Raw genomic sequence first — 273,896 nt, forward strand, 5'->3', positions numbered from 1 at the left:
GAAAGAAAAAGGAAATATTGATGTACAAGTGGGAGAATCACCAATATTTATATAAAGTTAGGGGAAAATGACAGTAAATTGAGTTGTTGGTATTATAAGTAATTGAGAATGTTGGAAAATAATGTTACAGAAATTAAGGAAAATAAAGCCAGGGGTATTCATAGAGGTGATATCAAGAAAGTTCTTGGATACCATGCAAGTTTTTTTTTTTTTTTTAATTTATGCTATAGAGAACCGCCCAAAGATTTCAACTGGGAGAGGAGAACTCAAACCAGATTTGCAATTTAGAATACATGTTAGAGGGAGTAAAATGGGAAAGTCAGTCCAAGTAAGACCTCATGAATCCTTTAAACCAAAGTAAAGGAAATCTAAATGAATAGGAGGAGAAAAACTTGAATGAAATTTCATAGGTACATTTAAAAGGATTTGGTGGAACAATGCATGTTGGAGATAAAAGAGAAAAGAATCTGCCCAGGTGTTGTGGCCATTAATGTAAACTAGAAATATAAAAGAGTGAGCAAGATTTGGAGGGAGATAAGAAATATGATGCAATATGTGTCTAAACAAGATAATATGAAAGCTAATGAATTCAAAGAGTACTGCATCACAGAATGTTGTAAAAACCTTTGCCCATCAAATCTTAAAAGATTTTTGTTATTGCTGCTTATGAACTGACTGCCTTATACCACCAAGAAATAGATCTCCAAACCCTCCTCCTCCATACAGTTTCAAGCTAATAAATGCAAGATTTGCTTTTTGCATTTATTTACTTCTGCTAACATGTATTCTAAATTGCAAATCTGGGTGATCCAACATGGTGGAATAGAGGGTGACTGCATCCCCAGTCACTCCAGAACCCAGGAGTTAAGAAGGGGAGGCATTGAGAGACTCAGACTAAAATAGAGCCACAGGTGAGTCTGCCCACTGGGTAAAGCTCGGCCCGGGTGGTAGGCCCAGATAGAGGAGGCTTATCAGAGCAGGGCAGGGCAGCCAGAGTCTTCCACAGGCAGCCCTGTGCACTCCAGCATTGGTCCTGCCCACACAGCCAGCTTCTCCAGGTTCTCAGAGCAGGCCCCCTAGTGAGAGGCTTTCTGATCAGAACAAGCTCCAAGCTGCGGAGCCAGTGCAGCATACTCCGGCCTGCAAGCAGCTTCAGGGACCAGGACAGGGAAGCCAGAGACTTCCCCAAGCAGCATGGACCACTGCGGTGGGAGGCACCTTTCAAGGCTACCTTCTCGGAAAAGACCACACAGTGAGAGCCTTTCTACATGGAGCCAGTCACAAGTCCCCGAGCCAACGGAGAGCTTCAAACCACAAGCAGCCTCTGGGATCAGGGAAGGGCAGCCAGAGACTTCTTCAGGCGCCTCTGCCCAGCCTGGCCGCAGGCTCGTTCCATGGGGGGATCCAAGATGGTGGATTAGAGGGTGACTGCATCCCCAGTCACTCCAGATCCCAGGAGTTAAGAAGGGGAGGCATTGAGAGACTTGGACTAAAACAGAGCCACAGGTGAGTAGGCCCACTGGGTAAGGCCCAGATAGAGGTGGCTTATCGGAGCAGGGCAGGGCAGCTAGAGTCTTCCACAGGCAGCCCTGCGCACTCCGGCGGTGGGACCCACCCACACAGCCAGCTTCTCCAGGTTCTCAGAGCAGGCCCCCTAGTGAGAGCCATTCTGATCAGAACAAGCTCCAAGTCCTGGAGCCAGCGCAGCGTACTCTGGCCCACAAGCAGCTTCAGGGACCAGAACGGGGCAGCCAGAGACCTCCCCAAGCAGCCTGGACCCCTGCGGTGGGAGGCACCTTTCAAGGCTAGCTTCTCGGAACAGACCGCCCAGTGAGAGCCTTTCTACATAGAGTCAGCACAAGTCCCCGAGCCAACAGAGAGCTTTGATCCACAAGCAGTCTCTGGGATCAGGGCAGGGCAGCCAGAGATTTCTCCAGGCAGCTCTGCCCACTCCGGCTGCAGGCTCTTTCCACAGGGCGATCCAAGATGGCGGACTAGAGGGTGACTGCATCTCAGTTGCTCCAGAGCCCAGAAATCAAGAAGGGGAGGCATTGAGAGACTTGGACAAAATAGAGTCACGGGGTGAGTCTCTCCCACTGGGCGAAACTTGGCCTGGGCAGCAGGCCCAGATAGAGGTGGTTTATCAGAGCAGGGCAGACCAGCTAGAGTCTTCCCCAGGTAGCCTTCCACACTCCGGCAGTGGGCTCCTCCCAACGGCCAGCTGCACGGTGCAGGCCCCCAGTGAGAGCCTTTCCGCACAGAGCCAGCTCCAAGCCCTGGAACCAGTAGGGGGCTATGGGCAGCATTCTTTGGAAGCACTGCATTATTGAGTTCCTCCAAGATTTCAGGCTACTGAAGACTGGGAGGTGATACACTGGAAATCGACCAGGACACTATAAGCCAATAGAGGAAATCTGCAATATCTCAGGGTCCCACTGACAGCTGACCAATATGAGAAAACAAGGGAAGAAAATGTCCCAAACAAACCTTGATACTACATCAATAAAACCCAATGACAGCACAGCAGAAGAAATGTCAGAAAGGGAGTTCAGAATGTACATAATTAAAACAATCAGGGAAGCAAATGAGGAGATGAAAGAGCAAATGCAGGCATTAAATGATCGCACCAATCAACAGTTAAAAGACCAAATACGGGAAGCAAGAGATCATTTCAATAAAGAGTTAGAGATACTGAAAGAAAAAAAAACTGAAATACTTGAAATGAAGGAAACAATAAACCAAGTTAAAAACTCCATAGAAAGCATAACCAATAGGATAGAACACCTGGAAGACAGAACCTCCGACATCGAGGACAAATTATTTAATCTTGAAAACAAAGTTGGCCAACCAGAGAAGATGGTAAGAAACCATGAACAGAATCTCCAAGAATTATGGGATATCATGAAAAGGCCAAATTAAAGAATTATTGGGAATGAGGAAGGCTTAGAGAAACAAACCAAAGGAATGAACAATCTATTCAATGAAATAATATCAGAAAATTTCCCAAATCTGAAGAATGAAATGGAAAACCAAATACAAGAGGCTTATAGAACTCCAAATATACAAAATTACAACAGACCCACACCAAGGCACATTATTATGAAAATACCTAACATACAAAATAAACACAGAATTTTAAAGGCCGTGAGAGAAAAGAATCAAATTACATTCACAGGGGCACCAATAAGAATATCAGCAGATTTTTCAATCAACATATATATGAAAAAATGTTCAACATCCCTAGTAATAAGGGAAATGCAAATCAAAACTACCCTAAGATTTCATCTCACCCCAATTAGAATGGCGATTATAAAGAACACAAGCAACAATAGGTGTTGGCGAGGATGTGGTGAAAAAGGAACACTCATACACTGCTGGTGGGTTTGCAAATTAGTGCAGCCATTCTGGAAAGCAGTGTGGAGATTCCTCAGAAAGCTTGGAATGGAACCACCATTTGACCCAGCTATCCCACTCCTTGGCCTATTCCCAAAGGACTTAAAATCAGCATACTACAGAGATACAGCCACATCATTGTTCATTGCTGCTCAATTCACCATAGCCAGATTGTGGAACCAACCTAATGCCCTTCAGTTGATGAATTGATAAAGAAACTGTGGCATATATATACAATGGAATATTACTCCACAATGAAGAATGATAAACTTATGGCATTTGCAGGCAAATGGATGAAATTGGAGAATATCATGCTAAGTGAGATAAGCCAATCTCAAAAAACTAAAGGACAAATGATCTCACTGATAAGCGGATGAGGACATATAATGGGGGGTGGGAGGGGTTAGCATTAGGTTTAAGGTTAGATTTAGGTGTAGGGATAAGGAGTGTGATAAGAATGAAGGAAAGAAGGACTGTATAGAGGGAAAAGAATGGTGGGAGGGTTGGAGGGGAGGGAAAAAAATAATAAATCAAACGTCATTGCCTTATGTAAACGTATGATTACACAAATGGTATGCCTTGATTCCATGTACAAATAGAGAAACAACATGTATCCCATTTGTATACAATAATAATAAAAAAATTGCAAATCTGACTTGACTTCTCTCCTTGTTAAAATCCTTCTGTGTTTCTCTATAGTCTACATTAAATACAAACTCCTTGCATGGCAGTCAAGAACTTTCTTGATATCACTTCTATGAATACCCTATAAGACGTAAATGGAAATAAGCTCTCAAAATGTATTTCTTGAGCATCCTAAAAGATCTGTGATTAATTTCAAAGGAAATGTTCCTATGCTTCCTTATTGATTTATAAGTAAAAATTACTGTAGCTAAAATGAGAAAACACATCAAAAAACACAGTAAACTCTGAGTATTAAATTTCTGACTTCTGTGTTTCAGGAGGAGCATATCAGGATAGTTACTGGAGTGTGCCCAGAAAAGGGCAACTAGAATTGCAGAAAACATGAAACTTATTAAATAAGGAAACTGTGCTGGTTAGCCTGATAATGAGAAGACTTAAAGTAGTTATGACGTGTGCTTTTCACATATTTTAAGACCTGTCAGGTGCTATGATTCAATTCTGTGGCTCCAGAAGGAAGAGCTAGTTTCATGATGCAAGTAGAATAGAAGTAGATATGGGAGATCAGTACACAAAAATAATGTTGCAGCAATTACAACAGTCAATTATATCATCTCCTTAGAAGGTAGTGAGATCTCTAAGACCAGAGATTTTTAAGGAGGAATTAGATGATATTTTGATATTGCATTGTAGAAAGAAGGATCAGAATGAGTAAGACACGTTCCCATTCTGAAATTCTACATTTCAGAATTTTATAGAGTAACACTTTAGGATTGTAGCTTAAATTTTCTACATGGCATAGTGCCTACATATCTGGTCATAAGGCTATATATCTGAGCAAAAGGCTAATTGTTTGAGCTAGAGTTGTTTATATGAACTTAAATGTGATTCTGCATTTGTCTAGACATGTCCTTGGTATTAGATTCTAGTTTGTACATTAATGCTTTAATTTATTTGTCATGATTGGGTATTATGAGTTACCCTTGGCCTTACCCCCCACACAAACTCCTACCGAAATAAAAGATGTTAGATGGTGAGGCTTGTCTTCAGAAGAACTTTAGCATAAAATGTGATTGAGAGTTTGCATTTACTTCCTTTACTCTCCATTGTATAAAATACCTTTGTTATTAAAATACTTTTGTAAATTCATTTCTCCAGTCACCTTCCTTTTTTAGATGATGTTTTATTACATTGCCCAGGCTGAATGAACCCCTGGACTCAAATCATCCTCCAACTTCAGCCTCCAAAGTGCTGGGATTGCAGGTTGTGTCACCACATCCAACTTGTCTTTTGTCCTGGTATCTCATTTTTCATGTGCTTTTAAGACCACTTGTCATTTCCTCGTGCCCATATTTAATTTACCAATTCAAAGACTATGTTAGGGAGGAGGCAGGTATTTGTTGGAAGGCAGAGTGCAGTAAACATGTTAAGACAAAGCAGAATAGAGTAAGCTACACATATTGATACAGGTGAATATTCTTTACCCAAAATGCTTAGGACCAGACCTGTTTTTAATTTCATGTGTTTTCAGAGTTTGAAATATTTGCATATACATAATGGCCTGACTTGGAGACAGAACCCAAATCTAAAAATGAAATTCACTTATTTTTCATATGTACCTTACACAACATAGCCACAAGGCAATTTTATACAATAGTTTTAGTGTGCCTGTTTTTTGACTGTGAGCTATCACATGAGGTCATGTGCTCAATTTTCTACTTGTGGCATCTTGTCAGTGTTCAAAGAGTATTGGGGTTTGAAACATTTCAGATTTCTGTTTTTCCAATTAGGTATGCTCAACTTATTAAATTTTGATTATTCCAGGATCAAGTAATCAAGTAAACTGTAATCTCTTTGAGTACATAAATTTATCATATATTTCTTTGAATTCCCCATAACACAGTAATTGTTAATGGGATCATTGTTTTTACTGAGGTAATTTACACTTAAGTGTTAAATTTTGTCTTTAGGGCTAAAGAAATTGCCTTCACAAAGTGAAATGATGGCTGGCAGATATAACTAAAACTCAAGCAGAAATGGCAAAAATGTGAGAAATTCTCCCAGGATGATATATGGTAAATTTTTCTTCCTATTTCTTAATACAAAGAGTAGTTTACTACATTTCAGTTTTCTCTTGTTGAATTGAGAATTCTGATTAAAAAGGGAACAATAGTTGTGACAACTGAATGGGGAAATAGTCCTAACAGTTTCAATGTGGATGAGAAAGGAGAGAAAACTCAAGAAAAGGGTATAAAGACTATGTTTATGATTTAAAAGAAAAGTTATGTAGGAAAAAGACTCATGGATAAAAAAAATTAGGTATGTTATTTTAGGAGGAATACTTGAAGTAGTAATAGAGCTGCCAAAGGAAGGAGGAGTATGTTGAATCTGTTAAGTAGATTTTACAAATCTGAAGTGATTGCTTTGCTGGCTATCATCATGTGTATAGCACATGCAGGTTACACTGGCTCAGGGCATAAAAAGTTCATGTGATTTGGTAAGATAATAACATCAACAGGCTGCTTAGTGCTTTGGTGAACACAGTGATTCAGAGGTCTGAACTTGAGCTCAATCCCAGGGTTGTTTTTATTTGGAAAAAGTGAAAATTTATTGTTGAAGGCCCCAGAATGGTGGTTTTCTGCAACTGAAAATACTAGAATAACTCCCCTATCTTGGAGGAAGAAAAAGTAATTTTTTATTTAATCTTCTTATCCTTACCACGTGCTGTCCTATTTTCTTCCCCTCTTTCATTGCCAAAGTATCTAAAGTTTCTACATCCTATACTATCAGGCCTTTCCCTTTGCTCCCCAGAGTCCATGTACTTTAAACTTGCCTCCTTACACCTGACACTGTCCCTTAAAGTCATCCATGACCAGGTTCCAATCTCTCACTACTGAACTTGGTATTTTTAAATGTTTTTCCTGGGAGTGCCTTCTTTCCCTTCTTTTCTGGTACTAAACTCTTTTATTTGGACTTTTCTGTTCTTTCCTCTGAATTATTCTTGTCCCACCATCTTCTGACACTAAGCAGTCCCCAAGGATCTAATTTAAACTTTATTAAGGGTTGACAGCTACCTTCAAAATTTCATGTACATGGAGCTTATTCAATCCTCATAACAAACCTGCAATGCTGGAACTAGTGAATCCTTTTGTGAAAACTTCATTAAAACTCCAGCTCTTGACCTACTTCTATGAGATAAATAAATGCACACAAACACTTGAGTTAGTATCATCTCCAGAAAGTTCTCAAATTCTTTCCTATTTCATCTCTTCAAGACTCCAGCCTCATAAAGTAGTACTTGACCATCTGTCAGTTCCTTCAGAATTCCATCTAAAGAATTCTACTAAAATTTATTTTCTATTCATTTTTTCCTGTCCTTCTTTTTGGATCCCTCCATTAGCTTAATTTGACTTTCCTCTTATTTCCTTTGCATTCTTTTATTCTTTCCTTTCATTATAGAAAGTAGCAAGTGAAAGTCTCCTACTCACACTTCTTCCACATATTTTGTGTTCACCATATTTTCCCATGAAAAAGTCTTTTTAGCACTCCAAATCTGCACTTGCTATAATCATTCCATCTGGTTCCATCTTGAGGGCTACTTCCTTTTTTTGGATTAATCACCCTCCCTCATCCTTTCAGGATTCCAAGTTAACATTTTCCCTGGAAGTCCTGATCTGTTGAAACCCACCACCCCACCACAACTGCCCTCATAAAATAATAGAGAATTCCATGTTTAAGGATTTTTGTGGTGAGTTCCCTCTTTCTCATCAGGGTTTTCTGAATCAGGAATGCTGTTCATTCTTGTTTTCACCCATTTCTGTTTTATTCTTTCATTTGGTGCTGTTCCCTGATTTTTAACACTTTTCTTTGTTCTCATCTATATCTTTCACATCCTTCAAGGGCCTATTGTAGCTCTCATTTAAGTGCCCTTTTTTACATTTCTTTCTTTTTTTTATTATAAACAAAAGGGATATATGTTGTTTCTCTGCTTGTACATGATGTAAAGGCATACCATTTGTATAATCATAAATTTACATAGGGTAATGTCATTCTGTTATTTTTTTGCTTCCCCCACCCCTCCCACCCCTCTTTTCCCTCTAAACAGTCCTTCCTTCCTCCTTTCTTACCCCCTCAACCCTAACTCTAACCCTAACAATTACTCCTCCAATCCCCCATCATGTGTCATCATCCACTTATTAACGATATCATTCATCCTTTGGTTTATTGAGATTGACTTATCTCACTTAGCATGATATTCTCCAATTTCATCCATTTGCCTGCAAATGCCAAAATTTTATCATTCTTTATGGCTGAGTAATATTCCATTGTATATATATATCACAGTTTCTTTATCCATTCATCAATTGAAGGATATTTAGGTTGGTTGCAAAATCTGGCTATTGTGAACTGAGCAGCTATGAACATTGATGTGACTGTATCTCTGTAGTATGCTGATTTTAAGTCTTTTGGGTATAGGCCAAAGAGTGGGATAGCTGGGTCAAATGGTGGTTCCATTCCAAGTTTTCTAAGGAATCTCCACACTGCTTTTCAGAGTGGCTGCACTAATTTGCAGCCCCACCAGCATTGTATGAGTGTACACTTCTCCCCACATCCTCTCCAAAACCTGTTGTTGTTTATATTCTTGATAATCGCCATTCTAATTGGGATGAGATGGAATCTTAGGATGGTTTTGATTTGCATTTCTCTTATTACTAGAGATGTTGAACATTTTTTCCATATGTTTGTTGATTGCTTGTACATCTTCTTCTGTGAAGTGTCTGTTCATTTCCTTAGCCCATTTGTCAATTGGATTATTTGCAATCTTGGTGTAGAGTTCTTTGGGTTCTTTATAGATTCCAGAGATTAGTGCCCTATCTGAAGTATGATTGGCAAAGATTTTCTCCCACTCTGTAGGCTTTTTCTTCACATTGCTGATAGTTTCCTTTGCTGAGAGAAAGCTTTTTAGTTTGAATCTATCCCAGTTGTTGATTCTTGCTTTTATTTCTTGTGCTATGGGAGTCCTATTGAGGAAGTCTGGTCCTAAGCCGACATGTTGAAGCTCTGGACCTACTTTTTCTTCCATAAGATGCAAGGTCTCTGGTCTGATTTTGGGTCCTTAATCCATTTTGAGTATAGTTTTGTGCATGGTGAGAGATATGGGTTTAGTTTCATTTTGTTGCATATGGATTTCCAATTCTCCCAGCACCATTTGTTTAAGAGACTATCATTTCTCCATTGCATATTATTGGCCCCTTTGTCTAGTATGAGAAAATTGTATTTATTTGGGTTTGTGTCCGTGTCCTCTCTTCTGTACCCTTGCTCTACCTTTCTATTTTGGTACCAATACCATGCCGTTTTGTTACAATTGCTTTGTAGTAGAGTTGAAGATCTGGTATTGCGATACCCCCTGCTTCCCTCTTTCTGCCAAGGATTGCTTTAGCTATTCTGGGTTTTTTATTCTTCCAGATGAATTTCATAATTTCTTGCTCTATTTCTGTAAGGAACATCATTGGGATTTTAATTGGAATTCCATTGAATCTGTAGCACTTTTGGTAGTATAGCCATTTTGACAATATTAATTCTTCCTATCCAAGAACATGGGAGATCTTTCCATCTTCTAAGGTTTTCTTGAATTTCTTTCTTTAGTGTTCTGTAGTTCTCATTGTAGAGTTCTTTCACCTCTTTTGTGAGATTGATTCCCAAGTATTTTATTTTTTTCGATGCTATTGTGAATGGGATAGTTTTCCTAATTATTCTTTCCAAAGATTGATCACTTTTGTATAAAAATGCCTTAAATTTATGTGCATTGATCTTATATCCCGTTACTTTACTGAATTCACTTATGCGATCTAAGAGTTTTCTGGTGGAATTTCCTGGTTCCTTGAAGTACATAATCATATCATCAGAAAATAGCGATAGTTTGAGTTCTTCTTTTCCTATTCATATCCCTTTAATTTCGTTGGTCTGTCTAATTGCTCTGGCTAGAGTTTCAAGGACGATGTTGAATAGAAGTGGTGAAAGACAGCATCCCTGCCTGATCCAGTTTTTAGTGGGAATGCTTTCAGTTTTTCACCATTGAGAGTGACATTAGCCATTGGCTTAGCATTGTTGGCCTTTACAATTTTAAAGAATGTTCCCAGTATCCCTATTTTTTCTAGTGTTTTGAACATGAAGGCGTGCTGTATTTTTTCCAATGCTTTTTCTGCATCTATTGAAATAATCATGTGATTCTTCACTTTAAGTTTATTGATATGGTGAATTATATTTATTAATTTCCTGATGTTGAACCAACCTTGCATCCCTGGGATGAAACACACTTGATCAAGGTGCACTATCTTTTTAATATGTTTTTGTATGTGATTTAGTAAAATTTTGTGTAGAATTTTATCGTCGACATTCATTAAAGATATTGGTCTGAAATTTTTATTCCTCAATGTGTCTCTGTCTGGGTTAGGTATCAGGATAATATTGGCTTCATAGAATGAGTTTAGGAGGGTTCCCTCCTCTTCTATTTTATGGAATACTTTGAAGAGTATTGGAATGAGCTCTTCTTTAAAGGTTTTGTAGAACCCATCTGGTCCTGGACTTTTCTTTGTTGGTAGGCTTTTGAAATTGAAAATTGGTCTATTTACATAAAATTGGTCTATTTAAATTGTGTATGTCCTCCTCGTTCAGTTTAGGTAATTCATATGTCTCTAGAAACCTGTTGATGTCTTCGAAATTTTCTATTTGGTTGGAGTATAGATTTTCAAAATAGCTTCTAATTATGTTTTGTATTTCAGTCATGTCTGTTGTGATATTTCCTTGTTCATTCCGAATTTTAGTGATTTGGGTTTTTTCTCGTCTACTCTTTATTAGTGTGGCTAAAGGTTTATTAATTTTGTTTATATTTTTAAAGAACCAACTATTTATTTTGTCAATTTTTTGTATTGTTTCTTTTGTTTCAATTTCGTTGATTTCACCTCTGAGTTTAACTATTTCCTGTCTTCTACTACTTTTGGTGTTGGTCTGTTCTTCTTTTTCTAGGGCTTTGAGCTGTAGTGTTAGGACATTTATTTTCTGAGTTTTACTTCTTTTGTCAAATGCACTCCATGAAATAAATTTTCCTCTAAGTACTAGTTTCATAGTGTCCCAGAGATTTTGATATGATGTTTCTTTGTTCTCATTTACCTCTAAGAATTTTTAATTTCCTTCCTAATATCTTCTGTTATCCAGTGATCATATAATAGCATATTGTTTAATCTCCAGGTGTTGGAGTAGTTTCTGGTTTTTGTACTTTCATTTATTTCTAACTTCAATTCATTGTGATCTGATAGAATACAAGGTAGTGTCTCTATCTTCTTGTATTTGCTAACATTTGTTTTGTGGCATAATATATGGTCTATTTTAGAGAAGGATCCATGTGCTGCTGAGAAGAAAGTGTATTCGCTCTTGGTTGGATGGTATATTCTATAAATGTCTGTTAAGTCTAAATTATTAATTGTGTTATTGAGATCTATGGTTTCTTTGTTCAATTTTTATTTGGAAGATTTGTCCAGTGGTGAGAGAGGCATGTTAAAATCACCTAGTATTATTGTGTTATGGTCTATTTGGTTTCTAAAATTGAGAAGGATTTGTTTGATGTACATGAATGAGCCACTGTTTGGGGCATAGATGTTTATGATTGTTATATCTTGCTGATTTATGCTTCCCTTAAGCAGTGTGAAATGTCCTTCTTTATCCCTTCTGACTAACGTTGGCTTGAAGTCCACAATATCTGAAATGAGGATGGATACTCCAGCTCTTCTGCTGAGTCCATGTGCATGGTATGTTTTTCCCCATCCTTTCACCTCTAGTCTATGGGTATCTCTTTCTATGAGGTGAGTCTCTTGCAGACAACATACTCTTGTATCTTTATTTTTAATCCAATCTGCCAGTCTATGTCTTTTGATAGATGAATTCAGGCCATTAACATTCAGGCTTATTATTGAGATATGATTTGTATTCCTGGTCATTTGGTTCATTTTTTTCATTTTATTTATTTATTTATTTTTTGACACAACTTGGTTCCTCCTTTATTTGACAATTCCTTTAGAATAATTCCTCCCTTTGCAGATTTGTTTCCTTGTTTTTTATCTCTTTCTCATGGAGTATTGTGCTGAGAATGTTCTGTTTTGCTGGCTTTCTTTTTGTAAATTTTTTTTAGCTTTTGTTTATCATGGAATGATTTTATTTTATCGTCAAATTTGAAGGTAAGTTTTGCTGGGTATAAGATTCTTGGTTGGCATCCATTTTCTTTCAGAGCTTGAAAAATGGTGTTCCAGGCCCTTCTAACTTTTAGGGTCTAGATTGAAAAATCTGGTGATATCTGTATTGGTTTCCCCCTGAATGTATTTTGTTATTTTTCTCTCACAGCCTTTAAAATTCAGACTTTATTTTGTATGTTAGGTATTTTCATTATAATGTGCCTTGGTGTGGGTCTGTTGTAATTTTTTGTATTTGGAGTCCTATAAGCCTCTTGAAATTGATTTTCCATTTCATTCTTCAGATTTGGGAAATTTTCTGATATTATTTCATTGAATAGATTGTTCATTCTTTGGTTTGTTTCTCTAAGCCTTCCTCTAACCCAATAATTCTCAGATTTGGCCTTTTCAGGATATCCCATAGTTCTTGAATATTCTGTTCATGATTTCTTACCATCTTCTCTGTTTGTTCATCTTTGTTTTCAAGGTTAAATATTTTGTCTTCGATATCTGAGGTTCTGTCTTCCAGGTGTTCTATCCTATTGGTTATGCTTTCTATGCAGTTCTTAATTTGACTTATTGTTTCCTTCATTTCAAGGATTTCTGTTTGGTTTTTTTTCAGTATCTCTAACTCTTTATTGAAAGGATCTTTTTCTTCCAGTATTTGCTCTTTTAAGTGTCATTGGGTGCGATCATTTATTGCCTGCATTTGCTCTTTTATCTCATCATTCAATGCCTGCATTTCCTCTTTCATCTCATCGTTTGCTTCCCTGATTATTTTAATTGTGTACATTCTGAACTCCCTTTCTGTCAGTTCTTCTGCCATGCTGTCATTGGATTTTATTGATTTACTTCTAGATTTGTTTGGGGCATTTTCTTCCCTTGTTTTCTCATAATGTTCAGGTATCAGTGGATCATTAAGATATTACAGATTTCCTCTATTGACTTATAATGTCCCTGAAGATTACTTGTATATTCCCTCTTATCCTTCAGTAGCCTGAAGTCTTGGAGGAAGTTGATAATGCGGTGCTCCACAAGGAAGCTGCCTCTCTAGGGGTGGTGACCCTCAGGTGGGGTATTATCGCGCTCCCCACCCGCAGAGAGACACGACACCTGGTTCTTTTCAGCCTTTTTATTGCGCGCACCCCCATCCTCTCAGTTCTTTCTTTGTTCTCTTCTTTCTTTGTTCTCCTCTTTCGAGGAACTTACACTCCAATATATACATTACCGTAACCAATCAGCATTTGAGCACGAGGGGAGAGCATGAACAGATACAGGCAGTAAATGCAGACATGCAGTGATCATGCACTGTCCACGAGGGAATTTAACCAATCCCTGGAACTTCCCCAAAATGATGTCAGTTGTCCGCGCAAAATCCAGCCGCGCTGGCAGCCTGCCAAGCGCCATCTTAGCCTCACCACACCTAGGGCCAGGGGTCTCGGGCACCCCGACATTTCCCCCCTTTTTATTATAAAAATAAGTCTCGGGACCGTGCCTGTCTTAGGCGGAGTGGTCAACCACCGTCCTTACCCGTCATTGGATAACTGTAGAGCATGCTACAGCTCCTGTCTTAGGTCGGTATGGGGTCACCTCCTTCCTTACCTGTATGACTACCGGTCCAGCATCATGAGCCATACTTGTGGGGAACTGCCGGCCTCTAGGGCAGTCATGGCCTGATGGAAGATGATGCGATCTCTAGCATAATCTTGGCGCATGCGCATGATAAAGCACGTGAGGAAGATAACAGTAATAACCATGAGGATAAATAAAGCTCCCATTCCTGCCCATTGCTTTACAAAGCTGAAAGAAGAGGATATCCAACTTAGCACTTCAGACATTGGCGCTATATCGACTCTAGTAGTGTTAAGGCTAACAATTTGAGATCTAAGAATAGCAGTAAGATTATCAAATTTATAAGACCAGTTGGTACGAAGCTGAACAGATAAGATTCTAGACAAGCTTGCTGTATAGCTGAAGTTATGGTAAGCTACAGGTGTAACGCACAGTCCCGTCACATGATAAATACATCCCACGTTTAACAGTTCCTGTAAAATGTCCATTTGTTCTTGAAGTAAGTCCACTCGCTGGTTTACAAGAAGAATCCCTGCTTTTAGGTGTTGATCCACTGCTTGCTGAGTGGATAAAGCAGTAGCAGTCTGTTGAACCACATTATTGAGTGTAGCTGCAGACTGTACTGACATAGTTAAGGCTACAGCTGCTGCAGTGGCCGCTGCCGCTGATGCAACTACGGCGGTAATGACTGCCGCGGTGATTCCAAAGTCCCTCTTATTTCTGGAAAGCAATACTGGCAATTCATCATCTGTAACAGAGACTGGCATAGGCAAGAAGGTAGGAATACACATTAAGTCTGCCAGCAGGAACCCTAGAAGCATTTTAACATTGAGAGATAGCACAAATCTAAGGTACAATTGAGAGAAGCAGTTGTTTTGTTACATAGTTGAACTGTTCCTCCTAAGAGACTAAAAAGAGGTTGTAAGTTAGTTTATGCCGTGGAAACACACAAACTGAGCCACAGCTCCAGTAAAGCACCGGGTTACCCTTATTACCCAGAGTTAAAAAAACCCCAAACAAAGAGACAAAGAGAAAGTTTATCTTTAGGGGACCTGAAGGTCTCCTTTATTCCCCCTTTTTGTTTATCATGGATAGAATCTTATATCCATTTGTCCATCCTGCCTCGGTTATCAGTTTGCTTAATCATTTGGTACTGTTGAGTAAGGACCATAGTTTGGATTGTTTAAAGGGAATAATACAGACTTCTCCCAGCAGGGAGAAAGGGGCCATGGCTGATATTTCAAAAGTCCCGAGAAGTGAGCGCACCCTACATCCCCTATAGGTCAAAGTTTCCTTTGTTCTTCATTTCTCTCCCCCCTTACCTTTCTCTCCTTCCTGCCTTCGTGACTAGGCCTGGTTTTGCATTAAGTGAGAAACCATGGGCAGGGGGAGGGTCAAGGTGATTCAGGCACGTAAGGGCCCAGGGGGCATTAATTAGCATCTCCTTGCTTGCAGTCCTTGATAAAGGCAGGTAAATTTGGTAATCAATGGGCTCCGGAGATCCTTGACATTTGCAAAGGCAGATGGCTTCATGGCTTCATTTCCTTGAATTGACCCAATTCCCTATTTCTACACTAACTACCTGTCCTTAATTCTGGCTTCATTCCCCGCTTTAGCTATAGGAACTCCCAACTGCTTTAAGGAAAAGGGGGCGTCGGTCGTTCTGGCTTCTTCGAAGCTGAAAGGGGGCAGTGAGGGGCAAGCAGTTTGGAGTTCCTTTTTAAAAATCGGGTCAATCGAGGGGTCCAAGGTAGAAGTCTGGTTGGGGAAGAGCAGGTTGTAAAGTCATCTGGGGGTGGTTGCTTCTATGATAGAAGAACAAAAAGACATGAGTACTGAAATGAAATTAGTACAAAGTAAATGTTGCAGCATCTGGAACATGCCACTGAGTATCATGAAAATGACAGAAGTCAATCTTTCACCAGGAGGTGGAAGAACTGAGAAATTGTTCCCATAACTAGACCTAGCAAAGGCTGGAAAGGACAAGGCCTTTATTTGGGAACTTTAACATTGTCCAGGTTATCAGGAATGTAAACACAACATTTAACTCTTAATGTCATAGATATCCCAAAAAATATAGTTAAGCTACTTAAGTCATCTGATTTTGGAAAATATCCCTTTATTTGTATAACCTGTGTTTAGTAGAGAGCTCTATACTTCTGTTACTTAGGGCTAGGTAATCATACGAACAAACACAGATTAAGTCTACCTGTGTAGCTTAGGAAGATCTGTAGGCCTTAAACTGACTAAAAACTTCTGACTCTGGCAGTTTCTCTTGATAGTTATCAGGCACATTTGCTGAAGAATCTTTCTTTCATTTGTAGCTTCCAGTCTTTATTCTAGTGGACTAACATAAGTGTACATCTTAAGTTACATTTAATTATTATTTCTCTTAAATGCCCAAGAATGGCTATATTTTGGTTTTCACTGTTTTGCTGGGTGTCTAAGATCAAGCTGGTCAAATTGACCTGGTTCCTGTCTTGTTAAAGAGTCAGCTGAGTTTCCACAGGGGCCACTTGTAGAGAACTGAAGAGCAGCTTCTTAGCTCCTCCAGTACCATTGGTTAGGCAGGGTCTCCTTGATGAGGTGACTTCCTTAGGAAGCATTAAGGGATGTCTCCCTTTTTTCATGACCCTCCTCTGCAGCAGATGCACTGAGTGATTTTTCATCCTCTAGTCTCAACAATCTCCTTGATCAGGAGGTTGTGTGACCCAGAGTTGCAGCACTCCTTAGAGAAGTCCTCTTATTCCCTGGGTTCAGGCTGACTGAGGGCAAAAGATCCAAATACTGGCCTATCTTGCCTTCTGTATTTAATTCCAATCTCTAAGTTTGATCTTAATCATCCAGCAAGCCAGTTTCACCAGTCATAAAGTGAGAGTACTGGGCTTTAACTTTAATGTTCATAACTTTACAGTTATTTACCCTTTTATCTAACTGGAGTCTGCATTAGTACTGGAAGTTACTACTATCTGTTCTGGTATCTGTTAGGTGATGGCTTATTATCACAAGTTACCTAGGTTGCCTGTTCTTGAATCAGCTACTTCTGCAAAACATTAACAGGTAACAGTTTTACAAAATGAAATTAGCAAGAGTAAAAATATATTCTGCTTGTATAATAGCTATCTTGAATTTTGACTGAGAACCACATTATATTTCCTATTTGAGATCATAGTAATTTTACAACAAAAACCAATCTTTTGATTATAACTTTAAATAAGCTGAAGTCTGACTTATTTTGGAGTCACTCTAACATGCAGTAAGGTGGGAGGCAGAGCCTTATCTCAGGTAAGGCGTGACTCTTTACAGATTTTAAGTGTTCTAATCCTACAACTAATTTTTGCCCCTTTTGCCATGACCAGCATGACCAAATTTTCAAGTTCAGTGAGGGTCAAAGGAGTATTAGAAAATAAAGGTTTATAAACACAGATTTTGAAGATTAAGCTGAGATCAGATGGAGCTCTATTCTCTGATGGAAATGCAGACCTAAAGAGTTATGTTAGCAATCTTTATACATGTCTTATTATTTTAGAGACTATGTAAGCATTATTCTTTGTTTTTAGGAGAGTTATAGAGACTAGACCATCTATGCAACTTTTTCCCACAACTGCAAATTACAATGTTAGGAACTCTGTGTATCTCTCAAAGAAGTCCACTGTCCAAAGTTACTGTAAGGTGGGCAGGAACTAGAGAAGGGAACTGATGAAACACTGGTTATCTAGCAAAACAATTTCTTTCTGCCCAAGAGCTGTGTGCCTGATATCAATGTAAGAGCTGATAGGACTCCTGTACAGAGCCTCCCCAGGGAGGTTACCGCCACAGCAGTTAGGCATCTTGTGCTCCTACACAGGAACACTTCCAGGCACCAGGCATGCTACAGTCATGAAGTCAGGGACCCCAATCTCAGTCATTGTTGTCCCATTTTTGCTATAATGCATTATACTCTTTCTTAAATGTCAATTAAGAAGTTTATATATATTGATTTCTGAGTCCATATGAACATTAGTTAACACAGTCTAACATTATATCCAAAACAGGAATCAATCAAAGAAAGGCTGAGAGAGCTTTTAACTTTTCTTTTGTGTAGCAAAATGTTTTCACCTTTTACAATATGAACCTTTAAACAAATCAGGCTGTCACTAACTCTTAGATATATATTTACATTTAAATTTTTATCTCAGTGAAATAAGTAACCCATTTTACATATACCTTACTGATAATATGTCCCATAATAGAACATTAAATGATAGAAATAAATTCCCAATTAAAATTTACTCTTTATAAGTTTAAGATTACCATTACAGACAAGTTTAATCTGGAGAATAGCAGCTTGATAAATTTCCTGCTTTAAAAACTTGTATACCTGGAAAATATGAACACATTTAATATACAACTAGAAACCATTTCACAATTACTTTGACACCTTTTTTCTTACCAAACTTAGTTTTTAAAGAAAAATTTAGACTCTGTAACACAGTACAATACTTTAACAGTTGTTTAACCATAATTGTATACACCCCAATTTTTAAGACTAATTGTTCTAAAGGATAAAACTTAAGAGACACAAAGTTAAGAGTAAATTAGTGTTTCTAAGAAATCCTTGCCATTTTACCATGTCATTTTACCATATAGATTAAACTTTGGCTTATATTAGAACATTAGTATTTCACCTTAGGAAAAACCTTAAATAGCTTTAGCTGTTTTACATACATACAACCAACTTAGTTATACACAGACTTGTTGAAACTTGCCCTTTACTTACACACAGACTTTCTTACCCAGAAACATTTCCTTTTTCCTTTTACTAAATACATTTCCATACCCAGAACCTTTTATTTTCTCTTTCCTATTTGTTGACCCCTTTTTGTTCACATTCTGAAACAACTCTTATGAAATTTCTGAATTTAGATAAATCATCCTATTTTAATAAGATTAAATATTTTGTTGTTTATAGTACTCTTAATTGAAACACAGTTGAAACTTTTGGGACCCTTTATATATAGAATTCCACTTGCTAGGACATAACTTCTAGTAACCTTGTTTTTAGTTTAGTGATGACACAAAGCAAGTTTAAACCCTTTTATTTACCAACCTATGAAAACACCAATAAGGTTTAAGTATGTTACCCCATGTAATTTAAGGAGTTAAAAGTACTTGATGTTATTTAACAATTAGCATTTTAACTTTGTAAATTAACCAGACGTCTCTACAAACACATTTGAGTAATCCCATACATGTTAACTCCAAATTATTTATTTTATAAAAACCAAGATATCAGACAAGTGTCCTGAACAGGATCTGTTGCCTCTTTCCTGCTGAAGAAAAGTCCTAGAAGCAATTGATATTAGACATTTTATTAACATTAATATTTTATTAGTTTGACCACCTGGAGACTTGCAAATTATTTTTAAAGATATTTTACTTTTATTAGTTTACCCAATTTAAATTGAACCTTTTTAAATCACGTGAATAAAAGTATTTGGATCCATTTTTAAATTTTAATTTTAAGAGTGCTCAGTTTTGACAAAACATGACATTAGACAGCACAACATAACACATAACACAAAATCAAAGGCCTTGTAACTTTATAGGTAAATGTTCATTGCAATGAAACAGATGTTTAAAAACTTCAGTTGAATAAAAAATAGAACTGATTAAAAAGAAAAAAATCATTAACCTAGGTATGCAGGATCAAAATTATGAGCTCAAAAATACAGCATTAAAGAAAAACAAAACAAACGAAGAATCCTAGAAAATAAGTTAGTTAAGTTTAAAACGGACACCTTTTTTTTTTTCTTCAGATTACCCCTCCTCCTTCCCGCTGAGACTGCTGTAATTTACATTCCATTGCAGTCTTTGACAAGGCCAGGCAGGGGGGAGGGAGGATCACCCAGGACTTTTTAACCCTTTTTTTTCCTGGTTGAGAAATCAGGTTAGGTTTGAATGCAGAAAATCATGAAACAATTATCTCCCAATACTTGTGGGGACTATGGCTACTATATTACGTTCCCACTGTGGAATATTTAATAGCCCCTCATTTAAAAACCACGGAGAGACCTTCTCTATGGTATCAAGGAATGTTCGAGCTGTTTTTTCTTTTTGTGGCATTCCATGACTTTTTAGCAACTCCCTAAGCAGCTGCTGCATTCCAGTCTTAGACAGTTCTGTTCCTATGATTAAATCTTACAGCACTAAGAGCTCCAAACACACAAACAAGCCACACAACAAACACAAAAATAACACACCACACACACAGCTCTGATCACTGCTCGGACTCAAGGTCTTAATATGAACATTATGAACTGTTCCCTTGCCTGGAACTTCCCTTTTACTTTATACTGGATCCCTGCACTGACGGACTCAAGGTCTTAAAATGAATATCACTGCTCGGACTCAAGGTCTTAAAATGAATATCACCGCTTAGATTTACCTTTTAATTACTTCAGCTTGTCGCAATGCTGCGAACGTCGAGACTGTCTCACTATCTTATCCTCGGACTATTTATGTCTTGAATTGAAAAACTTACTCTCGGACTATTTACGTCTTGAATGAAAACTTACTCTCGGACTATTTACGTCTTGAATGAAAACTTACTCTCGGACTATTTACGTCTTGAATGAAAGAAAAAAAAACTTACTCTTTATTTTTCCTCGGGTTCCCGGGTCTTTCGGCACCACCTATCGCGCTCCCCGCCCGCAGAGAGACACGACACCTGGTTCTTTTCAGCCTTTTTATTGCGCGCACCCCCATCCTCTCAGTTCTTTCTTTGTTCTCTTCTTTCTTTGTTCTCCTCTTTCGAGGAACTTACACTCCAATATATACATTACCGTAACCAATCAGCATTTGAGCATGAGGGGAGAGCATGAACAGATACAGGCAGTAAATGCAGACATGCAGTGATCATGCACTGTCCACGAGGGAATTTAACCAATCCCTGGAACTTCCCCAAAATGATGTCAATTGTCCGCGCAAAATCCAGCCGCGCTGGCAACCTGCCAAGCGCCATCTTAGCCTCACCACACCTAGGGCCAGGGGTCTCGGACACCCAGACAGGGTATATTCCCTGATAGTGGGCAGAGTTGCCTCCACTTGTTGACCAATGGTCATCCAAAGGGGAACTAGGCTGTGGGCTGAGGCAAGGCCTGTTTTTGCCTGTTTCTCTGGTTTTACCGTCCTTGTGGGTAAACCTCACCCAGCAGGGAAGACTTACCTGGTGAGGAGGTCTTGCTGGTCAATTTCCCTCCTAGAGGTTCCCCTCAATCTACAACTATTGCCTGGGCTGGGCTGTCTTCCTCTGCAATCTTCCCAGGTGCCCGGATCTACCTCCTGGACCTGGGAGCCTCACCCTTTGCAGACGAGTCTCCTTAGTCTGGCTCTCCTCAGAGAATCTGCCCACAGTCCTGGCAACTTCGCTCCGCCCCTAGGCATGTCTCTTTGCAGCACTTCCAGCAAGAAGTCGCCTAGGTCCTGGGACCCTGCTCTGCACCTAATTGCCTGGCTATGCGGCCCCTCCTCTGAGCCACCACCTGGAGCCCCATACAATAGCTCCAAGTCCCAGAGAACCACCACACGCCTCTTCCTCCTGATAGCCACCCGGTGTTCTGACACAGTCACTAGGAGTCCAAGGAACTCACTTCACATCTTCTCCTCCCGCCAACTGCCTGTAGCCCTAGGCAGTCACTCTGAGTCCAAGTGACCTCCTCCTCGGGGTAGCCCCCCCGTTGTTCAGAAGCAGTCTCTCTGATTCCAAACAGCTCGCCATGCAGCTCCTCCTCTGGCAACTGCCTGTAGCTCTGATGCAGTCACTCCTAGATCAAGCGACCCGCCGTGCTCCCCCTCTTTCTCTGGGCAGCCCCCCGGTGTTCATAAGCAATTGCTCTGAGAACAAACAGCTCGCCACACAGCTCCTCCTCAGGCAGGCATGAGGAGCCCCAGTGGTTGCTCCAAGTCCAAGTGCTGTGCTGAGAAGCCACCTCTATGATGTTCCCAGTTGTCCATGTTTACCGCTCCAGTCTTACATTTCTATTTAGCAGTCAAACCCACAATATTTAGCAAACCCTTGAGTTCTGTTATATATGTACCTATCTTATCTCTTACTAGTAGATTTGTAAAATCTTTAAGAATGGTGACAAATATCATCTTTTTTCACTATTTACTACAGCTCATAATCCAATGTAAAACCAATACAAACACTAAGAAATCACTGATTGATTATCTAATTGATTGCCTTATTGATAGGCCATGGCTTCTCTCTTCTCTACTTTTAGGTACGTGGAGAGTTAACACCATACCATTCAGGGAGACTACATTGATAGCATGGAAGAGATTGCTGATTTGGTGGGAGCTAGGCCTAATCTACTGTCTCTGGCCTTCACTGACCCCAAGCTGGCATTATAGTTAGTTTTGGGATCCTATACTTTAGTCTGGTTTTATCTACAGGCCCTGGAAAGTGGGATGGACCTCAAAAAACAATCTTAACCAAAGATGATCATATCAGGAAGCATACGAATACAGGAGTAATTGAAAAGAGTAATTCCATAGCTTCAAAAAAGACAAAGGGCAGGTTTATGTTAGCTGTTATTTTCTTTGCAGTGATTAAGGCTTATTTTTAGAAGTTCAATTGTCAATGCCTGGCTTTCATTGGGAAGCTCAATCAAGAGATGAATTCCAAACCTAACAACATGGAACAACACTCAGCTTTATGTTTCCCAGAAATTACTTTTGTTTCTCTTTCAGAAGCATTGATTCTCTTTCTGCTTTTTTCTACAATGAAATCCTGGATTTTCATTTGTAATCTGTCACCTTTTCCTTCCAATAATTCCTAGACTGTGAGCTCAGGGACTCCTTTAGTCATTTTTTATATTATGTCCTTAGGCATGATGATTATCAAATATTATGGTGGGAACCCAAAATCTGCATCTCTAAAAAATGGTTGACTCCATGTAATTCTTCTGATAGTATTTGATTTTGTATTAAAAGCTCAATTTTTTCTTGTTTTTAATATTATAACTAAGTATATGTTTTCTGAGAGAAGAGAAATAATGGTCTTAAAATAGTTGTCTATGATAAGACATTTTGTTTCACTTATTATTTATTAATGTACCTGATAACTGGTCAATTTGCTCCTCTCCCTAAGCAACATGTCTCTATTCTATTAATAAAAAAAAATTACTTTCAACTTTCTAAGCTCATAGGTTGTTTCAATAATTTAGTATCAATCCATGGGTTCTACTTGGTTAAGACAATTGTGATTTTTTTTAAGTAGCTGTCCTAGCTTTTTTGATCTCTTAGTTCCCAGATTGAATCTAATCAGATTTTTACTTCAGCAAATAAGTAGTTGCCAACTATTGTAATGTGAACTACAAATGTGTTTTGTCTCCTCCTACTCTAATTTTTCCCATTCCTTCAAGTATAATTTAAGTAATAAGAATTCAAAGAGGTTATGTCTAAAATGTAGGAGTATTTTTCTAATACCTCTTTTTCTTATGTCATACAATGTAGTTCTCAAAAACAGCAAAGAAATAGAAAGCAGGAACTTAGGTTCACATCCAGTGCTGCTGCTGATTTTTTTTCTCATCTTTGAAGTTTTGCTCTGTTCTTGTTCATGAGAAATTGTCAGTTTTGTCAAACACAATAAACTCCATAGGGAAAGGTGCTGAAAGTACCAGTCAAATAAATATATGTTCATTAATAGCTGTTATGCAATATGTTTATAAGTTTGGAATGCTGCCAATTTCTTAACTACAGGATAAATTTGAACAACTAAAAGGACATTCAACAAATATGAATGCACATAAGAGAATTAGAAATGTGAGAGCTAAAATTTCCTAATCACATATTTATTTGGACAGCTGCCTATCATTTCACCTTTTTGAGAGCTAAAGTACTGAAAGTTGATATTATTTCTTAGGTCTATTTCCTTCTCTAATATTTATGATACAGGGATTTGTCATCTATTAAAGTAGAACTAGTATTTTTTGATCTGTGGATTACTCTTGTTCAAAGTAAATTGAAGGTCTCTTCTTAAATTTTCTCCTTTAATAATACAAATGTGCCTCTCTTTTAGAATGTAAATGTATTGAATTAATAATCCTCTAATACTTCCTAATTATCACTAATAATACCCCAGTTTCCTCTTTAAAGTGTTTATTTTTAAATTGATTTGATATAAATTGATTTGACTTCTGTTATGCAAGGCTACCAAAAAAGAAATCATTGCCTGTTTACTCAACCAAGCTGAATGCAAGATGTGAATAGGATATTGCACTCAAAACAACTCAAGATGCAAAGTCTTAGTTATTGATGCATATGTAGTAATATTCTACTTACATATTTTGCTATTTATATTAAGATCATATATGTGTATATATATATATTTATGTAAAATTTTTCCAAATATATTAAATATGATTACCAAAGAAAAATGCATTCTTGTAATGCCAGAGACAAAAATTGCTCAAAACAGGAAGTAAATAAGCATATGTCAGAGGGACATAGGAGTCATCATATAGTGGAAAATTTGAACAATAAAATAAATAACCTACTATTAGAACATAAGACATAAAAATACTTGAGTCCATAGTGATATAAATAAATTATTTAATTAATTAATTAATTTAATTAATGATATAGAACAGACAACTCTCCCATACAAAAGAATTCTGAATTTATATAGCTACTTTCTTCTCAAGGAGATGGAGCACAATTTTCTACTTCTTAAATGGGCTGCATAGATTAAATTCCTTCCAAAAATTATAGCATGGAAAGGGGAAAAAGTGAATTTGACAAATGCCACTTCAGCAAGGTGATCAAGATTAACATCAAGTTATAAGTCATACTGACAGTATGTACTCTTGAAATGATATGACAAGAAGGTCACTTTGCTTCTGTGGTATTCCTCCCATGAACCAAAACCCAGTTTAACCATGAGAAAAGTATCAACAATCTCAAATTGAGGAATATTCTACAAACTGCCTGACTTAACTCAAAACTTTCATGGTCATCAAAAACAAGAACATTTTTAGCAACTGTCACAGTATAGAGGAGTCTAAGGAGATTTGTCATCTAAATGTAATGAGTATTCTGGAATGGAGAGGATCAATTTTAAAAATAGGTGAATATAAATAAAGTAGGCACTTTGATTAATAATAATGTGTCACTGTTGGTTTATGGGTTGTGGAAAATGTACCATAATAATGTGTCAACAATAAGGGAAAGTGGGTGTGGTATATCCAAGAACTCTGAAATATTTTTGCAACCTTTTTTATATCAAAAACTATTTTGAAATTAAAAATTACTTTAAAAAATATATTTACATGATTCAGCATTTGACCCAGAGCTACAGTCTAGTGCAATTTGCTTAGAGGAAGAACATTAACTATACATTCATTTATATTACAATGTGTTTACCTGATTATTCTCAAATTAAGTTGATCTAATAAAATATAATATAACTTACCATAGCAAATTTTGCCTCCTTGCTAAGTATTCACTGTAATTGTATTGACTGAGAAATGGTGATACAAAGCCAAAGAAAATTTCTTTAACTATCTTAGATAAGTTTTCTTGCATCTGAGAATATGAAGCCAGCAGTCTCCACAAATGAAATTTATATTAAGGGCAACTACATACATAACTAAGGTAATATTACTTAATACTTGGCCTGCCTTGTTACTCTGGCTAATAGTAATGCAGTAATAACATTATCTAGACTACCTACTTGGAAGTTCACAAAATGCATGGTTTTCCATGTTTCTGTATATTCTTTTGTTGTACTTTCAGTAAATTCTCCATCTAAATAATACCTCCATTATCTTCAAGATTCAATTCATCTCTTTTCTTTTCCCTAAACCCCAATATGAAATACTGGGCTCCTTTGTGCTTTTGCCACACCTGTTCACTATCCTTACCAAACTATGTGGTAACATTTCTCTCACATTATTCTTCTTTGAATTGGTAAACTCTTGGGAGGCAGATACTTTGCAATCAATTTATGTGTTCTTAATACCTAGAACACAGTGAAGCATCCATAGATTAATTAATTGAACAAATACTTCTTATAACATGGGAGATAAAAATATTATCAAGTTTTTAAAGACTTAAATAGTGAGCAACACTTTGAGAAAACATTAAGGAGATCAGGGGTGCTAATCACTTTGAAATGTCCATGGGGCAAACAAGTTCTTTCAGAAGATATTTTGGAATAGATCACTTATCTGAGTCAGTATCTAATATTCTGCTGTGGTTTGAAACACAAGTGTCTGTTTGTAACTTATTTATTCAATCAAATAGGTCTTTTAAAAAGTCAGGATCAACATAAAAAGCAAATTGGGGTGTATGTCATCTTCATTCCTCATGCTGCCTAGAGTTACTCATTGCTGTTTCTCTTTATTTTCTCAAATCCTCCTGCTCCTTTGAAGTACTGACCACCACCTCTCCTTGTAGTTATTTTCAGACCCATTTACTCCCCTTAATTCTGTAAATATTTTAGTATCAAGCTTTGTGCCTATCTCTGTAAGCATAACTACTCCTGCAGTTGACTTTTGTATCTAAGTAATAACTTTCATCAATCCAACATATTAGTTAGGATTAGGTTTGGCTATATATAATAGAAAAGCCCCAATGATGTAAACAAGACTGAAGTTTATTTCCCTCTCATATGAAAATTTCCAGAGGTAGACAGACCGATATATATCAGCTCCATAGTTCCTTTTTCTGATGTACTATTCTCAGCTACCTCACATACCAAGGTGACTGCTGGATTTCAGCCATTCTTTGAACAGCCACATAGAAGGGAAGAGAAATATAAGGGCACACCCTTTATTTTAAGGAGATTTAACTGAAGTTCCACATAGAATTTCCATTTAACTCTCACTGAAAGAATGTAATCACATATCTAGCTAACAGGGAAGCTAAGAAATGTGTCTTTATACAGAAAGGCAACATCAAGGTTATTGAAAAGGAAGAGGAAATGAATGTTGAAGTGGGCCTTTAACACTCTCTGTCACCTCATTTTTTAGTTCTGTAACCTTATTCCAATGGTTTTTTGATCCACCTCACCTACCTAGACTTATGGTCATATCTAAAAAAGTGCTAATAACTGCAACATCACTAAAATCTCAATGTCAAACATCCTACTCTCCAAACCACCTCTTACCTACTAAGCTCATTCCCTCTGGTACTTAATGCCCTCAGCCAACAATTCTTTGACTCCACTGGGTCCTCCATCCATTGCTCTTCATTTCCCAGTCCATCAGTTTTAAAATCCACCACCCAGCATTGTAATCCTACCCTGCTATGCACTCTCAACTCCTTTGTTGCCCTTCTCCATACTTGCTTGGATAAACTTTAGCTTTGGTATATGCCTGCACCCAAACAACTAAATATGCTAAGACAAAAATAACACTATGGTGGAGTGTTAAAGGCTTCAACATTTCTTTCCTCTTCCTTTTCAATAACCTTGGTATGTTGCTTTTCTGTATAAAGACACATTTCTTAGCTTTGCCTGGTAGCTAGATATGTGATTACATTCTTTCAGTGAGAGTTAAATGGAAATTCTATATGGAACTTCTGTTAAATCTCCTTAAAATAAAGGGTGTGCCCTTATATTTCTCTTCCCTTCTATGTGGTTATTCAGAGAATGGCTGAAATCCAGCTGTCACTTGTCTTAAATTCATAACCAGCAAACATACCTAGACCTTCAGTACAATCTGCCATTCACACTTAGGTTTTCTAGTCAATTCTATGTCCTACTATAATTGATTATTTCACACCTCCTACCTGTTCAAACTTCAAATACTTGTCTCCTCTCCTCAGTCAGCTAATCACCTTGCTGCTTTTCTTCCTCTAAGAGAATAGAAGCAGGGCTCAGAATATAGCTCAGTTGGTAGAGTGCTTGCCTCACATGCACATATACCCTGGATTCAATCCCCAGTCAGTCCCAGGGGAAAGACAAAGGAATTGGAGGTGAGAGGAAAAAAGTAAGGATAACATAAAGGAGGTACTCAGGCAGTCAAGAATTTCAAGGGGGCTGGAGAGATAGCTCAGTCGGTAGAGTGCTTGCCTTGTAAGCACAGGGCCCTGGGTTCGAACCCCAGCACCCCAAAAAAAAAAATTTGAAGGGGTGAGCAAGCAGTTGTGGTAAAATTGCACTTCTTTCCTTAAACTGTTTTTGATCAACAGCAAGAAGATGAGTTCATAAAGAAACAGAGCAAAGAATGGGGGCGCAGTGTATGTTAAGTAGATTCTTCAACTTCATAATACAAGAATGGACTTTACAACAAACAGTGCCGCTCACCCAGAAACCATGGCCTGTGTGACTTGGAGTTCCCCAGCTTTGGCTGCCTTCCCCATCACTACGCCTAAGTGGTGTATCTTGTTATAAATGTAGTGAGCAGTATTCCTGTACTCTTCACTCAGAAAATGTTCACTGAAAGCTTACTCTGTACACGGTGAGTGTAGAATATGAAAAGGGATCAAATCTGGATCTATGCTGTTATCAGCTGTCAAAGCAGTGATTCTCATACTTTAAAATATGCTTGTTAAAATGTAGATTCTGGTTCTGTAGATGAGGATGGGACTTCGGATCCTGCTTAGATTCTAACAAGCTCCTAGGTGATACATGAATGCTGCTGGCCTGTATATATAACACATATTGAGTAATAAAATTTTCTTATAGGGAATGATAAGTCCCATTATCATAAATGTTGGAGTACTCCCAACCCTAGAATTGTCTGTGACCATTTTGTACATTTGTGTGCCTTCTAATGTTTTTGTTATTGCCATTTCTCTCGGAGTTTATTTCTTCTAGAGTTAATCTTTGCAAAAATATTATTTCTTAGCTCATAAGAGCATTGTCCTTCTAACAATTCACTAGTTTGTCAGGGTCTATCTACCATTAGACACAACATCTTGAATTATTCCCCAGGACCCCAATTCAGGCTGACTAGTCCTTCCTGTGGCTCTGCACAGTTTCAGCCTCTAGACTTGACCTTTACTTCCCTCTGCCTGGAGATGAAGTCCATGTTATTATTCCTCTCCTGGTCACCGCTCAGGGAGATGCAGCTCATAAAATGTTTCAGCACACCTGAGACCGCTGTGAGGTGGCCATAGAGAAAGCTGCACCTGTTCTGCAGCACTGAGCCCCAGTGCATCCTGCAAGGTGTGTCCTCGCCAGGCAGTGCGGGGTCCTCCAGCTCAGCAGCTTCAGGCGTGGTATCCCCGTCGTGCTTTTCCTGCCCAGCGCCCTGCGCGGTGCTGGAGGCTGCCTGCACCCACCATCAAGGCTACCGCTGGAGGGGCGGGAGGGCTGGGGAGCCATGGTAGCTGGTGGCAGGAGCGTGCAGAGGTGGCCCCTCACCACAGGTCTTGTAGCCATTTTAGGAGGAAACCCAGATCCCTGGCCCAGGGTGAGGCTTCAATTTCAATAACTTTATTGGTGACCTTGCCCGCGGGAGGGCCAATGCGCCCATGGTCCTAGGAAGAGGGAGTGCATCGCTGGAAGGGATGGGGTGCGCTATTGTGGGGGAGTCCCAAGGGCGGGTTTCCAGAGTGGGGATGGAGGGAGACCCAGGGACTTGCCGAGTCCCTGTAGGCCAGGAGGTTGGGGACCACGGGGCATGGTTTCCTGCGGCGGGGATTCCCTTCACGTATCCCCAAGGAGCACAGGCGGGGCCCACGTGCCCCTGATGCGGCCGCTGGGGTGTTTGTTCACCACAGGGTGTAGCTCTCCACACCAGGTGACCCCTGACTCGAGCTGCAGCCATGGGAAACACCACCAGCGACCAGGTGTCCCGGGAGCATCGTGGCGCCAAGGCGGCATGCGCGGAGGGTGACGGCCCCCATGCCCCGGGCAAGGAGCACAAGATCATGGTGGGAAACACCAACGACCCTGGCGTCTTCAGCCTGCCCAACTCCAAGGTACCGGTCTCTGCACCCCTGACCATGGTAGTGCAGTTGCTGCTTGGACTTCTGGGCTTCTCCTCCTTTCCTTGGCTCCTTTTCATCACACTAAACTGGGTTGAGGGAATTTTCTTTTTAATTAAAGGGATATTCTGGGGAGGGAGGTGTTCTATAGTAAATTCTTCTTGTGGTGCTGCCTCAATATAAGGCAGACATGGAGTTCTTCTTTTCTTGGTGTTTTGACCAAGCCGTGAGCCACATTTTTAGGGCAAATACCATAGACACCTCCCCACCCTCATCATCCTTGGTTCTTCTAGCAATTTATATGATGAAAGCTGTGGTAGGAAACTTGAGGGGGTAGGTTGTTTGAGCCACTGGCCCTAACTCAATTGCTTACATTTTTCTTGAAATTACTAAGTGATTTTTTTCCTGGAACTTTGTTGTTTGGATCCTTTTTGGTCTTTTAGGAACTCTGCACTTTTCCCCTTTGGCATGGCCGTGAGCAGCCACTACTTATTAACTGGAATACTTGTACCTAGTCTTGAAAATCAATAAAGTGCATCATTTAATCGACTGTTCAGTTTCCATCCTGTATTTTGTAGTTGTGGTGACACAGACTGCGCTTTCAGACCAGCTTCTCAAGTGGGAGAGTCAGTGATTCCCAGATAACTCCACTGTGCAGTAGTCCTTCCTTAGCCTAAAAGCAGCAATTCATTGCTTCCCTGAAAACCTTGCTTTCAATTGAAGTAGTTACAGGAAGAGGTCAATTGGGTTCCCCCCACAAGAGAAAAGACAGATGGAGCTGACAGTAATGTGATTACCATTCTAATGTTTCTAATAACTTAGAAGTGTCAGTATAAATACAGTTAATTCTTTCTGGTAGGCTGAAATAGAAAAAGGAAGGGATTGAAGCAATTGGGGGATATGTTTGAGGCTTTAGAGAGAAATTAGTTTTATTTGCCACAGCAGTAGTACATGGAATTTGGATGCTATGGTTTATTTTTTGGATCTCAATTGAGAACATCATCATAGAGGGAGATATAAGAGTGGTTGAAAGTGGAATTTCATGGGACTTTTTCTCCATTCCTTTCTTTCCTCTCCCACTTCAGAACTTCTTCCTCATCATGTGGTCTGTCCACCCAGACATCTGTATTTCCTTCTTTAAAGCTTTCCCAAGGTGATCAACCTCATTGTATTTTTACCCCTTTTCCTACATCAATGACTCAAGATTTAAGCACATTGTATTTGTCACACCATGACTGAAGTCATTGATGTCCTGAATTAAAGCCAAATTGTTCTGTGTAAATTGGGGCCTATTCTGGATCATTCTTTCCATCATTCCAATCTTGCCATTTGGGAAACAAGAAAATGGTTCATATAATTCTTAAGGTCCCATCCAAATCTAAGGGTTTTGACCTACTCTTTACTTCCCTCAGTATTTTACTAAAACCTCTTAAAACTATCAATTTAATGTTGTTTTCCTTTTTTAACCAGTGGTTCCACTATTTTACTTAAAGAAATCAACATTTTACTGGTCAGCTGCATTCATTCCTACCACAGAAATGTCATGTGATAAGTGGAAGGGCTTTGCTTGACATGTTGGAGCATGAGTAGTTTGTGGCTTTCAGATTCTAAATAAAAAATCCTAAGTTGTAGAATATATAAAAACAGTGGCAGTGGGACCTCCATTGGATGCCAACCTTTTTCAGCAGACTTATTCAATGGTTCTCAATCTTATTTATGTATTGGAATCACCTGAGGTTTGTTTAAATAATTTATGGAAAATTTGAATCATTTACAAAGTAAGGAGAACAGTATAATGAACTCTGTGTACCTCTCACCAAGTTTAGTGATTGATCAAAGCATGAATGAATGTATATCATCTATACCCTAATCAACTATTCCTCCACCAATTTTTTGAAGCAAATTACCAATATTATAACAAACTATGATGTACCTCAAAAGGTGAGGTTTTTCTCTGTTTTAACATAATCACAGTCTTATCTGGGATGATTTTAAAAATAGATTCCCAGATCCCATTTCTAAATCAGAATCTTAGGTTATTCTTAGGCATATGCAAAAATTCCTGTCTAATGCCACCATTCTGACAGAATGCATTGCTTTTAGAATATGGATACTAGGTTTTCTCTTATACTAATTTCTTATAATATTGTAAAAGCCTCTTCAGTTTTCTTTTTTCAGATTTTTTCCTTTCTTTTAGCTAATTAAGTAATAAATCTGTGCTTCTTGGCTGTAACCCAAGGCCTCACACATTCTAGGCAAGTGCTCTACCACCGAGATATATCTTCAGACCTTGGATTTTATTTGAGATTATATGCCTGGTTTCTCAGACTAGTTTTGAGGAATAGTGAGAGACAGTATGGAAAGTAGACTTTTCCATTCCCCATCACCATCACACACAAATAAATCATAAATAAATAAGCTAGTCATTTTTTAATGCACTTTATTTTGTTTGGTAATATTTTTACTTAACACTGTATAGAACTTTTTAACTGTTACCAGTTTAAGACAGTTTAAGGCAGGGCTTAGCAAATATTTTCGGTAAAGAACCACATGGTACATATTTTAGACTATGTGGATAACACAGTCTTTCACAACTGCTTCCACAGTGGAATGAAAACAGTTGTAGATAATAGCATACAAATGAGTGTAGCTATTTTTCAGTAAAAACTTTATAAAAGCACCTGGCTTACCAGCTGCAGTTCACCAATTACTGGTCTAAAGGGATGGTAATAAAAAAATAAAACTGAGGAGTTTATATTTTTCAGAATCCTGAAAATCTTATTTGATTATATAATGTTTTTGTTAAAGGAAACTGTGTTTTTGTCTTTCAATGTTTGAGGTGCCAAAATTTGCATTCCTATTTCTGAACTAGAATAAACCTGGAATAGTTGATCAAGAAAGATTTCATAACCACTTTTTTGTTCTAGTACTGCCTCTCACGAGCTAGGCCGAATCCTGTACCACTAAGCTACATTCCCAGCCCACTATTTCTCCATTTTATAAAATCAATGATCTGTTTTTTTATTTTAATTAATTAACTGATTAATCTGTGGTTCTGGGGCTTGAACCCAGGGACTTGCATAGGCTAGGCAAGTGCTCTGGCACTGAGCTACTTCCCCAGACCTTCAATATTAAATTTTTAATGTCCCTTCTTTGTGTAACTTATTAGCTAAAAGAGAATTTATAATTTTTTCATGAAGTTTGGTATCTGTATCTTTCTTTATAGCTGATAATTGAGAGCTGTTTATAATTGCTTGTGAAATATGTATACCTGATTTAATTTTTAAAAATATGGCCATCTTTTGTTTTCATTTTTTTCTCTCTCTTAAGAGCTACTCAGAACCATGTTATAATTGCTTGTCTATGAATTAAACTGGCAGTAGGGTGTAGGATTTTCTTTTGTTTTTTTTTCTTTCTTTTTATGGGAAACATTGAGGCTCTGAAATGGTAAGTAATATATGCAAACTCAAAAGTTAGACTATGATTTATGCAGCACTTGAGCATAAGCCTTTTGACCATTTTTGGTTCAAGATGAGTTCTTTTTCTGTGGTTTGTAAAAATCTGATTTATTCTAATTTTAAGGCTTATTTCCTTAGCTGAAGCTTAGCACCCCTCTCTACCCTAAGAAGGAGAATGATCTTTTTAAGAATTCTTGGGTCACAATTTATTCTAAGGATAACCTATTCCTTCTTATAGCTCCCTGGGAGCAAAGAGTTTGTATCATAGCAACAGGATTTGGATGACTCCATAAAGCACATAAAGACTGTTATCCACTAGTCTGAAGGAGGCAAGGAGGTCTTCATTTCTGGTTCTTTCAACAACTGGAGCACTAAGATTCTACTGATTAAGAGGTGAAGATAAGTGTCTTCACTGAGGCTGAAGGGTCCAGGAATAGAACCTGACCTGATATCCTTTCTAATAAGAGTGAGCAGACTGGAATTCCCATCTCCACTCACTAGGTGATTTCTTTGGAATATGTCCTTTTCTGTGACCACTGAGTATCTATGGCATTGTTTTTTAACCTCATCATGAGTCAGTTGCTTTACCACTTAGAATACCATTACCTCAAAGGAATTTATAATAGCTTTGTGGGTGTATTCTTTAAGGTGGTGTTGCACAGGTCTTTTCTATGCTTGGAGGAAGCCTATAACTGAGAGAATCTGTTGCTCTGACTTTTGCACTAAAGCAAAACACATTGTAAAGTTTGAGGTGGTAGTGTTATGTGGTACTTGTAGAGCAATGATGAATTAACTGATTATTAGAATGGCCCAGATAACCAGATAGGTCATTTTCCAGTAATGGTTCACCAAAATATGGCAAGTACCTTAAGGACTGCTATATCCCAAATTTGTTAACAAACTTATATTTGTGAGGGATCTGTTCTGCTAGAGTAAAATAGTTATATCAAGATGAACCATATTGGGAGATCATTGACTATTTTTTTCTAGGCATTGGTTTAAGAACCAAAGTTGGGGGCTGGGGAGATAGCTCAGTTGGTATAGTGCTTGCCTTGCAAGCCCAAGGCCCTGAGTTCGATCCCCAGCACTGAAAAAAAAAAAAAAAAAAAAAGAACCAAACTTGTTGGAAGGCTTAGCAAACATTTGTCCAAGATGATATAGATAAATAGATTGGATTTATACATTATTTTTTATACAAGGGACAGAGTGTCTTAGGGATAATGGGAAGTCATTGGTATAATACTGTAATTACCACTTGGTTTTCTATATTCTATCTTATTAAAGGAACTTGACTGACATTCTGTTTTCTTCTACAGCCTTAATGACTTCATTTCCATCTGGGATCTCTCTGAGGGGAAAGCAACAATACAAGTTTTTTGTAGATGGCAGTGGGTTCATGATCCATCAGAGGTAAGGCTTTGATCAACAAAGATCACCATGACTTAGCAACCTCATTTTAACTATCATTGCTCTCTGAATTGATGATAGCAGTTCCCTTACCTTAAAGGGTTTCTCACAATAAAAGATGGAGATGCTGAGTGTGATCATTTGTAAACTTTAGTAGATGCAGAGAGGTTGGGGGAAGAGAGGGATTCAAAAAGGGAATTCAAGAATATTTTTCTGCTTATTGTTTCAGCCTGTGGTTACCAGTCAGCTTGGCACAATTAACAATTTGATCCATGTCAAGAAATCTGATTTTGAGGTGTTTGATGCTTTAAAACTAGATTCTATGGAAAGCTCGGAGACATCTTGTCAATGTAATTTTATAATATTTACTGTCTTTTTCCTTGTCTTTCTTGTAACCCAGAAGTGGTTTTTAAATTTCCTTCCTGAAATTTGTCTTTTAATTTTGTTTTTTATTTCCATTTCTCCTCAGGAATCTTCTGACTCCTGCATATATGTGCACATATTTTTTATAAAAAAAATTTTAGCCCCTTCTTTACACCAAAAAAATCTAAGTCTAGTGTACTTTAACTTTTTAACCCAGTATCTACACTAAGACATTTATCTTGCATTGCAACCCAATACACACATACACAGATATACAGAAGTGTAATATGTGGTGTAATGTTTGCCTTTATTCCCTGTGATGTATTTTTTTATGTTTTGTAAAAAAATATTTATTTATTTATTTATTTATTTATTTATTTTAGTAATAAAAATTGAACTCAGAGATCCTCTACCAACTGAGCCACAACCACAACCACTTTTATTTTGAAACATGGTGTCACTAAGTTGCTGTGGCTGACCTTGAACTTGAGATACTCCTGCCTCAGCCTTTTGGGTCACTGGGATTAGAGGCCTGTGACACAGAACATGGCTACTATTGTAATTTTATAGCCCATTGGTGGGCTATAGTCTATTGTTTGAAACCTCTTTCTAGTAATATTCCAAGTTTTCCATTGACCTTTGGTGGTATCACCCAGCAGAGACTAGATGTGCCTTGTTTGTCTTATTAAGCTGCCTCAACTTAATCTGCCAGTTTGATAAATTGGTTGGCAGTTGTGTAGTTTTATGAGACCCTACAAGTTCAGTAGTCCTTGGGGAAAAGTAGCTTAAAAACCAAAACCACACAAACAATAGCATGAATTTTTTTGCAAATAATCAAAATTTTGTAAATTTTTGAGTAAAAAAATCTCTGGTAGGGGAAAAGACCTCTGTTTACTTTTGTTTCTTTTGTTTCTTTTTCTTTTTTTTATTTCCTTGCTGTGCTGAGGATTGAACCCAGGGCCTTGTGCTGGCATGACCACTCTACTAGCTGAACTATATCCCCAGCCCCTTTTGTTTCCTATAATATTATTTTTTCCAAGACCTTCATCTCTACTTAATTAACTATGTCAGTAAAGCAAATATTCTCCAAATCACATTTATAATTACTGTTTTGCTACTTTACAGTAAGAGCTATGCCTATCTAAGGAATTGTGTGCTGTATTTACAGAGTATTCTTCTCTCTTTGAGTTCAAAGCCTGCCTCTGCCACTAAGTAGCTTTACCCTTGTGGACAAGGCTCTCAATTCTTTTGATTCTATATTCCATAACAGTAAAAACAGGGGTTGGACTCAGTGTTTCTCAGCAATCATGAGTCCTGAGGTGAACATATTAATAATCTCAGGGCATAAGAGTGACATGTAGTTTCTAAAATTCCATAGTATAATACTTATTTAGGATATTTTGGATAATATTGTTTTCATTATATAAGCTCTCAAAGTTAAGCTAGACATTCTTCTTGACTGGTGGGCAGTGATTTAAAAGGGTTTAAAGATAAAAATTAAAATATGAGGCCACTGGTGACTACATTTTTGCATTATATGATACTGGTAAAGCAACCAATGAATAGTAGTCAATCATAACTAGGGCTGGGGAGATAACTCAGTCAGTAGAGTGCTTGCCTTGCAAGCACAAGGCCCTGGGTTCGATCCCCAGCACCACAGAAAAAAAATCATAACTATACATAGAGAAAACCAGCATACTTTTGATATTTCTCACTTTCTTCTTTCACCTAATTTCCCAATCCATTGAGGTAAGCCTTAGAATACATTTTTATTAGGTTTTAATTTGCACTAAGTTTAGTTGAGCCAGTTACTTAACCAATTTTATTTTTCTGGATGATGATGATGATGATAAAGATGATGATGATAAGAAAATTTAAAAAAACTCTTCTGTGTACTTCCCAGAAGTGTTTTTTGGATCACATGACATAATAACTGGATTTGCTTTGGAAAGTTTATAAGATATTGTATAATATCACTGTATTTATTAATTTTGCTTTTGCTTCACATATATTTAACTGAAATCATTTCTTTAAATGAACTATTATAATCTTCCACCAAAGAGTATAAAACACTTTTTAAAAATCTTTAAACAAAATCAGTTTTCTTTATTTTTAAATTTTTTTCTTCTAGGACACATTATTTCTACTTTTGAATTATGATTTATATACCATAAAATTCATCTTTTTAAATTGTACAATTTCATAAGTTTTAGTATATTCAAAGTTGTATTACATTACTGCTAATTCCAGAGCATTTTTATCATCACCAGAAGAAATCCTGTACCCATTTGCAGTCACTTTCCATTCCTTCCTCTCTCATACTCCTATCAACCACAAGTATACTTTTTGTCTTTATACATTTGCCTATTCATGGTGTTTTCTGTGTGACTCTTTCACTTAGCTTAATGTTTTCAGGGTTCATCCATATTGAAACATGTATCTATTATGACACAATAATATTCCATGGTATGGACATACCATTTTGCTTATTTGCTATTGATAGACATTTGTATTGTTTCTGGTTTTTGGTACTGTAAACATTAACATACAAGTTTTCATGTGGGCACATATTATATCTTGGATATATACCTAGGAATGTAATTGTTGGGTCATGTGGTAACTTTCCGTTTAACTCTTCGAAGAAGTACCAAACTGTTTTCCAATATAGCTATGCTATTGTAGATTCCCACTGGCAATGGGAATACTGTAGTTTGAAAGTTCTACCTTCTCCATCTTTTGTCCCGACCCACAGGACATCAATGCAGGACGGCAAACCTAAGAGAGAAGGAATGAAGGGACAAGAGACACAGGGAGTGACAGCAAGACAGAAATTCTGATCAAGCTGCAAATTTTTATTGTTCTCATGGGCATTTATGCTGAGGGAATGAGGGGTATGATGAGACACAGGCTGGTTGGCTGTGTTTTTCTTTTGGGCTCCTGATAAGGTGCAAGTTCACGCCTGCAGGAAGGTGAAATCCTGGAAGAGAAGCGGGGGCGGGTTATAGGCAGAACTATGACCCAGGAGTGGGAAGGGGTGTGCACTCCGGGAATCTGTCAGCTGTCAGCTGCAGGGTGCCTGCATCAACTGCAGGGTGTTCGTGCAGGGGAGGCAACCGCAAAATGCTCCCTGGGCTGCTGCTTATCGTAAAGGTCAGAACGTTCTCAGAATGAGAAATTCTTCTTGGTCCCTGACATTTCCCCCTTTCTTATATAAAATTATTGACCATATTCTGATAGCCATATTTTAAGGGGGTGATAGAGGCTATGTGGTGAGGCAGGGGCGTGGTGTGCCCGAACAGGTACAGAGCTGGAGTGACAATCCCTCGGGAACTGCGCCTGTCTTAGGTTGTCCGTGATAGAGCAACATCCTTACTCGTCATTGGATAATGAGGCTCTAGCCCTCATTTCCTGTCTTAGGTTGGTATGAGCTTTCACGAATCTTACCCGTCATTGGCTGTCCAGTTCAGCTTCAGGGGTGATGGTCTTTTAAGATCACCATCGCGATCCATCATCTCCAGTCGATGGTAATGAACCTGAATAGGTTTCACCAGTATAGCCTCAATATGAGCTCTAAGAAAAGCCATGATCTTATTGAATATCAAAGGACCTATAGATACAATAAGCAACAAGCAAAAGAGGGGACCTTAGCAGGGTTCTCAAGTCCTGCATGGCTGTGGGAGAGCAGTGAACAGGCAGTCATTATCCAGAGAAGCAATGGTGTGCAGTCACAGGGTTTGACATTCAGGGGATTTTTTGCATAGATTGTTGGCTGCATCTGTAAGAGAGGAAGATTCATCCTCAGGGGGAAGGTTTCCATCCCTGGGTTGTGGTAAATCATTGACCTGTTTGACCAGGCATTCTGGTAACCATCTTGGGGCTGCTTGTTCTTGATCTAAAATGCAAGCTGAGCCTCATCCCCAAATGAGGACAGAATCTGTTTTATTTATTTATTAAAGGATCGCACCACATAACAGATGGGCGGGCAGAATTAGAAGAGGGATGGCAATGTCTGTCCGCGGCTGAATGTCCTTCATTGTCTAGGGTAAGAAAGTTAAAAGCAAATAATGCATGATTAAGGCAACCCTGGGAGTGGTAAATGCAAGGGAAGAGGCCTTAAGGCGGGCAAGCCAGGTTTCTAAGGTGAGGTGTGCACGTTCCACAATGCCTTGACCTTGAGGGTTATATGGAATTCCAGTAGTATGAGAGATTTGAAGAGTGGCACAAAACTGCTTGAACTTGGTACTGGTATATGCAGGGTCATTATCTGTCTTAATATGTGCTGGCTTTCCCATTATGGAAAAAGCTGAGACAAGATGAGAAAGGACATCCTTGTTAGCTTCTCCGGAATGTGGTGATGCAAAAATAAAGCCACTAAAGGTATCTATGGAAACATGTATGTACTTTGTTTTTCCAAATTCGGGAAAGTGAGTAACATCCATCTGCCAAATCTGACTGGGCAGTAATCCTCGAGGGTTAACACCCAGATGTTGAATAGGAAGGGAGACAACGCAAGCAGGACATGCTTTTACAATTTCCCTTGCTTGTTGCTTGGTAATTTTACAAAGTAACCGAAAGCTCTGAGAATTTAAGTGGTGAAGGTTATGTAAATCTGTGGCCTCTTGGATAGATCCAATAAGAACTGGGAAAAGGGAGCGAGTGGCTGCATCAGCCTGAGCATTACCCCGTGATAGGGGACCGGGAAGATCAGAATGTGCTCTAGTGTGTCCTAAGAAAAATGGATGTTTTCTAGCCTGAATTAGTTGTTGAAGCTGGTTAAACAAAAAGGCTGCATTGGAGGAAGCCTTAATGGTTGGTGAAATCTCCAATAGAGGCATAGAATGGGCAATGTAAGCACTGTCTGTATAAATATTAACAGGTTTATCAAAAATGTCATAAAGACGTGTTATAGCAAGCAATTCTACAAGCTGTGCTGATGGATAAACAGTGTCAAAGGTGGTGGGCTGATTATCAATAGCAAAGGCTGCACGGCCGTTGCTGGAGCCATCTGTAAAACCAGTAAGGGCTTGTGGAATAGGAGCCTTCCGAGTAACCCGAGGAAAAATAAATGAATGTAATTGAGCAAAATGCAAAAGGGGGTCATTGGGAAGGTGGTTATCAATTTTTCCCAAAAGCCTGATAGGGCAATACTCCATTCATCCCTTGTCTGTAGTAAAAATTGGGTCTGATCCTTAGTCTATGGAATCAAAATGCTATTAGGGTCTTTGCCAAAATGTTGTCGAGAAAGCAAGCGACTTTTAATAATGATAGAAGCTACCTGAGCAGGATAGACAGCAATAACTTTAGAGGATGTGGCAGGCAAATGAACCCAAAGCAAGGGACAAACTTTATTTTTCAAATGTGGATCCTGCTGCCAGAATAGTCTCGTGGGTGTATGAGGGGTGTGTAATATAAAAAAAAAACAAAGGAAGGTTATAAGATATTTGTGTAACAAATTGTTGAACAATGGCTTCTGTGACCTGAATTAATGCTTGCCACTCCTTGGGAGTAAGCTCTTGAGGAGAAGAAGGGTCAGAATCTCCCCTTAAAATATCATTAAGAGGCAAAAGCACATAGGTGGGTAGTTTTAAATATGGTCTTAGCCATTGGATATCCCCTAGTAATTTTTGAAAATCATTAAGAGTGTAGAGATGGTCCACAAGCAATTGTATATTAGGGATTTGAATTTAATTAGTTTGAAGTTTGAGGCCCAAGTAGGTGTAGGGGTCCTGTGTCTGAACCTTATCAGGGGCTATCTGAAGTCCCAAGGCAGTGAGGGCCTTATAGAGATCCAAATAACAATTGTTAAGATCATAGGTATTAGGTGCAGCGATTAACAAATCATCCATGTAATGTAATATATAAACTTGTGGCCACTGCTCTCTCACAGGGTCTACTGCTTGAGCAACATATTTTTGGCAAAGACTAGGGCTGTTAGCCATACCCTGGGGAAGGACCTTCCATTGAAATCTTTGCCTAGGGCCCTGAAAATTGATGCAGGGGAGCCTGAAAGCAAAATAGGGTCTGTCATCAGGATGTAAAGGAGTAGTAAAAAAGCAATCTTTTTAGTCGATGACCATTTTATAATAGTCCCTAGGAATAGCTACCGGTGTAGGGATGCCTGACTGTAGTGCCCCCATCGGGCACATAACCTTATTGATAGCACGCAAATCCTGTAAAAGGCGCCATTTGCCTGATTTCTTCTTAATAACAAAAATAGGAGTGTTCCAGGGTGAGGTTGAGAGTTCCACATGGCCAGCTGTCAACTGTTCCTGTACTAACATTGAGGCAGCCTCTAATTTTTCTTGGGTAAGGGGACACTGATCCACCCACACAGGAGTTTGAGTTTCCCAAATAATTTTGTCTGCATGGGGTAAAGGAGGGTCAGAGACCGACACTAAAAATCCAAATACCCAAGTCCAAATTTGTCTTTTTTTTGTATGGACTGTACAGGCTCAACCTGTCCTTGTCCTAGACTCCCAAGGCCTGTACCACAGATAAAGCCCATACGAAGCATTTGATGAGTGACTAAAGAGTTGGGACTAGCAAGAATAACTTTCATTTGGCTTAGAATGTCTCATCCCCAAAGGTTGACAGGGAGATCAGGAACAATGAAGGGGGTAACAGTTCCTTTATTTCCTGTGTTATCTTTTGTGTCAGTCCAATTGAGCGCCCTGGAACTAACTAAGGGGTTTTTAGATTGCCCTATTCCTTTAAGGTCAGTTAGTGATGAGTTGAGGGGCCATTCTGATGGCCAATATTTTTGAGAAATAACTGTGGCATCCACACCAGTATCTAGGATCCCTTGGAATTTCTTTCCTTCAATAAATAAATTAAGAGTGGGTCTTCTGTGGGAGATAGGTTGGACCCAATACACATCAGAGGAACCTAAAGAGGCCGTGTTTCATGGTGAATTTTGGGTGGTGGGAGTGTTTCCTGAATTGAGGGGAAGGAGTATTAATTGTGCAATTCTTGTTCCTGCAGGAATGGCCAATATTCCTTTAATAGCTGTGGCCAGTATTTTAATTTCTCCAGTGTAATCATTATCAATGATTCCAGGGAAGTCCTGAACACCTTGTAAGGTGGTAGAAACTCTCCCAAGAATAAGAGCACACATATGAGGTGGAGGGGGGCCTACAACCCCAGTGGGTATTATTTGGGGTCCTTGCATAGAGTCTAATACTGTATCAGTGGAGGCACAGAGGTCCAATCCTGCGCTGCCTGAGGTAGCACGTTGGAGGGAGATGATTGTGGAGAAGGACAGGGGGTCTGGATTGGGTTGGGAGTCTGAGAGGGAACAAACCTTATTGCCCCTGGGTTTGTTCTGGGGGCGGTCGGGGCCAAGGGCTGGCCCCAAGAGGAGTTTACCGAGAAGTTAGAGGGAATAGGCTGTCCAAGGGCATTGGTCTTGGATCTACACTCCTTGGCCCAGTGGCGACCTTTACCACATTTAGGGCAAAGGGTGAGTGGAGGTGGTTTAGCCCCTGTTTGAGGAGATATGGGTCCTTGACCCAGTCTCCCTGTTGGGCACTCTCACGCAAAGTGGCCAGGTTGTTTGCAAGTAAAGCAAGTACGTGGGCCAAGGTTGTGAAAAGCCTTGGTGAAGGCAGCGCCAATGGCGAGACCCATGGCATGGGCCGTTCCTACCCCATCACAAAGCCTAATGAAGTCAGAAATGTCCCCTTTATCTTTATGGGGCCGAAGAACATCTTGACAAATTGGGTTGACATTTTCAAAGGCAAGATATTTTACAAAGGAGCTCTCGCTTTCACTTGGTCCAAGTAAGCGCTCTGCAGCTAGATTAAGCTGGGCAACAAAGTCACTGTAAGGCTCATTAGGACCCTGATGAGTTTTTGCTAGGGAGGTGGTGGCCGAGCCCTTTTGAGGGAGCCGCCTCCAAGCATACAAACCAGCAGTTTGAACCTGTGCCAGGAGCCCAGTAGGGAAGCGGGGGAAAAATGTTTGGGGAGTCAGTAGGTCCCTGCAGGGCCAGAGCATGATAGGCAGGGGGTGTATAAGAGGGAAGTGGATTTTTAAGAGGTGGCAGGTCTGGAGAATGGTATTGAGCCGCTGCCTCCTCCAGGGTAGCCTCCTCCTCTGGGGTCACCTCATCATAGGGATTTAAAACTGGATAAATCTTAGGGGGATTTTTAGGGGGCTCTTTTGGTAAGGTGGGGTCTGGGAGGTTCCCGGGGTCTTGAGAAGGCTGAGTAGGGGGCATTTGAGTACTAACCAAAGGGCATGCCGAGGGGGGGGCCGAGAGGTGGATTGCATTGCCTGCTCCCCAATTTTTACAAGTTTTAAAGTACCACTGTCAAAGGGTGAACTTTTAAGAATCTCATTAATTAAATTCCAATAAGAAAAGGCAGTGATGGGCACCATTTGAGGACCAAAAGTCTCATAATAATATTTGAGGCAGTCTCCTACTCTGAGCCATCTTTTACCATCAATTGACCCCTCGAGGGGCAACCAAGGACAAAAATCCTCTCTGTATGAAAAGAATAATTTAAGTCCTCTTTCTTAACATGCACTCCCTGAGTCTTGAGGGCCTCCTTGAGACCCGTCAGAAACAAATCATGTGACGAAACTCCTTGTCCCATTTTGTGTCACTCACCTTGCGCCAGCCTCACTCTCCTCCTGCATCTGACTCCCGGTCGTGTTTACTGAGGCGATCCTGAATTCTGCTTGGCCAAGGCTTCCCTGGAGGGTGGCATTCGCTTCTCAAAGGCTCGAGTCAACCACATTGGGTGCCAACTGTCCTGACCCGCGGGACATCAACGCAGGACAGCAAACCTAAGAGAGAAGGAATGAAGGGACAAGAGACACAGGGAGTGACAGCAAGACAGGAATTCTGATCAAGCTGCAAATTTTTATTGTTCTCATGGGTATTTATGCTGAGGGAATGAGGGGTATGATGAGACACAGACTGGTTGGCTGTGTTTTTCTTTTGGGCTCCTGATAAGGTGCAAGTTCACACCGGTGGGAAGGTGAAATCCCAGAAGAGAAGCGGTGGCGGGTCATAGGCAACACTATCAGCCAAGAGTGGGAAGGGGCATGCTCCAGGAATCCATCAGCCATCAGCTGCAGGGTGTTTGCGCAGGGGAGTCAACCGCAAAATGCTCCCTGGGCTGCTGCTTATCGTAAGGGTCAGAACATTCTCAGAATGAGAACTTCTTCTTGGTCCCTGACAATCTTTGCCAGTACTCATTAGTTTGTCATTTTACTTATAGCCATCCTAATGAGTATAAAATGGCATATTATTGTAGTTTTGATTTGCATTTCCCTAATGGCCATTGCATATTTCTTATTCTTATGTTCTTATTGCTGCATTCATTGTAGTATCAGTAATCTTAGAATTTGTAACATTGTTATCTGTTGCTTGAGTAAGGGAAAAAAGGAAATCTAATTTTTTCACATTGTTTGAAAGTTTACAAGGCCTCTTCACATCCATTATCTCTTTAGTTTCCTCAATAACATTGGAAATAGGGCAAGGATTCTTTTTATTTTTATATGAGGAAACTGTGGTAAAGGCATTTTCCAAGGTTGTATGTAAAGCTGATAAATAGGGTAGCTCTTTCCTGAGCTCAAGTATATGACCCCTCTCCTCTTCATGGAATCTTGTTGCTGTGTTGGGCAACTTTTTCCTTGTACTACTTGACACTTGTAGACCCAACAGGTTAAAAGTTATGATCCATGACTTCTGTACTTAATATTAGTGGCCATGTATTTTTCTATGCATTGTCCTAATTTTTATAATTTTCCTCTTATTTGTGGAAATATATTTTAGATCTTTCCAGCTCACCCCCTGGTCCTTATGATCAAGAAATGTATGTATTTTGATTTGCAGACAGATTCAAATCCCCACCCATCCTTCCTCCTCACCTACTCCAAGTTATTCTTAACAAGGACACTAATACTTCTGTAAGTATCTTGATACTTTTGCTAGAGGGTCTTGGGAACTGTAGGATCAATTTGGCCAAAATTCAGTAATCCTAGAGGTTGGGATTATTATAAAGGTATATTGAGATTACAAATCATATACATAGGAATAGCACAATAGACTCCTTTTACCAAGGATGTGTTGTTAGCTTATTCAGGAACTAAAATAAAAACTTATAGTTGTCTCTTTTCCTGAAAAAAATCAGGACCACAGTATATTCTAGAACCAATTTCTGAGATTTCTATTCCAACATGAGATAAGGAATACTTATCATTTTGGAATATACAAAGAGTTACAATTTTTGTTTGCATATAATTGACTTCTGTATTCATTCTCATTGATTTTTGCTGATTACTTTTGCCATTTAATGAAAATCTTCCATAGTTGGTGTAGTTAAGATTTTTGTTTTAGCTTTATTAAGATTAGCAGATCTTGATGGTTAAGAAGAACTTACTTTTTAGCCAGTGGTTCATTTGTTTTTAATTTCAGTACCTGTGTCTGTGTTCTCACTAACTGACTTGTTTAGTGATTGAACGGTCTATTTTGTTTCCCAGTTTATTTTTGGGTGGTTAGAACCTTTATACCATCTTATTATTTGAGTTCATAGCAGTAAGACATCATTTGCAGAAAGTTATATTTAGTTCAAAGAATGCTTAAATGTGATAGTAAGACTTCTTCCTCACATCTCAAATGTGAAATTGAGCTACTTTCAGGTGCCATTCTTGTATATACCCAAATGCTTGCTTCTCTCCTGTTCAGTAGGTAAAGGAAAAATGTGACCAGACTTGCTCTGTCCCCTCTAACTTTAGAGTTCTCCTTGCTTTCTCTGCTATTTTAGAGTCTGGGATTAAAATTTCTGTTCTGTTCTATATTGTCATGTCTGGGGTTAGGCAGTTAGAATAAAGTTATATATCTCTGTGACTCCCAAACTAAGCTGATTGTCATCAGAATGACCTCTGAAAGTTTGTGAGCATACATAATCAGCAGCTCCATCTCCAAATATTTCAAATAAGAGCATCAAGATCCAGTCACATCCCAACACTTTTTGTGTTATTTTTATTTTGAGACAGGGCTTCACTAAGTTTCTGAGACTGTCTTTGAACTCGTGATCCTTCTGCCTCAGCCTCCCAATTCACTGAGATTATATCCATGCACCACATGTATGGCACACTGCTTTTATTTTTAGATGTGTATAGTTAGATTAGGGAAATCACTGGTAGACCTGACTGTAATAGATTATATGGTAATATAGAAAATTTAAAAATATATTGTTGAATTTCACTTTTATAATTACCTTGTGAGCTATTATTTTTAACCCTGGTTTTATAGATAAACTGAGGCTCAGAGAAGGTCAAATTGCCAGTAATTAACAGACAGGACTGAAATTCAGTCTCCTTATCCTAATTCCATGTTATATCCTCTGAATCATCATGCCAGGTTTACCAAATAAGTCTTTCTTTCACCTACTTCTCATTTCTACAAAATTTTTGCTGGGATTGTGTGTGCTGTTGTGTTTTACTGGGTATCAAATCTAGGGCATGTACATGCTAGGCAAGCACCCTACCCCAGAGCTCCACCCAGCATTTTTATTTAATTTTGAGACAGGATCTTGCAAAGTTGCCTAGTCTGCCCTCGAACTTGTGTTAGCCTCCTGAGTAAGTAGTATTACAGGTATACAACACCATGCCCAACTGAAGTTGAATTTTTACCCACCTTCTGTCATATTTAGGCTTTGTGTCAGCATACTCTGGTCAAAGTGTTAACCTGAGATGCATTCATTATGGATAATACAGTATGGGGGGAAATTTAGGAAAATATATTGGGTTCTAAATTGGATTGACTTGGGTTCTTTGGCTACTGAAAAAAAAAATGACACCATGATTCCATCAAGATGAAACTTGAATTGGCTTGTGCTTTCTAAAGCATCTTTTTCTGGTCTACTTGACTTGTGGTCTTTTGCTTTATCCCTTCTAAATCTGCCCCACCTCTCCTGCAGTGACAAGGACAAATAACAGAGGTGGTTCAGGGACATCCTGAATCTCTCTTCCCCTTTCCTCTGGCCTCTGTGGTAACCATTCAGCAGCACATATGCAGTTCTGGAGTGCCACCTGCCTTTGCCTAACATCTGCTAGCTACAGGGCACTTAAATTGACTAATGATGAACTGCTTCATGTTTTCTGTCCAGTTAGCACTTTTCACACACTCATTCATATTCTTAAAGAAGTTCCTGTCTTGAGTTTTTCTTTTGTCAGAAATCAGAGACCTAAGGTAATATGCTATGTATTTTAAGACTCCAAGTAGTTTTTCACATACTTTTCTACAACTTGGGATCTAATTTCCCTTCACTGCTGCTTCCAAAGCCCTTAATAGTGACAGTTTTTGAAAAGATGAAGTAAAGATATTGGGTATTTGAAGGAGTCAAGATTAGTGCAGGCCTGTGTACCTGGATCTTAAGGGGGGAAATTCTGACTTCCATTCCCATTGATAACTCAGGAAGTGACCCTACAGTTCTTCTTGTTTTCAGGAATTTCTGTTATCAATTACAAAATTGAAATTCTGGGTCAATATTATAAGTTGGGTGTTAGAACTAAATAGTGGTGTGGGTGCTGTCCTTAACAGGGCCTTAGAAATTAAGAGAAAGGGAATTTGGTCAGGCTAAGCACATTTTAAATACACAAATGTTTAGAAATGTTTGTGATAACATGATTATCTGGGAGATAATCTGGGTAGATTGTCTGGGAGAGTGATTTACAGTTAAAGTACCTGAAGATGAAATAAAAGGAATTGACAGTCCAGACATCCACCAGATCGAGAACTGGTCTGGGCTCAGAGGATTCTGAGGGTAGCATCTTATTTTCAGATGTAGCAGAGAATTGTGGCAGCAACTACAACTAGATGAACTAAAAATTCAGGGGAAAAGGTAGAACTATCCAAGGTGAACTGAGGTCAATAGTCATTTTATCCTCTGGGGTCATTTTCTGATTATGGGTCTGGACTGTGTATGACCTTTGTCTAGTCAGAGGATACCTGATAAGGTAATAAAGCTCCTAGCAGTATGAGCTAATAGAGGGTGAGTTGGAAACTTGAGGAGCTTCATACATGCAACCGGTTATTCCCCAAAGGACACTTACTATATGGGAATTGTAAAGAGAAACCACAAAAGCTTATAAGAAGTGGAGTAAAATCTCTTAAAGATGTATGATGCTAAGGTCATAAAGACTAACGAAAGCAAGAGGACTCAACTGAAGCACATGGCTCCAAAACATTTTCCAAGTATTAATGTAAGGTAGAATATTATAGCTAAAGAGCTTCCCAAAATGTTTTTGAAGAAGCAAACTGAATACCAGAAGAAAACTCAAGGATACCTGTCAGAATAAAAAATATCCACCTCTCAACATGGTAAACAGCTACCATGATTGACAGCCAATCAAAAATAACTAAGAAGACTTCTAGGCAAAATGGAATAACATGAACTAGATTTACCCTGCCACCAAAAACAACATTCTGGATGCATTATAAGAACCAATACTTTTCAGGCATTGTCTTAGTCTATTTGTGCAGCAGTAACAGAATACTGAAGATTCAGAAATTTGCCAAGAAGCCAGGCATGGTGATATATACCTGCAATCCCAGCAACCCTGGAAGCGGAGGCAGGAAGAACACAAGTTCAAGGCCAGCAGTCTCTAACTTAGTGAGGTCCTAAGCAGCTTAGTGAGAACTCTTACAAAAATTTTAAAAATGGCTGGGTACATGGCTCTGGTTAAGTACCTCTAGATTCAATCCCAGGTACACACACACACACAAACACACACACACACACACACCATATATGAATATGTATATAAACACATATAAAACATGTATTGATTACAGGTCCTGGAGACTGGGAAGTCAAGAACAAGGGGCTAGTATCTGACTAGGGCCTTTGTGCTATGTCATCCCATGTGGAGGGTGGAACTCAATCTTTTATAAGGAATTCACTTCTATGATAATAAACCCATTCTCACAGTAACAGTTTTAATCCACTAATGGTGTGGAATCTTCATGGCCTAATCACCTTTTAATTTTACTATAATGGAATTTAATTTTGTAACAAACTTTTTGGGAGATACATTCAAACTACCATAGATATTAAATACCAAGCAATGAAGAATGATGACCTCTGAAATATGGTAAACAAATGAAGTGGATCCTTTAATTGATTGCCTCAGCTTACTACCCTAAGAATATTTCTAATTTATTACTGTAAATTTCTGAGTTATGAATTTCCAGCCTACTGAACTGCCTAAGTTGAGCACATGGAATACAGAACACAAGGGTTTTCCATTAGTAGTCAGGAACATTTCTCTCAAGACTGAATGCTGATAGTAGGCATAAAAATGACCCTCCAAAGATATCTTTGTGTTCATTACAAGAATCTATAATTAGGTTAGCTTAAATACCAAAGTGTAACTAAGGTTATAGATGGAATTTAGGTTAGCTTGAAATGGAGAGTTTGCCATGGATTATTCAGTTGGACACAACTATAAATGGAAGAAGCACTCAGTGATGTGATATGAAAAGATCTTGACCTATTTTCTGCCTTTGAAGTTGGAAAAAGAGGATAATGAACCAAGCCATGTAGGTAGCCCCTGGGTGCTAGAAATAAATGAAGTGAATTCTCTCCTACAGTCTCCAGGAAAGAGAGGGTTTAATTTTTCCCCAGAGAGACTCATTTTGGAGTTAGGAACCAAAGAAGTGTAAGATAATTTGTGTTACTTTAAGCCACTTAATTTGCTATACTTTGTCACAGTGGGCATAGAAAAACTAATGCAAAATCTAAATCTTAAAATGCCAAGTCATGGGGATCAAGTTACTTCAACATATCTGCATCCCAGAGCAAAGCCCAAACATATTTATAAAAAACAAAAATAACTAGCACTGAGTAAGATAGAATTTATCATATCTGATATCCAATAGAAAATTATGAAGCATTCAGAAAATAGAAAAATTAAACCATAATGAGAGAAAAACAATTGAATTTTACTCAAAAGTTACAGAGAATAGACAGAGCAGACAATGGACATTGAACGATACAATTTTTTCTACGTATTTGGAAAGATTAACTATATGACCACACATGTACATATTTATGTCACTTGAGCTTCAAGAGATTAGAACTACAAATCATGAGAGGAAATACTCAGATAAACATTAGACATTGCTGTTGGATATGGAAAATAAAAAAACCCTAAAATAATGAGGCCTGAGAAAAGGGAGTATAAAAGAAAGCCATACATTAATAGCATTGATCCTTTCACAGTGCAGTCCTGCCCAATGAGAGAACAGTCCTATAGAAAGGAATTCAAATCATTGATCCTTTCCCAGATATATCCTTTCCCAGTGGCAGTACAATGGGACCCTGAAGGGAAAGAGATAAGCACTGAACATTGACCCCCCCAGACCCTCCATTCTTCTCCAAGTAAAAATACTGCCCAGTAAAAATAAATTTTCAAAGTTTCACAAAGCTGTTTCCTGAGTGCTCAAACTGCTGACCCCAGACCCCCTCCCATTTCACCCAGTAAGACAGACCCCAAATTCCTGAGTGTCCAAGCAGACATACTCATTACTTAAGTCACCTCTCAGTATAACCTATATAAACCCAGTCTCCTCCTCTATTCAGTGGCCCAATTTCCACCATAAGTGTGGGTCCAGTGGTGTCACTCCATTCACACACCTCATCTAGTCCTGCATAAGACTTCATTTCTGAATAAAGAGCTGATTTGTGAAGTTCATGTCTACAACAGTCTTTTTGTGCTAACAATTGCAAAACAATACAAACAACTCAAAATAAACCAAAAAAAGGCTTTAAAAAATGAACAGTGCAGGGGAATTCAAGATGGCAGGCTATGGGAATGCTGTATTCCTTGTTGTTCCATGAACTGGAATTTGAGCAGCAGGAATAATGCTTTGAGAGGTTGGTGAAAGAGGGATTTCACTTAAACAGTATTGGGTCATCAAAGTGTCTTAGAGACTCAGATATTTGGATACAAGATTTTCTAGAGGCAAATGAGAGGGAGGAGGGGTATGAAAAATGGTGGAATGGGACAGACATCTTTACCCTATGTACATGTATGATTAAATGAAGTATGAATCTACATCGTGCACAACTATAGAAACAAAACGATGTACCCCGTTTGTGTACAATGAATCAAAATGCAGTCTGTAAAAAATAAATAATTTAAAAAAAGACTATATTACAGCCAAGCAGTTTGCAGTGCTGGTTCAACATGGAGGGAAAGAGAATGCAGAGAAACACAACAGATTTAGTAAGAAAAATTTTGAGATCAGAAAAGCAGCCTGCCCTCAGTTGATTGAGAGGCTGCACTGTACATGGTGTTTACCAACTGGTGCCGAAGAGCTGAGGCAGAAGCTATCTTGAGGTCATCATGCTACAGCACCTGCTTCAGGAGCTGGGAGATCTGAGCAAATGGAGCCCCTTGTGTTATAGTGGGAATTACTGTCTGGTTGTCTGTCCCACAATTGACCAAATTCAATTAAGAGCAAGGTGTTGCCAAGAAAGGTGACTTTATTTGGAAAGCCAGCTCAACAAGAGAAAAGGGGAACTCTTGTCAAAAAACCCTTCTTGCCAGGAAGTTGATCCAAGATGGTTGATATAGGTGGCCTTTGGGTGTTCCTAATACTGGTGGACATCTTCCTGCAGCAGGAGGCCTGGATGATGCACACCCTACTGGATTACTTAGTTATGAGGTGTTTTTCACTTTCAGCAAGTCTCAAAAACCATGATCAGGGCTGGAATTGTAGCACATTGGAGCTCATGCCTAGCATGTGTGGGGCACTGGGTTCAATTTTCTGCACCACATATAAGTAAACAAATAAAGGTACCTTGACAACTAAAAAAAAAATTAGGATAAAAAAAGAATATCCTTTCTCTATTGTTACATATTACAAACTCCCTCACAGTGAATGTATATCACCCTTCCTCAGTTAGTTGCAAAATCCACCTAAGACCTGAAACATCCTCATGCATGATTTTACTAGTTTGAATTAAGCCAGGTGGGTGGGGCTCTGCATGGCTGTCATTTGTTCCCAGGCCTTCTCCTTGAGGAATGGTGAAGGGTGTAGATGGGATCAAGGCATTTGCTCTCAGTACCCAGTCTAGACACAGTCATCTCAGATGTAGGGGCGAAATGTGTGTGAAGAAGGGTAGAGTGCAGCCACTGAGGGAAGGTGCAAGGTATGGGTGAAGATTGAGTGCTTGGCTTTAAGAAAGGACTGAACAAGAGAGCAACTGCTTCTGAGAGTACAGCAAGCCAGAGTGTGTGCCTGTGTAAAAGCAAACACCCTCACAAGCTAATCCTTCCCTGACCTGGGGAAGCCAATGGATGGTGGATGCCCAGGAGGCTGCAGCTCTTTTGGCCTATACATAGTAGTGTTGTACCAGGTCTGGGTTCTGCTTCTGCAATCACCCCATTCAACATCCCTGAAAGACCCATTAACCTCTGCGTTCTGGCGGTGAAGAACATTAGAGACCACCATCCATGTCCCTGAAGCAATGTCTCACAGAAATGGTGGTTTGAACCAGTTTTCCCAAGTTCCCTCCTTGGGCAGCCTCCATCTCTGGAAAAATGAAAATTTCTTGAAGCTTCAGCCTTAAGAGAGAGGTCCAAATGTGGGGGAACAGCCAGCCATGATCACCAGGGTCCTTGTTCTGATCCTGCGATTAATTTACTGATGCCATCAGTCCATTTTCCTTCCCCTGTGGTTCTTTGCATCACTAAAATTCTGAATTTCCAGGTTTAAAGTACTTACTACTAGCGGTACTAATATGAAGGAGACATACAGTGTCCCATTCTTCTGGAAGGCTTCAGTTTATAAATAACTAATCCTTCTGCACAAAGCAGACCAGAATGGAGACAGGGTGACCTTCCAGTGGTGCACAGAGGATGGTTGTATGTACTGCTAATATATTGAAATGCTTCTCTTCTAGTTGGTAAATAGCTGTTGACCCAGCATTAGGTTTGCCAAATCAAATACAAAGAGCACCCCATTAAATTTGAATTTCAGATAAACCATAAATAATGTTTAAGTATACTCTTTAAATTTTTTTTTATTTTTACAGATTGCATTTTGATTCATTGTACACAAATGAGATACAACTTTTCATTTCTATGATTGTACACAAGGTAGATTCACACCATTCATGTAATTATAAATATACATTGAGTGATACTGTCTTGCCATCTCCCAACCTCTCCCACCCAGTTTTCCTCTAACCATCCAAAATTCCTTCATTCTTCTCTTCCTCCCACCAAACCCCCTTGTTATATATCATCATCCACTTATCAGAGAAAATATTTGACCTTTGGTTTTTTGGGATTTACCTATTTCACTTAGCACGATCTTTTCCAACTTCATCCATTTACCAACAAATGCCATAATTTTATTATTTTTTATTCCATTGTGTATATGTATTACAGTTTCTTTATCTATTGAACCATTGAAGGGCATCTCAGTTGGTTCCACAATTTAGCTATGGTGATTTGAGCTGCTAGAACATTGATGCAGCTACATCACTGTAGTATACTCATTTTAAACCCAGGAGTGGAATAGCTGGGTCAAATGGTGGGTCCATTCCAAGTTTTCTGAGGAATCTCCATACTGTTTTCCAGAGAGTCTGCACCAATTTGCAACTCCACCAGCAATGTACGAATGTGTCTTTTGCCCCACATCCATGCCAACACTTATTATTGCTTGTGTTCTTCATAATAGCGATTCTAATGGAGTAGGTGAAATCTTAGGGTGATTTTTATTTGCATTTCTCTAATGCCTAGAGTTGATGAGCATTTTTCATATATTTATTGATCACCTTTGTATCTTCTTCTGTAAAATGTCTGCACAGTTCCTTAGCCCATTATTGATTGGTTATTTGTATTTGGGGTGTAAAGGTTTTTTAAGTTCTTTATAAACTTTGGAGATTAGTGCTGTGTCTAAAATATGTGTGAAAAAGATTTTCTCCCACTCTGCAGGCTCTCTTATCACATTATTGATTGTTTCCCTTGCTGAGAAAAATATTATTAGAGTCTATTCCATTAATTTATTCTGGCATTTATTTCTTGTACTGTGGGGGAATCTTGTTAAGGAAGTCTTGTCCTAAGCCAATGTGATGGAGTTTCGGTCCTACTTTTCTATTTGGTGAAGGGTCTCAAGCCTAATTCCTAGATCCTTAATCCATTTTGAATTGAGTTTTGCACAGGGTGAGATATAGGGGTTTAATTTTATTTTACTGCATGTGGATTTCCAGTTTTCCCAGCATAATTTGTTGAAGAGGCTATCTTTTCTCCAGTGTTTGCTTTTGGCACCTTTGTCTAGTATGAGATAACTGTACTTATGTGGGTATGTCTCCATGTATTCTATCCTGTACCATTGGTCTACCTGTTTGTTTTAGTCTCAATACCATGACATTTTTGTTACTATTTCTCTATAGTAGAGTTTAAGGTCTGGTATTGTGATAACTCCTGCATCACACTTCCTGACCAGGTTTGCTTTGGCTATTCTGGGTCTTTTCTTCCAGAAGAATTTTATGATTGCTTTTTCTGTTTGTATGGAAAATGTCATTGGGGTTTTAATTGGAATTGCATTAAATCTGTTTTACACCTTTGGAAGTATGGTCATTTTGATAATATTAATTCTGCCTATTTAAGAACATGGCAGATCTTTCTATCTTTTAAGGTCTTCTTCAATTTCTTTCTTTAATGTTCTGTAGTTTTCATTGTAGAGATCTTTCACCTCTTTGGTTAGATTGATTCCAAAGTATTTTATTTCAGACCGATATCTCTGATAAACATAGACAAAAAAAATCCTTAACAATATCCTGGTAAATCATATACAAAAACAACTTCCCAATACAATATGGCATCATTGTTTCAGATACTTGTTAGACTATATATAACTGATGGTATCAGGATTTCTCCAACTTTTTTTTTTAATTCAGAAGCTGAAGACTTTATGGAAGTAGACTACTTACCCTGAGATCAACAAAATATGAATTACTAAGTCAAATGAATCAAAATAACTAATCCAACTGTGACTAATGTTCTTTTTAGTGCATATGAGAAACTTCCTTTTTAAAATATATTCCAAATGTTTAATTTAGAAGAATTTGTACAAATTAGAAAGAAACATTGTTTAATGGCATCTGTGTCAACTGATCCTTTGAGTTTGTAAAAAAACCAAAGATCTTAATATAGGTTTATAACCTAATTAATCACCAAGAATTATCCTTAAATAGTGATTGGTCTCAAAATTTGCTCAGAACAATTTAACAATGGTTAAACATAATACAAAGTTCTTTTACTAGTTTTTTTTTTTTTTTTTTTTTTTTACTTTTCAAGATTCTATAGTTAGAAATACACAGTAAGAATCCTTACTCTTCCTGTCATAACTATTACAGTTTGGATCCGAAATGTCCCTCAAAGTCTTACGTGTTAACGGTTGGGTTCCTGATACAGTATTCAGAGATGGACCTTCTGTATAGTGGTTGGATCATGAGACTCCAACTTCATCAGTAAATTAATCCACTGATGAATTAGAAAATGGTAGAAACTGTAGGAGGTGGGGTCTAGTAGGAGGAAGTAGGTGACTTGGGGTATGCCATGGAAGGGTATATCTTGTCCTAGGCTCCTTTCTCACTCTCTCACTCTGCATCCCAGTCACCCTGAGGTGAGCTGCATTCTTTGTTAGACACTTCTGCCACCATATTTTTCCTTGCTTCAGGCCCAGAAACAATGGAGCCAGCAGATAATAGATTGAAACCTTTGAAACAAAGAGCCAAAACAAGTCTTTCCTCTTCTAATTGATTTTCTCAGGTATTTTGTCACAGCAACAGAAAACTAAAACAATGACATAATTAAATATATTATATCCATGATCAAGGCACAAGTCTTATTTAATTTGGCATAAAACTCACCATTAAGGAAAAAGAGTTTTGCTTTATCTACAGAAATGATGCCTGCCAGGCCCTGTCACAGAAATGGTTTCTTACCCTTACAGAATCCCAGACTCTCCTATAGGTAGTAAAAGATGTTTCTTCCTATTGGCTTGCAACTTTGAAGAATGTGAGTGGGGAGGGAGGAAGGAGCCGTATGGTTTTAGATGAAACAGATAAATCCTGGTAAATACTGATTCTGAATCCTTAATCTTAGTAAAACTAAAAGAAAATACTACTCACACCCAAAACAGTAAATTACAATCTATACACTTTACAAAGCTTCCAAAAAGAAGTTCTCAGTCTTTAGTATCTAGTTATATTGCCTACATATTAACAAGGATATTTATGTACATGATTAGTGCTTCTGTTTTAAAGTGTCTTTTTAGTTGTAGATGGACAAAATACCTGTATTTTATTTTTATGTGGTGCTGAGGATTGAACCCAGTGCCTCACACCTAGGCAGGCACTCTACCACTGAACTATAACCCAGCCCCATAATTGACACTTCTTATATATCTTTATAAATAAAATTTGTCAAATAAAATTCAAAGTAATTATGTTGAACCAGAAAATTGCTAGGAAATTAGGTAAATTAAACCATGTCTCAGAAGTAAGATTTTGGCTACAGAGAGGAATTAGGGTAGCAAAAATAACTTTTTGGACTAACATTAGTCTGAATGATTATGTAAACCATATTCTACCATCAAAAAAAAAAACATAGTTAATAAAAAGATCAGGTGCTTCTGGTTTATCACTGGTCTTCTAAAATAAATTAAAACTTGAACATTACTTATAAGCTTGGATTCTTGAACAAAGACAGCCTTATTATTTCCTTCATGATCTAACTGATATTCTTCTATTTAGTAGTTTTCCCTCTTTTCTGTAAGGATTCTACATGGATTCCAGTATGTGTATATAGCATGAATATTATATGGAATCATTTTTTTTCTACGTTTTGCAGTACTTATAGTTATTATATTTTTGGTGTTCCAGTGGTTTTTGATTTTACTAGAGGGACTTCATCTAGTTGCCATCTGTGACATTAGGAAATGTCCCTATTAATCTTTGGGTACAAGAAGGTGTTCCAAGTTCATCTTGTGATTTTATTTCCCCAACCCCAAAGCACATTTATTTTTTAGGAAAGGAATCTGACTTTCCTTTAGTAGGAAATGGTATTCAGAAACCAAGCCATACCAACACTATATATTCTCACTGCTTGGATACCATTGCTCCAAGGCTCTAATAGTGGGTATCATGAATTGATATAGCTATCTACAATTCCAACCCAACATCATAGGGTTCTTTTCTAACTTTTCCCATTTCATAATTTTGGCATCCTCTGCCAAAGTTGATAACCTTGTTCCAGAAAAAATTCAAAGCATTTACTGATTTGCTCTATCTTGTAAGACTTACAAAACAGATTCAGAATTATTATCCCAATTCCTCTGCCACCAATAAGCCTAATAAATACAGTTAACGATGTTCTTAGGATATACTCCACTATATCAAGACAACCACTGCCTTCTAAATCTACTTGAAATAAATTTTATGTGGTTATATTATTATTTGATATATTGTTCATTTGTTCTGCTTTTGTTTTTAAGGTTAGCCTTTACAGTCTTTTTGGATATGTAAAATAGTGGTGTGGTTTTAAAAATAACTAGATTAAGATATACTTATAAAAGTCATTTTTTAAAAATACTCTTAGCTATTGTTGGACACAATATCTCCATTTTACATATTTTTCACATGGTGCTGAGGACAGAACCTACTCGCTGCCTTGAACTTGCTAGGTGAGTACTCTACTACTGAGTCACAACACCAGCCCTGAAAGTTCTTGTTACTTCTATGCCTTAGATTCATTCCCATGTACCCTTAGATTAAAAATCACTCCATATTCTGCCAAATATGGTTCCTGAAGGAACACTATATCTAATTAATATTATCTAACACCCTTTTCCCTTAACATACTCCTTTGTACCTTGCTTTTTTCTCCCTCACATAAAAAACCATATCTATACAAGTTCCAAGGGAAGCTCCTCACATTTAAGGCTGCAAAGTGTTCCCTTGTGTTTATATGTGACTGGGTCATTCTTAATGTGGTAAATAGGGTCAAGTTATTATGAAATCATTAAACCATGTGATCAAACAATATTTCCACAAGTACAGACCAGTCTTAGGAAGGAGAAGGTGTTTTTGAGAGCCATTTAGAGAAGAAGAGGGTGGGGATGGATTCCAGAAGAAGACACTTGCAGGAGGAGGCTGCTTAGTCCAGTGTTCAAATCACCTTCCTTTGTCCCAGCTGTGTAGAGCTCCAGCTTTATTCCCTAGAATCTTATCAGGACTTTGACTGCCTCTCAGTACTGTCTCACTAAATAAATTTCTCACTCTCCCCAATTAAATTACCTTTAATAGGCATCTGAATCATCTTTCTTTTTTTTTCTTATTTTCTTCCTTTATCTTTTTAAACATGAGAAACACACATGAATGTGTTTTTTTAAGTTACTCACATGATACAAGAAAATACATAGATAAAAATTAAATTCTGCCTTCATACTCATTTCTCCTACAGAAGCCACTGCTAATCATATATAAACTGCCACTCATGGCTCATTAATTCCTCACTGAACAGACTAGGGGACCTCTCCAAGATCTCTGTCTCCATTCAAGAGTTAGGAATGTCCAAATGCTCTGATGTTGGGTTTGTGCACAGGTACTTGCCATACAATTGAAAACTTAAAGTAGAAGGGATAGCAGCAGGACAGAGGTCCTTGTAAGTCAGTTATTCTTCCACCTACCAATGACTATGGAGGCTCATATTCTGAATCCTAAAATACCAGATAGTTGCTTTCTCAACACTGCTTGTAACTAGGAGAGAGGAGCATACCTATGTCTTTCTGTATTTCCTCAATCTTTGTTGAACTTTCCACTTCTCTGCCAGACAGCTGGAAGCTGCTCTAGCAGCTCTGGTCTTTGTACTATGTGCCTGATGTAGCCATAAGGGAGTGATGAGGGGGACTATTGCTGTTTCTCAATTGGGGTATTAAAGGAGCATTATGCAAGGTGTATCAATTTTGCTGGACTTGGCATGTCAACTGTAAGCTGTGTGGAACCTGAGGTTCTTCACCTTTGAATCATCTTAGCTCTGGGTTTTTTCTGTGCCAGCCTAAGGCCTGCATTGACCAAGGGAGGACTGTCTTTGGACACTCAGCCACTCAGCCACCTCATTCTATCTCCCCAGCAAAGATGCACACAGGGTTCTGAGCTTAGAAGCAGTAGAGCCGCTTGCATTGTTGAACAGCATTTCCTCACCTTTGTTTCAGACTGTGGCACCCTTCCCAATGTTCTGATAATCTGTGCTGAATAGAGATCAAGGAGCAGTTGAAAGTGAGTAGTAGTAGCAAAGGAGGCAGAAGAAGAGGAAAATGGGGAATTAGACCAAAAGTGAGAAAAGGGATCAGGGATAAAAGAGAGGAAAGGGAAGTATCAGTGAATCCCAAATCCACTTCTGAAGGTCATCAGCACTCTCTGGGTAATTAATGGAAAGAGAACAATTGCAAAGAAGAATAAAGAAAAACTTTTAGGGGGTGGAGCAGGAATTTTATGTCACGGTAGGAAATTCTAGCAACCTAGGAGGAATAGATGGGTTTGGCGGAGGCCTAATACAATTGCATGTCCTTAATTTCAAAGTGGATTTAATTTCATTCTCTGAAGTACAATCCTAATGGAATGAGCAGAGGGAAGGGGAGGAGTGGGGGGCATGGCCCCTCCTCCCATTGTAGACTGATGGTACCTGGGTCCTGTCTGACCAGGAAAAGCACCTGTGGAAGAAATTCTAGAGTACAATGGAAGCTGAAGAAAGGATTTGCAAACCTACAGTGAGGTGAGCAGGTGAAGTTATTGTGGTTCCATGGTGTAATGGTGAGCACTCCGGACTCTGAATCCAGTGATCCGAGTTCAAGTCTTGGTGGTATCTTTCCATTTATTTGGGATAAAAGCCATTTCCTTTCATTCTGTGAGACATGGTTTCTGATTCCACAACCTGCTTTACTGGACAGGAGGGTTTCTACCTAGGGAAGGAAGAGCTGAGGTAGCAGATAATCCAGGTTCCCAAGTCCTTTGCATCACATAGCCCTTGTCCCATGCCATGTTTCTAAGCTCATTAATTTGGATACCTGAGGACCATCCTTAGGAGGCAATCACTGTGAAATTGGGACACATCAAATCTGGGCATCCAAGATTAGGGTGTCTTGTTCTCAGCAATTCTGCTGACTCCATGCTCACTGACATTGTAGGTCCCCCCACCTCAGCCAAGGTGCTGAGTGACCTGGAAAGCCCCCCTGGGTCCTCAGGTGACCTTCAGCCCCTGACCAAAAATCCCTTCACCCCGGGTTTTATCCCACCCCAAGTCCTCCTCATATTTGGACCTATCGTGCTGTTTCTGTACAAGTAGGAATTACTTGAAATATGAAATAGCATTCCTTACCTTAGTGACAGGGTGATGAGATTCACTTTCCTGTCCTGGGTTCGAGCAAGTTGGGTGCATTTCAGTTGGTTTTATTGGATTCTTACCTGTCACCATTTTGCCTGAATAATCCCAAGTATCAGAGTCCCTACTGAGGCCAGTAGGGCCGCAGTTGTCCAGAATTTTGCACCCCAGTGTAGAGAATCCACTGAAGCCTCGAACTCTGCCAAGTAGAGACCTGGACCTGCATTTGTGTGTCCCAGGGACTGAGTCCCGATGTCCCAGGGGAGTTTGCCCTGGGTGGAGGTGAAAGGAACCTGAGCAACTCCAGGGACATGCCTCAGAATCACAGGACTTCCCCTGCTTTTGCCAGGCTCTGTGCCCAAGACAACACTGGAGAAGATCATGAAAAGTTCTTTGTGATTCCTTCCTATTCACACACACAAAAAAAACTTGGATGATTTTAAAGATCTTTCTACCTAGTTAAGATGTTCTCCACCACATGCTTCAGAGATTTTTTTCTTCCATTTTTAAAACTTTCCATGGTTACAAGACTGGAAAATATAAACTCAAAATAGGGTGAGAGGAGGAGCTCATTTTGGAGTGTTTAAAAAGAAAGTCATAAGCCATGAAAGGAGAAAGGAGCAAGGGAAAGAGAATGACAAAGAAGAGGACCAGCAAGGAGCCAAGAGGGTAGTAGTTGATGTGTTGGAGACACAGAATTTACCCACTATGAAACCTCTCTCTTGAAGGTCTTTGAACCCTGACATATCCACCCAAGAAAGCTGTCCACCCAGAAAGCCTGAAGCTGTTTGTTTTGTTTTTGCTAATTTGCTTTTCAGTCTTCTTAGCAGTATAGAAAAATCCCTTATAATATGTGTAGCTGCTTAATCAGAGTCCTGCTTTCTTTAACCAATTATGTCTTGTTGTCTCATTTATGAAACTCCAAAAATTTTACATTGAACCACGAATATAGAACTTCTGTAACTTTGAAATTAATATTTACATTTTTTGAATTCTAATATTCTGAGAAATGTAATAGAAATATGATCATTGATGATATTTATAAATATTATTAATGATGTTTTTAATGATAATAAATTATATAATAAGCTCTAGAATAAACTTCCAAAACTATTAATACACCTGTCAATTTCATTGAAATGTTGGCAGAATTGAAAACTTGGAATTTAATGGCTTAAATTTGACTGGCAGGTACATGATTTCCCCCTCCCCTCATCATCTTTCCTTTCAGACAGTCTGCCTTCTGGGTTTGGAGAGGTTAGATTGAGGGGAGAGATTCAGAACTTGAGGCCATCAAATCAAGGACTAGTTGTGGCTGGAGATTCAGGGACAGGAATCCTTTCAGTAGATAGTACACTATGTAAAGAAAAGTTTATTTTCTTTAGGTTTCTCTTAAGAGTAGACATTCCTACTCTTAAGCCTTCACCCCAGATCCTCCTGTTCTCCTCCTTGAGAATTGTTTAGTCATTATTTAATTGTTTTTTAATGCAATTCCAAGTTTGTAGTCATGAAATGAAATTCTTACAATTTTTAAGGCTCATTTTACAATTGTTTGAGTCAAAAACTAGTTAAGAAAAAAATCTATGAATTTAGAGAAAAATATATAAAGCACAAATATGACAAAGGACTTTTGACTAGAATATATAAAGAACTATAAAAATTAATTGGAAACACACAGCAACAAAAATGACAAAAAGGCAAAAGACACGAGCAGACATTTCAGCAGATGAGCATGAGTAAAGAAGTTCCACATCATCAGACAGAAGGGGAATGCAAATTAAAATCACAGTGAAACACCTCTGTATTTCCATTAGAAATATCAAAAGATTCACTGTTCAGAGTAGCAAGTAACTTTCATACATTGGTGGTATAAGTGCAAAATGGTACATTCACTCTGGAAAAGATTTGGAAGTTTCTTATCAAGTTAAGGATACTTGTATGATCCAGAAGGCCCATTCCTGGACATCTGTACCTTAGCAAAATACAGACTTATGTTCACACAAAATCCTCTACAGGAATGTTCATAGCAGTTCTAATAGTAGTAGCCTCAAACTAAAATCAACACAAAAGTCTTTCAACTGATTAATGGAAAAACAGTGATATTTCCACTGAATGGAACCCTCAGCAAAAATAAAGGAATGAGTCAGGCATGGTGGCCCACACCTGTAATCCTAGCATCTCTGGAGACTGAGACAGGAGTTTCAAAGCCAGCCTCAGCAACAGCAAGGCACTAAGCAAATAAGTGAGACCCTGTCTCTAAATAAAATACAAAATAGGACTGGGGTTGTGGCTCAATGGTTGAGTGTCCCTGAGTTCAATCCCCAGTACCCAAAAATAAAAAGAAAGAAGTGAACTATTGATATGTGGAACAATTTGGACGAATCTCAAAGTCATGTATTGAGTGAAAGAAGCCAGTCCTTACTAGTTAGGTATTATAAGATTCTGTTTCTATGACATTGTCAGTAAAACAAAACTATGGTGATGAATAGATTGGCAGGTGCCAGGCTTGTTTGGGGGAAAGATATGATGATAAAGAGAGAGCATGAGGAAGGTTTTGCAAGAGACAAAATGTGTGTTCTGATTATGGTGATGACTACACTAACCTTAACATGTTAATAGTCACAGAGTTTTTACCAGAAGAAAACAGCAGTTTCACTTTATAATCATTAAACAAACAACAAAAGTCCAAGGACTGAGCAAACTGGATGATGAAAAATGGGTTCTGTTGTTTCCTAACAGAAAGAAGTCAGTTGCTCAAACCTTTAGCAACAATCTACTTTCCATAGAAATGCAGGATTCTTTTCTTGAGTCTTATACATATATTACAGTTAGAAATCCCAGGTACATGGTCTCTTGGGTTGCCTTTCCTTGCTCACAGTCTATCCTTGGTGCTTTCTCCCTTGGTACTTGAAAGAACAAGACTTATCTGCAGACCTGTGAATTGACTGACTTACAGAGTTTCCCCCACATTAAGGGAGGAACAAAGACTGGAATTCCCCTACAAGGCCACCATGAGAAGCCACTCCTCCTGTTCAGTGTCTCCATATCAAAAGGGGAAAATTCCATGATATTGTCAACTTAATTGGTGATTGTTAAGAAAAAGGCAGCAAGTTTCTTAATTCAGTTGATTTGGATTCAAGCCAAGGCTGCTATGGCCACAACTAACCATTCATAACATGATCACAGAGCAAGGTGGTTTACCTTCTGTGTTTAGAGCCTGAGAACTGAGGATAATCTGCATTTCCCAGCCTGGGGAAACTGGTGGAGGGACTGTGCTCATCATCAGACAGAGATACCTTAAGCTAGGGCAGTTCTGGTGGGAAGAGAGGAAGGGGCATCTTTTAGAGAAAAAGTACTGAATTTCAGTCTTCATAAGGAGTGAAACCTGACCATTAGCAGCTGAGGATGGTTGGTCTCAAAAAGGGAACAAAAGTCTATGCAAAAACTTGCAGATTCATTAAAATCATAGGATTATGGTAAAGACTCTTTATGTGGAGGAGGTGGAAAACCTGATATGGGATCTTCAACGAAGAAAGTCTTCATGGTGATGCAGAAGCCCACTGGTTAACCTACTGACCACTACCCCCAGTGTGGCTGTCCTGCAATCCCACAGGGGGATCCACCCTGGCATCTCCATCTGGACTAGTCCTTGAGGATCTTCAGGACCTTGGTGCCATGTCCTCTGAAACTCTGTCCTGCAAGCAGTTGCCCTGCAAGGGGAGAGAAGTGGGAAGGAGACTGCTTGCTAGGAAACTCCAAGGAATCCAGCAACATCCTGACTTGGCTCTTAGTCACTAAAAAACCTATCCTATTCTCCCAATAATGACAGGAAAGCTTACAAGAACAAATGCCTGAAGATTAGGTAGAGTCAGGTTACCTAACATTTTCAAAGCTCTGGGTTCTGTCTCCACACTATAAAGGAGGGAGAGAGGGATACATGGGTTGGAGGCATTAAAATCAAACACAGAAATGCTGCAGAATTAGGACCCTAGGTGACAGGAAAAGGCAGTCAAATTATCTTATGAATGACTGGTTTCTTCATATTTCTATCTCTCCCACTCTCACCTTTGCTTTTTGGGGCATCTTTCCTTTTTTCCCTAAGCTATCTTACTTCCATCTTCACCACCATTTCAGACTTTCCAAAGAAAGTTGTGATAACGACTTGTATTTTGTAGTCTTGTAGGTGCTGAAAGTTTCAAAATGAGAGAGATTTGGTGATGATCATTTTAGCTATATGTAAAGGATAAAAGTATTTATATCTGGTCATATACTAAAGTTTCCTCCACAATCAGGAGATAAAAAGCTGTGCCAATGGATGAAGGGATTAAGGATCCTGAGAAAGAGCTTTGCTTACATGGTTTATTTTCTGTTCAGAGAAGTACAGGGAAAGGACTGTATTACAAGATGTGTGTGTGTGTGTGTGTGTGTGTGTGTGTGTGTGTCTGTATGTGTCAGTGTGTGTGTGTGTGTTAGAAAGAGAGGGAGGGGGAGAGAGAGAGGGAAATAGAGAGAGAAAAATCTCTGAATATAGGATTTAATGGCAACAACTTTTTTCAGTGTTGCAGACATTTCATGCCCAGTGTGTAAATTCTTGGTCCCTCCCCCACCAGGATTCTGTGGCAGAATGCCTTTTTTTATTGAGTACTTATTGTGTGCTGTCAGGTGCCAGGTCCTGCACTAGGGGAGGGGTGGCATGTGGAACAAAACCCAGTTGCCTGACTTGTGGACTCTACCTCTGGAGGTATAGAGGCAGCATATAGAGGCACAACCATGTCCCTCCTACATGCTAGACTATTGGGTCCTGGGAGACTGACAGTGAATTTGAAAAGTAAAGAGTACTGAAGAATGGCAGATGGGTTATATCAGACCAAGGGGCTATGACTGTGACCTGCAATAAAGCAATTTCTGAGGGAAGAGGAATAGGTGGAGAAGGTCATGAATTAGCATTTGGCTGTCAAGTGACTCAGCCATTTATGTCCAAAACTAAATTTGACCAAAGACAAGTCTGCAGTACCAGTGGATTTTTGAAAGTGTTTTCAGAGTAGAATAAGGAGTTGTGGAGCATCTTCTCCCCCCACCATAACAGCCTATGATTCCACAGTGCTTTTTCTCTGTGCTTTAATCAGCACATGGCTGTTAATGGAAAAGATAGGTGGTTCAAGGCCATATTAGGATATTTAAGTCCTCATCTAGATTCTTAGTCAGCTTCTGATTCTCTTTCAAAATTTACCATTCTCTGAAGATTCCTTTTATCTTTCATCCTGTAACCCTCTATTCCTCCTGGTCTCCTTCTTCTTTGACCTTTGGTTACTGCTGGGATGTTGTGAGAGCTCAACAGTTGTATTCACTGAGTTATGCCCTATGAAGTGGTTTCTTCCTATACTACCAGATACCACTGTTCTCTTTTCCCTGTTCAGAACACAAAGGCTACCTCAACCTATCTGGATTCCAGGGAATATTCAGGGCTCATTCATGGAAATAAGAAATGACTCTAAATCCAGATTCGTGCACCCTAAAAGGAGTATTGACTTTGCAATCACAGGATGCCACCAACACTTTGATTTGGGGATGTCCCATCCTGATATTTGTTTAAGAATATTTATAGGTATAGATATTAATTGAGCAGATTGTACAGAGTTTCCACATGCTCCTCTCCATGCACACATTTTTCCTATTATTAGTATCTTGTTTTAATATATATACTTGTTACAATTGATGAAAAAATATTTTTATATCTTTATTAATTAAAGTGCTTGGTTTAAATTAGATATTATTTTTGTGCTGAATTGTTCTGTGGGTTATGACAAATGTGGAATGCCTTTAACCACATTACAGTTTTATATAGAATATTTTACTACTAAAAATTTCTCTGTGTTTCACCAGTTTGTCCTCCCTCCTTTCTCACCCTTGGCAACTGCTTATCACTTTACTATTTCTATGGTTTTGACTTTTCCAGAATATCCTAGAGTTGGAATGGGATGTCAGATAGTATATGAATTTTAACACTGACTTCTTTCTCGCATTAGATAAAGTTCCTCCATTTTCTTTCAAGGCTCCATAGCTCACTACATTCTGTTTCTTAATATTCTTCCATTGTAGGGATACACCACAGTTCGTTCATCCATCACTTAGTGGAGGACATCTTGGTTACTTCTAGTGTTTTGAAAGTTATGAATAAAATTACTGTAAGTACTCATGTAAAGTTTTCTTGTGTATATCCTTGAAAACCTAGCCAGAGCAATTTGGCAGGCCAAAAAAATTAAAAGGATATAAATAGAAAGAGAAGAACTCAAGCTATCACTATTTGCTAATGACATGATGCTATATTTAGAGAATCTATGAAACTCCACCAGAAGATATCTAGAACTAAATTTCTGAATTCATAAATGCATTCAGCAAGACAGTAGGTTATAAAATCACCACACATAATCTAATGCATTTCTATTCTAAAGTGATGAATCTTCTGAAAGTGAAATTAGAAAAACTACTCCATTCACAACAGCCTCAAAAAATATAAAACACTTGGTAATCAATCTAACAAAGAGATGGAAGATCTGTACAATGATAACTACAGAACCCTACAGAAAGAATTTTTAAAAACCTTAGAAAGATCTTCCATATTCTTGAGTAGGCAGAATTAATATTGTCAAACTGACCATACTTCCAAAGGCAGTATGTGTATTTAACACAATTCCAATTAAAATTTCAATGACATTCATCATAGAAATAAATTCATTGTGAAATTAATCTGGAAGCATTAAATAACAAGAATAGCCAACAATCCTGGGTGGGAAGAATGATGCAGGAGATATCACAGTAACCAGATTTAAATCCTATATTGAGCAAGAGTAACAAAAACTACATGGTACTGGCACAAAAATAGACAGGTAAACCAAAGGTAGAGAAAAGAAGACACAGAGACAAACCCACATAAATACAGTTACCTCATACTAGATAAAGGTGCAAAAAACTTCCAATGGAGAAAAGTCTTTTCAACAAATGGTGCTGAGAAAACTGGAAATCCATATGCAGTAAAATGAAATTACAACTATATCTCTCACCCTGCACAAAACTCAACTCAAAATGGATCAAGAACCTAGGAATTAGACCAGAGATTGTTCACTTAAATCATCATGATGGTGCAGGACAAGACTTTTTACAATAGGCTCCCAGAGCATAAGAAATAAAAACAAGAATCAAAAAATGGGATGGATTCAAACTTAAAAGCTTTTTCTCAACAAAGGAAAAAAAAAGGCTTACAGAGTGGGAGAAAATATTTTCTACATGCACTTCAGATAGAGCACTAATATCAAAAATTTATAAAAAACTTGCAAAACTTTATACCAAAAACAGAAACAATCCAATGAGTACATGGGTTAAGAAACTGTGCAGGGGCTGGGGAGATAGCTCAGTCGGTAGAGTGTTTACCTCTCAAGCACAAGGCCCTGAGTTCGGTCCCCAGCACCGCAAAGAAAAAAAAAAAAAAAAGAAAAGAAAAAAGAAAAGAAACTGGGCAGACACTTCACAGAAGATATAGATATGAAAAATTACACTTCATCTTGAGTAATTAGAGAAATGCAATTAAAATTAACCTAAGATTTCATCTAACTCTAATTAGAATGGTAATTATCAGGAACACAAGCAATAATAAATGTTGGTGGGGTTGAAAATTGTTGCAGTCACTCTGGAAAGCAGTATGGAGATTCCTCAGAAAACTTGAAATGGACCCACCATTTGACCCAGCTATCCTGCTCCTCACTTTATACCGAAAGGACTTAAAATCAGCATGCTACAGTGACACTGTCACATCAATATTTATAGCTGCTCAGTTCATGATAGCAAGATTGTGTAACCAATGTAGATTCTCTTCAATTGATGAATGGATAAAAAACTGTGTTATATATACATAATGGAATACTACTCAGTCATATAGAAGAATAAAATTATGGCATTTACTGGTAAATGGATGGAGTTGGTGGATATAAAGCTAAGTGAAATATGCAAATCCCCCAAAACTAATGGCTGATTCTCTTATCTGATAAGTGGATGATGAGACATAAAATTGGGGGTATGGGAGTAGGTGAAGAATGGAAGCACTTTGAATTGTGTAGAAGAAATGGGGTGGGAGGGGGTGGGGAAAGAGAGATAGTGGACTGAGACAGACATTATTACCCTATGTTCATGTATGATTACACAATTGGTGTGAGTCTGCATTGTGTACAACCATAGAAACAATAGTCGTACCCAATTTGGGTACAATGAATCAAAATTCAGTCTTTAAAAAATATAATATATATATTTATACATTATATATACTTTAAAAATATTGCCTTGTCAGGGTATATTTGTCAATATTGATGTATCAATTTTGATGGGTCAATGTTGATTCATTCATATCAACCATAGGGGTAAATTTGTTATTGACTACCCATTGGGGTAGATTTTTCAAAATCAACTCTTTGGTGTCTATTAGTCAATATTGATTCATTGGTGTAGATTTTTTTATATTGACCAAACTGAATAGATTCCTCAATATCAACTCAAATGTTTTGAATAATTGACATCAACTCAACTCGGTAGATTCATTGAAACCAAATAATCAGTCTAGATTTGGCTACATTGACACATTGTGGTAGATTCATTGATATCCACTCATTGGTGTGGATTTGTTAATGTTGTCCCATAAATGTATATTTATAGATATCAATAAGAAGGTGTAGGTTCATTGAAATCAATTCTGGTTTACATTGTTCAAAAAAGTCTCAATGAGGTAGATTCATCAATATTAACCTTTCAGTTGTGATTCATCAATATTGACTTAACAGGGTAGATTTATTGATATCTGCTCATTGGTGTAGATTCATTGACATCTACTCATTGGCATAGATTTGTAGATAACAACCATAAGCGGTACATTTGTTAATATCAATCCATCAGTGTAAACTCAAAAATATCTACTAGTTGGTGTAGATTCATTGATATTGACCTCTCAGGGTAGATTTGCCAGTATCTACACTTCAGCGTAGACTCAGTGATATTGACCAATTAGGGAAGATTGATCAATATTGACCTGTAATGAGAGATTTGATGATATCAACTCAACTGAGTGAATTCATCAATTTTAACTCACTGGTAGAGATTCATAAAGATTGACTCTCCTGGTTACTTTCATTGATATTGTTATGTAAGTATTAATTTGTAAATGTTGATTCATTGATATTGACCCATCAGGGTTCATCCTTCAATATTGAGTCTTCTGTGCATATTCATCAATATAAACCTGTTGAAATAGACTTATCAATATCAACACTTTGTTGTAGATTTGTCAATATTGAATCATCAGGATGGATTTGCCCATACTGAACCATCAGGCTTCATTCCTCAATATCAACTCTATTGGTTAGATTCATTAATATCAACTCTCTGATTAGATTCATCAATATCAACTTAACTGGTTCAATTTTTTAAAATGTACTCAGTGGGGAAGATTTGTCTATATCAAAAAATGGGGTTATACTTGTTGAAAACCCTTTGGTGTAGATGGATCAAAATAGACTTGTCAGGGTGGATTAGTTCAAATCAACTCTTCTATTGTTCAATATTGACTCTTCTTGTTGGATTCATCAATATTAACCCATCTGTGTAGATTCATCAAAATTGACTCATCAGCATAGATTCATCAATAGTGACACTTCAGTGTATATTCTTTTATATTGATGAGTCTATTGATTTGATGATGTATCATTGATATAAAACTTATGGAGTAGAGCCATCAATATTGAGTCACCTATGTAGATTAATTGGTGTAGATTCATCAGTTTTGATACATCACTGTAGACTCCTCAAATTTGACTCAAAGGTTAGATTTGCCAATATTTATTCATCAGTGTAGATTCATCTATACTGACTCTTCTGGGTAGATTTGTCAATATTGACTCTTTGAGATAGATTCCTCAACATTGATCCATCAGGGCAGATTTATTGATATTGACTAGACTGGGTAGAATTGTTGGTATCAACTCATCAGTGTAGATATGTTGATATTGATATGTCAATATAGACTGGAGTAGATTTATAGACAATGACTCATTGATATTGATGCATAAACATTGATTCATTGATGTAGATTCACTGACATCAAACTATCAGTGGAGATTTGTCAATATTGACCCATTGGGGTAGATTTGTTGATATTGACTTGGTATGGATTCTTGATTTCAAATTGATGGTGTTGATTCATTAATATTGATTCCTCAGATAGATTTGTTGATATTGACTCACTAGTGAAAATTCATCAAAAGCAATCACCCAGGGTAGATTTATAGTTGTCAAATCATTGGTAATTTCATTGATATCAACCCAACATATATATTAGTTGATATTGATTTGAAGTCATGGATTCATCAATATTGACTTTTCAGTGTAGACCAGTCAATATAGATTCAATGGGGTATATTCATCAATATCAACTCAACTGGGTAGATTTATCAATATCAACCTGTCAGGGTAGATTTGTTGATATCAACCATAGGGGTAGATTCACACTGACATTATCATGTCAGTGTGCATTTGTCAATAACAACTCAATGGGGTAAATTTGGCCATATCTACTCAATGGAGTTGATTTGTCAATATCTGCTCATCATTGTAGATTCATCAATATCAACTCATAGGGGTAGATTGATCAATATCAATCATCAGTGTAAATTCATTAATATCTACTTGTTGGTTTAGATTAATTGATATCAACCCTTAGGGATAGATTAATCAAAAGTAACCAGTCATGGTAGATTTGTTGATGTTCATATGTCAATATTGATTTGTCAATTTAGATTCCTTGATATTGACCTGGAAATGTAGATTTTTCAATATCAACTCTTCTGGGTGTATTCATCAATATCAATCCATTAGTGTGGATTTGATAATATCTATCATGGGGGAATATTCAATGATATTGAATCATCAGGATACATTCATCTATATCAACCCATTGGGGTAGTAGCAGGAGTAATGGAATTGGTGAAACATTGTAATTGTCTAGCATAAGAGTTCCTCTATTCCCAGAAGATTTGTGACTGAGATTAAGAATAGAACTGAAAGGACTTTTTCACAGAGGCTCCTCATGCAGGGTTTTAACACAGCAGCTAAATATCCTGTGCCCTTGCACAGGAAAATTCCCAGGCACCAGTCATGCCACAGTCATGAGGTCATCAGAGACCCCCAATCTCAATCACTACTCTCCCATTCTGTCACCACTCTGCACAGAAATAAACTCATTTGGATAGATTCATCTATATCAACCAATGGGGATAGATTTCTTGATATCAACTTGATGGGTTAGGTTAGATTTATCAATATTGATTCAATTGATTTGATTGGTTAGATTTGCCAAAATCAATTCATTGGGATAGACATATCAATTTTGACCCATTGTGTTGATTCATCAATATTGACTTAATGGCATAGATTTATTGATATGGACCCATAAGGGTGGACATCAATATGAAACTGTAGGGGTTGATTTGTCCATATCAACACATCAGTGTAGATTCATCAATATCAACTTGTTGGGTAGATTTATTGATACTGATCTGTTGATATTTATTCATTGATGTAGACTCATCATTATTGACTCATCAGTGTAGATACATATATATCAACTCATCAGGGTACATTTGTTGATATCAGTTCTTCAGTGTAGATTTATAGATATCAACCCATTTGTGTTGATTTGTTGAAATTAAACCTATGGTGTAGATTTATCAATATTGACCTGTCAAGGTACATTTGTCAACATCAACCCATCAATGTAGTTTGGTCAATATTGACCCTTTGGGTTAGATTTGTCAATATAATACAAACATGTAGATTCACAAATATTGACTTGTGGTAAATTGTTCATTAGAAATTTGTCATTATCAATGATATGATGTAGATTCATTGATGCCAACTTTTTGGGTAGATTTGTGGATATCAACTTGTCAGCGTAGATCATCAATATTGACCCATTGGTGTACAATCATCAATATCAATCCATCAAGATAGATTCATTGTATTGACCCTTTTAAGTATATTTGCCAATATAGACTCTTTGGTGCATATTCATTGTTATTGACTTGTCTGTGTAGATTTCTCCACACCAACCCATTGTATTAGAACAGTCAATAACAACTTGGTGGGATATATTCACTGATGTAAATCATATGTATTGATTCATTGATATTGATTCATTGGTGTAGATTGTTTTATATCAACTAATTGAAGCAGATTCATTGATATTGACTCTTCAGGGTAGATCCAACATATCAACCCATTGGGTTAGATTCATGAATATCATCTTGATAGGGTAGATTCATTGACACTGACCTGTGTATGTTGATTCATCTATATTGACTCATCAGTGTACATTTGTTGATATTGAACTATCCATGTTGATTCATCAGATATTGATTCATCAGTTTTGATTCATAGATGTAGTTTTATTTATATTGAAACATCAGGGTATATTCATCAATATCAACTCTTTTGGATAGATTCATTGTTAATGACATAAGGGTAGATTTGTTTATATTGACTTTTTGGTGTAGATGAATCAATATTGAATCATTGGTGTAGATTCTTCCATATCTGCCCATTGGGTTAGATTCATCAAAATTGTTTCAATTGGGTAGGTTTGACAATATCAACATATCAGTGTAGATTCTTTAATATTGACCCATTGGTCTAGATTCAGTGATACTGACTCAAAGGTGTAAATTCATCAATGTCACCTTAAAGATGCAGAGTCATCAATATTTATCTGTGAGTGCAGATTCATAATATTTACTCAAAAGTTTAGATTCATTAACACTTTGGTGAAGAAACATCTATGTGAACCCCTCAGTATAGATTCATTGATATTGACCCATAGCCATACATTCATCAATATCGAGTCATTGATGTAGATTTGTTGATATTGACTTGTTGGGGTATATTGTTAAATATCGATTTGCTGATATCAACTCTTCAATGTAGATATAAAAATACTGACTTAATGGGGAAGGTCTGTCAATATTTACTCACGTGTAGATTTGTTGAAATTGGACCATCAATGTAGATTCATGGATTATGACTCATCAGGTTAGATTCATTAATATCTACTCACTGGTGTAGATTTGTTGATATCAACACATTGTGGTAGATTCATCGATATTGACTCAATGGGGTTTATTTGTTGATATTGACACATTGATATAGATTCATTGATATGGACATTGGGGTTTATTTGTTGATATCAACTCAGTGGGAAGATTTGTTGATATTGATGGGTTGATATTTATTCATCAATGTAGATTTGTCAATATTGGTTCAACATGGTACATCCATCAATATTGACTCGCCATGATAAATTCTTGATCCACAATTGTGTATAGTTTGTTGATATCAAGCCATTAGGGTAGATTTGTCATTTTCAACCAGTCATGGTTGGTTCTCTGATATCAACTAAACTAGGTAGATCCATCAATATTGATTTGTTGAAATCAATTGATGATGTAGATTCATAAATATTGACTAGTCCATGTACATTGGTTGACATTGATGTGTCTGGATAGATTGGATGCTATTGACACTTTGGTGGAGATTTGTAGATATCAACTTTTAGGGATAGATTCATCAATATTGATTTATCAGTATGGATTTGTCAATGTAGATTCATTGATATCAACCCACTGGTGTATGTTTTTGATATCTACTCTTCTGGGTATATTAATCAATATCTACCTTTCTCATCATTGTAGATTTGTTTATATCAGCTTGTCAGGGTACTTTTGTCAAGATCAACCCATCAGAATAGATCCATCAATATCAATGGCTTGATGTAGATTCATTGATATCAATACTTTGGTGTAGATTCATTGATATGAACTCATCAGGGTAGATTCATCAATACCAACCTATGTAGATTTGATGATAAAAACTTGACTTGTGAGGTTTTTCAAGATGGTGGACTAGAGGGTGGCTGCATTTCATGTTGCTCCAGGATGCAGGATTCAAAAGAGGAGATAGAGAGAGACTTGGGACCAACTCAAGCCGCCGGGTGATTCTCTCCCATTGGGGAGGCATCCCGGATGGGGCGGTAGCCCCGGAACAAAGGGAACTTTGTGAAGTAGAGTTGCTCGCCGAGACGCCCCTCCCCCCCTGGAGCAGTAAACACGGAAAACTGGGATAATCGTAAGGTGGCTGCTCAGCATAGTGCTTGGACTCGGAGCAACCACTGGGGCTTCGGGCAGCTGCCTGAGGAGGAGCTGTGTGGCCAGCTATTTGAACTCAGAGTGACCGCTCCTGAACACTGGGGGGTTGCCTGGAGGAAGAGGAGAAGCGTGGCAGGTCACTTGGACTAGGAGTGACTGCATCAGAGTTACAGGCGATTGCCAGAGGAGGAGCTGCATGGTGAGCTGTTAGGACTCAGAACAACCACTTCTGAACACCAGTGGGCTGCCCGGAGAAAGAGGAGGAACATGGTGGATCGCTTGCTCCAGGAGTGACTGCATCAGAGCTCTGCATGGCTGCTCAGAGGAAGAGGTGAGTGGTGAGATGTTTGGACTCAAAGCGATCGCTCCTGAACACCGGTGGCCTGCCTGGAGGAGGAGCACAGTGGGTCGCTTGGTCTCTGAGCCACCACTCCTGAACACCCAGTGGGCTACCCCGAGGAGGAGGAGGAGGAACAGGGTGGGTCACTTGGACTCGGAGTGACTGCCTAGGGATACGGGCAGTTGGTGGGAGGAGGAAATGCAAAGTGAGTTGCTTGGACTCCTAGTGACTGCGTCAGAACACCGGGCAGCTATCCAGAGGAAGAGGTGTGTGGTGGGTCTCTGGGTCTTGGAGCTATAGTACGGGGCTACAGGTGGTGGCTCAGAGGAGGGGCCGCATAGCCAGGCGATTGGGTGCAGAGCAGAGTCCCAGGACCTAGGCGGCTTCTTGCTGGAAGAGCCGCAAAGAGACATGAGTAGGGGTGGAGCGAAGTTGCCAGGACTGCGGGCAGATTCTCTGAGGAAAGGCAGCCTAAGGAGACACGTCTACAAAGGGTGAGGCTCCCAGTCCCAGAGGTAAGTCCGGGACCCTGGGAACATTGCAAAGGAAGACAGCCCAGCCCAGGTGGTTGTTGCAAATTGAGGGGAACCTCTAGAAGGGGAACTGACCAGCGAGACCTCCTCACCAGGTGAGTCTTTCCAGCCAGGTGAGGTTACCGACAAGGACGGTAAAACCAGAAAAACAGGCACAAGCAGGCCTTGCCTCAGCCCACAGCCTAGTTCCCCATTGGATGACCATTGGTCAACAAGTGGAGGCAACTCTGCCCAATATTAGGGAATATACACCACATGAGGGTCACCACCCATAGAGAGGCAGCTTCTTTGTGGAGCACCGCATTATCAACTTCCTCCAAGACTTCAGGCTACTGAAGGATAAAAGGAGATATACTAGCAATCTTCAGGGACATTATAAGCCAATAGAGGAAATCTGCAATATCTTAATGACCCACAGATTCCTGAACAATATGAGAAAACAAGGGAATAAAATGCCCCAAACAAATCTAGATGTTACATCAATAAAATCCAATGACAGCATGGCAGAACTGACAGAAAGGGAGATCAGAATGTACATAATTAAAAATGATCAGAGAAGCAAACAATGAGATGAAAGAGCAAATGCAGGCATTGAATGATCGCACCAATCTACAGTTAAAAGAGCAAATACAGAAAGCAAAAGATCATTTCAATAAAGAGTTAGAGATATCAAAAAAAAAAAAACAGAAATCCTTGAAATTAAGGAAACAATACACCAAATTAAGAACTCCATAGAAAGCACAACCAATAGGATAGAACAACTGGAAGACAGAACCTCAGATATTGAAGACAAAATATTTAACCTTGAATACAAAGTTGAACAAACAGAGAAGATGGTAAGAAATCATGAACAGAATATTCAAGAACTATGGAATATCTTGAAAAGGCCAAATCTGAGAATTATTGGGATTGAGGAAGGCTCAGAGAAACAAACCAAAGGAATGAACAATCTATTCAATGAAATAAGATCAGAAAATTTCCCAAATATAAAGAATGAAATGGAAAATGAAGTTCACGGAGCTTATAGGACTCCAAATACAAAAAATTAAAACAGACCCACACCAAGGCACATTATAATGAAAATACCTAACATACAAAATAAAGGCAGAATTTTAAAGGCTGTGAGAGAAAAGAATCAAATTACATTCAGGGGGAAACAAATACGGATATCGGCAGATTTTTCAATCCAGACTCTAAAAGCTAGAAGGGCCTGGAACAACATTTTTCAAGCTCTGAAAAAAAATGGATGCCAACGAAGAATCTTATACCCAGCAAAAATTACCTTCAAATTAATGATGAAATAAAATCATTCCATGATAAACAAAAGCTAAAAGAATTTACAAAAGAAAGCCAACATTACAGAACATTCTCAGCAAAATATTCCATGAGGAAGAGATAAAAAACAAAGAAGCAAATCAGCAAAGGGAGGAATTATCCTAAAGGAACTGTCAATTAAAGAAGGAAACAAGTTGTGTCCAAAAAATAAATAAATAAATAAATAAATAAAATTTAAAAAATGAACCAAATGACCGGGAATACAAATCATATCTCAATAATAATAACCCTGAATATTAATGGTCGAATTCATCAATCAAAAGATATAGACTGGCAGATTGGATTAAAAAGAAAGATCCAACAATATGTTGCCTGCAAGAGGTTCACCTCATAGAAAGAGATACGCAAAGACTAAAGGTGAAAGGATGGGGAAAAACATACCATGCACATGGACTCAGGATAAAAGCTGGAGTATCCATCCTCATTTCAGATATTGTTGACTTCATGCCAAATTTAGTCAGAAGGGATAAACAAGGAAATTTCATACTGCTTAAGGGAAGTATAAATCAGCAAGATATAACAATCATAAGCATCTATGCCCCAAACAGTAGTTCATCCATGTATGTCAAACAAATCCTTCTCAATTTTAGAAACCAAATAGACAATAACACAATAATACTACGTGATTTTTTTTTTTAACACTACATGATTTTAACATGCCTCTCTCACCACTGGGCAGATCTTCCAAACAAAAATTGAACAGAGAAACCACAGATCTCAATAACACAATTAATAATTTAGACTTAACAGACATTTATAGAATATACCATCCAACCTAGAGTGAATACACTTTCTTCTCAGCAGCACATGGATCCTTCTCTAAAATAGACCACATATTATGCCACAAAGCTAATGTAAGCAAATACAAAAAGATAGAGACACTACCTTGTATTCTATTAGATCATAATGATTGCAATTAGAAATAAATGAAAGAGTAAAAAACAGAAACTATTCCAACACCTGGAGATTAAAGAATATGCTATTATATGATGAATGGATAACAGAAGATATTAGGAAGGAAATTAAAATATTCTTAGAGGTAAATGAGAACAAAGAAGCATCATATTAAAATCTCTGGGAAACTATGAAAGCAGTACTTAGAGGAAAATTTATTTCATGGATCACATTTAATAAAAGAATTTTAATAAAATAAACTGAACAAATAAACAACCTAACACTACAGCTCAAAGACCTAGAAAAAGAAGAACAGACCAACACCAAAAGCAGTAGAAGACAGGAAATAGTTAAACTCAGAGCTGAAATCAACAAAATTGAAACAAAAGAAAAAGTACAAAAAATTGACAAAATAAATTGTTGGTTCTTCCAAAAAATAAACAAAATTGATAAACCTGTAGCCACACTAACAAAGAGAAGATGAGAGAAAACCCAAATCACTAAAATTCAGAATGAACAAGGAAATATCACAACAGACACGACTGAAATACAAAACATAATTAGAAGCTATTTTGAAAATCTATACTCCAACAAAACAGAAAACCTCGAAGACATCAACAGGTTTCTAGAGACATAAGATTACCTAAACTGAACGAGGAGGACATACACAATTTAAATAGACCAATTTCAAGTAATGAAATAGAAGAAGTCATCAAAAGACTACCAACAAAGAAAAGTTCGGTACCAGAAGGGTTCTCAGCCGAGTTCTACAAAACCTTTAAAGAAGAGCTCATTCCAAAACTTCTCAAAGTATTCCATAAAATAGAATAGGAGGGAACCCTCCCAAACTCATTCTATGAAGCCAATATTATCCTGATACCTAAACCAGACGGAGACACATCAAGGAAAGAAAATTGCAGACCAATATCCTTAATGAACATCAACGCAAAAATTCTCAACAAAATTTTAGCAAATCGCATACAAAAACATAATAAAAAGATAGTGCACCATGATCAAGACGGTTTCATCCCAGGGATGCAAAATTGGTTCAACTTCAGGAAATCAATAAATGTAATTCATCATATCAATAGACTTAAAGTGAAGAATCACATGATTATTTCAATAGATGCAGAAAAAGCGTTTGATAAAATACAGCACCCCTTCATGCTCAAAACACTAGAAAAAATAGGGATACTGGGAACATTCCTTAACATTGTAAAGGCCACCTATGCTAGTCCCATGGCTAATATCATTCTAAATGGTGAAAAACTAAAAGCATTCCCTCTAAAAACTGGAACAAGGCAGGGATGCCATCTTTAACCACTTCTTTTCAATATTGTCCTTGAAACTCTAGCCAGAGCAATTAGACAGACCATAGAAATTAAAGGGATACGAAGAGGAAAAGAAGAACTCAAACTATCCCTATTTGCTGATGATATGATTATATATGTAGACGAACCAGGAAATTCCACCCGAAAACTTTTAGTTCTCATAAGTGAATTCAGTAATGTAGTGAGATGTAAGATCAGTGCACATAAATCTAAGGCATTTTTGTATATAAGTGATGAATCTTAGAAAGAGAAATTAGGAAAACTACCACATTCACAATAGCTTCAAAAAAATACGTGGGTATTAATCTAACAAAAGAGATGAAAGATATATATATTGAGAACTACAGAACACTAAAGTAAGAAATTAAAGAAAATGTTAGAAGATGGAAAGATCTCCCATGTTCTTGGATAGGAAGAATTAATATTATCAAAATTGCCCTACTACCAAAAGTGCTATACAGATTCAATGCAATTCAATTAAAATCCCAATGCTGTACCTTACAGAAATAGATTAAGCAATTATGAAATTCATCTGGAAGAATAAAAAACCCAGAATAGCTAAAACAATCCTTGGCACAAAGAGTGAAGCAGGGGGTATCACAATACCCGATCTTCAACTCTACTACAAAGAAATAGTAACAAAAATGGCATGGTATTGGTACCAAAATAGAAAGGTAGATCAATGATACAGAATAGAGGACACAGACACAAACCCAAATAAATACAATTTTCTCATACTAGACAAAGGGGCCAAAAATATGCAATGGAGGAATGATAGCCTCTTCAACAAATGGTGCTGGGAGAATTGGAAATCCATATGCAAAAGAATGAAACCAAACCCATATCTCTCACCATGCATGAAACTAAACTCAAAATGGATTAAGGACCTCAGAATCAGACCAGAGACCTTGCATCTTATAGAAGAAAAAGTAGGTCCAGATCTTCAACATGTCAGCTTAGGACCAGACTTCCTCAACAGGACTCCCATAGCACAAGAAATAAAAGCAAGAATCAATAACTGGGATAGATTCAAACTAAAAAGCTTTCTCTCAGCAAAGGAAACTATCAGCAATGTGAAGAAAGAGCCTACAGAGTGGGAGAAAATCTTTGCCAATCATACTTCAGATAGAGCACTATTCTCCAGAATCTATAAAACTCTACACCAAGAATGCAAATAATCCAATCGACAAATGGGCTAAGGAAATGACCAGACACTTCACAGAAGAAGATCTACAAGCAATCAACAAACATATGGAAAAATGTGCAACATCTCTAGTAATAAGAGAAATGCAAATCAAAACCACCCTAAGATTCCATCTCACCCCAATTAGAATGGCGATTATCAAGAATACAAGCAACAACAGGTGTTGGCGAGGATGTGGGGAGAAAGGTACACTCATACATTGCTGGTGGGGCTGCAAATTAGTGCAACCACTCTGGAAAGCAGTGTGGAGACTCCTTAGAAAACTTGGAATGGAACCACCATTTGACCCATCCATCCCACTCCTTGGCCTATACCCAAAGGACTTAAAATCAGCCTATTACAGAGATACAGCCACATCAATGTTCATAGCTGCTCAGTTCACAATAGCCAGATTGTGAAACCAACCTAGATGTCCTTCAATTGATGAATGGATAAAGAAACTGTGTATATATATATATATATATATATATATATATATATATATATATATATCAATGGAATATTATTCAGCCATAAAGAATGATAAAATTATGGCATTTTCAGGGAAATGGATGAAATTGGAGAATATCATGCTAAGTGAGATAAGCCAATCTCGAAATCCCAGAGGACAAATGATCTCGCTAATAAGTGGATGATGACACATAATGGGGGTTGGGAGGGGTTTGTGTTAGGTTTAGAGTTAGGGTTAGGGAGGGGTGCAAGAATGGAGGAAGGAAGGACTGTAGAGAGGGAAAGAAGGTTGGGAGGGATCGGGGAAAGGGAAAAATAACAGAATGAATCAAACAACATTACCCTATGTAAATTTATGATTACACAAATGGTATGCTTTTACGCCATGTACAAACAGAGAAACAACATGTATTCCATTTGTTTACAATTAAAAAAATTTAAAAAAATAAAAATAAAAAGGAAAATAAATAAAAAAATTTTAAGGTCAAAAAAATACTTGACTTGTTTGATTTGTGAATATTGACTCAATGGTGGAGATTTGTATATATCAACTTGGAGGGGTAGATTTATCAATATTGATTTATTGATATGGATTCATCAGTGTATCAATTCATTGGGCTACCTGTGTTAATCTCTACTCTTCTGGGTATATTTGTCAGTGTCTACCTGTTGATGTAGATTCATCAATATTGACTCATTGGAGATGATTCATCCATATCAACCCAATGTATAGATTCATTGATTTTTATTCTGGGTATATTCATTGACATCAACCCTTCATTGTAGATTAATTATAATCAACACATCAGTGTAGATGCATTGATATTGATTAGTCAATATCAGTTTTTCAATATATACTTGTTGATATTAACTTGATAGGGTAGATTCATTAATATTGATTCATCATGATAGATTCATTGGTATTGACTTTTCTCCTTAACATATACTTTTATAAATGCTTATTTTATTTCTGTTAAATCTAATTCTTCTAATTTTAACTTATGGTATCCATGACATCCAAGATTTTAGATCAACCTACTAACATTTTAAGTCATTATTTTTTCCTGAAGGCACATTCTATAAGAAATTGATATTACATTTAAACCATTTTAGAGAAATCAACACCATATTGATTGCTTGATCACTTAGAGAAATGAATAGTTAAGTAAATTAAAAACATTCGTACTTTTATGTATTTAGCCGGTTTTACTCATGTGAACAGAAAGGCATTTGGGTCCATTTTGTTGTAAATTTATTAATGCTTATTTATATATATATATATATATATATATATATATATATATGTCACCATATATATTTGGCACCATATACATAATATATAGAAAAAAGCATATATGTAGATACAACATACAATAAATGGGTATGCACACATATGCACAAAATTGATATAAACAAAGAATTTATAGTTTTAGATTTCCAGTTATGAAACAAAATATCTTCAGATGTTTATTGCACAGAATATCATATATAACCACTGATAAATTAAAATAAAGACTGTCACAAATTTTTATATAACATACATAGTACCTGTGCAGTTGCAGACATAAAGTGTAGAATCTACCAGCCATGGGGAAGACTAAAATCAAAGGTTCATGTAGGTTATTCTTTCTCCAAGGTGGAAGATTTACTCTCATTTTCACCATTGTATATTCTCCATCCTTAGGTATTTTCTATAGGAATCTCTTCTTTTCCAGTGTATTAATGAGTTAACTTTTCAATAATTGGACTCTGAATAAAGACAGTAGAAGAAAACATTAGGCAAGAAATTCAAGGAACAAAACAATACCAACTGATGCTGCACCAAAGCTGAATTCACAAAAATACCCTGAAGCTCAGAAGAAGACAGAGGCTTTGAAACATGACACAATATGAAATATTACACAACTGTATCAGATTACAGTCAGCTCACATATGAAAAATTCTGGGAGAACACGAAGTCCTCAAGAGACTCTTTGCAAGGACAATATGTACATATCATATCCTTTTAATTTAATTTTAATTTTTTAATTTTTCCTGTGAATATCTGGAAAGAATAAAAAATGCATGAAAATTAGTGAATTCTTAGACATTCTCAGGCCTGGTGCACCTGGCCAATCCAGGTTTCTTTCTTTCTTTCTTTCTTTCTTTCTTTCTTTCTTTCTTTCTTTCTTTCTTTCTTTCTTTCTTTCTTTCTCATCTTTTTCTTTAGCTCTTAATGTGGAACTTAAAGAACAGAATTTCAGAGTATAGAAAAAGAGCAATCAATCTTTTAAATCCTACATCAACTTTGATTTAAAAGTGACATCATATTGTCTCTGCTTTTGAATCAGTTTTGGCATTAGCTGATGGAGCTTTCATTACATAGACTATTAGGCAGGCAGCAAAAAAAAAGGAACATATCATTTTGAACATGATAGTCAGAAAACTTATAAATAGCACAGTTTGACCATTTTCCTCCAATTTTGTAAAACAAGTTTTTCTATAAGATAGGGTAATAATTTTTGGTTTTCTTCAGATGATTTTTTTTCATTCTCTTCCTGATAATCAAGCCAGACTCAGGTGCAGAATAAACCTAGGATTTGTTCCTTAAAGTTTGGGGAGGTGTTTCCAGAGAAGTGTAACCTTGTATCCAATCTATGAGGCAGAAGGAAGACTAGGGGTGTCTCCTGATATTTCCTGTCTTCTGTGAACCAGAGTGTGGAGTGTGGTGGCAGAGAATGGTAGAGCAGTGATTGAGATTGATGGTCCCTGATGACCTCATGGCTGTGGAATGCCTGGTGATTTGGAATGCTTCCGTGAAAGGGCAGAGGATGCTTTGCTGCTTTCACAATACCCTTTATGAGCAGGCTCTATGCAAGAGTTCTATCAGCTCTGACCTTCACCTCAGGCACACAGCTCCTGGGAAGGAAGGAATTCTTTTGCTAGACAACCACAATGTTTCACCAGTTCCACTTCTCCAGTTCCTGCCTACCTAATAGTAATTTTTAACAATGGAATTTCTTGAGAGCTAAACAAATCTCCTAACACTGCACTTTGAAACTCTGTCTTGCAACTACAGAAAAGCAACATAGGATGTCCTAGTTTCTGTAACTTTCTGAATACAAGAATAATGGTTGCATAGACTTTAACTTGATAATGAGATATATATAAAGAAAGATTGCTGGCATAATTCTTTAGATCTACATCTCCATCAGAGGGCAGAGCTCCACCTGATCCCAGCTTAATCTTCAAGGTATGTGTCTGTGAATATTTTCCAATCCCCCTCACCCCTGGCTGGACCTGGGAGTTTGGTTGCAGTGGTTAAGACAGTTGGTGTCCCATATGAATCCAGACACAGGATTCTTCAACCATTAGAATAGGGGACAATCCTGGAGGTGCACCTTATAAATCAAAAAATTCCTCAAAGGTAAGAAGATAAGGGGAGTGAGTCAGAGTCAGGTATAAAATATGGTAAATACAGGATCCAAAGAAAGGGATTGTTTTGTGTCTATCCTTAGAGATCTGCATAGGAAGAGTGATAGTTCAGTTAGACAAGAACAACAGTTAGAATTTATAAACTTTATTACAAAAACTCGGTCCCACTGTTGGTGAAGTCTCAAAATGGCTTTAGCAAGACTCCCTTGCTTTGCTTAGAAAACTGACAGAAAATGTAATGAGAATGCCCTCAATGTTGCTATTATTGTGTAGTCAAGGCTGGGGATTCACTATGTTGTGGTTAGTCAATGCCAGAAACATTCTGATTCAGTGTATATACACATAGTCAGAAACATTAACTTTGGAGCATGTACATTTACCTTTTTATAATGTGTTTTCAGTGTGCTTTCTTTGTACTTTATGTAAATGGTCCTATGAAAAGGGCTATGTCTGCATTTATATCAGTTTTTTCTCTACTGTGACTAGTTGGTGTTGATCAGACCAACTTTAAAGAAGGGAAATTTTATTTGAGGGTTCACAGTTTGAGATGTCAGTCCATGGAGAGCTGGCCCATTCTTTGGGCATTGAGATGAGGTTAAATATCATGGAAGAAGTGTGTGGTGTAGGAAAGTGGCTAATATGAATGAAGCAGAAAGAGAAACTCACTCACCAGATACACAATATATACCACAAACACATGACTCCAATGAAACATCTCCTCCATTAACACCCTTCCTGCCTTCAGTTACCACTCAGTTAATCTCATAAGAGGAATAATTTATCAATTCAATTGGAGGGTAAGAAGAACTTTCTGAATTATTTGGTTGTTTCTTAAAGAAGGGAGGAGGAAATGTCCCTAAAGTGAGTATGTACAGCACAGCACTTTCAAGTGTGTAAGAAGGTCTCTTGATTTAATTAGGGAGGGATTACTTAGATGTGTATGGAACTGTGTTTGTGGTGAGTAGAAAAGGTTCTCTGAGGTGGAAAAGTGTCTTCTTTTCATTGTGTAGTGAGGTCTCTCTAAGGCATATATAAAGGGCTTTCTGAATGGTGTGGGAGGACTCCTTTAAGTATGTGGGAGGGCCCACTGTTGTTAGTTGGAAAGGCTCACAGAGGTGGCTATGATATGAGGAAGGAGAACACCAAATTGTGATGGGAGTTTTATTTGAGGATAGTAGAGGAATTCTATGTGGTGTTTAAGGAGGCCAGTCAAAAAAGAATCATGAGAACTCTCAGGTGCCTAGGTGTAGCCTTTGGAAGTAAGTAGGGAGGGTTCTTTTTTGAGCAGTGAGTTTGAACTGAGATGTATGGTTAGGGTTTGGTGAGGTGTGTATATAGGATTCGAAAAGGAGTATGATGTGTACTCACTTAACTCTCTAGGGTTTTCTCTCTGAAATGTGTAGGTATGGATCACAATATGAGTAGTAAAGGCTTTTTATATGTCAACAATTCACTCTTATGTTTGCAGGGTGGGCTCCTTGATATTTGTAGTGAGAGTCCTCTTGTCTGTTTCATGTGAACTTGATGAGATATTTAGGAGAATTCCATGATGTTTGTCTGAGTGCTCTTTACATTTCTGGGAAGAACCACTGAGGTGATTTGGCAGGGATCACAGAGTTACATAGGTATGGAGCTCCGTGAATGATAGCAAGAAATCAGTAAGTTGTTTGCAGAGGGCTGTTTGATGTGAGTAGTGAAAGTTCACTGAATTGAGAGGAGAGGAAAAATAGATTTTGATGGGAAAGCACTATGAGTTCATGGTTATGGTTGGAACCAGGATAAGTTTTAGGTTCTGGATCAGGGTAAGCATTTGTGGTGTATACAAAGAGCCTTTGTTGTGAGTTGAAAGACTTCTCTGTGGTGTGTATTGAGGGCTCTCAAAAGTGCAAAAGCATGAGGTTCACCTTCTGATCATCTGACAACAGTCAGCAAACTGATCGCCCACCACCAGTGGAGCACCAGCTGCCTGCTGTTGCCTGCAAGTTCATGTTACAGTACCTGCAGGTTTGATTACATGTGGCTGCTGCCATTCTGAGACAACAGCCAGGCTCTGTATAACCCCTTGGCCAGACTGACTGAGCACCATCAGTCATGGGGATGGGGATGGGGAAACCCATAGGGCCACTATAAGCCTATAGGGGGAAATCAGCCCCACCAATCACTCCCTGCCTCTGGGGCCCTCACATTGACTGATTGATCCCTGCTGCCAGGACACCCAGACCAATTGACTGCACCCTATCACTGGGACCCCAGACCAACTGATTGCACCTGGCCTCCAGGATCCCACATCCACACCAAACACACCCGACCACCAGGACCCCTGCCAGACCAAACGCATCCCACCTTCAGGACCTCCAGCTGAAAACCTCCACAACCTGAGCTGCAGCTCCCCATTTGCCAACACATTTGGAAGCCAGAGTGGCCATCTTGGATAATCCTGGAAGCCATAGCTCAGATCTTTAGGTAGAGCAAATCCCATCCTGAGACGCCTGCTAGAGGCTTGAAGCTCATTGTCAGGTACCTCTCATGCATCAGGCTACTGTACACTGGGAGGTTTCATTACTATATGACTGTTATACTGTACATTTTCTTTTTTCTCCTTATTGAAGAAATTTAAGTTTTTATTTCTTTACTTTTCTTGCTCTCTTTTCCTTTTGTTTACCTATTCCCTCAGAGTCTATTTCTCCATTTTTGCATGCTAATATCCAATTTCTTTTGATTACACTCTCACACTTTCTATTATATAGAACTTCTGTATATTCTTATCTCATTAACAGACACATTCTACATCCCTCTGCATCCTCTATGTCCTCCATTAGAAACTGCAGAACTTATTGCAAATCTGTTTGTGTTACCAAAAATAATATTTGAACTCATTCTGTTTATTATGACAATTTTTTTATTGTCCTCATAGGGACTATTTGGTCTAGGATTGCATAGTGTCTGAATTGGGCAAGGCTAATATTGATCTCCCCTTAAAGAAAAGGCTCTGGAAACCCATAGAGCCACTATAAGCCTATAGGGGGAAATCTGCAATACCCATATCTGCACTGCTAGAGGGGAAGATGCGTGAACAACATGAAATAACAAGGGAAGAAAATGATCCAAACAAATCTACATTCTACATTAATAGAATCCAATGACAGTATGGTAGAAGAAATATCAGAAAAGGACTTCAGATTATACATGAATAAGATAATTTATGAAGCAAAGGATGAGATTCGAGAACAAATGCAGGCGATGAATGATAATACCAATAAGCTGAAAGAGCACCTGTAGGAAGCAAAAGATCATTTCAACAAGGAGATAGAGATTCTCAAAAAAAAAAAAAAACAAACAGAAATCCTTGAAATGAAGGAAACAATAAACCAAATAAAAGACTCAATGGAAAGCATCACCAAAAGACTAGACCACTTGGAAGACAGAACCTCAGACTATGAAGACAAAATATTTAATCTTGAAAATAAAGTTGCCCAAACAGAGAAGACGGTAAGAAATCATGAACACAATCTCCAAGGACTATGGGACATCATGGAAAGACCAAATTTAAGAATTCTTAGGATTGAGGAAGGCACAGAGATATAAACCAAAGGAATGAACAACATATTCAATGAAATAATTCCAGAAAATTTCCAAAACCTGAAGAATTAAATGGAAAATCAAATACAAGAGACTTACAGAACACCAAATGCACAAAATCACAACAGATCCACACCAAGGCACATTATAATGAAAATGCCTAACATTCAAAATAAACATAGAATTTTGAAGGCCATGAGAGAAAAGCATTAGATTGCAAATAGGAGGAGACCAATACAGATAGCAGCAGACTTCTCAACCCAGATTCTAAAAGCTAGAAGGACCTGGAACAATATATTTTAAGCTCTGAAAGAACATGGTTGCCACCCAAGAAACCTATATCCAGGAAAAATAAACTTCAGATTTGAAGATGAAATAAAATCCTTCCATGATAAACAAAAGTTAAAAGAATTTAAAAATAGAAAGCCTGCACTACAGAATGTTCTCAACAAAATATTCCATGAGGAGGAAATGAAAAACAGCAATGAAGGTCAGCAAAGGGACAAATTACCTTAGAGAAAAACCACTCAAAGGAGAAACCAAGCCAACTTAAAAACCAAAAATAAGCCCAAATGACTGGGTATACAAATCATATCTCAATAATAACCCTGAATGTTAAAGTCCTAAGCTCATCAATCAAAAGACATAGACTGGCAGAATGGATTAAAAAGAAACACCCAACAATATACTGCCTGCAAGAGACTCATCTCATAGAAAAAGACATCCACAGAATAAAGGTGAAAGGATGGGAAGAAATCTACCATGCACATGGACTCAGTAAAAAAGCGGGGGTTTCCCTCCTTATATCAGATAAAGTGGACATAAAGCCAAAGTTAGTCAGAAAGGATAAAGAAGGACATTTCATACTGCTTAAGGGAACTATAAATCAGGAAGACATAACGATAGTAAATATTTATACCCCAAACAATGGTGCATCCCTCTACATCAAACAAATTCTTCTCAATTTCAGAAATCACATAGACCACAACACAATAATTCAGGGTGAATTCAGTGCACCACTGTCACCACTAGATAGATCTTCCAAATAAAATCCAACCAAAGAAACCATAGAACTCAATAACACAATCAATAACCTAGACTTAATAGACATATATAGAATATTCTATCCTCAATGAATGGATTCAATTTCTTCTCAGCAGTACATGGAACATTCTCGAAAATAGACCATATGTTATGCCACAAAGAAGCCCTTATGAAATTCAAAAAAAATTAGAGATACTGCCTTGTGTTCTATCAGATCATAATGGACTGAGAGTAGAAATCAATGACAAAATAAAAAACAGAAATTACTCCAACACATGGACAGTAAATAATATGCTATTGAATAAAACATGGATAACAGAAAACATAAGGAAGGAGATAAGAAAATTCTTAGAGGTCATTGAGAATGATGATACAACATATCAAATTCTCTGGGACTCTATGAACATGGTACTAAGAGAAAAAATCATTCCATGGAGCACATTCCAGAAAATAATGAAAAGCCAACAACTAAATGAACTAACATTACAGCTCAAAGTCCTAGAAAAAGAAGAACAGAATAACAGCAAAATTTGTAGAAGACAGGAAATGTTTGAAATCAGAGCTGAAATCAATGAAATTGAAACAAAAGAAACAATTCAAATAATTGACAAAATGAAAAGTTGGTTCTTTGAGAAAGTAAACAAAATAGAAAAACCCTTAACCACACTAACAAAGAGAAGGATAGAGAAAACTCAAATAATAAAATTCGTGATGAAAAAGAAAATATCACGACAGACACCACCGAGATACAGAACATAATTAGGAGCTATTTTGTAAATCTGTATTCCAACAAAATAAAAACTACTGAAGTCATTGACAAATTACTAGAGACATATGCTCCTCCCAAGCTGAACCAGGAGGACATACACAATTTAAACAGATCAATATCAAGCAATGAAATAGTAGAACCCATTAAAAATCTACCATCCAAGAAGAGCCCAGGACCAGACGGGTTCTCAGCCGAGTTCTACAAGACCTTCAAAGAAGATCTCCTTACAATACTTCTCAAAGTATTCCAGGAAAAAGAAAAGGAGGGTACCCTGCCAAACTCATTCTATGAAGCTAATATCACCCTCATAACCAAACCAGGGAAAGACACATCAAGGAAAGAAAATTTTAGACCAATATCCTTGATGAATATAGATGCAAAGATCCTTAACAAAATATTGGCAAACCGTATCCAAGAACATATTAAGAAAATTGTGCACCACGATCAAATGGGATTCATCCCTGGAATTCAAGGATGGTTTAACATCCTTAAATCAATAAACCTAATCCATCAATAGACTTAAGGATAAGAGTCATATGGTTATTTCCATTGATGCAGAAAAAGCATTCAACAAAATACAACACCCCTTCGTGTTCAAAACACTAGAAAAAATAGGGATAGTAGGAACATACATGAACATTGTAAAGGTTATTTATGTTAAGCCCATGGCCAACATCATTCTTAATGGAGAAAAACTGAAATCATTCCCTTTAAAAATGGGAACAAGACAGAGATGTCCTCTTTCACCACTTCTATTCAACAGTGTCCTTGAAACTCTAGCCAGAGCAATTAGGCAGACCAAATAAATTATATGTATACAAATAGGAAAAGAGGAACTTAAGCTGTCACTATTTGTGGGTGACATGATTCTATATTTAGAGGATCCAAAAACATCCTCCACGAAACTTTTAGACCTCATCAATGAATTCAGCAAAATAGCACGCTATAAAATCAACACGCATAAATCTAAAGCATTTTTATATGAAAGCAACGAAATAGCTGAAAAGAATATGAGAAAAACAACTCCATTTGCAATAGCCTCAAAAAAAAAATTCTTGGGAATGAATCTAGCCAAAGAGATAAAAGATCTCTACAATAAAAACTACAAAACATTGAAGAAAGAAATTGAGGAAGACCTTAAAAAATGGAAAGATCTCCCGTATTTTGGATCGGCAGAATTAATATTGTCAAAATGGCCATACTACCAAAAGTGCTATACATATTCAATGCAATTCCAATTAAAAACCTAATGATGTACCTTACATAAATAGAGCAAGAAATTTTGAAATTCATCTGGAAGAATAATAAACCCAGAATAGGTAAAACAATCCTTAACAGGATGAAACAGGGGGTATTGCAATACCAGAACTTCAACTATACTACAAAGCAATAGTAACAAAAATGGCATGGTATTGGCACCAAAATAGACAGGTAGATCATTGGTACAGAATAGAGCTCATGGACACAAACCCAAATAAATACAATTTTCTCATACTACACAAAGGGGGCAAAAATATGCAATGGAGAAAAGATAGCCTCTTCAACAAATGGTGCTGGGACAACTGGTAATCCACATGCAACAGAATGAAAGTAAACCCCTATCTCTCACCCTGCACAAAAATCAACTCACAATGGATCAAGGACCTTGAAATCAGACCAGAGACCCTGTAAATTATGGAAGAAAAAGTAGCTCCAAATCTTCAACTTGTTGGCTTAGGATTAGACTTCTTAACAGGACTCTCACAGCACAAGAAATAAAAGCAAGAATCAACAACTGGGATAGATTCAAACTAAATAGACTTCTCTAAGCAGAGAAAACTATCAGCAATGTGAAGAAAGAGCCTATAGAGTGGGAGAAAATCTTTGCCACTCATACTTCAGATAGAGCACAATTTCCAGAATATATAAAGAACTCAAAACTTGTTCCATCCAGCGGAACCAGCGCGGAGAAAGGAGACACCACCAATCTTTAGTTGACCAGATTTATTGCGTCCTCCCTGTTTTTCTGCCTCCTTTGTTCTGCCACTATCTCCCTTCTTCTTCCCTCTCCCTCTCTCCTCCCCCAGGCTTCTAGCTTATCAGCCAATTATAGCAAAACTTTCTCTCACACAGGAGAGCATGCAGAGGAATGTCAGCATAGCACTATATGAATCACGAGCTGTCTACGCGCGGCATGATATTAGATAGCCAATCCTTGAGCCTGGCGTCAACACGTCATAAGTCTCCAAGGAACTAGTAGGCAAGCAACCTTTATGGGTACTTCCTTATTTTGGTACCCAGTGCCCTTTGGCTCATTGCCAGGCGCCATCTTGTCCAAGATGGCCCTCAACAGCTCCCCCTATTTGTTATGAAAAGAAAAGGACAGCGACTGTGCCTGTCTTAGGTGCCAGAGTCAGACTTTATCCTTACCCGTCATTGGGAGTCAAAGAGCTGTTGGCATGCTTTGATCCCTGTCTTAGGTTGGTATAAAGTCCACCCTGTGCTTACCCATCATTGACTACCAGTCCTGTAATTGGGAGAGCCAATCTGAGGATCAGAGCCTTGGTCCATGGCCATAAAGGCTTGCTGCACCACTAAGGCTTGCCGTCTTCGATGACTCCTTAGAGACAACAGATATCTGAGCAGCAATAATAACAGCAAGAACAACAATCCCATCATAGCAAAACTTCCCATCCATTGTAATGCTGACTGTAAGAAACTAATGGCTTCCGGCATACCCGGGACCTTGACCTGAGTACTATTTACCACAAATATAGAATTTCTCAATAGGGTAGTCAAATTAGTAAACTCTTTAGTCCATGTCCCATTAAGCATGCTACCAAGCTGTTTGGACAGATTGGCAGCAGCAGTAATATTAGAATAGGGTATCGGGTAATGCATAGTGCTTGGGCATGCACTAGACAGCCCATCTGTGTGGTAACAGTCAACATGTCCGCTTGTTCTTGTAGTAAGTTTACTCTTTGGTTTAGAATCAGGATTCCCATGGCGAGATACACATTGATGTTTTCCTGGGCTGTCAATGCTTCGGCAGTGGCTTGTGACAGATTGTTGAGCGCTTGAGCAGTAGGAATAGCAGTTCCTAGGGCAAGTCCAGCAGCAGTGGCAGCAGCCGCAGCAGCTGCCACAGCAACAACGATGGCTATAATGGTTGAGATACCAAAATCTCTTTTTGCTTTCACAGGTAGGAAATTTCACTCACTATGTATTAAGGTCACTGGGACTGGAATGAATTTTGGAATCCCGGCAATCACAGCCAGAGGAAATAGTGAAGCATCCCAACAACTAGACACATAACACTCTTAACACATAACACATAACACTCTTAACACATAACACAGTTAAGGACCTCAGTGTCATTATCATTGTTATTAGTAATGTTAATATTAAACTTAGAACTGTTAGACAGAATGAACACAAACAGAGACATGACACATACGGGAGTAGGGGGGAAAACCTGATAAAAGAAAGAGTAATTGGCCTCGCACCCTGTATAACTATAAACAGGTATATTACTTCCCTATATATAGGTTTGCTTTAGACTGTACCTTTAATGAATGAGAGAGAGATTGCCTCCCTGTATTATGGCAGTTTCTGAGGTGGCTAACCAGAGGAAGCAAAGACTACCTCTTAACTTGAAGAGGTAGTATTAGACTAGTAATAAGTGACTATACAGTGGAACCAGCTGGTAGGTAAGGAATACCTAGAAGTTCTGTACTAGGAAATAATTGAGGGAAAATTTGTGTGTCATATCCCCAAAAGTTTTAAGAAGAGCTACCAACAGCAGGCTTACCACCATCACCATCATTTTGTGTTTCGGTGCCATTTTCTTTCTTATGGATAGTTCTTACCAAGCGCCCGGGACACAGATAGGATGTTGTTGGTCCTGAGGAAAAACACAAACAGATCCTCTCCCCCAAATTAATATTGGGTCAGGTCCTTTCCAGGACCCAGTCAAGAAGCCTTTCCACATTGCTTGTGGATGGCCACCAGACTTTTCACTAAAATGTCTATCAGCCGCAGTACAGCCCATAGCATCCAAAGTTAAAAAGTTGAGGATGAATAAAGCAAGATTAAGTCTGTTCTTGGGAGGGGCTAATGCCCCTATTCCCCCTTTTTGTTTAGTTAAACAGACTTTCAAATGTTTGATTAGCCCTTTCCACAATAGCTTGTCCTTGTGGATTGTAGGGCAATCCTGTAGAATGATAGATATTAAACTTTGAGCAAAACTGTTGAAATGAAGAAGAAGTATATGCAGGCCCATTATCTGTTTTAAATGATTTTGGCCTTCCCATAGTAGCAAAGGCTTGAAGGCAATGACTGATTACATCTTTTGTCTTTTCCCCTGTATGGGTGGTAGCAAATATATATCCTGAGTAGGTATCTACAGTAACATGTACAAATCTTAAAGTACCAAATTCAGGGATATGGGTGACATCCATCTGCCATAGATGATTTGGAAGGAGTCCTCTAGGATTGACTCCAAAATGAGGAACAGATAAATGAGGCACACAGGCAGGACACTGTTTTACTATATTTCTGGCTTGCTCTTTTGTAATGTTATATTTTATTTTGAGAATAGTAGCATTGACATGAAAATCTTTATGGAAATTAATTGATTTTTGTACAATGTTAAACACATGAGGATGTTGAGTAGCTGAGTCTGCAGTAGAATTTCCTTGAGCTAAAGGCCCAGGTAAGCCTGAATGTGCTCTGATATGGCCTCTATATAAAGGTTCTTTGCAAGCCCACAGAAGAGTTTATGCTTGATAAAAGCATTGTTGTAAGGTAGATATAATTGCTTCTAGTTCAGTTTTTTGAGCAGACTTATGAGAAGTAATAATAGTCTGTACTATGTCAGAAACTACTGTAGCTGTGCTGGAGGAGGAGCCATCTGTAAAGATTGTATTTGTTGCTGGGATATGTTGAGCCTTAACAACCTGAGGGAAAATAACAGGATGTTTTTGAAGAAGCTGACAATAGGTGAACTTGGCAAGTGATTATCAAAGGTGGCCATGGTGGAACAATAAATTGCCCAATCTTCATTACTGTTAACTAGTATTTCAATCTGTTTTGCCGAGAACGGGATAATAACTGTCTGAGGATGAACTCCAAAAACTCGAAGGGCTGTCTTAAGTCCTAATGTAACTAGATTTGCTACCATCACAGGATATGGGGAAACAACATATTTGGGGGATACTGGCAAATGGATCCATATCAGGGGTTCAGTTTGCCATACCAGACCTGTAGGAGTATATTCAGAATCTAACACTATGAGGCTAAAAGGCAAGGATAGATCAACTCTATCACTATGAGCATTTTCTAAAGCTTATTTTACTAACCTTAAGGCTTTTCTATCTTCAGGAGTTAAAATTCTGGGGGATGTAGGGTCTGAATATCCTTGGAGAATATCAAACAGAGGCTTAAGTTGACCAATGGTGATTCCCAAATTTGGTCTTACCCAATTTATATCACCTAATAAATTTTGGAAATCATTTAGGGTCTTAAGCTTTCCTGTGGCTAATTTAATTTTTTGTGGCCTAACATAGGTATCTAATATTTGATTTCCTAGAAAGGTAATAGGGCTGCGGGTTTGCACCTTTTCTGGGGCCACATGTAATCCCCATTTTTTTTTATGACAAAATGGGTGTATACCAAGGGGAAGTGGAAGGAATGATATGATTTTCCTTCAATTGTTGATTAACTATTTCCTGGGCTGCCTCTATTTTTTCTTTAGAAAGGGGCCACTGGGGAACCCAGATAGGATTATAGGATTTCCATGTTATCTTTAATGGTTCAGTGGCCCCTCCAGAAAACCCAGACCCTTAGTCCCTGCAGACCTTTATATATGTACTTAAATCTTTATTTTTCCATGGTCTTATAGCTTCTTTACACCATCTATTTGCTTGCTCATAAGCTAATTGTTTTATTAAGGGCATAGCTTGTTCTGAATCCCCAAACACTCTAGCAGCCGTTTGGATTAGTCTATCAACAAAATCTGCAAATGGTTCATTACTCCCCTGAATCACCTTAGACAACTGCCCCTGTAAATCTCCTGACCCTTGAATTAACTTCCAGGCTTTAGTGGCAGCAGCAGCAATTTGTGCATATACCCCAGGATCGTAAATAATCTGCTGTTGAATACCATCATAGTTTCCTTCTCCTGTTAGCATTTCTACATTTCTTTGGGGAAAGCCTGCAGCAGCATTATATCGTGCCATTTCTAATGAGGGTTTCTGCCATGCAGTTTTCCATACTAAGTACTGCCCCCTGATAGCACAGCTTTACATAGCCTTTTCCAATCTTCTGGCACTAGATTCAGCCCCGCTACTGATTCCAACATACTAATTGTAAATGGGGCCTATGGACCGTATGCAGCCACTGCCTCCTTAAAATTTTTTACTGTTTTGAAATCCAGAGGTTGGTGGAATCTTTGTCTATTTTGGTCCTCTAGTACAGGGAAGAATTGTGAGACTGCTGAGGTTTCCTTAAGGGGGGTTTCTTCTCTCCATGGTGAAAAACCCATCTGATTTATAGCATGAGATAACTCCTCCCAAGGGTACTTTGGGGGATATAGGGGGCAGGCTGCTTGAGGGGGAGCGGCTGCCTCCAGGAAGGGATTGGTATTCCTTCCCGATATAACTGATGGGGGTGACCGTGTCCTTGATGCTCTTTCTAATTCCTCCCCAGTAAGCCCCTCTTCCTCTTCTTCCTCTTCAGGAGAAGTTACACTTAGTTGTTTCTTTATCTCTTCCAGACACATATTTCCTTTTTTAACTAAAGTTATTATTTTACCTTTTTAAGATGTTAGACATTTCTTAAAGAGCTGCCACATGGGAAAAGTACCTCTAGGTAACAGGGATTGTTTTTCTGCTTTAATAAGATCCTCTTTATCATGTTCTCATTGTGGAATATTTAGGACTCCCTCTTCCAAAAACCAAGGACTAACCTTGGCCAGTGTAGTTACACATGCTGTTATAGTAGATTGTTTTATGTCAGTTCCATTAGCCTTAAGTACATCTTGTATGATTCCTATTATTTGATTTCTAGACACTTGTGACCCCATCCTGGAGTTACAAGACCTCCCTTTACCGGGGCTATGCAGACTCCCTTCACTGGTGTTATGTAGCCTCCCTTTACCGGGGTTATACTGACTCCCTTTACCGGGGTTATGTGGCCTCCCTTTGCCAGGGTGATACTGACTGCCTTCACCGGGGTGATGTGGCCTCCCTTTACCGGGGTTATGTGGCCTCCCTTTACCAGGGTGATACTGACTCCCTTCACCGGGGTTATGTGGCCTCCCTTTACCGGGGTTATACTGACTCCCTTTACTGGGGTTATGTGGCCTCCCTTTACCGGGGTGATACTGACTCCCTTCACTGGAGTTATGTGGCCTCCCTTTGCCGGGGTGATACTGACTCCCTTTACCGGGGTTATGTGGCCTCCCTTTACCAGGGTGATACTGACTCCCTTCACCGGGGTTATGTGGCCTCCCTTTACTGGGGTTATACTGACTCCCTTTACTGGGGTTATGTGGCCTCCCTTTACTGGGGTTATGTGGCCTCCCTTTACCGGGGTTATGCAGACTCCCTTTACCGGGGTTATGTGGCCTCCCTTTACCGGGGTTATGCTGCAGTATTCTATAGCTTACCTAAAGTTACCTAGTTTTCCTATAGCTTACCTTAAGTTACTTACGTGGGAGGACGCAGAAGAAGGAAGAAGCTCCCCGTCCGGGCCACCACTTGTTCCATCCAGCGGAACCGGCGCGGAGAAAGGAGACACCACCAATCTTTAGTTGACCAGATTTATTGCATCCTCCCTGTTTTTCTGCCTCCTTTGTTCTGCCACTATCTCCCTTCTTCTTCCCTCTCCCTCTCTCCTCCCCCAGGCTCCTAGCTTATCAGCCAATTATAGCAAAGCTTTCTCTCATGCAGGAGAGCATGCAGAGGAATGTCAGCATAGCACTATATGAATCACGAGCTGTCCACGTGCGGCATGATATTAGATAGCCAATCCTTGAGCCTGGTGTCAACACGTCATAAGTCTCCAAGGAACTAGTAGGCAAGCAACCTTTATGGGTACTTCCTTATTTTGGTACCCAGTGCACTTTGGCTCATTGCCAGGTGCCATCTTGTCCAAGACGGTGCTCAACAAGAACTCTACACGAAGAATACAAATAACCCAACTACAAATGGGCTAAGGATATGAACAGACACTTCACAGAAGATCTACAAGCAATCAACAAACATATGAAAAAATGTTCATCATCTTTAGTAATAAGAGAATGCAAATCAAAACTACCCTAAGATTCCATCTCACCCCAATTAGAATGGTGATTATCAAGAATACAAGCAACAACAGGTGTTGGCGAGGATGTGGGGAAAAAGGTATACTCATACATTGCTGGTGGGGCTGGAAAGCAGTGTGGAGATTCCTTAGAATACTTAGGATGGACCCACCATTTGACCAGCTACCCACTCCTCTGCCTATACCCAAAGGACTTAAAATCAGCATACCACAGAGATACAGACACATCAATGTTCATAGCTGCTCAATTCACAATAGCCAGATTGTGGAACCAACCTAGATGTCCTTCAATTGATGAATGGATAAAGAAACTGTGGTATATATATACAAAGGAAAATTACTCAGCTATAAAGATTAATAAAATTATGGTATTTACAGGAAAATGGATGAAATTGGAGAACATCATGCTAAGTGAAATAAGCCAATCTCAAAAATCCAAAGGATGAATGATCTCGCTAATAAGTGGATGATGACACATAATAGGGTGTGGTAGGGGGACAGGAATGGAGGAAAAAGGGACTGTATAGAGGGAAAAGAGAGGTGAAAGGGGTGGGGGGATGGAAAAAACAATGGAATGAATCAAACATCATTACCCTATGAAAATGTATGATTGCTCAAATGGCATGCTGTTACTCCATGTACAAACAGAGAAAGAACATGTATCCCATTTGTTTACAATAAAAATAAATTTTAAAAGTGCATAAATAGGCCCTCTGGTACTTAGCATGGACTTGTGAAGAAGTATAGTTAGGAGAGATGGCTTGTAAAGCATCACAGTTTGCAGACACTGAGTATGTAGGGATGACTTTGTGTGGCATGTAGGGACTGCTCTTGAGTTGAGTAGGGAAGACTCTCTTTAATGTGTATGGAGGGTACTCTAATTGTTGTATGAATGGCTTTCAGATTTGTATTTTGTGAGATAAGTAAAGAGGGCTATAGGAACAGTGTAGTAGGGTTCTGTTATGTGTGTCAGAGGTCTCTTAGATGTGTGTGGGAGGGCCCTCTAAGAAGCATTTTGATGGTTCACCCAGGTGCATAGGGAATGCATACTCATATGAGTAGGAAAGACTCATTTGTGTTCAGAAAGCCATTTAGTGCATAGTGAAAGATCTGTGAGATATGTATGGAGGACAAAAATGACATAGATATGAGGTACCTATGAGTTGTTGATTGGGTAATCTATATAGTGTGCAGGTAGTACTCCCTGATATTAGTAGGAAGGGCTCTGTGAGATTTGTAGTATATTTCTTTGAGGTGTAAAAATAGGGGTCATTGAAATACATAGGGACAGAACTCTGATATGTGTAGGGAGGGCTTTCAGAGGTATCTACATAGGTCCCTATTAGGGTGTGCAGAGGGATATATGAGAGGTGTAGGAAGGCTTTATGACTAATTAGAAAGGCTATCTCAGTTGCATAGGGAAGGTCCTGTCAAGGCAAAAGTGATAAATATGTAATATGAGTAGAGAGAGCACAGTGAGGTGTGATGGGAGTGTTAGTTGAGAATGGTGGATGGAATCAGAGGCATTTTAGGAGGGCACTTAGATAATTATCTGAGGTTTGTACTTATGGTGTCTGGAGGTGAATATGGAGGGTATTTTGCTGGGTAGTGATAGTTATCTAATAGATATATAGGTAGAGTTTTTATGGTTTGTTTAAAGGACATTCTAAGCCTTGTATGGAAGTCTCTCTGAGATTTGTAGGGAGGATCTTGATTGAGGTGAACAGGGATGGTGCTCTTAGGTAGAATTAAGAACTTCCAAGTTGTGTATGAATGTCCCCCCTAATGTGAATAAGAAGAGATCTGTGAAATGAATTGGGTGGATTAACTGAGGCTTGAAAGGAGAGCTCTATGAAGTGGGTTACAGGCCTGCTGAATTTTTAAAGTAGGGTATTGTGAGTTGTGCAGAAAAGTGGTGTGTGGTATTTAGTAACAGTTCTCTGAGATGTGTAGAAATTTCTCAATGAGGTGTGTGGGAAGTATTACTGAAATGTGTTTGGAAGGCCCTCTGAGGTGTAAGGACCCCTGTAGTGAGCAGAAAGTGCTTTCTAAGTTGTACAAGGGAGGTGTCCACAATGTGTGTAGGTAGGGTATTCTGAAGTATGGACAGAGGACTTCTGAGGTTTGTAGTTCAGGTTCTCTGATACGTGTTGGGAGGTATCAGGTGGGCAGCAGAAATCTCTGTGGGTGTAAATGTTTTTTTTTTTCTGTGTAGGAGTGCTATCTGATTTGTGTACAAGGGCCCTTTGAACTTAATAATGAGATCCATTTGATACAAATAGGGAAACACAATAAGGTGTGATAGAAGTGTTCTTTGAGGATAATAGAGGGGATATCAATGCTGTTTAGGAAGGCCTATCCAAGGAGTATCACAAGTGATATTTGAGTAATATAGGTACAGCACTCAGATGTAATTAGGGAGGTCTTTTTGTGTGTAGTAAGGTCTATCTGAGTTGTGTAGGTAGTGTTTGCTAAGATGTTTAGCAAAAGCATTCTGAAGTTTGAATTAACATTTCTCTGGAATCTCTAAAGAGTACACTTTGGGGTGTATGAAGAGGACTTTCTTTATTGTTTAGGTGTTGCTCAAAAATGTGTTGAGGAAGCATCCCTAAGGTGTGTGTGTATGGCACTTTTAAGTGTGTGAAGGGCTCTTGATTTAAATAGGGAGGGATTACATAGATGTGTAGGTAGGTGTTTTAGGTGTGGAGGAAAGGTTCTCTTGGTTCTCTTCATTGCATAAGAGTCTCTCTGAGGTATGTAGGGAGGGCCCCCTGAAGTGAGTTGAAAAGGTTCCTAGATGTGCATAGGGATGTTGTCCTTTGCTGGGTAGAAAAACTTCAGTAGGTTATTTACAGACAGCCTTTTGAAGTGAGTATTGAGAGCACTGTGAGATCAGTAGGGAGGACAAATTGATATAAAAGGGAAAGAACTATAAATTTTGTGTTAGAGTTAGGGTGTGGCTTACAGTTTTCAGTCAGAATCCAGATATTGCTCAGTGTCAAGGTCAGGGACAACCCTCTGTGTTATGTAGGGAGGGTTTGTGTTTATGTTTATGGTTAGGATTAGGGTTATGTTAAGGGTAACGGTCAGTATTTTCAGTGTATACAGAATGATTCAGTGATCAGTTGAAATGACTCTTTGATGTGTGTATTGAAAGCTTTCTAAGGTGAGTAGAGAGGCTCTCTGTTGTGTTTAAAGAAGGTTTGCCAAAAAATAGTTAGTAGGGTGTGATTGGAAAGGAGTATATTTTGTACCCAGTGAGGTATATAGACATGCCTCACAAAGGTGTGTAGGGATAGTTCTATGAGGTGTTTAGAGACTGCACTTGATGTGGGTTGGGAGGACTACCTTTGATGTGTATGATGGTACACACAGGTGTGAAGGGAATGCCCTCTGAGGTTGGTAGCATGTGGCCTCTGAGCTGTGTAAAGAGGGCTCTATGAGATGTTTAGGAGGGTTCCATGATGTGTGTCATAGGACAGTTTAATGCATGTGGATATGCCACTGATGTGAGTTGGGTGAGCACACAGTAGTGCCTAGGAGAGGGTTCAGTGAGTTGTGTTTGTAGGACCTTTTGAGGGAAGAAATGAGATCTCTGAGAGATGAGTAGGGAGGGCAAATTGATGTATAAGGGATAAAACTGAGATTAGGGTTTTGTGGTTAGGTTTAGGGATTAGGGTCAAGATCATGATCATGGTCAGGGAGGGCTCTCTATGCAGGGAGGGCTTGGAGTTAGTGTTAGATTTAATGCTAGGTTTAGGATCAGGGTCAGCATTTCTGGTGTACATAGAAGGCCTATGTAATGCCTTGAAAGTGTTCTCTGAAGTGTGCATTGAAGGCTCTCTGAGGTGCATATATAAGCTATTTGAAGTATTTAGAGAGGACTTGCAAAGGAGTATAGTTATCAGAAGGGGCTTTAAAAGAGTATAGTTTGTATTCAGTGAGGTATGCACAGATATATCTCTGAGGTGTGTAGAGATTTCTTTGAGGTGATTAGAGAGTGCTTTTATTTATGTGCATGGAAGATGCTCTAATGTGTGTAGAGTGTGCTCTCTGAGGTTAGTAGTGCATGATCTTTGAGCTCTGTAGATTACAATATGAGGTGTGCAGGAGAAAGCTATGAGATATCAGAGAGCTATTAGACATGTGCGGGTGATACAGCTATAAGGGTTTGAGAGGGTTCACTCAGGTCTATACAGAGTGTTTACTGAAATGAGTAGAAAGAAATATAGTGAGTTGTGCTCTGAGAACCATTTGAGGTGGGCAGAGAGAGCTCTATGAGTATGGAGGACAAATTCACATAGAAAGGGAGGCATTAAGAGATGTGGAGTGGAATATCTCTTTGGTGTGTAGGTAGGAATCACTAAGATGCCTACAGAGAACTCTCTGAACTTTGTTGTGTAGGTTCCCTGAGGTGTTTAGTGAGGGCTCATTGAAGTGCATAGGGATGGCACACTGTTATGTGAAGGGAAGTCTCTCAGGATTGTGTAGTGTGGTCCCTGTTAGGTGGGCAGAAGAATCTATGAGAGTTGTAAGAGGGTTTTATATCTGAGGAGATATGCTGTCTCAGTTGTGTAGGGAAGGCCCTCTGAAGTGAATAGTGTTACATTTTTATTTGATTATGGAGAACATACTAAAGTGGTGATGGGAGGATCCTTTGAAGATAGTGTAGGGAATCTCTGAGGTGTTTTGGGAGGGCACTCAATGGAGTATCAAGAGGATTCTCTGAGTTTTGTAGTTTTGGCCTTTGGCAGTGAATAGAGGGGACTTTTGGTGAGTAGTGCAGGCTACCTGAGATGTGCAGGTAGCACTTTTTGAGGTTTGAGGTTTGATGAAATGGCATTCTGAGGTTTGTATGAAAGCCTCTCTTAGATTTGTAGAGAGAATAGTTGAATGGGGTGTTTAGGGGGTGTCCTCTTTGGTGAGAGGTATATACTTTCTAAGGGGTGTAGATATGTATTTCTAAGGTGAGTAAGTGGAGAATTCTGACATGAATAAGGAGGACAAACTGAGGTTTGAAAGGAGGGTTCTATGAGTGTGTAACTGAGTCCTCTGAGTTGTAAAAGTAGTGTAGAAAGCCAGTGTGTAGTATTTGGCAAATGTGCTCCAATTCTGTAGGGATTGATAAATTATGTGTGTAGTATAGGCTTCTATGGTGTGAATGGATGGCCCTCTGTTGTGTAAAAAGGGCTTGATATGATTATGGAGGGATTTCTGAGATGTGGAGGAAGGTGACAGTGAGGTGTGTAGGAAGGGAATGGCTCTCTGAGTTTTGTTGTGTGGGCTCCCTGAGGTGTGTAAAGAAGTCTCCATTAGGTGTGCAGAAGCTATCTTTGAGGTGTGATAAATGGCTTTTGCCCATGCAGGAGTGCTATCTCAGTTGTGTATTGAATGTGAAGTAAATACAGAGATTCATCTTATATGAGCAAGGAGAACATCCTGTGGTGGAAGGTTTCTTTAAGGATAGTAGCCAGAATCTCTCAGGCATGTAGGTAAGGCAGTTGGAGGTAAGAAGGAAAAGCATTGGTGAATTTTGAGGTCTATCTGAGATGTGTTTGTAGGGTTTGCTGAGGTGTGTAGCTTGAGCATTCTGAGGTTTGAATTAACATTCTTCTGGCAGTTTTAGGGATTATTTTCTGGGATGTATAAGGAGGGTTTTCTGAGTTGTTTAGGGTTTGCTCAATGAAGTGTGGAGGGCATGTCCCTAAGGTGTGTATGGATGGGATTTAGAGATGTGTAGGAAGGGTTCTTAATGTGAGTACGAAAAAAATTCTTAGATGTATAGGGAAGTATGTTTGAGGAAAATTGTAGGAACTTTCTCCGAGGTGTGAAAGTGAATTCTTTTAATTGCATAAGGAGAACTCCATGAGGTACTGTGGGAGGGGTCTTGGGGGGTGTAGGATGGCTTTATGATGTTTGTGGGAGGGCTAATTGATACGAGTGTGAGTACTCAATTAAGTCAATAGGGATATTTTTGGTGTATATGGGAGGCCAGTTAAAAGGGATTTTGAAGAATGTAGTGAGGGTTTTATGAAGTTAATACAAAGGTTCACTCAGGTGTTTAGAAGGGCTTGTAAAAGAGAATTGTAGAATATCATCCTTGAAACTCTAGCCAGAGCAATTAGACAGACAAAGAAATTAAAGGGATATGAATAGGAAAAGAAGAACTCAAACAATCCCTATTTGCTGATGATATGATTATATATTTAGAGGAACCAGGAAATTCCACCAGAAAGCTTTTAGAACTCATAACTGAATTCAGTAAAGTAGCAGGATATAAGATCAATGCTCATAAATCTAATGCATTTTTATACATAAGTGTTGAATCTTTGGAAAGAAAAATTAGAAAAATTAACACATTCACAATAGCTTCAAAAAAATAAAATACATGGGTATTAATCTAACAAAAGAGATGAAAGATATATACAATGAGAACTACAGAACACTAAAGAAAGCAATTAAAGAAAACTTTAGAAGATGGAGAGATCTCCCATGTTCCTGGATAGGCAGAATTAATATTGTCAAAATGTCCATACTACCAAAAGTGCTATACATATTCAATACAATTCCTATTAAAATCCCAATGACGTACCTTACAGAAATAGAGCAAGCAATCATGAAATTCATCTGGAAGAATAAGAAACCCAGAATAGCTAAAGCAATCCTTCGTAGGAAAAATGCTGGGGGTATCACAATACCAGAACGTCAACATTACTAAAAAGCAATAGTAACAAAAATGGCATGGTATTGGCACCAAAATAGACAGGTAGATCAATGATACAGAATAGAGGACATGGACACAAACCCAAATAAATACAATCTTCAAATACTAGACAAAGGGGGCAAAAATATGCAATGGAGAAAAGATAGCCTCTTCAAAAAATGGTGCTGGGAAAATTGGAAATCCATATGCAACAGAATGAAACTAAATCCATATCTCTCACCATGCATGAAACTAAATTCAAAATGGTTTAAGGACCTTGGAATCAGACCAGAGACACTGCATATTACAGAAGAAAAAGTAGGTCCAGATCTTCAACATGTTGGCTTAAGACCAGACTTCCTCAACAGGACTCCCATAGAACAAGAAATAAAAGCAAGAATCAGCAACTGGGATAGATTCTAACTAAAAAGCTTTCTCTCAGCAAAGGAAACTATCAGCAATGCGATGGAAGAGCCTAGAGAGTGGGAGAAAATCTTTGCCAATCATACTTCAGATAGAGCACTAATCTCCAGAATCTATAAAGAACTCAAAAAACTCTACACCAAGAATGCAAATAACCCAATCAACAAATGAGCTCAGGAAATGAACAGACATTTTACAGAAGATCTACAAGCAATCAACAAACATATAAAAAAAATGTTCAACATCTCTAGTAATAAGAGAAATGCAAATCAAAACCACCCTAAGATTCCATCTCACCCCAATTAGAATGGCGATTATCAAGAATACAAGCAACAACAGGTGTTGGCGAGGATGTGGGGAGAAAGGTACACTCATACATTGCTGGTAGGGCTGCAAATAGTGCAGCCACTTTGGAAAGCAGTATGGAGATTCCTTAGAAAACTTGGAATGGAACCACCATTGGACCCAGCTATCCCACTCCTTGGCCTATACCCAAAGGATTTAAAATCAGCATACTACAGAGATACAGCCACATCAATGTTCATAGCTGCTCAATTCATAATAGCCAGATTGTGGAACCAACCTAGATGTCCTTCAATTGATGAATGGATAAAGAAACTGTGGCATATGTATACAATGGAATATTACTCAGCCATAAAGATTAATAAAATTATGGCATTTTCAGGCAAATGTATGAAATTGGAAAATATCATGCTAAGTGTGATAAGCCAATCTCAAAAATCCAAAGGACAAATGATCTCACTGATAAGTGGAGGATGACACATATGCGGGGTGAGAGGGGTTAGTGTTAGGGTTAGAGTTAGGGTTAGGGAGGGGGGAAGAATGGAGGAAGGAAGGACTGTATAGAGGGAAAAAGAGGGGTGGGAGGGGTGGGGGAAGGGAAAAAAACAGAATGAATCAACCAACATTACCCTATGTAAATTTATGATTACACAAATGGTATGCCTTTATTCCATGTACAAACAGAGAAACAGCATGTATCCCATTTGTTTACAATACAAAAAATAGAGTTTTGTATGTACTCACTTATTTGTATTGGGATATGTCTATTTCAGGTGTGTAGGGATTTCTCTTGAGACATATAGTGAGGACATTATTCAATGTGTCAGGAGGGCACTCAGATGTGTAGGGAGGCTTTTGTGATATTTGTATGAAGATGATTCTGAACTGAGAAGAGAGGTATACTGTTAGGTTTAAGGTTAGTTTTTGAAGTTCAGGTTTGGATTAGGGATATATTTAGAGTTGGTATTAGAATTAGGGTGTTAGTGTTAGAGTTAGAGTTAGAGGATTAAGGTTCAGTTCAGTGTTGGTGTTAGAATCCAAATAAGTGTTTGAATTGTAATGGGGAGGTCTCTGTGGTGTGTTTAATGGATCCCTGAATTGTTTTAATGACTCTCTCTTTTGTATTATGAGGGTTCCCTGAGGTGAGTACACAGGGTCTCTGAGGTGATTAGGGAATGCTTACAAAAACTCATAGTGAGTACTCACTGAGGTCTGTAAGGATGTCTCTGTGAGGTGTGAAGGGACAGTTCTTCAGATGTGTAGTGAGGGTATTCTTTTAAGTGTCAATAAGAAACTAAGATGTGTGCACAGAGGGCCCTCTGAAATTTGTAGGGAGTGGCCTCTGAACTGTGTATTCAGGGTACTATTTTGTGTGTCAGAGGGCTCCTTTACATATATGTGAGTGCCCCTGAGATGAGTTGAGAGGGTTTACAATGGTGAATAAGGAAGGTGCTCTGTAAAGTGTAGAAAGGGCTTACTGAATTTTGTCTCCAGGGCCATTTGAGGCAAGTAGTAAGAGATTTGTGAGATGAGTAGAGAGAACAAACTGATAAATGAGGAAAGGCACTATTATGATAGGCTTAGGGTCAAGATTTAGGGTCAGATTCAGGTTCATGGTCAGTGTCAATGTCAGGGAGGGCTCCCTGGTATGTAAGGATGGCTAAAGTTTAGGCTTAAATTAGGGTTAGTGTCAAGCTCAGGGTCAGGTTCAGTATTTGCAATTTATAGGGAAGGCCTCTGTGGAGTATCAAAAGGGCTCGGTGAGATGTATATTGAAAACTTTCTGTCATCAGTAGAGAGACCCTCTGAGGTGTTTACAGTGTACTTGCAAAGAAGTTTAATTAATAGAACTGGCTTGAAAAGGAATCTAATTTGTACAAACTGAGATATGCAAGAATGTCCCTCTGAAGTGTACAGGAAATGCATTTGAGGTAAGTAGAACCAACTTTCTTTGATGTGTAAGGAGTGTACTCTGAGATTATTTGGTAGGTGCTTTAGGATGGCAGTTTGTGAATGTGGAAGGAGAGAACTGTGATATGTGTATAGAGCTCTAGAAAATGTGTTTGATTTCCCCTAGTGGTGTGTAGTAGGGTTTCCTGAGGTGAGCCTGGAGGACTCACAGATATACATAGGGAAGGTGTTCTGTGAATTGTAGAAAGGCCTTAATGCGTAGTGTTTGGTGGACCTTTTAAGGTAAGGCACAAGGGCTCTGTGACATGAGTAGGGAGAAAACAGTGATGTAGATGGGAAGGTTCTATGAGGTTAAGGTTAAGATTAGCATTAGGATCAGTAATGTGTCAAGGTCAGGGTCATGGTCACTATCAATGTCAGCAAGGACTCTCTGTAGTATGTATGGTGGGCTTAGTGTTAGGGTTGGGTTCTGGTTTGGGGTCAGTATTTTGAATGGATAGGGAAGGCCTCTGTTGTGAAATGAAAGGACACCCTTAGGCAAGTATTGAGGGCTTTCTGAGGTGAGTAGATGGGCTTTCTGAGGGATTTAGAGAGTACTTGAAATGAAGTGTAGTTAGTAAAAAAGACTTTTAAAGAAATCTAATTTGTACTTGCTGAGGTGTTTAGGGAAGTCTGCCTGAGGTTTGAAGAGAGTGTTGTTGAGGTAAGTAGGAAGGGCTTTCTTGATGTGAATGAAGGTTACTTTGAGGAGTGTGTAGAGGACTCTGAGGTTGGTAGTTTGCAGTACCTGATCTGTTTAGACGAACTTCTATAAAGTCCATAGAAGAGATCATTAATGTGTGTCAGAGGTCTCTATGATGTTTGTGAGTGGTTCTTCTGAGATGAGTCATTAGGGGTCACTCAGCTGTATAATGAATGTGTACTAGGATGAGTAGAGAGGACTCAGTGAGTTGTTTCTTGAGGGCCTCATTAGCTGAGTAGTGAGAGCTCTGTAAGAGATGTAGGGAGGAAAAACTGCTGTAGAAGGGTAGAATTTATGAAGTGTGAAGGGTGGCCTATGTAACATGTTGGTAAGATTTGCTGAGATGTGTTCGGAAGACACTCTGAGCTTTGTAGTGTAGTTTGTCTGAGGTGTATATTGAGGGCCCATTAAAATGCATAAGGATGGCATTCTGATGTGTGTATAAGGGCTCTCACAAGTGTGTAGGGTGTTTTCTATTAGATATGCAAAGGGACCTGTGGGGGTGTAAGTGGGTCTTATGATTGAGTAGAGATGGTAACACAGTTGTGGTGAGAGAACCCTCTGAAATGAATAGTGAGATCTCTCTGACATGTGTAGGGAGAACACACTGTGTTTTGATGGGAGGGTTTTTTGAGAACAGTATAAGAAATCTCTGAAGTGTTTGTGGGTCTTTCAGTGGGGAATGTTGGGGGCTCCCTTAGGTGTGTATATGCAGCACCCACAGATGAGTAGGGAGAGTTTTGCATAGAAGTGAGATCTATCTGTGTTGTGTTTGTAGCACTGGTTGAGGTGTGTAGCATGGGTATGCTGATGTTTGAATTAACAACTCTCTGGTGTTTATAGGGAGTGTTTGCTGGGATATATATGGAGGGCTATCTGAGTTATTTGGGTGTTGCTTAATAAAGTGTGGAGGATGTATCCCTAAGCTGTGTATGGATGGCACTTTGAGGTGTGTAGGAAGGGCTCTTGATGTGAGTAGGGTGGGATTACTTAGATGTGTAGGGGAATGAGTTTGTAGTGTGTAGGAAATGTTCTCTGGGATATTAAAACAAGTACTCTTTGTGTAGGGAGATCTCCCTGATGTATGTAGGGAGGGCCTTCTGAAAGTGTAGGGGGGATTTATAAGGCTTGTCAGTGGACTTCTTGCTATGAGTGGGAGGGCTCACATAACTGAATAAGCAGGTCTTTTGCAGGGTATAGGAAGACCTCTTAGGTGAGTGGAATGAGCTCTCTGAAATGTGTAGTGAGGGCTCTCTGAGGTGAGTAGAAATTCTCTCTAAGGTGTTTAAAGAGCACCACATAGAAGTATAGTTAGTACAAAGATCTCATACAGGAATATAATTTGTTTTCAGTAAGGTATACATGGATGTCTACCTGAGGTTATCTATACAAGTAGGTACTACTCTTGATCTAAGGATGGTTTCCATTGATGTTTATGGAGCATACTATGATATGTGTAAAAAGAGGTCTCTAAGGTTGGTAATGTGCAGCCACTGAGCTATGTAAGGAGGTGTGTATGAATTGTGCAAGAGGGTTATCTGATGCTTGTCCTAGGGCTCCTTTTGTGTGTGAGAGGGCCCCCTGAAGTGAATTGGGCTTGCTCACAACATTGCACAGGGTATGTGCACTGAAAATTGTAGAAAGAATTCAGTGAGCTGTGTTTTGAGGGTCATATGAGGTGAGTAGTAAGAGTTTGGTGAGATGAGTAGAAAGAAAAATCTGGAGTATAAGGGAGAGCACTATGAGGTTAGGGTTAGGTTAGGACTAAGGTTAGGATTTATGGTCAAGTCATGGTCAGTTTCAGGATCAGGGAGGACTCTGTGCCATGTAGGGAGGACTTAGCTTCATGCTTAGGGTTAGAGTTAAATTCAGAGTAAGAATCAGTATGTAGTGTATATAGGGAAGACCATAATGAAGAGTCAAAAGTGTTCTCTGAGGTGTATGTATTGAGGTCTCAGTGAGGTCAGTATATAGGCTCTTTTAGGTGTTTATAGAGGGCTTGCAAATAAACATTGTTTCTTCTTGCAAAGAAGTATGGTTTTACTCACTGAGTTATGTAGGGACTTCTCTGATGTGTGTAGGAACTGCTCTAGATTTGAGTATGGAAGGTACACTTTGTTATGTATGAAGGTTAAATTGAAGTGTGTAGAGAAGTCTCTCTGAAGTTGATAGCATGTGGCCTCTGGGCTGTGTTTTGTGGACTTTAAGAGTTGTGCGGATGGTTCTATAATTTGCGTTAGAGAGCTAAAAGAAGTGTGTGTGAGGGTCCTTTCAGTTGATTTGGGAGGGCTGATTCAGGTGTATAGATAGGGTGCACTGAGATGAGTAAAAAGGGTTCAGTTAGTTGTTTGTATGTTTTCTTGATGTGAATAGTGAGCTCTACTAGATGAGTAAGGAGGATAAATTGATGTAGAAGGGAGGGTCCCATAGAGTTTGGAAGGGGAATCTATATCGCCTGAATTTAGGAATCATGGGGATGAGTAGGCTGGACTCTGAGCTTTGCCATGTAGGTTAACTGAGGTGTGTAGTGAGGGCTAGATTGAAATTCAGAGGGATAGCATTCTGATGTTTTTGGGGGGCTGTCTGAGTTGTGTAGGGAGGTCTATATTAGGTGGGAATAGTGATCTATGAGGGGTGTAGGGGGCCTGTTTGATATAGGAGAAATCCTATCTCATTTATGTAGAGAGGGACTTCTATAGTGAATAGTGACATCTCTGATATGAGTAGCAAGAATAAATTCAAGGGTGGTGAGTGGAATATTTGATGATAGAAGAGAAAACCAGTGAGGTGTTTTGGTAGGACACTCAGAAGAGTATCTTGGGCATTCTTTTAGGAATGTAGTTTTGGCCATTGTAGGTAAATATGGAGGATTTTTTGGCCAGTTGTGAGGGTTACAAGAGATGTGTAGGTAGGATTTTTTAAGGTTTGTCGAAAGGTCAATCTGAGGATTGTATGGGAACCTCTCTGAGATTTGTAGGGAGGACTGTTAATGAGGTGCATAAGGTGGGTGCTCACTTGTAAAAATTAAGAGTTAACTGAGGTGTGTATTTGTGGATATCTATGGTGAGTAAGGAGAACTCTCTGAGATAAATGAGGACAAACTGAAGTATGAAAGGAAGGCTCTATGACGTGTGTAACAGTACCCTCTGAATAGTGAAATTATGGCATTCTGAGGTATGTAGAGGAATGGTGTGCTTTGTGTAGCTACAGTTATCTGGTCCCAACATTAATACAGTGATTGATAAATAATGTGTGTAGGAAATGTGTCTAAGATGTGTATGGATGGCCCTCTGAATTCTGTAGAAAGGGCACTTGATATGAACAGGTAGGGCTCTGAGCTATGTGGAGAGGTGACTCCTATAAGTGTGTAGGAAATGTTCACTGAAGTATGAAGGGAAGGAAGGTTCTCTGAGATTTTAGTGCAGATGATTTGAGGTGTGTACAGAGGCCTCTATTAAGTGTGTAGGAGGAATCTATGAGGGATGTAGAAGGACTTTTTTCTGCATAGGAGTGCTCTTTGCTGTGTAGTTAGGACCGTCAGAAATGAATAATGAAATCTATCTGATATGACTAGGTAGAACACAATAAGATGTAATGGGAGTATTCTTTGAGTATAATAGGGGGAATCCCTACATTGTTTAGGAAGACCACTCAACAGTGCATCCAGAGTCTTCTCTTAGGTGTGTCAGGCCAAACCTCAGAGGTGAGTAGAGAAGGCATTTTGGTGAGTAGTAAGTTGTATCCAAGTTGTGTAGTAGGGTGTGTTGTTGTTTGTAGCATTGGAATTCTGAAGTTTTAATTAACATCTCACTGGAATTTATAAGAAGTACTCTCTGGGGTGTATAGGAAAGGCTTTCTGAGTTAAGAGTTGCTCAATAGAGTGTAAAGGTAGTATCCCTATGGTGTATATAAATGGGAATTTGAGGTGTGTAGAAAAAGCTCTTGGTATTAGTAGGGAGTGATTATTTAGACATGTAGGGAAGTGAGTTTGAGGTGTGAAGAAATGATATTCTGAGGTGTTAAGTGGGTTCTCATTTTTTGGAGGATGGACTCTCTGACATGTAGGGAGGGCCTCTGGAAGGTGTAGGAGGACTTTATGAGGTTTGTAGAAAGGCTTATTGATGAGAGTATAAGTGTTCACTTAAGGGCTATTTGCAGTATATAGGAAAGGTCTCTGTGGTGAGTCAAAAGCTTTATCTGAGGTGTTTATTGCAGGTTGTCTGAGGTGAGTAGAAAGGCTCTCTAAGGTGTTTAGAGAAGACTTGCTAAGAAGTATAGTTACTAGGACTTGTGAAGTACTAGTTTGTACTCACTCAAATATGTAGTTATGTCTCTCTGAGGTGTGGAGGGAATGATGTTAAGACAGTGCTCTTTTAAAGAATAGTATCACAGCTTGATCAACATCAAATTCAATTAGTCACAAATATGAGACACAAATATAAGCACACACATACAAACGTTTCTGAGGGTCTGGTTCTAACTAAATGGGAATCAGTGGAAGGTTATACTCTACTCACTTCCAATAGCCTGTCCTATTTCACCTCTGGTCTTCTTGGGAAATATCACCAGATTTGTTGGTCCCAACATTGGTACAGCACTTACTTTCCTGAGAAATAAGCATTCAAAGATGAGTAGACAACAAGAACTCATGGTTCTGGACTTGCTGCCTCAACACAAGTGAGCAGAATGGGAGTTTATCTGGAATGTGCGTGCCTCGCTACTAGGGTTCCAAGTTCTGTGTGTTCTACTGCCAAGGAAGTGATGTCCCTTCCTTGGGGACTCCATACCCAAAGCCCTTTCTCACACAAGATGTTTCTAATGGCCCATTGAGATGTAGGTTCCTCCCATCTTCCCTTGACATACACACAATTGGACATGGTTACACCAACACACCCTGGATCTGGTCCCCAGACTGTCCCAGGTGTAGCCAAATCTCCTGGTTTGGAGAGACAGTTTGGGTCAGACCCATTTTCTCCTTCTGGCCATGTGGTCCTGAAGAAGTCATTATACCTTATGATGCCTGTATACTTTTGCCATTTATTCCCCTAAGATTATTCCAGTGTGTACTTTTGAAGCTGTCATCAGGTGGATAAGGCCATTTGTATGTGTACTCCTTGGGAACCCTAATGTTTGACTCAAGTGTCTGTAATGCACCAACATACAGAAAACACAACACAGAAAGGAAAGGGATAAGGGATGACATACAACTCTACCATGATGTGAGTCCAACAGTGAAAGAGGGAAAATGAATTTCTACCTTGTACTTGTTTCCACTCTGTCACACTAGAAGTTTGTCATGACTGACTTTCAGAAATAGACTCCCTGTGCCATAGTCATTCTTATTCTTCCTGTGAAATTCAGAATTGTTTCAATATTTCTTCTCATTGTATGATATGTGTACACTACAAGGGATCACTGGCACCAGAGAATTATATTGTCCAAAACCTGTTGCTTCCCCATTTAAGTGAATCCACATCAGCATCTGGTTTCAAAAAAATAAATAAATAAATCAGCAAGAGTCATGGCATTTCACTTCCAAGATGTCATCAGAAGTCTCATTTCTGTGTCTCCATAGTCCCATAGCAGTGGCAGTGCTATAATTCCAGAGATTTTCTGGAAAATTTCTTTGGCAGCAGACAAAGTTCCAGGGACCCCATTAAATAGCAAGAAAATGGCTTTTCTGTTTCCACTTTAAATGCCTCACATAGATGAAAATATCTTGGTTACAAAATTCATGAATTCATCTTTTATCAAGAAGAAATGATGGTGTGAAACTAATAAAACTTTGTTCAATACCATGGCCATAACCATGGGAGTGGAATTCTCTTTCTCTATTTCTTTAGGGAAATCTACATTGCTTATTTCAAGGTCACTGGAGGTCACTTCTTTGTAAGTGTGTTGTTGAAGATAGTTTTTTCTATTCTTCTAACTAAAATTTGGAAAGAAGGCACCAGAAGAAGAACAAAGAAACAACTCAGAAGGTAGTATTTATTCAATAGCTAATGTTACTGGAGCAGAGAGGACTGACAATTCAGTTTTGAAAAATGGAAAGGGACTAGGTAACCACTCTCTTCAGGGGATAGTCATTAGTCTAATGCAGCTTCACTAAGTTCCCTGTGCCCACTTTTGAATGAGCACAAGAAGCTGGTCTCCTTCTCTTCTATTAAGAAATATCAAAAATTATTAAACCATCTTAAGGGCTTAGAACCATCTTGTCTGTGCTCCCAGATGAAATTGACTTCTTGTTACCTTCCCACAAATGTGAGAGTCTGATGATAGACCACTGGCTTGGAAAAACTTGAATATAAATACTCATATGCACAATCACCTCTGTGGGAGGGCTCCCAGGATAGGATATTGCTGAATGCTTCTGTGTTCCTTGAAATTTATTGGGGAACAACAAATGGGGAGGATCAGCACAAGAAAGTCCTGCAACTCTGAATGGTGCTGAATTTGGTAAGCCCCGAGGCACCAGTGAATTTGAAAAAGGAAATAGTCCCTGTTTTTTAAGCTGGTAAAAATTGAAGTCATGGAAAATTCTCCCCTCTTATCTCCTGCTCCTATAGGTATTCATCTTATGACATTATGGTATTATGTGATAACATTCCCTATTGAGTAAATTTACTCAGAAAAGACAAAGAACTCATATGAGCTTTGGCAGGCCTGATAGGACCATGAAATGAACAGAGGTTTATTCAGTTCCAAGTCACTGTAAGAAGCCTTTAAGTTAACAAGGTTAGCTAGTGATAATTTCTCTTCATTGAACACTCTTGGAAAATGTCTTAAAATTGATTTGCTGGGATCATTGCTTAATTCTCCAAAACAGGAGAAAAAAGAAATCACAGAAAAGGGGTGATGAATCCTTGATTCCAGAGGGGTTTGATTTCATTGGAAACAGATGCACTGTCTTAACAAAGAATTCCCATAAACAAATATATCAATAAAGCCTACCTGAGTATTAGTCCCTTGCCTCTAATACATCTTTCTACCAATATCCTCAACATGGTTCTGTACCCAGTTGTCCCAGTCCTTACTTTCACACTGTGAAGCACAGCATCACCAGATTCAAACACTGAGGCACCAAGCTCTGAGGCCTGTGATTTGTGTTTCTAAAGGATCATTAGATTCTAGCAGATCATGTGGTTAACCTCCCAGGTGAGAGAATATCATTGTGACTGCATTGTCTTATTACACAAACTAGATTATTCTAGAGTGAAGGGCTAATTATCTGTCCTTGGAGCTAGGAACCCAATGTAATTTGTGGTGGAAATATTTTCAGTTCAATAAATGATAAACATGTGCCATGAGTCAGGGGACATTGATTTAATATAGCTGTGCCCCAGTTGGTTGTGCAAGATGGGGAGACAAAGGCCCTCATGGCTGGTTTGTTCTCTGTACACTGAGGGTGTTTTCCTGCAAGCTCTCAAAGGCCATTTTTTCCTTTAGTGGCTTCTCCATTCTTCCACAGAACCTGGTCTCTCATAGACATTTGAGAAGCAGATGGACAGTAGGTCAGTGTGTAGAGATGTGACTGCTCAGTCTAGTACTCCCCAAATTCCTGGGGGCACTGTGCAAACCTGTTTTCTTCTTTCTAGAGCACTTTACAAACAATAATCACAGAATAGTTAAGTTGGGAGTTATGACATGACTCAATAATCAGGAAAGAATTTGCTGGAAAGAACCATGACCCCTGAATTAGATCGCATGTAAAAGGGTATGTGGTTGAAAACTAAGTATGCAGTGACCAGAAGCAGGAACCTGGTTTCGAAGTATGTGACCTTGACTAAATTTGGGGTAGGATATCTTCCTGGCCTTCTGGCTGAGGGAAATTGGGACTTCACTCACCTTTCTCTCAGAGGGCAATGTAGATTGAAGGAGTGTCTGGATAACTGCATTTGGCAGAAGAGCACAGGGTTCTTATTCTTGTGTGACCCAGTAGCTCCATTTCTCCAAACTGAGTCTGAAGACCCTGCCTCAGATGAATGATTTTGAATAGTACATGTATGACTGGTAATTAATTGAATTCTATGGGATTTTGAAGTCAATTTTATATGGGGCAAATGATACACATTTTTATTAAAATTGCCTTAAACCACTGAGGTTCTAAATACATTTTTGTAAGAATAGGAGGCAAGGTGACTGAGATTGGGGGTCTCTGATGACCTCCTGGATGTGGCATGCCTGGTGACTGGGAATATTTCTGTACAAGGGCACAGGATGCTGGACTGCTGCACTGGCAATGCCCTGCCTGAGGAGGCTCTGTGTAAGTGTCCTATCAACTCTAATCTTGATCTCAGGCTTATAGATTCTGGGAAGGAAGAAATTTTTATGCTAGACAACCACAATATTTCACCAGTTTCACTCCTCCTGTGTCTGCCCACTTTAGGATAACTTTTAACAATAGACTTTCTTGAGAGCTACACAAAGCTCCTAACATTAAACTTTGCAACTGTGGGCTACAATGGTTGAAAAGCAATTTAAATGTCCTAGTTTCTGTGACTTACCTGAATACAGAGAATAATGATTTCATAGTCATTAACCTGATAATGAGACATATATAAATAAGGATTGCTGGTATAAATCTTTAGATTTACATCTTCATCAGAGAGCAAAGCTTCACTTTATCCCAGTGTAATCTTCAAAATCTGTGTGAATCTTGATTTCCTAATTCCCCTTTTCCCTTACTTGACCTGAAATTTGGCCACACTGATCAAAGCAGGGGAATATGCTCAGAATGTTTTTATCTGTCTCCAGTGTCTGTTTTTACCTCTTCCAGAAGTACCTCCTGATTTTTCCTGGGATCCTTCCTCTACATTTCACCCGATGTTGGGTGAGGTGGTAAGATGACCAATCTAAGAAACAAAGCATGGAAACCCCTTGAACAAGGAAACACAGCCTGCCAAGTTGGCTTGAACTGGTCCAGACAGACAGTTTTAGAGGCCCACAAATGACTGGTAGGAGTTGAGCATGGAAAGCTTACTGCCATCTTCTAGTTACAGAGGAGGTCAGAAAATGGGATGGAAACCGAGACATGAAAAGACAAAAAAAAAAAAAGAGAGAGAGAGAGAGAGAGAGAGAAATACATCACTGAAACCTGCTGTGCCTGCCGTCAGAACTACCCCCAGGGTTATCACTTGTAAAAGAAAACACTGCGCTCACCTTTGTCTGTTTGTTTGAGTGATTTTCTTTCACTTGAAAACATGAGTGCTTACTCACCTACTGTTTTTCTCAATTTTCTTTTATTTGTTGTAATAAAGAAACAAGAGAATGGTAACAAGGAACAACAGAAGATTAACTATCCAAAAAATCCAATTACCTAATTAATCAATAGATAAGTGAACTAAACAGACACTTCTCAAAAGAAGAAATACAAATGGCAAAAATATATACTGGAAATATGTTCAACATCATTACTAATTAGGGAAATGTAAATCAAAACTACACTGATATTTCATCTCATATCAGTCAGAATGGCATCCATCAAGAACACAAATAGTAGATGCTGGAGAGGATATGGAGAAAAAGGAACACTTTTACACTATTGATGGGACTGAAAATTAGTATAACTATTATGGAAATCAGTATGGAGTCTCCTCAAAAGACTAGGCATAGAACAACCATATGACCAACTATACCACTCTTTGGTACTTATCTTGAAGAATTACAGTCATCATATTACAGGGATACATACTTATGCCATATTTATAGAGTCACAATTCACAATTGCTAAGTTATGGAAGTGGCCTAGGTGTCCATCAACTGATGAATGGATAAAGAAAATGTGGTCGAGATACACAATTGATTTTTTATTCTGCCATAAAGGAAAATGAAATTGTGTCATTTGCTTGAAAATGCATGGAACTAGAGACAACCATGATAAATGAAACAGTCAAACTGAAAAGGTGAAGGATTATATATCTTCCTACCAAAGCTAGAGAAGAAAAAAAGGAAAAGAAAGCCGGGGGTGGATCTCCTAAAAACCAAAGGGAGATCAGTAAAGGAAAGGAACCGAGGTGTAGGGCCAAGAGAAAAGGGAGGGAGGAAGTGCTGTGGAATCATGTTGATTAAATAATATTGTTTGTGTGCATGTACAAATATGTAACAAATCTGAGCATTATGTACAATTACAATGTGTTGAGAACAAGGTGACATCTGTACAGTCATGTTGTATAAACAAGCCATTTTGGGAACTGGCTCATAAAACCTCCCCCCAGGAAAGGGCACACAGGTACTACCCTCAGGAGTCAATGCAGGACAAACAGGATGTACTGGGCCCCCGGAGTTTATCAAGGCTGTTAAGAGATATCTGTCCAAGAAATGGGCAGCTGTCTGGAAACCTTATCTATCAAGGACAGGGGAGGAGGCCTAGCTCTGACTCATCTCCTGCATAGTTCACCCCTCTCTCCTCCCTTCTTCCTCCAGGACATTCACCTTTGGCAGGACCCAATGAGATTCAAATAAATTGGCAGGACCCAAACAAAAGAGAACAAATGTTTAGCTTTTCCAATGTTAACCAAAAATGTACAGGTCTTTGTATGTGAATGATTGGAAATTTCTTAAGTACAATGCTTCTAAATTCCTTGGGGCTGCTCCCCACTCAGCCATGGTAGTGGTCTGAGAGGCTGCTTGCGGTCCAGGCTCGAGCTTGCAATAAAACCTCATTGTGTGATTTGCATTGCTGTGTGTGCACTTTGACTTTCTAGGGATCAGTTGATATTGAACCCTAATAAATGCACTAATAAAAATGTGGGGAAAAGAAGTTAAATCCATACAAGCCTTGAGAATGACCCAATTCTGACCATGTTTTGCAGCACTTCTTTCAAGAGTCCTAGAGACTTGCTTCTACTTTCATATACCCTTCCCTGTGCAAAGAAGGTTAAAATTTACATGTTCTAGTGGCTTGTATGAAGATGAATATAATCCAGGACATCTTCAGTTCATTTATCTTTCTTTAGATTTCAAAATAAAATATTTCTATGGGAGGTAGGCACTGTGCCTATTTTGTCCAATGGATAAATGGATTCTGAAAGTGCTTGCTTTTTTGTGTATTATATGTACCATTTTCTCAGTAGGCATATTTGGAAACAACAATTTTTTCTATTTTCAAGCAAATCATATTTCAATAGATCTACAATGCATATTAAGAACTATATCAAATGAGGCATCCACTATGTGGAGGAGAAAGACAGTCCTGATGTTTAACTCTATATTATACTTTCTCCCTTTGAGTTTTCCTGAAGAGTTGAAAAAACCAAAAACTTGACAATGTAGCTGAAGATCAATGCAGATCTTGAAAACTCTTTAAAATAATTAGTGTTTACAGGACTGGTGACTTCTGGGAAACTGATGCAGTGCAAAGACCCACATTCAATTCTGATTCTTGCAATCAAATTAAAAAGATTTCAGTCATGTCACAAAGTAACAGACATGAGTTTATTGAAGTGATCATACAATGGAAAGGGGACACTCTCAAGAGAGATATAATTCTTCAAGAGAGGAGTGAAAAGTGTTCCTCTCCTGCACTCTAGTTTTATCCAAGCATCTCAGGGAAGTTTTATGAGAGCCCTGGCCAGGTCTACCTTTTGACTTTTCACTTACAGATGGATGACATCAGACTGTCAGAAACCCACTGCCAATGACAAATTGAGGTCACCTTGGCCTGTGCTGTTTCTAATTGGATTCTTAACCATAAATTCTTAGAGATTATTTTTATCACCCTGATTTTCAGAATCTAGTCTGTGGAAGGGGTCACAAAACTCTCTCTCTTAAGAGTAACCTGAGTCCCTCTTCTCAGCATTATTTCAGGCCTGCCTGTTTCCTGCAGAATGTAAGTAATTTGCTGAGGAATGTGCCATAGCCCATCCACTTAGGCCAGGCAGGTATGCAGGTAAATTCCTTCTTGGAAAAGAAAACATGTAGGAGTCATCACAGTGGGATCACTTTAAAGAATAGTTCTCTTAATTAGAGCAGGGTTCTTACCACTCAAAGCTATCTGTCCTCTATTGATATGGAAACTCAGGATCAGGTCTCCTGGTGTTAAAGATTGACAACTGAGTGAGTCAAGGCATGCATAGAAAACAAGTTTTATTTAAAAGAAATGACAGAGATAGCAGACTCCTAAGAGAGGAGATGGAACCCAGAACTGGTGTTCCTGGGTGTGGGAATGTTTTGCTTTTTGATAGATCCCCCACAGACTTTATTTCATGCAGATTTTCCCAAAGGCAGGAAAGGGTAACCTCAGGGGGTTGCTTGTGTTGGAACTTGTGATCCTTCTAACATGAAGCTATTAGCTGTCAATTGAGCTTGAGCTGGGAAGTGCTATGCAGAGGTTAGCTGTTAGCAACTCATTTTCTTTTCTTTGATAAACATTTAATGGTCCTTTGCTCCTGTTCTTTATCAGTTCAGCCTAAGTCACATTAGGGTTCAGGATGTGTTCCCATCAGTGGGCCCCCAACTAGCATTTGTTTCATGAGAGATATTGATAGCAATGAAGATTCTCAGGCCTCTCCCCAGACCTAACGTATCTAACTCAGGGTGGCTCAGGAATTCTAATTTTCAACGTCCCTCCAGGCACACACTTGGGACTAAATAGTTATGCCTTCTTTTGGTCTCTCCTCCAAGAACAGGCTCTTTTTCACCACTTTGCAAAAAGACTTTTTACGAATACCTCACTCACTGACACCTGGCAGACAGGCATTCAACCAAGTTACAACCAAGGTGCACAGACCCTGAGATACAAGGGGCTAGGCTCATGGTTGCTTAGTGCTCAGGAGTCCAGAGAATATTGTTCCATTGTTCCCTTTAAGACCTTCAAACACAGTTAAGCCTAATAGTCAAACCCTGTAAACCTTTTTACTTTCACTTCTCCGAAGGTGAAAGCAAAAGCCAATTCATTGTTTAATAGGTTCTGAAAATCATGTTGCTGCTCTATGACCACTATTGAGAGAACCAGTTTGGAAGGATCACATCTTTTTTGTATGGAAGATCCTGGGTCCTGGTGAACAGATCCCCACCATTGCCCCTAGTGACCACTAGATGGTGGAGATGAACTTTCCCTGCCGGCACCTAGGGGCACGCTGTAGTCAGTCTTCCTGCTTCTCTGAGTTCCATCATAGTCCCTGAAGCCTCAGTGTGCTGAAGTCAATTGTAGTGAGGTGCCCTGGAAGTAATTTGCATCCAGGGACTTTGACTAGAGGGAGCAATGGCCATGATACTATGGCAGGATAGTCATTTAGAATTTTACAGTCTTCCTACCCATGTAGTGTAAGATGATTATCTTCCCACAATCCTGAGTCCTAAAGGTGGCAGAGCTCTGGTCAGAGGTCCTAATACCTAGGGTGGGAGAGAGCTCATAAAGTGGTGAGAGATCATTTTCTTCTCATAAGAAGTCTAATCTCTTTGTAAAGAGGAAAAAACCTGTCTTCTTTGATGCTTTAAAGTGTCCACTGGGAAGGTTACTGAGGAGGTGGGAAGAGAACTAGTATTTGAATCTTGGGTTCAAGTCAGGCTCCACTCCTGACTATAGGGGTCTTTTATCTGCTCCTGTGCCTCTTCTGTGGCCCAATTTTTTTGCCAGGACAAGAGAGTGTGTGCAATAGGAACCATGTTTGCACACTTACTCTTCTCAGGTGCAGCTGCCTTCCTATCCTCCCACCCCTGGCAGCCCTTTCTGTTTCCTGCACTAAGATGGGAGGGCCTAACAGAAAGTACAGGGCTTGGTGCAGAAAAGTACAGGTCTGTGTGCACCACCTAAAAAGTTTTGTAGGTTTGGTATTGATGTAAGTGTAACTTGGGTTTGTGTTGGCAAGACTCATAGAAACATTTGACTCTAACAGATGGCTAAGTTTTCTTACAAAGGGTTGTGCAGGGCTATTTGGGAAGTATTGAAGGGTTATGGATAATAATAATCCCATAATACAGCTCCCCAAGAAAATGGAGGGACAGTGTGTCTTGGAAGGAGGGAGGGGAAATTGATCAAACTTTAAACTTCTCCTAGGGCATTCTTTTCTAATAAAAATGGGTGCTGGGGGAAAGGGGTGGATACTGAATCCTGGGTCCTAAATCTTGACCTTCTCCCAAGGCAAATTAGTCCTAAATGACAATGGGTATGATTTGAGTATTCATCCCTCAGGATCCAGATTTTTAACCTCCCAGACAACAATGAGTTTCAGACTTTTCACAACTACCCACCTATACTAAAACTTTGACCTGTAAAACTTGCCCCTGATGGTCAAAACTGCATGTACATGGTTTCCAATTACATCATTGCATCCTATAAACCAAATCCCATCTGTAACTGATGACCATTTTTCCATCTGGAAAGTGGAACCCACCTTGCCCAAGTCCGTGAAGGAATAAAGTCTTCTCTGAATCTGCTGAAGTCTGCCTCTTGTCTTTTTGTACTTACAGTAAGAACCCTTTCTTTACAGCTTTCAGCTCCTCTTACTTTTGGTAGGGCTTTCACAAGTGTACATCTTAAGTTATAGTAAAAAAAAGAAAAAAAAAACTTTGCTTTTCATTTGAGTTGTCCATGTAGGACTGCTCAGGCTGTACTCTCCTGCCAGGTGTTTAAGACCAAACTAGTCAAAACTGACCTTGTTTATATCTATTCTTATGAATGATCTGAGATTCCTCAGAGATCACACTTGAGGATGAATGTGAAGTCCCCTGACTTCTTTACTTTTTCTCTACCAGTGTTGCCATGTGCCAGGATGGATCAGATCAGTGTCTTGATGACCAAAGGTGGCTTCTCTTGGAAATATCAGCACCATTTCTGTCTCCAATGACCCTCTTCTTTGTAGAAAGTGCACCATGAGCTGACCTTCTGTTCTCTAGAGACCTCTTGATCTTCCTGATTGGCAGATCAGGTGACTCATCAGAATTTCAGAGTCCTTAGAGGAGTCCCTCCTATCATTCTCTAGATTCTCACTGACCTTAGAGGGCAAGGGCCAAATATTGGCTGCTTTTTCCTTGGTCCTTTTACTTCCTTGATTTTGTTCTCCAAGTTTTTTGTTTTTAAACATCCAGAAAGGCAGTTTCACAAGTCTTATGGAGGGAATAACAGGTTATAACTTCAATATCTCTAATTCTACAGTCATTTACCCCTTCTCTTTAATTAGGGTCTGCCGGGGTCCAGCCCCAGCAGCAGTTGGGGTTCCGAGGTGGATGAGAGACATCAGTGCATTGGAGAAGCAGCACACAGAGATATCAAGTTTTCTGAGGCTGAGTCTGAATCTTTATTGTTCATAGAGTCTTTTTGTATGTTTTTTTCTTTGGTATTGATGATATCATTTCATGGTTAATACAAGGAATTGATAAGTAAAAAATCTTCAATAGTATAATCAATGATCTTATTCAATAAACATGTTTTTACTGTATGATAGCTTAAGTAAAACAGTTCCCAGCAAGGTAGAGGGCACCATGCTCTGTTTAGTTTAAATTTCCCTGAAAGAATACAACATTAAGTTTCTGTAATAGTTACCCATTCCAAGAACTCTAATGTTAGTTATTAACAGTGGAAAGTTTTTTGTTATTACTAACAGAGAATAGATGAATCAGCTTATAGTTAATATTTATTCAATTCCATGTACACAATGATGGACTAAAACTCTAACTAGACATAGGAAGAATACAAATTTAAACTACAATTAACCTATTTATTTATTAAGTGGGAAAAATATCCTTAAACTTAATCATAAACATTAAGAAAGCAATGAAGACCAAACACCACATCAAAGCACAGAGGAATACTCTCATATACTTATATATAACTTTTAGAGAATTTGTATACTAAAAGAAATCACAGACTTCTTACAAATTTGATTAAATCATAATTGCTTATTTATAATTTCATGTAAGTATTAATATTAAAATTTATTGTATGTTATTTTGTGTCCCAGCACCATGAAATCTCCCCAGCATTCTCTATAATCTGAATCTAAGAATATATTGATTGTTAGAATTAAAAGCTAGAGCACATGGAGACAGGTCACGCCTATGACCCCCAAAAGGGAGGATGATTTTTCAACAGAACAGTGTCAAGTGTTGATCCTCTGCTCCAACAGAACTGTGTCAAGTGTTGGAGTGGTAGGAAATAGATGAGGCAGGGGTCAGTAATAGTAGTAGAAGTATGACATCCAGTCTGTCCTCTGTAGATGGTTACACATCACCTCAAATTAACTCGGTTTGTTATATTAGAAGCTACACTTTTGTAAAGTACTAACACATAACAATTAAAGTTTACAAGGAAAATACAAAATGAAATTAACAATAGCAAAAATGCATTCAGTTTGTATAATAGCTATGGTCCAAGAAACACAACTTGTCTATAATCCCATACCTTACTTATTCATATTATACCTCCTGTTTGAGACAACATTAATCTTTGCAACAAAAATTGATCTTTTGATCAAACAACTTTAAATGAGTATAAGTCTAACCTAATTGGGAGTCATTCTAACATGGAGTAAGGTGGGAGGCAGAGCCTTATCTCAAGGTCTCTTCACAAATCGCAATACAACATTACATCTGAAATATGAATCAATAAAAAGTTTAAGAGATTTTAGATCCTTTTTTGTTGGAAAGTGGCAAAATGTACGTTTTACAATATCCACCTTTAAATAGATCAGGCTCTCTTTGTCTTTTTAAAATACATTTAAGTTTTTACCCCAGTGTAAAAACTAACATAAAATTTTATGTGCATCTTATTGATAACAGGTTCAGTTACAGAATATTAAATAATATTAATTTCCAATTTAATATTTTTATTTTTATATTATTTAAAATTACCAATTTAAACAACTTCAGTTTGGAGAACACCAGCTTGGTAAAGTGCTCTTCCAAGTTTTATATTTATAATTTGTATCTTAGAAGAACATGAATATACTTAATCTACAAAGAACTAATAGTATCACCATTATACAGATGTCCTTATTTTAACTAGGATTAATTTTCACAGTAAAATTCAGAATCCACAAATATTTACAGGCTTGCAGAGTTTAGCAATACTAGTAAAAATAAACAATAGCCTTAAATCTCTTATACATTTTGGGAAAAGTGTTAATAATTCAAATTAGACTTAGAGCAGACAGATACAGGTAAGTTTTATAAATGGCAGTGTTGCCCTACGCCAGATGTAAGGTACTGGTTAAATCTACATAAACTTTTATTTTTAAACTTTTATAGAATATTTAGATAAGCCTCAAATATGTTTAGTTTCATATGTATACATATTTCTAGCCAAGTATATTTAAGTTATTATTAAAAACAAGCCTGGTCAAGATATCAAGTCAGCTGTGTCTCTGACAAAGAAAAATCCTAAGAGCAATTGACATCACATTTTAATATTTTATACCTGTCAATTCTTGCACAAATTGGTATTCATCAGTGTGAGATTTTTGAACAGACAGAAGAGGCAGAGTAGGATATCTGGCAAAGCAGACTCATTGTACAATTTAAAAAACTGTCCAGAAGAGAATGAGTGTGTCTTCTTTTATTATTATTATTTTATTTTCACAGACAGCATTTTGATTCACTGTACACAAATGGGGCACATATTTTTGTTTCTAGGGTTCTGCGCAATGTAGATTTATACCATTCATGTCATCATACATGTACATAGGGTAATGATGTCTGTCTCATTCCACCAGTTTTCATACCTCCTCCCTCTCATTTCCCTCTATGTAATCTAAAGTTCCTCCATTCTTCTCTCACCCACCACACCACCACCTCCATCATGTATCATCATCCGCTTATCAGGAAAAGCATTCTGCCTTTGTTTTTTTGAGATTGGCTTGTTTCACTTAACATGATATTCTCCAATTGCATCCATTTATCTGCAAATGTCATAATATTATTCTTCTTTATGACTGGATAATATTCCATTGTGTATATATATCACAGTTTCTTTATCCATTCATTTGTTGAAGGACATATAGGTTGGTTCCACAATCTAGCTATTATAAAATGAGCTACTATTGTTTTTTTATTTCCCCTGGGGCAAGTTATTCCCTCCTAAATGTAAACCTGATTAAGATAACATTGATCACTCTTCCTGGGGTCACTTTTTCTTAAAAGGACTTTCTCACTTCTACTAGGCTTCCAGCAGATCACGTTCTGTTTTCTTTTCCTGGAAGTTATTTGCACTTGAAATTTTTAATTTTGGTGCAAGTATGTTATCTGTACATTGAATTTACATGACAAATTTTATCCCAGTAAAGGGATTAGACAGTTTGGCATGTTTAAAATCTGTGCCTTAAATCTTTTTTTTATTTCCAGTATACACTCAAAGAGTTGTAACACAGGTTATTGTTTGACCAGTCTCTCTTACCATCATTATAATGCCATCAACTTTAAGTGCGTTCCCCACTGTTAATTGAACCTAGAGATTCTCTCTTTACATACTTTTGTATACAAAGGCACTGTCTAGTGAAGGTGACAGAAATTATTAGGGACCTCTTTCTTCAGAAATCATCAGACCAAAAGACAGGTGTTTGAATTCATGGGGACTCAGGGAGATTCTTGTATTTTAGCTTTGTGGGCAAGAGGAAAGACCCACAACCAGAAGTGTCCCCTGATAAAATAGGACAGATCTTAATAAGAGGAGAAAATTTTGTCCTCCCATTATAATTTAATAACATTAGAACCCATTGTTTCATTTGTTGTGACTGGCAGCTTTCATCTTCCATCCCCATTAAGATAGTTTAGTTAATCATCAATGAATATAATGGGTCCCAGGTAGGGTTTTTTCAAATGTAAAGGAATCCCTGTGAGGTTAAGCATTCCAGTCCACTCCTTTGTCCCAGAGTGTCAGGAAAATGAAAATGGGGGTGGACCCAAATGGAAGTTACAAAAGTTTAGACTTAGGAACTAAAAGAACACAACCAAATAGCAAGTCAACAGCCTTGGTATCATCCCAACATCTGTACAGAATAGATTCCAACAATTAGCCTTAACACTTTTAATATCTGTTGACCATGGACTCTGATAAACACCTTTGTCCAAAGCCTAATTTCTGAACTAGTATACTCAAGTGTAGAAGTTTTCCAAATGTTTTTCCCTCACACCACAGGGAGATTCATCTTTTTCTCTTTTCATTCAAAACTATTTTTATTTCTTTTATTTTTGTCCTCTGCCACCATCTGTGAATTTCATTCTTTGATTACAAGGAGCAAGAACCCAGAAAGAAAATCATTGAGGTCTATGGTTCATATAGTTTCATTCATCTGCAGAAGCTGTGAATTGAGCCCTGTTCTCAAACTCAGGTTTCATTCTCATGGGCAAAGAGTGGCTGGAAAGTAGGGTAGAGGCTACATCCTACTTGCCTATTTCTCTATAATCCCAGCTTTCCTGGGATTTTCTTTTTTCTCCTTTATATCAGGACTGTGTCCTTGATCCACAGCAATATGATTTGCAGCTGCCTGAGGCAAGATTGAGAAGTAGTACTCAGACAGTTAGCACTGGTTTGGAAAGAAAAAAAATAAATAAAAGCAACTTTGTTATCCTGTCGTACTCACACATGAAAGGGAGCACCTTTTTGCATCCAACTTAGTTTTTGCCTGTTAAGATTTATTACATAATTGCATACATGCCTGTACATACAGAATATTTTGTTTATTTTTACCTCTGACAGGCCAACTCCCAAGTGCAAGATTGTAATAATACAGAAAACCATTCAAAGAGCACAGTGTTACAATTAAGCATTATCTTTTTCTTAGACAGTTTTATACCTATATGTGGCTGATTCAGTCAAGGTCTTTCCCAAGAAACAATCTATACAATCAATTTTCCATGTCTTAAGGGACCAGAAACAAATGCAAACAAAAAAACCAAGAGACAGGCAAAGAGGATCCCCAAACCATGGCCAACAGAGGGAAATCCTTAAAACAGACAGACCAGATGAGAGAAATTCCTGCAAAGTTTCCAACAACCACTTAACCATGACTTCTACACCAGTGGCACCACAGATGTCCCCACAAAAAGGGATTAGATATTCCCACAAAGGGGAACCAGATGTTTAGAATCAAGGGTCTTGGTGTACACACAGAGGGAGCTTACCACGTGACTGAGGTATCCAGATATTACTGCATTCATTATCCTTTTTCTCAAAGCAGACCAAGATGGAGCAATCCTTAAAATGCAGGAAAGGAAGGCTGGAGTTCCCTGAAGCAAAGTGGTCTTCAGTAGCTGCTGGGAATTCCTCAGTCACTCCCTTTACTTACAGGAATAGCTCCTCTGGTTCAACCCAAGGCAAGGTGTCCCATTTACTAATTTTTTAGTAGTCCATTTTTCATTTCAAACATCTTCATTTGCCATACATCTTCACTCAGCATGGAAGTACAGTTGCTTGTAGTGCCAGCCCTACCCAAGAAAGCCAGGGTTGGGAGCTGCTCTTGGTTCCCCAGGTGGGGAACAAATTTGTAACCCAATGCTCTGTCCTTGTTCTTGATGACAATTAAATAACAAGGACATAGTATTGAGAAAAAGAAAAAAAATTATTGCTTTGCTAGCAAAGGAGAAACACAGGGGACTCCTGTCACAAAGACTGTGATACTCCCCATCAGGAGAAACAAGGGCATTTTAAAGAAACTTTTCAAAGGCTTCATTCCAGAAGTGCCCTGACAGTGGGTCCCAGGGCACCCCAATGGCCTGTTAACATTGACTTCTTAATTTGGAAGATATTCAATTCCCAGTTCTTCTGGCAGATATCTCCTTCCTGTAGAGAACAGAAAACTCACTGTAATCTTGTTCCCCAACCCCAGGTTAGGGAGGGGGAAAGGAAGAAGAAGAAAAGGAAAACATACCCCTTTTAAAAATAAGCCTCAGATCTACATTCAAAAAGTAAAGTGAACCACTTTCACAGTTACATCAACCTTCTCTGTGTGAGGGCTGCTGTGATTGAACCTAGGGCTGTGTGAGGCAGTGGAACAGACAAATTGATGGAATTTCAGTTCATAGAAAAGCAACCCTCCTGCTCTGAGATGACTCAAACAAACCCATAAGTTATTCATGGCCCTTGAAATTGAAACTAGGGCCACCATCATCACCTGGAAGCTGTAAAATAGATACCAGCATAACTGTGACCTTTTCAGTCTTTGGTTGTATCTACACTTTACTGGTACATGTTTGTGTTGTTCTCTGAAATATTCCTAGGAATTTTTACTCACAAAGTAGCAACATTAAGGAGGAATATTTATGAAGAAGTCCTTGGAAAACAGGAAAGTTCAGCAGTGATGAAGATATGCAAAGATGCATAACGGTCCTCAATTTGTACCTACCTGTCATCTGTTATTAGCTTCATGACATAAAGTAAGTATATGATCTCATATACCTTGGATTGACTCTTCTTTAAGAAGGATTGGTAGGAATATTAAAGTGCCTAGTAAGGACTTAGTACTTTATAGCATTTTGGAGAATGCTCATTAACTATAACTAGCATCATATTAAAATTATTTACAAATGATATGATTGTTCTGTCTTAAACAAAGCAAAAAGTGATTCTGACTGTTGCAAAGACTGAGTCTTGCAGAAGCATGGGAGAACAAGAAGAACTGAAGTTGAAAACATTATTTCAAACATTATTAAATCTAAAACTAGCCCCAGATGCCAAGAGATTTCATCAGGTGCTGGGGATGCCTATGATGTCATGACCATGGATGCCACTGCTGCTGCCTGCAGGTCCTCTCTGGGGGGTGGGGTGTAACTGCCACAGATGCCTGGATATCTTTTCCCTGGGTGCTACAGCTGCAGGCACCTGTGCCACAGCTGAACCTGATGCTTCTGCTTCAGATGCCCAGAGGTATTTCTCCAGGCCCTGTTGCTGCTCTTGATGCTGTCACAGTCAGTGTCACCTGGAGGTCTGCTGCCCTCGATGGTGCCTCAGATGCTTGACTGTCAACTGCACTGCTGCTGCCGCTGCTCACACCAAAGTTATTGCTGCTCTCAGAAGATCACCTAGAGTTCTCCTCTCTGGGTGCTGTGGCACTTGCTGCCAGAGCCACAGCTGCCACTGCTGCCAGTCCCCCCACCTGGTGCCAACACCACTGATGACTGCAGCTCTTGCTGACCCCCTGCCAGCTACCATTGACTCATGCTATTACCCCTTCCAACACTGCCCAGAGTTTCACTGCCAGGTAGACTCCAGGTTTGGTTGCATGTGGTGACATTCATTATAAGGTGCCAACCAGAGCCTGGGATTAGTATGGGGTGCCAGTGGGTTTTGTGCCACTGCCATTTTGGGGCACAGCTGCACCTCTCTGGGGTCACTGGCCAGGATCTGAAGGTTCAACATCAGGGTGCCTATGAGATTGGCTGCAAGTGTGATCTGCCTCCTGGGAGTATGGGTTGCTCCCATCTAGTACAGCACCTCAGGGTTGCTCATCCCTGGTTGTCTCCCTCCAAATTCCAGTGGCACTGTGATCATCAGATTGCAATGTGGCCAAACCCAGGACATCTGAGACCCAGAGTGATGAGATAGTGGCTAGGTCTCCAAGGGTCTGTCTTGTGATAAGTCAGAGACAGGGCTGAGAAGCATTTGGATGCTGGCAGAGACAGTTGTAGAATTTTCCACTGAGATTTATTTTATTATTTTTTCTCTGATCTCTCTCTATCATATTTGGAGCAGGGTGATTTTGTGCACCAGTTTATTGAAGACAATAATATACACATAGTATTTTGCAGTTCTATATATTCTGTATATTCTTATACTTTTAATTTTTCTTCTCTCAGTATGCATTCTTTCTCTTTCTTGTCTGTCTTCCTATATTCCCTTTCTACTGTTTCTCCACATAACAGCCAGTCTCTGTTCATTTCTCTCCCATGCTTTCTGGATTTTATTTCTGGTTTCTCTGTTTCTCCCTCATGAACACCAAGTCCTATACTGTTTCTGTTCTGCCTTGTCCACTATTTGAGATTGTAAATCTGTATAACACATTTTCTGTTTTTATTATGAACAATGATTGAACTCATCATTGCTGTTTATAGCAAGAGGGCAGTGAAAGCCTTTCAGGTAGATATTAGTTTCGAGGCTGTATATTGTTTGCTCTAGGTGTTGTTTTTGGTCTCTCTCTTAAAGGTGGGATAATGGAAATCTTTATTTACAATATAAGTGTAAAGGGTAGAATCTATATTGTCTCAGATTCATAAAACTAGATGGGAAAACACACAAAACATGAAAAAAAGGAACAAACCAAGATGCCCCAATTAGAGAAGTCACTTGACAACACAATAGAAGAAATATCCAAGAAGAAGTTTAGAAAGTATATGGTTAATCTGCATCTGTGAAATAAAGGATGGTATAAAGAATGAAATCAAAGAGAAAATACAGAAAGTGAAAGATCACTTCAATAAAGAATTAGAGTTGGTGAAAAAAACAAGCCTAAATTATCAAAATGAAGGAATCAATAAATCAAATTATAAACTCAGTGGAAATCTTCACCAACAGACTAGACAATTTGGAAGAGATAACCTCAGACAATGAAGAAAAACTATTTAATTTTAAAAGTAATGTTGACCATGCAGCAATTGTAAGAATTTGTGAGCAGAACTTCCAGAAGCTATGGGATAACTTGAGAAGAACAATTTCAAGAGTTATCTGGTAGAAGAATAAACAGAGATACAAGCAAAAGGAATGCACAAACTTTTCAATGACATAATATCAGAAAATTTCCCAAGCCTAAAGAATAAAATGGAAAATCAAATATAGAAGACTTACAGGATGCCAAATATACAAAACTACAGAAGACCCACACCAAGACACATTATAATGAGAATGATTAAAATATAGAATAAGGTTAAGATCTTGAAGACTGTGAGAGAAAAAAAAAAACAAGTTATGTATAAGGGAAAACCAATTCAGATCTCAACTGATTTCTCCATCCAGACCCTCAAAGCTAGGATGTCACAGAACACATTTCAAGCTCTGAAAGAAAATGGATACCAACCAAAAACTTCATATCCAGCAAAATTAACTTTCAGATTTGAAGATGAAATAAATATCTTCCAAGATAAACAGAAGTTTAAAAACTCACAATTAGAATGCCTGAACTACAGAACATTGTCAACGAAACATTCCATGAGGATGAAGTGAAAAAGAAAAGTGAAGACCAGCAAAGGGTAGTATTACTCTAAATGAATAGTCAAAAAAAAAAAACTAAATCAAATTAAAAGCCAGAAATAATGTAAAATGCCTGGAAAAATTTATATCTCAGTAATAACCTTGAATATTAATGACATAAACTCATCAATCAAAAACATAGGCAGATTGGACTTAAAAACAAAACCCAACAATATGTTGTCTCCAAGAGACTCACTATATAGGCAACATCATCCACAGACTGAAGGTCAAAGGATAAGAAAAAAAAATCACTCATATGGATTACATAAACAAACAGGGGTTTCCATCCTTATATCAGATAAAGTGTACTCCAAGGTCATGTTAATGAGAAGGGATAAAGAAGTTCATTTCATTCTACTAAATGGAATCATACAGCAGCAAGACATAGCAATCGTAAATATTTATGCTCCAAACAATAGAGCATCTAAGTACAACAACAATAAAACAAAACAAAACAAAACAAAAAAACCCTTCTCAATTTCAAGAATCAAGTAGACCACAACACAATAATACTGGGCGACTATAACAACTATTTCACTACTTGATAGATCTTCTAAATAACTAAATTAAGAAATGATAGAAATAAATAACACACTCAATAATTTAGATTTAACAGTTATTATAATATTTCCTTCAACAATGAGTGAATATACTTTTTTTCCTTGGCAGCACATTGATCCTTTTCTAAGGCAGATTATATTTTATGCCACAGAGAAACTCTTAATAAATACAAAAAATGGCTATAATACCCTGCATTCTATCAGATCATAATGGTCTAAAATTAGAAATAAATTATAAAATAAAAAATAAAATCATTTCTAACACATGGAAACTAAATAATATACAATTAAATGATGAACGGATAGTATAAGAAACCAAGGGTGAAATACTTAGAGGTAGATGAGAACACTGACACAACATGCCAGAATTTCTGGTATACTATGAATGCAGTACCAAGAGGAAAATTTATTGCATTAAGCTATTTATTAATGAATAAAAAGTCAACAGATAAATGACAACTTTACTTCTGAAAGCTCTAGGAAAAAAGGAACAAATCAACACCAAAAAGAGTAGAATACAGGAAATAATTCAACTCAGCACTAAAATCAATAAAATTGAAATTAAAAAAATTTAAAAAGTTGACAAAACACAAAAGATAATTCTTTGAAAAACAACAATAAAATTGATAAACACCTAGCCACACTACAAAGAGTAAAAAATGGACAGCCAAATTGCTAAAATATGTTGTGAAAAACAAAATATCAAAATGGACACAACTGATATACAGAAGATAATTTGAAATTACTTTGAAAATTTATAAACCAATAATATAGAAAATATTGAAGACATTGACAAATTTCTAGAGACATATGATCTAACTATACTGAATCAGGAGGTCGTCCATGATTTTAACAGAAAAATATCAAGTAATAAAATCAGAAACACCATTAAAATCCTACCAATTTAGAAAAATCTAAGACCAGACAGCTTCTCATTTGAGTCCTACAAGATCTTCAAACACCAATACTCCTCAAATTATTCTATGAAATATAAAGAGACAAACCCTTCCAAGTTCATTCTATGAGACTAATATTACCCTCATACCAAAATGAGACAAAGACACATCAAAGAAAGAAAACTTCAGAAAAATATCCCTGATGAACATACATGCAAAAATCTCAATAAAATTCTGGCAACTCTCATATGAAAACATAAGGATGGTGCACCACAATCAAGTTCAGTTCATCCAAGGGAGGCAGGGATGTTTCAACATATTGAAAGCAAAAAATGTAATTCATCATATCAATAGAATTAAAAACAAAAATCATACAATCATCATATTAGATATAGAAAGATAATTTGATAATACAACACCACTTCATGTTCAAAACAGTAGAAAAACTAGGAATAGTAAGAACCTACCTCAACATTGTAAAAGCCATATATGCTAAACCTGAGCTAACATAATTCTAAATAGATAAAAATTGAAAGTTTTCCCTCTAAAACCTGGAATAAGACAAGAATGCCCTCTTTCACCACTTTTACTCAACACTGTCCTTGAAATTCTAGCCAGAACAAATAGAAGAAAAAAATTAAAGGTATACAAATAGTTAAAGAAAAAACAAGCTATCACCATTTGCCAATGACATGATTCTGTAACTGAAAGATCAAAAAAATTCCATGAAAGAACTTCTAGAATAAATGAATTCAGGAAAGCAGCAGGATATAAAATCAATGCCCTTAAATCAAACACATTTCTATACACTTGTAATGAATCCACTGAAATTGAAATAAAAACACTACCACATTCCCAATCACCTAAAAAAATTCTTGGGAATCAATCTAACAAGAGGTGAAAGACGTCTACAATGAAAACTACAGAACACTAAAGAAAGAAATCAAAGAAGACCTTAGAAGATGGAAAGACCTTTCATGTTCCTGGATAGGCAGAATTAATATTGCCAAAATAGCCATAATACCAAAAGCATTATACAAATTTAATGCAATTTCTACTAAAATCCCAATGGTGTTCTTCATAGAACTAGAAAAAGCAATCATGAAATTCACTTGGAAAAATAAGAGATCCAGAAGACCCAAAGCAAATCTTAGCAAGAAAATTGAAGCAGAGAGCATCACAATACCAAATCTCAAACTATACTACAGAACCATAGTAATTAAAACAACATGATATTGTCACCACAAGACACAGAGACCAATGGTACAGAATAGAAGACACAGAAACAAACCCACAAAAATCTAAACTCATGTTAGGTAAAGGCACCAAAAATATTAACTGAGAAAAGATACCTTATTCAACAAGTGGTGCTGGTAAAACTGGAAAGCCACATGTAACAAAATGAAACTAAGCCCTTATCTCTCACCCTTCATGAAACTCAACTGACTGTGGATCAAAGATTTTGGAATGGAACAGAGACCCCAGAACTACCAGAAGAAAAAGTAGGCCCAGATCCTCACCATGACCATCAAGGATTTGATTTCTTTAACAAGACCTCTAAATAACAAAAAGGTAAATCAAGAATCAATAAATGGGATGATCTCAATCTAATTAACTTCTTTTCAGCAAAAGTAACAATCAATAATGTGAAGAGAGAGCCTACAAATTAAGAGAAAATTTTTAACACATGCACCTTGGAAAAAGCATTAATCTCTAGGCCATATAAAGAACTCAAAAAACTTAACACCAAAAAAAAAGACCCAATAAGTTAATGAACTAAGGAACTGAACAGACCCTTCACAGAAGATATACTATCAGTCAACATATATATGAAAAAATGTTCAATATCTATAGCAATTAGAGAAATGCAAATAAAATCTACTCTAAGATTTTATCTCATTCCAATCAGAATGGCAATTATCAATAATCCAAGCAAGAAGAAATGTTGTTGAGGATGTGGTGAAAAAGGCACACTCATCTATTTATGGTGGAAATGTAAATTGGTGCAACCATAATGGAAAGCAGTATGGAGATTTCTAAGAAAACTTGGAATGGAACTACAATTTGACCCACCAATCCCACTCTCTGTTTATACCTAAAGGACTTAAAATTGGCATTATACAGTGCCACAGCCATACCAATGTTTATAGTAGCTCAATTCACAACAGGTTAAACATGGAAACAATCTGGATGCCCTTCAACAGATGAATGGATAAAGAAAATATGGTATATAAAGAGCATGCCATGGAATATTACTTAGTGTTAAAGAAGAATACAATTCTGGCATTCATGGGTAAGTAGATGGAGTTAAAAAATATACCAAGTGAAATGAGCCAAACCCAAAACAACAAAAGTCCAAATGTTTTCCCTGTTTTGTGGATGCTAATTCACAAAAAGTGGGGCAGCAATAGAAAAGAATACAATCACTTTATATTAGATAGAGGGGAGCAAAAGTAGTAGGACTTTTATGCAGGTAGGAATGATAGTAGTGTGAAATAGTCATTATTACCTCACGGACAAGTAGAACTGCATGAATGATGTGATCCTAAATTAGTATAGCAAGAAACATGAGAGAATACAATTCTTTTGTGTATACTTCAAAATGTATAAATGCATTCTATCATGTATAACTAATAAGTTAAAAAGTGTCTGCTTTATTGCAAAAATGTAAATAAATTAATAAAATAGAATATTAAAATTAAACTTGTGAAAAAAAACTTTTGTTCCTTTTGTATATCTCCAGATTCATCTCAACAGCTGGTTTTTGTAGCTTCTTTTGTGCCTCTGACAAAGGATTGCTTGTACTTCCTCTGTGAATTGTTTTTTTCTCTGCTTGAAATGCTAGCTACACTTCTCAGCTAACTATTCAAGTTCTGTAAGCATGATATTATTTTTTTCTCAAGATATCACTCAGTGGCATTCAGTCTTTCTCTGACTTTGTCACTGGTACTCTCATGAAGTTGGGGTGTTTGCTATTAGTACTCTACAACTGCTTACTAGAAGCACTGGTCATGTTCTGCTTAACAGTCTTAATTCTAACCAGCACTTTACCCTCTGAAATGTCCTTGTCATGCTGTTAGATATTTATTGTATTGTAAAAAAACAATGGGGCCAAATTCTGGGGGATATTCACTTCATAATTATAATGAAGCCAATACAAGTTTAAGAGTAGAAGATACATATTATTTGAATTGTCATTTACAAAGAATGGCTGTGTTCAAAAATAAAGTTTTGTAAAGGGAAGAAGTTAAGCTTGGTTTTGAAAAGGTTTTATCATTTTTAATTTTTTTTGTTTTACTTGAACATTTTTAACTAAGCAACTGAAAATGCATTTATGGGTTGATTAGTAGTCTGGAACTTAGATGAGATGATGTGCTGGTAATAGGAATTTGGAAGCCACAAGTAAATGAATGGTGATGTGGAAAAGTTTGTCTTATGAGAAATTGGAATGAGACAAGCAGAGGAATGAGGAAAATCCTATAGCATGCCAACATGAAAGAAGTTGGGAGGAGCAATCAGGAGTAGGAGGAGAAGCGGATGTTCTTGTACTGGACCATACAGAAAAGACATTGCATATGGAGGTATATTCTCTTTGCAAGTATTTATGCTGTGGAGCAGACATGTCCCTTATAGGAGATTGGATTGTTTCCCAGTCTATTTTGTTCAACATGGCAGCCAGGGTGTCTGTTGTGTCCTTTAAAAAGGCTAGTGTGATTTTGGACCTAGATTTTTAAATTTTAATTAATTTTTGTTAATTTAAATTTGTATTTAAACAACATTTGTGGCTAGTTGAATTGCACAGCTATGGAGTTACTTCTATATGTGAGGTTATGATTTAGAATCTGGAATGTCACCATTTTTAGAGGGAAATGATTGTGAAATTGTAGTGAAGACTGAAGTGAATGAAGTTCAACAGCTTAGAAAAGTGGGATTTGGCTAAGAGCACTGAAAAAGTTGTCTTTGAATAAAAAATGTAAAATTATATTGTAAGAGGTAAGAAGAAGGACCAAAATACAGAGGGTTGAGAATGTAGGATGTAGAAACAATTGATTCAGAATGTCCCTGGAATGCCTCACATGGCATGAGGTTTTGGGTTAACCTCTGAATGTGATTGGGGTTGTAAATTTCTTACATTAGGTTTAGGATTAGCATTTTTTTACTTACTCCATGATGGGAGAGATTTGGAGGAGCTGCAGTAGTAGTGGGAGTTCTCATGTTCCCGTGGCTTAGGTGAACTGAAGGACACTGGTCAGTTTTTTCTGTTAGTTTCTATGATCTTCATCTGGAAACAGAGGTTGGGAGTGAGGATCAGTAGCCTGTGATTTACTTTCCTCACTTATAAATGCAAATTAAAATAATATTTATTACTTCACAAGTTTTGGTTATAAAGCTTTAAAATGCTTTCTGTTCTTTAAAACTCAAGTATGGAATTGACTGTATGCTTATGTGGGAGGTATGGGAATATACAGTACCTCCAACTTTTGCTCAGTTTTGCCATGATCCTAATCTCCTCTAAAAGAAACCTATTAGAAAAACTGGAAAGCATTATGTAAACTTGAATTGTAGCAAGGTAGTGTGGTTTCAACAGAGTGACTCAGACTTGGAGGGGCAGAAATTTGGTTGTTTTAGTCTCATATCTAGCAGACTACTAACTGCCTCTTTCTGTTTTGGGCAAAATAAGATCCCTTTCTAAACTAAATATAAGTCAAAGTCCTTTGAGTGCTGTTGGGATCTATATTGTTATTTTCCTAGGTGAGGTTTGACTGTTTAAAGGTTGAGGCTACATTTGTGAAGTACTTGTATCTTCTTTTAAAGATTTTATTAAAAAAAGAGCTAAATACTTAACTGGATTATTCTTATTCTTATTCTTGAGGCCATATCCTATTTAAATTAAGTTTCCTTAGGGGAGGCTTTCAATCCTGATGATGGCATAAAAGGGCTGTTTGAATGCAAGGGGGGGGGACTTGTGATGAGTGGCTTTATAAATTAGAAAACTCATGAATTCCCCAAATTTTATTGTCTGCTTTCTCTCTGAAGGTATAGGACTAGGGACTTTGAAAGATTAACTTACCATTTGTTAGATGTTCGGGGGCAGTTTTGGTTCGTCTATAACTCCCAGAAAAAATGCTCCACAGATACAGGTCCCACACGAGGAACTTTATTTTATGCGGACAAAACGTGTCTGCTGGGGGTGGAGGGAAAGGGAAAGAAGAAAATGGCACAAGGTTCCTTGTCAGATATTGGAATTTCGCAGGCTGGGAGGAACCAATCGCGGAGGAGAATTATTACAGACTGACTGATGGACCAATGACATATTGGAACGTAATGTGGGAGGCAGGAAGGTTATGGCGATGTAAGCCAGAAATTCCTGTAACGGGAGAGGCAGGCTTAACGGCAGATTGACAGGTGGGTTGGGAGAGTGGGTTCCTGTAGTGGGAGAGAAAGGTTGCTTTATACCTAACATTTCCCCATTTCCTTTTTTATAAAAAAAATTTTTTTGGGGTACATGGATGAATGTCAGTCTTCTGTAATTACTTCCTGCTGGGGTGTGGACGTAGAGCTGGTATCATTGTGACAGGAAAAACTGGAGACTTGATATTTTCTCTGGAGGCATATCTGCAGCCAGGCTCCAATCCTGAAGGCACATCTGCAGCCAGGCTCCAATTTTTGTGAGATCCTGATATTTCTGCAATACAAGTTGATTAATTGACATGGAAGTAAAGACAGTGGGTGGAAGAACTGAGAAGTTGTTCCCATAACAAGGCCTAGCAAAGGCTGGAGAGGACAGGCCTTCATTTGGGAGCTTTCACATTGTCTAGGTCATCAGGAATGTGAACACAACATTTAGTAGAGCTCTCTATACTTCTGTTACTAGCAAACATAGATTAAGCCTATTTGTGTTTGTAGGCCTTAAACTGACTAAAAACTTCTGACTCTAGCAGTTGGTCTTGATAGTTACTATTATTTTTAAATGCCCAAGAATGGCTATACTTTGGTTTTAACTGATTTGCTAGGTGTTTAAGATCACACTGGTTAAAGTGACCTGTTCCTCTCTGTTAAAGAGTCAGCTAAGTTTCCACAGGGTCACTCATAGAGAACTTAAGAGCAGTTTCTTAGCTCTATTAGTGCAATTGGTTAGGCAGGGTCTTTTTGATGACATGGCTTTCCTTGAAAGCACTAGGGATGTCTCCCTTTTTCTGTGACCCTCCTCTGCAGCAGATGCACTGAGTGGCTTTTTCTCTAGCAGTCTCATCAATCTCCTTGCTCAGGAGGTTGTGTGACCCAGAGTTGCAAAGCTCTTTGGAGAAGTCCTCTTGTTCCCTGGGTTCAGGCTGACTTTGAGGGCAAGACCCAAATATGGACTTTTCTTGACCTCTGTATTTAATCTCTATCTCTACATTTGATCTTAACCATCAAGCAAGTCAGTCTCACCAGTCATAAAGTAAGAGTACTGGGCTTTAGCTTTAATATCTATAACTTTACAGTTATTTACCCCCTTTTATCTAATTGAGTTTACATTATCTGTTCTGTAGGTGATGGCTTACTATTCCAAGTTAATTTACGGTGTTCACTCTTGAAGCAGTACTTCTGCAAAATATTGATTAGGCAACAATTAGAGTTTACAAGGAAAATACAAAATGGAATTACCAACAGTAAAACATTTGGTTTGTGCAATAGCTATCTTGAATTTTGGCTGAGTTCCATTTTTGCTACTGCATATTGCACTCTTTCTTAAATGTCATTTTACATATACCCTGTTGATGACAGGTCCTATAACAGAATATTAAATGATATGGTTACCATTACAGACAAGTTTAATTTGGAGAACAGCAGCTTGATAAATTTTCTGCTTTAAAGGCTTATATACCTGGAAAATATGAACACATTTAATATACAAAGAAAATGTTTTTAAGTATGTTACTCCATGGAATAACCTTATAAATTAATTAGATGTCTCTAACAAACACATTTAAGTAATCCCATACATGTTGACACCAATTCACTCATCTTATTGTAGAAAAACCAAGATATCAGACAAGTGTATCAATAGTATTTGTTGTCTCTTTTCTGTTGAAGAAAATTCCTAGAAAAATTGATGTTAGACATTTTGTTCGATCCCGGGTTTCGACACCAGATGTTAGTTAGATGTTCGGGGGCAGTTTTGGTTTGTCGATAACTCCCAGAAAAAACGCTCCGCAGATACAAGTCCCACACGAGGAACTTTATTTTATGCGGATAAAACGTGTCCGCTCGGGGGAAAGGGGAAAGGGAAAGAAGAAAATGGCACAAGGTTCCTTGTCAGATATTGGAATTTCGCAGGCTGGGAGGAACCAATCACGGAGGAGAATTATTACAGACTGACTGATGGACCAATGACATATTGGAACGTAATGTGGGAGGCAGGAAGGTTATGGCGATGTAAGCCAGAAATTCCTGTAACAGGAGAGGCGGGCTTAATGGCAGATTGACAGGTGGGTTGGGAGGCTAGGTTCCTGTAGCGGGAGAGAAAGGATGCTTTATACCTAACACCATTAATCACTCAAAGGTACTATGAGATTTGTTGTTATAAGAAAAGAGCAAGTAACAGATGTACAGAAAAGAGTTGTTCATTAATAAAATATTTTGAAATAAAATCTTTAAAATTATCTTGATAAACTTCAGGTAAGTTTCAACATAAGGTTATAAAAGTAGGGGCAGGGAGGAATTCAATATAATGCTTTGTTCTCTTACACAAAATCACAATGACATTTAGGGACTTTAAAGAAGGCCATGGTGATAGGCAGCTATGAGCCAGTTTGCTCTACTGAAAGAAAACCATACACTTCCGCTCTGGCTTTACCTTCCCTTGTAAATGAATGATTTTGCTGGGAACTTGGGATACCTAGGGAAAGGCTATAGGTGACTAATCACAAAATCTACCATTTTTTTACCAAACCAATTCAGAAATGTATGTTCTATTGGCAGATCATATATATTTTTATATGTTGAACAGTGCTTTTCATTTAAAAAATTCTTTCTCTTTTCCTTTTCAGTTTGAAAAAGAGTTTACCAATTGGGTTTTGTTTATAATATCACATATTTCCTAAGTAATGTTTTCTAATTAAGCATAAAGTTTAAGAAATCCTTTTGCTCTTAAATTTGTCACTCATCCCTGAACTTCATCCTACTACAGGAAAATATTGCTCAAACTATTTAATTTTCAAAACCTTCAGACTATGGTAATCTTTCAGCTAATGATAATCTCTAGCTGAATGAGACATTGTGATAATTATTCAATTTCCAAAGACAAATTTGAAACATGACATAAAAGAGAGAAAACCTGGATTTGAAGCAGAGAGTTCCCATACATGTTTTATATTTAAAACAAGAGATATGAAGAAATACATCATCTGCATGCTTTGTATGGATAAAAGCAAAGTGATAGAATTTTCAGAGCTAAATTTTTTTCATGGAAGTTTACATACAGGATGATGAGCAACTAAGTGTAGTTTAGCTATTTTCCTTTCATCCTGATTTATGGTTACATTGAAAGAGTCTCAGTATACTATTTTCTACATAATTGGATATTTTTTCTTTTAAATACTTAATAGTTTTGTTACAAATGCTGTGTGATGATATCTTAGAAGATAGCCATCTGATATATTTAATGTTTTTAAGTAAAATTGAATACTGTTTACAGAAGAATTATTTGAATTGATTTCTCTTTATTTCTACAAGGATAAAGCACCACATTTCACCAAACTTTTTTCTGTTATGGAATCTTATCTTTCACATTTAAAAAAAAAATTGTTTCTTTGCTTGTAGGCAATGACTGAAACATATATGACATTTTACCTGGCATTGCCTAATATGAATTTAATAATTTTCTTTTTTATTTTCTGAGTTGAAAGATTACTTGCAAATCTATCATGAAAATTTTCAGTTTAAAAAACATGTATCCATTATCCTTGAACAAATTATTTTTGCATGGTACTTTTTTATAAAGTGGAAATAAATTCATGTTTTGAAACAAACCAAGGAATCTCCTTAGTTATGTTATATGTAATAATGATCTGTGTTTATGGCTATCTGAGAAAAGCCTGAAATAAAACAAACATCATATTCATTTTTTGTAAAACAACTAGCAGATTCTTTCTTTGGATATTTTCTTGTACTTTTCATTCATTCATCTTAAGATCTTTTATCACCCTTTATCTCTCTCTCTACTTAGATTGAAACATGTGGTGATTTACCACTGAGCTACATTCTCAGTATCCCTTTTTTTTCATTTTCATTTTGACACAACTTGTCACTAAGCTGCTGGTATTGCCTTTAAATGTGTGATCCTGCAGACTTAGCCTATTGGGTTGTTGAGATTATCGGAATGTTCTACTGTATCCAGTCTAAGATATTTGTCTTTAATCAAAGCTTTGCAAAGTGTGCTCTTTTATCTGTGATTTCCTTAATTTGTTCCTTTAGTCACTTTAACTACCAAAAACTGTTAGTCATTGGGAGTGTAGTTCTAAGCCAGATAGTCATTGTATTAGTGTCTGGTCTCCTGAATTATATATTCAAATGAATTGTACTTTGTCAAGAACTGTTCTAGATCACAGATTCAGCTGTATCTTTAAAATATTAGGGAGTTATTTGTAAATGTGCATTAGTATGTGTTCATGCTGTAGGAATTCTTGGAATTCACTTGGTAGACAGTCTGATTTATAATCATAGCAACCCAGGCAGCATTGAGCTGATTCTTCTTTAGATTTTGTTTTTAATAAGACATTCTGGTTGACTTGTCATCATTTGTAATACTGCTTTTTTTGTGCTGGTGTCATGTCAATAATTTTACATTTTTGTGTGTGATTTATTTTCCATAATTGTGTCATAAAACTCATAAAATATTTCTTAATGTGCACAATTTGCAAGGTAATTCTCATATATATTGTGAGGGCTTAGAATTGTAGTTAACAATTTCAAGAAATCAACCACATTACCAAAACTTACTGGAGGGTTTCCTAGCCTGAATCCTGCATACCTACATCCCTCCCCACCCTTCCCATACCCTTCTTACCACTGGGCTCCCAGTTGCATTGATCTTTCTCCCTCCCTCCTTCACTAGCACCCTGGCATGTTCAATCCCTGATCATGGCCCACTGTGCTGGGTGTCTGTTGGCCACCTTGTGCTGGGCCCTGCAACCAGCCTTCTGTCCACCCCACAATGATGGTGGTGCTGCAGCTCAATCCTATGCCAAGTTCAGCTCTCAGTCCTGCTCAAATATGAAGTGGCACCCAGAGTACAGATACTTCCCAGACCTCTGGCTAGGAACTTGTGTCCTCCTGTGTCCCTGGAGCACACAGCCTCTTCATCTATGATCATCACTCTGACCCACACCATGCACAATTTTGCTGGGCTCTGCAGTAAGACCCCAAACAATCACATAGGGTGCCTGCACTTTTTCTGTTTGCTGACAGGCCTATGACTATGGAGGCAGGAATCTGAATCTTCCCTATTATCAAAGTCCTCTGTATTTTATGATGCAGTTCTTTGCATGGATTCCCCTAGATCTATGACCCCAAACCCACAGAATAGACATTGGAGCAGGCCACCCAGGAAGCCAGGTGGGTTATTTTAAATAAGCAGCCATCAAACATTTCCAGACTTTACCAGTTTGGTTGCTGGAAACCATAGCTTCTGTACATCACCAACTCCCTGTTCTACAGAACATCTCCAACTCCGAGGCACTGGACAGTTATGGGAAGAATGAGGCAGGTGTCAAGGCTGGCAGGAGTCATGGGAAGGACAATAAAAATAATGGATTTGTCTTCAAGATGCAATATAAACCCACACATCCCAGTCCTGCCCCTGCTCTGACAGAGTGGACAAGTCACAGAGAGGACTTTACATAGTTCAAGAACAGTCCCTTACCTGATGTGTCATACCCTGAGTGGAAGATGGAAGTAGAGGAGCAGAGACACTTAGCTGAAGTGATTCTTCATGGCCTCTGCTGAGGTGGATATTGAGAAAAATAATGAATATGTGTACATCCTAGAAAGTGACTTAAAGATGACTGTGTGGTTCCCCCATGCAAGGAAAGCTTCATTTCTACTCCATTGGTCAAGATCTTGGAAAGAAAGGGAAGAGTACCTTCCAATGTTCAGCAAGTGCCAGTGGCCCTTCTGCTCTTCATTCATTCCCTGAAGTGTGATCAGGCCCATCTACAAAATGCTAGGTCACCCTCAGGACAGGAACATGCCTGTCAAAAAGAAACACAGAAGGAGTGTAACACACACTGAGGGGAATAATAAACCCGGAAGCAATGGAAGTAAACATAAAGGTGAGCTAGGAAACCTAGAGGTGATGGCAAAAGAGAGCTGCTCTTGGCACTTTGTTTTCTCACTGTGTTTTGCTTTGGTTTGAGAAGATATTATTTTTCTTAAAGGAATTGAGTGAGTCTGTGCCCTAAAAAAGAAAAACAGTTCAACACCAAAAATAGAAGACAAGAAGTAATTAAAATTGAAGAGAAGGAGAGAGAAAACCCAAATTACTAAAAATCATGATAAAAAAGAAGATATCATGAAAATATTGAACACACTGACAATTTTTTAGAAACATATGATCCTCCCAAACTGAATCAGGAAGACATACACATTGTAAGCAGGTCAATTTCAAGCACCGAAATAGAAGAAGCCATCAAAAGTCTATCAACAAATAAAAGCCCAGGAATAGATGGATTCTCAGTTGAATTCTATAAGACCTTCAAAGAGGAACTAATACAAATATTCCTCAATGCATTCCAGGAAATAGAAAAGAAGAAAACCCTTCTAAACTCATTCTATGAAGCTAGTATCACTCTGATACCAGAACTAGACAAAGATGCATCAAGGAAAGAAAACATTAGCTCAATATCCCTGATGAACATAGATGCAAAATCCTTAAAAAAATTCTGGAAAATTGCATACAGAACATATTAAAAGGATAGTGCTCCATGAGCAAGTGCGATTTATACCAGGGATGGGAGGTTGGTTCAACATCTGGAAATTAATACGTAATTCATCACATCAATAGACTTAAAGTTAAGAATACAGAACCCCTTCATGCTCAAAAGAGTAGAAAATATAGGGATGGTAGAAACATACCTCAACATTGTGAAGACTATCTATACTAAGCCCACAGACAACATCACTCTTAATGGAGAAAAAATGAAAGCATTACCTCTAAAAACTGGAACAAGACAGGGATGCCCTCTTTCACCACTTCTATTCAAAATCTTCCTTGAAACACTAGCCAGAGCAGTTAGGTAGAACAAAGTAATTAAAGGCATATGAAAAGAAGAAATCAAGTTATCACTATTTGCTGATAACATGATTCTATATTTACAGGATTCACAAATTTCCACCAGAAAACTTCTAAATCTAATAAATAAATTCAGAAAAGTAGCAGGATATAAAATCAATACACATTAATCTAATACATTTCCATTAATTAGTGATGCATCCTCTGAAAGAGAAATTAGGAAAACCACTCCTTTCACAATAGCCTCAAAAATAAAAACACTTGGGAATCAATCTAACAGAAGAGGTGAAAGACTGCTACAATAAAAACTACAGAATATTAAAGAATGAAATTATTAAAAACCTTAGAAGATGGAAGGATATTTCATGTTCTTGGATAGGCAGAATTAATATTTTCAAAATGGCCATACTACCAAAGGTGTTAAATGGATTCAATGCAATTCCAATTAAAATCCCAATGATATTCCTCATAGAAATAGAGAAAGCAATCATAAAATTCATCTGGAAGCAAAAACAATCCAGAATCACTAAAATAATCCTGAACACAAAGATTGAAGCAGGAGGTATCACAGTACCAGATCTTAAACTAAAGTATGAATGAATAGCACAAAAATGGCATGGTACTGGCACCAAAACAGACAGGCAGACCAACAGTATAGAAGACACAGAGACAAACCCACAAAAATACAGTTACCTCATACTACACAAGGGGACAATAACATACAATGGTTAAAAAATAGCCTGTTCAAAAAATGGTGCTGGAAAAACTGGAAATCCATATGCAGTAAAATGAAATTAAACCTCTATCTCTCACCCTGCACAAAACTCAACTCAAAATGGGTAAAGACTTAGTAATTAGGCCAGCGACCCTGCACCTAATAGAAGATGTAGGCCCAAATCTTCATCATGTTAGCTTAGGATCAGACTTTTTTAACATGACTCCTAAAGCACAAGAAATCAAAGCAAGAATCAATAAATGGGATGGATTCAAACTAAAAAAACTTGTTCTCAGAAAAGAAAACAATTAATAATGTGAAAAGAGAGCATACAGAGTGAGAGAAAAATCTTTTCCATACACACTTCAGAAAAAGCACTAATCTCCAAAAGTTATAAAGAACTTACAAAACTTTACACCAAAAGTACAAAAAAACCAATCAATAAAGGGGTCAAGGAACTGGACAGACTCTTTACAGAAGAAGAGATACAGGTGAGTAATAAATACATGAAAAAGTGTTCAAAATCTCTAGTAATTAGAGAAATGCAAATTAAAACAACTGTAAGATTTCATCTTACTCCAATAAGAATTACTACTTTCAAGAACACAAATAATAATAGATTTTGGCATGGATGTGGGGGGGAAAGTACACTCATACATTGCTGTGGAGTTTCGAATTATTATAGCCTCTCTGGAAAGCAGTATAGAAATTTCTCAGAAAATTGGAATGGACCCATCTTTTGGTCCAGCTATCCTACACCTCGGTTTATACCCAAAGGAGTTCACATTAGCATACTACAGTAACACAGCCACATCAATGTTTAAGGCAACTCAATTCACAATGGCTATAGAGCCAACCTAGATGTCATTCAGCAGATGAACAGATAAAGAAACTGTGGTATATATATACACAATGGAATATTATTCAGCCATGAAGAATAATATTATGGCATTTGCAGATAAATGGATGGAATTAGAGAATATCATGCTAAATGAAATAAGCCAATCCCAAAAAAACAAAGGCTGAATGTTTTCTCTGATAAGTGAATGATGATACAAAATAGGGGTTGGGGGTGAGAGAAGAATGGATGAGCATTAGATTACATAGAGGGAAATGAGAGAGTGGAGGGGGCAGTGGTATGAAAGATGGTGGAATGAGACAGGCATCATTACACTATGTACATGTATGATTATATGAATGGTATAAATCTGCATCATGCACAACCACAGAAATAAAAATTTGTACACCATTTCTATACAATGAATTAAAATGCAGTCTATAAAGACAAAAAATTAAAAAAAAACAAAGAAGACATAGTTGCTTTATCCTGCTGAACTCTCTGGATTAGGAGAGCATTATTTATTACTCACATGCTAGAGTAGTATCACTTTCTTTCATGTGGATATTGGTAATTTATTTTTTGCCAAAACAGTGTTACTCATTCATCCACATTATTATTGTTTGGATATGTGAGTATAGGCAGGACAGATCCTAGGAAAAGGAATGAAGAAGGGTTAGACACAGTGAAAACTCCCTCTACTACTCTAGAGTTCTTCATCCACCCTGCATCCTGCGTCCCCAGTGTGGTTCATTTCAAACTGGTTGCAGTTCTTTGGCTCCCATGACATTTAGCACTTAGTATTTTGCTTGTTGATCTGGCAAACTTCAGTAAACTGTGGACCCTCAACACTAGAACTGTATCCTGTTCACCAGGGTGTCTCCCAGAATCTAGCTTGTTGACTGGAGTACAGATGATGTCAGTAATTACCAATGACTATCTAAATGAAAAGATACCAAAGAATTCATAAAGAGATGTCAACAAAAGGTATGGGTTAAAAAAATTAAGTCTGTTAACCTTTTGAGTGGGTCATTTTGCTTGTCAGAATTATACATGCCAAGTACCATCTCTGTGCCAGAAGTATGATGTATACAATAAGATTTAGGGTCCTATTGGATAATGGTGATAAAGGTCTCATTGTCTGAAAGGGTCAAGGTTAGAACAACAGAACTCTGGGAATGAGTAGAGCAGAAAGTACTTGTGTGGCTACAGTGAGCTCCTGGGGTCAGGACCCAGAGCTTCTGTGGAATTCAGCAAGTATTTGTAAACAATGAATGGCCTATTATTTTCTTCCTTATTGGGAATTCTGCAACATGATTGAAATATGGCTTGGTGACATTCTAGAAAAGGTTTGATGAATGACTAAAATTAAACTAATTTTCTCATCCAGTATTCCAAACAATAAGTATTGTTTATGTCCACAGTTGTTCTACACATTATCAGGATCTCTGGGAGTTGGGAAGTATGTACCTAGGGGATGTGAAAATTAGGATCCAGTCATCTGGATTTTGCATTAAAATAAAGATTGCTGAGTCCTTAGTTCTTTGATAGGGTCTGATGTAAACATTTCATCCAAGTGCATAATAATGTCGTTGGTTCAGGAATGATACTGTTAACCACTGAAGGCCAGTGGTTTCTAGTTTACATTTAGAAATCTGTAGAATAAATTGCACTGTTTGTGGGAGGGGTGATATTGGTGATTGGCACAGGGGTGATCTACCACTGAGCCACATCCTCAGTCCATTTCATTTTGATACAAGAAGGATCTTGTTAAGCTGCTGAGGTTGGCCTTGAACTTGTGATCCTCTTGTCCTATTCCTGAATTACTAGGATTATAGACCTGTTTCACTGTACCTGACTTTATTACTGCATTTAAAGACTACATGCTTGAGAGTTTCAATTGTAGTTTTACCAAATAGTTCTGTATTTTCTCTTGGTGATATTCAAAATGCAGCCCCCCCCCAAAAAAAATATAACCCAGTCCCAATGGCTGATGGGTCCTCTTTTTTTGTTGGATAATGAAACTAAGGGAAAACAAATTTTGCACCTTTTAAAATATTATTACTCTTCCAATGAAAAGGAAGTTGAACAGAGCAATTTTTAAAATGATAAACAAAAATCATGAAATGAGGAAGTTTTTCTGAAACTAGAAATTGCAATTGATGCATTCTCACCATTCAGATTATGATTATGTCCACACTAAACTTAAAACAGTAATTTCTTTCAAAATAACAAACCTCTTCCACATATGCTATTAATGTACTGATAGAGGAAAAAAACTGAGTTGGTCTACAACAAATTTTAAGTGATGCTGATAGGTTTCTTGTGATCTTTGCAAAGGTTGGTTGGAAACCTGAGTGGGACAACTGACAGAGCTGAGGAGTTTCTGCACACAATCATTCATGTACATTAATTGTTCATTCATCTATAATCATTATAGCAAACTACAGCAGATATTAAAGAATTCCAATTAAGGATAAAAGGCACTAGGCTTTCTGGAAGAGGTAGACTTTTGAACTGAGATATAATTTATAAAGAGAGAGATGCCAAAGACACTGTGCTGAGTGTTGAATGTCAAGGATCCAGTTTTACAAATAAAGCAAAATGTATTTCTCAATTGGATAAATTGGCATTTTGAGCTTACATGTCTGTTCCATTCCAACCTTTTAAATAGATTTTTATCAAATTTGAATGCACTCAGTAGGTACAGACACACGTTGAAACCCAGTGAAGCTAGTTTAAATTTGCATTTGAGTCTGTGTGCTGACATTTTTAGTTTGGAAAATCTAAACCATCAAATATCTGCAATGCTCTGAAGCAGAAACTGTAAGAGATATACAACATGTGAATTAACAAGAGAGTAAACAAAGTGCACAGGAAATGAGTGGTTCTTTGCATCCAGGGACTGGATAGATTCTGGGGAAGTGCTGTCTGAACTGAGCTGGGAGAAGGGACAGGATTTTGATAGAGAGCAAAGTATATTTTGAACTTAATAGATCTGCTTAATTTGAAAAAGCATATTCAGAAAGAGACCTGGTGAAAGATGAATTCTGAAAAGGAGGTGTGAGTCTTGAAGAGTTCCACCTTAATATGTTTTTATACCTTCAAGAGTGATATCCATGTGAAGGAAGAACTCAATAGAAAGTGGAAGAAACAGGAAGATAGGAGAAAATTATTACACTACTTCAAAGGGAGAGTGGACATAAGAATCAATTTTGAAGACATTTCACAGGAAAGATTGAGAAGAACTTGAGTTTGGTTTGACAAATAAGCAGGGAGTAAAAATGAGTATGAGGCAAACTGACTGACTATGAGACTGGCAATACGTTAGTAACAATAGCTAATGTTAATTGAAGACTTCCTGTGTGCCAGTCTGGGTCATTCATCATAGCTTTTTATTTAATGCTACCAGTAGTTCTATTTTAATGTTGAGGAAACTAAGGCACAGAGACATTGCTCATTTTACCCAAGATCACACACTAGTAAGTGTCAGAGCCTGATTAAAATTTACTTTGCTTTCACAACCACTACTCTCACTGTATTAGAGCACCAGAGAAGAGAAGATCTCTTGGAAAAGAAGCACTGACTGGGGACCCCAAAAATGAAAATGGTTGTCAGGTACAGGTATGGCTATGGAGAAAAGTAGGCTGAGGACAAAAGTCTGGCCTATGCTGCAATGTAAAAAGGACTGTGATTCCCCTCCCCTGCCTACCATCTCCCACACCCCCACACAACACACTGCCCTCAGTCAGGAACTGATTTGCCTTTCTGTCAAGTGCATTTTTCTACTGCTTTCTTAAAGTTGCCCCAGATTATCTCAGGACAGCCATCCCAAACATCCTTCTGATACCTCAGGGTTGATTTGGTCATTCTTATTCTATAGATTAGATGCTGAAGGACAGGAAATGGGAGGGAATAAAATCCAGAAACAAATGTGGTCTGACCTAGAGTACTGGACTCCAGGTTTGCTTGGGACTTCTGCCAGACATATGTACCTAACATTAACTACTTTCTGTACCACCTGTAGGATCTCTTAAAATTATTATAATTTGTACTTTTATCACTATCATTTCTATTAAATACTTATTATGTGAAGGAAAGATGGGGGGGCTGTAGTAAAGAGCCAATAAAAAGGACCAAGAAACATGCCAATAAAGCCAGGCTAATTGAGAACTGTGACATTTGAGTGTACCCAAATAAAGAGTTAGGGGCAGAAGTCAGTGATCTCTTCCAAACAACAGACGAGACTAATAAAGCCAAAGGGAATTTATTTTTTAAAAATAATTTTTAGATATTAATGGACCTTTATTTTATTCATTTATTTATATGTGGTGCTGAGAATCAAACCCAGTGTCTCACATACGCTAGGCAAGTGCTCTACCACTGAGCTACAACACTAGCCCCAGAAAGGGGATTCTATTGAAAATATCAACAAGGTGGACAAAAACCCCAAACATAATATTCAAAAACTTCTAACAATGAAAATTCAAGGTCTGCTATCCTCCATTGCTCACTCAAAAACAATGGGAATAGTGGTTAGGAGCATAAAAAAAAAGATTATAAAGTATATGTGAAGAATTTGAAAACACAGTTGAGGTAGAAAACATTTAAAAAAATAATAAAATTCTAAAGCACCAGAAAAGAAAAAGAACCTTGAATATACAGATAACCACTGAATAAACTGAACCAGTATTTAAAACAGCCCCTAATCCCTGCCAAAGTAAGAAGTTGGGCAATTTAGTAAAGATAAATTCTAGTTAGAGCTTAAAATTAGGTGTTGCTGCTAATTAGTTGTTACCTGTATGTAATCAGAACATTAACTTCCTGTATAATATAAAGCTGCTCCCCCACCCTTTCCATTGTAGCCATTTCTCCCACCTCCCAACTATTTGTCAGTCTGTGAACATCCTAGCTAGCTATTGGTTCGTCAGTTATCTTGCAAGTAACCTTCTTCGCTATTTGTCCCCTGTTAGCCAGGCAGAATTAAACTGCTTAGGGACAGCTTCCCCACCATCTTTTCTCATGCTTTTCTGTCTCCTACTGTCCCTCTCTTTCCTCTTCACTTTTCCACTCTCTCTAGTGCAAGTCCTTTCTCTTCCTCTCATTTTTTCTCTCACTTTGTTTGCTTAATAAACCCTCTTATGTCAATTCTCATGTCCAACTTGGTTTTCATGGGTTTTCTTACAGCCTGCTCATTTGTAGCCCCTAGATATAATTTGAACTGACAAAAAGCAAGAAAGCACAGATATACATAATTTACTGAAATAGTCTAAAAATGCAAAAATATATTTAATTTTTCTACAGATATTTATTGTACTTCTAACAGGTGCCAGGCTTTGTAGTTTGATATTTAGTGCTGAAGTTTAATATTGAAACTTACTTTGGACTAAATAGGAATTAAGCTACAAGACAATATAGGAAATCATCTTGACAGGTATGATCCTAGGCAATAAAACATCTAGGTGCAGACAGTCAGGTATTAACAGGAGGACTTTACTACAGCTTGTTCAGTTGAGAGAACAGATTATGGATTAGGTTCAGAACTGACACTTGTCACTAAAATGTATACCTTTTTATCTTAGTATATATCACCTTAGTTGCTAAAAATACAGAAATTAAGTGTACACTAAGTTCTTTTTTTCTTATGAGTCATTTTTCTAATAAATTTGATATTATTTCAATGAAAACATTTTTTCAGGAACTGGATTTAGAGCTCAGTTGTAGAGGGCTTTTATAGCATGAGTGGGGCACTAGGTTCAGTTCTCAGTACCACATATAAACAAATAAAGGTCCATTGACAACTACAACAAAAAAAGTAAACTATTTGTGCACAATGAAACTAAATGCATTCTGCTGTCATGTGTAACTAAGTAGAACCAATAAAAATATTTTTAAAAATACATTTTCAACTCTAAAGGAGATATTTCTTCTAAATATTTTAAGATAAACAATCCTCATTTTTAGTTTACTGAGAAATAGCCTTGTAGTGCTCTGGAAAACTGATGACAAATCCCAAAATATAGTATTAGAAATTATGGATTAATAAAGTCTGATTAAAATTTTTTTCCTCAATATTTAAAGATCAGCATACCTAGATAGCCTAGAACCTTTTAAAACCAGTATTTGAATATTCTTTAGTAACATCTAAATTATATATATATATTTTTGTAGCCTGTCATATAGAACAATTAAGGACATTTTGTGGGCTTTATTCTTCTTTGCTTTAGGTTATCTTGCAATTGTCATCTATAAATCATTTGATAAACAGATGTGAAATTGATCCATCACTGTGGTGATGAGAGAACCAAACCACTGTGGTCTGTTTAGGAATGTAAAAAAAAAACATTTTTCCCCATGGGATTGGTAATAATTATTTTAATTTTTTTTGAACCCTGCATTTGCCCCCCCTGCTTAACAGTCACATGTCAGTGCCAATCATGTCTGGAAAGAGCTGATTTTCCAGTACTGTTTTCTTTGACCTCTCAGAAATTCTAATGCAGTCTGGCTGAAATTAAAGTCTCATTAACTGATCAAGTTTGTCTCCCTGGGCTACTTTACCCATGACAAAAGAAAGACATTGTGAAAACCTCTGTCCATTTGGTTTGCACTTTTTATAACATGGATAGTCTACATATATTTTGCCATTTTAAAAACTGGTTTTATATATTCAAGTAAATATGAAAATCCATTTTGCATTAAGTGAATTTTAATGTTTTTGTTTTTATATGCTCTTAGCTCTTAAAAATTGAACACTGTTGATGGTGAAGAACTTTTCTTAATGTTTTCAGTGGGCCTAATAAGGATGTGAACCTTCTTTCTCTTTAATTCTGCAGATGCTGAACTGTATTTGTATACACACTATAACCAGTTGTGTCTTCCTTTACATTCAATTTTATGTAAAAGATTTATATGTTTTTAGTATTAAGAGAAAATACTTGAAAGACAAAAATTAGTACCAAAGAACTCTGTAGTAAAATTTTATTATTTTTTACAATAGGCAAAATATGAAAGCATATTCATATCATTTTCCTTTTAGCTTTCAATTGTAGAAGAATTGCCTTAGAATCTCTTTTGAATTAAAATAATAAATGTAATATAGAAGTAACATTTTATAAGAGTAAAGTAAGCCATATTTAGACAAAAAAATTCAAAAAAAGAAAATGTTCTGAGGAGCATTTTTTAATCTTTGAAGCCACTTAGATATTCATATCTTTTCTCCTACCTAAAAAAATCTGAAATGGATACTCACCAGTCCATAGCATCCAGAATGCTATGCTTTCCAGTTGAGTATATTATTTTAAAAGATTAGCACTGATCCTTCCTATAGAAAAATCACAACTACCTGATATATTTACTGTATCAATAAGAGTTGGGTTTCTCTAAATACCTGCAACCATAATTAACATTTAAAAATCTAACATTTTTTTCTGTTTTACTTATGAAACACCTTTACTTATTTTTTAATAAAAATCTAATAGTTTGAAAGCTCACTGGAGATAAACTCAAACAACGAAGAAGTGATTTTGTAGGACTTTTGTGAGGATAGTCACAATTTTTGATTGGTCAAAAAATGCACTATAGGGGGTTTCAAGATGGCAGACTAGAGGGTGACTGCATTTCATGTTGCTCCTGGAGTCAGGATTCAAAAAAGGAGATATTGAGAGACTTGGGACCAACTCAAAGCCACCAGGTGACTCTCTCTCATTGGGGAGGCGTCTGATGGGGTGGTAGTCCTGGAACGCAGGGAACTTTGTGAAGTAGAGTTGCCCAATGAGACAACCCTCCCCCCACTGGAGCAGTGAACTCGGACAACTGGGAGCATCATAGAGGAGGCTACTCAGGACAGCGCTTGGACTCGGAGCAACCACTGGGACTCCGGGTGGCTACCCAGAGGAGGAGCTTCATGGTGAGCTGTTTGGACTCAGAGCAACCACTCCTGAACACAGTGGGGAGCTACCTGGAGGAGGAGGAGGAGTGTGGTGGGTCACTTGGACTTGGAGTGACTGCCCAGGGCTATGGGCAGTTGATGCGAGGAGGAGGCATGCAGTGGGTTGCTTGGACTCCTAACAACTGCACCAGAAAACCTGGTGGCTGCCAGGAGGAAGAGTCATGCGGCAGGTCGCTGGGATTGGAGCGGCTGTACATGGCTCCAGGTGGCTGCTCAGAGGAGGGGCCGCATAGCCAGGCGATTAGATGCAGAGCAAGGACCCAGGACCTAGGTGGCTTCCTGGTGGAAAAGATGCACAGAGACAAGCTGAGGGGTGGAGTTAAGGTTCCAGAATTGCGGACAGATTCTCTGAAGAGAGGCAGCCCCTAAGGAGACTCATCTGCAAAGGGTGAGACTCCCAGGCCCAGGAGGTAGGTCCGGGCCCCGGGGAACATTGCAGAGGAAGGCAGCCCAGCCCAGGTGGTAGTTGTGGATTGAGGGGAACCTCTAGGAGGGGAAATGACCAGCGAGACCTCCCCACCGTTGAGGACCTCCCCTGCCACCGGGTGAGACCTCCCCTGCCATGTGAGATTTCCCACAAGGACTGAAAAATCAGAGAAAAAGACCCAAACAGGCCTTGCCTCAGCCCACAGCCTAGTTTCCCTTTGGATGACCATTGGTCAACAAGTGGAGGCACCTCTGCCCACTAGCAGGGAATATACCCCACCTGAAGGCCACCACACCTAGAGAGGCAGCTTCCTTGTGGAGACCACATTATCAACTTCCTCCAAGATTTCCAGCTACTGAAGGATAAGAGGGGGTATACTAGAAATCTTCAGGGACATTATAAGTCAATAGAGGAAATCTGCAATATTTTAGCAGTCTACTGATACCTGAGCAATATGAGAAAACAAGGGAAGAAAAAGCCCCAAACAAATCTAGATGTTACATCAATAAAATCCAATGAAAACATAGCAGAACAAATGACAGAAAGGGAGTTCAGAATGTACATAATTAAAATGATCAGAAAAGCAAATGAGGAGATGAAAGAGCAAATGTAGGCATTGAATGATCGCACCAATCGACAGTTAAAAGAGCAAATACAGGAAGCAAAAGATCATTTCAATAAAGAGTTAGAGATATTGAAAATAAACAAACAAACAGAAATCCTTGAAATGAAGGAAACAATAAACTAAATTAAGAACTCCATAGAAAGCATAACCAATAGGATAGAACACCTGGAAGACAGAACCTCAGATATTGAAGACAAAATATTTAACCTTGAAAACAAAGTTGAACAAACAGAGAAGATGGTAAGAAATCATGAACAGAATCTCCAAGAACTATGGGATATCTTGAAAAGGCCAAATTTAAGAATTATTGGGATTGAGGAAGGCTTAGAGAAAGAAATCAAAGGAATGAACAATCTATTCAATGAAATAATATCAGAAAATTTTCCAAATCTGAAGAATGAAATGGAAAATCAAGTTCAAGAGGCTTATAGGACTCCAAATACAAAATTACAACAGACCCACACCAAGGCACATTATAATGAAAATACCTAACATACAAAATAAAGTCTGAATTTGAAAGGCTGTGAAAGAAAAGAACCAAATTACATTCAGGGGGAAACCAATATGGATATTGGCAGATTTTCAATCCAGACCCTAAAAATTAGAAGGGCCTGGAAATTTTTTCAAGCTCTGAAAGAAAATGGATGCCAACCAAGAAACTTATACCCAGCAAAACTTACCTTCAAATTTGACAAGGAAATAAAATAATTCCATGATAAACAAAAACTAAAAGAATTTGCAAAAAGAAAGCCAGCATTACAGAACATTCTCAGCAAATTATTTCATGAGGAAGAGATGAAAAACAAAGAAGCAAATCAGCAAATGGAGGAATTATCCTAAAGGAATTGTCAAATAAAGGAGAAACCAAATTGTGTCAAAATAAATAAATAAATAAATAAAATTTTAAAAATGAACAAAATGTCCGGGAATACAAATCATATCTCAATAATAATCCTGAATGTTAATAGCCTGAATTCATCAATCAAAAGACATAGACTGGCAGATTGTATTAAAAAGAAACATCCAACAATATGTTGCCTGCAAGAGACTCACCTCATAGAAAGAAATACTGATAGAATAAAGGTGAAAGGATGGGGAAAAACATACCATGCACATGGACTCAGCAAAAAAGATGGAGTATCCATCCTCATTTCAGATAATGTGGACTTCAAGCCAAAGATAGTCAGAAGGGATAAAGAAGGACATTTCATACTGCTTAAGGAACCATAAATAAGGAAGACATAACAAGCATGAACATCTATGCCCCAAACAGTGGCTCATTCATGTATGTCAAACAAATACTTTTCAATTTCAGAAACCAAATGGACCATAACACAATAATACTAAATGATTTTAACATGCCTCTCTCACCACTGGACAGATCTCCCAAACAAAAATTGAACAAAGAAACCATAGATCAAATAACACAATCAATAATTTGGACTTAACAGACATTTATAGAATATATTATCCAACCAAGAGCAAATACACTTTCGTCTCAGCAGCACATGGATCCTTCTCTAAAATAGACCATAAATTATGCCACAAAGCTAATGTTAGCAAATACAAGAAGATAGAGACACTACCTTGTATTCTATCAGATCATAATGGATTTAAGTTAGAAATAAATGAAAGGGTAAAAAACAGGAGATTAAACAATATGCTATTATATGATGAATGGATAACAGATTATTTTAAAAGGAAATTTAAAAAATCTTAGAGGTAAATGAGAACAAAGAAACATCATATCAAAATCTCTGGGACACTATGAAAGCAGTACTTAGAGGAAAATTTATATCATGGAGTGCATTCAATAAAAGAAGTAAAACTCAACAAATAAATGACCTAACACTACAGCTCAAAGTCCTAGAAAAAGAAGAACAGACCAACACCAAAAGTGGTAGAAGACAGGAAATAGTTAAACTCAGAACTGAAGTCAATGAAATTGAAACAAAAGAAGCAATACAAAAAATTGACAAAATAAATAGTGGGTTCTTCAAAAAAATAAACAAAATTGATAAACCTGTTACCACACTAACAAAGAAAAGACGAGCAAAAACCCAAATCACTAAAATTCGAAATGAACAAGGAAATATCACAACAGACATGATTGAAATACAAAACATAATTAGAAGCTATTTTGATAATCTACACTCCAACAAAATAGAAAATTTCGAAGACATCAACAAGTTGCTAGAGATATATGAATTGCCTAAACTCAACGTGGAGGACATACACAATTTAAATAGACCAAATTCAAGTAATGAAATAGAAGTCATCAAAAGCCTACCAACAAAGAAAAGTCCAGGACCAGATGAGTTCTCAGCCGTGTTCTACAAAACCTTTAAAGAAGAGCTCATTCCAATACTTCTCAAAGTATTCCATAAAATAGAAGAGGAGGGAACCCTCCCAAACTCATTCTATGATGTCAATATTACCCTGACACCTAAACCAGACAGAGACATATTGAGGAAAGAAAATTTCAGACCAATATACTTAATGAACATCGACACAAAAATTCTCAACAAAAGTTTAGCAAATCGCATACAATAATATTAAAAAGATAGTGCACCATGATCAAGTGGGTTTCATCCCAGGGATGCAAGGTTGGTTCAACATCAGGAAATCAATAAATATAATTCACCATATCAATAGACTTAAAGTCAAGAATCACATGATTATTTCAATAGATGCAGAAAAAGCATTTGATGAAATACAGCACCCCTTCATGCTCAAAACACTAGAAAAAATAGGGATACTGGGAACATTCCTTAACATTGTAAAGGCCATCTATGCTAAGCCCATGGCTAATATCATTCTAAATGGTGAAAAACTGAAAGCATTCCCCCTAAAAACTGGAACAAGGCAGGGATGCCCTCTTTCAACACTTCTTTTCAATATCGTCCTTGAAACTCTAGCCAGAGCAATTAGACAGACCAAAGAAATTAAAGGGATAAGAATAGGAAAAGAAGAACTCAAACTATCCCTGTTTGCTGATGATATGATTATATACTTAGAGGAACAAGGAAATTCCACCAGAAAACTTTTAGATCTCATAAGTGAATTCAGTAAAGTAGTGGATATAAGATCGATGCACAAAAATCTAATGCATTTTTATACATAAGTGATGAATCTTTGGAAAGAATAATTAGGAAAACTATCCCATTCACAATAACCTCAAAAAAAAAAATAAAACACTTGGGAATCAATCTCACAAAAGAGGTGAAAGACCTCTACAATGAGAACTACAGAACACTAAAGAAAGAAATTAAAGTAAACCTTGGAAGATGTAAAGAACTCTCATGTTCTTGGATAGGAAGAATTAATATTGTCAAATGCCCATACTACCAAAAATGCTATACAGATTCAATGTCATTCCTATTAAAATCCCAATAACATACCTTACAGAAATGGAACAAGCAATTATGAAAATCATCTGGAAGAATAAGAAACCCAGAATAGCTTAAGAAATCCTTAGCAGAAAGAGTGAAGCAGGGGGTATCGCAATACCAGATCTTCAACTCTACTACAAAGCAATAGTAACAAAAACGGTATGGTACTGGTACCAAAATAGTAAGGCAGATCAATGGTACAGAATAGAGGATACAGACACAAACCCAAATAAATACAATTTTCTCATATAGACAAAGAGGGCAAAAATATGCAATGGAGAAAAGATAGCCTCTTCAACAAATGGTGCTGGGAGAATTGGAAATCCATATGCAACAGAATGAAACTAAATCCATATCTCTCACCATGCATGAAACTAAACTCAAAATGGATTAAGAACGTCAGAATCAGAGACCCTGCAGATTATAGAAGAAAAAGTAGGTTCAGATCTTCAACATGTCAGCTTAGGACCAGACTTCCTCAACAGGACTCCCATAGCACAAGAAATAAAAGCAAGAATCAATAACTGGGATAGATTCAAACTAAAATGATTTCTCTCAGCAAAGGAAACTATCAGCAATGAGAAGAAAGAGCCTACAGAGTGGGAGAAAATCTTTGCCAATCATACTTTAGACAGAGCACTAATCTCCAAAATCTATAAAGAATTCAAAAAACTCTACACCAAGAATACAAATAATCCAATCGACAAATGGGCTAAGGAAATAAATAGACACTTCACAAAAGAAGATGTACAAGCAATCAACAAACATATGGAAAAATGTTCAACATCTCTTGTAATAAGAGAAATGCAAATCAAAACCACCCTATGATTCCATCTCACCCCAATTAGAATGGTGATTATCAAGAACACAAGCAAAAATAGGTGTTGGAGAGGATGTGGGGAGAAAGGTACACTCATACATTGCTGGTGGGGCTGCAAATTAGTGCAGCCACTCTGGAAAGCAATGTAGAGATTCCTTAGAAAACTTGGAATGGAAACACCATTTGACCCAGCTATCCCACTCCTTGGCCTACACCCAAAGGACTTAAAATCAGCATACTACAGAGATACAGCCACATCAATGTTCACAGCTGCTCAATTCACAATAGCCAGATTGTGGAACCAACCTAGATGTTCTTCAACTGATGAATGGATAAAGAAACTGTGGTATATATATACAATGGAATATTACTCAGCCATAAAGAATGATAAAATTTTGCATTTGCAGGCAAATGGATGAAATTGAAGAATATCATGCTAAGTGAGATAAGCCAATCTCAAAAAACCAAAGGACGAATGATATCGCTAACATGTGGATGATGACACATAATGGGGGGTGCGAGGGATTAGTGTTAGGGTTAGAGTTAGGGTTAGGCGGGCAAGAATGGAGGAAGGAAGGACTGTATAGAGGGTAAAGAGGGTTGGGAGGGGTGGGGGGAAGGGACAAAATAACAGAATGAATCAAACAACTTTACCCTATGTAAATTTATGAATACACAAATGGTATGCCTTTACACCATGTACAGAGAAGCAACATGTATCCCATTTGTTTACAATAAAAAAAGTACTATAATGAAAATATCAAACTAGGTAATGAAGGCATTGCTTGTGGAACCTGAGACATGATAAACTGCTTTATATTCTACTGCATTTTTGGTAACATTGGAAGAAAACCTGGCAAAAATTCTTCAGGAATCACATCACTGTGGAACTACCTGCAGATACAACAAAGAAATTCTTTGTGTAGTACAGTTTAGAACAATGATAAAATATTTTCTGTTTTATAAAACAAAGAAAAAAAATCATGAGGCACCATTACAGTGGCACCAAACGTTTACATGAACCAGGAATATTCCAAAGTAGATAAATGAATTAGAAAGTTTCCATTGAAGATTAGGTTAACTCTAATCTTTAACTACAATGTAACAGAAATCAACCTGAAATGTGACAAAATAACTGATCCAAACCAGGCATTAAATGGCAGGGATTATGAGAAGGCTAAAATTTTAACTTTATGAAAACATATTACTTGAATTTTCAGAAACTAAAATTAGCTTTATTTAGAAATTCAGATTCTTGATTGGAATCAAGCTTCTCTCTCCTCTGTGGAGACACAGGTTTTTAGGGGAAAATAATTCAACAACTCCAGTATGCTGTAACTGCAAAGTGATGAGACTGGCTCCAAAATCCACAAACAGACACTACTGGTACTCTCTCATAGAGGTTATCCCTTTACTAAAATAAAAGGAACTGGTTCAGGGAACTGGAAATTACTGAAAGTAAAATGTGTGAGCTAGAAGCTTAAAGGGACTTTTGAAATGCTTCCCTCCGCCTGTTTCTTGATCAGGACAGGTTTGCAAAAGAAGCTGAGATTTTCCCTGGGGCACTGAACTCATTTGAAGGTAGGACAATGATGGGCATTCCAATTTCTTTTCCCCAAGGCCTAGCTATAAACAACTACTGGTCCAAAACAGAAAAAGAAATATCATTAAAAATTGTAGGATAAGGGCTGCAGTTATAACTCAGTGTATAACTAAGTAGGGAAGTAGAGTATTTACCTAACATGTGTGAGGCACTGGGTTTAGCACCACATATAAATAAATAAAATAGAGGTCCATTGACAACTAAATATTTTTTAAAACTGTAGAATAAAAGAATACATACAAAATGCAAGATTCTTAGAGAACATAAAATAAGTCAATGGGCAAGAATTTCAACTAAAATTTAATATATTTTTAAAATTAAATGCTGACTGGAAATATTCAAATGAACAGAAATCTTATTCTTGGTATCTTTCTTCCTCAAAATACTTTAACTACACTCTAGATCCACTTATTAGAAATGGAATAATAAAATTTTTGATAGATCAAAATGCTGTATGCAGGGACAACAGTAGAAATGGAGAATAACTTTCAGAGCACTGCCTCATGCTGTGTGTGTTCTTAAAATAAGTACTTTAGTCAGAATAGGATCCAAAGGGCAACAAACCCCCCCACCTTCTTTTAATGTTTCTTTGATCAGTGTTAAAGTGCTATGGCTGAAGTTTTTTAGAACTATACAACCTGAACATTGGTCTCTGTACATGTCTTATCTGTGATTGCAGATCTTCATTCACTTTCATATATGTATCATTTTTACTGTGATATTATTTTTGTGGAATAAATACTTTGTGATGAGAGGTGTTTAGAGGTAGTATGTTGGTTTTCTTATATTTACTTCAAATGACCCAAACTTTACTTTTCCATATGGAAACAAGTTTGGAAATGTATCTTGTTACCTACCCCTAAATATGGCACATTGAAAAATACTTTAAATACAGATATATAAAGAAGTACATATAATTTTTGAGGTTGAGTTCAAGAAAGTGGAATGGGTTTGAAAAATGGTCTCTTGATCATTTGAATCTTAAATTCTATCCACTGCTGTGTACTGAGAAGGGAGAAGTGATGAACAAGAAAAAACCCCAAACCATTGTTGTTCCTTTAGGTCACTTTTTTGATAAAGGAGAATGTGAACTGCCAGATTTGGTGACAGAGGTTGCTATTCTACCAAATCTCACTTCCAGGTTGACCTAACTCTGGCTTTCTTGGATGAATTAAAAAATGTCTCCATCTGTGTCTGGTACAGGAAGACTGGTATGCATGTAGGGGAGGAGAGGCAAGCGAACATAATAGGAAAATGGAGACCCTGACTGACAGGTTCAGTACCTCTACAGTGCCAGAAAGGGTCACAGAGAACAGCTAATCACACATTTTATAATGTATTCTTGTAGGTAGAATAGGAAATCATTCAGTTTGTGAAGGAACAAACATTTGAAAATAAACGGTTACAGGTACCTCTTCTCAAGAAGGGAACAGATTTGTTTAGTCCAGTTTATACATACAATAGTTTAACTCAATCAGATTTACAAAATGCCCTTTTATGCTTAAATATGCACAGGCACCTCTCCCACACATGCACACACCCTTTCTTAACACTTCCTGGGACTGTAGGGTCCTGCAACCAGTGTTGACACTAGAGAACACACCGTATTTACTACCCTCTCCCAGATGAGTCAGGTCCCTAATACTGTCTTTTATTTCAATAGATGACAAAATTTCAGTAATTGATAGCAACTGTTAGGTTGGAAATTAGGCGACTGTAGGGGCAAAGCTGAGCAGCTGGAACAAAGACCAGCCCACCAAAAGGTGACCAGAAAGTTTGCCACAAGGTGGATGGAAAGTTCCACTGACACTTCACACCCACCTGTCACTCAACAGGACCCCCACCCATCCCAGTCTATAAAAACCCTGGACAACCAGGGCCACACACAATTTTCTCTGGGTCCCTGTACCCCCGGGGTTCTGGGAATTTCACCTGAAAGCCAAATTCCAATAAAGCTTGCTCTAATCACTTTCTGTCCCATTTTATTTGACTGCTAACTGTGCCCGCCAAGCCCGCTGAGCTTACATTTGGTGCCAAAACCTGGGAGGGGTTTTGCGGTCTCCCCCATGCCTTGGGGTTAAGGCCAACCCCTCCTCAGAAGAACCAGGGGATTCCATCCCGTTCTGCTCAGCTCTACTCCTTTTTTACTCCATCCCGCTTCAAAGCGAGGTAAGTTCCCTGTTTTTTTTTTTTTTTTTTTTTTTTTTTTCCCATTTGCCGCTCCAATTTTCCTTCCATTCCACTGGGGGTTCTGTTCCATTGGCGTGCCACAGACTCCCACCGTTCATCCGGTTCTGGTCACCACAGAGATGTCTGGGCTTCCAGTTAGCCTCTGTGTCCATCTCAGGTCCCCACGAGTTGAGGGACATCTCAACTTTTGGCTCAACTGCCATCTTCCCGGTGTACAAGTCAGAACTGGGATGCGTATTCTGCTTCTGTACATCTCTCTGGGTAAAATTGGACAGCTAATGAGAAATACTGGGAGCTCATTGGACCCCAAATCTCCTTTGGGCTGTACCACTGTAATTTTACTAAACTGGGAGACTTAAGTCATAAGCGGTTAGTTTTTAATTCCACCATAGCCTGGCCCCTGTATATTCTAGATAATGGTTCAAGATGGTCACAAGAGGGCACTCTTGACTTTCAAATTCTTGCTGACTTGGGTGAACCTTGTCCTAAAGTAGAAAAGTGGCTAGTATTTTATTCAGCCCTGGCCAAGCCTCAGTATGCTTTAGATCTCAAGATGGCCACCAAAAGGCACTCGCAACCATTCACAAGCTTTCTTTTTGGAATTTAGCACTCACTCCACTCCTTCTACCTGCTCCACCACCCATGTTCTCCTCCCCAGGGTGGTTCCAAACTCCACCCCCTCCATGCTCTGACCAGAACCCTGCCCCCTCTTTCTGTGCTTCTCCTGGCTGAAAACCCACCCATCTCCCGTGGATGCAACTCCCCCTTCCCTCTGCTTCCTCCTCAGAGCTCTCCCACCACCTCCTTCAGAATGTCCCTCTGCCCAGTCTGTTCCCTCCTCCCATGTTGGCACTAAAACTGAGGGAAATTACCCAGAATCCAGATGAGAATCCAGCTCTGTTTCTTAACTGCATTACAGAGGCTTTTACTAGATATACTAAACTGGACCCTGAATCTCCCTCTGGGGCTACAGAAGTAGCAACCCACTTCATTTTTCAATCAGTCCCTGATATAAGAAAAAAAGCTCAAAAGAGCTGAGGAGGGCCCTCAAACCCCTATCCAAGATCTGGTAAAAATGGCCTTTAAAGTCTGTAATGCCCAAAATTCAGCCAAATTGGCCAGGCAAGCTCATTTACAGAAAAAGGTGACACTCCAATCCCAAGCCTTGGTATTTGCCCTGTGGCCTGTGGCTCCAGTGAGAGCTTCAAAGGGAAGTCAGCAATCTTCTCCACCAGGGGCTTGCTTCAAGTGTGAACTTGAAGGTCACTAGGCTTGATGTCCAAGCCCGCAGCCCCCCACAAGATCATATCTTGCCTGCAAGCAAGCAGGACACTGGAAGAGTGACTGCCCTATGGCCAGTCCCTTCTCAGTGTCTCTACGCAGAGGAGTGGCCAGTCAGGCAATCCCTTCCCATGAGCTTTTGGGACTCGCAGAAGACTGAAGGAGCCCGGACTCAAGGATCCCTTTAACCTTAGCTGAACCCAGGTTAAAAGCTCCAGGTAGTGGGTAAGTCCATAATTTTCCTTATGGACACTGGGGCCACCTATTCTGTCTTTTCTGCCCACTCTGAGTCCTTATTTCCTTCCCAGATTTTGGTTATGGGGATTGATGGAAAATCCTCCTTCCCAAGCAGAACAGCTAGATTAGCCTGTGCCCTGGAGGGACATCCTTGTACACACTTCTAATTATTCCCTCCTGTCCTGTCCCCCTTCTAGGAAGAGATGTTCTCCAACCCCTAGGATCCCCCTACAGCTTCTTCCCAGGCACACTGCTAGTACTCACCTTCTTCTACCTCTGTGTCATACATTCTCTAAAGCCTCATCATCCAGACCTAGTCGACCCCCAAGTCTGGGATACTTCCAAGTCAGTCATAGCCTCCCATAACAAGCCAGTCCTTATCCAACTGAGACCTCAAGTTAAGTTTCCTTCATGTGCCCAGTTTCCAATTTCACGTACACACAGGGAAGGACTTAAACCCATTATAGGTTGGTTGCTTACTCAGGGACTCCTTATCCCTACTGACACCCCTTGTAACACCTCCATACTGCCAGTACATAAACCCTCAGGTACCTATTGCTTGGTCCAGGGCCTCCATCTAATTAATGAAGCAGTTATTTCCACCCACTCTGTGGTTCCTAACACTTAAACCCTTCTTTCCCACATCCCCCCTTCTACCACCCACTTCACAGTCCTGGATCTCAAAGATGTGTTCTTTACAGTTCCCCTCCATCCTAACTCATTACCTCTTTGCCTTCACATGGGAGGATCCTGCATCCTTTAGGTCTCAACACCTGACTTGGACAGTTTTACTCCAAGTCTTCCAGGACAGTCCCCACCTTTTTGGGCAAGACTTAGCTCAGGATTTGGCTACTTGTGACTTGGGAGATAGTATATTTCTGCAATAAGTGGATGACCTCCTCCTATGCAGCCCATCTCTCAAGGCCTCTCAGACTCACACTGCCCAGCTCCTTAACTTCCTGGGCTCTCGATGCTATTGAGTCTCCCCAGCCAAAGTCCAGTTCACCACCCCTTCAGTCACATATTTGGGCATACTCCACACTCCTAACTCTAACAGACAGAATCCAAGCCCTGTGTGACTTACAGCCACAAGAAATGGCAGATTACATTCTCTCCTTCCTGGGTTTAACTGGATTTTCAGACACTGGGTTCCTCATTTTGCACTCCTTGCCAAACCCCTATAACAGGCAGCAAAAGAGACTCCACATAGGCCCCTTACCTCCCCCAAGATGATAGCTAATGCTTTTTACAAGTTCAAGGATGCTCTTATATCCTTCCCTGCTATCTCTCTCCTCAACCCTAACCGTCCTTTCCACCTCTTCACGGATGAAAAACCGGTGTTGCCACTGGTCTCCTCATGCAGCCAACTGGCCCTTCTTACAGACTGGTGGCATATCTCTCCAAGCAGCTTGATTCCAGTTTGCAGGTGGCTACCATGTCTCTGAGCACTCACAGCAGCAGCCAAGTTAATAAGGAAGCTCTAAAACACCCTACTTCAAACAATAATTGTATTTTCCACCCATCAACTGCAGGACCCCTTAAACCATAAATCCCTTCCACTCCCACAGGTTCTAAAAATGCTATGTTCACCTTGTGAAGACCTCTTCAATTACCCACTCCTCTTACCAAACCTAACCGTTTTTGTAGATGGCAGTTCTGTGCTGGGCCCTGATGGATGTTGTAGAGCTGCTTTACGCAGTTGTCACCACTGCCTCAGTTCTGGAAGCCAATTGCCTTACAGAAGGCAGAATTCCCCAAAGGCAGAATTCTTTCCTCTGATCAGGGTTCTAATTTTATCCAAAGGTAAACAGGTCAACATCCATACAGATTCCAAATATACCTTCTTGATTGCTCACTCACATTGACCTATATGGAAGGAGTGTGAATTTTTCACCAGAAAGTGCTCACCAGATAGGAAAGAAAAACAGAAGGTTCGAAGTATGGGAATGTATTCAGTAGAAAGTAAAAAAAAATATATATATTTCTAAGGCAGAAAGTTCTTGTGTGATAAAATATGTGAGGGTCAAAGTAAGTGCTAAGAAAGACTGTGTAAATAAAGGGCAAATTTCAACAAGTTTGCATATAACTAAGTTGGTTATATGTACATAAGACAGACTGTAACCTAGTACCTGGGAATGTTCCTGTGCAGGGGCACAAGATGCCTGACTGCTGTGGCAGTACCCTCGCTGGGGAGGCTCTGTGCAAGAATTCTATCAGCTCTGACATGGATCTCAGGCACACAGTTCTCAGGCAGGAAGGAATTCCTTTGCCAGATAACCAGTGTTTCCTCAGTTCCCTTCTCTGGTTCCTGCCTGCCTTACAGTAACTTTGGACAGTGGACTTTCTTGAGAGCTACACAGAGCTCCTAACATTGCACTTTGCAGCTATGAAAAAGTTACATAGATGTCCTAGTCTCTGTAAGTTTCCTGAAAACAAAGAATAATGCTTACATATTCTTTAACCTGATAAGACATATATAAAGTTTGCTGATGCAAATTTAAAACTGCATTTCCATCAGAGAACAGAGTTCCATCTGATCTCTGCTTAATCTTCAAAATCTGTGTTTTGTGAAAAGCCATGCCTTATCTGAAATAAGGCTCTGTCTCATCCTGCTGAATGTTAGAATGGCTCCAAAGTAAGCCAGACTTTAATTCATTTAAAGTTGTGTTCAAAAGTTTGATGTTTGTTGTAAAGACTACTGTGATCTCAAACAGGGGATATAATGAATAACTAAGACTCAGCTAAAATTCTGGATACCTACTGCACAAACTGAATATTTTACTGTTGGTGATTCCATTTTGTATTTTCCTTGTAAACTCTGTTGCCTGATTAACTTTTTCAGAAGTACTGTTTCAAGAGCAAACACCGTGAATTAACTTGAAATAGTAAGGCATCACTGATAGGACAGATAATGTAAACCCCAATTAGATAAAAGGGGGTAAATAAATGTAAAGTCATAAACATTGAAGTTAAAGCCCAGCAGTCTTACTTATGACTGGTGATACTAGCTTGCTGGATGGTTAAGATCAAATTTAAAGATTGATTATATACAGAGGCCAAGAAAAATCAGTAACAGGTTAATTTGACCAGCTTGATCTTAGACACATAACAAAACAGTTAAAACCAAAATATAGCCATTCTTGGGCATTTAAAAGAAATATAGTTAAAAGCAACCTAAGATGTATACTTGTGTTAACTTCCCTAGAATAAATAAAGACTGGAAGCTACAAGAGAGAAATTCTTAGGCAGATGGACCTGCTAACTATCAAGAGAAACTGCCAGAATCAGGAGTTTTTAGTCAGTGTAAGGTCTACAGATCCTCCTAAACTACATAGATAGGCTTAATCTATGCTTGCTAGAATGATTATCTAGCCCTAAGTCACAGAAATATAGCAATCTCTACTAAACACAGGTTATACTAACAAGAGTACTTGATTATGCAGTCACTGCCAAACAAAAGCTAGAACAGCAACTCCAGAAGGTAGTAGAGGCATCTGCTGCCCCTCTGACATCCTTGCAAAGATGAATAACATTCATCGCTCAAGTTTCCTTGCAGAACTATTGAGTGCTAGATCTGACAGCAGACAAAAGGGGAACATGCCTCTTCCTAAGAGAAGGATGTTGTTGCTGCTTCAATGAAACTGGTCTAATGAAAGCAACGTCAAAACTCTCAAACATCTAAATAAAAGGCTGAAGCAAGAAGAATCAAATGGCCCCTGGCCAGGATGGCTGAACTCCTCTCTTGTCACCTGGCTGACTCCTACCCTTGTTCCCCTATTTGTAATACAAGTTCAGCTAACTTTTTCTCCCTGTCTTCTCAGGTTTGCCCGGAACCGCATAAGTGAGGTTGCCAAGGTGACCTACAACCAGATGCTCCTACACTCTTATAGCCGCCTCCCCACTGACCTAAAATCTGAACCTTTTTCTCTGCACGATGCCCCCTAACATGCAGGAAGTAGCCAGATGGACTCCAGCACCCAATATCACCAAAAAGTTTGGGATGTTAGGTCGGAAATTAGGTGACAGTAGGGGGCAAAACTGAGCAGCTGGAACAAAGACCAGCCCACCAAAAGGTGACCAGAAAGTTTGCAGCAAGGTGGATGGAAAGTTCCACTGACCCTTCACACCCACCTGTCACTCAACAGGACCCCCTCCCTTCCCAGTCTATAAAAATTCTGGACAGCCAGGGCCATGTGCAATTTTCTCCGGGTTCCTGTACCCCTGGAGGCCTGGGAATTTCTCCTGAGAGCCAAATTCCAATAAAGCTTGCTCTGGCCACTTTCTATCCCATTTTATTTGGCTGCTGTTTCCACCAAGCCCTCCGAGCTTACATTTGGTCCTGCCGCCAAGCTCCGCAGAGCTTACAGCAACTATTTATAAGTACTTATCATGTATAAGTGTTGTTGTTCTAAGATTTTGTCAGAACTTACTTTTGCTGGTTATGGTGTTTTGATTATTGTTTTTAGAACAACTTAAAACTTATAGATTTCGATGAATATTAAATAATAATAAAATAATTTTGCTTTCAATTTCTGTGTCAATTAACACTTTTCTGAGTTTTTTATGTGTTAAATAATTTGGCCTTAACATTACCTACAGAACATTAAAGTAGTTATTGTTAAATATTCCCATTTACTTAAATGTGGTCTCTAAGGCACAGGCCAGTGATTTGGATGAAAAAATTGATATTTAAACATAGATAATCTTGATAACATGCCAGAACTCTTACTCACTGCTTATGCTGTGGTTCCTTAAAATAACAACTCTTTTAAGATCACTATTATTATTCCCTGTGTTATCAGCTACATGATTTCTAAATTATAATTGTGGCAATTTTGTATCTCTATATATTTACCACTTGTCAATCTGAGTTGAATACTCTGCAGAATCAAGAAGCATGTCAGGTGACTGATACCACAGTGTGACAATATCACTTGAGTAAGTCTTGTGGGAACTAACACAGATCTGGCTACTCTTTACTAGGGAAAAGAAAAAAAAAGAATTAAATATACTGAAATCCATTAATAATATAGAGGATTTCTTAGTCCCTATCCTCACCATGACTCCATTCAACAGGGATACTGAGATGGCTACTCAGTGACTCCTTGAAGCTTCAACAAAATTGGTTTTATGAATTCTGCTGACTATATGTGGTCTTGGGCCAGCATATCATTACATAATTAATCTAAATACAATAATTCTGAGACCACATTTTTTTCTTATTTTATGTGCTGAATGTATGTGGTATAAGGTGTAGATACTTAGTTTATCTTAATCTAAGTTAATGTTTTCCTTTTGTCTATAAGTCATAGTACCAAAATTATTTTCTAGCTGAAATTAAATTAATCCCAAATAGGTCAGTGACACTAAGATACACAATTTTACTTGCCACAGTTATAAGCTTTTATCACCTTTAACCTAATTCTAACATTTACTTGCTAAACCACTTTTTTTATTAAATATCCTGAAGCCATTAGTCTATAATCCAGTTGAGTTTTACTGACAATTTTCTTGCAGAAATCCATTCAGAAAATGTTTCCATGGAATACAAATTACAATGTACTCTGTCCTCTTCTTGTTACATGAATAAGTTTAGACTAAGAGAGACCTCATTGCTTTTGAGTATTACTAATTGTTGTAAATGATGCACAACATTTGCCATTCCTTTGTCAATTTAATATGGAATACACTAATTATCCAGAAATGAAGACTAGAGTTCTCAACTTTATGTGTCATTAGTACTAGAGTTATTTTCATCTCTAAGGCTTTAAATCCTGATCACTTGAAGAAGAAGCAATTTTGAAAGGTAGATTAAGAAAATAAATTTATTTTTATCATATATTTTATTTTAAACAAGAGAATTTTTTAGCTGAGATTACTATTACATTATAACTTTATATGACACATAACTTTATATATCTGATTAAAATATGAAAAATATCAAAAACCATAAATCAATACTTTATTACATTGGATAAAAATTGCATAAGCAATACCAGAAATTTGAATTATGACTAACAGTAACTGAATGATGTTGACAATATTTTATTTATTATTGATTTTACTATTAATCTCCCAACTTTGAGAAACAAGTAAAGCAAATTATTTTCTATAATTTTTGTTAATTAATATGATAGAAGGTGTCTTTCTGATTTATCTTTCAGATGCTAAGACTGAGTTATAAGGAGGTAAAGAACAGAGATATGAATTTGCTTATCCTATAGCTTTGCAAGTTGCCAGTTTTTGTAGCTCCCCCAATACTTTACTCTCCTGCTCCTGAGAAGATCATGAACAAGCATGTTTGTCCAAATAGGTTACTGGTCTACAATCAGAATTTTGGTGTTGGTATGAAATGAAATATACAATCTCTCAAACTCCACTAAATAATGTCACATGATTCTGTAACCAGAATTGGGGACAGGCAGTTAGTGTAGAAATAGGGGATCAGGTCAAGTGGAGGAAATGAAGGCCAGGAAAGCCATCTGCCTCTGGAAGGTGGAGAATGCCCCTGGTGGAATGTTAAGGATATCCAGAGCTCATTGATTACCAAATTTACCTGCCCTTATCAAGGACTGCAAGCATGGAGCTGCTAATTAATGCCCCCTGGACCCTAGCCTGGCTGAATCACTTTGACCCTCCCCCTGCCCCATCTGCTTCTCACTTTTTACATCTCACCTGCAAAACCAGGCCTAGTCATGTAGACAGGAAGGAGAAATAAGGGGGGAGAGAACTGGAGAACAAAAGAGACCTTAACCTATAAAAAATGTAGGGTATACTCACTGCTTGGGACTTTAGAATATCAGCCATGGCCTCCTTCTTTCTCCCCAGAGAAGTCTGTATTATTAACTTTAAATAAAACCTCCTTAATATGCTTGCCTTGGCATGCTTCTCAGTGTTCAAACTCCAACAGTAGAAGGAGCAGAACTCGTCACCAGTAAATGGCGGTATCAATTCTACACAAGCCAATTTTTATTGTAAGAGTTGCTCAGGCCAAAGGACATGAGAAAGTTAAATGATAGGAGAGGGTTAACTAAGAAAGTCATAAAATGGCCCAGAAAAGTTAATGTAACCCCCACCTGCATTTTGTTGTAGTTTTGTGACTAAAACAGATAAGGAACTGAGCTCCAGAGCTAATCCTGTGTAAACATCACCAAATTGCTAGTAAATCAGGAGCTAACCTTGAATAAACATCACCAAATTGCTGGTAAAACCATAAATTTGCCCACCCAAGAAAACTGCTTGTTTCCTTGCTGTTATAAAAAGACCACTGTACTTTGGCTCGGGGCTCTCTGCCTCTGTCCTGCTGTAAGGACATGTAGTGGGCCCCAGCATGCTTGGACAATAAACCCTGTGCGTGTTGCATGAGAAGGTCTCTTGGAGTCTTCCTTTATGGGCGGTGGGTGCCGCGACCCTAAATTATCATTAATGAAAATGACTATTTTGTAATTCCTAGACCTCTGATTTTCACTGGTCATGAAAAAAGGGTAGAATTATCAGAAGGATCAAGAACAACTTACAGTATAAAGATTCAAACTGAAATGACCTTCACTTACTTGAAGCCCCAAGTGTATTTACTATGCAATAAAATAAATAACAAAAGCAACAAAGTTGATTATAATATCTCATGGAAATATCAGAATTTCTTTTCTCTGTCTTTTGTTTTTTTCTTTTCTTCTTTTTTTGGTACTGGAGATTTAACCCAGGGCCTCTTTAAAACTGAGCTATTATTTTGAGTCAGGTTCTTGCTAAATTGTTTTAAGGGCTTCACTACTTTGCTGAGGCTTTTCTTGCATTTGTAATCATTCTGTCTCTGTCTCCCAAACCACTGGGATTGCAGGCATGCATCAATGCACCTGGCAGTAATCAGAATTACTTACTAGTCTGTGAGAAGATAAAATTTGCTTTGCTTCCTTTAAAGAAGTTAGAGGCAAAATTTAAAGCACTCAGAGTATTCCCAGATTAAAGTGAATTTTTGATGGTCTTTGACATTCCTTTTGCATTTCAAAAACTCATGAATGTTTCTCTGCATTGCCATTCATTTTGTGATTATGTCAAAGAGCAGTAAATACAGTTTGACAAAGAGAGAAGGAGGAGTGGGGACAATTAAAAGGGAAATAACAATATAAACTATTCTAAAAAGACTATAATCTATGCAAGCATATGTAAATAACTTGTAATATTTTTGTTTAAACATAGGTGGCCCACTCATTTCCTTTCTAAGGAAGTAAATGCAAATAGAAATTTACACTTCACACAAGTAGCAAAATACTAAGTGAGTAGAAGTCTATAAATGACCAAAGAAAAATTCACCATTTAAAAAGTAAATTTTTAATTCATTACTGAGTAAAAAACTGAAATACTCATAAAATTCAGTAAAATTTTCCAAAAGTAAAACTATTGTAATAATTTGTGAAAAATTAAAATTTCAATTTTACAAAACTGTAAGAAAACCCACAAAAACCACACCGGACACGGGAAATCACATAAGAGGGTTTATTAAGCAAACAGAGTGTCTCCCTGCAGGGTAAGAGAGAAAATGAGAGGAAAAGAGAAACGAAAGAGAAAGGGTGTGAGCAAGAGAGAGTGTGAAAAGCGAGGAGGAGAAAGAAAGTGAGTCAGGGGGAGAGAAAGCATGAGAAAAGATGGCGGGGTATCTACATTTAAGCAGTTGAATTCTGGCAAGCTAACAGGGAACCAATAGTGGAGAAGGATACTTGCAAGCTGACTGATGAACCAATAGCTAGTTAGGATGTTCACAGACTGACAAGAAGTTGGGAGGTGGGGAAATGACTGCAAGAGAAATGGCGGAGAGAGCAGCTTTCAAACTGACAAGTTAGATTGTGATTCAACAGAAAGGGTGGGGGAGCAGCTTTGTATTACATTCCTCTGTTTCTGTTTTTATGAGAAAATCTTTTGTTCTCCAGCTCTTTCCCACCTTATCTCTCCTTCCTGCCTAAGTGACTAGGGCTGGTTTTGCAGGTGAGATGTAAAATGTCCATTCTCCTAGGGGCAGTCTTCAACTTCCAGACTTCCAGAGGCAGATGGTTTTCATGGACTTCATTTCCTCAATTTGACTGATCCTGTATTTTTACACTAACTTCCTGTCCCCAATTCTGGCTTTATTCACCCCTCTAATTTTAGGAACTCATTTTCTGCTGTAGGGGAAGGGGGTCAATAACCACTATGGCTTCTATAAGCTGGAAGGGGGAAGCATGGGGCAAGCAGTTTGGAGTTCCCTTTTTAGACATTGGGTTAATCGAGGGGTCTATGGTAGAAGTCTGGTTGGGGCAGAGCAGGTTGTAAAGGCATCTGGGGATGGGTACTTCTATGAGAGAAGAACAAAAAGACATGAGTACTGAAATGAAATTAGTACAAGATAAATGTTGCAGAATCTGGAACATGCCAATGAATATCCTCACTAGGGGGTGGAAGAACTGAGAATTTGTTCCCATAACAAGGACTAGCAAAGGCTGAAGAGGACAAGGCCTTTATTTGGGAACTTTAACATTGTCTAGGTTATCAGGAATGTAAACACAACATTTAGTAGAGATACTAGCAAACATAGATTAAGTCTACCTGTGTTTGTAGGCCTTAAATGACTAAAAACTTCAGAATCTGGCAGTTTCTCTTGATAGTTATCAGGCACATTTGCCTAAGAATCTCTCTTTTGTTGCGTTTAGTCTTTATTCTAGTGGACTAACACAAGTGTACATCTTAAGTTACATTTAACTATTATTTCTTTTAAATGTCCAAGAATGGCTATATTTTGGTTTAAAATGTTTTGCTAGGTGTTTAAGATCAAGCTGGTCAAATTGACCTGTTCCTGTCTATTAAAGAGTCAGCTGAGTTCCCACAACAACTGCATGGGTTTTTAAAAACTAAGTTCTATCAAAGTATTCTGAGAGTAACAAAAATTTCAAAGCTAATCTACAAAGTTTTATCTTCTAGTAGAAAAAAATTACTCAAAAAAAGAACATCTAATTTTGTTTTACTTTCAAGTCTCTTAAAATCTGATTACCTAAAATGATAAAACTAAATAAGTACCAATTAAATTATTAAGCACATAATAAATGCAGTCGTGGTGGCAAGCATATAAAGGGACCCGCTTTCAGTGGTGGATTTTAAATTCTTGGGTCTTGGAATTCATTTTAAGTTCTTAAAAATTATTAAGGACCCCAAGTGTTTTTACTTATATAGATTACTGCTGATGTTTGCCATACAATATGAGAAAAATTAAAATATTTATTTATGCATTAAAAACACCTCTCATGTTAGTATGAATAACATTTTTATGAAAAAGATTTTTCTAAAAAAATTAGTTAAGAATGGTCTTTTATAACATTTTAATAAGTTGTTTAGAGTCTATTTTGATAGAAGACAGCTGTATTCTTTATTTACTTTTGCTTTGTATCTGTTGTGATATGTTGCTTTACTCCATATCACAACATATCATAATATATATAGCTATATGAAGAAAATCAAATCTCACAGATATGAAGTTAGAAAAGAGGAGAAACATTTTAATAGTATTTCCTAATTATTGTAGATAGTGTTCTTTAATATATTAAAATTAGATTAACTTCTTTCTTCAAGGTTATATGGTAACTTAAATCAATAAACTATTCATACTTTAGTGAAAATTCACTGGTCTATTTTGTGAAAAGGGAGCTGAACCACAACCATTACAGGCTGTATTTAGGGTATAAAATATTTCAGGCCTAGGTTTCTATCAGGAGCTCATGAGCCAATGCCTAACATTCCAAACCATATATGTCAATATGTTAAGACCTGGGTACCCTAAGCCAATGGAAACATGCCAAATCACACCTGCTGAAAGATCAGTCAATCTTGTACTTCACTTTGTTCAAATTTCCCTCTCTACTGTGGAACTCATAAAAATCCCACTGAATCAAGACTCAGGACTCAGCCAGTACATGCTGCATCAGTGAATGCTGAGTCTAGTTCAAGCTTGCAATAAAGACTCTTTTGCTTTTGCATCAGAGAAGGCTCCCTGGTGGTCTTTGGGGATTCGTGATCTGGGCACAACACTTGCACTTTAAATGAATCTTTTACCATGCATGATTCTATATTGTGAGGTGCTAATAACTGGAAAAATATTTATTCTTGAGTTATAGGCTGCAATTTTTATATATTTATTCAAAAAATTTTTTAAAAACCCTCTATTTGTTAATATCACAACTGACCTCATCAAAAAAGTTTCTAAGTAGTGGGAAGATATTAAACTTAAAGTAGCAGATCCAAAAATTCAAAATCTAATTTGTATTTGTAAACCTGAATTTTAGTATTGGCAAGAAATACCTACACATGATTTCCTTGAAGTGACAAGTTTAATTCATTAATTTCAAGAAAAATCTGCCAAATATCTAAGTCTAAATAACCACAGTTTGTCTGTTGGTCACTTTTTATAGAAAAAATAATGTTGTTTATAAAAAGGGTGGGGCTAGTTCAGCTTATAGCCAAATAATCACCCAAAAATGTTTCCTTGTGATAACTGTAGTATTTCTGTGTGCAGTCCATATGTTTTTTATATAATTTCTATTTCATCATACATATACAATATAAAAATACTATTCATTTACTCAAGGATGGGAATTTAATAAAATTAATGCATTTTACTGCTTGGCAAAATATTTTAAGTGTAACTGATACATTTTTTCTAAGAATGTGCAGTAGGGAAGAATGCCATGATATACTTTGGTGGCACTGCCTAAATGTATACCAGAAAAAAAAAACAGTTTTATTCTTATTGCTACTGGATCAACAGTTAAAATATTAACACAGGGAAAAAAGCAAATTAACATTTAGTGCACTTCTGAAAATACATTTTTACCTCTGGACACTCCCTGAAAGGGTATTAGAAACCTGGGGTCCATGGCCACACCTGGGAACAAATGCCTTTTAGTATTCTTGCTAACAACCAACATAAACCACCCACAAAATTCTGTCAAATATTTTCAGTGGGCTCAGAGAAAATTTTCAAACTCACATGAAGGTGATAACACATTGTGAAAATGGTTGCTCTTTTATACCTTACCACCTGTAGGAATTTATAAATATTTAATCATTCTATACCAAACTCTGCTAGCTTTAAATCCCCTTTTTCTTTAGTGAGAAGGTTTTGTGGTTTCAAGTGCCAATGCAACACCATTCTTCTGTGGCAATAAATTAACCCATGTAGAATTTGGTATAGAAACTGCTACAAAAGCAAATAAGTAAAATTTAGTCTTAGAGGTATCGAGATATACTTTGGTATTAGCATAAGCTATGGTAAGTAAAAAGCAACTGGTCTAGAATAATAAAAGAAAAAAAAACAAGAAATTGTATCATTTTAAGGACAATGTCTTTTCCATTTTCAGTTTTTTTCTCAATTTTAGTTCAATGTTCAATTTGAAGCATCTATCATTTTTGTCAATAGTGTTTATAAAAATAAATATTATAAACATGACAAAATTTTATTTTCATAGTAATAGTTCATTTATTAGAGAAAGCAGTCTAAAAGACATATCCTCTATACTACTAAAGCTTATAGTTTGATTATAAAATTCCAGTATGTCAATCAAACACAGGCACTTACTTAAAAAACAATCTGATCTGGGTCAGCACCTTTAAATATGCCATTGGACTTGGTAGCTTTATGTAAAGTCTCAGGTATCAGAGAGAATGGGGTTGCATACCCTGGCAAATTACCAGTTATAAAAATAACTCAATCAGCTTTTAACACCTACCTCCTGAATACTTTACTTTTAGCAATTCCTACTCAGTTTCAACATCAGCTGTGATTCAAAGAGGGGTAGGTGCACTCTACTGCTCTGAAAAAAGCAATTCCTATAAGGTTAATGGTAGAGGTTTTTTGTGTATTATGATGAAAAGAGAAATATGGAACACATCTTGATTTTCCGGGGTTACCAAAAAGAACTTTAAGTACTGAAGACTCAAGAGATATCTTAGGTTCACTTGTAGATGAAAAAGGACATCAGAATACCAAATGCAAAGGCAGCAGGTGATTAATGGCAGGAATGCCTCTGGTGGTTTTTTGGAGGGGGTGTAGTAGGGATTGAATTCAGGAGCACTCTAAGTCAGAGCTATGCCCCCAACTCTTTTGCACTTTAATTCTGAAACAGGGTTTTATTAAATTGCTCAGGCTGGCCTCAAATTTGTGATCCTCCTACCTCAGTTTCCCAAGTGGCTGGGTTGTGGGCATGCACAAACTTGCCTGGTCTGAAGAAATTGTAAGCTGTGAAGTCTTCAGGCTCCACATATTTATGTGTTCTGAAAACTGTAAGGTTTCTACTTTAATATACTACTGTTGGGTTGAATTGGGATTTCAGTGTTGAGCACAGCTACCCTTCAATGTATTCATGTTAAATTTTACATTTGGAAAACATTAAATGAAATTTTCATAAACAATAAAATATTTTTCAACTATTTAGACCTGACTTATAAGACTTCTCAAACCTCTTATCAAATTATGATAATTAAAGGCTATTTCCTTCCAAATTAGTGCTAATGTAAAAGAAGAAAAAACAGAATTTTAAAAAATGAGAAGATCTACAAATAGCCTTTACAACACCTTGCAAAGGAAAATATAAACTATGATGAAAATAATCTTCATGAAATGTATATGGAAATACTTTTAAAGCCTTGTTCTAAAATTCTTAGCAATGTGCTAGTCATATATTCAGACCTCTCTTTCAATAATGGAAACTGGTTTTCCTTTATATTTACCAAAATCACTATTTAAAAAATGTAAGATTGAAGTTACTAATTTACTCTCTACAGAATTATAAAAGTCTGAAACACACAAGATGAGACAGTCTATTTTCAAAATAGGTTTCTATAAACTATTAAACTTTGGACAAATAAAATCTTTGCAAATGTAAAACATACCACTCAAAACAAAGAAGTCTATAAGAACACAAATATGTCAAGTGATTTTATTTATCTAATAAGCTCTGGGTTTCTTCTGCATCTGATTATTATAGCAAACTTCTTTAGCATTATTTGAATTTTTAGATGTACTACAAAAACCCAATTGTCTTACTATTCCATTTGACAATACAGATAGTTACTTCAAGCAAAGCAATCACAATACCTACATGTTTCTAGTCCTACTTATAACACTTATTCATAATGTATAACCCTAAAAAGTCACTGTTATATAATTTAATATTATTTTAAATATATTAGGGGAGTTTACCATTTAAAAGTGGCCTTTTGCAAAATGTAACCATCATTTTGATTTTTTTCAGAAATAAAATATACCTGCAGATTTATTCTACACAAGTAGGACAATCAGTTATAATGTAAAATAAAATATCAAAAATATTTTAGAAGACTTTTAAAATGAAGCAGTTTTACAAAAAGGTATGATCCTAGGAAAACTGTAGTATAATAAACAGAAACTGATTAAATAAGTCAAACAGAAAATTCAAAAGATTGTTTATGAGTTTGGTATATTTCACTGTGCAATCTAGCTCATTTTCTTTACTCTTTAACATTACACAATAAGCATACCTTTACATTGTGCATAATCATTATGTTCTCACAGTCATCCATGTACTGTTTTAGATCTTTACCCTGAAAAAGCACAGCATTTTACTACTTGATAACACAGTTTTCAGAATGCATGGCTGATTAACTTAATAGCAATTAATTTTTTAAAGAAAATTGTTTGTCAGGAAAAGATACAGAATGCACCACCTAATCTATTTAAATACCAATAAAAAAACAAAAATTGTCCTAGGGCTGTTAAAAAAGTCTAACTTTCTATTACTAAAAATAAAATACTGAGTATTTTTTAAATGCTTACCAGATACTCAAGGACAAGTGTCAAAGATTTATCTGGGTGAACAATGTCATGTTAGGTTACTGTGTTTGCATGTTTTAAATCCTTAAAGAGTGAATCTGAAAAATAGAAATAAAAGCCAATTGTTTATTCTGTGGAAGGCCAGATTTTATAAAAACTTGAAGAAAGTTTAATATATAAACCAACTGTTATAATATTCTCTTAAGTTAAAAATAGCAATTTGTCAAGGGGATGAGTGGTAGAAAAACTGAAGGTATCTACTTTTACCAGTTTTTGAGTTTGATATTATAATACCTAAGGTCATCTCTAATATGACAACTCACCATCTTCTGCTTTTTTTCCTTTAATGTTAACATTTTGAGTCACTGGGATTAATTTATATACAGATCAAGGCTTTCTTCTGTTATGTTGCTAATCAGTTGCCTCAGACATTATTTATCTATTTATGTATTTGTTTTCATACCAGGGATTGGACCTGAGCCACATCCCAAGCCCCTCTGCTTTTTGTTTAAATTTTATTTTGAGGCAGGGTCTAGCTATGCTGCTTAGATCCTCACTAAGTTGGCGAGGCTAGCTTAAAATCTGCTATCCTGCCTCGGCCTCCTGGGCCACCAGGATTAAAGGCAAAACCAATTTTGAATAATTCACTTTTTACATAAAATGGTATCATGACATGTATATATACAGTTCATTTATTTCTTATATTTAATATATGCAGCTAATTTACAGTTACTATGCTTCCCATGTACCAATATGTAAAATTTCCCTATCAGATATTATCTATGTCAGTACTTTTAATAATTTCATATATTTCACTATATATTCAGAATATTAACTTTTTTCTACTGAATTTGTTAGTTTTAGAAATAGTTTTTAAAGGTCTAACTATATCTTCCAGTCACTTATTATTTCTCTCTGCTTTTATTTATTAAAATTACTCTTATACCACTTTGGTTCTAAAATAGTCTAAGTAAATATACCTTCTCTCATAGCTGTACTGCTTGTGCCTTCTTCATGTTCCTAACAGATCTCTTTCAATGCCATCAAATTCTGTGTTAGTTTACTTCTTCCTTTATAAACTGTTGCATATGTACCCTATAAAACATATTTTGGAAAAACAAGTCAAAAGTATCATAAGAGGGTAACAATGAAGAACAATAAAGAATCCTAACTGAATTTCTGATTTCTAAGCATGCTGAATTCCATCTTGCAAAGAAAACTCCACAATGTCCAATATTAGAATTTCTTATGGCAAAGATGATATTCACTTACATACACATAGATTCCATGTTTTTATAAGACCAAAAAGTGTCTCAAAATTATAAAGCAAGAATTTAATTTACTTTTTATGCTTTATTTCAAATTAAGATTTGGATCAATAGTATTAAAATCAAAGATACTTTCCCTGTAATGGTATATGAAGACTGAAGGACAATGAGCATATTAAATGAAAGAATAATTATATTGTTAAGTCAAAAAAATGTTTTATCCAGGTTTCCAAACATTTCAAAATCTTTACACATTAAATCTTTTAGAAAGAAAGAAGGTTCCTATCAACTATGATTTTCCTTCCTGCTCTTTATTATCGCACTCCCTGCCCGCAGAGAGATAAGACACAGGCCTGGTTCTTTTGAGCTCTTTATTTTGCGCGCTTCTTCCTCATAGTTCTTTCTTTGTTCTCTTTCTTTGTTCCCTCTTTGAGGAACTTACACTCCAATATATACAGTACTTGTAACCAATCAGCCTTTGAGCACGAGGGGAGAGCATTAACATATACAGGCAGCAAAGGCAGGCATACAGTGGACCTGTACTGTCCATCAGGGAGCTCAGCCAATCCTTCGAACTTCCTCAATACGATGTCAGTTGTTTGTGCAAAAGTTAACTGCTCTGGCTCACTGCCAGGCGCCATCTTAGCCTTGCCACACCTAGGGCCAGGGGTCCGGCCAAAACCCCGACAGTTCCCCCTTTTCTCTTTTAAAAAGAAAAGGAAAGCTCGGGACCGTGCCTGTCTTAGGCGGAGTGGTCAACTACCGTCCTTACCCGTCATCGGATAACTGTAGAGCATGCTACAGCTCCTGTCTTAGGTCGGTACGGAGTTACCTACTACCTTACCCGTCTGGCTAGCGATCCAGCCTCGTGAGCCATACTTGTGGGGAACTGCCGGCCTCTAGGGCAGCCATGGCCTGATGGAAGATGATATGATCTCTCGCTTGACTCTGGCGCACACGCATGATAGTGCGTGAGAGGAAGATAACAGTAATGATCATAAGCATGCATAATGCTCCCGTACCAGCCCACTGCTTAATAAAACTGAAAGAAGAGGATAACCAATTTAGCACTTCAGACATTGGGGCTACATTAACTCTAGTAGCATTGAGACTAACAATTTGAGATCTAAGAATAGCAGTAAGATTATCAAATTCGTAAGACCAGTTTGTTTGTAGCTGAGCAGACAAGATTCTAGACAAGTTTGCTGCATAGCTGAAGTTATGGTAAGCTACAGGTGTAACGCACAGTCCCGCCAGATGATAAATACATCCCACGTTTAACAGTTCCTGTAAAATGTCCATTTGTTCTTGAAGTAAGTCCACTCGCTGGTTCATAAGGAGTATGCCTGCTGTTAGATGTTGGTTTAGGGTCTCTTTAGTCTGTAAGGCTGCAGCTATATTTTCGGCCAAGTGATTGACTGCTGTTGCTGTAGGTATGGCAGTTGCTAGTGCTGCTGTTGCAGAAACCACTATTGCAGTGACCATAGCCGCTGTGATGTCAAATTCTCTCCTGTTTCTTGATAGCAACACTGGCAATTTTGCATCTGTAACAGAGACTGGGACTGGTAGGAAGGTAGAACACACATTAAGTCTGCCAGCAGGAACCTAGAAGCATTTTAACATTGAGGGATAGCACAAATCTAAAGTACAATTGAAAGAAGCAGTTGTTTTGTTACATAGTTGAACTGTTCCTCCTAAGAGACTAAAAAGAGGTAGTAAGTTAGTTTATTCCGTGGAAACACACAAACTGAGCCACAGCTCCAGTAAAGCACCGGGTTACCCTTATTACCCACAGTTAAAAAAAAACCCCAAACAAAGAGACAAAGAGAAAGTTTATCTTTAGGGGACCTGAAGGTCTCCTCTATTCCCCCTTTTTGTTTATAAAGAACATTTTTGAGGGTGAGATGTGTATGTTCAACAATACCTTGTTTTTGTGGGTTATAAGGTACATCTGTGGTTAGAGTTATTTTAATTTTAGTGAGGAATTGGTTCTTACCAATTTTAGTTTTTAAAGGAAAATTTAGACTTTATAACGTAGTACAAATTTTTAACAGTTGCTTAACCATAATTGTATAAACCCCTATTTTTAATAAAACTTAAGAGACACAAAGTTAAGAATGAATTGGTGTTTCTAAGAAATCCTTGTCATTTTACCATGTCATTTTACCATATAGATTAAACTTTGGCTTATATCAGAACATTAGTATTTCACCTTAGGAAAAACCTTAAATAGCTTTAGCTGTTTTACATACACACAACCAACTTAGTTACACACAGACTTGTTGAAACTTGTCCTTTATTACACATAGACTTTCTTATCCAGAAACATATTCTTTTCCTTTTTATTAAATACATTTTTAAACCCAGAACCTTTTATTTTCTCTTTCCTATTTGTTGACCCCTTTTTGTTCACATTTTGAAACAACTCTTATGAAATTTCTGAATTTAGATAAATCACTCTATTTTAATAAGATTAAATATTTTGTTGTTTATAGTACTCTTAATTGAAACACAGTTGAAACTTTTGGGACCCTTTATATATAGAATTCCACTTGTTAGGATATAACTCTTAGTAACCTTGTTTTTAGTTTAGTGATGACACAAAGCAAGTTTAAACCCTTTTATTTACCAACCTATGAAAACACCAATAATGTTTAAGTATGATACCCCATGGACTTTGAGGAGTTAAGAGTACTTGATGTTATTTAACAATTAGCATTTTAACTTTGTAAATTAACCAGACGTCTCTACAAACACATTTGAGTAATCCCATACATGTTAACTCCAATTTATTTATTTTATAAAAACCAAGATATCAGACAAGTGTCCTGAACAGGATCCGTTGCCTCTTTCCTGCTGAAGAAAAGTCCTAGAAGCAATTGATATTAGACATTGTTTAACATTAACATTTCATTAGTTTGACCACCTGGAGACTTGTAAGTTATTTTTAAAATATTTTACTTTTATTAGTTTACCCAATTTAAATTGAACCTATTTAAATCATGTGAATAAAAGTATTTGGATCCATTTTTAAATTTTAATTTTAAGAGCGCTCAGTTTTGACAAAACATGACATTAGACAGCACAACATACAGATAACATAAAATCAAAGGCCTTGTAACTTTATAGGTAAATGTTCATTGCAATGAAACAGCTGTTTAAAAAACTTCAGTTGAATAAAAAATAGAACTGATCAAAGATAAAATCATTAACCTAGGTATGTAGGATTAAAATTATGAGCTCAAAAATACAGCATTAAAGAAAAAAAAACAAAACAAAACAAGAATCCTGAAGAATAAGTCAGTTTTATGCAGCGGCCCAGGAATTTAAAATGGACACTTTTTTTCTTCTTTTCTTCTTATCTTTAGGTTACCCCCCTTTTCTCCTTGAGACGCTGTAGTTACATTCCAATGTGGCAGGGGGAGGGAGGATCACCCAGGACTTTTTAACCCCTTTTTTACCTGGTTGAGAAATCAGGTTAGGTTTGAATGCAGAAAATCACAAAACATTATTTTTTATTACTTTTAAGGAATGGAGCTGCTGAGCTCTCTGCCTAGGGGGACCCTCCCCTAAACTGATTTCCCTCTTTCTAACAAGTTGTTCCTTACACCCACTTTCATTTTATTTTGTTTGTCCCTGATCTTATTGACGCCCTTTTTGATGTTTTAGACCTTTTCTCTTATATTTTCTCCAAAACCTGACTGCCCTCAGTCAGAGGCTCCACAAAAGAGTGTTTTTTAACTATTGCCCACAGGTCTCGAGTCTTCACCGGTGTCAATGTCATCATTAATAGGGCGCTTAGACTGCATTGTTAGCTTCCCAAATGTCCTTTCTAGCTCCTCCCCTGAAAGTTCCTCTTTTGAATCTTCCCCTTCTGAGTTATTATTTCTTTCTGAGTTCTGAGAACAGAACCGTTTCTCTTTAATCTCTTCTAAAACCTGACTTCCCTCTTCCAGGGGTCCCTTTAGATTTTGTTTATCTTTATGTTGTAAGCAAGATTTAATCAGGGACCAAATGGCTAAAGTTCCAACAGGTAACAGCTTTTGCTTTTTTGTTATGTGTAGATCCTCTCCCAGGTGCTTCCACTGAGGAATATATTTAACAACCCTTTATCTAAAAACCACGGAGAGACCTTTTTTATGGTATCAAGGAATGCTCAAGCTGTTCTGCCTTCAGCAGCGTTCCGTGATTCCCCAACAACTCCCTAAGAGGCTGCTTCATCCCAGTCCCAGACAGTTCTGTTCCTATGATTAAATCTTACAGCACTAAGAGCTCCAAGCACACAAACAAGCCACACAACAAACACAAAAATAACACACCACACACACAGTTTGGTACCACTGCATCTATCTATGTAGACTCAATTTTTTCTGGGTTCTTTACCCTTCACTGCCGGCTACCAATGACGGACTCAAGGTCATAAATGAACTACCAATGACGGACTCAAGGTCTTAAAATGAAATACCAATGACGGACTCAAGGTCTTAATATGAAATACCAATGACGGACTCAAGGTCTTAATATGAAATACCAATGACGGACTCAAGGTCTTAATATGAAATACCAATGACGGACTCAAGGTCATAAATGAAAATAAATAATTACCTTTTACTTTATCTGTAGATTCCCGGGTTTCGGCGCCACCTATCGCACTCCCTGCCCGCAGAGAGATAAGACACAGGCCTGGTTCTTTTGAGCTCTTTATTTTGCGCGCTTCTTCCTCATAGTTCTTTCTTTGTTCTCTTTCTTTGTTCCCTCTTTGAGGAACTTACACTCCAATATATACAGTACTTGTAACCAATCAGCCTTTGTGCACGAGGGGAGAGCATTAACATATACAGGCAGCAAAGGCAGGCATACAGTGGACCTGTACTGTCCATCAGGGAGCTCAGCCAATCCTTCGAACTTCCTCAATACGATGTCAGTTGTTTGTGCAAAAGTTAACTGCTCTGGCTCACTGCCAGGCGCCATCTTAGCCTTGCCACACCTAGGGCCAGGGGTCCGGCCGAAACCCCGACACTTTATCATTTATGACTTCTATCTTTTTTTATTTCTTACTGTTTATTTATTATGTTTTACTTATTATTTTCTCATACTTTATTACTATGGAAGATAGAATGTTTCTAAATTAATAGCATTACAGGTAGTGACAAGTTCAAGAAAAAAACACATTTTAAGAATTTCTTACCCTTTAATCAAATGTTTTTATTACTAAAGTTATTTTTCAGAAATTTTAACTATGCAAATTCCCATGAAAGCACAGACAGGAGATTGCTAGGAAGCTAAACAAACAGATGCTTGTTGTGTTACCAAGAAAGCAAAATATTTTATGTTTTAATAAAAGATTTTAAACCTATCAAAAAATACATTTCCCCTCAACCTGATAGGCTACTTTCAAGAATTGAAAGCCTCAGGGACTGGGGAGATAGTTCAGTTGGTATAGTGCTCACCTTGCAAGCACAAGGCCCTGGGTTCGATTCCCAGCACCACAAAAAAAAAAAAGTTGAAAGCTTCAATCATCCTAATTTTGTTACCTTTTCAGAGTAAGATATAATTTTTTAGAAAATCATGTTCACAATTTTTTATGGTTGGCAAAACCATACACTTAGATGATAAACAAGAAAGTCTTACATTTTTAACATAAGAATTTACTTACCTTTCCAAACTTTTCCCATTTTATGTAGGTTTCCATTGTCCAAAGTCCAATTTCTGACTGTAAGTAAAACCATGATAAATTGAGGGTTTATTGTTAGAATATTATCTGTTCCTCAACTTATAAACTCTCCAATTCTACAGCGTTTAAGAATGGAAACAGTTGGTTAGAGTCAAATTGTGGAAAATTGATCAAGTTTCAAAATACAATTGATACTGTAATATTGAAAGGGTCAAAAGCATCAGTATTCATAATTGAAATAATCAACCTACCTTACATATGGATAGGATAATGGTCTGCAGTGAATGCCTTGTTTTATTTTAAGACCCCAAGTATTTTTTTTCTCAACAAGTAAGTTTTCATTTATTTATTTATTTATTTTTATTTATTTTTATTCTAAATAAATGGGATACATGTTGTTTCTATTTGTACATGGAGTAACAGCATATCAATTGTGTAATCATACATTTACATAGGGTAATGATGTTTGATTCATTCTGTTATTTTTTCCTTCCCCCCAACCCCTCCCACCCCTCTTTTCCCTCTATACAGTCCTTCCTTCCTCCATTCTTGCCCCCCCAAACCCCTATTATTTGTTGTCATCCACTTATCAGCGAGATCATTCTTCCTTTCGTTTTTTGAGATTGTCTTATCTCACTTAGCATGATATTCTTCAATTTCATCCATTTGCCTGCAAATGCCATAATTTTATCAATCTTTATGGCTGAGTAATATTCCATTGTATATATATACACATATATATCCATTGTATATATGTATATATATATGTATATATATATATGTATATCTCACAGTTTCTTTATCCATTCATCAATTGAAGGACCTCTTGGTTGGTTCCACAATCTGGCTATTGTCAATTGAGCAGCTGTGAACATTGATGTGGCTGTATCTCTGTAGTATGCTGATTTTAAGTCCTTTGGGTATAGGCCGAGGAGTGGGTAGCTGGTCAAATGGTGGGTCCATTCCAAGATTTCTAAGGAATCTCCACACTGCTTTCCAGAGTGGCTGAACTAATTTGCAGGCCCACCAGCAATGTATGAGTGTACCTTTTCCCCACATCCTTGCCAACACCTATTGTTGCTTGTGTTCTTGATAATTGCCTTTCTAATTGGGGTGAGATGAAATCTTAGGGTAGTTTTGATTTGCATTTTTCTTATTACTAAAGATGGTGAATATTTTTTCATATGTTTGTTGATTGCTTGTACATCTTCTTCTGTGAAGTGTCTGTTCATATCCTTAGCCCATTTGTTGATTGGGCTATTTGTATTCTTGGTGTAGAGTTTTTTGAGTTCTTTATATGTCCTGGAAATTAGGTCTCTATCTGAAGTATGAGTGGCAAAGATATTCTCCCACTCTGTAGGCTCTCTCTTCACATTGCTGATAGCTTCCTTTGCAGAGAGAAAACTATTTAGTTTGAATCTGTCCCAGTTATTGATTCTTGCTTTTATTTCTTGTGCTATGGGAGTCCTGTTAAGGAAGTCTGATCCTAATCCAACAAGTTGAAGATTTGGACCTACTTTTTCTTCCATAAGATGCAGGGTCTGATTTCAAGGTCCTTGATTCATTGTGAGTTGATTTTTGTGCAGGGTGAGAGATAGGGGTTTACTTTCATTCTGTTGCATATGGACTTCCAGTTTTCCCAGCACCATTTGTTGAAGAGGCTATCTTTTCTCCATTGCATATTTTTGGCACCTTTGTCTAGTATGAGAAAATTGTATTTATTTGTGTTTGTGTCCATGTCCTCTATTCTGTACCATTGATCTACCTGTCTATTTTGGTGCCAATACCATGCTGTTTTTGTTACTATTGCTTTGTAGTATAGTTGAAGTTCTTGTATTGCGATACCCCCTGTTTGATTCTTCCTGCTAAGGATTGCTTTAGCTACTCTGGGTTTCTTATTCTTCCAGATGAATTTCATGATTGCTTGCTCTATTTCTGTAAGGTATGTCATTGGGATTTTAATTGGAATTGCATTGAATCTGTATAGCACTTGTGGTAGTATGGGCATTTGGCAATATTAATTCTGCCTATCCAAGAACATGGGAGATCTTTTCATCTTCTAAGGTCTTCCTCAATTTCTTTCTTCATTGTTTTGTAGTTTTCATTGTAGAGATCTTTTACCTCTTTGGTTAGATTGATTCCCAAGTATTTTTTTTTTTTTGAGGCTATTGCAAATGGAGTTGTTTTTCTCATTTTCCTTTCAGCTGTTTCATCGCTTGCATAAAAAAATGCTTTAGATTTATGCATGTTGATTTTATAGTGTGCTATTTTGCTGAATTCATTGATGAGGTCTAGAAGTTTTCTGGAGGAGGTTTTTTGATCCTCTAAATATAGAATCATGTCATCCGCAAAGAGTGACAGCTTAAGTTCCTTTTTTTCCTATTCGTATCCCTTTAAATTCTTTAGTCTGCCTAATTGCTCTGACTAGATTTTCAAGGACAATGTTGAATAGAAGTGGTGAAAGAGGACATCTCTGTCTTGTTCCCATTTTTAAAGGGAATGGTTTCAGTTTTTCTCCATTAAGAATGATGTTGGCCATGGGCTTAGCACAAATAGCCTTTACAATGTTCAGGTATGTTCCTACTATCCCTATTTTTTTCTAGTGTTTTGAGCATGAAGGGGTGTTGTATTTTGTCAAACCATTTTCCTGCATCAATTGAAATAACCATATGATTCTTATCCTTAAGTCTATTGACATTCAGATTTTTAATCATGGGATAAGAAGTTTCTGGGTTCCACATGGAGGGTTCGCTTAAAGCATTATTAAAAGAAAATGGAACTCCATTAAAGACTAAAACTGCATGGGCGTTCCTTAAACCCATAGAAAAACACTGTCTGTGGTTCCTAGATAAGGGACTCCTTAATGTTCCCCAGTGGGAGCATTTAGGAGAGGACCTACATATAAAAAATGAAAAAAACACCTCTCACTCTTGGGATTTTGCCTCTTTGAGCATTAGTACAATCCTGCCTGACATCTCAAAAACCTAAAATTCAAGAACAGCTAAGAGAAGGGGCCTTACTTCAAGCTCCTGTCCTCAGCTTACCCTAAGAATTAAGATTTAACCTGTTTGTCACAAAGGGGAAAATGATTCCTGGATAGGTGGTCATAGGCAGCTCAATAGCCAATGGCATCTCAGTGAGGAGCTTAGCATAGTAGCTTCATTCTCAAAAGTAATGGAAAATAAGGTCTCATAATTTTCTTTTACATCCAAGCCTGTCCTGCTAGAGATGACTAAAATGACCTAGGCACAAGGTTTCTGCTAAAACCTGTCAGATTCTTCCAGATCTCAGTCAAGGCTTACTTTGAAATGTAAATAAAGGAAGACTGAAGGCTCAGTAGGAGACTGGTCTCAAACTCAAGGAAAAAAAAAAAGGTAAAAAGAGCCTTACCTGAAAAAGTAAATTTTATGGTGCTTTACTAAAGTAATTAATGGCCATATCATTTTTCCAGGTCTTTTTTCCTTTTTTTTTTTTAATTCTATATTTTTTCGAGCTCATGATTTTTTGATCAGTTCTACTTTTTTTTCAACTAGAGTTTTTGAACACGTGTTACATTGCAATGGAGATTCACCTATAAAGTTACAAGGCCTTTGATTTTTGTGTTATTTGTATGTCATGCTGTCTGATGTCATGTTTTGTCTGTATCAAAACTGAGTGCTCCTAAAATTAAAATTTAAAAATGGATCCAGATACTTTTAATTCATGTGATTTAAAAAGGTTCAATTCAAATTGGGTAAACTAACAGAAGTAAATGTCTTTAAAATTAACCCACAAGTCTCTAAGTGGTCAAACTAATAAAATGTTGATGTTTATAAAATGTCTAACATCAATTTTTCTAGGACTTTTCTTCCACAGGAAAGAGACGGCATATACTGTTGGTACACTTGTGTGATATCTTTTTTTTTTTACAATAAGATAAGTGAATTAGAGTTTACATGTATGGGATTACTCAAATGTGTTCATAGAGAAAATTGCTTTGTAAACTAGAAACAAGGTTACTAAAAGTTATATCCTAACAGGTACAATTATATACAAAGTGTTCCAAAGGTTTCAGCTGTGTTTCAATTAGAGTGCTATGAATAACAAAATATTTAGTCTTATTAAAATGGAGTAATTTATATAAATCAAGAAATTTCTTAAGAGTTTCAGAATGTGAACAAAAAGGTCAACACATAGGAAAGAAAAAATGGGGGATTCTACATATGGAAATATATTTGGTGAAGAACAAGATGTTTCTGGGTGAGAAAGTGCTTGTGTGATGAAATACATGAGGGTCTAATTAAGTGCTAAGAAAGTCTGTGTGTAAGTAAAGGGCAAGTTTCAACAAGTTTGCATGTAACTAAGTTGGTTGTATGTATGTGAGACAGCTAAAGCTATTTAAGGTTTTTCCTAAGGTAAAATACTAATGTTCTAATATAAGCCAAAGTTTAATCTATATGGTAAAATGACAAGGATTTCTTAGAAACACTAATTTACTCTTAACTTTGTGTCTATTAAGTTTTATTCTTTAGAACAATTAGTCTTAAAAATTTGGGTATACAATTATGGTTAAACAACTGTTAAGTTACAGAAACATTGCTGTTTAGTACTCTATCTGCACAACAAACAGAACTATTAGTAGCTATAGAAGTATTGAAAACCCACCATGAGCCTTTTAACCTATTCTCTGATATCCAATATGTTGTTAATGCTATTCAAAATTTAGAATTAACTGGTCTGCTCTCCCTCACTTCCACCATTGCTAAGTATTTACAATCTTTACAAAAACTTATTTGGGATAGAAAAAGCCCTTTTTTCATTGGGGATGTTCGGGCTCATACTGGCCTTCCAGGTCCTCTAAGTTTACACAATGATTTAACAGACATGGCCACCAGAGACCCACATATGTTTGATGCACTTGAAAATGCAAAAGCTTTTCATTCCAAATTTCACATAAATGCTTCTACTCTATGTAAACGCTATAAAATTACTAAGGCAACAGCTTGGAACATAGTCAAGTATTGTGCTAAATGTGTTACACTTATTCCTAACCCCTCGTTAGGAGTAAATCCAAAAGGGCTTCAGCCCAATCATATTTGGCAAATGGATGTAACTCATTATTCAGAATTTGGAAAACTACAATTCATTCATGTGTCTATTGATACCTTTTCAGGATTTATTATGGCCTCTGCTCACTCTGGAGAAAAAACCAAAGATGTAATAACACACTGTTTACACTCTTTCTCCATCCTGGGGGTTCCCAAACAAATTAAAACAGATAATCGTCCTGGATATACGTCCCAGGCCTTTAAACAATTTTCTTCCACCTTTGGTATTCAACATATCACAGGAATTCCCTATAATCCTACTGGACAGAGCATTGTTGAGCATGACCATTTAACACTTAAAAACATGCTTTATAAACAAAAAGGGGGAGTAGGGGCATCATACAGATCCCCAAAAAACAAATTATCTGTTGTCTTGTTCATTTTAAATTTTTAAAATCTTGATTCTGAGGGCCGATCAGCTGCTGATCATCATTCAGAGCCTAATAAAAAACATCTACCTCAAGTGCTCTGGAAGGACATTCTATCAGGACAATGGAAAGGCCCAGATCTGGTATTAATCTGGATCGGAGGGTCTGTTTGTGTTTTCCTGCAGGATGCACAATCACCAATTTGGTTGCCTAAAAGATTAGTCAAGGCTTCCTCAATAGAAAACCAAGAACAACAAGAAGATGTGGAAGTTCCTCCAACTGCTGTTGTTGATGATCCCTCACCATGTTAATGGAGGAGCCATGCGTTACCTGTGGGGGATAGTAAAGGTGTGGCCTTGCCTTTTGCCCCTTACTAACTCTTTCAATTTATATCCTCCTATTCTTACCACTAATTTCACATTAGGGTTACCTACTGTTACATGCCCAAAGCTATTAATAATAAGACTGATTTTCATATCCATTGGTATGGCCATTGCCAGTCCTTCAAAAAGCCTATTACTTGGCCTCCGCTATGGGGGGCTTGTCAGCACCTGATAAGAGGGTGTCCAGTAGTCTGACTTTTGGACCTTAGTATTTACCGAATCAGATATATATCACATCTTAAAGTACAAAAGATTTTATAAAAAATTTTGGAATATAAAGGCAATTTCAACCCCTTATCCATCTGGTCCTTATACGGACCTAAGGCATGTACAGATATAAGCCCCCTGGCTTTTGTAAAAGGAGGGTCTATAAGTAAAGGAAAGTACACTGATCAAAAGGTTAATGGAGTAGATACTGAAATACATAGAGAGAGTGAAATGATTGTTTTTTTCATATACTTCTGTGTGCCTAGCTCTTCCTTTCCTTTTTGTGACTTTTAATGAGAACTTCTCTAGACAGTTATTTTCACAGATTGCACAACAATGGATGGATGGATTTGATGAGCTAGTAACAAGGCTTTGACAACAAATCCTCACCATAAATGCCACTAAGGTGGAAGTCAAACCGCGAGGACTTATCACAGGAGCATTAGATAAACTAACACAATTTGGCACCAAATTTTGGGGGACTCTTAAGTTTCATACTAATAAGCTTGGGTGTGCTTGTGTTAATTCTATTCTACATCTACAAATGCCTCAAAGCCAGTCAACAGGCTCATAATATGATCATAAAACAGGCCATGGCTGCCCTTGGAGCAGGACAATCTCCCAGTATATGGCTTAGTATGCTGAATCGGTAGTCAGAGACGGGTGACCACAGGAAAACACTGTACCAACCTAAGACAGAAGGGCCAACCCTGCCTTGGTATCCTTTGATGATGGGTAAGGACAGGATGTTGATTCCAGGTACCTAAGACAGGCATGATCCCTGCCAGCTTCCTTTTCATTTCATATAAGGAAGGGGGAATTGGGGGGTGAGCCATGTGGGCTGTGCTGGGATGGTGCCTGGTGGCCAGCTGGAGGTTGTTTTGATCACATTGGGGGTGAGGTGGTTGATTAACAAAAGCACACTCAGGTGATTTTGTCATTTGGCCGTATTCAATTAAGTCCATGCATACAATGCATGCACATGTGTTCTTGAGTGCTCCTGATCGTGCCTGCTTGTTTTTGACCTTTAACATGATTGGGCAGCTGGCTCCTCACCTAATCTTCCCATTATTGGCATTAGTCCTACCTTTCACCTCCTGGAGCGGATATAAGCTGGCTAGCCTAGGGCACCCAGGTTCAAGTACAAGTTCGAGGTTGGAGATCCCAAGTCCCCAGGTTCCAGTTCCCGGGTTTCCTGATTCATCAATAAACCATTCCGAATTCAAGAGCCTCACTATTCATTTGTCTCCCTTGCCAAATTGACTCTGCTGGATGGCGTCAGGTTCAATTTCCATAACTGCCAAAAATTAAAAGATTTACAATCAGATAATAGAAAAAGCAGATCTGATGATGCAGGTAGGATACCAAAAACTTACTAAGAAAGCTCCTTGAGACCTCCAGCTCAATGATTGATGAAATGGTGGACTGTTGATCTGCTACTTTTCCAGATATTCATTAGGTATTCTGATACCTGCAGGTAGGGAGAACCATTTATTTAAATCCTATAAAAAGAAAAAAAAAGTAATCAAAACAAAAAAGACAGGGCATTTGACTTTTGATTCATGTACTTTAGAGAATCATTTTGTAGCAATAATTAACTGAAGTTAACTGTAGTTTAAAATTTACCTGCATTGATTTTATAAAATATATTGAAGGCAAAATATTTACTACTGTAAGCAAAGGTTTATGATGCAGTTTTACGGTAATGATATAAGACAAATTGGACTCAGTTATTTTGGGGTTATTCCATTAGTAAATTTATCTTGCATTTACTTTGAAAGTATTAAATCATATGATAGGAACATGCAGATACAACATGTAATCAATCAGTATAAATAAACAGGTAGATATTATTATTTTAAATACAACATATGAAAGAAAATAAAAACATCTTCTTTTTGCTGTTAAAAGAGGTAAAAGTTGTTCTATTCCATTTAACTGAAGCCAGAATTGAGTACAGGCAGTTAATGTGGAAATAGGGTATCAGGTCAAATCCAGGAAATGGAAGCCATAAAAGTCATCTGCCTTTGGAAGGTGGATACTGCCCTGGGAGAATGGAATGTCATTATCTCCTGAGTCCATTGATTACCAAATTTACCTGCTTTTATCAAAGGCTGCAAGCAAGGAGCTGCTAATTAATGGCCCCTGGGTCCTTGCCTGGCTGATTTACTTTGCCCCCCCCACCCCATCTGCTTCTCACTTTATTTATCTCACCTGCAAAACCATGTAGGCAGGAAGGAGAGATAAGGGGGGCGAGAACTGGAGAACAAAAGAGAACTTAACCTATAAAAAATGTAGAATATACTCACTTCTTGGGACTTTAGAACATCAGCCATGGCCCCCTTCTCCCTCCAGGGAGAACTCTGTATTATTACCTTTAAACAAAACCTGCTTAATATGCTTGCCTTGGCGTGCTTCTCTAATGTTCAAACTTCAACATTACAGGAAGTAGGACTCATTGCCAGTAAATGGCAGTATCATAACTACAGAATGTGAGCTGAGACAAACTTCAAGGAGAAACTTGCCTCTATCATCACATCAAAAAATGTAAATTCTATAAAAAGAAATCCTTTTATAATAAAATCATGAAAAACAAAAGAGATTAAAAAAAGGAAATGTTTACTGAGAGATAAGACTTAAATACAGAAATATACTGTATTCCAAGTGGTTAGATTAAACAATGCAACAATAGTGCTTATCACCATATTAATTTTAATAATTTATATAACAAATCAAATAGTAAGATTATTTTTGCCATAAAAAATGAAATGTGTAAAACTCATCTAGAACAATAAACAAAAAAATCTCCAAAACTATTCTTGAATAAGAGTACATGCTCTTCAACTTACCATGGGGTTATGTCCTGATAAACCATTTCTAATATGAAAATATCATTAAGTTGGAAATGCACTTAAATATACCTAACTCACTGAATATCAGTTTAGCAACAAAGAACTCTGTAGAGTACTGTAGTTTAGTTCTGTGACTTCATGGCTAACCAGGAGCTGTGATTCTGCATCCCAAAGTAATATCATATTGTATATTGCCAGTCAGGGAAAAGATCAAAATTCAAATTGTGAAGTATGGGTTCTAATAATTGTGTATTGATTTTTCAGCATTGTAAAGTTGAAATCATCAGTTAGGCCTTGATGAATCAGAAATAGTTCATGTGCATATGTGCAAAGGGAGGAATGAAAAAATAAATTGTTCTAGATACTCAAATGAATTAAACTAAATATATTTATATAATCTAGTAGCATGTCACCTCTGGGGGAAAATATAAATTCAATGAAAGAATTAATATGATCTACATATAGATCCAAATGCCAACATCTTTTATACTGTTAGGGTCCAATATTGACTGGTCCCCAATATCGACTGATCCCCAGAGTGTCAAAGTGCACACACGGTAATGCAAGACACACAAGATTTTATTGCAAGCTGGAGCCTGGACCACAACCAGTCTCTCAGACCATTGCAATGACTGAGTGGGGAGCAGCCCCAAGGGGACGAGAAAGCCCTCTATTTAAGAGATTTCTAAGCATTCACACACAAAGACCTGTACATAACTGGTTAACATTTGAACAGCTAAACATTAGTCCTCCTCTTGTTGGGTCCGGCCAATATATTTGATTTTCACTGGGTACCACCAGAACTTAACGGTCCTAGAGGAAGAAGGGAGGAGGGAAGGGGTGAACTATTCAGGAGATGAGTTGGGGCTAGCCTCCCCTGTCCTTGATAGATGAGGTTTCCAGGCAGCTGCACATTCCTCAGAAAAATATCTCTTAACAACCTTGACAAGCACAGGGGCCCAGCAATCCTGTTTGTCCTGTATTGGCTCTTGAGGGTGCAGTCGCAACTGCCTGCATCCTGGTGATTAAGACAGTTAGCTGCACAGATATCACCCTGTTCTCAACAATACCTGTAATAAAATCACATATATTACAAATAAAACCAAAGATAATTTTATTATTATTTTGATATATCTATATAATTATGAAAATATCAAGTTTATCTCAAGAGTTGAAAGTGTTAATTTATTACAGAGAACACTGATATTGTTTTGCTTAACTCAGAAATAATCTTTTAACAATAAAATAATCAACCAGCAGGACAGATCACTAATCTTCATTGTCTCTACAGCTACAAGAAAAGAAACAAACTTCTATTTTTAAACATTTAATTTTGTGTAGAAAAATATTAATATATAGTACATACTAAAATGATAATAGTCAAAATATTTGCCTTCAAAGTTATAATATCCCATTGATAATAAAAGAAATATGTTGCATAACTTACATGAATAAATAATTTACTATGAACTTTAGGGATTTCTTGGTGCCATGAACCACAAAGAAAATGATACTGATACTTATAACGCAAGGGGGGGAAATGCTGGTGTCTATTTTATTTTTCTCTCTTAATATCTGAATATAAAGTATACAAATGAATCTCAAACAGGTATAGCTAAAATCACATTTTCTGAAAAGAGGACTTTGTTAAGGCCCTCTAGAATGATGTCAGTATAGATTCCAGGAATTTAAAAAAAAAAATCACTTTTCCTCAACAAAGAACTATAAATGAATATTCTGTAGTTTGCAGAATATACAATACTATGATTAATATGTACTTGCCTTGGAATAGTAATTAGGAGAAAGGAAATATTAAGAATAAAACTCACTGATATAATGGTTCTCTTCATGAAAATTTACAAATTGTTTTATTTGCTTGATATATATGTGTATATTTATAAGTGAGTGTGTTTATTTGTATACAAAAACACTCATATAAATGTATATGTATATATTTTTAAAGTGTTACCTTCATTTAGATCCATCTGTGTTTATGATTTCTGACAAACACCTGTAGGTAACTGAACTTCATCAGATGACTTCCCAGAAGCTTGGTCACTCTCAACATCTGATCCCATTTTTTAGATATTTGTGAACAATATCTGTATTGGAAAATTAGAAAATGTTTAACCTAATATTTATTTTATCCAGTTATGTAATTATCATTGCAGGTAAAATATATAAAACCAACATACAAAAATCAGATCATAACTTGCTTTATACTCAGGTGCATATGGGTGCAGTTAAGAGACCAAAACATTAACTCAAATATCTTTAAATAAGAAGTACTAAAAATTTCTTTTACACTCTTGGATTATGAAACATTATGAAAGAACTTGCATTCAAGTCATTATCTAGAGTTAAATAAAAATTACGGCCTGGAAATATACATTTAAACTTTTAATGAATAATAGTTACTTAAAATAGTACTTTAAAAATTGAACTCAAGCATTTCTTACCAAATCAGTATTAAAATTTACCTTATTTCTCTATTTTTTTCTAGGTAACTAAATACAAAATTCATATTAATATTCATAAATTCATATTCCTAAGCAGTTGCAAATGATAATGGAACACACTTCTATTATAAAGAGATTCTGGAGAAATTCTATGTTGACATCTAAACAAAAAAATTAACTTGGCAGCAAAAATGATTGTATTGATGATTGATTCCTAATCTCTTAAAATTTGATATCAGATACATCTACAGTCACAAATTTTTTTCTGTCACACTTAAAAAATATTAAAGAATTTAAACATGCCTTATATTTCTAGTAACATTTGAAAATTTTCCTACCTCAATAAAATGTAGATCAAAATAAAAAACTTAAATATGTAAAGGTGGTTGCAAGAATGTATAGGCAATACCCAGGAAGCAAATTTAACAAAGAGAGAACTGAGAGTCAAGAGAGAACTGAGAGTCAAGAGCTCTTAAGCATAGACAGACTGTCACTTTCTTACTGATACTGGCAGGAAAGTGCTTGGATTTAGGTGCACAGTGGGATAAAAGGTGAAGACTTGGGTGTCTAAACTTCAACTGAGTCCTCACAGAAACACCAGTCTCTTGCAAAATTATTATGAGGTAAGTTTGGTAGTCTCAGACTATAAATAAATACTTCAATGCTACCTGACACAACCAAGTTATTATGTTATTTAAAAAATTCTGATTCAAACACAACTATTCATTGGTAGTTTTGATCCCATCAAAAAAAATGAAAACAATGCAGGTTAATGTCAGAACTTTACTACTCTGTCAGTGGGGTGAGAGATTTCTTTGCTGTAGTAGTTTTTGAGAACCAGAACACTTACTTGCTCAATGTTTGTGCCATTCACTCCATAATAGATAGAGATACAGTAAATTTAAATTTTATCTCATTTCCATTACACTTTCAACATTGCTTTCTTAAATCTAGACCAAGAGTCCAGTACAAGAATAGATGTTTTTGTATGATTCCTGAATTAAACATGTTTTTGGTTGTTTATTTTATTTTGTTTTGTTTTTGCATTTTAAATGTTACTAACCAAAGAAAAGAATATGCAACAGAGACTATAGTCCACAAAACCTAAAAATGTACTAAAAGGCCCCTGGTTTAGACAATCAACAATCAGCCAAGCTCTGACCTGTAGTGTTTTATGATTTCCAGCCCTCCACAGCAGACTTCACACTACCAACATGACAATGAATGTGTAACAATAGGAAGAATATGCAGTAGCACACCATCACATGGTACTTTGTAGTAAATATACCACAGAAGCAACTCTTACCAAATAGATAACAATATTAAAAAGCACTAAACAATCAGACATAATTACTCTTGCATATTCATTACTTTTGCTTCTGAATTTATCTTAATTATAACTTTATATGATTAAAAATTAATAATAGCCATGTTTAACAGGCAAAACTGCTGATAATTTAAGAATCATTCCTCAGTATGAGCTGACTGCAGCACATCATTTTGTAAGGTCACACCTAAACAGGTAAAGTCTACATACATTACCCACAGATAAAGACTGCATGAGTTCATGTTCCCAAATTTCATGAAACACATCAGGAAATAACCTGCCATGGCAAGAAAGAATGCAAGCAGTAAAAAAAATGCTCAGAAACTTCAGTAAATATAATTATCTAATGAAACAATAAAACTGTTATGTTTAGCTGGGTGTGGTGGCACAAAACTGCAATGTTGAGGCAGGAGGATGGTGAGTTCAAAGCCAGTCTTAGCAAAATTGAGGCACTAAGCAACTCCGTATGAACCTGACTCTAAATAAATTATAAAATAGGGCTGGGGATGTGGCTCAGTGGTCAATTTCCCCTGAGTTCAATCATGGTACCCCAAAAAGTTTCAAGAAATTTTGAATTGTTATGTTTAAAAACATAATATGTTGCAAATGCCAAATCAATCATGAATTTTAAAAAAGAAACCACTAGGGCTGTCATTGAGGCTCAGTGGTAAACTGTGTGCCCAGCACATATGAGGCACTTGGGTTCCCTCCTCAGCACCACATACAAATAAATAAATTAAATAAAGACCTTGTGCCCATGTGCAACTAAAACATTTTTTGAATATTTTAAAAATAGACAGCACCAACAATGATCAGGGAAGTAGACAATAAATAGAAACTTTCAGATATGTATTTTCCTGGATATTTAAAAAGACATAATAATAAAAGAGTAATATCTGAGGTGACAATCTAATTACTCTACTAATCTACAGAGATTATTTCAATCATTAACAAGGAATGATCCTAAATTAAGCACCACCCTAAGCTGTCAATCATTTTGTTATTCTGCATGTTCTTCTTATGGGATTTGGTTACTTTCTGATGGACAGGTAATCAAATATTACTACTCTGTAGTATCAAAAATACCCTCTCTAGAATCTTCCATCTTTCTGATGTCCTTCCTACTCTTAACTTGTTTTTTTAACTGGCAAAGAGAAAGCAGATAATAAAGGTTGGCAGACTAAAACCTAACAACATGCATGATGTACAATCAGAAAGTTAAATAAAATAGACAAATAATTAAATTACTAAATCTGCTTCCATTTCTGGGCATTGCCATGATGGAGGCAAGGCTTCCTCAAGTAACAATGTGGGGTCTCCCCAATGGGGGTTACTTGAAAGGCCCTGTGTACTGGTGGAGGAAGGAATGCATGCTATGAGATGGTGGAGGCCTGCCAGTCTTCAGCACAGGCTCTGTGGTTCATAGTATTTGATAATCATTCCATCACCAGCCCAAGATTCATGATCACATGGGAAGGATTGAGAAAGCAAAGCAGAAAACTAAAGTTGTAAGAGAGATCACCACATATAAACTCATGTCTAGAACTATTCACACAAAGCAGTACAGTTAAAATAATTTCTTATAAAAAATATTTATAAAATATTTAAATTTAGCTAATATCTATCTCTTTCTCATGTAATAAAAATTAGTAGATAATCACAAAAACTAATATACTCATTTTATCCATTTATTGACTTTAACTATCAAGATTGTTTACATACATTCCTTCATGAATTCACTAACTAGTATGTGCTTTATGATAAAGCATGTTATAGAATATAAAATATTTAATCCTTGCCTAAATAAACTTATATTCCTATTGAGAGACATCCAGAAAAGTGTGTCAATTAGTGAATTAAAAAAAATAACTCTAGTGTCATTTATACAGAGACTATAAAATTATTGTCCCAAATTTGAGATTTTAATACAAAGAATCTTTAAACAATCACAGGTCAATTACTAAGCAGAAACATTCCTAAAATATAATGCTTTAAAGTTATTTAGGCCAGGTGCAGTGGTGCATACCTATAATCCCCATGGTTCAAGAGACTGAGGCAGAAGAATCACAAGCTCAAAGCGAACTGCAGCAACCTAGCTAGGCTCTAAGTAACTCAACAAAACCCTGTCTTTAAATAAAAACATAAAAAATGCTGAGGATGTGCCTTAGAGTTTAAGTACCTCTGGGTTCAATCCCTGGTACCAAAAATAAGTTATTTAGTTATAAGTGGCAAATAATATGAACAATACTTTGTAAACTTGTTTCAAATTTTTGAGTATAATATCGCGTTCCCTCTGGCCGCAGAGAGAGACACGACAAATGTCTGAAGCTTTGGAAGTTTATTGTGCACAGTCTTCCTTTCTTTCCCTCTTTTCTAAACCCTTTCTCTCTTTTCTTTCTCTCGCTCTCTTTCCCTCGGCTTAACTCTTACCTGCTCCGGTCGCTCCGCTCCTCCCACTCGGCTCACACCTGCTTCAGCCACTCCGCTTCTCCCGCTCGGCTCACGCCTACTTTGGCTGCTCCGCTTCTCCCCCTTGGCTCACGTCCTCGCTCGCACTCTTCTTCCTCATTTCTTCTCCTACTCTCAGCTTCTTCTTCTCTCAGCTTCTTCTTACTCCCAGCTTCCGCTTCAGCTTCCGCTTACTCCCCCACCCACCAAGCTTATATACACTTCAACCAATCAGGGGAGAGCACACGAGGTAAGCGCACGGACAGCTGCAGGCATAGAATAGGTACACGAGGGGGGCATGCTCTAATCACATCGTTAACTAGCCAATAATTGGAATTCGCTGGTTGTTTACTGTATAGCTGGCCGCTTTTGGCTCAGTGCCAGGCGCCATCATGACCGTGCCCAAGGCTGGGGGTCCCGGGAACCCCGACATATCCCCCTTCTTTATTATTAAACTAAGGCTCGGGACCGTGTCTGTCTTAGGCTGAGTGGTCAGCATATGTCCTTACCCATCATCAGAGCCTGCAGAGCATGCTGCAGCTCCTGTCTTAGGTTGGTACACAGCCACCTCCTTCATTACCTGTCTTTGACTACCGGTCCAGCATCAAGAGCCATACTAATGGGGGGTTGTCGGCCTTTAGGGCGGTCATGGCCTGATGAAAGATAATTTGAACTCTCTATTGGCTAGCTCGTAGATGCATGCCAAAACGAATGGAGAGAAGGAGGCCAAGGCAGAGGAGTACCACCATAGCTCCTAAGCCTGCCGACTGTTTGACAAATCTATAAACAGAAGAAAAACCATATATCCATATTAAATACAGAAACAATATACATCCCAGTAGAGTTACAATATGGGCAACACAAACAGCTCTCAGGGAATAAACGCATCCCAGTCCCAAAAGTTCTTGCAAGGTATCCACTTGTTCTTATAGTAAGTCCACTCTCTGATAGAGTCTCTATGGTCTGTAAGGCTGCAGCTGTATTTTCGGCCAAATGATCGTTGTTATGGTTGTGTCAATGCTGCTACTGCAAGGACTGTGATGGCAATGATCACGGCTGTTGCAATGTCAAAGCCTCTCCTGTTTCTTGATAATAGCACTGGCAATTCTATATCTGCAACAGAAACTAGGACTGGTAGGAAGATAGGAATGTGCATCAAAATTGCATGGGTGGCAAAAGAACCATTCCAGCATTGTGAGAGATAGCACACGGTTAGTGAACAGTTAAGAGGTGTTATTAGAAATGTTAGTTGGTAGAAACATAAAAGGGAGGAAATGCACAAGCTGACGTGGGAGGAAAAGCAATATTACAGCTAGGGTCAGCAGAACGAGTTGCTCTACTCTGGGTCTGATTTGTAGTATGATTCCAATGGCAAAGTGCAGAAATTCCTCCTGTTAAAGCAAAGAAAGGCTAGAGATATCCTTGTCACCAAAAGCAGCACGACCTGAAAAATCATCAGTAGAATTGACAGGCTTGTAGAGGAATTGGTGAAAACAAGAAAAGGAAGGATAAAAAATGTGTTAATTAGAAGTAAAAAATATGGCCAGGCTAACAATGGCCCATAGGTTTCGGGTTTCCCTTTCCGTCTGAGTTTTTGTTATTGGAGGAAGGTTCAGGCTCGCCATTGCGAGGAGGAGCAGCATCACTTGCATGCTGTAAAACTCTGATTAGCCTTTCTGGAATCCAGACTGGAGTCTGTTGATCCTGTGGGAAAATACAAACAGACCCTCGGACCCAACGAAGAACTGGATCCGGTCCTTTCCAACAACCTGTCAGGATATCTTTCCATTTTGCCCATACTTGAGGAGTATCATGGGGATTATAATGTCGATCAGCTGCAGAGTGGCCATCCCTATCCAGAGTTAAGAAATTTAGAATGAAAAGAACTAAATTAAGTTTATCTTTAGGAGACTTGTAGGAGGCTCCTATTCCCCCTTTTTGTTTATTTAGACAATTTTTTAAAGTAAGATGTGCTCTTTCCACAATGCCCTGTCCCTGAGGATTATAGGGGATGCCAGTGACTAATTGGATGTTAAATGTTTGTAAAAACAACCGGAAGCTTTTGGAAGTATAAACAGGACCATTATCTGTTTTAATAACTTTAGGTATGCCCCAGCCAGCAAATGCTTGTAGGCAGTGTTGAATGACATCTTTTACCTTTTCTCCAGAATGAGCGGAAGCCATAATGACCCCTGAAGCAGTGTCTACTGACACATGTACATACTTAACAGTACCAAATTCAGAAATATGGGTTACATCCATCTGCCAAATATGACCAGGCAGCAGTCCCCTGGGGTTAACTCCAAAGGATTGTACCGGGATTAAAGGAGCACAATGTTGACAATTTTTTACTATTTGTCGAGCCATACATTTAGATATAGGAAATTTTCTGCTCAAAGTAGTGGAATTTACATGGAATTTTTCATGAAAGAGTTTTGCTTGTTCCTCTATGGAAAAAACAAAAATTGATTTGGTCATTACCAAAGTCATTAGCATTGGCCAAAGGTCCTGGTAAATTAGAATGAGCTCTAATATGTCCTACATAGAATAGATGTTTACGCTGTAGGATAAGGTTTTGTAGCGTGGTAAAATAAGAAGCTACCGTGTACATGGAAGAAATATGGGGTACCGTTTCAAGAACCTGTAAAGCGTTAACGATATATAAGCTATCAGATAGAAGATTGAATGGCTGATTATCTGCTAATTTAAAGGCTAATATTATAGCTGCAAGTTCAGTAACCTGTGCGGAGTTGGGTGGAACTATTATGGTGTGAAGTTGTTTACTGATAAGTACTGCACCTACTCCATTTTTGGAGCCCTCAGTAAAAATGGTTACACAGTCTTTAAGAGGCTGGACACTAGTCACTTTTGGAAAAACTATGGGAGTATTTTTACAGAATTGAATCCAGGGATGTTGGGGACAATGGTTATCGAACTGAGCTGAAGTGGAACAATATAATACTGACCAATCATCATCATTATTAATTAGCCATTTAATTTGCTGAGTGGAATAAGGAGTTATAATAATAGACGGATGGATTCCAAAAACAGTAATGCAAGATTCTATTCCCTTGAATATTACCTGAGCAATAGCTTGGGGATATGATTGTAATGTTTTAGCTGGAGAGCTAGGGAGATTTATACTTTGCAGAGGTCCTCCTTGCCAAACTATGCCAAAAGGGGTATGTTTCTCTGAGATTATGATTAAACTTAATGGTTGAGTAGGATCACAACGATCAACGTAACACTGCTGAAGTCTATTCTCTACTAGCTGTAAGGATATCCGTGCTTCGGGAGTAAGTTTCCTAGGGGAATTCAAGTCAGGATTACCTTTTAATATATCGAATAAAGGTTTTAATTCCCCTGTGGATAATTTTAAATAGGATCTGATCCAGTTAATGTCACCTAAGAGTTTCTGAAAATCGTTCAAGGTATTCAATTGATCTGTCCTGATGGTCAACCTTGATGGTCTGACTGTAGTAGCAGTGAGCCTTGTACCCAGATATTCTTGGATCTCCTCTAATTGTAATTTATCAGGGGCTATCGTTAGTCCTCTTTTTTCTAATGCTTGAGTTATAAATTGTAATGCTTCTAACAAAACTTCTTTTTCTGGATGGCAAATAAGTATGTCATCCATATAATGATAAATCAACAATCTCTTAAACTTTTGTCTAGTAGTTGTTAACGCTTTATCTACGTATATTTGACATATAGTAGGACTGTTAGCCATACCTTGAGGCAACACGGTCCATTCGAATCTCTGGTCAGGCTGAGTGTGATTAAGAGAGGGCAAAGTAAAGGCAAATCTCCAACAATCATTTTTGTGTAAGGGTATAGAGAAAAAGCAATCTTTTAAATCCAGAATAATAGTAGGCCAATTTTTTGGTAGCGCAGTGACAAGAGGGAGTCCACATTGGATGGGTCCCATAGGGTACATTTGTTCGTTTATGGCTCTTAAATCATGTAATAACCTCCATTTTCCTGATTTTTTCTTTGTTAAGAATATTGGAGTATTCCAAGGAGAAGTAGAATGTTGTAAATGACCTGCTTGTACCTGCTCTTGTACTAACTTATGAGCTGCCTCTAGCTTCTCTTTTGTTAGGGGCCACTGTGGAATCCAGCAAGGCTTATCATCTTTCCATATTATAGGGATTGATGGTTTATCAGTGGCCCCTAGGAAAAACCCAATCCATGAGAATCATTTTTTGGTGGAAGTAAAGGCAGTGGTTGGGTAGATCCTTGACTATGTCTTCCTAATCCTTTTTTATCATCATAGCTCATATTTTGTAACATATTTCTTACAGGAGTCCCTTGGTAAGTCTGATCAGTGGTGAGTTTCATATCCATTTGCTGCAGGACGTCTCGTCCCCATAGGCTAATAGGAACATTACAGACATATGGCTGAAATATTCCTGTGTGTCCCTCTGTATCTTTCCACGATAATGAGGAAGCACTTTGACTGGGGCTTTCTGCTACTCCTAAGCCTCTCAAGCTCTGAGCTGCTGTGATCAATGGCCAGTGCTTTGGCCAGACCATTGCACTAATAATACTTTTGTCTGCTCCCGTATCTAATAAACCTGTAAATTCCATATTTCCCACTTTTAATTTTAGAAGGGGCCTCTGTCCCATATCCATAGTAAGGTTTATTAAAGTGGTTCCTGTTGATCCAAAACCTCCTTGTCTTTTATTTGTATTTTTACTGGGCCACAAAGAATGTCGACTGGGTAATATAAGCATTTGTGCAATGCGATCCCCTGGAGAGATGACCGTAATTCCTTTTGGTGAAGATACCAAGGCTTTTATTTGTCCAGTAAAATCAGGATCAATAACCCCTTGGTGTACTATAAGTCCTTTTAGTGTTGAGGAACCTCTACCTAGTAATAGTCCTACACTGTTCTGTGGGATTTTTTCATGCCAATCAGTATCAATCATCTGCACCCCCATATCTGGGGTTAGTATGAGTCTGGAGGTGGCACAGATGTCCAATCCGGCACTTCCTGAGGTGGCTCTGCGCTCCCCTTCTCTGTGGGAGGATACCACCGTCGGGGAACTTGTTGAATTACCCCGTATATTTGTTGCGGGCCCCGGGGAGGGCCCTGTCTCCCGTTTTTTTGAAGTTTAGGATTCAACCCTAGGAAATTATCCTCCCTATCTGTAATAGACTGACAGGCACTATTCCAATGACTTCCTCTTCTGCATCTTGGACATAGCCCAGGTCCAGTTCCCAAGTTATTCTTTGTATAGATGTTCCCACCTTGGGCAAAGGGTGGCCTTTTGTTTGGACAAGTGGCTTTTAGATGTCCCTTCTGTCCGCACACAAAACATGATCCTAAAGACTCTTTATTAGTTCTTGAAGGGAACCTCCCCTGGGCTTGTGCAAGTGCGGCAGACAACAAGGTGGTTTGTCTGTCTATGGCTGCTACAAAGGCACTGCTCTGCGCCGAAGTATCATTTACATCTCTACACACTTTTAAGTAGGTGGACAAGTCTTTGTTTCTCCATGGTCTTATGGCCTCCCTACACCATTTGTTGGCTTGTTCATAAGCCAATTGTTTTACTAGGGGCATGGCTTGCTCTGCATCTCCAAAGATGCGTGATGCTGTCTGAATTAGCCTATTGACGAAGTCCGCGTAGGGCTCACTACTCCCTTGAGTTTACCTTTGACAACTGGCCCTACAAATCTCCTGCTCCTTGTAATGTTTTCCAGGCCTTGGTTGTAGCCATGGCAATTTGCGCATAGACTGCTGGATGATAATTAAGCTGTGCCTGAAGGGTTTCATAAGGTCCTACACCCATAAGCATGTCCCTATCGACTTGGGGATTCCCTGCTGCCACATTTCGGCGGGCGGTATCCGTAGATATTTCTTGTCATGATGTTTTCCACATAAGGTACTGTCCCCCAGACAGAGCGGCCCTAGCAAGATTAGTCCAGTCCTGGGGCACCAAGTTTAATGATGTCAAGGTATCTACTAAGGCTATAGTAAAAGCTGACTGAGGACCATATGTGCTAACTGCTTCTTTTAACTGTTTCACTATTTTGAAGTCTAAGGGTTGGTGGAATCTTTGATTTTGAGCATCCTCAAAAACAGGATACGCTACAGATCCAAGATGACTCCATTCTGAGCGTAATCCGAAACCGGACGCTTCATGAGGGGGTTCCCTATTTATGGGAGGTGCACTAGGCAACACGGGCACTAGAGGGGGCTTTTCATCTAGTCTTAATTTTTGTACTCTTTTTTCCAGTTCCTCTCCTGATAATTCCCCTTCTGATAGTTCCTCATCTGAATTAGTTCCTTTTTCTGAATATTGAGAAAGATATGAGCGTTCCTCTTTTATTTCTTCCAAAACCTGTCTTCCCTCAGCTAAAGGCTTGGTGAGTGAAGGTTTTTTGTTTTTATCTTGCAGACAGGATTTAATAAGAGACCAAATAGCCATAGTGCCTACTGGCAAAGGGTTTTGCCTATCCACTATACGAAGGTCCTCCCCCAGCTGTTCCCACTGTAGGGTATTCAAAAGGCCCTCATCCAAAAACCAAGGGGAAACCCTTTCCACAGTATTGAGAAATACTTTAGCTGTTTTTTCCTTTATTGGCGTCCCATGGTTTTTTAATAGCTCCCTGAGGGGTTGCTGCATTCTGAATTTAGACATTTCAGACCCCATTGTTACTAATTTGAATAGCTTCAGTTATGGCAGTTACAATAACAAACAGTGGCCAAGCTGCCAGGGGCAACGAGATTACTGAAAGGAAAACTATCTATCAAGTGTGCATTAAAATTTTTATAGCGGCTTTTCATGTGCTACCTATACCCTAATTGGACCGCTTCAAGCGTGTTTCTACTTTCACTTTTAATTGGACCGCGTTCCACGCGTCAGGACCGCTGCTGGCGTATCCCGATACCGGACCACTTTCCGTGTGTCCTTATTTTTATTTTAATCGGACCGCATCCCGCGTGCCCCCAGGACCGCTGATGGCATATCCTGATACCCTTTAACTGGACCACATTCCGCGTATCCCCAGGACCGCTGATGGCGTATCCTGATACCCTTTAACTGGATCGCATTCCGCGTATCCCCAGGACCGCTGATGGCGTATCCTGATACCCTTTAACTTTTTTATAACCGGTTTAACTTATTAAAAAAATTTTTTTAGATATCTTACCTTGTTTTCTTTATAAAATTTTCATCTTCCCGGGTTTCGGCACCAGTTATCGCGTTCCCTCTGGCCGCAGAGAGAGACACGACAAACGTCTGAAGCTTTGGAAGTTTATTGTGCACAGTCTTCCTTTCTTTCCCTCTTTTCTAATCACTTTCTCTCTTTTCTTTCTCTCACTCTCTTTCCCTCTGCTTAACTCTTACCTGCTCCGGTTGCTCCGCTCCTCCTGCTCGGCTCACACCTGCTTCGGCCGCTCCGCTTCTCCCCCTTGGCTCACGTCCTCGCTCGCACTCTTCTTCCTCGTTTCTTCTCCTACTCTCAGCTTCTTCTTCTCTCAGCTTCTTCTTACTCCCAGCTTCTGCTTCAGCTTCCGCTTACTCCCCCACCCACCAAGCTTATATACACTTCAACCAATCAAGGGAGAGCACACGAGGTAAACGCGCGGACAGCTGCAGGCATAGAATAGGTACACGAGGGGGGCATGCTCTAATCACATCATTAACTAGCCAATCATTGAAATTCGCTGGTTGTTTACTGTATAGCTGGCTGCTTTTGGCTCAGTACCAGGCGCCATCATGACCGTGCCCAAGGCTGGGGGTCCCGGGAACCCCGACAGTATAACACTGAGTAGAATTGCTGCTTTATATGATTTTATATTTAAATTTTAGGGAAAATGTTATGAATTAATTTTTGAAAATTTAAAAAAATTAAAAATTTAAAAAATCTAATGAGCTCAGAACTCTCTGTTCTTGCAAGTACTTTAGAAAAAATTCTACACTTCTCTTCACTGTAAAATAATTTTTATTCTAACATCAAAAAACCTAAACTCCATAAGGAAAGAATGTGATGGAAGCAATTATCAGGCACTGACCAAAAAGATGCAGAATTTCTGTCAAAGCTATTAATAAAAGCAAGGGAATATAAGCAGATTGTGTTAGTCCTTGGTTCCTGCAATCTCTTCAATGTCTATTATGATGCCCTCAAGTATTATATCAAGTAAGTCTGTTGAAGAAGAAATTCAACAGTTTCTATTTTTTCCTCTCTACTACCTGTCAAAGTTACTATTGCAAAAGGTAATGTTATTAAAGAAAAAACTATATACTATGATTAGATATTGTAAACAATTCACCAGATTACAAACTAAGCATGTTTTAATAAATAATATTAAAATATTTCAGAAATTATGCAATTAGTCTAAAATATTAACTACTTCTCAAAAAAGTAGATTAATTTTCTTTGATTCATAGCTTTTATTAAAAGGAGGTATGACTTGTAGTCATTAAGGACTCATTAAGGATGTCCTGGGGTTGAGGTTGTGGCTCAGTGATAGAGTACATGCCTTGCATGTGTGAGGCACTGGGTTCAATTCTCAGAACCACATATAAATTAATGTATAAAGTTGATCAATAACTAATTTTTCTAAAAGAATATGTCCTACCCAAATGTTGTGGTACATGCTTACAATCCCAGAGTCTTGGAAGGCTGTGGCTGAAGGATTGTGAATTCAAAGCCTGCCTCAGCTTCTTAGTGAGGCCCTGAGCAACTTAGCAAGATCCTTTCTCAAAATAAAAAATAAAAAGTAATGGGAATGTTTGTCAGTGATGTAGCACTCTTGGGTTCAATCGCTGGTAAACACCACCCCCCAAAAAAAGAAAAAGTGTCCCAAGTCAGGTACAGTGACCATGCTACCTGGGTAATTGAAGTAGGAGGATCACCAAACAAAAAGCAACTTACCAAGACTGTTTCAAAATGAAAACTAAAAAGAACTAGGTAAAAAGCCCAATGGTAGAGTAGCCCTGGGTTCAATTCCCAGTACCACCCCTCCTCCCTCTGAGAAAATTGTCTCACAAACCACCTATGAAGATGCATCCTGTGCTTATTTTATTTCTGAATATCACTGACAAACATAAAGGCAAGACTCTTCTATCTTAAAAATGAACACACTGAGTTGGGCATGCTAACAAGGATCACAAGTTCAAAGGTTGCCTTAGCTACATAGCAAGATCCTAAGCAATTTAGCAAGACCCTAAACAAATTGCCAAGACCCCATCTCAAAGTCCTAAAAAGTACTAGAGATGTGACTCAGTGGTGAGGAACCATTGGGACCAATCCCTGGTATAAAAACAAACAAACAAAAAATGCCCCTGAACACAGTGGATTTAAGTAATACTAAGAATACAATGGGTTTCTGAAAGAAAATTAGAATTTTGTTTCAGGTATCTAGCATATATCAACTTGCAAGAAAAATAGAAGACTATAAAATAAATTTTGGAATTTGATGCAAAGGTAACTTTTCCCCTCCTCCATGTAACTATATCCAAATTAGCATTTTAAATTTCCTACTAGTCCATCTCTCCTGTCCCACATTAAACACAAAACAGCAGTTCTCAGTGAAGTCTCAGCAGAAACTAGGAGGTCTGGGACAATAGATGCAATGCTGTAGACTTTGAAGCAAAGAAAACTAGACTGTAAAGTATTTATTCTGCCAACATGATGGGTATCCTTCAGTAAATAATGACCCTTCAGAGAAAAGGAAATATGGTATTGGAAGCCTTGGTAGAATAAATGACTTCCCTGGAGTTATCCAACCAAGTGTTTCAGCATATCAAATCCCAACCCATAACTTCTGACTTAAAATGAATATTCCTTTCCTCTATGCCTTTCCCTCTCTCACAGCACAAGCATCTACATGCAATGCAAGGGGTGAGTGTGACCATGTTTTATCTGCTGCTACAAATCTCTACAGCAGAATCTCTGGCACAGTGAGAAAAGGCTTGCCAAGTAATCTGTGTGTCATGACACACTGGCAGCCAGTCATGTAAGCTCCTTTATGGTAATTGTAACATTCCTAGGGGTATTATCATTTTACTATGTAGACTTGTTCTAAAAATGTGACTCAGTTTACATTTTAATTAATTCAATTTAACAAGCTCTTTATTTTATATCATTATCTGTGTATTACTACTTTGATTTGTATAAAGGACTGTCACATGCATGAAACATTACATGCCTACCTACTCTATGTGCTCAATACTACAGATAGAATCTGTGACAAACATAAAATTGAAAAACAATAAAATTTATTCATGGTGAACCTTAGAATTTAGTAGTCAATATGCTTATATTGTGACCATAAACAAATTTCACAAATGTTCTATGCATTTTTCAGCTGCATTAACTCAGGTTATTAAGACTAACAAAAATATTTAAATGTCAATTTAAATGTCAAAATAGTTATTTAACAATTAGGATAATATTATGCAATATATCATTGTTTATAAACTAGTAAAAAATAGAAATGTGGAATGGAATAATTCATTACGACTTGAGACAGGCATAGTAACAATGTTGGAGTGAAAGTAGAATATTCAAGTGAGCAAGAGAAAGTTATACAATGTTATGTTTCCTAAAACACCAGGAAATGAGAGAGAGAAATAAAAGGTCCATTATTATGACTTTATCTAGGCAGTAAATTTACATTGTTTATAAAGTAATTAAATGGGGGAAGCATCATCTTCATCCCAATATGGACTATTAACCTTGCTGCTGTTTTATTCAATAGTCATTTGTTCAGATAACTCACATAATGATTTAACAATATTCTGGCATCCTCAAAGAGTGAGGGATAGAGTTCTCTTAAATTTTCTCATCCTATCAATTGAATGTGGCTAGAAAAATTCTGAAAGAATGAAAATGAAAGTGAAGCTCTCAATATTTTATTGCTCAAGAAATCAATGTCATTCTGCATTTCCTGGGAATCTTCAAAATAGGAATATGATGAATATAATCAGGAATATTTTACTTTGCCAAACATCACAAAATTCAACCTTTTGTTTAAAAAGATGCTATATTTATTTGGCATTATTAAAATTGCAGAAATTTTGCATAATTAGAATTCAATCATAATAATGAAATTTAGAAGGATTGGAAATTTTCTTAAAATGTACTTTCTAAAATATCTATCCCTACAAATCACAATCACATAGGAACCAGTCAGTAGATATCTTCAGATATAACCATGGGTTAGGAGAGGTAAAGAGGAAAGGATAAAGAATGATCTTTGACCTTTTACTCTCCCATTTTTATGTATTAGAAAATTTTCTCAAAGAAGTTCCCTGGTCCAAGTCAGGCAAATAACAAATAATTAGACTTAAAAATAAGATTGCCATTGACCTTAGCCTCCACAGTATAGTATCTCTGAAATCAGGATGTATTTCACAATTAATAGGATGTCAAATTATAATTGAGAGAATTTTTTCTGTCTTAAACATACATAAATGAATGATACAATTCATGGTGTAGTTCTTACAAATGATGAAACAATTTACTTGTTCCCAAACCCACTTCTTCACCAATTTACCCATCACATGTTACTGATTTACTTTCTGGCTTACAATGAGCAGGCTTACCAGATCACCATTATACTATAAGCATTATCCTACATAAGAGTAAGGTTCTCATAAACTCCTTTATGCTTGGACTGGGGTTGTGACTCAGTGATGGAGTGCTTTCCTGGCATATGTGAGACACTGATTTCAATCCTCAGTACCACATAAAAATAAATAAGCAAAATAAAGGAATTGTATCTATCTACAACTAACATTTAAAAAAACTCCTTTAGGCTAAAATACATATTTTACCAACAACCTCTATTTACTTATTTCTGTCTGTGTTTTGCTTATTGTCTCATTCTAAGACTCTACTCTAAGTAGTTGAGTTTGCTGAACAGATGAACTCTGCATAAGATACTAGTTATGTAATTATCTTTGTTTGCTTAGAGACTGGAGAGTATCATGTACAAATTTACAAGTAGCAATAATTTTGTTCCTTACCGTCTCCATGTTATATTTACTATACATTTCAAAATAAACACTACAAGAAAAATATAAAACCACACACATTTAAATAGCAAGAATTACAACTACACTGTAATAAAAACATTTTTTATTCCTAAGCTCAAAAATAAGAGATGGACTTTGGTGTATTAATGAAAAGACTTCATGCCTACCTTGATTTGGTTATAACACCAAAATTACAAGTATATTCTGCTGAATATTTTCTATTAATCTATCTGTTAGATTATTATTCCTATTTTCAACTGTATATAACCTGCAATTAAACTTATCTATTGCATTCTTAATTTTAGTACTACATTTTTTCTGTATCAAAATTTCCTTTTCTATAGATTCCACTTCTCTAGTAAAATTTTCAATCTCAGTTTGCATTTTCATAACTAGATTAGTTATCATATTTTAATGCTTCTGTAACTCCCAAGTCTGTGTAATCTGTATCAAGACTATTTTGATGCTTTGAACTGTTCCTATTCTTGGTTTTTTTTTTTTTTCTCTTGGTCTTACTGTACACCTAGCAATTTTTTATTGACTGCCAAGCACTCTATGTGAATGATTTTATGAAATGCCTATAGGGAAAATATACAGATTCTAGATGCTGTTACCTTCTGCCAAAGAAAATTTAATTCTTTTCTAGAGGGAAGTCAAAGTAGATGAACAGATCAACTCATTCCAATCAGGAAGAGAGAGTGCTTGAGTTTGAACACTATTAAAAATATTTGCCTGCCTGTGGTGTGTCCTCACTCTTATGATACTGCCCTTCAACAGATTCTACTGTAACCTGAGCCAGAACAACAAACTATCAAAAGTTCCATGCAAATTCTCCAGTTGCTTTCTGCTTATCTTTTATACCCTCTCAGCTTTTATTCTTTTTCTCTGCACAGTTTAAGAGTTAGAAAACACAAGAGAAAACCCAGTAAAGAATGAGTCTGTATCCTTCTCTCCTGACCCTTAACTGACTCAGCAGCTCTACAATGCCTTCAAAAGGATTTTAGTTTCCAAGCACTTCTTGTAGTTTTAGCAGAAACTTTAGTCTTCTACAAGTTACTGCATCATAGGCAAAAATGGATATTTTGATGTGGATTTAAAGATAACCTAACACAGGTATTTTACCAGGCAAGGAGGTAGTCAGTGAAGTCAAAAGTTGAATCAAGAAGAAAACCCAATTAGTATAGTACTGTCCTAAATGGTATCTCATATCTGACTGTCAAACTTATTGAGTTACCTTCATAGTCCGTCATCAATGCCATCCATTTAAACATACTAAATATTTAAGATGAACTAAGCTATGTCATTCTCATCTCTCTAGATGAGTCTGAAATAAGACTTTACCCTAGAGACCCTAGCAAGCCATCAAGCATGGTAATTTTGTTGACCCCAAAAGAGACATCAAGAAATCTATACTCTACAAAAGTCCTAAGAGCTGGTAGCTCATAACCAATAACTTCTTAGCAAACTTTTTAAACACAGTCATATGGTTACTGATGTCTAACCAACTTCATAGACGTCATTTCAGAATCTGGGCATGCAAGTTTTTTTTTTCTGTTTTTTTTTTGTTGTTGTTGCTTTTGTTTTTGTTTTTGTTTTTTAACTGGGACATGCCTATTTCAAAATTTTTGAAAACTGGAACCTGCCTATTATTCATAATAATAAATAAGAATAAAATTAAGAAAGTATAACAGAAATGTTTATATCACATGGTAACAGATCAATTATATATGGATTCAGTATACATTATAGCATAGAGTCTGGCTATTTGAAACAGTACTCAATAGTCAAATGTGGCTAATGAGTATCTGAAAGAAGTTAGTACAAACTGAGTTGTGCCATAAATGTGAAATACACATCAAATTTCAAAGACTTAGTAGAAAAATAATATAAAATAATTCAATAATTGTAATGAATATCACAGGAAAAGAAAATAAAAATGGTAGCTGCTGGGGTAAAAAGTGAAAAGAGAATTACTGATTACCTGGTACAGATCTGTAGTTTTACAAGATAAAAAGAATTCTCAGAGACAGATAATGGTGATGGTTGCAAAACAACATGAAGTATTTTCATGATAACAAACACAATAATGGTTAAGTCAGTACATATTAAATGTATTTTTAAAAAACTAAAAACACTTAATTGCCTAGGACAGTAATAAGCATTTGTTATCTCACAAAATTTTAACTTTAATTAAAATTAATTGCTTCACTGATAATGCAGAAAAGATACTTTGGATATATTTAAGTGAAATACATTACTAAATTAAATCCATCTTTAAGAAAATCTTTTAAAAATACACGTTCAAAAACTTCCTAGAGAGGACAGAAAAAGTCCTTCCCAAGTATGAGTTCATTTCTCAGTGAAAAATATAAGGGTTGTGTGTTTAGCTAAATATTTCCCAAGAATCAAATCAATAATGTTAGATTGGGACTACAGAGTTGGGTAGTGGAAAAATGAGTTTCAGATATTAACAGATTCAGATGTAGCAAAAGTGAAAAATGTTTGAGTACTCCATGTAAAAAGGATGAGGGAGAAAAATAATAATGACAGAAACAGGAAAAACTTCATTTATACTAGTCCACATGGAAATAACTTTGATAGTTGCTATTATTTTATTTTATATGAAATAATTTCATTTTATAATAATGACAGAAACAGGAAAACCTTCATTTATACTAGTCTACATGGAAATAACTTTGATAGTTGCTATTATTTTATTTTAGATGAAATAACATTATTTTAGACATGCAAGAAAAGCTACTTCAGGATCTACTTATTTAAAGTAAGCAGCTGGGTACAGATAACAAAAGCAACAACTTGTTACAGCTCAGCACACAGCATCCAAAGCAAACAGGCTAGCCCCTGAATATAATTACTTTTTAAGGGAACTGTGACCACAAAATATGTTTCTCACATGAAGAAATGTGCATTACTTGAAAGTATTCAAATGATGTCTTGATTTGAACCATACATCCCAAGGACTTCATGTTTTTATTTATATGGTTCTACAGTGGGGATGTGGGGATATTTTGGGAGAAAAAATGAATAATGGAGGGTGTGGAGTAGATCAAAATAACCACTGAGTGAATTGGACTGCAGCTTTCATTTATGAGACATCCTTATTTTTTATGCCAGAGTGGCTGCAAAATAAAAAAATTAATATATTTTGTTTACAATATATAAACATTTTGGTATTGAGACACCATGATAATTTTTGAACTACATAAATAAGTTCAGTATTGATACATGGAAAGGGGTATCACTGAGCAATATATAGTGTAAAAGACATTTCTAACATAGCTTTCTGAAAGTTCTTAAAGAGAATGATCAGTGTCATAATATAGTACAAATGTGATTCAATAAATATGGCACTACAAAATTTCTTAACAAAGTTTTAAATATTTTACACGAGTACAAATTAATTTTAGTTTCTTGTGTTATTTAAACATACTCTTTTGTGGTACATTAGAACCTTCTAACTCAGTTTGCAAGAAAATCACACTATAGTTTTGCTTTGTTTTTTGTTCCCCTTCAACAATTGAAGACTGAACAACACTAAATACTATGGCACTCTTTACTTGGACAGATTATGTCATTCAAATTCTCTTTAGTAAGCAATAATGAATGCTATGTTTTCTCTTATAAAATAATCAAAGATGCTTCATTACTTGTAACATGCATGTGCTGTAGATGAACTATTACTCAAAACATTCACATGTCATAACTTATCAGAAGAATAAATATATCAAGATTATATATAGAATGAAATAATACAGGAAAGATGAATGCAAACAAGAAAACTGAATTGTACTGGTACTGGCTCTGAAATATTCTATTATTATTTTACAAGATAGTTATCAAGGTGAGAATATTTTTTTCATAAATATTTCAGCTCCCTATTTCCTCTGCAAAATTTTGCATATTTGATGAGTCTTCACTTAGTGCACAGGGACTTTAAAATATTCATGATGTGACTCCTATAGTAGATAAGTTTGCTCAATTGCTTTAAAAACATTTTTCTTGGATGTTTTCTTAATCTTCCCTCCCAAAAGAAATTCATCCAAATAAAATAAGTCTTCTCAAAATGAAAGATAATATCAAGTTCAGAACACTGCCAAGTAATTTACACATAACAGTTAGTTATTTCCAGTCTACTTGACTCATTTTCCTTATCCTCAATAGCACAGCAAAAGGCAGACTAAAGTATCTTTTGAAAATGATCTTCAGATCTCACCACTCAAGGAAGCACATTTGGGTTTCCTTGACAAATTGTTTGAAAAAGTTCTCATGTGATATTTTCTTTCTCTTTGTATGACATTGGGGCATACCATTTCAGTAGTCTACACTTGATCTAACATCTGAAAAACAACATACACTGCATGGTGGCTGCTGGACATGGACATGGTGATGCTTAGCAGGGGTGACTGAAGGGAAGCCCCTGGAAACGTGCTAAGGAAAAGAAGTCATGCTGCTGTGGTGAGGCAGATTTCAAGAGCTAAAAAATCTGGTAGAGTGCATTGAACAAAAATGAAGATGGGTTTATATGGGGAAAGATATCTAATTAGAAAAATAGGAAGAAGTTAGAAAATGCACAGGACATTAGGACTTCAGAACATAGTGCCAAGAATTTTTGGGTGTTACATGTGTTTAATTTTCATAAGAAGGTTCATGGATTTTCACACTATTTTAATATAAAAAAGAGAGCTCTGTAAATGTATTTCTTAGTGTGGATGCGTCTCTTTGTCCCTATCTCCAGCACATACACAGAGACAATTATAAACTCTAGACAAAGGAACAAAAGGAATCCTACTTGAAAATGTTAAAAAAGGACTAAGTCAGGACACAGAATAGAGGTCCATTTAACACTTTGAAAAAGGCAATGTCATGTCATTGGGATGGGAACTGGTTTTCCTTTCTCTTTTTGCTTGAGGAGAGGCCACAGGCTGATGGGTAATAAAACATCTTTAAAGAAACCTGTATCCTGGGTTCATGAAAACCCAGAAAGCAGAGAGTTAATCCCCAGATCATGGAAAGTGAGAGGTGATGCCAGAAAGGAGAAAATCTGATAGTGGGGACCCTAATTCTGTGGATACCTTCTGCCTACTTCTCTGTCTAACAACTGAAGAAGACATCTGTGGACAGATGGGAAACAAATTAAAGCTAACAGACCTGAGCTCTGAATATCCATGTGGGTGAAGTTTCTGATGAATGAAATGACCTAATGACAACTTAAGGAATCTAAACTGTGAGGCTAAGTCATGAACAAAACATGGCAAATGTGTGTGTGCATGTTTTGGGGATGTGTATACAACAGGTGATCCAGGGAAGTGGAAACTGACTTATAAAAACAAATTAAAAATGAGAAATAACTCAAAATGATAGAAAATAAAAATCATATCTCAATAACTTTGAAAATAAATGCCATAATTCATCAATCAAAAGGCATCAGATAGAGTGGACATGAAGTCAAAGTTAATCAAAAAGAACAAAGAATGTTGTATCATACCACTTAAGGGAATTATACATCAATAAGACATACAAATTACAAATATCCAAGCCCCCCAAAATGGAGCATCTACATATATCAAACCTTTCTCAATTTCAAGAATCAAATAAACCAAAACATAATAATATTGGGTGATTTTAATATATCCCTATCAACTACTGGTAGATCCTCCAACCAAAAACTAAATAAAGAAGGTTTAGAAATATACAATACAATTAATAATTCAGACATAACTAACATAGAATATTTCATCTGTTAGTGAATGAACACACTTTTTTCTCAATAGCACATTGAGCCTTCACTAAAATAGATCATAATTTAAAGCCACAAAGCAACTCTGTGTAAATGCAAACATAGTGCTAATACCTTGGACTATATCAGATCATAAAAGAAGGAAATGAGAAATCAATGATAAAAAAGAGAGGCTACCCTGACAACTGGACAATAAAAACTACACTATTGAATAGATAATGGACAACTGAAGAAATCAGTGATGAAATTAAAAATATACATACAGGTAAATGAGAAAAGTGACACATATCACAATTACTGGGACACTATGAAGGAACTTCTAAGAGAAAAGATTATTGCATTATGTTCATTTGATAAAAGAATAGAAAATTCTAACTAAATAACCTAAATTACATCTCAAAACCTAAGAAAAGAACAAATCTATACCAAAACAGAAGACAGAAAATAATTAAAATCAGTACCAAAATCAACAAAGTTGAAACAGAAAATTTAAAAATTCAATGAAACACAAAGTTGCTTCTTTGAAAAATTAGTAAAATTAATAAACACTTAGCCAAGCTAATGAAGAAAAGAGAAAACTCAAATTACTAAAATTTATGATGAAAATATCACCACAGATACTACTGAAATGCAGATGACAGAAACTATTGTGAAAATCTGTAATTTAATACAATAGAAAATCATGAAGAGATGAGCAAATTTCTAGAGAAATATGACCTACACAAATTAAAGTAGGAGGACACAGAATATTAAGCACACCAATTTCAAGCAATGAAATAAAAGATGCCATCAAAAACCTACCACAAAAAATGAAAAAAAAAAACCCAGGATCAAATATATTATCAGCCAAGCTCCTCCAGACCTTCAAAGAAGATTTTACCCCAATATTTCTCAAATTATTACATGAAACAGAAAAGGGGGAAATACTTCAAAACTCATTCTATGATCCTAGTTTCACCCTGATACCAAAACCAGACAAAGATTCATCAAGGAAAGAAAACTTCAGACTAATATCCCTGATGAATATAGATGCAAAAATTCTAAAGAAAATACTGGCAAATTCCATACAAAATTATTTTTAAAAGAATAGAGTACAATGATCAAGCGAGTTTCATGCCAGGAATGCAAGGATGGTCCAACATACATAAATCAATAAAATAATTCATTACATCAATAGATTAAACACAATAATCACATGATTATCACAATAGACAAAGAAAAAAAATTTGACAAAATTTAGCATCCACTCATGCTCCATATACTAAATAAATTAGGGATAGTTGGAACATTCCTCAATATTATAAATGCTATATATGCTAAACCCAAGGTCACTATCATTCTAAAGGGAAAAAAATTAAAATTTTTCCTTTAGAAACTGGAACAATAGAGGGATGCCCTTTTATTTTACTCAATTTAGTACTTACAAACCTCACTGGAACAATTAAACAAAAGAAATGAAAGTGATAAGAATAGGAAAAGAAGATCTTAAATTATCTCTATTTGCCAATGACATGATTCTCTATTTAGAATACCCAGAACTCCACCAAAAGGCTTCTAGAATTCATTAACAGATTATGCAAATTAACAGATTTATAATTAACACCCAGAAACCAATTGTGCTCCTATATATCACTGATGAATCAGCTGAAATGAAATGAGAAATCTATCCCATTCATAATAGTCTCAAAAAATGTTCAGGTATCAATGTAACAAAAGAGGTGAATGACCTCTACAATGAAAGCTACAGAACATTAAAACAAAGTAAATGAAGAACTTAGAATATTGAAAGATCTCCCACGTTCTTGGATAGGGAGAATTAATATTCCAAAATGCCCATATTACCAAAAGCATTATAGAGCTTTCACTCAATTACTATAAAAATTCCAATGATTTTTTCATAGAAATAGAAAAGTCAATCATGAAATTTATTTGGAAAAACAAGTGGACCTCAATAACTAAAGCAATCCTTATTAGGAAAGTGAAGCAGGAGGTAACACAACATTACACCCTAAGTTATAGTACAGAGCTATAGTAACAAAAACAGCAAGCTATTTGCACTAAAACAGACATGAAGACCAACAGGAGAGAAAACACAGAAGCAAACCTACATATATGCAGTTAACTCATTCTAGAAAAAGGTGCCACAAACACATTACTGTTCAGCACATGATGCTGGGTAAACTGGAATTCCATGTATAGTAAAATTTATTCTCTAGCCTTCAGCCTGCACAAAACTCAAATCAATTTAGGTCAAGGATCCAGACAATAGAAGAGATTGTTTATCTCATAGAAAAAAAATAGAGGACAAATTGTCCACCATTTTAGCATAGAAACTGACATCCTCAACAGAATTTCTAAAGAACAATAGGTAAAATCAAGAATCAATAAATGCATCACATCAAACAAATATTCCTCATGGAAAAGAAAAAAAGAATGTGATCAGAATGCCTACAGAATGGGAGAAATCTTTCCCACCTGTGCTTTGGGACAGCATTAAACTCTAGGATATATAAAGAACTCAAAAAACTTAACACACACACACACACACACACACACACACGCATGCACACACAATAACCCAACCATTAAATGGGCAAAGGAATTTAGCAGGCACTTCACAGAAGAAATGCAAATTGTCATCAACTATATGAAAAACTGTTCAATATCTCTAGCATTTAAAGAAATGCAAATCAAAACTACAATGAGGTTATCTCCCACTCCAGTCAGAATGGCAAATATCAAGATTACAGGTAATAACGTTGGTGAGAATGTGGTGGATAATGTTCACTCATACATTGCTGGTGGTACTGCAAATTGATGCAACCACTCTGGAAAGTAGCATGTAGATTTCTCAAAAATCTTGGAATAGAGTGATCATTTGACACAATTATCCCTCCTCAGTATATATAGAAAGGATTTAAAATTAGTGTACTAGAGTGATGCAGTCACATCAATTCATATAGGAGCTCACTTTGAAGAGCATAGCTGTGTATCCATACTATGTGCTCCTTCACAGATAAATGGATAAAGAAAATGTGGCATATATAGACAATAAAATTTACTCTGCCATAAAGAAGAATAAAATTATGGCATTTGCCAGTAAATGGGTGGAACTAGAGACTATCATACTAAGTGAAATATGCCAGTCTCAAAAAACCAAAGGTCAGATATTCTCTCTGATATGTAGTTGCTAATACATAATAAGTGGTGGGAAGGAAATAACAAGTTTATTGTATTATACAAAGGGAAATGAAGGTAAGGAAGTGGCATGGGGATAGGACATTCAACTGAATTGGACATAGCTTTCCTATGTTCATCTATGAATACACGACCAGTGAACTTCCACATCATGTTCAAACACAAGAATGGGATTCTAATTAGAATAAGATATATTCCATGCATCTATAATATCTCAAAATATATACACACACATATATCTCACATTTTCTTTATCCTTTTATCTTTTGATGTATGATCGCCCACTGCCCGCGGGGACAATCACAACACATACGCTCTTCTTCATCACAGGAACCAAAAGGGCTTTATTCCACAAGTCTCAGACTTATATTGAGAACATCAGCCTATCAGAGAGTAGACTACCAGGAAAGTCAGCCTATCAAGGAACAGTCTCCAGGCAGATACCAGGATCGCCTCATGTACAACAGCCAACCAGAGTTACTTCCTAAAACTTGTTTATGAGTGCAGCTATGTCTGGCAAGCTGCCAGGTGCCATCTTAGAGATCAGGCCACGGTGCAGCTCTGGGGCCCTCAGAGCCTGCCCCTGACATCTCCCCCTTATTCTTTAAATGGTATGGAATGGACCAACAGGAATGTACTGAAAATTCAGTCACAGCAATATGTATTCATGTATATTTACTGATGTATATGAATACACACACATATACAGTTATATATTGATCTATGAGAGAGAGACATGTGTTCCCAAAAATTGGTAGGAAAGAATGGATTTTTGTTAATTACCCTTGTGGAAAAAATTAAAATCTTTACTCTTATTTAAAAAAAAAAAAAAAAGAAAAGATGACTTGGGACCATGCCTGTCTTAGGCTGTCCATGGCAAATTACATCCTTACCCATCATTGGAATTCTGACCTCCAGGCATCAGAACCCTGTCTTAGGTTGGTATGCATTTCCACGGATCTTACCCGTCTTTGACTACTGGTCCAGCATGCTTAGCCATACTTGGGGGGATGTGCCTGTCTCAATGGCTGTCAAAGTCTGTACTATAGCCCGTTGATGACATCGGGCATCTTGGCGAGCTCTGATTTGGCTGCGTATAACATAGGCTATCCCTAAGCAGATAATAATCAGAACAGCTACTGTTCCAGCCCACTGTTAACAAAGAGAACATCTCGGATACCGATGCAACTTGAACCCTGGTGGCATTGACTCTGAGTATCAAATGTAGATGACCAATTACCAGTAAGGTAGACAGAGAGATTTTTAGATAACATAACCACAGAGTTAAGGTTATTATAAGCAATAGGGGTGACACACACTGCTCTTAAAGGATAAACACATCCCAGTCCCAAAAGTTCTTGCAAGATATCCACTTGTTCTTGTAGTAAGTCCACTCTTTGATTTACAAGGAGTATGCCTGCTGTTAGATGTTGGTTTAGGGTCTCTTTAGTCTGTAAGGCTGCAGCTGTGTTTTCGGCCAAGTGATTGTTGTTGCTGTCTTTATGGCAGTGTCAATGCTGCTGCTGCGGTTGTGGCTGCCACTGCAGAGACTGCTACCATGGCGACCACGGCCGCTGTGATGCCAAAATCTCTCCTGTTTCTTGATAGTAACACTGGCAATTCCACATCTGTAACAGAGACTGTGACTGGTAGGAAGGTAGGAACACACATTAAGACTGCCAGCGGGAACCTAGAAGCATTCCAACACTCTGAGAGGTAGCATCCGAAGACACTAAAAAGAGGTTGTAAGTTAGTTAAAGGGGGGCTATGAGCATCATGGTCATCAGGAGTATGTTGGTCTGAGTTACTTGTTGGTAGCGTTGGCACTGGTCGAGTTAGTCGCTCAGGAACCCAGATGGGCGATGTTTTATCCTGTGGAAACACACAAACCAAGCCACGACTCCAGTAAAGCACTGGGTCTGGGCCATTCCATTGTCCTGTAAGAACATCCTTCCATTTTACCATCGCTCTATCATGTTGTTTATGATTGCCATGTCTCTCAGTGGCAGAGCGACCCTCATTATCCAGAGTTAAAAAATTCAAAATAAAGAGGCAAAGAGAAAGTTTATCTTTAGGGGACCTGAAGGTCTCCCCTATTCCCCCTTTTTGTTTATTTACAGACTTTCTTAGCACTTATTTAGACCCTCATGATTTTATCACATAAGCACTTTCTTACCCAGAAACATTTTGTTTTTCACTAAATATATTTCTATATCTAGAACCTTTTATTTTTTTTCTTTCCTATCTGTTGACCTCTTTGTTCACATTCTGAAACAACTCTTATGAAATTTCTGAATTTAAACAAAATTACTCTATTTTAACAAGATTAAATATTTTGTTATTTATAGTACTCTACATCAACATTTTATTAGTTTGACCACCTAGAGACTCGCGAGTTATTTTTAAGATATTTTACTTCTATTAGTTTACCCAATTTAAATTGAACCTCTTTAAATCACGTGACTTAAAAATATTTGGATCCATTTTTAAATTTTAATATTAGGAGCGCTCAATTTTGATACAGACAAAACATGACATTAGACAGCACGACATACACATAACACAAAATCAAAGGCCTTGAAACTTTATGGGTGAATCTCCATTGCAATGTAAGAGATGTTCAAAAACTCTAGTTGAGTAAAAAAAATAGAACTGATCAAAAAAGTCATGAGCTCAAAAAATATGTAGAATTCAATAAAAACAAGAGTCCTGGAAAGATGATACAGCCGTTTAGTAAAGCACCATAAAATTTACTTTTGCTGGAGTTCTGGTAAGACTTTTTGCTCCTTTTTTTCTTTTTTTTTTTTTTTTTTCTTTACATTTCAATGTAAGCCTTGACTGAGATTTGGATCTGAAAGGGGCTAAAATGTTCCAGCAGAAACTTGATGCCTAGGGCATTTTAACCCTTAATCCTGGTTAGTAATCAATTCAGGTTTGGACGCAGAAAATTGTGAAACAATTATCTCCCAATATTTGTGGGGACTGGAACTACTATATTATACTCCTTACTAGGACATGCCACTGATGGTTGGGCTGGTTTGTTTACTATGTGGCAAGTTTCTGGAAGGAGATGCAATGGGAGGAGCCAGCGGTTCTTTAGGCGGCGGCTCTTTGGGGAGAAACTTGGAGCCCCCTTTGGGAGGTCCTGGAGAGAAGCAGGCCTTAAGGCGGATAACGTAGGGCAGACTCCTAATGGGGGACCCTCCCATAAACTGATTTCCCTCTTCCTAACAAGTTGTTCTACATGATCCCATGTGGACCAGTCAAAAAGATTAGTGGCAGGAAGCCAAGGAGCCACCCGAGTAAAGGTGTCCCAGGCTTTTACCGCCTGTGTATTAGACCACTCAAGGCCGCTACTCTTCAGCATGAGTCTAAGAGCTGAGAGCGCAGGGTCACCATGTGTGGTGTGTGTTTGCCCCATCTTTTCTTTAGTAGATCCTGTAATAGCAAGATTTTTTGTTCTACATAGTAAATCCTCCTCTTCATCTGAACTATCCTCACACCCAGTTTCATTTTCCTTGTCTGTCTCTGATCTTATTGATGCCCTTTCTGATGCTTTAGACTTTTCCTCTTTTATTTCCTCCAAAACCCCTTCCCCTTATTTTATGGCCTCTCTGCATTTGGTTCGGGCTGTTTTAGTTTCAAGAGGAATTCCATTGGCCTGGAACAAATCCTTTAAGGGACCTTCCATGCGCATTCATGACATTTCAGTGCCCATATTTCTCTATTAAACTAACAGAATGCAAAGCACTTTAACTAGCAAAACAAAAGTGAAAGCACTTACAAACACTCAATCTCAGTCACTTATCCCACGAACTTTAACTCGTCGCTGATCCCGCGAACTTTAACTTGTCGCTTATCCCACGAACTTTAACTCGTCGCTTATCCCGCGAACTTTAACCTGGCCAGACTGTACTTTACTTTCCCTGTATTTACCTGATCAGTTCCTTCTTTGTAACTCTAGTTCCCAGGTTTCGGTACCACTTATGATCACCCACCACCCGCAGGCGGTGGGCGATCACAACACGTACGCTCTTCTTCATCACAGGAACCAAAAGGGCTTTATTCCACAAGTCTCAGACTTATATTGAGAACATCAGCCTATCAGAGAGTAGACTACCAGGAAAGTCAGCCTATCAAGGAACAGTCTCCAGGCAGATACCAGGATCGCCTCATGTACAACAGCCAACCAGAGTTACTTCCTAAAACTTGTTTATGAGTGCAGCTATGTCTGGCAAGCTGCCAGGTGCCATCTTAGAGATCAGGCCACGGTGCGGCTCTGGGGCCCTCAGAGTCCACCCCTGACATTGAAGGAAATCTATATTGGTTCCATAGTTTAGCTATTGTGAATTGAGCTGTTATAAACATTAATATGGATGTGTCACTGAAGTATATTGATTTTGAGCCCTTTGGGTAAAAATCAAGGAGTGGGATAACTGGTTCAATTCTAAGCTTTCTGAAGAATCTCCATACTACTTTCCATATTGGTTGCACCAATTTGCATTCCCACCAGCAATAAATGAGTGTACCTTTTCCCCTCACATCTCACCAACATTTATTGTTGCTTGTATTATTGATAATTGCCATTCTAATTGGAGTGAGATGAAATTTTAGTTTTTTGATTCACATTTCTCTAATTCCTATAGAAGGTGCAAGCACCTATGTCCTATCATTATCACCCAACTATCCTGGAAATGAAGGTGTTCATTGCCTTCAATGTGGGAAGGGACAGGAAGAACAGGTGGTTGTCTTTCACAGTAAACCATGAGTTAGAGTGAGGATCTTGTTAACTCATCTTAGCACCAAAGAAGACCACATCAGAATTGATAATCCATATAAAAATACAAATCCATATAAAAATAGTAACTTCTCTATAACATATGCAACAATCAATTCAAAATGGACTGAAGAATTACATATAAAAAACAATGTAGTAAAACTTTTAATTAAAAATATAGAAAAGTATATTTTGGGTCATTTAATCTACTCAAGTCATAGAGATTACTCAAGTCTCACCAGTCACATAGTCTGCTCAAGTCATTTGGGCTGCTTAGATCATTAAGTAACAGTGGTCCAACTAATGATTTCAATATAGCCTTACTGCACTGCCACCAAGGCTTATTTTAAAATGGACATTTTTTCTTTATCTTTTCACATTCTTCCCCTTCGTAACCTGAGTGGAAGAACAAGATTACCTTTTCCTTGTCCAAGACCAAGTTATCTGTATTTGAGCACATAACCAACAGAGGAGTCAAGTAATTCAGATTTCAGGGATGGCACAAAGAGATTGAAAGAATGGTTTGCCCCCAAACTAGCAAGTGAATCACAATAGCCTACAGGAAAGACTTGGATTGTAGCCTTTAAATGAATAGCTCCTTTAAAAACCCTCTGTTTTCCCTGATAGGCGGAATCACAGCATTTGGGACAGGAGTTCTCTATAAAACTTCATTGCATGTAAACCAATAAACCTTATTTTTCCTTCTTTCAAAACTCTATTATCTTTATTGACTAGGCACTGTGAACAAGAACCAAACTTTCAGTAACAAGCTCCACTGTCTATAGAGAGTACACAATCATAGTCTACCCAGGTCATAATGCCTACTTGTAATGGTCATAGTGACTATTCACTTTATAAAGGTCATGGAGGCTACTAAGATCATTTCACAAGAAGGCCAGAATGGATTTGCAGGTAATGAAGGCTGAGTTTTTCATAGAATGCACTTGTGTCACAGAGGCTATCTGGGGCATAGAGGCTCTTCAGTGAAAAAGGTTATGGAGGACATATGGACTACAATGATCACAGAGGCTACATGGATCACAGAGAAAACTCAGGACACAGAGATTCCAGAGGCCATGCAGGCTTTAAAAGTCATAGAATATATACATGTAATGAAGGCTACTTGGATCACTTTGTTAAATCAGGAAATAGAGGGTGCACAGGCAATAGAGACTATGAAAGACACAGAGGGTAAGTAGTCCATACTGGGTATGGAAATCATAGCTGATATTCAGGACATCTGGGCTACTCAAGCCATAGATACTATGCAAGTCAAAAAGATCATGTAGGTCATACAGTATAATCACAGGCTACACAAGTCATAGGGTCTAATATGTTTATTTAAGCTACTAAATTTATACACACTACATAGTTCATCAGGGATAATACAGTCATTACTGCTACTCAGGATACTGTGGGTATGAAGATCATAGAGTGTACATAAGTTCATGATTCTAAGGTCTTTTAAACTACTCAGTTTCTAGAGGCTATGCAGGGTACAAAGTATAGGCCACAGACTAGATGCACATCTTACAGGACATATGGGTAACAAAGTTTATGCATGTCACAGGTGCTACTGTGAGAAATGAAAAGTCTGGTAATCCTCTTTCAGAATATGCCCTTAATTGACTACATTTGTAGGCATTTTAATTATAGCCATTCCCTTTGGCACTCTAATTTTAAAATTAGGCAATTGCATAGATTATAATCCCAAACTCCTCCAATCAGACTGAAGGGCAATAGTGCTCAGGCACTTTTTTCCTGAGCACAGCTGCAGGCACTGCTGCCATTTCCTTGAAGCTTTCTCTTGGGGTACAGCTGTCCCTGAAGCCACTGCCATGTGTGCCTGGAGATCTTTTCTCTAGATGTTGCAACTGTTGTTGATACTGTCACATTCAACATGACCCAGAAGTCACTGCTGCCCTCATCGCTGCCTCAGATGCCTGTTTGCTATCTATACTGCTGCTGCTGCTGCTACTGCAACCACTGACACTGCTCTCACCAAAGTCACTGCTACTTCCAGGAAGTAAACTGGAGGTTTTCTCTCTGGGTGCTGCAGCTGCAGCCACAGCCACTGCTGCTGCCATTGCTGCCATGGTTCTTCCACCTGTTGCCAACACCACTGATGTCTGCAGCTGCTGCTGATCCCCTTGCTGCTGCCACCAATTCCTGCTACTAACACTTCCACCATTGTTCAGAAATCTGCTGTCAGGGACACTCCATGTTTGGTTGCACAGGGCCACACCCATTTTGAGGCACCAGCCAAAACCTGGGTTTCTTTAGGGTGCCAATGGTTTGATGTCACTGCCATTTTGGGGCACAATGCCCTTGTCTGGGAACACCAGGCAGGACCTGGAGATTCAGTGGCAGGGTGCCTATAGGTTTGGCTGCAGCTGGGGTTACAATATGAAAAAATAAGGGAACAAAACACCACAAACCAGGATGCCCCAATAAGAGAAGCCACTGACAACACAATAGAATAAATGTCCAAGAAGTTTAGAATGTCCATAGTCAATTTGATTTGCAAAGTAAAGGATATTATACAGTTAAATCACAGAGAAATATAGGAAGTGAAAGATCAATAAAGAGTTAGACATTGTGAAAAAACAAGCAGAAATCCTCAAAATGAAGGAATCAATCAATTATAAATTAGTCAATTATAAGTTCAATGCAAAATATCACCCACAGCCTAGGGCATTTGGAAGACAGAACTTCAATGAAGACAAAATATTTAATGTTGAAAATAAAGTTGACCACACAGAGAAGAAGGTAAAAATCCATGAACAGAACTTTCAAAAATTATGGGATTAACATGAAAAGATCAAATAAATTCTGCCTACCTAGGAAAATGTGAGGTCTTTCCATCTTCTAAGATCTTCAATTTCTTTATTTTTGGTGTTCTGTAGTTTTCATTGGAGAGATATTTCACCACTTTTGTCAGATTGATTCCCGAGCATTTTATTTTTTGAAATGTTTATGAACAGTGTAGTGTTATTTCTCTTTCAGTGGACTCATTACTGATGTATAGGAATGCATTTGAATTATGGGTACTGATTTTATATTCTGCTACTTTGCTGAATTCATTTATTAGTTCCAGAAGATTTTCAGTGGAATCTTTTATATCTTCCAAATGTAGAACCATATAATTGACAAATACTGATAGTTTGAGTTCTTCTTTACCTATTTTTATACATTTAATTTCTTTCTTTCATGTCATAGATGCTTCTCAGGTTATAGAAGATACTTGGGTAATGGAGGCCAAACAGGTCACAAATGAGACTCCAAAAACCTCCAAATTTGTCATTCAAATACTCAACAATGGTTGTAGCTCTCTGCCTGTAAATCTAAACTACTGACTCCAACCTGTTGCCAGGAAACTTGCTCCCAATGATAAATTTTCTCCACCTCTGGCAATTTCATGCTCCCTTTTTGAACAGTAATGGTCTCAGAATATCTACCACTGGGATTTTAATTTCATTAGTTTCCTTTATTATGTGCTAAAACATTTTATTTCAGTCCACCTCACTTATCCTTCATTCATTACATGACATCCCAGCCAAAACCATTCCATCTCTTCCTCAGCCTGACCAAGAAAGAGAAAGCCCCATGTCTGAAAGTTGTACATGTTGAAAACTAAGTTGATGAATGCTAAGCTACCTGTATTTAGCAATTTTGCATCCTGGTTGTCCCCTAACTCTGTTGAAACCTTTAACTTCCCTACTACCAGTGTTTCAGAGAGACAATTCCATTAGTGCAGTCATTGGTTCCCAGGTGGGACAAATCTATCCACTCATTTGTATAACCTTTGGAACTTGCAGTGCTCTAAATGTGGTAGAGGATAGACCTCAGAATTGTGGGAACTTGGGACACTAGCCTGGATACTGTACATAATAATTTCTCTCTGGAACAAGATCATGTCAATTCCCTGACAAAAGCAGTCCTCATTCATCAGGTTTTTTTCCTCCTTCCTGCCTGGAATTACACTTGGCAGTTTATGTCTGACAACTGTAATCCAGGTGATCTCCTACTTCTTTAGCGATAACTTTCCTATGTTTTGCTAGCTTCTCCTAGTGTTATTACAGATGAATACACTTGCTGTGGTTCCTGGCTACCAAGGTGTGACCAATTCATCTAAGAGAAGGACTGTGAGCTTGATTAATTCACACAGTTCTTAGGGGCTGCGCAGGTCCTAAAAGTTATGCTGGTCATAGAGGATACTCAGGTTATAGAAACTACATTGGACATAGAGGTTAGTCAGTTAATAAAACCTATTCAGGTCATCAAAATATGGAGGACCAGAGGCTTCAGAACACAGAAAATATGCAAGTCATACAGGTTACTTAGGTAATACGGTTTCACAGATCACAGAGGAAACCCAGGTCACAATGGCTGTTCAGGTCACAATGGCTGCCAAGTCCTTAGGGTCTACTAATTCCATATTTTACATAATGTATCAGCCTGTGGAGGTCATAAAGGTTGTCAGGATTACATAGGTAATAGATGTTTCATGGGTTATAAATGATATAGGGTCATAGAGGTTACTCATACTGTAAAGATTATGTAGGCAATAAAGGCCTTCTCAATTTTTTGAGGCTGCTCAGGTCCTAGAGTTTACACAATTCATAAGAGCTTCTCAACCCATAGATATCATTCAGACTATTAATACTACACAGGTCATTTGGGTTACTCAGTTCATTTAGGTTACTTAGACCAGAGAGTATAAGCAGGGCAGGGGGTCTATGGTAGGTAATGAAAAACATACATATTACAGATAGTATTATACATATCATAGAAATTTTGCAGGTTAAAAAACTTGAGATTATAATGACAATTCAGGTCTTAGAGGAAATGCAGGTGCAGGGGCCTTCACAGATTATGGAGGCTCTGAATGTTATTGTGGTTACATTGGTTATAGAGGCTACACAGACCATAGTGGGTGCATACATCAGAGGTTATGAGGGTTGAAGAAGTTACTTAGGTCAGAGAGTAAGCAGTAAAAGTCATAAAGTCTACAGAGATCATAGAGTCTATGCAGGTCAAAGAGGTATGAAATTCACAGAGGTTAACAGGACCTAGACACTACTCAGGCCAGGTAGGTTACTGTGCATATAAGTCTTATGCAGGTCAAGGAGGCTACATGATTCAGGGAGGCTATGAAGTACATAGTGCCTATTGAGGTCATTTATGTTTCTCAGCTTATAAGGTTATGGAGGTCATAGAGATTGTTTAGACCATAGAAGATACACAGGTCGTTAAGGTTATGCAAGTCATAGAAGTTATTCTGGCTACAGAGATAGCACAGAGCATATGAGCTTTACAATCATTTTGGGTACTCAGGCCATAGAAGTGGTACAAGTCAGAGAGTATATGCAGACAAGAGACACTATGCAAATTACAGAGATTATGCAGTTCATTGTGCCTATACATGTTTTAGTGCATACTAAGGTCATTTAGACCACTAAGTCCATAGAGGCTATTCAGGTCTACTAGGCTACTCAGGATAAAAACACATGTAGGCAATATAAGCTATGCATGCTGTAGAGGATACCAAGGTCATAGAGGTTGATACAGTTCACAGAGGCTACACAGGTCATACAGGCTACACATGCCTTAGTGATGATGCTGATCATAGAGAATATTCACTTCATAAAGGACATTCATGTCACAGAGGCAACTCAGGACACAAAGAATACACAAATTATATCAGTTACTAAACTCATTTACAATTTTTAGACCAAATAACCTATGAAAGTTATAGAATTTACAAAGAAATAGAGAATATTCAGGTCATAAATAATGCACACATCATAGAATATACTCAGGTCATGGAGAATATGAAGGTCATACAGGTTAATCCAGTGTTAGAAACTATTGAAAACTTAGAGATTTTGCAGGCCATAGGGGTCATTTAGGTTATTCAGGCTATGTAAGCTACATAAATCTTAGGTGTCACTCACCACACAGAGGCTTCACAGGTAATAATGGCTGTGCAGATCATAGGGCCACCATGGGTCATAGTGGTTCCTGAGATCATATAAATTATACATGTCATTTAGGATAATCAGACTATAAAGGCAACACAGGTTTAGTGGCTGTGTACACCATACTGGCTATGCATGTCATGAAGTCATACACATGTCCTGGATACTACACAGGTTGTAGAAGCTACATTGACCATAGAGTTTATACAGATGTTAGATTCTTCTAAATAATAGAGATTATATTAGCTTCGGATTGACTCAGTTCAAGCTGTATGATCAACTTAGAGGTTTAAGTGAAAAATAGAAAGTTTTCAGGTGATAAATTCTACACAAGTTATAGAAATTATTCAGGATATATAGGCTACATAATTTATAAATGATATAAATGTCACGGAGAATACATAAGTCACAGATAGGGCATAGAAGTTACTAAGACCATAGAGAATACACTGTTAACTAAGGAAACCAGGCCATAAAAAATACACAGGTCATAGAGGCTATGCAGGTCAGGGAGGTTGTGTTACTAAGAGAGACTACTCAGTTCCAAGATGCTACTCGGGTATAGAGTGTAAGCAGACAATAGAGATGATTTAAGTCATATGTACTACACAGGTCTTAGGGGCTAATCAGGTCATAGAGGTTGCATAGGTCATGGAGGATACTTAGGTCAAAGAGGTTATGCAGGTCACAGAGGCTACTCAAGTCATAGAGGGCATGTAGGCCATAAAGGCTACTCAGGACCTATAGTCTTTTTAGGTCACGAAGGCTGCAGGCATCATAGAGCATTTACTGGTCAAAGAGGTTACTTAGGTCATAAAGGTTGTACCAACCATAAAGGCCAATCAGATCAAAGAGGATACTTGGGCCATAGAGACTACAAGAACATAGAGGCTATGAAGGTCAGAGGGGCTACAAAAATCATATGGATAAAAAGGTCATTCATGCTACAAAGCCCATTATCCTACATTTAAGTTTCTCAGGCCATCTTGATTACACAGGTAATTGAATGTATGCTGGTTAAAAGCTACTATGTCACAAAACATATACAAGTTACAGATGCTACTTAGCTGATAGAAGAGAAGCAGGTTACAGTGGCTACACAGTTTACAGAACCAACTCTGGTCTTAAGGGTTATACAGTCCAAAGATGGTACTCAAACTATTTAGGCTACTCAAGGGCACAAAACCCACTTTTGCCACAGAGCTATGAGAAGTCACAGAGGTTATGAAGATTATGAAGGCTACTATAGCCATACAGAGTGCTTAGTACATAAGATTATTCAAGCCAAAGAGGCTACATAGGTACTTGAGGCTAATCAGACCATAGAGATTATGCAGTTAATAGAGACTCTGTAGGCCATGGAGAATACTCAGGCCATAAAGGCTACATAGTTCATAGAATCTATGTAGTTTATAGTGGTTATACAGATCATAGACTTCAAAGGTCGCAGTGGATACTGTTTTTCTAGAGAATACTGATGCCAAATAGACTACACAGGTTATAAGAAGTACACAGGTCATAGAGGCTGTGCAGGCAATAGAACTTATTCATTCGATAGATTTATGCAGGTCATAGAGGTTGCACTATTTATAGAGTCTATTCAGGTCACAGAAGGAACATGGGCAATAGAAGTGATACTATTGAAGTGAAGCTACACATACCATAGACAATATACTGGCCATAAAAATCTTCATAGTCAAAAAGAATATATAAGCCAAAGGTGATACAGAGATCAATAATCTACTAGTCCAATAGAGCTACAGAGGACATACAGAGTTTTTGACACGGATTTTTTAGAGTTAATAGAGGCTAGTCAGTTAATAGAGGCTAAGTTCATATAGGCCAATAAAGTCATAGAGACTTGCAGGTCATTTAGGCTACTAAAACAATAAAGGATACATAGGTCATAAAGGCTATACTGTTCATAGGGACTACTAAAGCACATAGGCTCTGTGAATCACAGAGGCTACTGAGGTCATAGAATACACTAAGATCATTTAGTCTACTAAGGCCATAGAGGCTAAGAAGTAATTTAGACTACTCAGTCCATCTAGGGTACAGAGGACATAGCACCTTCCATGGTCATATTAGGTGACACAGGATATAAAGTCTATGCAGGTCATAGAGAGTGCTAAGGTCATAGAGGCCACACAGTTTCCAGAGAATACTCAGGGCATAAAGTCTGAAAATTCATAGTGGATACTGAAGTAATTAAAAGTTTTAGGCCATAAAATCTATGAGATTCATATAGGCTGTACAGGCCATAGAGGCTAATAAGGCCATTGATTAAAAGCAGGCTATTTGGACTATTCATGTGCTACAGGTTACTCAGGCATAGGTGCTATGAAAGTCACAATGGCTACACAGAGCATAGAGGCTATGCAGGTAATTGCAGGTAGGCAGGTAATGTATGTTACAAAGATCATGAAGGCTACTCTGGTCATAGGGGCTACCCAGCCATTATGGCTAAGTAGTTCATAGAGGTCAAGGTCATGTAGACTATTCATGGCATAGAAGCTATGACCCTAGCTCTAAGATTATAGAGACCACACACAACAGAAGTTAAACAGGGCATAGAGATACATATATCCTAGACATTGCACAGGTCATAATGTCTAGCAGATCATTTAAGACACATAGTTTATAGATATCACACAGGTTAAAGAGGTTACTTTGTCCATTGTGGAATTGGAGGTCTTGAAGAATATGTAGGAAATAAGGACTTTCTGAACTTGTGCCATAGAAACATCAGGAGTCACACATGCAATGCCAGTCATAGAGGACATTCCATCCAAGTATGATATAGGTAATGATAGCTGTCCAGAGCATAAAGGCTGAATGGGTCATGGAAGAAATACAGGTCCTAGATGTTATACTGGTCATAGATGCTACACATACCATACAAGTTTTAGAGGTATGAGATAATAGTGGTAATACTGGTCATAGGGGCTACTCAGCACATAGAGGGTACACAGGCATAAGATTCTTCTCAGTCCATAGATGCTACATAATTCATAGGAGTCACTCATGCCAGATAAACCACTAAAGTCATAGAATATATGAAAATCAAGGAAGACTTTCAGTTCATGTATGTTATACAGAAAATAGAGGCTACTGACACTGGACAGACTATTCCAGAAACAGAAGTTGTGCAAGCCACATATGCTATGCATGTCATGGAAGTTATGATTACTCAGTTACAAAATGTTACTCAGATCATGGGGCTATTCAGGCCAAGGATGCCTTCTAGGACATAGAGGTTACTCATGTCATACAAACTATATAGGCCACAGAGTGTTCTCAGGACATAGAAGCTACATAGGCCATAGAGACTTTAAAAATTCCTAGAGAGTTTATGCTGGTGACAGAGCCTACTCAGTCTACTCAGGTCACAGGCATAAATGCTACTCAAGCCTTGAGACTTATACAGGTCATAAGGGCTACTTAGGTCCTAGACCCTATAGATGTCATGGAAGATAGTCTGGTCATAATAGCTGTTTGGGTCATAGAGGATACATAGCTCATACAGGTTACACAGGTGTAAAAGTCTTCTTAGTTCATTTAAGATATGCAGAATACTTGGGCTACTCAGTTAATAGAGTGTAGGCTGGTAATATGGGTAATTCCGGACACAGATATAGATAGGTCTAGAATCTGCATAGGTCAAAGAGGCCTTTCAGGACATAGAGGTTACTCCATCCTTTGAGAGTATGCAGATAACAGGTTTTAATTAGTTGAGTTAGACTACACAGTACATAAGAATATATACTTTATACAGGTTACTCAGGACACAAAAACTATGAAGGCTACACAGAATGTACAGGAAAAAAATGTGATCAAAGAGTAAGCCATGTTAGCCTTAAAGTCTATGAATGTCACAGTCTATGCAGGAAAAAGTATCTGCACAATAAAGTCTATTCAAATCATAGAGGTCACTGAGCTTTTTGATCCCACCCAAGTCTTACTGTCTATTCAGGTCTTCAAGGTTATACAGGACATACAGCCTAGAGAGATCACAGAAGCTGCACAATGTCACAGAGGTTATTTTCATCATACAGGCTATGCAGGTATTAGAGGATTTTCAGGTCATAGAGGAAATGCAGGTCATACAAGGTTCAAAATCATAGGGACTGTTAAGTGAATTTAGTCTAATAAAGCCCTACAGGGTAGGAATATCATTTAGGCTACTCAGGTTATAAAAGACATGCAGGTCACAGATGAAATACACTAATAAGGCCACAAAGGGTAGGCAGAAATTTTTCTGCTTATTAAATGGATGCTATGAAGGCTATAGAATCTACTCAGGCCATAGCTTCAAAGGACACAGAGGCTACACAGGTTCTAAAACAAACCCAGGTCATTAACTCTTCTCAGTTCTTAGAGACTACACAGGACAGAGAAGATACTCAGGCCACAGAAGATATTCAGGATACAGGTAATGCACGGGTCATAGGGATTATGCAGATAATAGAGGTTACTCATGCCATAATACCTCTGTATTGATAAAAGCTAGCAGGTCATAGAGGTTATGCTGGTCATAGAGGCTCTGCATATAATAGGGCTTCTATGGAAATACAGGCTTTTGTAGGTCACAGAGGCTAAACTCATCATAGAGGCTACATAAGTCAAAGAGGGTATTATGCTTTGGTTATGCGGTGTCACCCAAAAACTCTCATGTGAAACAGTGCAAGAAGGTTCAGAGGAGAAATTATTGGGTTGTGGGAGTCTTAACCCAATCAATCAATAAATCCAAGATGGGATTAACTGAGTAGTCACTGGAAGCAGGTAGGGTGTGGCTGGGGGAGTGGTTCATTGGGGTCATGGCTATGGAGTATATATTTTGTATTTTGAGAGTGGAGTCCCCCACTTTCTCTCTCTCTGCTTCCTGATGATGGAAGCTGTTTCCCTCCAGCACTCTCTCCTTCCATAATGTTCAGCCTCACCTTGAGCCCCAAGGGATGGAACTAGCCTTATATGGGCAAAGACCTCTGAAACTGTGCCCTCAAATAAATATTTTTTATTCTACAATTGTGATGGCCAGATCCTTTAGTCACAGTAGCAAATAAAAGCTGACTAGAACAGAGGGTACACAAGGCATAGAAGCTACTGAGATCATAGAAGTTACACAGATCATAATAACTATGCAGGTATAGGTGCTACTAAAGTCTGTAAGGATAATAAGCCCACACAGGTGAGGAAGATAATTTAGGCTATGCCAGTTATAAAGTTTAGTCAGGGCATACAGGTTATGGAGGTAACATATGATACAAAGGTCAAAGAGGCTACACAGGGCATAGAGGCTACTAAGACCACAGTAATTACAAAGACTGTAGTAGCTACAGAGGTCAGATAAGATACTGTGATCATTTAGACTACTCAGACCATTAAGTTTATGCAGGTTATAGAGATCACACAGATGATTGAGGCATTCAGGGCTTAGATGCTATGCAGGTAATAAAAACTAAAGAGGCCATAAAGGCTTATCATGGTACAGAGGTTTTGAACAAAATACAGGAAATTCAGGTCATAGAAACAATTCATACCATAGAGCCTATGCAGAACTTCAGAGCTACTACATTTATTTAGGTTTCTGAGTCCATAAAATTTGGAGAGGTCTTAGAGGTAATAAAAGAAATAAAAGCTATGCTGATAATGGAGATTTCAATTGTCATAGGGAGTACTGAAATTATTTGGGTTACTTAATCCATGAAGTCTACACAGGTCAATACAGGCTACTCAAGCCATAGAGTTAGTGGGCATAGTGTCTTTTTAGTTCATCTAGTAACCTGGGCCATAAAGCATATGGAGATGATAATGTCTATGAGATTTATAGACATTTAAATGGGCTACAGAGGCCAGAAATGTCTCAGAGGCTACTCAGGTCTTAGAGTCTAGACAGGAGATAGAGCCTACTCAAGATGTAGATCCTACACAGGTCATAGAGTCTACATGCTCACTGGAATAACTAAGGCCATTTAAGCTAATAAGGTCATACAGACTAGGCAGGAAATAGGGGCTCCTTTGACTGTAAAGGCTAAATTGGTCATACAGACTCTTTAGATGATATAGGATGTACATTCCACAGAGGTTACACAATTCAGAGAGGCTAATTAGTCCATACTGGCAGTGAAAGTATTAGTGAGTACTGAGGTTATAAGGCCTACTGAAGTAATTCAGGCTATGAAGGTATTAAATGCTATCAAGTCAGAGGAGATACTCAGGGAATAAAGGTTTTACAGGTCATATGAGCTATTAATATCATAGAATATCAACAGATTGGAGAGGTAACTCAAGTCATTGAGTCTACCTGGGCCATAGAGACTTCACAAGCCTTAGAAACTACTAAGGTTATTTAGGCTACTTGAGCCACAGAAGTCACAGATCATAGAGACTACTAACACCATTTAAGCTACACAACACAGAGTGTCTATTCTGACCACAAAGGCTACATAGGTCATAGTGGCTACTGAGATCAGAGAATACAGAAGTCATTTAGGCTACTCAGATCATAAAAGTGACAGAGGTCACAGTGGTTTCATAGCCATAGAGGCTAATCAGGTCCTAGAGGCTATACAGATTCTTGTGTCTCTCCAGACTATAGAACCTAAGCAGGTTTACTGGTTTCAAAGTCATAGAGGTTGTGCTGGTCAAACAGACCACTCAGTTCATAGAGGTAAGCAAAAAAAAAAAAAAAAAAGAGAGAGAGAGAGAAATGCAAGTCATAGGGACTATTTGATCTTAGAAGTTACATGGGTCCAGGAGGATACTCAGAGCACAATTGTTTCTAGAGCAATAAAGACCATGCCAGTTATAGAAACTGCAAAGCTCATAGAGGCAATTCAGGCCTTAGAGCCTATACAGGAGATTCAGGTAAAATATGACATAAAGACTACACAGATCATAGATGCTACTCAGGTCATAGGGTGTATGCAAACAAGAGAAGTTACTCAGGGCATAGTCATATACCCTACTAAATTGATGGAGAATATACAGGTCATAAAGCCTAGGCAGATCATAGGGGCTTTTAAGATCATTGAGGTTACTGAAGCCATACATATAGGTTACTCAGGAAATAAAGGCCTTACAATTTTATCAGCTACTCAGGTGATAAAATGAAAGTTGAGAGATTATTCAGTATACCAAGGCTACTCAGGCCATGCGGAACATGAAGATAATAGTGGTTACTGAGGTCAAAGCAGACATTAAGTTAATTTAGACTACTCAGGCCATTAAGGCTATGCAGGTCACAGAAGATACTAAGGTATTTTGACTATACAAGATATAAAAAAGACACAGGTTCCAGTGGCAACATAGGTTTAGATGCTTCTCAGGTCATAAGGGGTATGCAGGTCACAGAATCTACATAACTGATATAGGTTCTTCAGGCCATACACTATACTCAGGTTTAGAGTGCTGAAAGTCAGCAGTTTCACAGTTCATAAAGACTAAGCAGCTCACCTATTTCACTTATGTCCTAGTGGGTGTGTGGGAAGTGTAAGGTACTCAATCATTATGCACTACAGAGGTAATAGGGGCTGCTCAGATCCTAGAGACTAAGCAGATCACTGATTATAGTTAGGTTAAAATGGGTAAACAGTCATAGAAGTGATGCAAATGACAGAGGTTGCACAGGCCATGGAGGTTTCTCAGGCCACAGAGGTTACTCAGGTAATGGAGGCTACATAGGAGGCTTAGGCTGCTCTTGTCATAAAGTCTACTCAGGTCATAATGGGGACCCAGGCAATAGATACTATTCAAGACATAAATACTGAACTGATAATAAAAGCTATTCAGGTCATAGAGGCTACTCTGGTCATCAAGGCTATGAATTTTATATTCATTACTAAGGTCATTTAGACTAAAAATGGGTAGGCCATAAGGATATGCAGAGGATATTCAGGACATGTAAGCTACACAGTTGTTTTAGTCAGCTTTTTTCTGCTGTGATTAAAAGATCTGACAAACAATTAGAGGTGGAAAATTTATTTGTGGGCTCATGGTTTCTTAGGTCTCAGTTCACACACATCAGGCTTCATTCTTCAGTTCTTGATTGAAGCTGAACATCACAGCAGAAGAGTGTGTTGGATAGAAGAGCCTCAATGCATCATATCGAGAAGCAGAGACTAATCTTAGCTAAACAAATGTATACCCTAATGACCCACATTCTCTAGCCACAACTTACCAGTGTATAGTTATCATTCATTTAATCCCTATGTGGATTAATACACAGATTGGGTTAAGATTCTCATAACACAATCAATTTATATATTCTTATATTTTCTCATACATGATATTTTGGGTGACCCCTCATATTTAAACCATAACAACACTCATAGAGACTACAAAGATCACATAGTTTGCACAGATCAAAGGGATTACTAAATTAATTTTGGATATCCAGTCCATAAAGTCTACACTAGCCATGGAGTCTAGATAGGTCACAGTGTCTACTTGGTCATAGAGGATAGTTATGTCTTAGTGGCTACAGAAATGTAGAGTTTTGAAAGTCTTAGTGCTCTGTAGTCTATAGGGGACATGCAGATAATATAGACCATATGGCTATGCAGTTCACATAAGACATTCAGTCATAAAGCTACACAGGTTCTACTGGCTACTAAGTATTAGGGCTGATCAGATCATTCAGGCTATTCAGGCCTTAAGGTTATATAAGTCATAGAGACTTCTTATGCCACAGATGCTATGAGGTCATATAGGCTATGCAGGTCTTTGCAGATACACAGGTCATTGGTGTTAGGTTGGTAACAAAGACTACTCAATTCCTGTAGGATGATCAGTTTATAGAGGCTATTCAGGTCATAGAGACTATGTAGATCATAGGGGATGCTAAGGTTATTTAAATTACTCAGAAACAAATCTCTACACAAGTCATAGATTTTATGCAAAAATTAGAAGATATTGATGTCTTAGATAATAGGTGGGTCATAGGAGATACTCAGATCAAAGACACTAAAAAAGTTATAAAATACACTTGGGTCCTTCAAACTTCATGGGAAACAGGGGATCCTTAATTCTTAAAGGCTACTAAGGACACAGTGCCTATGCATTTTGTAGAGTTTATACACATCATAGAGGCTACACAGGTCATAATAATTCCTAAAGGTATAGGTAATACAGAAGTTCTTTAGAATATTCAGACATGAAAGTGAAGTACATAATATTGACTGGCCATAGATATGACACAATTCATGAAAATATAAAAGACATATATTTATGTAGGTCATAGATATTACTTACAATATGCAGTCTAAACTTGTCATAGAGCATTCTCAGTCCATAGATGCTACACAGGTCATAGAAGCAACACAGGTCATAGAATCTGTTCATGTTAATGAAACTAATGTTGTGTAGTCCAAGGCACTTAATCATGCTTTACTTGCAACCCAGATTGTTGGAGCTACTCATGTCATAAAGGTTACTAAGGTTATAGAAGATGCACACACCATAGAAATGATATTTCTCACAATAACCTTAGTATGCTCTATGACCTTTCCTATTAACATAATATTTATATTTAGCATTTATAACCATTATAGTATATGCCCTCTAACTTTTAATACTAACATATTTTCAATCATTTTACCTCCAAAATTAAGTTTCCCTGATTTCTTTCAAATTTATACAATATGGAAAATGTGACCTCTTAAACTAATATAGAAATAATCCTGTGGTCTTTCAATGCTAATATTGTATTTATACTATAGCATCAAAAACTGCTATAATTGCTGCCTTCTGATCATTCATAATAATATGCTTTCCATTCTATAAAATCTAAACCTAAAAAATAACTGTTGGTCCTGGGACCCTAAATATGAATATGATAAACTTGTCCCCTTTAAAAGTAATTGGTACTATGTAGTCTTTAATAATAAATAAATCTTCTTACTGTCCCATGTTAAACTAATGCAGAATATTCCCTTGTCCCTTAAATATAATATTCATAATGGACATATAAACATATATAATAACTACCTTGTAACCTTCAGTATTAATACAATATCCCTACTATGGCCCCCAAATGTAACAGAATATAACTGATATATCCACACAAGGGCATGGAAAACTGATAAAGAGATGTTATGTGTCCTTTAATATTAATGTAATTCACCTATTACAACATCAAAAATGGATATAAGAGCTATTCAGAGGACTCAAATATGGTATCCAAAGTATAGTATCAACTATGAGTATAGAAGCTGTGTTGTAGTCTTTAAATCTAATGTGTTATTCCTAGCCTAGCATCTAAAACTAATATTCTAGATCCATGTACCTTTAAATATGAATATGACATCCATATTATGGTTTCTAAAGTCAATGAAATGTATGTCCTGTGACCTTTAATCTTACTATATAACATCACTTACATAACCCCAAAACCAATATAAATACTCCCTTGTGAATTTTAATATTTATTTAATACTCAATATAACATCTAAAACTAATAAACAGGTGCTCTGTAGCATTTAATGTTAGCATAATATTTATAATATACAACCTTACGCTAATAAAATATCTGCACTGTAGCCATTAAACTAATAAGATATTCATGAGATATTATTAAAATTAATGCATTAAGTACCATAGACTTTATTTATTTATTTATTTTTATTGTAAACAAATGGGATACATGTTGTTTCTCTGTCTGTACATGGCGTAAAGACATACCATTTGTGTAATCATAAATTTACATAGGGTAATGTTTTGATTCATTCTGCTATTTTTTCCCTTCCCCCCTCCCCTCCCACCCTTCCCCTCCATCTATACAGTCCTTCCTTCCTCCATTCCTGCCCCCTCCCTAAACCCAACTCCAACCCCAACACTAACCCTTCCCACCCCCATTATGTGTCATCATCCACTTATTAGCGATATCATTCTTCCTTTGGTTTTTTGAGATTGGCTTATCTCACTTAGCATGATATTCTCCAGTTTCATCCATTTGCCTGCAAATGCCATAATTTTATCATTCTTTATGGCTGAGTAATATTCCATTGTATATATATACCACATTTTCTTTATCCATTCATCAATTGAAGGACATCTAGGTTGGTTCCACAATCTGGCTATTGTGAACTGAGCAGCTATGAACATTGATGTGGCTGTATCTCTGTAGTATGCTGATTTTAAGTCCTTTGGGTATAGGCCAAGGAGTGGGATAGCTGGGTCAAATGGTGGTTCCATTCCAAGTTTTTTAAGGAGTCTCCACATTGCTTTCCAGAGTGGCTGCACTAATTTGCAGCCCCACCAGCAATGTATGAGTGTACCTTTCTCCCCACATCCTCGCCAACACCTGTTGTTGCTTGTATTCTTGATAATCGCCATTCTAATATGGGTGAGATGGAATCTTAGGGTGGTTTTGATTTGCATTTCTCTTATTACTAGAGATGTTGAACATTTTTCCATATGTTTTTTGATTGCTTGTATATCTTCTTCTGTGAAGTGTCTATTCATTTCCTTAGCCCATTTGTCAGTTGGATTATTTACATTCTTGGTGTAGAGTTTTTTGAGTTCTTTATAGATTCTGGAGATTAGCGCTCTATCTGAAGTATGATTGGCAAAGATTTTCTCCCACTCTGTAGGCTCTTTCTTCACATTGCTGATAGTTTCCTTTGCTGAGAGAAAGCTTTTTAGTTTGAATCTATCTCAGTTATTAATTCTTGCTTTTATTTCTTGTGCTATGGGAGTCCTGTTGAGGAAGTCTGGTCCTAAACCGACATGATGAAGCTCTGGACCTACTTTTTCTTCTATAAGATGCAAGGTCTCTGGTCTGATTCTGAGGTCCTTAATCCATTTTGAGTTTAGTTTCATGCATGGTGAGAGATATGGGTTTAGTTTCATTCTGTTGCATATGAATTTCCAATTCTCCCAGCACCATTTGTTGAAGAGACTTTAATTCTAACACAACATGCATACTTGAGCTTCTAAATGTGACATAACTATTTATCTGTGGCCTTCAACATTAATGTGATATCTCTATATCAAACTGATGTGATACCTGCTAATATTGATGTAATACTCATACTACAGCAAGTACAATTAATATAATTTCCCTGAGGTTTTAATACTAGTACATTATCCATAGCTCAGCATTTAATCTTAATATAATAACTCCCATATACCTTTTATATTGATGGAAGATGTGTTCTATAGCATCCATAACAAATATAATATCTAACCTTAGTCCTTCATACAAAAATATTATCAATGATAAAGCACCTCAAGCTAATAGAATATCTGCCCTAAGTTATTGATCATAAAGTAATACCCATATTACAGGATCCAAAACTGATATAATAGCTTTCCAGTGAATTGTAATTCTATTATGGAATCCATACTGGAGCATCTATAGAGTGATATTAATATCTTTTTTCTGACATCTGAATATGTCCATTGCATCTTGACCTTCAAACAATACTGAAATTGCAAAGATGTGTATAAGTGTGTTCTCCTCCACATGCTCCACCCAATTGTAACAGTGTTTAGGTGGAATGACACATGCATATATGAAGTTAAATATGATAAAATATTGGTATTCAGTCCCTGGATTCTGATCCATTATGCTGAGGATGGCTCTGACTTTATCTTTGATTGATCTGTAATTTCTCATCTCAACACTGAGAAATCTGGGTCATAGCTTCTGCCATGAAATTAATTCATTTTTCCTTTATGAGAAATATACTCATTATTGCTTCAGATTACATGATCTAAAATAATAAAAACAAACAAACAAATTTGGTTTTTAGACCCAGTTCCTGGTGCAGAGTTCCTCAAATCCTCATATTTAGTAAGCAATAATGATGGTAAGTACATCTTTAATGCTAACATTAGATAATTCACCATAATTCCTAGCATGGGGTTCCTATATCTTGTAGAATGTTTGGGGTGATAAGAAGGTCTTTGCTCTAATAAGGTCTCTTATTAGGTCTCCAGGGCAGCATCAGGATTGAGAATGGGTGTAAGGAAAACCAAGCCCTGAATATAACCTTGCAACTTTCAGTTCCCCACCTAACTTGGGGAAAGAAGCTGGGGTATGAATTAATATCCATCAGGCCTAAAATATTAAGCCTCCACAAATGTCTGTACAAGAAGTGGTCAAGGAATTTCTGAACACAACCAAGCACGGGGAGGGTGTTTCACCCAGACTCCATGTGGACATAAGCTCCTTCACTCAGGACCCTCCTGAGCCTCATCCTGCGCACCTCCTCTTCTGACCATAATTTTGCCTTTTCTAGAATGTCAACAAAGGTGGGTCATACAACATGTCCCTTCAGTCAGGTTTGTTGCATCTTGCAGCAGAATAGGTAGTATGCATCTGTGTGTCTGTAGCTTTGTGGTTCATTCCTTTTTATTCTGGGTTTGTTGAGCACTCAGATATGGAAAGATATTTGGTTATTTTTATCTGATCAGCATCAAAATTCTAATGTTCTTTATGGCACCATACTTTGGTTTGACATGTTTTCTCAGAGCACTTTTCCAAATGCAGATAAATTATGGGGACACTGGTCATAGATTAGACTTCTTCTGCCTTAAAAAGAACTGATGCATCATCTTCAAAAGTGGCCATTGTGTGTCTTTCCAGTAATGCCTGAAACTTCTGGTGACCCAAATCCTACAGCTCTTGGTGTGACAACTCTTCTTAGAGTTTACCAATGCTCATTGCAGTGCCAAACTACCTATCATTTTAATTTATTTGATCTGTGTTTTTCTGTCATCTACTGGAAGGTACACCTTTCTCCTAAACATACTGTACATGGGTGCAGAGGATATCCTGCATCCACACTTCATGAAGTACTTCACAAAGAAAATGAAGGTCAACTGGTACTACAAGTATGTGGGCAGCACCTGTGACAGAGAAAAAGGCTGGAATGAGTGTCCATTTTTAATGCCACAGATTTACCACAACCTTCATGACTTCAGTTCTAACTCATCACTGCAATCCTGGGCTGGATGGGGCCAGAGCTGGCTGTGGAGAGGGCATGTGAAGGAGGAGAAACACCTGCAGGTGTTAGATACTTCTTCCAAGTGCAGGGCTGCTCCTAGTGAGCCTCACTTGGGAGTGAGCAGAGAGATAAGACAGAGAACCACCTTGAGTCCATGGTGAAGTTCCCAGCAGGTTACATTATAAACAAAAGGGTCAAAACATGCCCAATAACTGAAATGGTGTAGGAAGCAACTGACCAATTCATGTAAAAAGCAAGGTCTCTGTTCTATTTCTCTGGGAGAATACCATAGTCAATAAAGCACCTGCATGAAACAATTCCTCAACCATACACAGGGATCCCTGCCACTGGAGATTTGGCCTTTCAGATCTGAGTTGCAAGCTTGCACCTGAGACCAGTCAAGTGACTTCTAAGTCTTAGGGTCTCTGTGTCAGGATGACTCTGCCCTGAGTCCAAAGGTGCCAATACAAGAATCTGAGGAGGGGCAGATTGAGCCTGTGCTGCTTTGATACCCCTCACTAACCTGAGGCTAGAAGTCAATATCTCTGGGCTCTGTTTATAGGGTGTTCTGATCTAAGGCACTCATTGATTGTCCTGGGTTCCATACTCTTCCTTAAACATTTCATTTGCCTAATTTGGATTCCAGTAAGAAAACTGTGGTCATGCATATATCATTTAAAGTGTATAATTTTGTCTAGGTGGGTCTAGCTGTGAGCAAATTTTAGTTTTAAAATAATATATATTCTTGTTTTTTCTATTGAGAGTTTGGCACACTACACCTTTGTGTTGGATGCTATGTTTAGAAAGAGAATAGTTTAGCTCTCAGATCTTGGTGCTTCAGTGATTGAAACTGGTAGTGCTGTGCTTCAGAATGTGAAAGCCAGCACTGGATGACTCTGTACAGATCCATATTGAGGATCTTGGTAAAAAGATATGTTTTAGGAAGGGGACTAACACTTAGGTAGGCTTTATTGGTATACTTGTTCATGGGATTATTTGTTAAGACAGTGAATCTTTTTCCAGCTCAATTAAACCCTGGTGGAACCCAGAATTCATCACCCCTTCTCTGTTATTTCTTCTTTGTCCTGTTTTACAGAGTTAAGAATTTTGAGGCACTTTTCCAGAAGTGGCCAACAAAGAGAAATTATCACCAGCTGCTCTTGTGACCTTAATGGTTGTTTATAGTGACATGGAAATTGATGGAACTTTGGCCTATTTAATGGTCTCATCAGACAGGCCATGACTCATTCATGGCTCTTTCTCCTCCCTGAAGAAACTTAGTGGAATCAGAAATGTTATCACCTAATGCCATAAGTTGAATGCCTGTAGGAGTAGGATATGAGGGGAGAACTATCCATACCTTTGACTTCTACCAATTCAAAAAACAGGGCCCATTTCCTCTTTTCAAATTGACTGGAGTCTCAGTGTGTATCAAACCCAGAACCATTCGTAGTTGCAGATCTTCATTCCACTGATTCATCCCCATTTGTTATTCCCCAGTAAATTTCAAAGAACACAAAAGCAGCTAGAAATGCTCTATCCTGGGAACCTTCCCACAGGGGCAATTGTACATATGTGTGTTGATTTTTAAGTCTTTCCAGGCCAGTTGACTAACATCTGTCTCTCACCTTTGGTGTGAAGATAATGAGCAGCAACTTAGCTCCATGTGCACAAGGAAGATTGTCCTGAGTCTCCTGTAATGGTTACTTAATGCTTGAAGTTCCTTAGGGGAGGGGGAAGATTTCAATTTGTGTTCCATTCAATAGTGAGAACAGGTAGCTGAGTGAAGATGCATTTGGTGAGTATCCTGTGCAAGGATTGGTCTTCTATTTCCTTTTCAGTCCTCAAAACTATATTTTCTGTCCTTCTCTCTGCTCCTGTAGCCTTAGGTATTTAAAAAAATAGTGCCTTCTGAGATGCTTCTTTGTTTTTACTGCTGAGGCCTTCTTTCCAAATTATAGTTGGAAGTATAGGAGAAAACTCTGTCTTCAACTATACACAAAACAAAAGGATGTGACTTGGTGATACTCTGAGAGAAGCAAAGTAGTCTTTCCATGGAGTAAATGAAGTCCTCTCCTATGGTTATGACCATGCTATTGGGCAAACTCTTGGCCAATTAACACCATCCTTGCTTCTTGATGTAACATGTGCATCAGTGAATATTATAACCAAAATATTTTCACCTACATGAGGCACTTAGAAATGGAAGTACAGAAATTCCAGCTCCTTGCCACTTCAAAGTGTCCCCCAGCATCTGCCAGCTACCACACCAAATTTTTCTTCAAAGCTCTATAATCTCAACAGTGCTTTATGCTCTAGGTATATGGAACCTGATGGAAACAAGACTTTCCATGACTCCACCTTCAAAGCGAAATCTCATGACCCTTGCTGATTTCTGTTTCTTTGAAACCAGATGGTGATGTAGATTCACTAAAAGGGTAGGGAGCTAAAGTCTTTTGGCCCAGGGATGCTGTGAGGGTTGGGGTTCCTTGTAGTATAACCACATTATACAATGGGAAGAGAAATTTAGATAATTCTACATTGCACAAGAACCATTTTCAGGGCTATATCACGGGGAGGCTATCTCTGTAAATCAGCCATCAAAACCTTCCATTGGTGCAGAATGGAAACATGGCCAAGGGAGGAGCTCACTTACCCTCTTTCACTGTGGGACTCATGTCACAGTAGATTTGCATGTCATCCTCTGTTCTTCACCTTCCTGTTTTTTCTACTGTATGTTTGTGCATTGCAACACATGATTCTAGTGTTAGGTTTTCCCATGGAGTACATTATGTATGGGCACCTACATCTGCTGACAACTTCAAAAGCAGATGCTAGAATAATCCCTGGATATATGGGGAAGCTATGAAGGCCCTGCAATGCATAATGACTTCTTCAGGATCACACACGGGCAGAAAGAGGGGATGGGTCTGAACCAAGCTCTGTCTCCGAAAACCAGGAGAGCTTGCTACACTAGACCTTTTTGGGGACCTGATCCAATGTATATTGGTGTAACTTTGTCCACTTGTGCATATGTCATGGGAAGATAAGAGCAGCCTACATTGCATGGGACCTTGGGAAATATCTTACATGACAAAGGGCCTCAGGTAAGGTGTCCCCAAGGAAGTGATCTCATTTCCTTGGCTATGGAACACAAACCTGGAACCCAGTAAGTAGGCACTCATAGTCCAGATACAGTCCTATTCTGCTCATTTTTGTTGAGACAGCAAGTTCTGAGCCATGAGATCTTGCTGCCTACTGATACGTGGATGTTCATATATTAGGAAAACTATGAGTAGGAACCTTTTCTGAGTGTGGAAGTACTGGATCAATGCTGGGTTCCAAAACTCTGGTGATATTTCCCCAGGAGACCAGAGGTGAGACAGGAGAGGCAATTGAAATGAGTGGAGGCTAACCCACCACTCAGATTCCCATTTTGAAAACTCCACACTAAATAGGGGTTTGTGTGTGTGTGTGTGTGTGTGTGTGTGTGTGTGTGTGTGTGTTTGCGTGTGTGTGTGTTTGTATTGGTGCCTGTGTGGTGTATATATATATATATTTGTGTGTGTGTGTGTGTATGTGTGTGTGTGTGTGATATCCCCTGAGAATATGAAGGGAAAATATTTTGTTCTGTTTTCTCTTGACACTCTTGACTACTGTTTCTGTGTTAAAATATCCCTTTTGGATTCCCCAACCTATGGAAAAGATGCCACAGATTAATCATTAGATGGTCCTATGCATTTGAAATCTTCCCAGCACTCATCCTGCAGGATCTTGTAGATTACCTGCACCTGGCCTGCAGAAAGGGAAACCACATATGTCCATGGATTTTTGTATTGATGCCAAAATTAGGCCAGTGCCAAGAAGATGCCGGAGCTGCTGTGTAAATAGTTTGTACCATCTCTAAGGCCTGGGACATGACCATCGCCTGGTTTGGATTTGGACAGCTGGGTATCATTCTGAACCTCAGTTATCTCTGTGGAAAGGATGGTTTTCAGAAGAGAACCCTGCCTGTTTGTTTACAAAACCAAGTAAGATGAACCCTAGGAGTGTTTGCCTCAGGCCTGGTCTCATAGAGCATGTTGCCAACTGCTCTGGTCTTCCCTGTGGGCTGTATTGTCACCTGTAAAGAAGTTCTTTGCCTTAGGCCATGCTGCTCTGAAATCTCAGGAAAGAGTTTCCACATTTGGGAAGGAGTTTGTGGCCTGAATTTAGGAAGGTTCCTGACCTGCACGTGAACAGAACAATGACCTCTTAGGTGGACATAGTGGGTTCTGCACCTGAGGTAGCTAGGCTATAAGTGGTTAGGTTCATTCTTGGCTCAAATGTATGTGCAGCACCTACCATTGTCAGGCACTTGGCCTATTATTTAGAAAACTATAAAAAACACCCAGCCCTCCTGACCTTCTATTATTGTCAGGGAGCATTTCAAGTCAGTATGCATTTAGGCAGATGAGGGGCACAGAATGTTACTGATGACACACTTCTGGCCTTCTGTTGGTATAAAAATCTCCAGATATCAAAGAGGAGAACTTCGAAGAATGAATTGAGTGGTCTTTGGGTCAAAATGAGGGCTTCTGCCTCAAGAGTGGTCAGTTGGGAAGCTGTTTAGAGAATGAATAGGCAAACCCCAGGTTCCACCCTTTGTGCTAGGAATAGCACGGGACTGAGGTCTGACTTATCCTGCAGAAGGAAGACAGCAAGCAGTGGTGGGATATTTTGTGCCCAAGGAATTGTGTTGTGACTGGAGCCTCAGAGACAGGTCCTGAGAGGAACCCTCCTCACCAAAGCAAATCCCAGGCAGGATTAACCACACTTTTCTGTATAGATGCTGGACAGCCAGTGTGTAAAGTCCCTTTATACTAATTGTACTTCTTTGCAAGCCTACTCTAAACACCTCAGAAAACCTACCCTACAAAACTCAGAGAACACTTCTGACTCACCTCAGAGGTCTTTTCTATACACAACAAATAGCCCTTTTACTCACTTAACACTTAGACTTGCCAATAAGCCTTTCTACAAACCTCATAAAGCCCTTCTACACACTTCAGAGAGCACTCCCTATATAACAAAGAGAACCTGCTTTTATACCTTAGAGAATCATTCCTACACACCTCAAACTCATTTCCATTCACATTTAAGTAATCCCCACCTACTCATATCAGGAGTCCTACCTACCCAATTCAAAATTCATCCACTGTAGGGACACTTTTTCCACACTTCATTGAGCAACACTTAAATAACTCAGAAATCCTTCCCTCTGCAGACCAGAGAGTACTCCTTACATCTCCCAGTGAGATGTTAATTTGAACCTCACAATGTCCATGCTACAAACCTCAACAAATCAAATTTCTCCACAACTCAGAGAGAACATACCACTCACCAAAATGCCCTCCTTACTCACCTCTGAGAGTTGGAGTGACATGCCTCAGAGAGGCCTTTGGATACTCTGTTGAATGACTACCTAAACACTTCAGAGATTGCCTCTACTATCCTCAAAGAACATTCCCATTACACATCAGTATTTTCTACGTAGTCATATCAAATTGATCCAGCTATTCACTTCAGAGGAACCTAACAACAGAAATAGCACTTGTATGAAGGCAAAAACCCTCCTACACCCTTCATAGATTCCTCCTGCATACCTAATAAAGACCTCCTTACATACTTGAGAGCATGTGTACAACAAACCACATAGAGCCCTTACTTCACATCTCAGAGATCCCTTCCTATATACTTCACAGTCCCCTTTACACATAGCTCAGAGCCCTACCTACTCACATCAAGTGTACTTTCTACACAATTCAGAGGGCACCCCCATACACCTTAGAAACCCTTCCTACACACATTTACCAACCCCATACAACTCAAAGAATTGACGCTACACACCAAACACTGCACCTCTACACACATCAGTATGTCTTACTTTCAAAATTGAGAGGCCCCTGTTACACACCTCCTGGAGTCCTCCTTTCACAGTTCAGTTTATTTTCCTTATTCATCTCAGAGATCTATCCTTACTCACCTTAGAGTTCCATCAATACACACCTCCGCAAATTCTTAACACTTACCTCAGAGCCCCCTCCCTATGTGTTGCAATCAAGAGTCCTCCCTACAAATCTCAGAGAGACTTCCATACAAATATCAGAATGCCCTTTCAAAAAATCTCAAGAAAAACTTACATAGATATCTCATGAAGCCCTCACTACTCACCAAAAAGCCTCCATATTCAACTGAGGATCATAACTACAAATATCAGAGAGTTTCCATGATACTCTTCTGAGTGTCCTCCAAAAACACCTCAGAGACTCTCTCTACTATCCTCAAAGATCCCTCCCATCAAACTTCAGAATGTTCTCCCTACTCATGTCAGAGGGATTTCACTATTCACTTCAGAGGGCCCTCCCTATACAACTGAGATAGCATTTCTACTGAGTAATATAGTCCTCCTAATCCCTGCATAGATCCCTCTGCTCAAATAACCTCCCTACACACCTCTGAAAGTCCTCCCTACACTTACCAGAGTGCCATCCCTCTGCATTTCAATGAGCCCTCATTACACACCTCAGAGTACCTTCATAACAAACTCAGAGAGTCCATCCTACTCATCTTAGCAAGTTCTAACTATATATAAGCCCCTCCACAACTCATGGGGCCCTCCCTTCTACATCTAGTTATTCTCCTTACTTATCTAAGAGTGCTCCTACTATTCACTTCAAAAGGCCTTCCAAACAATTCATTGAGCCCTTTTTACTCAACTCAGCACACAATATCTATGAGTGAGTCCTCCCAACTCATCTGAGAAGATCCTCAAACTCATGTCTTTTAGTCCTCTAACCCACATCATGGAACTATCCTACAGGCCTCATAGAACTCACACAAAACAGCTAAGGGGCAGCATGCTACCAAACCCAGAGAGCCTACTCTATATACCTCAGTATACCCTTCATATAAATCAAAGTGTACCACCATACTCACCTCAAGAGCAGTCCCTACACACCTCAGGGAGATGTTCGTACATAACTCAAAGGGTACAAACTGTACTTCTTTGAAAGATCCCCCCACTAACTATACTTCTTTCAAGCCCTCTATGTCCACCTCAAAGAGCCTGCAATAACACTCCTCAGAGAACTCTTTTCACTTTCCACAATGACCTTTCCTATACTTCCCAATATAGACACTCACCCTGAAACTCACCATAACCCTAACCCTAAGCATAAATCTAAGCCCATCCTACATACTACAGAGAGCTCTTACTGTCCCTGACCCTAAATGCTAATCCTAGGCCTAACCCTAACTCTAACCTCAAAGAACCTTCCCTTCTACATCAATTTGTTCTCCCTACTCATCTAACTGAGCTCTCACTACTCACCTCAAAAGGCCCTCCAAACACAACTCACTGAGCACTTTCTGCAAGTACCAGTGCACACATTCTTTGCAACTCTGTAAGCCATCCCAACTCACCTCAGAGGGTCCTTTCACCCAAGTAAATGGGCCTGTGGACATGTATCATGTAGCCCTCCTACACAACTCATAGAGTCCTCCCTATACAACAGTGGTCAAAAACCACCAACCTTGGAGACCCCTCTCTATACACCTTATAATATGCTACATACACATCAATGAAAGTCATCCTTAAACATCTCAAGAGTTGTCACTACATACCTCAGAGAGACATCCATACATATCTTAGGGAGTACAAATTACACACCTTTTCAAGACCTTTATATTAACTATATTTCTTAACAGCACACTCTAAGCTCCTCAGAGGGAATTTTTACTCACCTCAGAGTCTCACTACACACCTCAGAGAGCTCTTTCCACTCACCACAGAGACTTTTCCTATATATTACAAAAAGCCCCATTTGCTTAGTTGAGTCTTCCCTCTCACAGCAAGAAGCCTTCCTACAAACCTCATAAAGCTCTCCTACACCCTTCAGAGGGACCTCCCTAAATATGTAAGAGAGCTCTCCCTTGAAGAAAACCCACCTTCACAACTCCAAGAACATTTCCGACACACCAAACTCACCACCTACACATCTATGTAACTCCAAACTACTTACATCAAGAGCCCTTCCTACACACCTTAAAGTGCCATCCATATATACCCTTCAGAAATGCTTCCTCCACATTTCATTGAGCAAGACCTAAACAACTCAGAAAGTCCTTCATATACAACTGAGTATTTCATATAAACACCAGAGAGACATTAATGCAAACCTCACAATACCCATGCTACACACCTCAGCAAATGCTACATACGCAGCTCAGATAGACCTCACTGTTCACCAAAAACCCTTCCTACTAACCTCCAAGCATCATACATACACACCTCAGAGAGCCATGGTTATACTCCACAAGTACTCTCCCCAAACACCTCAGATATTCTGTACTATCTTCAAAGAACCCACACAATGCATCTCAGTTTGTTCTCCCTGCTCATATCAGAGAGATCTCACTATTCACTTCAGTTTCCTCCCTGAACAACAGAGATAGCATTTCTGATCAGTCATACACCATAGATCCCACTGATCACCTAATAAAGATCTCTTTGCACACCACTGAGAGCCCTCCCTACATATATTAGAGTGCTACCCCTATGCATTCCAAAGAGCCTTCACTGTACACCTCAGACAACCTACACTACAAAGTTCAGAGAGCTTCTCTATACATTTCAGTGAGTCCAACCTACTCACAACATAGTTCCGCCCACACTCCATAAGATCCTCCCTTTTATATCAGTTTTTCCTTCCTACTTCTCTCACAGAGCTTCCATTACTAATCTTCAAAGTCCTCTGAAAATGACTTTCTGCATTCTTTCTACTTATCTCAGTACACACTGCCTATACACCTGAATTAGCCCTACCCACTCATATCAGGATCATCCACACACATGGTAGAGCCATCCGACACACATCATAGAGCTCTCCTACACACCTTATATGCCCACTCTACAAGATCACAGGCCAAAATCTACCAACCTCAGAGAGCTCTATCTACACTCCTATAAGTAATCTTCCTACACATTAAAGACCTCCATACTCACCTCTACATTTCTCTACACACCTCAGAGAGAAATCCCAACATACCTCAGTGAGTACGAGTTATACTACCAACCAAGCCCTCTTTACTAACTGTATTTCATTTCAAGCACTCTCTATACCCCTCAGAAATTTCATCTACTCATCTCACATAATCCTCAATAAACACCTTTGAGAACAATTTTGATTCACAACACAGGCTTTCCCTATGTATCACAAATACTGACCCTCACCCAGAACTTAACCCTTACTCCAACCATAACCCTAAACCCTCCCTACATACCATGGAAAGCCTGATACTGACACTGACCCTGACCATGACCAAATCCTTATCCCTAAACTAACCTTAACCCTAATCTCATAGTACCCTTCCTTCTACCTCATTTTGTTCTCCTTACTCATCTCACAGAGCTCTCATGCCTCAATTCTAAAGGCCCTCCAAACACAACTTACTAAATTCTTTCTATAATTCACAGAGCACCCTACCTATTGACCACTGTAAGCCCTCCAGCTCACCTCAGGGAATCCTCCCACACACCACTGAGACCTCAAACCCATTCCATAAAGCCCCTTTACATGCATCATAGTGCCCACCCTACACAGCTCAGTGGCCACAAACTATCATCTTAAAGTGTCTCCCAAAACTTCTCAGAGTACCCTTCTTACACATCAAAGAAAGCCCATTCACTTTTAATGCATTCTCTACACACTTCAGAGAGGTGTCCCTGCATACCTCTGTGAGAACAAATTATGCAGTTTTGCAACTCAATTGTTGACAAAACTTCCTTGCAAGAATACTGTAAATACATCAGAATGCCTATTAACTGAAGACAGACAGCCATAAATACACACCTCATAAAACCCTTTCAACTCACCTCAAAGATCTTCCTACAAACTGCAAATACTTACCCTGATTCTCAACTTAACCCTAAGCCCTCCCTTCTTATCAGAGAGCCCTCCATGACACGATCATGACCCTGAACCTAACTCTAAACTCTAACCCTAACCCTTACCCTAATAGTGTACTCCCTTCTCTATCAGTTTGTCCTCCCTACTCATCTCAGAAAACTCTCACTACTCACCCCAAATGGCTATCCAAACACAACTCAGTGAGCCCTTTCTACACTTCACAGATATCCTTCCCTTTGCATCTCTGGGAGATCTCCTAACTCACCTTAGTGGGCTCTCCAATACATGTAATGGAGCCCTCATATTGTCCTATTTGCTCTGAGAGCTCAAAGAACCCTCTCTATAAACACTTTAATGTACTGCTGACACATCAAAAAAATTCATCACTACTAATCTTAAGAACTGTACCTACACAACTCAGAGAGTTTTCCTTACATACCTCAGTGAGTACTTACCATCCTCCTTTGGAAACCCTCTCTAATCACCTCAGAAAGTCTGTGAACTCACCTCAGGGAATCTTTGCAACACACCTCAGAGAGCTAGTTGAACTCATCACAGAAGCCTTCCCAATACAATTCAAATGCTGATCCAGACCCTAACTTCAATCTAAACCTAACACTAACTCCCTAACTCTAACACTATCCCCATAATTCAAATACAAATCCTAAATCTAACCCTAATCCAAATCCAAAGCCCTCAAGTTGACCTTAAAACTACCCCTAACTCTCCCTTTACAGCTTGGAATTTGCTCCATACAAAAATCAGAGAACCCTCCCTACACATCTCAGAGTGCCTTCCTGGTACATTGAAGAAAGCCCTCACTACTCATCTCAAGAGAAGTACCTACACACCTCAGAGACACATCCCTGTAGACCTAAGTGAGTACTCATTATACTCCTTTTCAAGCACTCTCTAAACACCTCAGAGAGCCTTTCTACTAACATCAGAAAACCCTCACTACACTCGTCATAAAACTATTTTGACTGGCTTCCTGTATACACCACAAAGAGGTGTACTTAATTGATCCTTCCCACTCATGTCAATAAGCACTCCTACAAAACTCATAAAGCCCTCCTCACCCTTCGGAGGGTCCTCCCATCATACCTCATACAGCCCTCCTTATAAAATGAAGAGAACTTACCTTCACACCTCAGAGAACCTTTCCTACACACCTCAAACACACTTCCCTACATATAAAAATTTCCTCCCTACTCATATCAAGAATCCTTCATATAGAACTCAAAATCCCATCCTTACACATCTTAAGGACACTTCCTCCACAGTTCATTGAGCAATACCTAAACTCAGAAAACTTCCTTTATGCACCCAAGAGTGTACTTCATAAATATGCCAGAGATATTAATTCAAACTTCAGAAGACCTGTGCTACACACCTCAGGAAATCCTATACACAAATCTTAGAAAGACCTCACTACTCTTTAAAAAGCTGTCCCTACTCACCTTTGAGGGTTTTACCTACACATCTCAGAGATACCCTTTACTGTTCTAAAAGACACATTAGTGTGTTCTCCCTACTTATATCAGATAAATATATGTATTCACCTCAGAGGGCTCTCAATACATAACTGAGATTGCACTACTACACAGGGAAAAGTACTTTATAACATCTCATATATAACTTCTGCACACCTAATGGAGAGATCCCTACACACCTCAGAGAGCCTGAACAACACACCTCAGAGATTCCTTGCCTTCATACACACTTCACAGACACCTAATGACACATCTCAGAAATCCCTCCCAACTTACATCAAGCACCAATCCTACACAACTCAGAGGGCATCCATACACACCTGAGAAACCCTTCCTACACACATCATAGCACAATCCACATACATCTCAGAGAATTACACCACACAGTGCCTATCTCTATTTATCAGATTGCTCTACTTTTACAACTCAGAGGGCTCTGTTACACACCTCATGGAGCCATCCATTAAAATCTGTTTTTTCTCCCCATTAATCTCAGAGATCTCTCCTTACTCACTTTAGAGATATATCACTATACACCTTGGTGAGTTCTTAATACTCACTTAATACTCACCTTCCCTGTACACCCCAATCAAGAGTCCTCCATACAAAGCTCAGAATGCCTTTTCAACAAATCTCAAAAGAAAATATGCATGCATCTCAGGTAGCAAATACCATTTACCAAAAATCCTTGTGCATTCATTCAAAGGCCACAACTATAAAACTCAGAGATTCCTTGTGATACTCGAGTGCCCTCCCCAAGCCCCTGAGAGATTCCCTGTATGATCCCTTCCAACAAAACTTAGTGTGTTCATTTCAGTTCAGAGTGCCCTCCCTACACAAATGAGATTGTAAAGGTTAAGGGGTGAACAAATAAAGAGACAAGCATACAGGATGGCATAAAATAAGGAGTGACTTCCTTGGGAAAGCCAGTTCCATTTTATTATCTACTGCAGAGATATATCAGGATATATTGGTGCAGTTAGTTTGTGCATGTGCAGATCATATAACTTGCTTCTCAGAGTCCTGTAGTACCAAATGTTTTTATAAGAAGATAACATCTTCATGGCTCAAGGGCAGAGGAGTTGCCAAATGTTTCCAAGTCAGAGAAACAGAAGGTCTTCATCATCTGAGGTGTGTGCTCAAAGGACTTATGCTCCTCTGTAATTTCTCATGGCCTGAACCTCTACAATTCCAACCTTTTGTTTTGTGTGACCTTTTGAATAGATATAACTTGTCTTTTGTTTAAGGAGGTTAGAGAGAGAAAGTAAGACACACATTGGAAAAATAAGTACAACATATAAAGGCACGTGTCCATAAACATCCTCCAATGAAAAGCTGTTTGATCCATGTAAAATTTGGTAGACATGAGATTAACCATAAATTCTAACCTCCATCATCTTGTTGCACCTTCTTTACAATGTCTTTGAGATGATCCAATTCCTTTTGAATGGAATTAAGTGTTATCAGTTAGATTTAAATAACACAGGTTATTAAATTTATGGCATCCCTTATGATGTAACAAAAGCAAATAATCAATAGAAGTCCTATTATCAAGAATAACTTGATGCTTTTGTTTTTGTTCATTAGCATAGTAATTGCCCCTGATGTGTAATTTATATTTTGTACCATAGCACAGGTAAACTCCATTTTCTGTTTATAAGCTCCTACTGCTAGGGCAGGAATACCAACCAAAGAGAAATTTGAAGTCTCAAATTCTGCTTTAGACAATACAGTAATCTAATCATCACAATCTTTATCTAAGTATATAGCCCTTTTATGTAATTGTTGAGCTGGATGGTGACCTGGTGACCTATTAAATCCTAAGGAGAGGGGAGAAATGCTGTTAATCTGCTTAAACAAAAATGAGTTCCATGAAACATATTAGTTGCAATATAGTTACAGGTTTAAGCACCACATAAAAAGAACAGATCCCATATCTACATCTTGGTGGATACGAATTTCAGAAGAACTAACAATGTCTGCTAAGTAAAGCCAAATGTTATAATGACTGCAAGAAGCCAAAGATGGAAGTTTTCTGTACAGGGCACCACCAACAAACAGGAATACAGCAGAGAAACAACAACAATAACCAGCATAGTTGTGGAAATTTGTGTAAGTTTTACAAAGAGAGGTGTAAAAATTTTTCAGGGCACATTCTAAACCCATCTGGCCTAGCAATTTTTGGGAAGATGTTGTTAAAATATTTATATCCCCCAGGTCACTAGATGATTAGAATATCAGAGGCCCCTATGGCCTCTTGTACTTTTTGGAGTTTCCTTCTTTCAATCAGGGTCCACTCCATCCAGGATCAAATGGAATTTGGTAATCAGATTGTGAAGTCCTTGATGCCAACTCATGATGATTGACGGGTCTCACAAACCTGGAATCCAGACAGGAAATGTAGGAGTTAGAGTAGCAGCATATTTCTTCCTCCATGTAATCAATGGTAAAGGGATTTGCCAAGTAGGGTTTGGTGGAATTCAGTATTTTACATAAATCATTGGTAGTGGTCCTTTTGGGTGAAGTGTCTGTCCAAGGCAGAGGAGCAGCAATGTGTATTATCTCATATTCTACATTAACAGCATTCACTGTGAACAAGGAAATATTGAGAGCATTATTAACATGAGTGAGGTTAGGTCCTCTTCTTTTGGTTTTGTTTTAAAAGGCACATTTTAAGTGTGTGGTGTGCATGTTCAACTAAGGTCTGTTCAGTAGGATTGTGGGGAATTCCATGTGTTAAAAATATATTATATTGATTACAAAATTGAGAAAATGTGCTAGAAGTATAAGCAGGGGAATTGTCAGTTTTTAAATGATGAGGTTTACCTTGGTGGCAATGAAGAGAAGCACATGATAGATAAAGGCTGAGACCTTCTCTGAACAATGTACATTGGAGGATGTATCTATCGTAACATGTAAGAAAGAATAGGGGTGGAAGGGAGGAAAATGAGTTACATCCATCTGCCATAGGCCATTAGAATCTAAACCTTGAGGGTTTATGGTTTCCCAAGTAGAACAAAAGGGTATGCAATGAGATAAATTATTAATGATGAAACAGTTCTGTTGAGAAGAAATAGAAAATGCTTTCATTAAAGAATTTTGATGAAAAAATTGTATGATTTCACAGCATCTGAAAAGAGAGAATAAAAGGTTTTCATAGCACCATCAGCATGAGCATTTCCTTCAGTGAGTGGTCCAGGAAACATAGTGTGACTACGTATGTGAGCAAGAAATATTGGAGCTGTATAATCTTGTAAAAGATATTAAAGAGTGATAAACAGGCATAACAAATTAGAGTCCAAATGAGGTGACAAAATTGCAGAGGAAATATGAGGCATCAGTTTGTTGATATACTGAGAATCTGTAATGTTTAAGGCAATAGAAAACTTACAAAGAGCTAAAATAATTGCAGTTAATTTGGCCCCCTGAGGAGAAGCTTGATGCAATGTGTAACATTCTGTCCATTTTTTAATCAATTAATATAAATATTACACCCTATTGTTTTCTTCCATCAGTATAGACAGTAATCCCATTGGAAATCAGAAAAGAGAAGATTATAGAAGGAGCATGAGAGACTTGACACAATAAGGAAAGGTGTTCATCCAGAAGTGCATGGAAAGCAATAGGAACTAAAAAGTCTGTTAAGATAGCTTGATAATGAAAATTGTAAATATTGTAAATGTAAGGTCTTTCCATAAGATAAAGTACATGAAAATCTGTTCCTGTAAGCTCAAATGTAACAGATAGATGTAAGTGATAAAATGCAATTGTGACTGAGATCACTTGAGCATATATATCAGCGTAAGTTGAGGAGAGTATTACCACTCTATTATAGTCAAGCTTTGATTATACATGGCAACAACTACAGAGAATGCATAAGGATTTCCAGTGAAGATTATTAGAGATAAAGGAACATTGAGTGTTGGGAGTCTACAAAAACTGTAGATAATTTCTCATTAACACATGAAAGAGCTGTAGGAAGTGGAGGAGTTAACTAGAAAAAGCTGGTGGGATTATGTTGCTTTTTTAACATCTGAAAAAAGGATGACAGCATACCAGTAGTTAAAAGAATATATGGTTGGGCTCAATTTAAATGCCCTAAAAATTAATGTAAATGAACTAAGGAAAATGTGGAAGGAAAAGTAAATTTTGGAATATGAGTAACATTAGAGTACTTTGTGTCCTAAATAGTTAATAGGGAGTTGTCTTTGGATATATTTTCTGTGGCCACATGGAGGCCAGATTGTAATACAATGTGTTGCAAATTAGTTAAAGAATCTTCTGTGAAGTATTGGCCTAGCAATGAAAATATCATCCATATAATAATAAACAAGAGTATGTGGGAATAATTGTCAGAAAGGCTGAGGAGTTTTATTCACAAACTGTAGACATAATGTTGGGCTATTTAACATACCTTGAGGAAGAGATGTACACTGATATCTATCAACAGGCTAATGATAATTGAAATACAGGAACTGTGAAAGCAAATTTACCTCAATCACCAGAAAAGATAGTATTAAAAAATATTTTATGTCTATTACATATAAGGAAAAAAATCTGAGGGATTTGATTAGGGTTAGACAATCCACATTGAAGTGGACCTATAGGTCATATACATTTATTAATTTCTCTTAAATTTTATAATAATCTCCATTTCCCTTATTCCTTCTTTATGATAAAAATGGGTGTATTCCATGGACTGGTAGAGGGTTCAATATGTCCTAATTATAACTGTTCTTGAATGAGAGACTCCAGGATTTCCACCTTTTCCGTAGAAAATGGTCATTTTTTCTACCAAGACAGGAGTGAAAATCTTCCATTATGATGTCAAGGCAGTCAGAACCACAGAGGTCCCTACAAAAAAGGCAATTTGACAGACATTTGCAATTGTGTATATATGCTTGAATATGAGTAATAACTTGCTGTGGGTTGGAAGGGCCAGAGCATTGAAACCATAGAGAATATTTGGACACTTGTTCATTATTGCCTCCTATGCCCTATGTATGGTCTTTCCTTTCTTTTCTTTTCTTTTTTTTGCAGTGCTGGGGATTGAACCCTGGGCCTTTTGTTTGTGAGGCAAGCACTCTACCAACTAAGCTATATCCCCAGCCCTATGTATGGCCTTTCTAAGGGCCATACATGAGGCCATATTGAGAGGGGTAAATTTACAACTGGTTTCCAATAACCCTGTGATTGGCTGCTCATTTAAAAAAAAGGTTAACTTTGGTCTAGTTTCAGTAATAGGTAAAAATGCTATGATTATAATGGAAACAAATCCTGCATTTCTCCTTTCATTATAAACTTCCCCAGAGAGACTTACCTGAGCATCCTCAAGTAAGTAGTAATTATATCTATCCTTGCATTCCCTCTAGTGGCATAAATGAATTTGTGGACAGAGCTTCTGTTTGAATCTGAAACATTTGTGAAGTAGATATATGCATTTGCACATACAATGTGTTCCCCCTCCTTTGGACCTGGGTCAAATGTTGACCCATAATTGGGTTTTTGACATATCTGCTTCTGTGGCATAAGAATACTTTGTGAATATGTTGCTTCTTGGTATGGAGTAGTGTCTACTACTGGTATAACATCTGTGATATGCATAGCCTTTGTGACCTGTATACACTCTGTAATCTCTTTAAATTCTTTGGCCTGAGTAGACTATATGATCTATGAAGTAGTTATAGCCTGAATAGCCTTGATGACTTCAAAGGCCACACTATAAGCTGAGTAGTTTCTATGACCTGAGCAACTTAAATAACCTAGTAGCCCCTATGAGTTACTGTCACAAGCAGCAAGGAGGAGTCGATGAGAGTAAATTTGGTCCAAAATCAATTGGCTTTTATTTGATGCTGATCACACTATTATTATAGTTATTCTAACATTTAGTCACACCAATATCACACAACTTAATCACTAAATTATTATAAGCCCCGAATAAACAAGACTCACTCTTTACTGAGACCCGTTCCTAAGGTCCACTCCTGTGTGACGTGTCTTGAGTCAAAGGACAGCGACTCCCAGAGGTCAGTCAGGAAGACAGCTCAGGAGATCTTGCTGAGGAACTCCCTCCGGCCTGAGTCCTGATCGGGGAGGATGGTTGGATGGTGAAGGAGGGTGGCTAGGTCATGGCAGGCAGACCGGGCAGAGACGTCTTAGGCAGGATGCACCCGGGCAGCTCCATGGTCACTTCCACAGGAATGTCTCGGTCACGATCAGGATGATGGATGGTCCATCAAGCAACGAGTAAGTCAGTGAGTCCCCTTCAGGCTTGGCGCAACACGGGCATCATTGGTGTAAAACAGGAACTGGAGCTAGGCTCATCATGAGTCCTTTTAAACCCTTTTTATCAGACCCTGCCAGCCCGTCTTGGTCTGATGGAAGTTAGTTATCTTACTCGGGGTCAGTTGCACGTGTCTCCAACTTGGGGGCAATGTCAAGCTTATCTTGGGGCAACACCACATCATTACCTCATTACAGCACACAGCACTCAAGTTATTTTTTTGCAAGTTACACAGCACAAGTTGTTTTTTGTAAGTTACACAGCACAGAGCAAACAAGTTTTTTTTTTTTTACAAGATACACAGCACAGAGTAAACAAGTTGTTTTTTTACAAGTTACACAGCACAGAATGTCACATATTTAACTTTGCTCCTTACAGTTAAATAACTTCCTGACCAACATAACCTCTATTCCTTGAACAGCTTCTATGACTTGCATATCCTCTTTTGTCTGAATAATCTCTATGACCTGCACACCCTCTTGATCTGAGGATCTTCTATGTTCTATGAAGATTTTATGTCCTGAGTGTACTTTATTACCAATACCTTTTATATCTGCATATATTTTACAACCTCAGGAGCCTATAACACTAGAGTATCATCTGTGACCTTAATACTCTAAATTAACTTAGTAGCTCCTATTCAGTGTGTAGCCTGTATAGTCCTATTCACCTCTATTCCCTAAGAGACATCTATAACCTGTATATCCTCTACAACTTGAATAGCCCCCATGACCTCAGTAGCCTCTACTGCCTGCATACTATCTATGACCTGAGGGATCTCTATGAACTGAGTAACCTTTTTGAAAATCTCAACAAGTATGACCCACATAGCATCTAGGGCTTGCAAAGCTTAAATTATCTGAATAGTCTCTTTGACCTGTAGAAACTTGAAAATCCTTTGAAGACCTCAGTTGACTCTATGAACTGTGTAAACAGAATAAAATGTGTAACCCTTGTGTCCTGAACAGCCTAAAGGACCTGACCTGTGGCATGAGTAGTCTCTATGAAGAGCATATCATACATTCCCTGTGGTTCTGTCCTCTTGTAACCTCTATTAACTCTGTAACATCTATTACATATGTATACTTTATGGCCTTTCTAGCTTCTATGGTCCCAATACTTTCTATGATTTGTATAACTCTATGAATTGTGCAGACATAGCAGCCCAAATCACTTCTAAATTATGGCATGGATATTGCTGGAATTTTTTAGCCAAGTTTATTGTGATATTCAGGAACAGAAAGCAGAGCCGATTAAATCGGGACTTGAAAGGCTGTAGTAAAACTAGGACTAACTAAGCTGAAGTTATTAAAGACATTACTTCCCCTAAAGAAATGCTAAAGACTTTGCCTAGAGACAATAAGAAAGATGGCTTGAGGACATCTCAGGAGTTGGCAAGGCCACACCCACCTCAGTCTCAAGGGAGTAAAGTTGAAAATTCTCTTAAGAGACCAGTGGGACACCCTAATTGCACAAGGGGGCCTAGGAAGCTTTTTCAATGTGTTTAGTCACCCAGACTCTCAGAGGCTGCTGCAGTAAGAGTCCCCGGAGACTTGGCTATTGCTCAAGATGGTGGGAGACCTTGGCATCAACCATGAGGTGCTGTTTCTGCAGGAATGCATGATGCTGGAATTAGGGCTTCATGGAGGCTTCCATCAAAATTTCAAAGGAAGGCCTGGGAGATCTTCAAAACTGCAGCACCACCAGATTCCCTGAAGGCATCCCCTGGGAAACCAGATTGTAGAGATGAGGAGAGGAAGCCAAAGATACAGTGGAGATCAACAAGATTAAGAAATGCCAATAACACGGGACATCATACTAGGAAATCTTCAGGAATCCAGCAGACACAAGAAATAAGTCTACTTGGGCTGTAACTAAAAGGCCACAGGAGGGGGGGAACTATACAAGTCCTATGAAGAGAGCAAAATGATGCCTTGTGCCCCAAATGCCAGATGTGGAGCTTCAGGACTTGTTTGCCCAGCTGGATTTGTCTTGTTTTAGTCCTATCCCTTTTTTCTATGAATGTAATTTTGCAAATGGAAATATTTACTCCATACCATTATATGTTGGATACTTGTAGATTGCTTTCAATTTTGCAGGAGCTCAAAATACAAGATAGCCTTGAACCTCAGGGAAGAATTTGGACTTGAACTTTGAACAATCTCAGAACTGTTAATACTATGGGGACTCTTGGAAATGGACAAAATGTATTTTGCATTGTGAAGTTTTGGGGGCCAGGGGTGGAATGTTATGGTTTGGATGTGAGATGTCCCCCAAAAGCTCACATGTGACACAATACAAGAATGTTCTGAGGAGAAATGATTGGGTTGCGAGAGTCTTAAACCAATTAGTGATTTAATTCCCTGATAGGGATTAACTGAGAGGAAACCAGATTGTGAAGGTGTGACTGGAAATTCGGACTTGGCTTTGGGGTATGTATTTGTATCTGGTAAGTGGAGACCCCTCTCTATGCTTCCTGTTCATTATGTGAGCTGCTTCCCTGTGCCACACTTTCCTGCCATGGTGTTCTGCCTCCCCTTGAGCCCTGAGGAATAGAGCTGATCTTCTATGAAAAGAGAATTCTGAAACCATGAGCCCCCATGAGCCCTTTTCTTCTCTACAATTGTGCTGGTTAGATCTTTTTAGTCACAGCACCAAAGTAAATGACTTTGCTAAAGCTTAGTAAAACAGTGACTAAACAGTGAAGTTATTATGAGTTTCTATGGTCACATTGAGGGTATTATGTCAGTGTTAGAGGCCACAGTGAGGATCCTATAAGAGTTTATGAGGTTACAATGAGAATATTGTTAGTTTCAGAGACCAATTTAAAATATTATGTATTGACTCCATTTACCTCATTATTTCCCTATTTTTCTCCCACCCCTCCCCCTTTTCTTAAAATGGCATCCAACAGGCTTCTCTTCCTGAAAGTCTGTTTCCCCGCTGGCGCATTTAGCCACCCAATAAGGTATCAACACCCCCACCCTGGGCCCTATCCGACCTCTAGGCAAATGCCTCGCTGGCAATATGCAGATAGCATAGTTAGCTCCCTTCCAAGACTGTATATAAGGCAAAAATAACAAATTATTTTTTCTAATAAAATCCCCCCCCCCAGACTGCAAGTCTCCGTTCATTCTTTCACTAGTCTCCATTCATTCTTTCACTGGTGCCCAAACCCAGGACAGGGTCCCCTTCTACAATGAAGGCCCCGTTCCCTTTTGCCATCTGGAGACCTCCTGCCCAAGTCTGCCCTTTCAGATGCTGGCTCCCGTACTCACCATAGGCCATCACCTAGGTAAGACCCCATGCAAGCGTCAACCCCATTCAAACTATAGAGGAACTCTTGACCATGATCGTCCGGCAAAGTCCTGACGCTCCTCTGGGGCGGGGGACCGCACCCCACCATGATCTTTATGGTCTCGGTGGACCCTCCCACGGCTTGCTATTCTCATCTGCTTTGGGGCATGAGGAGTCTATGATAGGTGAAGAATTTCATTTTTGCCTGTTCTTTCCTTCCACTCTGCCCTTCCCTTCTACTCCTAACCAGAAAATCCTAGTACTAGGTTCCCTGTGGCCCTGGCACTTCACCTCTGGCTCTCAGCCAAAAGGATCTGGTGTATGGGTGACGACCCCTACCCACTTCCTTTTCCTGACTCCCTACTAGGAGTGACATGGTTGCAGGGATCTTTGGAGGACACTCCTTAGATTTCCCCTGACCATTTCGGCCCAGGATTTTCCCCTTCTTCCTCTGTCCTCCTCCTCTCTTCCCCCACCCCTTCCTCTAAATATGGGAGCTTCTTCACCTCTTCAGGACACCTCACCCCTCAAACGCATCCTCCAGAACCTCGCTTCACTCTCCCTCACACCAGACATTAAGCCCAAACTTTTGATCAAATTTTGCACTCAAGATTGGCCTACCTATCCCTTAGATAATGGAAGCCATTGGCCCCCAGAGGGCTTCTTGGACCCAAATTTAATTTGGGACCTTTTCAACTTTTACCAGCGACTGAAAAAGTGGAGGGAGATTCCCAATGTCGAGGCTTTTAACCTGCTTAGACAACACCCCAGACTCTGCTTCTCCTGCCCCTTTGCTCAGGTTCTACTTGCCTGCAAAGCACCCTCTGCCACCAACCCTCTCCCGCTCCCTGCCCCTCTGACTCTTCCACCTCTTTTGATCCAGCCTACGAACCCCTGCCCTGCAGACTTCCCCCTTCGGCTCCCGCTCCTCCACCTCCCACTTCTGCCCCGCAGCCTCTTCCTGTCCTCCTCTGGCCAAAAACCCACCCCCTCTGTTGAGGGCCATCTTGGACAAGATGGCGCCTGGCAATGAGCTAAAGGGCACTGGGTACCAAAGTAAGGAAGTAACCATAAAGGTTGCTTGCCTACTAGTTCCTTGGAGACTTATGACGTGTTGACGCCAGGCTCAAGGATTGGCTATCTAATATCATGCCTGCGTGTAGACAGCTCGTGATTCATATAGTGCTATGCTGACATTCCTCTGCATGCTCTCCTGTGTGAGAGAAAGTTTTGCTATAATTGGCTGATAAGCTAGGAGCCTGGGGGAGGAGAGAGGGAGAGGGAAGAAGGGAGATAGTACTGTTGTGCCCGAAGGCTTGAGACCCCGCAAAGACCACGATCAATGCAAGCAGCAAAGAGTCATTTATTAGCAAGCTCGAGCTTGGTCCTCTGCGTCCTTAACCAGTGACGCTAAGAGAGGCCCCCCAGCCCTCGTTAGCAGGGTTTATATAATAAAAGGCAAGCAGTTATACAGTGTTCTTCCTAATTAGCTAACATATACAATTGTAAAGCAAGTTATCTTAAGTTCTGAGTCGCTCTGACCTCCGGGAGGAGGGTTATCGTTAGCAAGGTTTGTTCTCAGGTCAGCTCCCCTGGCCTTCACAGATAAGACGAGAGAGGTCTGTGTTTATACATTCTTTACCATTTTTACAACCGGGGCTGTGGGCAGTTTGGGAAAGCTTGTGTTTATACAGGTGCGGAAGAGCCGGGCTGTGGGCAATTTGGGGAAGCCGGTGTCTCTATCTTTCATTCCCCCCTCTCCAAGAGCATTTAGAGAGCCAATCTTGGTTCTCTATTACTTTAACCCTTGCTGCGGCTTCACGGGCTGATATTGGGCCCTTAGCACCATTAGCTGTACTGTATTTATTCTTTCCTTAATAAAAGCAATTAACTTATTGACCATAAAAGGTCCTATAGTTAAAGCTAGTAGCAACAATAATAGGGGTCCTACCACAGCAGACACCAGAGTAGTTAACCAAGGGGAAAAATTGAACCAGGATTCAAACCAGTTCTGACTAGCTTCCCGTTCTTTCTTTCTGTTTGCTAGTCCTTCTCTGACTTTTGCCATGTTATCCTTAATTATTCCAGAGTGATCTATATAAAAGCAACATTCTTCTCCTAGAGCCACACATAGGCCTCCTTGTTGTAAGAATACTAAGTCCAAACCTCTTCTGTTTTGCAAGACCACTTCAGCTAGGGAAGTTAAAGATTGTTCTAAATGAGAGATTGAATCTTCCAAGCGCTCCATATCTGCATCTATCGCTGCTCTTAGATTGGAGTAATGTCTGTTCTGAGTAACCAAGGAAGCTACTCCAGTTCCTAGCCCTCCCAAGCTAGCCCCGAGCAGCAGACTAAGAGTTAACATGGTAATAGGTTCCTGTTTGTGTCGAATAGTGTTCTGTTTCAGGCCCCATCCTTGTTCAATCATAGTCATAAAACTTTGGTGCTCATGGTAAATTAGCCACGGAACCAATCTGACTAGAACACAATAATCCTTTGACTGTTTTAACACATTCCAGTGGACGCAGGGGGTGAGTCCAGAGGAGCAAGCCCACCATGTATCGTTGTGGGGGATTATAAAAGAGTTTTCTTCCTCCGGTTGGATTTTCCATGTCAAATGACAGAGGGACCGGCTGGCATGGGGCACTGCTCCTAAACAGAGCCCTTGCCCTGACACTTGTTCTAGGGTTAGGGACTGTGTAGATCGCCAGCGGCAATCCTGGAGCTTGGTGGAGATAGTAACATGCGCTTGCACTGCTACTCCCTCATAATATGGGGGGACAGTGTCGTAGCAGAGCCAGCAGGACCTGGTCAAATTAGGATAGGTGGCATTGAGCACCAGGAAGGACCAAGACAAAAGGCTCAGAAGGGGATGAGCTTCCGTTTGAATTGGATCCACAATCGACTGTTCATGGGGTTGTTTAGTTCTTACGTAGGGGGCACTTAAGGAGTGGGTGGTCGGTTGTGGGGTATTTGGGAGGCTAGTAACTAATTTACTAATTTTTGGACCTTGGGTGGGGGGGATAACAGGGACTCTTTGGGCTGGAAGGTGTAAAATGGGGTTAGGCCCTAATGGCTGGGTGAAAACCTTTATAATCATTCGAACAGTGAACACTACCCCCAAATCAGGTCCCTCAGCATAGAGGTGTAACCCCCATGATCGGGTTTTTATCCATTGTTTGTCCCGCTTTCCCTTATCGGTGAAGGTGATGGAGAGGGGGTTACACCTATTGTTACATGAAACTGGTTTTTTCCCTCGCTTGACTTCAATTAAGTCACGAGAGGCTTTTATCCAATAAGCCTGCCCTGTAGTTTCACATCCCCACTTAGCACAGAAATAAGATTCTTCCCCTCCACATTCTTTCTGATGAGAATAACCAGGACACACATAGAAGGGGAGACGCTGAAGTTCCTCCCTCCCGCGGGTATAAGCACAGTTAAATTTTCTTGTTCTCCCACTAACTGTATCTGTAAGGGCCCGCTTACTTAGATGTAATTCTTCATTAACACTAATAGTACCTGTTCGCACTGAAAAAGCCCCATTTGCTAAGGTACAAAGGTCTACTTGCAGTTCAGGCCACCACGTCCATAAAGGGTGGTATTCAGTTACAGTCAAGCTGGGAACCTTTGCCGCTGGGTTGGTTACTTCCCAGGTGATTTCATAAGGCTGATATGGGCTCAAGTTGGTGGCTCCAAAAACTGGAGCTACAGTTGTGGTTGTGGCAAGAACGAAAGAACAAAGTAAAAGCAAGAACATAGTCACAGTCTGCGGCGGCAAAGCTTGATCTTCAGTGGGTTGTCCTTAGACCTGTCCACTCTCCAGGCAGAGTCGTCTAGGGCAGGAAGCACGATGTCAGAAAGGGGTTCAGTCAACTTGGCATGGGTGTGATGAATCCAGGAGGCGATGCCGTCGACTTTGAGGGCGGTGGGTGTAGTCAAAATGACCATGTAGGGGCCCTTCCACCGCGGCTCCAAGTTACTCTGTCGGTGTCGCTTCACTAGGACCCAATCACCCGGGTGGAAGTTGTGAGGAACAGGAGGCGGGCCTGACTCGTACAGACTTTTGAGCTTAGGCCAGACTTCTCTGTGGGCCCTCTGCAGGGCCTGGAGGGAAGATAAAAGTTCAAAATCATCCACAGTTTCTTCTGTTAAAAGCCGCTCAGTCAGATCAGGGAGTATTGGAGGCGGGGTCCCAAACATGATTTCATAAGGGGTGAGTCCCATCTTATAGGGAGAATTACGCACCCGATATAGGGCATAGGGAAGGAGAGCCACCCAGTTACCGCCAGTCTCCAGGGTTAATTTGGTTAAGGTCTCTTTTAAAGTTCTGTTCATTCTCTCTACCTGTCCTGAGCTTTGGGGTCGATAAGCACAATGCAGTTTCCAATTTGCCCCAAGTACTGAAGCCAGCCCCTGACTTACCTGTGAAGTAAACGCTGGCCCATTGTCAGACCCTATCATCACGGGAAATCCATACCTTGGCAGGAG

General features: G+C 38.1%; 1 pseudogene; it reads left to right on the plus strand.

Annotated features, from left to right (window-relative positions):
* The first annotated feature begins 29,588 nt into the window (after nt 1-29,588).
* Nucleotides 29,589-169,767, plus strand: LOC124973320 (5'-AMP-activated protein kinase subunit beta-2-like; annotated as a pseudogene).
* Nucleotides 169,768-273,896: the final 104,129 nt, after the last annotated feature.

The sequence above is a fragment of the Sciurus carolinensis genome (assembly GCF_902686445.1).
Source record: "Sciurus carolinensis chromosome 14 unlocalized genomic scaffold, mSciCar1.2 scaffold_124_arrow_ctg1, whole genome shotgun sequence".
Taxonomy (NCBI): domain Eukaryota; kingdom Metazoa; phylum Chordata; class Mammalia; order Rodentia; family Sciuridae; genus Sciurus; species Sciurus carolinensis.